The sequence below is a fragment of the Brassica napus genome, chromosome A4 (assembly GCF_020379485.1).
Source record: "Brassica napus cultivar Da-Ae chromosome A4, Da-Ae, whole genome shotgun sequence".
Lineage (NCBI taxonomy): Eukaryota > Viridiplantae > Streptophyta > Magnoliopsida > Brassicales > Brassicaceae > Brassica > Brassica napus.
In genome coordinates, this window is record NC_063437.1 from 20,451,249 (window position 1) to 20,679,950 (window position 228,702).

At 35.3% G+C, this 228,702-nt stretch overlaps 48 protein-coding genes, 2 long non-coding RNA genes, 1 other non-coding gene and 1 pseudogene across 66 annotated transcripts; 22 read left to right on the forward strand and 30 right to left on the reverse strand.

Moving 5' to 3' along the window:
• Positions 1-3,534: 3,534 nt before the first annotated feature.
• On the forward strand, positions 3,535-6,852 carry LOC106447564 (zinc finger CCCH domain-containing protein 30). Its single transcript, XM_022718425.2, has 3 exons — positions 3,535-3,991; positions 4,335-6,451; positions 6,543-6,852. Exon 2 carries the CDS (start codon positions 4,358-4,360, stop codon positions 6,446-6,448), a length of 2,091 nt encoding a protein of 696 aa, XP_022574146.2. The 5' UTR covers positions 3,535-3,991; positions 4,335-4,357; the 3' UTR covers positions 6,449-6,451; positions 6,543-6,852.
• Positions 6,853-11,025: 4,173 nt separating this feature from the next.
• Positions 11,026-13,175, forward strand: LOC106448967 (mitogen-activated protein kinase kinase kinase 20-like). Its single transcript, XM_013890780.3, has one exon. The coding sequence runs from the start codon at positions 11,027-11,029 to the stop codon at positions 12,089-12,091; it is 1,065 nt and encodes a 354-aa protein (XP_013746234.2). The 5' UTR covers position 11,026; the 3' UTR covers positions 12,092-13,175.
• A 2,709-nt stretch (positions 13,176-15,884) lies between these two features.
• Positions 15,885-20,355, forward strand: LOC106447565 (zinc finger protein 8-like). 3 transcript variants are annotated; one of them, XM_048778723.1, is made up of 2 exons: positions 15,885-16,726; positions 17,656-18,075. In XM_048778723.1, exons 1-2 carry the CDS (start codon positions 15,905-15,907, stop codon positions 17,725-17,727), a joined length of 894 nt encoding a protein of 297 aa, XP_048634680.1. In that variant the 5' UTR covers positions 15,885-15,904; the 3' UTR covers positions 17,728-18,075. The 3 variants fall into 3 exon arrangements, with proteins under 3 accessions (XP_048634680.1, XP_048634681.1, XP_048634682.1); XM_048778724.1 differs by lacking the exon at positions 17,656-18,075 and adding an exon at positions 19,651-20,355 and having other exon boundaries at positions 15,886-16,726; XM_048778725.1 differs by lacking the exon at positions 17,656-18,075 and adding an exon at positions 18,792-19,154 and having other exon boundaries at positions 15,888-16,726.
• LOC111215282 lies at positions 19,921-20,767 on the reverse strand. Its single transcript, XM_022718725.2, has 5 exons — positions 20,629-20,767; positions 20,507-20,574; positions 20,294-20,345; positions 20,165-20,223; positions 19,921-20,076 (listed from the first exon to the last, which is right to left on the reverse strand). Exons 1-5 carry the CDS (start codon positions 20,765-20,767, stop codon positions 19,921-19,923), a joined length of 474 nt encoding a protein of 157 aa, XP_022574446.2.
• Positions 20,615-23,682, reverse strand: LOC111215399 (probable protein kinase At2g41970). Of its 2 annotated transcripts, none has more exons than XM_048778722.1 (8): positions 23,381-23,682; positions 23,091-23,261; positions 22,756-23,009; positions 22,513-22,639; positions 22,147-22,420; positions 21,798-21,930; positions 21,611-21,697; positions 20,615-21,311 (listed from the first exon to the last, which is right to left on the reverse strand). In XM_048778722.1, the coding sequence occupies exons 2-8, from the start codon at positions 23,188-23,190 to the stop codon at positions 21,186-21,188; spliced, it is 1,101 nt and encodes a 366-aa protein (XP_048634679.1). In that variant the 5' UTR covers positions 23,191-23,261; positions 23,381-23,682; the 3' UTR covers positions 20,615-21,185. The 2 variants fall into 2 exon arrangements, with proteins under 2 accessions (XP_048634679.1, XP_022574606.2); XM_022718885.2 differs by having other exon boundaries at positions 23,091-23,274.
• Positions 23,683-23,868: 186 nt separating this feature from the next.
• On the reverse strand, positions 23,869-25,437 carry LOC111215125 (putative E3 ubiquitin-protein ligase SINAT1). The gene is made up of 3 exons (XM_048778726.1): positions 25,250-25,437; positions 24,794-25,180; positions 23,869-24,456 (listed from the first exon to the last, which is right to left on the reverse strand). Exons 1-3 carry the CDS (start codon positions 25,433-25,435, stop codon positions 24,136-24,138), a joined length of 894 nt encoding a protein of 297 aa, XP_048634683.1. The 5' UTR covers positions 25,436-25,437; the 3' UTR covers positions 23,869-24,135.
• A 621-nt stretch (positions 25,438-26,058) lies between these two features.
• On the reverse strand, positions 26,059-26,140 carry TRNAS-GCU. Its single transcript has one exon. It is a non-coding gene; the product is annotated as a tRNA-Ser (tRNA).
• Positions 26,141-27,409: 1,269 nt separating this feature from the next.
• LOC111215126 lies at positions 27,410-29,364 on the forward strand. The gene is made up of 4 exons (XM_022718427.2): positions 27,410-27,774; positions 27,970-28,031; positions 28,606-28,649; positions 28,734-29,364. Exons 1-4 carry the CDS (start codon positions 27,571-27,573, stop codon positions 29,201-29,203), a joined length of 780 nt encoding a protein of 259 aa, XP_022574148.2. The 5' UTR covers positions 27,410-27,570; the 3' UTR covers positions 29,204-29,364.
• Positions 29,365-29,470: 106 nt separating this feature from the next.
• On the reverse strand, positions 29,471-32,222 carry LOC111215283 (annotated as a pseudogene).
• A 154-nt stretch (positions 32,223-32,376) lies between these two features.
• Positions 32,377-34,597, reverse strand: LOC106447566. The gene is made up of 6 exons (XM_013889519.3): positions 34,342-34,597; positions 33,373-33,465; positions 33,175-33,292; positions 32,791-33,100; positions 32,664-32,718; positions 32,377-32,594 (listed from the first exon to the last, which is right to left on the reverse strand). Exons 1-6 carry the CDS (start codon positions 34,459-34,461, stop codon positions 32,520-32,522), a joined length of 771 nt encoding a protein of 256 aa, XP_013744973.2. The 5' UTR covers positions 34,462-34,597; the 3' UTR covers positions 32,377-32,519.
• A 178-nt stretch (positions 34,598-34,775) lies between these two features.
• On the forward strand, positions 34,776-39,581 carry LOC106448969. The gene is made up of 2 exons (XR_007339296.1): positions 34,776-39,267; positions 39,345-39,581. It is a non-coding gene; the product is annotated as an uncharacterized LOC106448969 (long non-coding RNA).
• A 269-nt stretch (positions 39,582-39,850) lies between these two features.
• Positions 39,851-42,524, reverse strand: LOC111197870 (DNA polymerase delta small subunit). Of its 2 annotated transcripts, none has more exons than XM_022693189.2 (14): positions 42,378-42,524; positions 42,136-42,265; positions 41,903-42,009; positions 41,709-41,835; positions 41,517-41,627; positions 41,314-41,429; positions 41,148-41,231; positions 40,999-41,067; positions 40,834-40,905; positions 40,671-40,762; positions 40,473-40,600; positions 40,300-40,401; positions 40,150-40,217; positions 39,851-40,058 (listed from the first exon to the last, which is right to left on the reverse strand). In XM_022693189.2, the coding sequence occupies exons 1-14, from the start codon at positions 42,441-42,443 to the stop codon at positions 40,005-40,007; spliced, it is 1,326 nt and encodes a 441-aa protein (XP_022548910.2). In that variant the 5' UTR covers positions 42,444-42,524; the 3' UTR covers positions 39,851-40,004. The 2 variants fall into 2 exon arrangements, with proteins under 2 accessions (XP_022548910.2, XP_022548909.2); XM_022693188.2 differs by having other exon boundaries at positions 42,136-42,268; positions 42,378-42,515.
• Positions 42,525-43,090: 566 nt separating this feature from the next.
• LOC111215129 lies at positions 43,091-46,317 on the forward strand. 2 transcript variants are annotated; one of them, XM_022718429.2, is made up of 3 exons: positions 43,091-43,589; positions 43,662-44,130; positions 45,158-46,317. In XM_022718429.2, the coding sequence occupies exons 1-3, from the start codon at positions 43,264-43,266 to the stop codon at positions 46,124-46,126; spliced, it is 1,764 nt and encodes a 587-aa protein (XP_022574150.2). In that variant the 5' UTR covers positions 43,091-43,263; the 3' UTR covers positions 46,127-46,317. The 2 variants fall into 2 exon arrangements, with proteins under 2 accessions (XP_022574150.2, XP_022574151.2); XM_022718430.2 differs by having other exon boundaries at positions 43,094-43,589; positions 45,164-46,317.
• Positions 46,318-46,597: 280 nt separating this feature from the next.
• On the forward strand, positions 46,598-48,136 carry LOC111201404 (protein pxr1-like). 4 transcript variants are annotated; one of them, XM_022693185.2, is made up of 3 exons: positions 46,673-46,839; positions 46,931-47,048; positions 47,502-48,136. In XM_022693185.2, exon 3 carries the CDS (start codon positions 47,532-47,534, stop codon positions 47,964-47,966), a length of 435 nt encoding a protein of 144 aa, XP_022548906.2. In that variant the 5' UTR covers positions 46,673-46,839; positions 46,931-47,048; positions 47,502-47,531; the 3' UTR covers positions 47,967-48,136. The 4 variants fall into 4 exon arrangements, with proteins under 4 accessions (XP_022548907.2, XP_022548908.2, XP_022548906.2 ...); XM_022693186.2 differs by lacking the exon at positions 46,931-47,048 and having other exon boundaries at positions 46,598-46,839; XM_022693187.2 differs by lacking the exon at positions 46,931-47,048 and having other exon boundaries at positions 46,657-46,839; positions 47,484-48,136.
• Positions 48,137-51,189: 3,053 nt separating this feature from the next.
• On the forward strand, positions 51,190-53,796 carry LOC111215130 (squamosa promoter-binding-like protein 9). The gene is made up of 3 exons (XM_022718433.2): positions 51,190-51,858; positions 52,639-52,784; positions 53,015-53,796. The coding sequence occupies exons 1-3, from the start codon at positions 51,509-51,511 to the stop codon at positions 53,608-53,610; spliced, it is 1,092 nt and encodes a 363-aa protein (XP_022574154.2). The 5' UTR covers positions 51,190-51,508; the 3' UTR covers positions 53,611-53,796.
• A 462-nt stretch (positions 53,797-54,258) lies between these two features.
• LOC125608363 (outer envelope pore protein 16-3, chloroplastic/mitochondrial-like) lies at positions 54,259-55,662 on the forward strand. 2 transcript variants are annotated; one of them, XM_048778729.1, is made up of 3 exons: positions 54,259-54,422; positions 54,859-55,206; positions 55,294-55,662. In XM_048778729.1, exons 2-3 carry the CDS (start codon positions 54,876-54,878, stop codon positions 55,446-55,448), a joined length of 486 nt encoding a protein of 161 aa, XP_048634686.1. In that variant the 5' UTR covers positions 54,259-54,422; positions 54,859-54,875; the 3' UTR covers positions 55,449-55,662. The 2 variants fall into 2 exon arrangements, with proteins under 2 accessions (XP_048634686.1, XP_048634687.1); XM_048778730.1 differs by having other exon boundaries at positions 54,294-54,422; positions 54,855-55,206.
• A 22-nt stretch (positions 55,663-55,684) lies between these two features.
• On the forward strand, positions 55,685-57,203 carry LOC125608362 (rhodanese-like domain-containing protein 9, chloroplastic). Its single transcript, XM_048778728.1, has 6 exons — positions 55,685-55,945; positions 56,016-56,266; positions 56,334-56,484; positions 56,574-56,659; positions 56,768-56,872; positions 56,958-57,203. The coding sequence occupies exons 1-6, from the start codon at positions 55,899-55,901 to the stop codon at positions 57,017-57,019; spliced, it is 702 nt and encodes a 233-aa protein (XP_048634685.1). The 5' UTR covers positions 55,685-55,898; the 3' UTR covers positions 57,020-57,203.
• A 162-nt stretch (positions 57,204-57,365) lies between these two features.
• Positions 57,366-59,536, reverse strand: LOC111201403 (3,9-dihydroxypterocarpan 6A-monooxygenase). The gene is made up of 2 exons (XM_022693182.2): positions 58,491-59,536; positions 57,366-58,091 (listed from the first exon to the last, which is right to left on the reverse strand). The coding sequence occupies exons 1-2, from the start codon at positions 59,403-59,405 to the stop codon at positions 57,462-57,464; spliced, it is 1,545 nt and encodes a 514-aa protein (XP_022548903.2). The 5' UTR covers positions 59,406-59,536; the 3' UTR covers positions 57,366-57,461.
• A 440-nt stretch (positions 59,537-59,976) lies between these two features.
• Positions 59,977-70,130, forward strand: LOC111215857 (calmodulin-binding protein 60 G-like). The gene is made up of 3 exons (XM_048778241.1): positions 59,977-60,376; positions 69,981-69,991; positions 70,050-70,130. Exons 1-3 carry the CDS (start codon positions 59,977-59,979, stop codon positions 70,128-70,130), a joined length of 492 nt encoding a protein of 163 aa, XP_048634198.1.
• Positions 67,098-69,115, forward strand: LOC111201402. Its single transcript, XR_007339297.1, has 6 exons — positions 67,098-67,464; positions 67,601-67,680; positions 67,827-67,946; positions 68,045-68,264; positions 68,360-68,654; positions 68,730-69,115. It is a non-coding gene; the product is annotated as an uncharacterized LOC111201402 (long non-coding RNA).
• A 288-nt stretch (positions 70,131-70,418) lies between the features above and the next one.
• On the reverse strand, positions 70,419-72,920 carry LOC106447576 (transcription factor bHLH130-like). The gene is made up of 6 exons (XM_013889530.3): positions 72,179-72,920; positions 71,644-71,891; positions 71,074-71,253; positions 70,914-70,979; positions 70,753-70,821; positions 70,419-70,663 (listed from the first exon to the last, which is right to left on the reverse strand). The coding sequence occupies exons 1-6, from the start codon at positions 72,600-72,602 to the stop codon at positions 70,604-70,606; spliced, it is 1,047 nt and encodes a 348-aa protein (XP_013744984.2). The 5' UTR covers positions 72,603-72,920; the 3' UTR covers positions 70,419-70,603.
• Positions 72,921-76,954: 4,034 nt separating this feature from the next.
• Positions 76,955-79,881, reverse strand: LOC111215134 (receptor protein kinase-like protein ZAR1). Its single transcript, XM_022718438.2, has 2 exons — positions 78,362-79,881; positions 76,955-77,731 (listed from the first exon to the last, which is right to left on the reverse strand). The coding sequence occupies exons 1-2, from the start codon at positions 79,671-79,673 to the stop codon at positions 77,106-77,108; spliced, it is 1,938 nt and encodes a 645-aa protein (XP_022574159.2). The 5' UTR covers positions 79,674-79,881; the 3' UTR covers positions 76,955-77,105.
• A 3,415-nt stretch (positions 79,882-83,296) lies between these two features.
• Positions 83,297-83,927, forward strand: LOC111215135. Its single transcript, XM_022718439.2, has one exon. It carries the CDS (start codon positions 83,366-83,368, stop codon positions 83,702-83,704), a length of 339 nt encoding a protein of 112 aa, XP_022574160.2. The 5' UTR covers positions 83,297-83,365; the 3' UTR covers positions 83,705-83,927.
• Positions 83,928-85,959: 2,032 nt separating this feature from the next.
• Positions 85,960-89,098, forward strand: LOC106447579. Of its 3 annotated transcripts, none has more exons than XM_013889534.3 (6): positions 85,968-86,326; positions 86,667-87,415; positions 87,499-87,757; positions 87,836-88,192; positions 88,278-88,448; positions 88,529-89,098. In XM_013889534.3, the coding sequence occupies exons 2-6, from the start codon at positions 86,754-86,756 to the stop codon at positions 88,913-88,915; spliced, it is 1,836 nt and encodes a 611-aa protein (XP_013744988.2). In that variant the 5' UTR covers positions 85,968-86,326; positions 86,667-86,753; the 3' UTR covers positions 88,916-89,098. The 3 variants fall into 3 exon arrangements, with proteins under 3 accessions (XP_048634688.1, XP_013744988.2, XP_022548901.2); XM_022693180.2 differs by having other exon boundaries at positions 85,969-86,326; positions 86,491-87,415; XM_048778731.1 differs by having other exon boundaries at positions 85,960-87,415.
• Positions 89,099-89,568: 470 nt separating this feature from the next.
• On the forward strand, positions 89,569-91,424 carry LOC111215138 (RING-H2 finger protein ATL40-like). The gene has a single exon (XM_022718446.2). The coding sequence runs from the start codon at positions 90,404-90,406 to the stop codon at positions 90,980-90,982; it is 579 nt and encodes a 192-aa protein (XP_022574167.2). The 5' UTR covers positions 89,569-90,403; the 3' UTR covers positions 90,983-91,424.
• A 240-nt stretch (positions 91,425-91,664) lies between these two features.
• On the forward strand, positions 91,665-92,867 carry LOC111215137 (E3 ubiquitin-protein ligase ATL41-like). The gene has a single exon (XM_048778733.1). The coding sequence runs from the start codon at positions 92,148-92,150 to the stop codon at positions 92,838-92,840; it is 693 nt and encodes a 230-aa protein (XP_048634690.1). The 5' UTR covers positions 91,665-92,147; the 3' UTR covers positions 92,841-92,867.
• A 262-nt stretch (positions 92,868-93,129) lies between these two features.
• Positions 93,130-95,197, reverse strand: LOC111201401 (transcription factor VOZ2-like). The gene is made up of 4 exons (XM_048778734.1): positions 94,941-95,197; positions 94,612-94,824; positions 93,938-94,457; positions 93,130-93,859 (listed from the first exon to the last, which is right to left on the reverse strand). Exons 1-4 carry the CDS (start codon positions 95,151-95,153, stop codon positions 93,351-93,353), a joined length of 1,455 nt encoding a protein of 484 aa, XP_048634691.1. The 5' UTR covers positions 95,154-95,197; the 3' UTR covers positions 93,130-93,350.
• Positions 95,198-95,404: 207 nt separating this feature from the next.
• On the forward strand, positions 95,405-99,601 carry LOC106450316 (zinc finger protein 11-like). Its single transcript, XM_013891961.3, has 2 exons — positions 95,405-97,028; positions 97,121-99,601. Exon 2 carries the CDS (start codon positions 97,163-97,165, stop codon positions 97,799-97,801), a length of 639 nt encoding a protein of 212 aa, XP_013747415.2. The 5' UTR covers positions 95,405-97,028; positions 97,121-97,162; the 3' UTR covers positions 97,802-99,601.
• Positions 99,602-99,751: 150 nt separating this feature from the next.
• On the forward strand, positions 99,752-103,966 carry LOC106448971 (LOB domain-containing protein 16-like). Its single transcript, XM_048778732.1, has 2 exons — positions 99,752-102,795; positions 103,470-103,966. The coding sequence occupies exons 1-2, from the start codon at positions 102,493-102,495 to the stop codon at positions 103,905-103,907; spliced, it is 741 nt and encodes a 246-aa protein (XP_048634689.1). The 5' UTR covers positions 99,752-102,492; the 3' UTR covers positions 103,908-103,966.
• A 754-nt stretch (positions 103,967-104,720) lies between these two features.
• LOC106450319 (LOB domain-containing protein 17-like) lies at positions 104,721-110,381 on the reverse strand. The gene is made up of 2 exons (XM_013891963.3): positions 108,373-110,381; positions 104,721-108,212 (listed from the first exon to the last, which is right to left on the reverse strand). The coding sequence occupies exons 1-2, from the start codon at positions 108,649-108,651 to the stop codon at positions 107,892-107,894; spliced, it is 600 nt and encodes a 199-aa protein (XP_013747417.2). The 5' UTR covers positions 108,652-110,381; the 3' UTR covers positions 104,721-107,891.
• A 3,129-nt stretch (positions 110,382-113,510) lies between these two features.
• LOC106448974 (MATH domain and coiled-coil domain-containing protein At2g42465) lies at positions 113,511-114,924 on the reverse strand. Its single transcript, XM_022718450.2, has 3 exons — positions 114,785-114,924; positions 114,531-114,691; positions 113,511-114,447 (listed from the first exon to the last, which is right to left on the reverse strand). Exons 1-3 carry the CDS (start codon positions 114,913-114,915, stop codon positions 113,858-113,860), a joined length of 882 nt encoding a protein of 293 aa, XP_022574171.2. The 5' UTR covers positions 114,916-114,924; the 3' UTR covers positions 113,511-113,857.
• Positions 114,925-115,311: 387 nt separating this feature from the next.
• On the forward strand, positions 115,312-116,415 carry LOC106450322 (MATH domain and coiled-coil domain-containing protein At2g42465). Its single transcript, XM_013891967.3, has 3 exons — positions 115,312-115,421; positions 115,513-115,673; positions 115,821-116,415. The coding sequence occupies exons 1-3, from the start codon at positions 115,327-115,329 to the stop codon at positions 116,402-116,404; spliced, it is 840 nt and encodes a 279-aa protein (XP_013747421.1). The 5' UTR covers positions 115,312-115,326; the 3' UTR covers positions 116,405-116,415.
• A 368-nt stretch (positions 116,416-116,783) lies between these two features.
• On the reverse strand, positions 116,784-118,149 carry LOC106450320 (MATH domain and coiled-coil domain-containing protein At2g42460-like). Its single transcript, XM_013891964.3, has 4 exons — positions 118,038-118,149; positions 117,771-117,931; positions 117,298-117,503; positions 116,784-117,202 (listed from the first exon to the last, which is right to left on the reverse strand). The coding sequence occupies exons 1-4, from the start codon at positions 118,139-118,141 to the stop codon at positions 116,861-116,863; spliced, it is 813 nt and encodes a 270-aa protein (XP_013747418.2). The 5' UTR covers positions 118,142-118,149; the 3' UTR covers positions 116,784-116,860.
• A 1,444-nt stretch (positions 118,150-119,593) lies between these two features.
• Positions 119,594-123,208, reverse strand: LOC106450321 (MATH domain and coiled-coil domain-containing protein At2g42480). Its single transcript, XM_013891965.3, has 3 exons — positions 122,861-123,208; positions 122,598-122,764; positions 119,594-122,303 (listed from the first exon to the last, which is right to left on the reverse strand). The coding sequence occupies exons 1-3, from the start codon at positions 122,962-122,964 to the stop codon at positions 121,423-121,425; spliced, it is 1,152 nt and encodes a 383-aa protein (XP_013747419.2). The 5' UTR covers positions 122,965-123,208; the 3' UTR covers positions 119,594-121,422.
• Positions 123,209-123,811: 603 nt separating this feature from the next.
• LOC106447582 (copper methylamine oxidase) lies at positions 123,812-128,026 on the reverse strand. Its single transcript, XM_013889536.3, has 12 exons — positions 127,614-128,026; positions 127,076-127,191; positions 126,671-126,976; positions 126,478-126,590; positions 126,052-126,382; positions 125,753-125,968; positions 125,443-125,679; positions 124,961-125,146; positions 124,711-124,851; positions 124,374-124,642; positions 124,209-124,290; positions 123,812-124,122 (listed from the first exon to the last, which is right to left on the reverse strand). The coding sequence occupies exons 1-12, from the start codon at positions 127,810-127,812 to the stop codon at positions 123,991-123,993; spliced, it is 2,328 nt and encodes a 775-aa protein (XP_013744990.2). The 5' UTR covers positions 127,813-128,026; the 3' UTR covers positions 123,812-123,990.
• Positions 128,027-129,913: 1,887 nt separating this feature from the next.
• Positions 129,914-133,382, reverse strand: LOC106447583 (serine/threonine-protein phosphatase PP2A-3 catalytic subunit). Its single transcript, XM_013889537.3, has 11 exons — positions 133,154-133,382; positions 132,522-132,578; positions 132,329-132,412; positions 132,156-132,227; positions 131,996-132,067; positions 131,713-131,753; positions 131,310-131,376; positions 130,860-131,051; positions 130,664-130,753; positions 130,459-130,566; positions 129,914-130,369 (listed from the first exon to the last, which is right to left on the reverse strand). Exons 1-11 carry the CDS (start codon positions 133,244-133,246, stop codon positions 130,304-130,306), a joined length of 942 nt encoding a protein of 313 aa, XP_013744991.1. The 5' UTR covers positions 133,247-133,382; the 3' UTR covers positions 129,914-130,303.
• Positions 133,383-134,705: 1,323 nt separating this feature from the next.
• Positions 134,706-137,660, forward strand: LOC106447587 (DEAD-box ATP-dependent RNA helicase 37). Its single transcript, XM_048778735.1, has 7 exons — positions 134,706-134,848; positions 135,070-135,852; positions 135,921-136,004; positions 136,158-136,400; positions 136,585-136,743; positions 136,835-136,948; positions 137,025-137,660. Exons 2-7 carry the CDS (start codon positions 135,121-135,123, stop codon positions 137,517-137,519), a joined length of 1,827 nt encoding a protein of 608 aa, XP_048634692.1. The 5' UTR covers positions 134,706-134,848; positions 135,070-135,120; the 3' UTR covers positions 137,520-137,660.
• Positions 137,499-140,479, reverse strand: LOC106447584 (embryonic protein DC-8). Its single transcript, XM_013889538.3, is given in 3 exon segments — positions 137,499-138,311; positions 138,314-138,416; positions 138,661-140,479. Coding segments are annotated over 3 exon segments (2,154 nt in total). The 5' UTR covers positions 140,395-140,479; the 3' UTR covers positions 137,499-137,994.
• A 404-nt stretch (positions 140,480-140,883) lies between these two features.
• On the reverse strand, positions 140,884-143,359 carry LOC106450325 (protein trichome birefringence-like 39). Its single transcript, XM_013891970.3, has 5 exons — positions 143,004-143,359; positions 142,750-142,921; positions 142,031-142,206; positions 141,783-141,941; positions 140,884-141,293 (listed from the first exon to the last, which is right to left on the reverse strand). The coding sequence occupies exons 1-5, from the start codon at positions 143,303-143,305 to the stop codon at positions 141,002-141,004; spliced, it is 1,101 nt and encodes a 366-aa protein (XP_013747424.3). The 5' UTR covers positions 143,306-143,359; the 3' UTR covers positions 140,884-141,001.
• Positions 143,360-147,681: 4,322 nt separating this feature from the next.
• LOC106447588 (phosphoenolpyruvate carboxylase 2) lies at positions 147,682-153,655 on the reverse strand. The gene is made up of 10 exons (XM_013889545.3): positions 153,084-153,655; positions 151,959-152,350; positions 151,794-151,878; positions 151,282-151,504; positions 151,090-151,193; positions 150,935-151,019; positions 150,388-150,542; positions 149,316-150,314; positions 148,196-148,582; positions 147,682-148,123 (listed from the first exon to the last, which is right to left on the reverse strand). The coding sequence occupies exons 1-10, from the start codon at positions 153,249-153,251 to the stop codon at positions 147,827-147,829; spliced, it is 2,895 nt and encodes a 964-aa protein (XP_013744999.2). The 5' UTR covers positions 153,252-153,655; the 3' UTR covers positions 147,682-147,826.
• Positions 153,656-162,616: 8,961 nt separating this feature from the next.
• LOC106450326 (protein LIGHT-DEPENDENT SHORT HYPOCOTYLS 10) lies at positions 162,617-165,094 on the forward strand. The gene is made up of 2 exons (XM_013891971.3): positions 162,617-163,293; positions 164,791-165,094. Exon 1 carries the CDS (start codon positions 162,752-162,754, stop codon positions 163,280-163,282), a length of 531 nt encoding a protein of 176 aa, XP_013747425.1. The 5' UTR covers positions 162,617-162,751; the 3' UTR covers positions 163,283-163,293; positions 164,791-165,094.
• Positions 165,095-172,011: 6,917 nt separating this feature from the next.
• On the forward strand, positions 172,012-174,758 carry LOC106447590 (F-box protein MAX2). The gene is made up of 2 exons (XM_048778736.1): positions 172,012-172,985; positions 173,339-174,758. The coding sequence occupies exons 1-2, from the start codon at positions 172,184-172,186 to the stop codon at positions 174,598-174,600; spliced, it is 2,064 nt and encodes a 687-aa protein (XP_048634693.1). The 5' UTR covers positions 172,012-172,183; the 3' UTR covers positions 174,601-174,758.
• Positions 174,759-174,787: 29 nt separating this feature from the next.
• On the reverse strand, positions 174,788-179,882 carry LOC106448975 (serine/threonine-protein kinase CTR1-like). Its single transcript, XM_048778737.1, has 13 exons — positions 178,085-179,882; positions 177,757-177,785; positions 177,382-177,671; positions 177,096-177,287; positions 176,796-176,969; positions 176,536-176,699; positions 176,202-176,407; positions 176,000-176,123; positions 175,893-175,912; positions 175,656-175,812; positions 175,288-175,579; positions 175,150-175,219; positions 174,788-175,058 (listed from the first exon to the last, which is right to left on the reverse strand). Exons 1-13 carry the CDS (start codon positions 178,138-178,140, stop codon positions 174,973-174,975), a joined length of 1,860 nt encoding a protein of 619 aa, XP_048634694.1. The 5' UTR covers positions 178,141-179,882; the 3' UTR covers positions 174,788-174,972.
• A 226-nt stretch (positions 179,883-180,108) lies between these two features.
• Positions 180,109-181,848, reverse strand: LOC106447591 (phospholipase A1-IIdelta-like). Its single transcript, XM_013889547.3, has 2 exons — positions 180,714-181,848; positions 180,109-180,443 (listed from the first exon to the last, which is right to left on the reverse strand). Exons 1-2 carry the CDS (start codon positions 181,731-181,733, stop codon positions 180,222-180,224), a joined length of 1,242 nt encoding a protein of 413 aa, XP_013745001.2. The 5' UTR covers positions 181,734-181,848; the 3' UTR covers positions 180,109-180,221.
• Positions 181,849-184,001: 2,153 nt separating this feature from the next.
• Positions 184,002-184,892, reverse strand: LOC106450327. The gene has a single exon (XM_013891972.3). It carries the CDS (start codon positions 184,845-184,847, stop codon positions 184,113-184,115), a length of 735 nt encoding a protein of 244 aa, XP_013747426.2. The 5' UTR covers positions 184,848-184,892; the 3' UTR covers positions 184,002-184,112.
• A 2,990-nt stretch (positions 184,893-187,882) lies between these two features.
• Positions 187,883-189,800, reverse strand: LOC106447592 (protein SYM1). The gene is made up of 6 exons (XM_013889548.3): positions 189,447-189,800; positions 188,772-188,927; positions 188,546-188,678; positions 188,419-188,458; positions 188,167-188,317; positions 187,883-188,078 (listed from the first exon to the last, which is right to left on the reverse strand). Exons 1-5 carry the CDS (start codon positions 189,717-189,719, stop codon positions 188,230-188,232), a joined length of 690 nt encoding a protein of 229 aa, XP_013745002.2. The 5' UTR covers positions 189,720-189,800; the 3' UTR covers positions 187,883-188,078; positions 188,167-188,229.
• A 620-nt stretch (positions 189,801-190,420) lies between these two features.
• Positions 190,421-194,365, reverse strand: LOC106447593 (serine/threonine-protein phosphatase 5-like). Of its 5 annotated transcripts, none has more exons than XM_013889551.3 (14): positions 194,192-194,365; positions 193,642-193,781; positions 193,388-193,557; positions 193,223-193,294; positions 192,918-193,068; positions 192,591-192,758; positions 192,229-192,337; positions 192,024-192,141; positions 191,729-191,876; positions 191,404-191,652; positions 191,197-191,322; positions 191,016-191,116; positions 190,869-190,943; positions 190,421-190,782 (listed from the first exon to the last, which is right to left on the reverse strand). In XM_013889551.3, exons 2-14 carry the CDS (start codon positions 193,715-193,717, stop codon positions 190,723-190,725), a joined length of 1,623 nt encoding a protein of 540 aa, XP_013745005.2. In that variant the 5' UTR covers positions 193,718-193,781; positions 194,192-194,365; the 3' UTR covers positions 190,421-190,722. The 5 variants fall into 5 exon arrangements, with proteins under 5 accessions (XP_013745005.2, XP_013745003.2, XP_013745004.2 ...); XM_013889549.3 differs by having other exon boundaries at positions 192,588-192,758; XM_013889550.3 differs by lacking the exon at positions 194,192-194,365 and adding an exon at positions 193,932-194,152 and having other exon boundaries at positions 192,588-192,758.
• A 276-nt stretch (positions 194,366-194,641) lies between these two features.
• LOC106450330 (HVA22-like protein f) lies at positions 194,642-195,907 on the reverse strand. Its single transcript, XM_013891976.3, has 5 exons — positions 195,621-195,907; positions 195,491-195,517; positions 195,289-195,411; positions 194,950-195,202; positions 194,642-194,857 (listed from the first exon to the last, which is right to left on the reverse strand). Exons 1-5 carry the CDS (start codon positions 195,833-195,835, stop codon positions 194,831-194,833), a joined length of 645 nt encoding a protein of 214 aa, XP_013747430.2. The 5' UTR covers positions 195,836-195,907; the 3' UTR covers positions 194,642-194,830.
• Positions 195,908-197,192: 1,285 nt separating this feature from the next.
• LOC106447594 (protodermal factor 1) lies at positions 197,193-198,575 on the reverse strand. Its single transcript, XM_013889554.3, has 3 exons — positions 198,318-198,575; positions 197,817-198,213; positions 197,193-197,738 (listed from the first exon to the last, which is right to left on the reverse strand). The coding sequence occupies exons 1-3, from the start codon at positions 198,439-198,441 to the stop codon at positions 197,396-197,398; spliced, it is 864 nt and encodes a 287-aa protein (XP_013745008.2). The 5' UTR covers positions 198,442-198,575; the 3' UTR covers positions 197,193-197,395.
• An 8,444-nt stretch (positions 198,576-207,019) lies between these two features.
• Positions 207,020-207,665, reverse strand: LOC106450331 (transcription factor PAR1-like). Its single transcript, XM_013891977.3, has one exon. It carries the CDS (start codon positions 207,648-207,650, stop codon positions 207,234-207,236), a length of 417 nt encoding a protein of 138 aa, XP_013747431.1. The 5' UTR covers positions 207,651-207,665; the 3' UTR covers positions 207,020-207,233.
• Positions 207,666-218,326: 10,661 nt separating this feature from the next.
• LOC106450332 (defensin-like protein 58) lies at positions 218,327-219,291 on the reverse strand. The gene is made up of 3 exons (XM_013891979.3): positions 219,135-219,291; positions 218,935-218,982; positions 218,327-218,627 (listed from the first exon to the last, which is right to left on the reverse strand). The coding sequence occupies exons 1-3, from the start codon at positions 219,223-219,225 to the stop codon at positions 218,482-218,484; spliced, it is 285 nt and encodes a 94-aa protein (XP_013747433.1). The 5' UTR covers positions 219,226-219,291; the 3' UTR covers positions 218,327-218,481.
• A 1,709-nt stretch (positions 219,292-221,000) lies between these two features.
• LOC106450333 (AT-hook motif nuclear-localized protein 16) lies at positions 221,001-221,788 on the reverse strand. Its single transcript, XM_013891980.2, is given in 2 exon segments — positions 221,001-221,644; positions 221,647-221,788. Coding segments are annotated over 2 exon segments (786 nt in total).
• Positions 221,789-228,702: the final 6,914 nt, after the last annotated feature.

The window sequence follows — 228,702 nt, forward strand, 5'->3', positions numbered from 1 at the left end:
CTCACCATATATGCTCTTCTCTTGAAGTTTGTCTCTTGGTACTGAAAATGAATATAAATTTATTTATAATTCATAACCTTGACTGTATATCTCGATTGAGTTATATATGTTGAGTACTAATTCGATTCAACTGTTTATGACACTTCATCTCAGACCTAACTGACGGGTGAAGACGAAATGAATTATTCAAAATCTTATATATGTATTGTCTTCACATTTCAATATTTATTTAAACTTCTTTGTATATCACCGACATGCCATATAGTTTCTAAAAGCTTACAATGTAACAAAACATATGCCATTATGTATTTGCCTCCTACCATATTTTTCTGTTTGGAGTTCATATAGTACAACTACCGACGATGTACTTTTGTCATAAACATATTGATGGAGATGTCACACCTCCTACTCTTCTTGGCTATTAAGAAAACGCGTTGTTGTATATGGAATATTTAGACATCGTAGCAAGTTCTCTCATTGAATAAATATGTAGTTTTGTGTGCCCTATCACTATAACACAAAAATATGATTATATGAAAATACAAACCAGCAGCTAGAATTTCACTGCATTGAAAATGTTAGAGAGATATTAACCAAAGATAATTAATTCATGTATGATATAAGAGAGCTGCAAGAAGTTGCGCCCTGTGGATGCAACAAGAGATTAAGAGTGTGGTAAGCATTCACGTGGAAAGCAAATAAAGAGAGGGAGAGACGCAGACAAAACACCACAAAGCAAACACACTCACAAGTTTGGTCACTCGGGCCCCTTCCATTATTGCTACTACTCTCACACGCCTTTGTCTTTATACACGTGTCATTCGATAATTTTTACATTTACCAATTGGTCGTATTAATTTTTCACATTGCTGATCGTTACTCACGAGAATCTGCACTATGTTAATTTCTTTTCTAGGATTAACAACCTTATGAATGTGATGATTGGTCTTAATTTGATGTTGGACATGCTCTATAGTCTTGTTTATTCACATGATCTAAAAGTTGTATCGTGCATGAAAATAGTGCTTTCTTGTTTTTACAATTGGATGAGTACATTGGTGGGTGCAGCACCATTGAGTATTGGTGACGAATTATCATCACTAATAATGATTAGTTGGGAGAGTTAGTGTTTTCCTCCCATGGGCTGAGGAGGCCAATACTCGAACAGTAATAATGAATGAATAACCATTATTGTTTTTTTTTTAGTTAGGCAATAGCCAATAGACAATCAGAATACGTAGACGTTTTATTAAAACTACAACTGATAATCAAATTAGCATGCACATCAAATTTTCAACATTACGAATATATATGCAATATCTCATTTTTATTTTCATGGGGATATATTTTGGATAGTAATATTTGATTTTTTTTTTTTTTGATAACTTAGTAATATTTGATATTCGAACTATTCATTCATATCCAATCTTACTTGTTATTCTTTGACTTTATACATGTTATATTAAAGTCTATATATATAGAGATGCAAAGAGTTTTGGTGATTGTTTCGAAATGTTTTAAGTGGTGAGAAACACAATTTTGTGGGGTTTCAGAATTATATCTGATCATCAAAACTACAAATTTCAAATAGTTTAGTGTTTTTTTCCACATTAATGAAAGTTTAATCAATAAAATGAAACGATGGAACTAACAATGTTTTTGGTTATAGTCGGAAATATTACCATATTATGCAATATATCTCTGATTCACTCTTTTACCTTTTAGGTAATGGAGATCTAAGTGCAGTTTTCTTAATTGCCTTTAGTCATAAAAATATTGTCTCTATTTCAAATTAAATATCATTTAAGGTTTTGCATATGTATATTTAAAAGTTTAATATTTCATTTTTCTTTTCTTTTATTATAAATTTATAGCATTTATTATTTTTCTATGGTTTTTTTTAACAATATTCTTGGAATTAAAACTTCAAGGTTACATAAGAGTAGCATTATGCAGAATACTCTTGGCATAATTACGTAATTATGCTCTCTACAAACATGCATGAAATATATAAAAGGAAATAAGAAAGAGACTAGATATCTATAAAAAACTTCAAAAAAAAATCCATATGATATGATTTCGAGTTAATAGCTCTAATGAACCCCTAATTGTCAGATGGAATCCAGATTTCAGAAAAACCGACATTTATTTTGTAAATTTTATTATACGAAAGCAACTAACACGAAACGAAGGGAATATTTAAGAACCACTTTTGTTTATCTCTTGGTTTATGATTGACTTTTACAATTAACTGGAAATAAATAGAATGTGTCGAGTCCATTCTCCGTACGTTTAGTGGACGCCAGTTACCGTTCTTAAAATTGTTTAATTATCCTCTCAGTTACGCCGCCACAGGCTACCGGTTCCTCCCGTTTTCTTTTTCCGTCCCACACGCCGTCCGTACCACCTGCTTCACCGGTAAAACCACAAAAGCTCGTGTCCGTGTCTTATTGTGCTCATTGCTCAATGTTTTTACTCCACGTGTTGCCTCAAGCAAAAAATCAAAGGGGTATAAATATTAAAATATAATAGACTTACTATAGTATTTCCCTTAGATAATCTGGTGTACGTCTGGGCATTAGAGTAGTAGGATTGGGTTCTGACCGGATCTTATCGGGTTCGAATTTTTCAAGTTTAGATATTTAGATCTAATAGGATAATTAGAATTTGTTGATTCATGTTCGGTTCGGATCATGTCAGATTCTGATCAGCTCAAGTTTTAGATAGTTGGACCTAATATGATAATTAGAGTTTGTTAGTTTAGATTTGGTCCGGTTTCGGACCGGATTTGGTTCGGATTCTATTGGATCCAGACCAAAAAAATATCCAAAACACATAAAAATATCTAAAAATATTTAAATACCAAAAAAATATGATAAATTTAATATGACATCTAACCAAAGACATAAGAAATATCCAAAATTTTATCTGATTATCGGAATTATATTTTTGATAATCTAAATTTTTACCCAAAATCCAAAACTATGCCCAGAAACTTAAATCTGAAACTTTAAAAAAATTTCCGTAATACCAAAATTATATTGAAACTCTCATATATACCTAATATGTACTAGAAATTTTGGATTTTTGGGTACCTCATTCACGTTTTGATCGGGTCCGATCCAAGACCCGCGAATCTTCTATAACAAGACTAAATAGGATAAAAAGATCGAGTTTGGTTCTTATCCGAACCAAGATTTTTTGGGTTAGTTCAGATCGGGTCTTCGGATCCGGGTAAAATGTCCATGCCTAATCTGGTGAAAGCAGAGCGTCTAGAGATTTCTTTAAGCCACACTTGTGTCGCCACGTATCAGCATAAACTTTAATACGATGTAATTCGACACACTAGATTGCTACCTCTTTAATTTAGGAACTCACATTAAATATAATTACTGCATAATTTGACCCAAGGACAAAAGCTTAAGAGGTTACATGCGTGTCCACTTCCACTGTCAACGAATCAGTTACTGCCACCTCAGCTTTTAGAATTTTAAATGACAGATTTATCCTCAAATTCTTGTATTTAGTTATGACATGGATCGTTCCCATTGGCCGAGCTGATTTAAAATGCGTAAGATAGATAGAGGTTAGAATAAAAATATATTTTTATATCTTTCTTCTATTGGATAGCGAAATATAATAAATAATGACAATGGAAAATGATATGTTTTCACAGAAAATAAATATTTTTGGTTTTTAATTGGATGTAAAAATACTTTTTTTTTCTAGAGATCTGAGCTTGGGACATGGAGATGGTAGAAGAACAAGCTCTCACCATTTCTTCTTCTCTCTAAATCATTTCACACCAGATTCTTTTTTATTTTCCTATCCCAGATTTTCTCGGGAAAAAATAATTGTTTCCTTTCTCTTTCTCCTCACTTGCTCAATAACACTTAATTTTTCTAGATCTACCTGACTTGTTAAAACCATCGAAAAGTTTCCGGCAAGATGTGTTCGCTTGTGTTCTATTGAGCTTCGAGAAAAATCAAAGGTGAGAAAAGATCAAATCTTTATTTATTTTTTTCGGTTAACATGCATCAATACCCAGTTATGTCTTTTTTTTTCTGATCTGTTTGACTTTGGTGTTCCTGTAAGAACAAATCAGATTTTAAGATTTAGTTTTATCCGCGCGTGTCAGTTCTATTTTTGGAAGTAGCTTTTATGCAATAATCCTCTTGATTGATTCTTCTTTGAAATCTGTTTGACTTGAGTTTAAAGACATAGTGTTTTTGTTTCAGACAGAACTCCCCCTTCTTGTCTGAAAATAACTTAAATCTGATTTTTTTTTTGTTTTTTTCGATCTGGATTAATGATCTGTTTATTTGATTCTGCAGAATCCGATTCCACAGATGGAACTATGTGCTGTGGATCAGACCAATTAAACCAGATCTCATCCCCAGAAGATACCACCACCAACACAGAGATGAACCACTTGAGAGTCGAAACAGAGGACACTTTCGCTAGCCTCCTCGAGCTAGCCGCTAACAACGACGTAGAAGGCGTTCGGCTATCCATCGACAGAGACCCTTCTTGCGTAGACGAGCCTGGTCTCTGGTACGGTCGCCAAAAGGGCTCCAAAGCCATGGTCAACGACCACAGAACCCCCTTGATGGTCGCCGCTACCTACGGAAGCATCGACGTGATCAAGCTGATCCTCTCTTTAACCGACGTGAACCGAGCCTGCGGGAGCGATCAGACCACCGCCTTGCACTGCGCCGCCTCCGGAGGGGCCGTGAACGCTGTGCAGGTCGTTAAGCTGCTTCTCGCGGCTGGAGCTGACTTGAATCTGATGGATGCTGACGGTCAAAGGGCTGGCGATGTGATCGTTGTCCCTCCGAAGCTCGAAGGTGTGAAGCTGATGCTTCAGGAGCTTCTCTCCGCGGCTACCGCGGAGAGGAACTTGAGGGTTGTGACTAATGTTAGGACCAGCAGGTCTAATTCTCCTAATGAAGAGGAGTATGGTGACGGCGATGGCGAGTCGCCGTTTAAGATGAAATCGTCTACGGAGTTCAAGAAAGAGTACCCGGTCGATCCGTCGTTGCCGGATATAAAGAACAGTATCTACTCGACGGACGAGTTTAGGATGTATTCGTTTAAAGTCAGGCCGTGCTCCCGCGCGTACTCGCACGACTGGACGGAGTGTCCCTTCGTCCACCCGGGCGAGAACGCGCGGAGGAGGGACCCGAGGAAGTTTCACTACAGCTGCGTTCCCTGTCCGGATTTTCGGAAGGGCGCTTGTAGGAGAGGGGACATGTGCGAGTTCGCGCACGGCGTGTTCGAATGCTGGCTTCACCCGGCTCAGTACCGCACCCGTCTCTGCAAAGATGGGACGGGATGCGCTCGCCGGGTCTGTTTCTTCGCCCATATACCCGAGGAGCTTCGACCGCTGTACGAGTCGACCGGTTCGGCCGTGCTTTCGCCTCGGTCGAACGCCGATTTTGCTGCTGCGTTGAGTCTCTTACCGCCCGGCTCTCCGTCTGGAGTCTCTGTTATGTCTCCGCTCTCGCCGTCCTCCGGGGGAAACGGGATGTCGTCGATGGCGTGGCCGCAGCCGAATGTACCTGCTCTGCAGTTGCCTGGGAGCAATCTGCGGTCGAGCAGGCTGAGATCTTCTTTCAATGCGAGAGATGAGATGAATATGTTGGCGGAGTACGAGCAGCAGCAGCTTCTTAATGAGTTTAACAGCTCGTTGAGCAGGTCTGGTCGGATGAAATCGCTGCCTCCTTCGAATCTTGAAGATCTTTTCTCCGCGGAAAGCTCTTCTTCTCCGAGGTTTAATGACTCGGCTTTGGCTTCTGCTGTCTTCTCTCCTACGCATAAGTCAGCTGTGTTTAATCAGTTCCAGCAACAGCAGCAGCAGCAGAGTATGTTGTCTCCTATCAATACAAGCTACTCTTCGCCAAAGAGTGTGGATCACTCTTTGTTTTCAGGAGGAGGAAGGATGTCTCCTCGGAATGTGGTTGAGCCTATTTCGCCTATGAGTTCTCGTGTCTCTATGCTGGCGCAATGCGTGAAGCAGCAGCAGCAGCAGCAACAGCAGCAACAACAGCAGCAGAATCAGTTTCGTAGCCTTAGATCCAGGGAGCAGCTTAGAACAAGCTCAAGTCCTATTGTTGGTTCACCGGTTAACAACAATAATAACAACAACGCGTGGTCGTCTCAATGGGGTTCATCAAATGGTAAACCGGATTGGGGGATGAGCTCAGATGCGGCAGCGCTTGGGAAGTTATCGTTTGATGGTGGTGTTGAGCCTGATGTTTCATGGGTTCAGTCACTGGTGAAGGAGAATTCTACAGAGGCCAAAGAGAATGCAGCTGCTACATCTTCTAACACTGGCCAAAACACAATGCAGCAGCCAACAACGTCTGAAATGGTAATGGATCATGCTGGCCTTGAAGCTTGGATTGAGCAAATGCAGCTCGATCAGTTCGTAGCTCAGCAGAATTGAGAGGTTAGTTAAAACCAAAGAAGCTTACTTTTTCTTGTTTTTTTTTTGGTTTTTCTGTGTGTGGTTGGTTTATATGAACCTCTTTTGTTTACAGGTGGTAGAAGTGGTAACAAGATTAACAAAAGAAGGGAGAGGTTTTCTATGTTTTTGGTCAAATTAATTTTCACAAATTTTTAGATAAGAGAAGGGAACAACAAAACAAGAACAAAAGGCTTATGGGAAGGAAGGAGAAGAGAAAGAAAAAAACTTCTTGGTTTTTTTTTCTCCCATTTTCATATTTATTTTTAGGATATTCTCCCATTATTATCATGATTATTATTTTTATTTATTGTATGAATATTTGTTATCTTTTATATGTTGAGAACCCTGAAATTAAATTTTATAATATTTAATCTTTTGGTTTATCTTATTTATCTTTAAGTGCCTCAATATATAGAGATATTCATTTGAGCATTAGTGCAATAAAGAAATGTAATTATGTCGGGTAGAGTTGAGTGGGGGCAAATCCATAAAGGGTTAGTTTTGGATTTTCTTTGAGATGTGGATGTGGTTTATTGGGCAGGTGAAAATGATATTGTAGACATCTTTAGTTAAGTTCTTGTCATCTATCAATCTTTGATAAAACTGATCAACCACATCTTTTTCTTTTTTTTTAAATGCTTTGGAATATACAAATTTAGCTTTGCGTGGTGGTGGTGGCCTGGTGGGTTGATTTTAATATGAACATTTAATATTCAGTAATTCTTAATATCTACATCTGATAAATTATAAGCCTCTTTCTCTCCTTGGTGCAACCAATTTTGAGTCCTCGAGCTCACGTGACTGTTTTTTTAAACTCAATTCTTATCATTATTCTTTGATCAGAAAAAGAATAAACCAAGATTAGTGCGAATTCGTTTTTTTTTGTGGGTTTCTTTTGCCATAGAGTATGGTGCAACACTATGTTTAAGTTATTTACTCTTTTTCTTTTTGATAAGGTATTTTATTTACTTTTGTTGGTAATTCTTTTGTTCTTATAATTTAAAGTAAATAGATCAAATTGATTTGTGGAAAAGAACAAAAACAGTTGATCGTCACCTTTCAATGATCAACTTTCGGTGCATATGTTTGTTCCTAAGTGATTTTCTTTATCACCTTTTATATTCCCATTAATATTTTATTTACCAAAAGCTTTGTGGTGATGTGATCATCAAACACAAAGCACAAATATTATGCGGAGTATCTTATTCAAGATAACACCAAACCTATTGAGAGAATATATTATACTCAAGAATCATTTTTAATATTTTCAAGAATTTATTCATCAATCTTTTTTTTTTTTTCCGTCAATAGTTTTTTAATTAATAGAAACGGGCCAAGCCCAGAAACAAATTACAACAAAAGCCCACTAAACCTATCGGGCTAAAATTCGTTACACAATTGGGCCCATTCCAGCGGCCCACCTTGAGAAACCCTAGACACACACGGGAGTGAAGCGCGGCCGCCTCGCAGATCCGTCTTAACGTCGCGAGGACACGTGTCAACATCCTCGACGTCGAGGGTCACGTGTCGCGAGATCAGCACGTCACACCCGCTTCTCGACCTCACCGGAGATCGAACCTTAGGATCAACCGGCCACACCGGGACTCCGCAGATCCGAACCTCTACACCGTCTCTTCATCGTCAAGAGCTTATGGGACTCTAATGCCGGAGAGAATCAATCGCCGTGGCGAGATCTCATCCACCCCCGTTCACCGCAGCCGCCCAAAGCCTCGCAAGCAACCTCACTCTTTCCGTCGGAAATCATCCTCTCCTCCGACGCGACCAGAAAAAAAACTCAAAACCGCAACTAGACGCCGAAACTAAAAAGAAAAGATGGAAAAATCTAAACCCTAAAAGACAAGGGGACTGAAGCCGGCGACGTAAAGCTGTGATAGCCTTTACCCCCCGGAAGCTAGATCCGACGACGGCGGAACTAAAGAAGCTTCCCCGCCGCGGAGACAAAGGACCGGCGGCGACGGATCTGTGAGAGCCTCCGTCTCCCGGAGCTAGAACTCGAACTATTGACCCCCCCCTCCTATCCGCAAACCCCGCCGCGACTCCCGAACCGGAACCACACCGGTTGATGGCTGATCTGAACTCCGACAAACGGCAACCGAATAAGAGGGAGAACGACATGACCGGATGATTTTACCGAAGGGAAAAGGGCTCCGACGACGGCACGGACGCTCACGCGCCGGCCGACCGCCGGATCCCCTTTGAGAAGACTTTTCTCTCTCTAACTTTTCTTGCTTTTTATCAGCTCTTAATTTATTCATCAATCTATCCCTGAATTTTAAAAGAAAGGAAAAAGCTGATTTTAACGCAGCTTTAATCAAAACCAAAGGGCAAAGAAAAAGAAGCATACACAGAAAAAGTAGGGTGAGAAGTAAAAGCATATCAGCAGAAGCTAATTCATTCTTCCTTCTCCTTCTAATTATTCTCTTTGTATTCTCTTTATCTTTTATTATTTCCTAGAAGTCTTCAGATTTGATCACTTTATTGTCATTCATCAACAGAGATAATAGCAAAATCGATGCCAGCAAATCTACTTTGCCAGGAAAGTTTGGGTTGAAAACAAACTAACTACACATTTTGTCAGAAAAACAAATTACACAAATACTAAACGTAATCGGACAGAATATAAATGGAAGACATTGGACCTCCCTAACCAAATCCAATACACAAACGATGACTACTTGATGGGCTTTAGACCTCTTTAAAGGATCCACATATAAGAAAACATAATGAAGACATTGGACCTCACAAGATCCATGCGTTCCATTTGAAACATTCAAACCAATTTAAATAACCAAAAGATATAAGGCCACTCCAACTTTCCCTCGTCAACAAACATTAGATCAAAGCTCATAAGATACATTATATGGATTCTTTGACCCTATTAGTTAGTATAAAATTAGCATATCTCAGCTGTTTCTTTCCTTAGAGACGAGCCAGCTTAGTAATCAAGTTCGTATTGCTCTATACCAACCTATGAGGAAGGACAATAGTACGTATATCGGGATCGGATGGAGTTGAAAATGCTCTCGGATATATAGTTCCTGGTTAATATTGTCATAAAAAGCTTAAAATATGAATTAAGATCAGAGTTTCACAGGCCTACGAATAGCAGCATCAGTGACAATATTTAGAACATCTTAAACTATAAGCAAATAGGATTATTATAAGATCACATCACAGTCATGCCCAACATTAATGCAATGAGAATGCACACCTAATACTTCTTCCATCACAACATCGACATTTTTTTTGAAATTGTAGATATGCTACATTTAGTCCAATTTGCTAATTTTGGTTAAAAGGTATGCTATAGCTTTTTATTTGTAACCTAGTGTGTTTTCAAAAGTTTAAAGTTTGTAAATAAATTAAATAGAGTTACTAACTTAGAAAAACACATTTGACCCGGTAAAATATAAATGGATGGAAACGCTGAAATGACTCAAAGCCACACAATGGCATACAAATTCAGCGGTGACTAGTATCCTTAACTTACATTATTGATGTGATTTCTAAATGTTTGGTTAGAAATCGATACCTAAAATAAGCCTCCCTAAAAATAACTTATCTACCTCCGGTATAAATACTCTTGAACACCATCCATTCTCTTCAGACCTGCAAGAAAATAAAAATAAAAAGTAACAAAAGTAGCAAGAAATAAGAAAAGAAAAAAACCTTTCAGGTCTCAACTAAAAATGGAGATGAAGAAGATTGCCTGCGGAGTTCTTTTCGCTGCTGCCTCCATGACCGCCGTCATGGCTACAGAGGTTGGAGCTCCTGCACCAGGACCCGCCGCAAGCGGAGCCTCCGTAGCCGTACCGGCTCTTGGCTCATTGGTTGGAGCTTCCCTTGTGTCTCTCTTCACCTACTACTTAAACTAAATTAATCTTATACAAAAAAATTGATGCCCATGTCTGATTTTGTACGTGTTTAGACAGGCAAAGTGAATAAGACGGAAGACGAATACTTTTGATTATGGTCAGATAAACTTTATGTAATGCTGATTAATAAATATACGTTCTTCTCTTCCTTTTGTCCATATTATACGCCATTTTAGGCACCATCATTCGTTTCTTTAATAATGTGCATGCAAAAATCACCACTCAACATAAAAGCATAATACTGATAATAGACAGCATGATGGACATCTTATTGGATGCTATATCAATCGCATTAGCTGGTTAGTAGCTAAAATTATATGCGTAAGAAATATTTCAATCACTATAATTCGCTACTCAACATACAAACTGATACAACGTAACGTAGTGTTATATTCTGCCTGTGGATTTTCTTAACGTTATCTTATTTAGCTATATGCATTATCTTCTAGAAGGTATACTCAATATTTCCTTTTTTATCCGAGCTACATATTTCCTTTTTTTTTATCCGAGCTCAATATTTCCTTTTTTTTTCTCAACAAATCATATTAGGATTTCATTTTCCTTTCTGACCAGTCTCAGGTTTATAAATACTCATTGCACTAATAAGATCATACAGAAACAAACCATCAAGATTGATCAGAGCCAAATCACTTGCGAGACAATGCGACCTAACAGAAAGAAACCAAAGATCGATCAGACCAAACCAGATATGAAGTTCATCAAGTCTCTAGGAAAGGGTACGTACGGCTCCGTAGATCTCTTCAGTTACACCAAAGACGACGGCTCAACGTTCTACAACGCCATGAAGATCTCTGATTCTAAATACTACAACTCTATCGACAGAGAGTTTAAGGTCCTTTCGAAACTCAGAGGATGTCCTGGAATCGTGCAATCTTTTGGTAACTCACTGCTTCAAGAAACCGATTCTGATGGAAAGAAAGTCTACAAGATGGCCATAGAGTACGCAGCTGGTGGTAACCTAACCGACTTCATCCGAATAAACCGAAAGTTATCGGACACGTTCGTTAAAGACTTCACTCGGATGCTTCTCCAAGGACTTGCGTCGGTACATGACCACGGTTATGTCCACTGCGATCTTAAACCGGAGAATCTCCTTCTCTTCCCGCGTCACGATCAAGAAACGCGGTTTTGCTCGTACGAGTTAAAGATTTCGGATTTTGGATTGACGATAAAGGCAGGAGAGGAGTCTGTCTGTTGGGAAACCAAATCTCCGTTTGTCGGAACGCCGTTATACATGTCTCCGGAGTCGGTACGGGACGGTACCGCCGTGGAGAAAACCCTAGACTTGTGGTCGTTAGGTTGCGTGGTGTTGGAGATGTGTGTAGGTAAGCATCCGTGGGCAGGGCTTAGTGTTGATGATATAAAGTCTCGTTTGTTGTGTGGGAAGGCGCCGGAGATTCCAGAGACTGTGCCTTGTGACGCAAGGAAGTTTGTGGAGAAGTGTTTTGCAAGAAAGCCTGAAGAGAGGGGAAGTGCTTCTGAGCTGTTGTTGCATCCGTTTTTGGTCGGAGAGAGGAAGGTGGATGGTGCCGGCGGCGGCGGCGGAGGAGAGAGGAGGCGGGTGGGGTTGAGGATCAGAAAACCACCGGAGAGGTTTGACGATATTGCAAAGAAGCCATTGAAATTGAAGATTATCTCATCTAAGTCCTCGCAGTTTAAGAGAGTTTCGAATAAACCCCAAAAGGTTAAGATTGGTCGTCCTTGACTCCCAAAATCTAATTTTGCTCCCGTGCAGTAGTTTCCTGAAACTAAAAGTACCGCTGTTACTCTGTCAAAAATGTTAATTTTGGCGATTATCAAATTGTATGTTATATGAAAATCGATAATGCATATATTTCCAGTTTTTCGAAAATTTATGTCTAGTTAATGTTAATGCTCAATATATTTCCTCAAATGTTTGGGCCGAAACATAAGGCCTGTTGAAGAATTGGCCCATCGAGAAGCTTAGTGGTAGAATCACCAACATGAAATTAAGGAAGAACTTCTTTTGGTTAATAATAGGTTTAAGTAGCTAGCCAATGTATATTTTTAGCAACGAAAAATGAGATATATTTATGTATACATGACTCATTTTGACGCACGAGGGTTCTAATATTAAAAATCAAATCATTGTAAGAGTTTATGTTTCCTTCTTGAAATTTGTTTGTTTTAGACAAGAAAATTGACAAGAGCGTCGGAGACATATAACATAATGTAGAGAAAGTTCCCCACATACATTGTTAAACCATTATCTGAAAAGATGCTTTCACTATATTTTATATGTAGTTATGTATATATAGGAATATTCATAAATGGTGGTCCAAATAAAAGAAACAAGACCCATATGAGTTTCAGACAATAATGATAATCACAAACCTACCAAAAGCTTTAGATCTCCCAAAAGCTATAATAATCCACATTTCACATTTGTATGTATGTCCATATTGACATTTCACTTACATAGACAGAGCTGAGAGACCCATTCTCTCAAATGTTGTTGTCACTGCCGATACAGAAATCTTACTCATTCAATCATGTTTTTTTTTAACCTAACGCTTATTTTTAACTCTCTTCTTTATACTAAATATTTATTCACATTATTTTTTATCCGACTCTCTTACACGTTCTGAAACTAACGACTATATAAATTTCAAACAATAAGACATGCAATTTTAAACGTTATCATATATAGGAGTTCTAAGGACACGAGTGAGAGTAAAGCTAGGCTGATACGTTTTTCTATGCCGAATTTAGAAAAATTATGTCGATTATTGCTGATTTGTAGAACATTGGTGTTTAGTTTTAAACTCACTAAGATTGTTCATATATATGGTTTTGCGTTAAATTTTCTAATCTTATGGAAAGGTATGATAGTTTAGTAAAAACAGTCCTCTTTAAGTTGTAAATGTGTAATGAACATTATACCATGGGTATTAATTGATCGTGGCATTATTGTATTAAAAAAAATAATGAGTTTGGTGAATTCGATGAAGTGGTGACTTATAGAATAGATGGTTTAACACTGAAAGAGACCGGTGAGGTCTTCATGTTGTTTTTAACTCCACTTGCATTTGTTCTATAGCTTTTAATTTTGGGCTTCCTATATATCCTTCTTATTTTCTGTATTCTTCTTGTGCACAAAAAAACTGTATTCTTCTACTTAAAATAAAATATCTTTCACCATGTATTTTCTATATTACTTTGAAGTTCGGTCCTTATATATAGCTAAACATTGTGATGTCACATACAAAGGGAAAGGACAAGATATGCTTGTCCCTCAAAATCTAGACTCTTTTTCTCATCTTCTATATTTATGATCTTTATTTATTACTGGCCACACAATTCACCAATTTTCTTCTGAGAAAACAATAATAAATTAGAGGGAATTTGCTACATATATATATGTAAATAAGAGGATATAAGAGTGGAAGAGTTGAATCCAAGAAATGGATGTGAAGGCAAGAAAGTGAGAGATATGGTCCCCTCAACAAAGGCCATTAAATCTCTGAGCATATGACTGTGACTTTAATGGCAAAGCAAAGAGGTTTGCAATTGCATGATTCAACGAAGAGTTGCTGTTAGGGCTTGGGAGATTTGTGGGCTTTTAAGTGCATGTTTTTTGTGGGGTTCAAATGCCATTCGTGGGACCCGATTACATTTTCTTAGATTACTAGTCTATGGTTGTGTTTTTTTGAAGACCTTTTTTTTCTTGAAGAATTTTCTATTGCATGAGCTTTAAAATGATTATATATAGGCTAATATTGTGGATACTGATTAAGACTTGGGATCAAACAAACTATACAGATCCAAATATTTTTCACAATCTTCGACCGTCCTCGGTACACATTATTTTAAAATACATATTCTAGGTTGTAAAGAGTGTTTTCCTTATTATAGAATAATAAAATAGTTCTAGAAAATACGTTAAACATTTTTTTATAAATTAATATTGTTTAATGTAAGCTTAAAGCGCTTGAATCACTTATGATGATTTACCAGGGATATAATTCGTCGATATAGTTTTGAAAATTTAAATTGGATGTTAGGTTTATTTGTGGAAAATAAAGACATGTGGACTCCTCATGCGAAGTCCAAAATCTGCAAAATTATGTATGTAAAATAATGTACTTTGGGACCAGTACTTGGCATGGACATTACCATAGTTGAATTAATTTCCGTTCTTACAATACGTTTTGATTAGTCATACATCACATACACATTTTGTGAATCGGTGAATTTGTGCAATGAAGTCACTCTAAAACAACCAGTGTAGGGTAATCCTTCTGAAGCAATTTTGAAGATAGGAACAATTTTTTCTTAGTTGAAAAATCTATAAATGATGCTTTTTTTCTTTTATAAGAGAATAGTTTCATATGTTGACCAAAAAGGAATAGTTGAGCTATCAACAAATGGATGATCCATATTGGAGTGTATAGAACAACGAGAAATGATACATATGCCATTAAACAATATAATTTTCTTTATGAAAAAACGTGTAATATTTCTGTGTTCTTTTTTCTGGGATAATCGTTCATCTCTTTTCATCAAGCAAATATCAAAACTAGTAACAAACTTTGTTTTGTCAACTAACAATATTATTAGATTAAAAATCAAACTAATGGGATTAAAGTTGGATCTTCTTACAAAATATCAAAATAATTTTTCTTAAAAAAGTATCGAAATTTATTGTGTAGATACATAAAGGTAAATACATAGTTCAAAAAAAAAAAGACGTGGATCAAATCTTGCCGGATGATCGAGTTGGTAAGTATCATCAATAATAGATTACATTGATGATGGTATGGTGAGAACTCTACAAACAAAGGTTCAATATTATGTTTAATTATCTGGTGATGACTGATGACATAGACTAGTTGATTAATTATTAGCATCATTCAATGATCATGCATGTCCAAGGACCACCTCTCTCTCTTTCTTGTAAGATTATCTTTTCACCAGTCGGGCAAAACATCCAAGAGAGTAAAAATCTGGTCCTTGAGAGAGAGAGAGAGAGCTATCTTTAAATAGGTCTCTCTCTTATTTCTAGTCTATTAGTAGTAAAATTCATGTACTTAATACGTAGACATAATAACCAAATAGCTAGGTTCATGGTGTAAAAGAGTACATACCTAACTTCACCGTGGTTACCTACGAACTCTTACTCTATATAGTTCACATCCCATTAGTTATATATTAGTTAATTAGTTTTGAGTTAAACTTAAATTAAAATTAGAAGTACATAATTAAGGAATCAAGGGTGGTAGGTATCTAATGTGTATATATAATAGATCTTTTACATGTTCCAAAGATTATTTTGAACTATTTTAATTTCTTTCTGATTTTTATGTATACAAAACTAGCATTTTAAATTCTGTAAAGAACATATAAAAATCCTTTAAAGAACAAAACAAATAATACTATACATGCGAGAGTAATGTGAATCACTTGGTGGATAAAAGTAAAATTGTGATATATATACCCACGGGAAATATAACAATTAATTACCTTAAAAAGAATTTTAGAAAACCTCTTTATATTAATGCAAAACCTCATCTCTTGTCTTCCTGTCTCTGAAACAGCCAACCTCTCAAACTCATTCATTCCTCACTCTCTTTCTTCCATGGACGAAACAAATGGACGAAGAGAAACTCACGATTTCATGAACGTCAATGTTGAATCTTTCTCTCAGCTTCCTTTCATCCGCCGTACTCCTCCCAAAGAAAAAAGCTCCATTATTCGTCTCTTCGGCCAAGAACTCGTCGGAGACAACTCCTCCGATGCTCAACAAGAAGACTTCTATGTAGATTCTTCCGAAACCACAACGACCAAGATCAACGAAGAGAGCTCTGAGAATGTCAAGGACAAGGAGAAAGACAAGGAGAAAGACAACAGCAATAACAGGAGATTCGAGTGTCACTACTGTTTCAGAAACTTCCCAACTTCTCAAGCCCTAGGTGGACACCAAAACGCTCACAAACGCGAACGTCAACACGCCAAACGCGGTTCTATGCCATCATACCTTCATCATGCTGACCATCACCACGTCTACGGCTTCCTAAACAACCATCACCACCGTCACTATCCCACGTGGACGACGGAAGCTAGATTCTACGGTGGTGGAGTAGGAGGAAACCAAACGCCGTCGTATTACTCACGCACTCTTCTTCCTCCTCCTTCTTCTTCTAACCCACCGATGATCAACGGAAGTCCTTTGGGTTTGTGGCGTGTACCACCACCTTCCACGTCAGCAAACGCTATTCATGGCGTTTACTCAGCTTCACCAGCGTTTCAAACGCATGAGCAGGAGCGTAAAGAATCGAACTGGCCGTACAGATTGATGAAACCTAATGTGCAGGATCATGTGAGTCTCGATCTTCATCTTTGACACTTTGTTTTTGGTATCCATCATCACTTTAACTTAGCCGTGATGAGACTTGTTTGAACGGTAAAGCCTATTCTTCTGTGAGTCTTAGAGAGAAAAAAAAGAATACAAACTAAGGAGAACTTTTGTCAAAAAAACTAAGGAGAACCAACATAATGTGTAGATCTTGAACCTTTGAGGAATTTTCAGTTTTGAGTTTATATTGTTATGATTATTGTTAAGGAATAATATTTGATTTAATTAGTATAATTTATTCATGCATTTTCCTCTGAATCAGTGTTCAAGAAAGCTATAATTAATGGGCGTTGATACAACACCTAACATCTAAAAAGTTTAATCGGAAGCTTAAATTATTACTTAACCGGTATGAATACAAATTATAATAATATATTCATTCCGTTCTCGAAATTAAAATTTTTTAAAGTGTTTACGATTATTAAAAATTTAATAAATATTTATAATTTAATTTTTCTTTTACTTTATTATACACTTTTCAATAATTTTTCACCAATGAAATTTAATCAATTCAAATATTTTCATTTAATTTTTTTAGAAGTATAAAAAATATCTTAAACATATATAAAATCTATTTTTGTGGAACAAGTAAAAATCTAAAACATGTTAGGAAACGGAATGAGTACTAAATATAACAGTATACTATAAAAATATTTGAACGATGGTCTGAATAATACATTTATCCCAAAATAAATCATCAGTTCACTTCTGAATTCTGTTATATGGCTTCAAGATTCTAAATAGGAACATTAAATTAAGTGTCGTGGAAGTCATACATAAGCTCCTACTTTCTCTGTTGTAGCAGTCAAGAAAATTCAAGTCTCGATCAATTTGTGTCATTAAGTCAAATTTGTATGTCTTTTAAAACAATTAAAACCCTCAAATCTCTTTAGATCCAAACGTTCAGTCTATGTTTTACCAAACGGTCTTTTACCGAATCAAGAGCCAAAGAAGAAAGCTCTTGATGTTGATGATGATGAATGATTCGGTGACTGTGGGGATCACTGAAGACAATGGACAAGACAAGAGGGGAGAGAGAGAGAGAGAGAGAGAGAGAGAGAGAAAGAGAGTTGAGAAGTGAAAGTGGTCCATGTTACAAATGTAGAGTTAGCCAAAGAGAGCTTTCACATCTCAACACACAGAACCTAAAGCCTTTCCTCAAAAGATTTCTTCTTTAGTTTCTTTTCAGACTTTTTTGGGGCATTTCAAAGAGAATTATCAATCAAGCTGTCTACCAATATAGTTACTTGTTCATACTCTACACATACACCATAATCATTAACTTGAAAGAACATGACCATGTTTCTTGCTAATAGCCTCCAGAGAATAGAGTTTGATAGAAGCACATACACCTTTACAGTAACAAAGGCCTAGAAGAATCATAAGTTATTAATCTCATATCTCCTTAGAAGAAGCAATGATATCAATCATCGTACCTAACATGTGCCTTTATGTGTTACACTAATCAAAACATTAAAGTCAACCGTATGCACCTATGACTTTTGCTTTAGATAAAAGCTAGAGTTTTCTAGTTTTGGCATGTCTTCAGTCACCGATTGCCTCGCACCATATTTAGAAGATAAAAATCAACAACTAATGATATGCTTGTTCGCATTATAATTACCAACTGGTGCATATCATACCAAAGCTAACCGATATATAAAGGCTAAAAGACAGATAATCTCACTTGATCACCTCTTCTAGGAAAGGATATGAAAAGGGTAATTACTAATTACCCAACAAACGACAAGTTTATATTGAGGCTAAAATGCAGTTTATTTAGAAGTCTATTATATACAACAACTGTTATTGATTATGTCTTTAATATGGTAAGCTTAATTCTCTAATTAATTATATCATAAAAAGTTGTAGCAATCACGATTGGTAATATCTAACTAATTAAGTAAGTTATACAACCAATCCTATAAGTCTATAAACATATTGTTGTGATAACAAATGACCAAACTCAGCCCGTCAAAAGATTTTACAGCCAAGTCTTATGGATTGTTTTTGAACAAACTGGTTGCAGCATCACATGGGGAAAAAGACAGATATGCCCTAGTCGAGACAGTTGTTTGGATAACAAAGCTGCAGAGAGTCTAAACCAGAGAACACAGTACATCTGAGAATTACGTGATGGTTTTATCAAATTATGGAAATTTAAGGATATATGGTGTCAAAGAGTTAACATATCAAGAGCAGCTAGAAAAGGACCCCACCAAAGTTAATGCAATGTAGAAGGGAAAGCATGTGATGAACAAAATGATAAAAGAAGCACATAATAAAGACGTGTGAAGAGCATACACATACATTATGTAAAAACCTTAGGACCACTTTTTCTCTGCTCACTTGTCTCTTTTTTAGATATGTAAAAAGGACTAGTGGAATTTAAGGAACATCGGCCCACAACCCTAGGAAAGTTGCAACTTGAGGATGATGATAGTTCTAACTGTACACATCTCAAAACACCCCTTTCAGAATAGAACTCACATTCTGAGGATACACAAACAATGCAAGCTTCCAAAATGGTGGCCTTGTTTTGGTAACCAAAGCTAACATAAAGTTACACCGACCCTATCTATCCAGACCATGTGGTTAGTCCTTTAGACTCTGGTTGCTTATTACTATACTAATTTTCAAAAATATGATGTTATGTAAGGATTCAAGGAAAACGTATTAAAATTTATGAATTTGGATTAATATGTACAAAATAGCCACTGAGAAGACACTATTCATGTAGTTACATGACTGCTTGTAAAATGAACCAGGAAGATATTGTTAATAATCATTGTAATAGTTACATTATATGACTTGATAAGCTGCTCAGCCAGGCTAGTAGAATAGATTCTTGTTTATCTGTGCTGATTTCATTTTACCTATTCTTTCAGAGTTCGAGAGAGGTAATATTCTTCGATATGGCGGGTGAGCATAGAGATCCCATAATGTGAAGCACTTGAAGATGCATAATACGAGGTTACTGTCAGCTGATCCAATATTGTTACAAGATCAAAAAGTTCAGGTGCTTTCTTGAAAGAAAACATACAGATGTATATACATATACATGAGAACTCATGGACATAACACTTCTTTGGGGTAAATATAAAAACAGAGAACTCCAACAGCTAATTATAATCACACAGGTTCAAAACACAGCCCTTTCACAATATTTCAGGACAATGGGGCATGCATTTAATCACTAACGCAGGATATATTGATAATGCACATTTAGGGACAAAGTGAAGCAAGTCACCAAAGAAGATCATGTTACCTCCAAAGGCAGCCCCTACACCTGAATATCCTAACAGCAATGGAACCTACAAGTAAAAGCTATAAGTGAGAAGCAAAAGAACATTCATATGAAGAAGTACAGAACTAGGAGACAAGGCAAGATCAAATACATACTCCTACAAGAAAGGAGAGCCGCTTTGACCCAGGAAACCGATTTTGAAGATAGGGTATCCCTGAAAGACAAAAGAAACGAGATCCATGACATTGTAGAAATGATTTGATAACAAGGGAATCATGTGATACCTGTATTGAAAGCATGGACGGGACTAAGCAAGCCACCAATACCAGAACCAGCCTATTGCACATTGGATAACCTAGTTAGAAACATAATAGTTCTACATGCACAACAATCAAATAAATTCGATTTCCACGTTGTCAAAAAAAGCTGATACATGTCACGGTAGTACCAAACCAAAACATTACTAAAGGAAAACTCAAAACCAAACCAAAACTGACCACAGCAGCAGCATCATGCAGAACCGAAGTGATCACTCTCCTTCTCCTGATGACAAGAACAAAAGAAACTGTTTTTATTTTTTCAGACACCATCATAACTAAAAAAGAACACTGAAACAAACTTTGACAGCTCACTGGATTAGGGTTTAAGAGGGAAAGGCAACGAGGACACCGAGCAGAACCAAGACCAGGGTTCATTGTCGGATCATAATCAAGATTCCCACGCCTCAGCTTCTCTTCGTATACTTCTCTCGTTCCCATCTCTCTCAATCGCCGATCACCTGCTCTCTTCCCTGAACATGCTCCACCGTCGCTACACCATCAATGGGCCTTATGGGCTTCGTTATCTCGGCCCAAAGATAAACTCTACTGAACACACTCAGAAGATAGAAAAGATCATAAAGGCTGGATAAGTATCCGAGTCCTCGAGGGTTTTGGTTTCAATGAGCTCAGAAAAGAGAAACAGAGTACATCGTTTTTTAATTTGTATCTGACAGCTAATTTAATATTTCTAGCTGGCTTCTTACAACCAAAAAGAGAGAGATTGCTTTAAACCAATGAAAATTATAAGTTACATTCGATTTAAGTAACAACATCTTATATAACCAACAATCATTTTTGTTTGAACAAAATAAGGCATAACAACAACAAAAACAAGAGAAATGGTGAATTGGTTAATTTAGGAAGTAGACTCAGGACCAGTCGGTTTAGAGTTGAGAAGAGGCTGAAGTGCCTTGACAACGATTGTCATGTTTGGTCTGAAGTCTGCTTCGTACTGTACACACAAGGCCGCCACGGCTGCTAACTGTTCCACCATCCACAATGAAAAGTCAACATTACAAAACTCAACCAAATAAAACATCCTTATTCATCAACTTAGAATTGATGACTCTAGCTAGTATTCAATATGAGTCATGAAAGAAATGTTTGTAATTGCATTCACACACTCAAACATATTTGAATTCTTAATTTACACAAATTTGCTGAACGATTTTTTTTTTTAAATAATATTTTTTTTAAAAATCGGTCTAGGTGAAACGCCTGTATAACTATAAACTATCAAAATGTCTTTTTATTGTTTGAAAAAGAAAATGTAGAACGGACCTTGGCGACTGCTTTGGGAGGGAAGTCATTATTAAGCTTAGGATCTATGCACTGTTTAACTTTGTCTTCACTTAGTCTCGGAGTTGCCTGCCCATAGCAAGACAAAAGTAAAAGAGTTTATTATTAACAATGATAGATATGGATCTCTTTTGAGCATATATACTTGGACAATGTGTAGTTTACACACCCAAGTAACAAGACTTTGTTGGCCTTTAGGCATGGTATGATCTACAGGTTTTCTTCCCGTCAAGAGTTCCAAAAGCACAACACCAAAACTATACACATCACTCTTCTGCGTTATCTGCCCCGTCATAGCATACCTGAAAACAAAAATACTCTTTACGTTATATCAACTTATCAAGAACATTCTGATTGTTAGAAATGCATGCAAATAAATACTTGTGTCTACGAGTTCTCTAATATTTGGTTCATCTAATATATATATATTTTGTAACAAACACTTCTTTTGTGTGTAAAACACTATATATATATGAGATGATATTAAGAAATGGATTAATGGGTTTATGGTACAATACTCTGGAGCGTGGTAGCCGAACGTTCCCAAGACACGAGTGGAGTGAAGCCTAGCCGCCGTATCCGAGGATGCGTTGGTCAAGTTGAAATCAGCCATTTTGGCCACAAAGTCATTAAACAACAATACATTGCTCGACCTTACGTCCCTGTGGACTATTGGTGGCTGGACTTTCTCATGAAGGAACTCCATCCCCTTGGCTGCTCCATACGCGATCTTGACCCTTTGGTTCCAGTTCAGCACTGGCCCTGGCTCAGCCCCTTGGACTCCCTTTCTCCCTAAATATTCAATCCATGTATAATATATATCTCACATATATAGATATAACATGAACTAAAATATTAGTAGTGAGCGTTGAATTTTTACGTACCGTGTAATACATCGTGTAAAGAACCTTTAGTTGCGAACTCGTAGATGAGAATGCGGTTATTTGCTTCTAAGCAGTACCCCATCAACTCCACAAAATGTTCGTTTTTGAGCCGTGATACAACCGATAACTTGCCATTTTTAATTAATAGAAATTACTTATTAGGTTATAAACTACCGTTATATATTGACCTAATCAGAGAGATACATGATCGATGTTTGAGCTGAAGGATCATCAGGTGTGTACCTGTGAGGTGAAATCTGAGTCAGGTTCTTCAGAAGAGCTAGCGTCAAGCTTCTTGATAGCAACATCATCTCCATTATACTTGCCTTGGAAGACACGTCCATAAGAACCTTCACCGATCAGTGCCTTGTTGCCAAAGTTACTCGTCATTCTATTCAACTCATCCAACGCAACAGCAGGGATCTCTATGGGTAAAACCTTTGCAGGACCTCCTGATCTCGGTGCGTTCGTGTTCCTCGGCTCTCCTCTATTTCCACCTACTCACAAAACGCAAAACGCTGGTGGTGAAACTCAGAACATAGAAGACATAAAACTCATAAAAAAATTAGGGATATTACCCCCAAAGTTAGGGTTTCCGGCCTTGTTAGGAGGGGCTGAATTATACTGGTTTGCGGGCGGACCGGCAGGTTCCTCATCCGCACCACCGCAACAGAACATGTTTTTTCAGATGTTGTGCTTTTGTCTTATTCTTGTGTTTTGGTTCCGTTTTTGTCAATATCTGTGTTTACCTGTTAATAACATCTGAAAAATGTGTTATTAATTATGAATATATTTCCTATGTTTATGAATTTAAATTCATTTATTACGCATCATATTGAAGAAGATGGAAGAGATTAGTGATTGTTACCTCGATTCTGCCATTAAATCAACCTTAAGACAATGATGATGTTGATGATGATAAGATGAATACTTCAGAACGTGAGAATGGATCTGTTTCTAGGACGTTTGAATAAAAACTATGTGTGATTTCTGGGGAAGAAATTGGTTAGAATAAAAAAAAAGAAAGAACAAATTTTATTTGGAGAAATTTTGTAAGTCTCTCTGTTCAGCGATAAAGTAGGGAGATAAAAAGACACATTTGCTTATTAATCTTTGTTATCAAAATGAATTTTAGTATAACCAACTTAGGATAATGTTAAGTGTTGCCTCCACGTCTTGCACGTCCTCTCCGGGACCATATACTACTAAACTTATCTTTGTAATCATTTGGTTATACTCATAATTTATCATTTTGGTACTTAAATTGTTTTCTTGGCAAATGAAAAAAATCTATATCAAATCCAGCAACATTCAAATGAAGTCACGTTTACTGTAAGATTATATTTCCTTGTAAGATGATGAGGAAGAGTTATCATGGATCATACTGTATGATAAAAGTAAGACAAAATCAACTTTTGATACAAGAACATAACCAAAACTAAAGCTTGTCTGTCTCTCTCGTTTTTTTTTCCAACAAATCAGGAAAATTACAAGACAAGAGTATGTAATATTGCAAAACAACAGAAGATTGCAACCTATTAATGGTGAAAGAAGCTCTCAAGACTCTGCTATGTCCTATGTACATCATCCGTTTCAGCTCCAATCAAAATCATCATCAGAGAGCTATTCTTCTTTCCAAATCCTCCCAGTAACTCGCAGCTTAAGCTCTTCTTTATCACTACCAGAAAAGTACAAAGCCATGTTTCTAGGGATGATGAGTCCGTCTTGACTATCCCGAACTTTCCTGTGACTGTCTCTGATGCTTCTAGGAATGCCTTGCCAAGTCAGTTTACGGCTGTGAGCTCCAACTTCCAAACTGTAACTAAACTTCTTAGCCTCCTTCTCGTCTCCCATGAAACGCAGAAAGGCCATGTACACTGGTGCCGTCCCAAGCTGAAACGCCTCAAAGTGTAAGCAGAACTGTCTTCCAAAACAGTTGAACACCTTTAAAAAAAGCATCAGACAAGACAAGATTCAAGTAGTGTAAACACAAATTATTTATCTGGACCAGTGTTCTAAAAATCAGCCTAAACGGCGACTAGTAGGTAAATCGGACCAAAACTAAACAATTTTTCCAGAATAATATTTTTAAAAATCGGTCTATACAGCGACTAGTAAGCAAATTGGACCTAAACTAAACAATTTTTCCACAAATATTTATTAAAAAATTGGTCTAGACATTCAAAAAATCGGTCTACAGCCTGCCTAATCAATAATCTCATATAAAACGCCTAACTACCGCCTAGCATCTTGAACATTAAACGCAAGTTCATGGGATTACCGTAAGCATCCATGTAGCATTCTCAACCTCGAGTGAATTTGACTTGACATAACGGTGGTTGAAGGTGCAACCATCATGCATATCGACTTTATGATCATCTTTGAGATGGTCAACAAGAGTTTGAATATCACCGGCCACCGAACACTCAGAGCCAGCGTAAGGACAGTTGTAAGATCGAAACCTGCAGTGCTGCTCGTGCTTGAGCTTGCTGTAGTACGGGAAAATGTCGTGACACCCTAGACTTTGGTACCGGCACGGAACTTCTAACGATTCCGCAACTTTCTCGAGCGCCAAACATCTTATGTTGCCGAGCTCGTAGCGGCATGTAGGGCATGTGTTGTGCACTTTCAGTTTGCAGCTTGAACACAGTGTGTGGCCATTAGGGCACTGTATGGAAGTACTACACTTTAAATAAACAAAGAAGAATTAAAGAGGAACATTAGTGACATTACATACCTGAAAAATTGGAGGATACATAAGATTTGTACAAACTAGGCAATCGAGGAGCTCATAGACACCATTGCTTGAATGGATTCCATATCTTGCTGGTTTGTTATTAGCCTCTACTTTAGACATCTTAACCTCATAATCTAAGCCTGTTGAGTTGGATTCTTTGAAAGCATTGCCACCAGGAGGAGCCATAGAGAGTCAATCAAGTAAAACCATCTTGCTCTCTGGTGTTACAGATGATATACTCCTTCTGCAGGAAAAGAAACAATGTAAGCTTATATAACAGTTCTTCACCAAAAGCCTCTAAGAAAATGAAATGTAAATGTTATCATAGGTAAGTAGGTAACATGTTGTTGTTCAAAAAATTTAGCAAATTTTGAATTTCTCCTTGCTGATATTTTCTAGATTCAGACAAAGACCATATTTTTAGACCCCTAGAGAAAACAGCACTCAAAATTTGGCAGAAACAAGACAAAAATAGAGACAGAGAGAGAAACACTTACCTCTCTGGAGAAATTTTCCAGGCGTGGCGGTGGCGTTCAGTTATGGAGGACTTTGTTTTCAGATTCAAAATGAGGAGATTGAAGAAGAAGGTGTGAAACGAGGAAGAATAAGAAGAGACGCGGATTAGACAAGCTACGCAATTAAAGACGGCAAGAGCAGGAGACAGACAGGAGATAGTTTGTGTCCTGTCCTGTCCTGTCTTGTTGTTTGGCTCGATGATGAAACGCCATTTAATGGTTTCGCTCTGTTTTACTTTTATCGCTTTATTGTTACACTGTTTTTTAAAAAAAAGTAAAAATTACAAAAACAGTCGTCGCCTGAGAGATTCGAACTCTCGCGGAGAAACCCCATGTACTTAGCAGGCACACGCCTTAACCACTCGGCCAAAGCGACTTGTTGTTCACTATTAATATTTATATAGGATAATTATCACTGACAGTAACAACAAAGAAGTCGCAACAACCTAGTTTCTTTCATGTTCGATTCACCAGATAGAATTGACTTTATAAGCAGCTGAGCATAAGATGTCACGTAAAACAGCTTAACCAACGATTAATTAAGTAATGTGACAAAAAATAACAAAACAGTTGATGAACATATGAAGTTATTCAGACCAAATTATCTTTGAGAAATTCATCTATGGCGGCAAAAAGTATTCAAATGAACGAGGTGCACGTTAAGACGTCAAGCAGGTTCTTTTCTTACCATACACAAACACATGTACTATTTTTTTTTTTTTTTTTGAACACCCATACACATGTACTATAACAATGAAAAATAACTAATAGAACAATTTTGGCTTAATGTGACATGATTGACAGCCCATTCCCACCTATTTCAATTAGGGATGCAAGTACAACAACACTGTCGTTCATCTCTTTTCTTATTATTGTTCATTTTTGTAAAATACTAAACTTACATAATACGATATCACCCCCCACTGATAAACAAACGTTTAACAGGTTTCACATAACAAAACATAATATGTTTTTAGTCTATATATGGGGACACATGTATTATTGGACCATGATGTAAGCATACATTATGATTTAGTTGTTGTAGCTCGATCTATCTTTTTTCGAGAATATTATCATCCCTCTTGTTAGCTCGATGAAAGTATGAATAGGCCGAGTTAGCTCGTAAATACTCTCCCTCCTTGCACTTGCTAGAGAGGATGTGGAAAATATAAAACAAAAAAAGTTAGGGGTGACAAATAGTATAAAACAAAATTAAGAGGTCATTATGAGAAATATATAAAAAAGGAGGACCCACACAAGAAAGCCTAAGGATAAAACTTCTCTCCCCCACCCACTCCCTCTCGTCCAAGCTGGCATCGATGATAAAGAGAGAAAGAAAGCCACCGATTACCTCCTCTCCCGGTTCCCCGCACGTGCGCCACCCACTATCCACGTGCCTCTCCTCCCTCCCACAACGCCAAAAAACATACCTCAGTTTTGACAATTCACCCAATTTTTTTTCGAGAAATCTACATGTGAATGGCATTAATATTCAATGTTATATAGGAGTAGTTGACAATAATAAGAAGCATATAAACTATACAGTATATAAAGAGATGGTCTCAAGTCTCAATTACTACTTAACTTGCTTTTCGGGTGCAACAACAATTAAAAAAGCGAGTGCGAGTGAGAGAGAGAAGAGGCCATTACACAACACAACACCACAAAGCCTTCTCCTTTTTTTATTTATCTTTAGTTTCCAAGTCCGTGTAATAAAAATAAAAAAAAAGGGTTACTCTCTTTATATTTAAGTTCTTCTTTGGTGCAAACAAAAAGTTAAGAATCTTTTTTTTTTCGTATACAACGATGAGGATCCGGAAACGACAAGTGCCTCTCCCTCTTTCGTCTCTCTTACCTGTTCCTCTCTCAGATCTCTACTCTAACCGGTCTCCGACGTCCGCCGCTCGATACTTTCACGGCCAAGACATAGACGGAGGCAGTTCTGCTTCTCTTCTTCATCTTCCGCTGATTCAAAGAGATGTGACGAGCAAGAAGGAGGAGAAAGCTTTGGTGAGTTCTTCTTGTATACGCTGAGCTTGAATTATTAAATGATTCTAGTTGTATTTATTTATAATCGACCGATAAAAATATATGATTATTGGGTGCAGTTTGTGTTTTGTTTATAATTGGGTTTTACACTCTTCATTTTCAAAATCTTAATTCGAAGGATCTCATGTTCAATTGCTCTTTTTGTTTTTCTAAAAGGATGATGATAATGGAGATAGAGATGATGTAGACGTGAAGAGCTGTACAGTTGCATCGGGCAAGTAAGTGAATTCTTGAACTGTATTGTGTAACTCTCTTGTTCTACACTTCCATGTTTATAACTTTCTGGTGTAATAATAATTGGGAAAATAATTTAACTAAAACATACAAAGTTTTTTTTTTATTTTTCGGTTTTGTAAAAGTTCCAAGCTTCAAAAATACCCAACACAGAAACATGATCTCAAAATTAAAACTTTCATGGTCTTTTTTGAACAAGAAATTTTTTGTTATATTGGCAATAACGTTTTACAGATGCAATGATAGTAGAGGTTGGATCTAATCCAAAAAGTTGTAAATTCATTTTCTTATTATGATTTTATAGTACCATGACTGTCGTCATTCTTCTCACACCTTTAACATTTTGGGAAAACAAGAGTAGTTACTAGTTAGTATTAGCGATAATGAGTAGGAAACTCAATAATACTTCTAAACATGCACACCTCATGATGGTGCACGTAAGCGTGGGATGCTCTTTATACCAATGGTCGCTCTAGCTCTATTATTATCGTCTTTTTTGCACTCATAGATCGTTTTCATCTCTTTACATTAAGTCTTTCTTGCTTCAAACCATCGCAGCAATAACGTTAATTCCCAAGGAGAATCCGACTCTTCAACACAAGGTACACACTTAGAGCTACGTTTAATTGGTGGCTTTATGTTATTTTTGTTGCACCATTCACCATTTCTATGTGTTATTATAATAGCTGTCGAGAAGAATCAAAACGTTGTTACTTTGAGGAAGAGAAGAGGCTATACAAGCTTCGAGGAACAAGAAGAGGAAGAGGATGAGGAAGAAGAAGAAGAAGCTAATAAAGGGAAGAAGAAAAGGAAAGGGAAGAAAAAGAGCAGTGATGTGTTAGAGGAAGGATCAAGGTGCAGCCGAGTTAACGGTAGAGGATGGAGATGTTGTCAGCAAACTCTTTACGGCTATTCTCTTTGTGAGCATCATCTTGGTAAAGGAAGGGTAAGGAGCACGAAGAAAAGTTCCGGCGGTCGTGGCGGCGGCCAGAAAAAGTCGGTGGTGGCCGTGGAAGTGAAGAAGAAGAAGAAGAGAGTGAAGCTTGGGATGGTAAAGGCGCGTTCCATAAATAGTTTGCTCGGACAAACCAGCACAAGTAGTGGAGTGAGTGAGATAAGTGCACCTTCTGATCAGTTTGCCGCTAATGATAAGTAAGTCATATGTATATGTTTAGGTACATATGATGATAATGGACATAGCTCTATGTATCGGGTGTGTAGATTGATCGAGACCTTAATGGCGCTTCTTCTTGATCATCCTATGTATATATTTTTGGTGGATATTTATTTCAGTTTCAACGATACATTGGTTGCTCAGGGTCATAAACTCATAATCAAAACATTTTTGTCGTTATAAAAAACTCGTTAAGTAATGATGAAAACATATATAATTTATAATTAATCCACCCTCCAGTGTCTTAGTTTACTGTAGCTTTTTGATTAAAGATTCATAAGCCACATTGCAGAACTTGAACTTAGCTTCAGCCTCAGCCTGTTTATATACATTCAAGAGTTATAACGCAAATATATAAAAACACTTACAATGAAGATTGAAAAAGATTCTTATTGGTTTTTACGTACCTTGGTAGAGTCATCATGATGATCAGGATACCATTTTAATGCACAAGCTCGATATCTAATCCCAAAACAAAAGGAAGCAAGTTAAACATGATGATCATGAGGAGTTATAGATGAATTTGTTCTCATGATAAAGTTTAATAGAAAAACTCTCGCATGTTTGACATCTTCAAGTTTTAAGGGAGCCCAAGGACTCAGACCAAGTGTTTCTCTATGAGAAGCTTCTATTGGGTCAGACAGTACTGAATTGAAAGTTTGATCTCCACGAGTTTGTATAAAAAAAAAGAATATTGCACCTTGTGATTCAACAAAGCTACAACTTATGACATTTTTAAAAGGGACAACCACCTACTTTCACGTGTATTTAGGTTTTCTTTTTCCTTTTTAGCAGCGGCCTAATTAATGTGTAATTACACCAAGAGCGTTAAAAACAGTTAACTCATGGACAAGAGACATTATACACTAGAGCTAAAACGTTTTGTTTGTGTTTTGGTAAGTTATAAGTCTCATGTACCTCTTCTCTTCTCTTTCACGTCTAAGTTCTTCCACAGCACGATGTACTTTTTCTTGATGCTCCCTCAACAACTTCTTAACATTTGATTTCTGCCAAAAAAAATTAAGCAGCAGTACATTTCTAAAACACTATCTCAAAAATCAAGAAGAAGTAGACAGATGCATATCAATTAACTCCCTCAAAAACTTTTTTGATCTCTTGTTCTTCTTAGCCTTTGATTTCTGCTTGAAAAGTTTTTTAAAAACACACAATAATAATCAGAATTCAGAAGCTGTATATTCAGGAACACCTGTTAAAAATCTACTGAGAGTGAGATAATTGCACCTCCTGATCAGTTTGCTGCTTATGATAAGTAACTCTGTCGATCAGCCTTTACAGTTGATGCAAACTTTGATTCAATATTTCACTTTGACAGGTTAAGTCACAGAAGCAGACGTAAGAGATACCAATATACACTTGTTGCAAAGTTTAGAGAGAACACAATATTTCGATTTAAAAGATTGAGAGGACAATACATAGCAGTGCTTGGATGATGTATAGTATATTGGTTGGTCAAGGTCATAAACTCATAATCAAAACAGTTTTTTTTTTTGTTATAAGAAATCTCCATGTAATTATAAAAACATACATCACTTTTAGTTAATCCACCATCCTTTGCATTCTTCAAGTAATCTTAGCTGACTGTAGCTTTTGGATTAAAGACTGATAAGCCACAACGCAGAGCTTGAACTTAGCTTCAGCCTCAGCCTGTTAATAGTTTCAAAAATTAACACAAAGAGAAAAAGAACACTTGCAATGAAGATTGAAAAATATTCTTATTGGCTTTTTACGTACCTTGGTAGAGTCATCATGAAGATCAGGATGCCATTTTAATGCACAAGTTCGATATCTAATCCCAAAAAAAGGAAGCAAAAAAAGTTAAACATGATCATGACGAGTTATAGATGAATGCATGTGTTTTATTATGATGAAGTTTAATAAACAAAAACTCACGCATGTTTGACATCTTCAAGTTTTAAGGGAGCCCAAGGACTCAGTCCAAGTGTTTCTCTATGAGTAGCTTCTATTGGGTCAGACAGTACTGAACCATTGGACTTTGATGAACCATAGCCATCTTCTTCCTCTTTTTTCTTTTCATCAAATCGAGATTTTGATCTCCACCAGTTACTAGAACTGTTGCTTTCTTCTTCTTCCTCTTCGCTTAGTTCCTCTTCTTCTTCTTGCTCTTCGTCTTTGTCATAAAATCGATATTTTGATCTCCAAGAGTTATTAGAGGAACCAGAAAACCATGAAGGGTGATACCACCAACGACGGTCCTCCTCTTCATAGATTGAATAATCAAAACCTCGTGGTACACCGAATAAAGATCGGAATATAATATCAAAGTCTTTATCCTCGTAACCAAATTGACCTTCAGAAAATGTAACACATGTTTCTTAATACCACTATGTATAAAAAATGCGACATGTTTAAAAGGGATATATAACAACTTACTTTTACGTGGAGTACTCTTGGAGTCTTGGTTGCATTTACTCATGTTTTCTTTGGTTTCTTTGGCCTTTTTAGCAGCAGCCTAATGTTTAATTACACAAAGAGCGGTTAAAAACGTTTTTGTTTGTGTTTTGATAAGTTTTAATTCGTCTCATTTTTTTTTACCTCTTCTCTTTCACGTTTAAGTTCTTCCACGGCACGGCGTACTTTTTCTTGATGCTCCCTCAAAAACTTTTTGGATCTCTTGTTCTTCTTATTAGCATTTGATTTCTGCTAGAAATTCAAAACCAAAAAAAAAAAATTAATTAATCTAACAATCCTTTTTTTCTAAAACACTAGCTTTGAACACTAAAGAATACACAGTAAATCTAGAAGCAATTGACAAAATATTGATCTTAGATATACCCACGTACGGTACTAGAAGAAGAGGAACCACGTTTGCGTTCCAAGACGGGAGTTGAATGGATAAACGCAGTTTTCAGGAGAGAACAATAGCTTTGCGGTCTGGAAATCGCTGCTTTAGTGGCAGCGTTCGTACACAACATTGTTGTGTCTTTGATCGAATTATGTTCGACTCAGAAATATTTTTTTTCCAGAGAAGCAAGAAAAAAAACAATAGTTTATTTTCCATTTTGTCTTTTAGGTAAAATAAAAACAGAGAATGGAATGTTTACTCCAAAGTTTTTTTTTTGCTTGATCACCAAGAACTTTCCATAAATGATAATCAACATGTTGGGCCGCTGTAATTGGGCTAATGGGCCGTTGCAGTAGTGACCTTTTAATAATAAAAATGAACAGAACAAAGGTTTTGCTCTGAGATGAGCTCTAAAATGAAGCAACTTGAAAACATTAATGTAAGTAATCAAACACTATCTAAGCTCTTTTAATCTTAGTTCACTCCTAGCTTTTCGCATAAAGATTGATAAGCCACACTGCATAGCTTGAACTTTGCTTCAGCCGCTTCCTGTTTCAATACACACATCACACATAAGAGAGTGAAGATTTCAAATGGAGGAGATCTAATTGGTTTTACCTTAGTAGAGCCTTGATGACGATCTGGATGCCATTTTAGTGCACAAACTCGATATCTGTGATATAACCAAAACATAAGTTTCATGTAAAGTAATGAGACGATGAAGTGAAGTGAAGTAAGTACTCACGCATGTTTGACGTCTTTAAGGTTTAAAGGACCCGAAGGACTAAGACCAAGTGCTTGTCTATGAGAAGCTTGGTTTGGTTCTGACTCACTCTCAGAGTCACTTGACTCTGTTGAAGTTGTATAGTCATCATCTTCATCTTCGTATATTCGATGATGTTTCGATCTCGAAGACCTTGATGATGACTGGTCCCTATACCATCGAGGAGGTTCATCGTCTTCATAGGTGAATGAGAAAGAGAAACCTCGAGGTCCACCAGGGAAGATATAATCAATGTCAAAGTCCTCATCCACTTCGCAAAAATCAAAGTTCCCTACACAGTAATAATAAAAGTACTTTTTTAATAAGAGTATGTAGATGAAGAAGCTTAAAGACATTTCACTTTACTTGGACCGTGTTTGCCGTTCCATTTCCCTTTAGGTTCCTTGGCGTACTGTTTTTTAAACCAAGAGGTTCGCTTCTGTGAGGAAGGAGGCTCTTTGTAGTCAAACTCATCATGCCAGCTCTGGAATCAAAAACGTCAAAGTTACTTACACAAACCGAACAGTAAACACATGATAGCAGAGAGAGATTAGTTTATAGTACCGTAAACATGTTTGATGCGAAGGCATTCACATTACGCAGCAACTCTTGCTTCTCTCTCATTCTTCTGAACCTCTTCCTGTGAACATTTGATTTCTACAGATAAATTAAATAAAACAGAACATCAGAAGATAAATTAGATCCCATCCCACATGTTCAAACATTAACATTAGTTTAAAAATTGGTCGGAAACTAGACAAGTAAAACATCTCAAAGTCTCAGACTTTCAATTTATCAAACAAAAGCTAAAAAAGAAAAGCTAAAACAGAACATCAGAAGACAATTAGATCCCCCACACGTTCAAACATTAACATTAGTTTAAAAATTGGTCGGAACTTAAACAAGTGAAAACATCTCAAAGTCTCAGACTTTTAATTTTATCAGACAAAAGATAAAAAGAAAAAAGCTAAAACCGAACATCAGAAGATAACTAGATCCCCCACATGTTCAAACATTAACACTAGTTAAAAATTGGTCGGAACTTAGACAAGTAAAAACATCTCAAAGTCTTAAGACTTTCAATTTATCAAACAAAAAGCTAAAAAGGAAAAAGCTAAAACCGAACATCAGAAGATAACTAGATCCCCCCACCTGTTCAAACATTAACACTAGTTAAAAATTGGTCGGAAACTAGACAAGTAAAACATCTCAAAGTCTCAGACTTTTCAATCTATCAAAGAAAAGCTAAAAAGCAAAAGGTCATACACAGATCCACCTCAGCTATATACATAAAACCCAAATCAAAAGCACGAAACATTAGCCGGTCGGGATCAATACAAAAATTGTCGGGATTCAGACAAGTGAAACATCTCAAAGTCTCAGACTTTCAACCAATCAAAACAAAAGCTAAGAACATGGTCATTCATCGATCCAATATCAGCTATGTAAAATGCCAAAGCACGAAACTTTAGCTGATGGGTTCAACGAAAAATCAAATTTTGAAGGATAAAGAGAAAGAGAGAGAGACTAAACCGAATCCCAGGAAGTGCGACGTTTGCGTTCCAAGACGGGTGTGGAATGAAAGAACGATGCTTTAAGGTGAGAGGATACGCTTTGTGTTCTGAGAATCGCAGCTCTAACGGCGGCGTTCATCTCCGGGAGGTAAGAGATTTGCGTATTGAGAAGGAAGGGAAGAAGAAAACTAAAAAAGCCGATGAGGTAGACTCGGTCTTTGACTCGGTGTGTGGACTCGTGATAAGGGCATATACTTCGCTGGCAAAAAGCATTTTCCGCCAGTAAAAAGGAATTTAGAGGAGGAAGGAAATTACATTTTTACCTTTTTTTTACTGTTTATTTTTTCTCTGCCTCACGAGTAAAAGTTAAATGTCACCGTAAAAATGGGTGAAACCACTTGGAAATTAGAATGTATTGAGGATATTAATCTGCAATTGAATTTTTAATGATTAGATAAATTTTATATATTTTTACGACAAGATACAAATTATGTAAATGAATTTTCAGAGAGTTATATATTTTTCGATGGGATTTGAACAAGTAATTCATTTTATTCTTATTCATTTCAGTAAACCAGTTTTCGTTGGTGAACGGATGATTATTTGAGTTGTGTATACAGTATACTATACTTGTTCAAAATGCATTCCGATATGTCATGTGTTTCTTTCTGGTTATTGATAGCTTCTATAAAGCATCTAATTGAACGGGTAAATATAAATTGATTTTGTTTAAGTTTAATGTGAGTGTTGGGGTTGTTAATTGTAAGGATGTAAAGTTACTTCTATGTGGATAAGGTTGAGTATGAAGAAAGTGGAGCGAGGATTGTTCACCTCAAATGCTTCTAAATGGATTATAGTTGTAGTGATCGATGAGCGTTATTTTGTTTGCTTTTTGAGGGATTTCATATATCTCATTTCTTTGTTTTTATAAAGTTTATACTTTAATTAATTTATCATACTGCAAATGATTTTTCATCAAATACTATGAATGATCATCTTTACTCTTCAGTCTCCACATAATACAAATTAAAAACCATTCTATGAATTTGACAACACAAGTTCGTTTGGTTTGTTTTTTTTTGGTAAAATGTTAAGCTTACCATTTTCTGAAGAAATTACAATGTTGTTGTTAAACAACTTATTACAGAGATAAAGAAACAGACAACAACCCAACTTGAACAACTTCGTTTGGTTTGTTTATTACGTTACAATCATGAATTCGTGATAGTTATTGCAACACTATAGGGTATCATTTACTTACATCATAACTTCTATTCTCCAACATTTAGAACATGTTTTCTCACACAAAAAATTAGAACATGCCTATGGATATATCTAATAGATTATTTATTAGAACATATATCCACAACTATAAGTTTTATCACTACTTAGAGTTTTTATTTGGGTTACCCATTTTGTTTAATTTGTTTCTATAACATATGTGATATGTACTTATATTATGTTAACTTTGTCTTAAATCATTAATCAAGAATTAATTTTTAAATAAAATTATGTATTATGTAATAAGAAACAAATTAGTATTTAGGAAATAAATCAAAATTTGTATTTAGGAAATAAATCAATTATAATATCACATTATTCATGGTTTTAGTTGTTTTGCAGGTTCCACATGTTAAGTAATTCAAAACAATTATATATGCAATTAATATAGCATAAAGTTATTTTGGGTTAAATGATTAATGTTTTCACTTTAAAAAAGGCTAAAAGTAGAAACTAGACACGTGTCTGCGTGTAGTAACAAATAATATAGCCAAAAGATGCACCTACGTACATGTATTCATTCTTATTACAATTTTGTTAGATTTCTTTTTTGTTGCATTTATTTGCAGGAAGGGGATTTATGCGTGTTGGACTCAAGCTTATCATTCCATGCCACTATATAAACGCAACAAAACGGTACGATTCTTGTCAAACGCGATCTTGTTAGTGAGACAGAGAGAAGAACAAACGAGACTACACCCCGTCTAGAGATGAATATAGCACTCTTGCAAGTAAGAAAAGGATGGTTATACATTTGATCCCTTTCTCGTAATTCGTACATATCTTTTTTTTTCTTTTACTCTTTTTGTTTGTACTTGTTTTTGCACCAATGTTAATTAGCCATTGTTTTCAATGAAATAGTCAGGGTTCTTATGAGGTACGTACCATCATCCGCGAGTGGAATTTGATGGTTTTAGCTCTCTTTTTCAGTCCATTCATAGATTTTAGTTTCTGAGTTTTATTGTTAATATAAATTGGATATTTAGTTTGTACTCGTTAATTTTACCAATTTTTACATTGTTTTACTCAGAAAGTGATATTTCTTACATTAGGCTTTTATTTAGAAAAAGTGATAAAGTTTTACAAAAATGTGAATATGGTAATCGACCCGCATATGTAGCATCAAAATAAAAGGGAAAGTAAGTTTTTGCACTATGAACTCAGAACGTTTGCAGATGTGAACCTACTTCATAACCATCCGAGTCAAATGATCTCTTGGTACATTGGCCCCTAATAATATTCTAAATTTACGGGCCCTGAAGCTAGCGCTTCATCAGCTTGCTACTGCTACCTAGAGTAAAGGAAATTTGAAACTTTCGCTTAGGACAAAATGTTTGGATTGCTTCTCTATTTAAGTACTTATATACTAAATCACTAGTAATATATTGTTTCTTTGTTTTCTACAATTACAATTAATTAAGATGTTAATTATAACCAATTAATTATAGTTGTATTATTTTTCTTTAATTCTTGAATTTATCCATATGCTTATCTTCTTCTCTTTTATCATAAAAATTATTTTATTCATTCATTCTATCTATTATTATTTATTTTATTTGCTTATTATTTTTAGGTTCACAAATTTAATATAAAATTATCTATAAAAAGAGTTTTTTTTTATATTAGACAGTTTTCTTTTGCATTTAAATATTTATGAAAGAAATATAAAACTATAATAAAGCGCATATTTCTGCCAAAATGTTATTTCGAAAATGATTTTGATTAGTTCTTCTATTCCATCAAAGAACATTTTCATTAAGCATAATATTATATCTGGTTTAGGGCATCAAAAACTATTGGCGCCCTGCTGCTACCAGGACCAGCTTTGGCGCAGATGACACTGACATGGTGCCTATCGTGTGCGACAACAGAACTGGAATGGTCAAGGTAAGGAGACAAGTAAAACACTCCTTTTTAGTCCGCAATGTTCTAACTGTTTTAACCTCAGTTTATGCCTTTGCATGAAAAAAAAACATGAAAAAAACATATTTTAATATTGTAAATATTTTCAGTTTTTATTTTCTACAAAATATTTTGCATAGTGAAAAACGCAAACAAAAGTATATCTTGTGTTTGCCCGTTTACATTTATAATTAACAATCTAATTTTCTTAAGATACTTCCGGTGGTGCATACATTTAGAAAATATACACTACATATAAACAAACAAAACAAGATAGCATGTTGTGATGATTGGTAAAATGTGCTGAAGGCGGGGTTAGCTCGAGACGATGAACCAAGCGCTGTGTTCCCAAGCATCGCTGGCCGTCCACGACACATGGAGCAGATTAACAATTGGGATGACATGGAGAAGATTTGGCACCATACTTTCTACAACGAGCTACGTGTGGCTCCTGAAAAACACCCTGTGCTGCTCGGTGAAGCTCCTCTAACCCCAAAGGCCAATCGAGAGAAGATTACCCAAATCATGTTTGAGACCTTTGGTGTCCCTAAACTATACGTTGCCAATGAAGCCATTCTTTCTCTCTATGCCTCTGGTCGTACTACAGGTAAAGGCAACTTTTTATTTATGTTTTGAAAAAAATAAAGGCAATTTAAATTTAAATTTTCCAATTAATTAAAAAGAGTATGTTATTTTTTTCCGTCAACCACATGTAAGAATATGTTAGAAAATTAAAATTTGGTTAGTATTTAATATAGAATATGTTATTCTTTAGGCATATGTTTTCTATATGTTTTTGTGAGATAAATATCCAAAAGCTGAATATAAGCACAAATAGTAATGATGCATTGGACGTCTAGTGGTTTAGCATAAAAAGTTGGGTTCGTTGTACTTCTGATTCGATTTTCTTTCAAAAGATATTTTACGCCATGTTATAAGGTATTATTATCAACTGGTTCCCTTGGAAAAAAATAGGATTTGGTGCAAACTACTCCCAGTTAAAATAAATAAATAAACACAAAGGAACAAGAGTTTGTTCTTGGTTAAGTTAATTTATGAAAATCTGATTTTAACAAGTATATATTGCATTAGTTGAAAATTGAAATGATTGGTGGATGAGGTCTTATCCTACTGATTTTGCTTCTAGGTATTGTGGTGGATTCAGGAGATGGTGTAAGCCACACAGTTCCCATCTTCGAAGGTTACCCACCTCCCACAGGCGATCTCGCGTCTAGACCTAGCAGGCCGAGACATAACCGACTACCTCACCAAGATCATGATGGAACGTGGCTACACATACACCACAACAGCCGAGCGTGAGGTTGTCAGAGACATCAAAGAGAAACTAGGTTACATAGCTCTCGACCACGACCAAGAAATGAAGAAAGCAACTGCGAGCTCAGCCATCGATAGAACCTACGAGCTTCCAGATGGTCAAGTGGTCACGATATGAGCCGAGAGATTCAGGTGTGCTGAGGCTCTTTTTCAGCCCTCCTTGGTCGACATGGAAACTTGCGGTATTCATGAGATGACTTACAATTCAATCATGAAGTGTGATGTTGACATAAGGAAGGATTTGTTCGGAAACATTGTATTGAGCGGTGGCACAACGATGTTCCCTGGGATTGCTGATAGGATGAGCAAAGAGATGGCTGCGGTTGCACCTGCTGGCATGAAGCTTAAACATGTGGTTGGTTTTGAAAGGAAGAACAATGTTTGGATTGGAGGCGCCATTTTGGCTTCTTTAGACAGTTTTCAACAGGTAAATTATTTGGATATAATATGGTTTTTAATTAAGTTAGGGTATGTGGTTTTGTTGTGATGCATGTGAATATGCAGATGTGGGTGACTAAGGCTGAGTATGACGAAAATGGACCGGGGATTATTCACAGAAAATGCTTCTAATAATTAAGTTTATTAGCCTTAAATCATCATTTGTTCTGCTGATATATATATATGCTTTCCTCTTCTTAGTGTTATGCCTGGTGAAATAAATCGTGTTGAGGGAAGCAATATAATTGACTTCTTTGTTTGTATTAAGTTAACTTTTTTAAGTAATTTATTTCTCTCCCATAATATGAAAAGGAAAATGACAAATTTCATCAATTTTAGATAATCAATAATTATATGTCAAGTCTTTTGAAAACATCAAATTGATTTTCTTCAGGGAACAAAAACAATCAAAATTATGTCAAACCTACGAAATACTTGAGAGCTAACATGAAAAAAAACTCTTTCAAGTGAGCTCCATAGGGGCATGCACCCCTATGAGTTTAACCTTTGGACATATTCAATGTCTTTTCATTCATATTTTACGAATTGTCAATCATGTTGTAACATTTGCATTGTAAATACTAAAACGATTAATTTATCAGATTCTTAAGAAAATAATACAACACATTTGACAAAAGTACGTCTTAAAGAAAATACATCTGTTTGTTAGGACCTTGGAGATCTAAGATTTTACCAAAAGGTAGCAATTCATTGTTGTGATTAACTTTATAACTGAATGTTAAAGCTACGAGTATGACATTCCAGATTCCTTAGGTTCACCTGCCAAAAAAAAAGCCCATGTTAGTGACTCTGAGATATGAAAGAAAATGGAGTCCAGTGAGGACCATCTCTGCCTCAAATTTCAACTCACCGCAACAGCAACACCGGTCTCACAGAATTTAGGAATGCAGATCAACCTGACCAGCTGACCTTCTGACCCTGCAACATTAATATATTAAACTTAAAGCACTGCTTGACCCAAAGACCTATCATGTTCTTATATAATCAAAGGAGATTGTACCTTTTACCAAACGGTTGTCATACTTGTCTTGATTCCCAACGAAGTAAACATGAGGGCAAGTTTCAATCAAGAAAGGGTCTCTATCCGTGAAAGGATAACAACCTGTAAAAAAAAATGAATCAAACCAATGGACACTAAATGTACACTTTACAGAGGGGAATGTTAGCACTCACCTAGCGTATTAGGTGCAGTGGGAGCAAGATGCCTCCACCTCAGTGTTCTTTCAACAAAATCAAGCTTGCTTTCAGCCTCTGAGTACTTGTCAAGGTCATCAATGTTCTGACCAGATGTTCCAAGAAATCTGCAAGAAAATGTCAAAAATAGGTTTTAGCTCAGACAAACGAACTGCAGTTAAGAGATTGTGACCATACCTGATATTATCGACGTCAAAGGAGTGAGGATTTGTACATGATCTGAACGTGTTATAAGGTGCTGATCCAGGGAAAAGGCATCTGTTCAGAGGCTGAAACAAAAGAAAACTTTGTCAATTCACATTTCGGTTTTTTTCAATGTTTAGTTATGTAATTTGCAAACCTGCTGAGGTAATGCGAAGTTAGCTGGATCATTCAGGCCTGGCATTATATCTACTGAAACTCCTGCAGCTATCTACAAACAGTCCACAACCAAAAAAAACAAGAATTTGAATTTTTCATCTCAATATAATTGATAAGACACAGGTGGATCTTGTTTTTAACTGACCTGGTTTAACATGATATCAAGCTCTTTGATGGGCTCATACAGTGTTGATTGATCTTTGGAGGCCATGTTCTGCAGCAATCAAGGTATAACGATCATAACAGAGGCAGATAGCTGAAGCTGTGTATATCAGCAAGGAAAGTTATCAGTACCTGTCCAGTTAAGAGTTTACGGGGGAATTCAACAGAGTTTCCAGCAATCACCACATGAACTATCTGCGCTGCAAGGCCTAGCTCCTGTTCAAACCAACATAACTATACATTAGAAACTAAAAGGAAGAAAAATACAGAAGAACCAGAAAGTTAAAAGTTTTTAAACCTCATCATCTGCGACATGTCCAGTTATATGGTCAACAAGAAGCTGAAATAGCAGAGGATTAGACGAATTGCTTCCAATGGAGAGACCCGACACTAGTAAAACGTATTTATCTTCCTCTGCAGAAGAAGATAAGATGAATAATGATAAGAGACTGCTTTAAGATAAGATGACAAGCAAAAGGAAGAGAACATAGCTAGACTTACTTAGATGATCCAAAGGACGCTCTAACTGAGGTGGTAAACCAGCTTCTAGCACATCTTCAACAACGAACTCACCAGCACTAGTTTCCTTCCCGTGCAATGCAACAACAACACCTACACTTGTCTAATTCATCACTATCCATTTTCTCTCAAACATCATAACAAACACAGCAAAGAAGAGCGACACAATAATACCTGTGACATAAACTGCAGGTGAAAGAGCAGAGCCGCCAAGCTTAACTCTCCCACTCTCGTCTTCTAGGATCAGACTATCATCAGGGTGCATGAAGTTACGAGGTTTCACAAGCGGTGTAACTGACCTCTGCATTGGCGTTTCAACATACTCAGTAGTCTAAAGTAGATATTGTATAACCAACGAAAGAACGAACCTCTTTAGAGTATTCATCAAGAACGCAAGGTTTAAGCTTCATATGCTTAAACAAGGTTCCCACAATGATGCATTCCTTTCCTTCTTCAAGTCCCAACACCTTGCAAACTATCAAAACACACATACAAAAATAAATAAAGCCTTTAAATTTTTAAAAACCAGATCTGTAAATCAAATACCCACAAGCCTAATTCTACAAAAGTTCTCTCCTTTATTGAGTTAAAGGCAACTCACCGGGCAAATGGGGTTTCCAGGAAGGGGCGAGGGAGTAGAGGAGAGTTCTCATGAGGTGAAGACGAGCGAAGTAAATCTGACTGTACTGCTGACCTCTGTACATCTCCTTTTGTATCTCGAACCTCTCATCCTGCTTCGATTCAAATACAAACGAAAGGAAGCTCAGAATCTCAATTACAAACCCTAGCAATACACTTGAATTAAAACAGAGGAAACAGAGAAGTGGTGGGGGGAGTTCGAACCAGGCAAGTGTAATCGGATTGCTTCCGTTCGTGAGTCTTCTCCGAGTCGATTTCCATTGATGCCATGGCGGGAAAGTTTCGGGAGAGAAGGGAGAGACTGAGGAAAAAGTTTTCAACTTTTGGCACTTATCGACGAAAGTGAGAGTCTTCTTTATTTATCAGAGAGTGGAAAAGGGAATTAATTTAAACCGGAAACCCCCCCGGTTTAACCAGGCTAATTAAAAAAATCTGTTCTAAGTTCATTTCATGAGGTTGATTCATACCAAGTTGGCGGGAAAAAAAAATCTAATTCAGCCTACACAAATTTTATCATACTTCAATTTTTAATATCTTTTATGGATTCTAACATAAATTTTTTTTATTTTAAATAAACTATCAAATTTCAACCAAAATGAACATTGAAAAGATGTTTTGAAATTTAATGTCAGATATTTCTCTGATATATCAATGGTTCTATGTAAGAAAAAGTATATAAAACTAAAAATATATCTTGACCCCCAAAAAAAAACTAAAAATATATAAAAATTAGAATAACCTTATAAATATATACGAAAACTCTAATATAAAAATTTAAAATATGACATAACATCTGTATTAGTTGGGGCCATTAAACCAGTAACGTTCAATAAGCATTGAGGCCCTTTGAATCTGATTCGCAGTGGATAAGAAATGAATACTTCCAAAACAACATTACTAATAGGTGCAATATCGTGACCTAACCAAAAAAAAAAAAACGTTACATAAATCTCAGTCGTTTGGCGATCCAAAACATTTAACAGACAAAACAACAATAATCAAATATAATAATAATATTAAATGCAGGCAAAGAAAAACATTCATAATCAAATCGAAAGCCTGAACATTTTCTCTTTCTCCTCTGCTTTTAATGGCTAAGCCCGAAAACGACGACGTCTTTCCCGAGAAACAAACATGGGGAACATGGGAAGAGCTTCTCCTCGCCTGCGCCGTGCACCGCCACGGCACCGAGTCCTGGCTCTCCGTATCCGCCGAAATCCAGAAACGGACTCGCAACCTCTCCTCCCTCACCGCCTCCGCCTGCCGCCACAAGTACTCCGACCTCAAACGACGGTTCACTCAAGAAATGACTTCACCGGAATCAGAGATCTCATCCGTCCCTTGGCTGGAGAAGCTGAGGAGGATCCGAGTAGACGAGCTCCGTCGCGAAGTCGAGCGATACGATCTATCCATCTCGTAAAAAAAAAACTCCATCGACTGTGTGAGATTTGGGGATTTTTAATGAATCGAGTAGTTTCGTTGATGCAGGTCGTTGCGATCGAAGGTGAAGAGATTGGAAGAAGAGACGAGCTCGGATCTAGATAAGAACGAGCTCCGCCGCGAATCGGATCGCGACGGCGGCGAACTGGTCCCGATTTCGCCGGATCCGGTAGATATTAGCTCGGTGAACGTGAAGAGAGAGGAGGAGATGGCCGGAGGAGGAGAAGCGAAGCTGGCCGGAGATGATTCGTGTAGAGGGAGCTGCGAGAAGGAGTCGGGAGTTAACTCGGAGCGAGTTGAACCGGGGAGAAGGAACGAGCTGACTCAGTCGGAGGAGACGAGTGACGTGCAGAGCTCGGCGAGCTTGCCGAGGAAGAGAACGTCGGAGATTGATAAGGAGGATCAATCGCCGAGCGCCAAGGATTTCAATCTTGAATCTCAGCCGTCGATTAGTTTCGTCGAGATGCTTCTGTCGCATCCGTGTGGCTACTTCTTTTCGCGCCGACTCGAAACCCAGGTGAAAATTGAAATTCGATTTTTGAATTTTGTGTTTTAATTTATCTTTATTTAATAAAAGAACAATATAACCGAAATAAAACTTGATAATTTATTCTGTTGAGAATAATATGCTTTGTTTATAGCATAGTATAATGTTAGCATATACGGTCAACTTGTGTATTCAATGAAGAATTTGGATGATATGTATTAGAATGATAAATTTATTATTATATATAAACACATTTAAGGCTGAACATTTTCTTCTCTAGTGATTTTATGATATTTTGGTGAAGTTTTTATTGAAAAAGATAAACTAAAATTTAAAATGGTTTTAAAGAATTATTAATTTAATGATAGTAAATTCTTTAATACGAATAAGTTCATCTCAAGTTCATCAAAAATCAAATTATTCCAAACATTTTCAAATGTTAAATTAAATTAAATTAAATACATTCATCTAAATATTCGTGTGTTTTTTTAATTGAGAAAAAGACCAAAATAGCACTAAATCAAGTTTTTGTTCTCAAACTAGTACTCAAGTCCAAAAGTCACAAAAATAACACTCAAGAGGTGGGGTTTATAGTTTATAGTTTAGGGTTTAGGGTTTAGAGTTTAGGTTTTAGGGTTTAGAGTTGAGAAGTGAGGTTTTGGGATAAGATTTCAAATTTTGAAAAATAAAAAAAATTTAAATTTTTCGAAAGATAAAATGCTATTTTGGTCATTTTAGTTTTTGAATGCTATTTTTGTGATATAAACTTAGAAAGGTGCTATTTTGGAGATTTGTCCTTTTTAATTTTTAAAATATTTCATTTGCTAATAGTCTTATAAAGGAGTTTATTTTAAATGGTGACACGTGGGAGTCGTTGATTGGGTTATCAAATTGCATTATAGGTTCTTTGACGGGTTGGAACGTGCACACCTCGATATATTCTCGATCAAAAGCCATGCACTCAATCATACATTATTATATAGTAAAAATAAAACAAAAATTATATATTAATCTGCATGGTTCTAACTTCTAATGGCTTTGTGTTTACCGTTGGAAGTTACAGGAAACACCAGAGTACGGTAAGATTATCAGACAGCATGTAGATTTTGAGATGATTAGGAAACTTGACGAAGAAGGATTGTACAAAAGTTCGATGACCAAATTGTTCCGTGATTTGCTTCTACTTATCAACAACGCCAAAGTTTTTTATCACAAGGGCTCTTCTGAGTTCAACTCTGCAGAGCAGCTTCACCAACTCGTCAAGAAACAGATGGCTACTACTCTACAGAGAGAGTTACCACCACCGAAAGAGAAGTCCTTGGAGTTAGTTTCGTTTAAAGAGGCTGTTGCAGTCACTTCAAAGCCGAGAATCTCTCTCCCTATTGTAGCTTGTGGGAAACGAAGCTCCTTGGCTTCTAAACCTTTGCTTATGATATCACCCTCTGGAGGTGACAAGAAAGGGAAGAAGACAGATCAAGTGGTTGATGATGAGAAGCTTGTTTTATTGAAGGATGAAGAAACCTCTGGGAAAGATGACGAGTCTCTGGTTTTGAGGAAGATGGTGAGAGGAAAAACCTCTACGGCTAAAAAAGTAGTAGCCAGGAACGTCAAGAACAGTGGTTCCAGCTTGAATGAGGTTAAGACAACTGATGAAGAGAAGAAGGGTAACCAAAGTGGTAGCTCGAAAAGGAAAAGCGTTGCGGGTTTTCTCAAGAGAATGAAAGGTAGTGGTTCTTCTTCGTCTGATACAGTGGTCGAGACATTGATGCCAAGCTCTGAACAGAAGAAGAACAACATCCGCAAAGCTGATGCTAAGAAACGAGCAACAGGGGAGAACCAAACAAATGAAAAAGCAAGTCCTGTGAAGAAGAAAAACAATGGTCGAGCCCTGAAAAGAGAGGCTGTTCCATCTCCATCTTCTTCTCCCTCTCCTGTTGTTGCTAAGCGAAGCAGGGAATCTGGTGAGAAGAAGGAAGCTTCTTCTTCTCCTTCTTCTACACGGTCGAAGAAACGTGCAAGGAGGTAATTAGTTATATTGTACTACTTAATTAGCTATATCCTCTGAAGAACAGAGCTTTTGTTTTTGTTTTTGCTAACCAGTTAGAGTATGATGTTGATGTATAATTGGGGAGTATGGCAAAACATTTATCTAGTTTGGGACCTCTTTGTGATTCTCTCCATCTCTAAATCAGTAAACAACTGCAAATTATGTGTTTAGTAATTTGTATAAAAGCTTTCTACCACTTAGATATGGCAAACGCACAGAAGTTAAAAATACTAAGGAAGCAAAGAAGAATTGATTTAATGGATAAAAACTTTTATATGATTTAGTTACTGGAAAAAAATACAAAGCCATGAAGGAATAATTCAAAATAAAATTTGTACTAAAGGTTATAGGATTCGATCTCATTAATGAAACAATTCGTTAAACAGTTGTTCTTCTGAACGTGACCCATTAGGAAAGCCTTATGGGCTTTATCTAGGACCCAAATCTGATCAACTCGGCTTTTAAGCAGGTTGAGCTGTCCTAATTCTTATCCACACATGCACTTCGAGAGCACCACTATTCACAGTAACAGCTGTGTGTGAGTGAGAGATACGCGCCGATTCTGAGCGCGTTGGATTAGGAAGAATGTGAAAAAATCTAGTAATCCCCTCTTCAAACGGGGGCTTAAGAAGTCATCCATTGGCCAATGGTTTTATAGGATGATGCTGCTGCTGCTTCTAAGTGTGTTGTGTGTAAGTAAACTGAGGAAGCTCCTTTTTTATTACTGTCTTTTGTTATCAGATCTCTCTAATGTTTAGGGTTTGTGTTTGTGATCACTTTTAGTTCAGAGTCTCAGTGTTTCTCTGATCTCTGTTTCCTACTGAGTAGTTGAAAGCAAAGAAAGTGACCATTTGTATTGTCTGGTATCTGAGTAACTGATGCATGTATATGCCACACATAGGTGAGTTTTGTCTATTTTCTTCTTTTATGAGTATTACCCTCTTCCTGCATCATTGTTAAGTTCAGTTATACTTAGTTTGTGTTGTGTCCCCATGAGATTGGAAACAAATTAAAAGTTAGCCTTTTATCATTTGATTTACTCATGCAAGTTAATCCAACTTTTTTTGTAGCTTGTTATATTATTCATGAGAAATGGAATCTGTTTAGGTTTGGAAGTTGGAAAAAAAATTTAAGTACAATTCTTTAGATGTTGAGGAGTGGTCAATGCTTGAAGTGGAATATTGTTTTTTCATGTTTATGATTGGTGGTTGAAAGTGTTTGTTGGTCCATTATTAATTAATTTGAAAGGGTGTAATGCGACTTGGTTGATTCTAAAATGATACATATAATATATATTGAGAAAAATATAAAGATTGTCTTCTTATATATGAGCTAGTGTGTTTTGAGCTTGCAGGTTTCTAAGTTGTAGCGTTTATAGACCATTATGAGAAGAGGTAGAGGGAAAGGGAGGAAGCAGAGTGCGTCTGCTCGGGAAGGCCGTGGAAGCGGTGAAGAAGAGAAGATCCCTGCTTACAGGAGAAGAGGAAGGCCACATAAGCCGATGAGAGATGATTTTGAAGAGGAGGAGGAGGAGGAAGAAGAAGAGATGGTAGAGAAGCTGGAACAAGAAGAAGATATTGATGATACAAATGAAAGCTCAGTAACGAGCAAAAAACAAGAGAACGAGAGGAAGAGGAAGATATCTAATGGAGACAATGCGGATTTAAAAGAAGAAGAGACCGAGTTAGAGTTAGGATCCAAATCAAGCATGGATGGTTCCACGAAATCGATATCTACTGGGTTTAGACAGAATGGAAGCAGGAGGAAAAGCAAGCCGAGAAGAGCTGCTGAAGCTGTTGTGGAATGTAATGGAGTTTGAAGAACTAAAATGAAACAGGATGATGACAAGTTAACCTGAGGAGGCCTCTTCTTTTTGGCTTTTATTACCTTTTTTTTTGTTGCATTTGATAACTTTGGATATCTTTTGGTGTTTATATGATTCATGAATCATTGGCATCATCAATCTGCATACCCTTTTCTTGTGTCTCATATGTTTAGTTTCTGAGGCTTGATCGTCCAAAGATGGTCCCTGCTGCAACACATGAGGTAAAGTCATTCGTACATGTGAGTGAGTTCATCTCGTCTACAAAAGTTATAATTAGTCTAAGATATTATAATTGCAAATCGTGTACGTTAGGTAAAATGTAGCAGTAAAGCCATTAAGGAAGAGAGTTAAGAAAAAGGGCAGAGTCATTACACTTTTTCTTGAAGTCATTACACTTAAGAGACAGGTCTACACAATTTTTTTTAAAAAAAATTATAATATATATTCATAATCTAAAAGTCTAAAACAACTTAAGAAACTTACAGAAAAAAGCCTTGAATTGTTTAGAAAAAAATGTTAATTATTTTTAAAACATATGGTTAATCATTTGAATTATGTGAGAAAAAAAAAACTAAACATATATACTAATGTTTTAGTATATTTTAGTATCTCTGTCTAACTAATGATCAACCCACACTCCAAATGGTAGTGACTTGAAGCCAAGAGCACTTTTAATGAAGTTTCTTCTCATTGGAATTTTTAATATATGTGTTATATATATATAAATAATTGTGGGATCCATAATTTTTGTAGAACTTCATAAAAATGGTCTAAGGTTACTTAAGACCAAATGGATCGTATAGGAAATTCAAACCCTAGTTCCCATCTTTTCTTCAACAAATAGAAAAAAAGTTGAGGAGTTTTTTTTGTTTTGAACAAAAAAAAAGAGTTGAGGAGTTTATGACATTTTTTAAGTATTACATCATATTCAACTATAATGACGACATAATAATATTTTTTCTGAATGTATAGCTATCCAGAACCTAGTTGTTTCTGTGTGTGACACATGTTTGTAAAATCAGTCTTGAGAGATCAGGTCTTTAGTTTCAGGGTTTAACCAATGCAGCCAAACAAAAGGAAACTACTTTCACTAAATAAAGCTAAGCAAAAAGAACAAATCAAACCTAAACCTATATATTATATAATATGTAAAGTATTACAGTTCGCACAGACTCTGATGGATGTCTATTACTTTTCATACTTTCTATTATTACAAAAACCAGGAAGATCTTGCTTTGGATATTGAGTTGTGAAGTTGTGACCATAATTTTCCAAACAAATCAAATGGGGAGAAAAAACCAAATACTAAAATTTTATTTACAAAACAACAAGCAAACAAAGTGAAATCCAAAATAATTAAAAACATTTTTTGGTTATAGCTTAATATATTTATTGTGTTGCTTGCACACCTGCCGACACCAGCTAGTTTCCTTGAAGTGTCACATCTTTTGTTGTGTTCCAATAAATGTACTGCTCATATTTCAGTCGTTAAAATTTTAACTTTTTAACCTTTAAAATCACTATAATTAAAAATTCACAATCATTTTTTTACCATATTCGTTACTTTCTAACTACTACAGTTACATTTGTAAAAGTAAGAAACACTCTATTTATAGAACTCTGAACTCCTCGGCACTTGCTTTGTGGTTCCCAATGCTGAGTATAGAATCTATGAAGGATAACAGCATTTGAAGACCAAAATGTCATTAGTTTAAGTACAAAAGAATCAGATTATCAAGATTTGTGAAGTTGGGTGTTCTATGCAAGTCTCAAGATTGCTCCCTTGTCTCAGATAAGATGCTCTCAACAAATTCAACACAGATTTTAATTAAGCTTACATCTCCTATGACCCAAAAAAAAACGTACATCACACATGACACATCACCATAAACTGATTACATCACCTATGACCCAAAAGAACTTACATCACCACATGACACATCACCATCTCATTTAATTATGGATGTCCACTTTAAGGAGAACCATCGAACTAGAACTCCTATTGTAACACATCGAATCCATATAATGTAGACACACAAGAAAGTTATAGTGGACCATATAGGTTTTTAAAGTTAATAATTGATGCTTTTTAGATGCGAACGGCCTGATAATAAAACTGTAGGTGAGAACGATTTATGTGAGCTAGATACTGTATATAGCGCTGAATCAATAAACTTATGCGTATGAGAGAATGATAACACACATTTGTCAAGAAGAAAAAAGTATGCTCTTAGCAAAAAATAAAAAAAAAAGAAGAAAAAGTATGCATAGCGAGAGAAAATATGGGTCTAAAAGATGCTAGCATGGGGCAAGCGGTGAATATGATGAGTACTTGATATTGTATTGTGTTGAAAAAACGTAAATGGTCGAGCTTGTCTAGTAGTATGGTATACAATGAATACTTAAAGGCCGCAACCTAGGTTTGACGTTCATATGAGTGTGTTTCGCTCATTATAACGTGAAGTCAATACATCCCATATTCACGCTGAGCTGATCTTAAACTTTTTTTTACACCGATCATTCAAGTTCTTATCCGATATTCTGTAACTGAATAAGTTTTTACATTTTTCTACTGTTGATCATTTACATACTCACATCTAAAGAATAAGGTTTTAAGCTATATAAAACTTAAACCGATCTCATAATTAACCTCCTTACATCTATTTTCTAACAGCTTACTTTTAGTGTATATTCAAATGATTTTCTTTCAAACATGCATGCTTAACGTGTCAAAATCAATTCCAAAACAAAAATAAAGATTTCATTTCCTTAAAAATATGTGGCCGCAAGCAAGCGAATCAAGTAACTACTATCTAAAAACGGAATATATAACGGGATTAGTTGAAAGATATTTTGGTTTGGTTTGGTTGGTTGGTTGGGATAATTTTCACCACAGTTGGTTGATAAGCATTTAGTTTGAGTACTCTATTTAATTCTATTCCGTTTATTTTGGTTTGATAAACATTCAGCTCAGAACTTAGTTCAAAACCCAGTCAAATTTGTGGTAGATTTTGGTGTTCAGAAACCCAAAATATCATCTCCATTTATTATTTGCCAACCTCATAATGCCAATGGTGGACCAAAAGAAAAACATGCATTTATTTATTCGTTTGAAAAAAAAAAAAGAGAGAAACAAATGCGTTTAACTTGTCAAATAATTGAACCGAAAAAAATCTATAAAAAAGTTGAAAACGTGAACAGTATAAAGTAAAAATAATAATAAAAAGATGTGTACATGATGAAAGACCTCTCCAATGTTCATTTGCCTCAAGTTTCTTCTAACTCCAAGATTGGAAACTGCTACATCTCTCTCTAACAGACAACAGTTTAGTCTGTGTCCGTACCGTTTTACTTACTGTCTTTGTCTATCGCCACTCTCGTCTCTTTTTCTTTGCTTCTATTGTCTCCCTCTCTCTCTCTCTTGTTTGCTTTCTTCCCCTTTCGTCCTTTCTTTAAACCAAGACAGTTAGGTTTGAGAGAGAGAGAGAGAATGATAAGCAAGTACTCTCTTTCTGTCTGAATAAAAGGAAACAAATATGAATATGGGTTCCAACTCGGGTCAGGGTCTTGGTCCGGGTCAGGCAGACTCCGGTGGTTCATCGAATGAGTCATCCTCTTTCAGCGGAGGGCTCATGTTTGGGCAGAGGATCTACTTCGAGGACGGTGGAGGTGGGTCTTCTTCCTCCGGCGGGTCAAACAGAAGGGTTCGTGGAGGCGGGTCGGGTCAATCAAGTCAGATACCAAGGTGCCAAGTGGAAGGTTGTGGAGTGGATCTAACCAATGCAAAGGGTTACTACTTGAGGCACAGAGTTTGTGGAATGCACTCTAAAACACCTAGAGTCATTGTTGCTGGTATCGAACAGAGGTTTTGTCAACAGTGCAGCAGGTTCTTCATTTCATTTTTTTTCTCCCTATTCTACCCCTTACTTCTTGTGTTTATTTGTTTTGCCATTATCCACATGCCCGGTCCTGAACATAGGCAAATTAATGAACAATCGGTATAAAACATCACCACTATATTATATGATAATTTTAGTTGTGTATAGAACATTAATTATATAAAAAATAAGCAACCGGCACTTATTGCCGGCCAAGACTCTCCTGTGAATCAAATCCAAAGGCTTTAGCTATCTTTTTGTGTAGATTGTCAGTGTCATACGCTTTTTCTTGGCTTTAACGTCTTTGGAGGGTTTCACTTTTAACTTTACAGCTTAGTGTTTTGTAACTTGGTCTTGTGTTTGTTGGACTCGTTGGGGCTCATTTTTGGGAATATGTTTTACGTGTACTTCTATATGCTTCTCTTTTATTTCTTTTGACTTGTCTCTCTAAAAAAAATCCAATCTAAAGGGATATGAAATGAATGGACAATAAGAAACCTATTGCCCTTGTGTTTGCTTCTTTAGGTCGTATCATTATTGAGGGGGACAAAACTGGTACCATGGCATCAATGACGTGAACACTCAAGAAACTATGTTACAGACTTACAGTGTAACTTAACAAAAAAAAACTATGTTACAGTGTGTGTGTGGTTAATTATAAGATTCAGAATCAAGTTAACCTTATTGACTTAAAGAATCCATTAAGACGACCTTATGTGTTTGGAACGTTTTTGGTTATATGTTGCTTTTCTAGAAGCTAACACGGTCTGAATCAATGTGACATATAGGTTTCATCAGCTTCAAGAATTTGACCTAGAGAAAAGGAGTTGCCGTAGGAGACTCGCTGGTCATAATGAGCGACGGAGGAAGCCACAGCCTGCGTCTCTCTCGGTGTTGTCTTCTCGTTATGGGAGGATAGCACCTTCCCTTTACGGTTAGATCATTAAACCTGTTATGTTAATCAACGAATGAAAGTCCTACATTTGGAGATATAATAAACTAATATATAAGTGGTTAGAGCCAATCTATTTATTATCAATTAATTGATTTTTAGCCAATGAAATTTAACATAATAAGCTTTTTTCAAAAAAAAAAAATTAACATAATAAGATGACTTGTAAACTAACCCTAAGATGTATATGTTTCACAATGTTTTGGGGACAGGAAATGCTGAAAGTACAATGAATGGGAGCTTTCTTGGTTCCCAAGATATGAGTTGGACGAGTTCAAGAACGTTGGATACAAGAGTAATGAGACGGCCAGTGGCAGCACCATCATGGCAGATCAATCCAATGGATGTGTTTAGTCAAGGATCAGTAAGTGGAGGAGGAGGGATAAGCTTTTCATCTCCAGAGATTATGGACACTAAACCAGAGAGCTACAAGGGTATTGGCGGTGACTCAAACTGTGCTCTCTCTCTTCTGTCAAATCCACATCAGCCAGCAGACAACAACAACACATGGAGAACTTCTTCAGGTTTTGGTCCTATGACGGTTACAATGGCTCAGCCACCACCTGCACCTAGCCAGCATCAGTATCTGAACCCGCCTTGGGTGTTCAAGGACGATGATAATAACTGTCCGAATGATATGTCTCCTGTTTTGAACTTGGCCCGGTTCACCGAGACAGATACGACAATGGGTGAGTTCGAGTTATCTGATCATCATCATCCTCAACATCAAAATAGGAGGCAGTACATGGAAGATGATAACACAAGGGCTTATGACTCTTCTTCACAGCATAACAACTGGTCTCTCTGAGTCTCTTTGCCTCAAAAAGTAGACTACTCTTTGCAATATCTTATCTTTTTCTTTCTTTCTGTTATTTGCTATTAATAAACCAGACAATGGCTTTTGTTTTTATTCTTCTTATTGTTGTTCTCTCTTCAACTTAAGAGATAATTTTGAGCATTATGATACATCAATATCACATAAATGTTTCATATATTGATCTATATAATCTCTTTCTCTATATATATATATATAAATGTTTTTAACTTAAAACCGATTAGTGATAATTGGATTGTATTATCTTAACTTTCGATATGGGACAATGTTCCTACATCCTAATGTTGCGGTAATAATCGATGAATCAATTTAGGAATGGATCAATAATAGATCGGATTGGATTATTTGAATCCGCTTTTGACAGCATATTAAATTAGATATTTTTCAACTAAAAACTAATTGGTAATAAATTGATTAGTCTATCTACAACCTAGGATCTCTTCCAAAGGATGTAACTAATATAATCATCCTAGTGAATCAAAGCATGAGCTACTAGGTAGAACATTACATCATCGCTAAGCCTTATAGCTTATCCATAGCCAAGACAGTTCACTAGTCAGGCTCACCAGCTTTTTCTCAGACTCAAACAGCTTAAATTCCTAGCTTATACGGGCTTAATGGGCTTATTTAACGGGCCTCATAGGCCCAAGTTTGTAATAAGCCTTTATCTGAGAACTACAGTCTCGTCTCCTGAAGAACAACAAAGAACACATCTTTGATCTTCCCTTAGAGCTCCCTCCCCTGAATCGCTAATCTCGTCATCCGTCTCTCGAATCCTTAAAAAGGTTAGACCTTTCTCAACCCTTGTATGATTCTTCTTCTTTCTATTACGTAACATTCATCTGTTCTTCAGTGATTGACTCCAATCTCTCGTTCTTGTATTACGACTTCGATGAGCTTCTCAAATTAGGGTTCTTCCTTTACATCGATAAAGTTTCAAACTTTTTGTGTTCTTCCAATCCATTTGTGTCTCTAATGATGTTGACGATCTGGGAATTGGTCAAAATTTCGATTTGTTGTTGTTTGATTTTTTCTTTTTGGGACCAAAGTTGTTGTTTGATTTTATGTTCTGTAATGAATGTTTTGTTCGTGGGCATTGTCTAGAACCGTAGGAAGAAACCATGGATCCTTGTTGTTGTTGTTGTTTGATCTTTGTTATTGTTGTTGTTGTTTGATTTTATGTTCTGTAATGAATGTTTTGCTGGTCTGTGCATTAGCTAGAACGGTAGTAAGGAGCCATGGATCCAGCTGAGATGAGGTACTTGGAAGAAGAGGACGGCCCCATGATGAAGACCATCAAAGGCAGCGTGACTGGCTTCGCCGCAGGGACCATCTACGGAACCATTTTGGCCACGTGGAAAGACGTTCCGAGAGTGGAGAGGAACGTGGCTCTTCCGGGGCTGATCAGGACGCTGAAGATGATGGGAACACACGGGCTCACTTTCGCCGCCATTGGAGGAGTTTACATCGGTGTTGAGCAGGTGGTTCAGGGTTATAGAGGCAAGAGAGATTTTTTCAATGGAGCTATTGGTGGGTTTGTTGCTGGAGCTTCTGTCCTTGGCTACAGAGGTAAAATGCTTATGAGTTTTGTCTCAATGATATAATAAGTAGTTTGGTTGGAACTGATATGGTTTCGTTTTTTTTTTTTTGACGCAGCAAGGAGCATCCCAACAGCGATAGCTGCAGGTGCAACACTAGCGGTTACATCTGCTTTGATTGACTCTGGAGGTCAGACCACAAGAGTAGACAACGGCAGAGAGTATTATCCTTACTCCCCTGTTGAGAAAACAGCTCAAGCTGCTGATGCCTGATCTCTCTTTTGGCGTCTGAACTTAATAAAGCTCTGCATCTGCTTATCATGGGCTCTTGAGATCACTCTCTTCCCTGTCCTCTCTATTTTTTTTTTGTCTACTTGTATCTGGAGAATATAAAATTGCTCTTGTTTTCCTCCTGTGTTTATGGAGAGTGACTTACATCTTTTGTCTGAACTTTTCCTTCAATAAAAAATCAACTTTGTTTTCAAAATGTTTAAAAAATGTTAAGTTATCAGACATGTACTTGCGTCTGTTCTATCTGAACGTGGCTAAGCACTAGAAAATCTACATGTAAAGGCTGAGTTGAATACGTGGCAACAACTCATTGGCTATCTTAAATTCTCTTGAACTCTGTCTAATCTACTGGTTCTTGTCCTAGCGTTGTGACTATCACATCGCAGTGACGAGTTTTTTTTTCTTTTCTTCTCTCTCGAGACTTCTGCATCAATGGCGGGGATCGTTAGCCCTAGCCCTACGGCTCTTTACTTCACCAGGTAAAAGCTACTTCCTTCATCTGAAATCTTTACTCCTTTCTTGAAACTGTTTCGGTTTATTCTGATGCAGTAATCTCGGCGCAAGGAGGTTGAAAGCGGCGAGCTGGTCGGGAAAGAGCCTCCCTGGTAACGTTCTCCGCCGGAGAAGCCTGAGAGTTGCGGCGGAGGTGAAGTTCGTGAACGCAGAGGAAGCAAAGAAGTTGATAGCAGCGGAAGGTTACAAGGTTGTGGATGTGAGAGACAAGACTCAGTTCGAGAGAGCTCATATAAAGTCTTGCCACCACATCCCTCTCTTCATCTTCAACGAAGACAACGATCTTGGTAACAAACTCAATCCCCCTCAACCTTGAACAGAACAGTAGATTCTAAAGTGATGTTGAACTTGCAGGGACGATAGTGAAGAGGACAGTGCACAACAACTTCTCAGGGCTCTTCTTTGGTTTGCCTTTCACAAAACTGAATCCAGAGTTCGTTAATTCCGTTAGAAACGAGTTTAAGCAAGATAGCAAACTTTTAATTGTTTGCCAAGAAGGTCTCAGGTTAGTAGAAACAAGATCTTTATTCACTGAGTATCTATGAATGTAGTATGAAGAGAATGTTGAAGTTTCTTTTGTCGTTCTTTGAAAAGATCTGCAGCTGCGGCTAGTAGATTGGAGGAAGCAGGTTATGACAACATAGCTTGTGTAACATCAGGGCTACAATCTGTTAAACCAGGTTTGTTTCCATTTAGCTTCATCTAAGATCATTTCTTGGTGTTTTGGAGATTGTTTGGTTAGAGGAAGGACTCTGAACCACTTTTTTTTATGGTTGTTGTGTCATTAGGGACATTTGAATCGGTTGGTTCAACGGAGTTGCAGAATGCTGGAAAGGCAGGGCTTATCACAATTCAAGGGAAGATCTCAGCTGTCTTAGGAACAGTGCTCGTCTGTAAGTAAAATTTTACCTTAGACTAGAGACTGTTGTCTGGTCTTTTCTTCTGGTTTTATGAACAAGATTTTGTTGAAACTTGCAGGTGCTTTGTTGTTCATAACGTTCTTCCCTGACCAAGCAGAGAAGCTGTTTCCTCCAGGCTAAAGACAAGAGAACGACAATGACTTGATCCAGAGAAGTTTCCAGAGTTTCAACTTGTTTGTATGCAGATGCTCAAGGAACACAAAAATCTTTAAATATTTGAATTTTGAAGTAGATACAAAAACATATGGTATTGAACAAAGTTGTTATCTGCTTATAACAATTAAAAAGAAGAGATTGCATGATGTTTTGCAAGAATATGATATTTAGGAGTTAGTTAGAGAAGGTGCTGTGCAGTTAACTTCAGATGTCATAGGAGCTAGCAATCTCTGAAGAGGAACAACAGATCAAGAGAACTCTACAGTGACTGAGACATCCTCCATCACCATTGATCATTAGTCACCTTGCAGGCAGTAAAGTTGCCGGATAAGTTTTATTGAAAAGAGCCTTGAAAATGATACAGAACTACATATACATCTTGGGGAAGTGTTATAGAAACAGGCACTTAGAAAGTGTTGAAGCAATCCACAGGATTGCAGACAAGTGGTCGAGCCATCTCAGCAGCAAAACCAGAACCTTGGCTCAAATCAACCTTCTGTCCATCAACACACTTCCAGTCAAAGCGCTGCACCAACGAACCCACACCTGCATGCATCACATTCATGGCTAGAGACGCTCCTGGACATCCTCTTCTCCCACTCCCAAACGGAAGGTAACGAAAATTCTGCCCCTTGAACTCCATCTGATGCTCACCTATCTTCTCTCCAGAGCTCTCTAGAAACCTCTCGGGTATGAATTGTTCTGCTTCCTTCCACATCTCTGGATCTCTCATGATTGCATAGACGTTTACTAGCACGCGGGTTTTTGACTTGATAAGACACCCGTTCACCTGGCAGTCCGCTGCGCATTCTCTTATGATCAGAGGAGCTGAAGGGTGGAGCCTAAGTGTTTCCCTTAGGACAGCTCGGAGGTAAGGGAGGTTAGGAACGTCTGATTCTTTGACTAGTCTTTTGCTTCCAACAACGGTATTAATCTCTTCTCTTAGCTTGTTGAACGCTTGTGGATTGTTTATTAGTTCCCCCATTGCCCACTGCATTGCTGCTGCTGATGTGTCTGTTCCCGCCATGAAAACATCCTAAAGAATATTCAGTTGTATCATATCAGAATAATCAAAGCTGAAAATTGGATTCTAATTGTTGCAGGTAGGCTTGCGGGTTTGGTTAATTCGGTTCAACATAAATCTTACCAAATTCACCCGAAATAAAGTTCGGTTTGGTATTCGGTTAGTTAGGTTTTTAAAAATCCTACAAAAAAATTTTAATTTTGTTAAAAAATTTGGATAAATTTGATTAGTTCGATTATTTTGGTTCGAAATTTGATTAGTTGGGTTCGGGTTTTAACCATTGCCGAATCGAACTAAAAACCAATTTTTTAGAAAACCTACCAAACCAAACCAAAAGTTCGGTTCGGTTCGGTTCGGCGGGTATGGTTGGTTTAAAATCCAAGGACTAGTAGCAGGTGAGAGGAAACATACCAACAGGAAAGACTTCATGTCATTTCTCGTTATCTTCAATTCAGCAGTGGGGTCTCTGTAAGTCTCCAACAACATATCCAAAATGTCTTTTCTCATACCTTCTTTCTTCATCCCCACTGCCTCACGTTCCTTCATGATCTTCTCTACAAGCAGATCATACTTCTCCATTACAGCTACTAACTTCTTCCCATTACCTGAAAAATCAAGTACCTTCAATGGTCCCAACACATCTCCTACGCTGACCTTCCCCGCAAGCTCCAAACATGTCTTCACCAGCTTCCTAATCTCCTCCGCTTCATTATCAGTACCCGAACACCTCGTGCTCATCGCCATCCTGCAGATGATATTGTTGGTGTAACTCACGAAGAGGCTACTTAAATCACAAGGCAACCCTTCTGTGCAACACTTAGAGACAGACTCGACCAGCTTCAGTTTCTCCTCCTCACGGATGTCAGAGAACTTCTCAAGCTGCCGAACAGCGAGAAGCTTGGTCATGCAGAGCTTCTTCATGAACCTCCAGTAATCACCGTACTGCGCGAGGACAAACCTTGACCCTCTATACTTGAAATACTCAGCAGAAGCAAACTCAGGTCTCGAGGAGAAATTAAGCTCTTGGTCTTTGAAGATCTCTCTCGCCGCCGAAGAGCTTGAGACTACAACACACGTAGAAGCACCGAGACGTATCTCCATGAGCGGGCCATGCTTGCGAGCTAGGCTCTGGAATGAGACAGGCAGCACTTTGCCTATCAAATGAAGGTGGCCAATCAATGGTAAAGCTGAAGGGCTCTGTGGCAGCTTTGTAGCAGCCGTTGAACTCTGCTTCTTAGAGGAGAACCATTTGAAGAAAGCATTAAGCGTGAAAGCAAAAACGAAGGATGTGAGGAGGAGAAGGTTAGTGCTTAGTTGAAGATCCATTGCAGGTTTATTGATTCAGTTCTTGAAGTATGCTTTGTATTTATTATGCTCATTGACGAATCTTGTTAATTAGATTCTCATTGTAAAGAAAACAAACAACAATTGTATAAAATATCAAGTATGGATTATCTAACCTATACTAAAAGGGTTATATAAGCATCAGAGAAGCTGTCCACGTAGGACAATTAAATCAGCCAATCAGGAGATTTCTTTTTGACACGTCAGATACGCATGACAAATTCTAATTTTCCCAAAATCGAATCTCGATCCCTTTCTCTTCGTCTTCTCCGTCTGCTATTTTAGATAGAAACTGACGGGATTTAATAAGAACAACATCGTTGGGTGAGAAAACCATTATTAGGGGTAAATTTTATTCTTCGAGCAGTTTCCCTTCATTCAACCTCCCAAAATTAAAAAAAAAAGAATTATTGGCGACGCACAGGGACAAGAAGAGGTCAACAAATCTGCCTCGAAGATTTGAGAAAAAGGTCCATATAATGAGACAGCGACGATATACCGCTGACTAGAACGCCCCTTCTTCTACAGGTGAAGGGATGCTGCAGCCACGGGCATGGAAGCTGCGTTTTGTAAACTCGCCACCACCGATGATATTTACGTTTACCAGGATCGAGGCGGAGGATGGTTCTCCAATAGCAATCGAGCTCCTCGATGCCGCCACAAACGCCCGAGTCACCTCCGACTTGCGGCTCGAGATCGTAACGCTGCTGATATCGCCGAGGAAAGCTTCACCACCGAGGAGTTTAACAGGAATATTCTCCGACCACGGGAAGGGAAACCACCATTGCTCGCCGGAGACCTGACTGTGACGCTTGAAGACGGGGTCGGAGTAGTCAGCGGCGACGTCACTTTCACAGAAAATTCGAGCTGGACGAGATGCAGGTTAGGTGCTAAAGTTAGACAACAAGGAGGAGTTGTGGAGGCCATAAGTAGAGCGTTCGTGTGCAGAGATCGTCCAAGAGGAGAGTGTGAGTAAATTCATAGTTTAGAAGACTTTATTTTCACCCGCATTTGGTAAATCAATTTTGATTATGCAGCTTATTCTGATTCTAAGGTACACGACATGACCAAACACGGAGTTAAAGAATCTCTTGATGGATCCCAAGACGATGAGGCTCAAGATTGCAGATCTTGGTTTAGCCAGAGCCTTCACTCTCCCTATGAAGAAGTATAACCATGAGGTAATAATCTCTGTTGATCTGTTTGAGCTCAATGTCATTGTATCTGGTTATAAACTGGTTCTTTTCCATTGCAACAGATATTGACTCTATGGTATAGAGCTCCAGAAGTTCTTCTTGGTGCCACTCATTACTCTACAGCTGTTGATATGTGGTCTGTTGGCTGCGTTTTTGGTACGTTTTACTCACTTCAATATCAATCTTTACTTATAAAAACTACGGAAACTAACGTTGTTTCTTTGACATTGACAGCTGAGCTTGTGACCAACCAAGCGATTCTTGCTGGGGACTCTGAGCTCCATCACTCTCACTTAAACTTCTGAATCAGACTTGAAAAAATTCTTCGGTAACGTCTTCTTCCGATGTTGTTGCGTAATCAGCCTTCGACGCTCTCCGTCTCGGTAGATCGTCGCAGTTCATTGTTGCTTGGCTTCTCCGTTTCTGGGACTCGGAAAACATCAAGAAGTATGGTAAATTCATGGGTATCACTCTACTTCTCTTTGATGAGAAGGTATTGTATCCAAAAAAGAGAAGATTATGTACTTTCGTTTTTTTGGTCGCTATATGTTTCAGATTGTCTCTCATCACACTGCAAGGAACTATATGAAGTCAAAGAAGGCAAATAAGAGTTTGATTTCAAGGTGGTCACCGAGACCGTTCCAAAATGAGCGTGATTATGTCCCGTTGAGCTCTATGGCTTGGCCAAAGACGAGTCTGATTACGGATGATACACAACAAGGTAAGTAAGCGTACAAGTGGATTTATTTTTATGAATCAGAATTTTAAGAAGAATTTAATCTGTTTAATTTTTATATTTATAGCTTCAAGATAGATAACAGTGACCTTCGAGAAAGGAGGCAAGCCTACTGTTAGAGTTGCTAGCCTTGGCCACGCGTTGCATGTCTGGCTCAATTGAGAATACCTTGGTAAGATGTGAGATTGAGAAGGTGCATAGCTAGATGTTCTCACAAAAATTATGTGCTAACAAAAACATTCAAGTTTGATGATGAAATATGTGATTTTCTTGTGTGTGAACAGGATAGTGTGTCTTATCTGGAGCATAGATTCACATGTCACACGTAGTGTTTCCATCTTAGGGTTGAGCTCTGGACCACTTGATCTCACTGAGAAAAACAAATGGGGAAACAAGGTTTGTCATGAATCGTACTTTCTCAACCTCCAAGGCAATTTTGATCTGTTTTTTTTTTCAAATTTGTAGGTGGGTATTGAAGGCTAGAAGCTCTATATTCACACGAGAAAGGATAGAAGAAGGTTAAGTGGCAGAAATTCTCATGAAAAGCACCAGGATTTACCTGGTATCAGGTGGAGTTACTAAATATTTTCAGAATTGAAAAGATATATTTGTCATTTAGATAGCAAGATGTGATCTAATGAACAATATTTGAAATATCTGTTGCAGGCATGCGCCAGGAGTTTAGTAATATTAAGTTTTCTTTTTCCATCTGAAGAAGATTCTTTAACGAAATAAGGAAAATAAATAAGTATGTATTCCTCTTAGTATCACTAGACATGAAAATAAAAAATTTGTGCTCACTTCACCACCACAGGTTAGTTTATATCTAACTTAGCACCAACATCTTATGCTCATTTGGTATTCCTCTTACTGTCACTAGATATTATAGACTGCATACTGGGAAAGTTGATAACTCTGAAACATCACATGAGTGGTGCTATATCTCATGCTCCAAGAGCTCCTGGAAACTGCGGCGTGGGCTTTCATCTTTCGTGTGTGGATCATATCATGATGAAAAAGCTGTTGGCATTGTAAGGTAATCTATGATGCAATTGGTTTCATACATGATTTAGGTATGCTCACAAAAAAAAAATCAGTTTAACCCTTACACCTAACCAGTCGTCTCTCTCTTTGATGACAAGTACCGGGTGGAGATGGCAGTATCAGATGCATCCGACTCTGCTCTGTTTGTAGCTTTCGATGCTGAGATGAACAAGCTGATCAATGTTCCTGCTGCATGAGTGTCTCAAGGCATGGTAACATCAATCAATTGGCATCTGTTATTTGTGTGTAGCTTTAGTAAAATTGAAAGGACTGTTTAGTTATTTGTGATTGTCCAACAGGGCACCAGCATGGAGGATGCACATAACATTGCTTTCCCACAGTGCCTCAGAGACATACTGGGGAGGGCCTTAACATTCCAGCAGAAACTTTCAAGGTTTAATTTCTCATCAAAGCATCAGTCATTCACCTTAATTTCTCTGTATATTTACGTTTAAGCACTCCAAGCATTATTGTGTTATGTATACCCATACTCCTCCACATGGAGGTGATGAAAACACCGGCAATGATGTTCCAGGAGCTATATATAGAGATACTTCTGAAGCTCTTTAAAGAGGTGCTCCAGTCAACAACGGCGGACCCATTACTCATGTCATGGTGAAAGGCAAGAAACAGCCTCTAAACCTACCAAAAACCATGTTCGCAATGGTTAAGCTTCAGATTACTGGAGCCTAATGGAATGTTGCAGACTTCCACAACTGCTTTTTGTCGTTTTCTTAAAAAAAATCTTTAATAAATGTGTACTTGAGCTATTTGGCTCTGTATTTCAGATGACTTAGAAAAGAGCCTCCTACAGTTATTTATGTGTACTTGAGCTATTTGGCTATGTATTTCAAATGACTTATAAAATAGACTCCTTCAACTAATTTATATTTGCTTACACTTTTCAAGTGTATTAAACGAATAACTGGTAACAGAGTCAAATATATTGTTTCACCTGCTAGCTGATTCGTTAAAATGTTTTTTAATAGTTGTATGAATTGTTAAAATCTAACCTTAGCTATTTTGACCCGTTTTAAAGTGCATGTAACATCTCTTCTTAAACACACGTCCACTACAAGAAAGCTATGTTTATGTCCTTTTGCTGATATTTTTAACCAAAGAACTGGTAAGAGATACAAATATATTGCAATTCCTTCGCGACGTCTTACATATAGAAAAGTATAACAACTCATTCTCATCATATTATCGATAATTTGTATTAAAACAGTGAGAGCAAAATACATTCCCAGACTCAACCACGTTGTATCTTAGGGTCACACAGCATATCACACTTTCTGTGATAAAAATATCTATGTTGTAAAGCAACTTGCGACAAAATAATACTCTGTCCATCAGGTTCCTTTGTGTACGTTTTTTTAAAGCGGGCCAATGAAAAATAAGCATCTAATGAAAAACAATTAATCAAACAAGTAATAAAAAAAGGATATAAACCTTAGATAGAGTGTCCAAACGAAAATAATAGGCCAATAATAAACTATATTTTTGTCATGTCATCCCTCTATTTGTTTTTACAAAATGATCCTTTAACTTTTTACTTAAACAATTATAATCGAAAATATTTTTTTTTGTGAAATATATTATTTATATAAATATAATTATATTTTATATTTACATAATAGTTTGTAAAGAAATATTTAGTGTAAATAATATCATAATTTTATAAAATACTAAAATAAATTAGGTTGGTTTTCAACTTTCACAAATAAAAAGTATTATTTTTAAACTTAAAAAAGAATATATCAAGAATATTCTTTTTCAGGAGAGAAAATAGAAAAATATATTGGAGACAAATCCATCTCTGTTATGAAATTCCTCTATTTTAGAGAAAAAAAATAGAGGAATACATGGGAGATGGTCTAAGGCATGGCCGACGTAAATGATCGACGTTGAGATTTCAAGTTTTCTGATTCTTACTATTATAATGTTTCAATATAATTTGAATATTCCCTTTGCTTTATAATATAATGATTTAAAAGTATTTTTTGTTTCACTATATAAATTGTTTTTATATTTCAATGTAACTTTATACTTATTGGATATTGTGTGGCCAATTAAATTATGTAAATTAATGTGTAATTGATTAAATTTATATATTAAATGACAGTTTTATAAAGTAATAACTTTAAATATTACAGATTTTAATTAAAACTGGATGATATAAGCCTCAGATAGAGTGCTACGTAGGCGAAAATAATCGGCCAATGAGAAACTATATTTTTGCCATGTCACCTCCTCTATTTGTTTTTACAAAATGATCCTTTAACTTTTTACTTAGATAATTATAACCGAATATAATTTTTGAGTGAAATATATTATTTATATAAATATAATTATATTTTTTATTTACATAATAGTTTGTAAAGAAATATTTAGTGTGGATGGTATCATAATTTTATAAAATACTAAAATAAATTGGGCTGGTTTTCAACTTTCACAAATAAAAAATATTATTTGTAAACTTAGAAAATAATATATCAAGAATATTCCTTTTTAGGAGAGAAAATAGAAAAATACATCGGAGACAAATCCATCTCTATTATGAAATTCATCTATTTTATAGAAACAAAAGAGAGGAAAACATTGGAGATGGTCTAAGGCATGGCCGACGTAAATGATCGACGTTGAGATTTTAGCTTTTCTAATTCTTACTATTCTAATGTTTCAATATAATTTGAATATTCTCTTTATTTTATAATATAATGGTTTAAAAGTATTTTTTTTGTTTCACTATATAAATTGTTTTTATATTTCAAAAAAAATTATATTTATTGGATATTGTGTGGCCAATTAAATTATGCAAATTACAGTGTAATTGATTGAATTTATATACTAAATGACAGTTTTCTAAAGTAATAACTTTTAAATATTACAGATTTTAATTAAAATTGATTACATTATGAAACATATAGAATAATCTATAAACTAACTCTATATAGATATGAGGACAAAATTGTAAAGTGGTCTCACCTTGAATTTATCTCATTATGTGCATTTCCAATTGTAAGGAGATAATCAACATCTAATATTATGTTACTCTCAGTATATTAGAAATGGTCGAACCGTAAACCAATTAATGATGATGTAAGTAAGACATAAAAATGTATTTCCAGTTATCACAAATATAGAATTAATTGACAACAACTTAATTATGTCAAGCATAGGACAACATAGGACAACATAGAAGAGTTTTTATACTTTCTAATATTATAATATCTCACTATATTAGTAGTCAAATCAGTTTTCTTTAACACAAATACTCACTTCATTCTTGAAGTTTAAGCTTTTCTATCTCATGATATTAGTAGTTTGATCCAAAAAAAAACTATCGAATTGTACATTATAATTGGAGAAAGAAAACAAACAAAAATCAACCAAAGACTTTTAAGGTATATGAAACAAAAATTGGAAATAGTAATTCTCTGCAATTAAAGAATAAGACAATAAAATTGTAAAAATACAAAATAAAACAAAAAAATGTACACAGAAAGAAAGATTGAGTAAACTAAAATCATAATATAATTTTGCATAATTGATAGTACTCAGTTACACTAAAAAATCTAAATTTACAACATACACAATTTTGTTTACATCTTTAAACATGTTATCTAATTAAAATGATTCTAAAAAAATTCCCAGCATGAAGAGTCAAAAAATATACGATAAAATATAATACATAACGTTAAAAATACATTATCACTGATCACTAAAAAATCATGTTAGTAGTAATAAAAATGAAATTACAACACATTTATTAAACCCATAGAACGGCACACAACAAAGTGTTATTAAATATACAAACTACAAATTAAATATGCTCAACGCAAACACACATAAAAATGATACATCATATTTGAATATATATTTAAATAAATAATTTTAAATATATTATATTCTTGATAATTTTAAAATTGCTTAACAGGAACTAAATTATTAAAAAATTAATATACAAATAAAACTAAAGCAATATTTTGTAGCGTCAAAATAATAAATGAATAAAAATATATTATGTTAATAAAATAAATTTTAGATTTTAAAGACTTCTAATTCATGAAATATTACAAAATTCAAAATTTGTTTATTACAATTAATATTTTACCATTAGATATATTAAAATAATATTCTAGATCAATGTTCAATTGTCAGTTTTCAATTATTATACGTAAAAAAATATTATTAAGTGCACTTCTTTTTTTGAAAAGGGGGTTTTATATTTTAAGTAGGTTATTGGAGTACTTTTTCTTTTCGTGAATTTATTCGAGATGAGATTCCGATCTTTTAAACTAAGATAATTTATGTTCTATACATAATTATATATTTTTAAATAACTCTAAAATCTCGGACTTGATTCTTCATATTTTATTAGTTAATTGTGTTATTTATAATAGAAATACTTACTTCAAACTAAAAATATATAAAAAAACATTTAAAATTAGTTATATATAATTTAATATACAAAAGTTTACATACAAATAAAAATGATAAATGTAACAAATTTAAATATATTATCCGCGCGTAGCGCGGAAAACGAATCTAGTTATAAGAGAAATTATTGTTAAATCCCTCCTGGTGAAGCCACCTCAGCGTCCACGTCATAAAGTAGGCTTCTGTCGAAGCAACACGTGTCCCACCCCAAAAGGCAGCACTTCTTCATCTAGATCACGTCTGGACTTCTAAATTTAACGCATATGTTTAGTGGTATGGGCTTTAGATCGGACAGTTTCTTTGGCCCTAATCTATTTTCGTGATGTTGTGTGTTATTCACTGAGAGCGTTATGGTTTTTACATGTTAATCTCCATTAATTCAGACGAGTTCTTCAATGGTTCTTTTAGATCTGATAGGCGGTATAAATAGATGTGAGTATTCTCCCCGCTCGATGTGCTCAGAACTTCAAGCTTTCCAACTCCTCTTTACTGATTCGGTTCAATGATTCAACCGATTTTGACGAGTTCACCGAACCGGTCTATCCGTTACCTGAAGAAGGATCTCGGTTCCGTAACTAAATCGAGATGGTTGGATTAGCTAACACAAACACACAGCTTCCAGGTACGGACATGATTTGTATATATATATATATATATATGGTCTTATTATGTATCTGGGCTTTGTGTTCCATATATTGGTATCGGTTTATCCATGTAACATACTTATTTCGATCTCAATTTCCGTATCACTCGCTCAGATATTTTAGGAAAAGATGGGCACAACTGGAGGAAGAAGAAAGATGGTAAAATGGTGAAAGAGGCTCACGAAAAGCTCAAGGTTAATAACTTTTCTCTCGGTGCTCTACTAATATATTCTTTAGAATATAAATATCCAACCATCTCAACATTATATTGTTCCTTTTTAAAGTGAGTTCTCTTTTTTTTTTTAATGGTGGTTTTGATAAGTTCATGCTATTTATACAGGGTAATAGGATAAGCTCCAGTGGAATAAAAGAAAACAATTCAAATTCATTGCTGTGAATATTGATTCAACGGCAAACACATCCAGAACATTGTCACCACTATGTGAAGATGTTGATTCTGGTATACATAGTTATCTTTAGCTTTATGTCTGTTTAGGGTCATAGTTCTATTTACAGGCTACCTTGCTGTACTAAAAGTTTTACCTCTTCCCTTTCTAGGAAACCGAGATGGTTGGATTCATGGGAATAGAGTAAAATAAAACAACTCCCAAAGATTGATGGGTGTCCCAGCATTAGATGCTTCCTTTGAGAATCCGTTGGCAAGATACCAGAACCTACCTTATAATCCTCTGTTGACTCAGGCAAATCCTTCTAATGCTGGATTAGTGTCTGTGGAAGGGCATCTCAGAAATCCTCTTCAAAACCAAGAAATTGGCAGGTATTGTATCTTAACTTATCTAATATAAAAGTAGATTGATTATATGTGAGAGAGGATCAGTATTGATTGACAGAAAGATTCTCCTCTCTCTGTAGAATCCAGTTCAGGACAGCTTTCCACTGCAAAAATGGCCCGTGGACTCCCATGGTACTGACCTGGCCTTACATGAGAATTTCGAGACGTTTTCGAGTCTTATCGACGGTCAAAACCAGCAGCAGCCTACCGGGAGTAGTTTTCAAGCTCCGTTTTCATGGACCTGGACCTCTAGACTCTCTCTATCGACCGTTTCTATAATCTTAGGCATCGATGTCTTGCTAGCGGTAACGTCCAAGCACGCTACGTGTGAGGAATTCAGAAATATTTTCGAAATGACAACCCAATCGATGGCATGTACCATTTATGATTATCGGCAGATATTTATTATGAAGATGATGTTTACTTATATGGCATCATCATGTTGTGCAGGGTGAGCAAGCTGTCGGTCGTGCCTACCTCGACATGCTTGGCTGGAGGGAGTCTCCAACTAAATTAGACGGATGCTAGAGGCGAATTAAATCTTCGCTTCAGGTATTGCTGTTGCGACACTCCCGGTTTACACGGCGACTTACCAAGAGACAAGAACTGCTATTACATGTCACCGTAATAATATTGGTCGAAGATGCGAGCTGTGCTTCTACTTTAGACAGATGCGAGGCTTTAATATTTAACATATTTAGACAGTCCATTGCCTATCAGATGGAAATTAGAAGGCCTTCCATTCTAAATGTCAACAACCAGAAACTTATTTTATAGCAAAAAAAATGTTCGAATAGAGACCAGTTAAAATTATCTATAAATTAAATTTTAAAACATACAAATAATTTACTAAACATTTATTATACATAAGATAATAAACATGTTCATCTTATAATACTTATAAAAATGTTACTAATTGATAATGTGAAGAATAAAATTATCAAATTATCCACACATTAAAACATACAAATAATTTACTAAACAATTATTATACATAGGATAAAATAATCAAAATGTTAATAATTCATCTTATAATACTTTATAAATTATAAAATGTATATTAAATATTTACTATAACTATTTAAATCATTTTTAAATTATCATCCCGCCCATAGGGCGGGCCGGCCCTAATATTTTATATGACATAGTTAATCGTGAGGTTACGTAAGCCTCTGTTATCTTAAAATCATACAAGATTATTATTCTTACTTCTTTAGGAACTAAAAATATGATTTTATGCCTCACATGATATATAATGCAATTACATATGTTTTTTTTATAATGCAACTAAAAGTTTCTTGAATAATGGTTCAACAATAGCTTTAAGTTTCTCTCTATGCTCTCCGAAGAGATTTCACTTCATCATTCTTTGCAATCTTAGTTTGCAAGTCCAGTAAAGCTTCAATCATTTTCTTCTGATGAGATGTAAAAGCGTCCAAGATCTCCTTCTGAGAATTAATAAGCTGTCAAAGAAAACATTTCACATTACTCACTAATATTGTCTATACAAAAAAAACTTATTATAAATTAAAACAAGTCTTAGCTATGTCAGAATTGGAAGAACTGGTGATTCACTGTAAACTTGCTCCTTGTGCTCAGATTAACAATCAATACGCGAATCATTCGAAAAAATACCAATCAATTGCTGATGTTTGATCAAAAAGTGATCAACTTTGTGAAATGTAATTATAAGTGAGTAAGGGAAGTGCGTCGTAAACAGTTTAAAAAAACACTTAATTCAACATGAACATCACTATAAACAAAACAAAGATACTAAAAGGTGGTGTAGTGGCGCCCGATTCCATCAGCCATGCATTGCTTTGGTTCCGAGCTGTGTTATTGCCATATTAGAACTCTTTGTTGTATGTTTATTCCAAACTATATATTTATGTGTATGAGTTAGAAATAAATTAAACCTTAGTTTTTATCCAAAAAAAATATTTTGGATTATTTAATTTTTTTGTAAAATAATTGTTAAATTTTCTATTGATTTAATTTTTAACGACTTTAAAATCATTGAATTTCCATTTTATCATCCGTCTCAGAGAAAGTATACGCCAATGTATTTACCACCTTTTTTACTTGGTTTATTTCAGAATTAAATATCAGTCTAACTAAATATATAGTATGCAGTCTTGGTTTAATGTAATAATGAAAATTTTTATTATTAGCTTGACCCAAAAAAACAAAGATTCTCTAGCTTTCTGATTATTACAATTTGCTATGTTTCGGCTAAAAAATATTCAAGAGTACATTGTTTCTTTCTTATCCTTTCTCTCATTGCTTTCTTTAGTTCTATATACGCACACACACCTTGTTGCAAGCTATATCAAATTCTTCTCCTTGTTCATACACTTGCAGTTAGCTCTGTTCTCATTCAGAATCTGTGTAAACCAACAGAAAAGTTCAACCGATTTACATATAAACCTGTCTTTCAGTTTTTTTTTTTGGGTTCAAATGATCATTAGGTTACCTTATACTGTCTTTGTAAATCTTTGATGTAATCCACTGCTAAATCCAACATATCCGCAGTGTTCGTTTGCTGTTATGTAACAAAAAGACACCAAAAAACATTAAAACCGGTTCAATGCAAGAGAAAACGATTTGTTTTATGATCAAAACCCATTACAATACCTTGTCCATATTAGGAACAAGCTCTTGTAGTTTCCTCATTCGTTCGCTTATCTTTGTTCTTCTTACCTGACATGAGTAACAAAAGAGTTTGTTTCCAAGTATTAGACTTCACAGATTCAAAGCTAGTTCATGTAGCAAGCAAGGCATTGTTGAAACTTACCCGTTCAGCAATGCTTCGAGGATGTGTGGCGCAACCACGTTTGGCTCTAATCCTACAAGGAACAGAGTCTTGTAGCTGCATGAACTTATCCACTGTTACCATGTCCGAGGCTGTAGATGATGCATTAGGTAGACTCAAGTGATGCGAGAGTAACTGCATTCGATTCCCAGACTCTCCATTCTGTTTAAAGCAAATTATTAAATTAGTAAAATTAACATTTTAAATATTAAAATTATATCAATAAAATAAACTATGTATCTATTATTATTTATTTTATATAATCTAAATATAATTATACTAATATATTTAACTAATCGTTTTATTTGATTTGATCGGTTTATATACCAAACAATATTTTTATACCGCGGTTTCTTAAAAATAATATTCGTTCTGTATATTCAGTATTACCAAATACTGTTTTCTCTATTTTAATTCGGTTTTAATTGGTTCGGTATATATAAATTAAATAAATACATGTGTACCAGTCAAAATTTAGTATAATCTTAAACATCATTCAATACTCTAAACCGGTTTGGTAGTATTAAACCGGGTTGAGAACCGAGTAGATACCTGGAACAATTTGCCGTCGTCCTCTGTTTCTCTTTTGAGAGATGATAAGTTATCAATGAAGCTGGCGGGATCGTTCCAATGGCTATATTGAAAACTAATTTCAGAGGCGATTTCAGGTATCTGAGAGAGCATTCCTAGAGAAGAAGGTGGCCTTGAAGAGAGGCTGTTGTGGCGTCTTAACTCACTGGAACTAGATGGACTCTGTTCGTCTTCTTCGTAGTTCATCAAACTCCTCACTGAGCCATAACCTGAGATTAGAAAAGAGAGTTCGGTGGGTCATAAAGTGTCGAACTTTATGGTTTCTGCGCCAAACCTAGTTAGAGGATAATCACTTTCCGGGAAATTCAGACAAGATCTTGTCTTACGGCTTTGGTAATGATAAAATTTCAAATTTTTAAATAAATATTAAAATGAGTAAAACAGAGCAAAACAGAGCGAAACCGAGAAAAACAGAGTGAAACAGAGCGAAACAGAGCAAAACGGTGAAACAGAGTGAAACAGAGTAAAAACAGGGCGAAACAGAGTGAAACGGTACCGTTTTGAGCAGTTGTGTTCGTGAACATCTCCGCCGGCGAGCTGCTTTGCCGGAGAAGGTTTGATTCAACAGGTTTGGTGTGATGATCGTTGAGAAACTGATCCAAACCAATCGTGTTCATCATCCTCTTGCTCTGTCTCGGATAATGCGGCGGCAAACCCAGAAAGCTAGACGGCTCAGGCTGCTGCTGCGGCGGCGGAAGAGTGGCGGCGTATGAAACAGAGGTGACAGGGGACTTAGCCTCGAACTCACTGGGACCATTAGACCTGGCGAATCTTGAAATCAACCTGTCGGAGTCAAGTCCGCTCTTGTTGTCGTCGGCAACGAAAGCGGCGAGAACAGAGCTTGGTGCTGAACGAAAACGAAGTAGACCCGACCCGGAAGAAGGTATGTGATTCGGGTCGTAGAGATGATTTGAATCCATGAAAGCCACGAACTTTACGGGTCTTGTCTCTTAGCTTATTGAGCTCTGTTTCGTAACGTTTAGGAAGAACAGAGCTGAGGAAACAAAGTCTTCAACTTCAACTTTTATTTAATCTTTTTTCTCCTCTCGTATGGTTCTTGTTGTGTCACTAAGGAGGAGATAAGAGCTTGAGGATGTAAGAAAGGAGGTTTGTACTGAAGAAGAAGAACGGTGAACAGAGAAGAGAGAGAGAGAGAGATGAATATTTATCGTCTTTTTTTTTCTTCTTCTGAGTTTCTGCGTCCAACTTGAATTGCTGAAGATAGCGGCGGATTCAAAAGCATAGCATAAAAATTAAATGAGGAAATAAAATAAAACAAAAGTACAGAGGAAGACGTCGTTTCGAGCCGCCTGTGAGGTTGGGTCACGGAAATGCCTTTAATTTTCTTTTTTAAAATTACATTTTTAAATACTTTTTGGTCTTTATAGTAATATGAAAAGATGAAATGTGGTTAGAAGAGAATGTAGAGTTTATTAGATTGAAATAAACTTTTTTACTACTCAAGTACAGCAAGAACATGTGAGGTTAGTTATCTGCCTAATCAATATTCCTGAGTTTTTACTGGTGGACCCGTGACAAATTATTTTCTGATATTTCTTTGTTGTTTGTAACCCTACAAATATAAATTCGTGATACCATTTTTATACTATAATTGTTTTTTTCTTTGTCATCCACCGATTTAGTATATACGTCTCCATATGCAAAATTATTAACATACAAACAAAATAATTGACATGTGATCCAGATAATTAAATCGTTATCATACGAGTGTATTTGTGAGAAAAGGAGACGATAAATCACAGATTTACTTCGTACGTAGTCAACTTGTGCTGACAAATCAAATGTTTTCACATTCGAATATTACGCTATAAGATCGTCCATCATGATTGTGTCCCATCAGAGTACAAAAGAAAAGTCAGAAGTTGGATCTTCAGCATATGGTTAAAACACAAAACATCCTTTTAATGGAAAGATAATTGTCGGAAGTACAGTTTGTAAATAAGAGTCAAAACTGCAACTACTTTTCCAGCAAGATGAAAGTAACTTTTCGAATCCAATTTAGGGTTCACGGAACCTACGCAGCTTCTTCTACAAGATCGTGACGTTGATACGTTGGGAACGCAAGTTGGTGGCGTCTAACGAGGATTGGTGGATGAATATAATGAACGTGACATACGGTGCGCCTGCATGAAGATCAATGATAGAAACACTTTAATAAATCTCATTGGTCAATGATGATACAATGATGTCACTAAGTGTGAAACTATGGACCTCGTCCGCCGCCGTCGTTAATTTGGCGCACCGCTTATCTATAAATCTTATCTTTATTTAACTTTTATATTTCTGACTTTTTACTCTTTTTTTTTTTCCATCTGGTAGTTATTATTAAGGGACTAAGCCCAACAAAATACATTTAAAACATACACAGAAAGCCCAAGAAACATAATAGGCAAATTTAACTTAAACCTGGGCCGTCAGCCCATTAGCCTTACACCGAAACCCTAAAAACAAAAGAGGCGCCGCACCATGCGCCGAGAGGACGAAACACGTGTTGAAGCCTTAGCAAGCCATGGACACGCGTCACAAGACCGTTGCTCCTTCACCGCTTTGAGTCACCACCGGAAAACCGAACGTCGTTTCACCGGGACACCGGAAACCGTCGGAACCATGAACTCCGACTCATTCAACTTCATAATCTTTGGTCCTTTCACCGGAGAGCATCCATCGAGAACCTCGAGATCTCATCCAATCGTAGAACCACCACATCCACACGATCCAGACATCATCACAAATCCTGGAATCACCTCACCACCATCAGCGCCTGAGCCCTTTCCACGGAGAGCGTCCATCGAAACCTATTTCGAGAGCTCATCCAGGGCCTTCACACCACTAATCACGAAGGATCTTTAGAACACAAACACAACGGGTCTTTTGCAAATAGCCGGCGTCATAGGACTGAGAAAGTCCCCACCCCCGGGATCATAAGCCGGCGAGAACAGAGCCAGAGAAGCCTCCTTCTCCCGGAAACAGAGCCAGCGAAGCCTGCATAAGGAGCAACGGCTTCCCAGAAGCAAAACCCAAAGAACGGGAATGATAGAACACCGGAGAAAGCTTCATCTCATCTCAGAGAAGTCCCGGTCTCCGTCGCTCCCTTTCCTTGCCCCATTGGACTTCAGTTTATTTCTGACTTTTTACTCTATATGCACCCGTTTATTCTCTTTGGAGTTTTTATTTCATTTTTGTTATATGGGAACTACCGTTTATGTGCCTATATATGGTTGGTTAACTGGATAGAGACATAGATCGATGAGTTGGAGTAGCTACACAATTTTTAAAACTCGAGCTGTTTCTTTGTTAATCAACAAAAAGCCAAATTTTGTATGCACAAGCACATGCACCCATTCATGCATAGGTAATAGACGAAGTTCGTAGCGCACATAGTTTACTATGAAAATTAATAATCATCATAATAAAACAAGAAGAAATGTCTCTAACATAATGTAAATCTCTTTATAAAAAAATATTCTACAATTATCAGAAAGAAACAACGAAAGGAGAAAAATATAAGAGCAAAGCTCGTCCGTGGATGAGAACACGTGAGACCCCATTTAGCTTTCTCTATGTTGTATAGATTTTATCAACTTACAGTTTTATATATTAAAATAATTTGATTCCCCGTCAATTTTTTTAAAGTATTTATTAGGGGTGGGCAAAAAAACTGAACCGAACCGATCGAACCGAACCGACCGAACCAGAACCGATTCAAACCAAACCAAAGTCTATTTCAAATCTTTCAGTTGAGATTTTTCTAACCCGAATGGTTCAGTTCAGTTCGGTTTAAACCGAACCGAACCGATAAACCAAAGTATTTTTATAGTTATTTAAATTAAAGTTATTAATAATATCAAGATATTAAAATCCTAAGATTAAGCCCACACAGTTTCCTTTTGCACAAAGGAAATCCTAATATAATTTGATTTCCATGACACTTCGTCTAACTTTTGTAATATTCGTCATTAAGCCCACATAATTTCCATGTTAATTTTTTTTCAATAGCGTATACTTTTAAACCCTAAAATTAAAACCTAAACCAAGTCTAATTAAATTGAATTTAATTTACATACTTAATTTTTGATTATGTCCAACACAAAGTATTTCATGACAACCATACATTTGTGTATTAAAACATGATTTCTTGTATAATAAATAAACTAAGAGAAATCCGATTAAACCGAACTGAACCGAAATACAAACCGAATCGAATACAAACCAAACCGAATATAAACCGAACTGAACATAGCCGAACCGAAATCGATCCAAACCAAACTAACTATGGTTTACTTCAGCTGGAAAAGTTCTAGAACCAAACCAACCAAACCGAACCGAACTCGAACCGAACCGATAAAATAACCGAAGTGCCCACCCCTAGTATTTATGTTCTGAAAAAAAAGATTACATTGATAGAAGTGGGGAATCGTTCGTGGTCCAGCTTCGGCTTTTATAATGTCAACAAGTTTAAAAAGGGAGCCTCTCTATATTAGTTTTTTAATAAGAACTTCTATATTAAGCAAGTGTTTCTCTATTTGTTTATTAAGTTTCCTCGAATGGGCTGCTATATTTGGAAGTTATCAATCGTGCTTGGGCGAGATATGTTTTCCCATGAAAGATCTCTCTTTCCTGTTTTTACTCTTTCGTCTCTTTTAATATTATAAAAGAAAGTAATACATACTTTTTGTTGCGAATTTGAACAAAGGACCAACGGTGGGGTGTGATCATGTTTGACGGCCTGACAAAAATTATATTCGAAAACATGTAAACGCTAAAGATGGGCTCAGACCCTCAGAATTCATTTCTGATTCATATATGTGTGTGTGCATGTATAAACTGACCTTCATGCGCAAGAACCATGCAATCATACAGTTGAGTTTTTCTTCTTCTGTTAACTACTTTTTGGTTACAAATTAAAGAAAACGTATAGTATAGATTAGTACACTTCCACTAAAAAGCATCGAGTTTTGTAATCATACATCTTTTTTACTAAAAAAATCTATGTACATAGTTAAAATCGAATCTCGGTTCCGACCAATCAAACAAACGATTGAAATACATGTATAATTAATAAACCCACTTGCCACTTGGTTATAATATACTGAAAAAATGGGATGAGATGATATATCCTCGTGCAAAGATAAGCAAGTACAGTCAACATATTTTGTATTTTAATATATACTTTAAAGTTTGATTATTGAAACAGATCTTTATCATATTCGTTATCTTATAAGATTCTAGATGGCGAGACAGAAGAAGCCCATGACTCAACCAAACACTCTTCCTTAAGACACAAGGTACTTGTGATGATAAACAAAGCACTAAACTCTTCATTTAAGCTCGCCATAAAATTACATAGCATAACCTTTTGCCTGAAGTTAGCATACACATTTCCTGGCTCATGCACTGAAGGTTTATACCGTTTTGATTCGACCTAAACTCTCAGACACAGATCTCATCCTAGGACGCATCTCTGGATCCATATTCGTGCAGTTCAAAGCGACACGAATGGCTGCAATAACTTGCTTATCAGTTAACTCTTGGTTCAAAAGCTTGGGGTCTAAGATCTCGGCCAACGATCTCCCTTCCTTGTGCCACTTCCTCACAACACTAACGAGTTCCTCTCCTTCGTTTTCAGAGGAGCCATCAGGTAAACGACCAGTCAACAACTCCAAGAGAATCACACCAAAGGAATAAACATCGCATTTCTGAGATGATTTGTAACGGGAAGAAGCTCTGGCTTCGGGTGCAAGGTAAGCAGCTTGAGGAGGAGCTGAGAGTCTCGTCGCAAATCTTTGCACGTTGGTGGATAGTGAATGATCTGGTAGTTTGGGATACCCCTGAACCAGACGTGTGAGACCGAAGCCTGAGATGTGAGGAAGTAACTCATCATCTAACAAGACTTTGCTTGATTTTAGGTTGCCGTGTATATACTTTCTTGAACTGTATTCATGTATATACATCAAACCCCGAGCAGTCCCTTGTGCTATGTGTAACCTCTCAGCCCAAGAGAGCAGAGGCCGTGTATTCGGAGGCCCACCTACAATACAAAAACACACACAGTCAACTTTGTGTCCTAATCTTAAACACATCTCATTACATAATCAAACATATCACATGCAGCGTACCATATGAAAGAATAAATCAATTTTACGTCACATTATACACTCTTTCAGTAGAAACTACCATTAATTTCACCTCAACGACTAATGTTACTACATTGCTTAATCTTATTACATGAACTCCATAGAGAACCAAATATGTTTTTTTTTTCTGGCAGATATAGAGAGTCCCTATGCTTTACACATGTCAACCAAGAAAGCTTTAAAAATAAACCAACAAGGAGAAGAAGCCAACATTAGTCACACTATACCACAGTGACACTGTCACACACAGAACAAAAAGCTCCGCAATTTCAGACCAAGACTATTGACTCTAGTTTCAAAAATTATGTTCAACACATGTATACAAAGAACACTTTAAACAGTAAACACAACAAGGAGAAGAAGCCAACACTAGCCACTATACACCACAGTCACACATTAAAACAAAAAGCTCTGAACTTTCAGACCAAAGAGCATTGATTCCCAAAAACATAGTTTCAATAAATATGATAATTAGTGGTATATAAATGAATATTTAGTATTAAATTTAAGATTAGTGTTTTTACCATGCAAAGCAGAGTACAAGCTTCCATTGCTAATGTAATCAGTGATGAGTAGCTTCTCATCCTCCGCATAGTAATAAGCTCTCAGCCTTACGATGTTAGGGTGGCTGACCCTACCGATGTTCTCCACTTCGTTCTCAAACTCCTTAAACCGCCACGTGGCGTTACCGTCGCTGAGCCTTCTAACCGCTACAACGGCCGCGGAGGAGGAGGATGATGGTTCCGCCTCCGCCGCCACGACTCTGTACACGATCCCGCTTCTGCTCTTGCCCAACACGTAAGCCGAAGCTCTCAGCAAATCCTCGAGGTCCAGCTCGAACCCTTCGCCAAAGGCTACAAATTTACCGTCTTGCCCTTCTTCATCAAACTCTGTGACCACCGTCTTCGGCTCTGCTTTGTACACGGCGGAGGAGCTATGTTTTCTCCGGATCAGCCATACCGAGAGAGAAACAGCTCCGATTACGACGGAGACTCCTGAGATCAATGAGACCGTTACAGAACCGGTGGTCTGTTTCTCCTTTCCCTCTTCCTTGCTGATCACGCTAGGGTTTGGTTTCTGGAGTTCTTGAGTTCCTTCCGGCTTCACAGCGACGAGGTTAGGGATCTCGAGCTCTTGACACGGTGTCTGCAACGGGAAGCCACAGAGACGAGAGTTTCCGGCGAACGCGAACGGTCCTTGGTTCAACAGAGAGCCCACCTGAGGTACTTTTCCGGTGAGGTTGTTGTAGCTGAGATCCAAGGTGACGTGGAGAGGTAACCGACCGTACGACGGTGGAATCTCTCCGGCGAATCGGTTAAACGAGAGGTTTAGAGTTCCGGCGAGGCTTCCGAGTTCGGCGAGCGACTCGGGAAGTGAGCCGTTGAGTCGGTTAGAGGATAAATCGAGATGGTTTAGTGATTTTAAGTGGCGGATTTGGTCTGGGATTGGACCGGAGAGTGAGTTGTGGGAGAGATCGATGTACCGGAGGTTAGTTGGTTCGAAGAGGCGAACCGGTACCGGTTTGGAGAAATTGTTGTGAGCTAGATCGAGCCGGTTAAGCGAGTCGAGTAAACCGAGTTCTGAGGGGATGTAACCGGAGAGACTTTTGCCGAAGAGGTTGAGTGATGTGACTCGGCCGTTTGTACAGGCGACTCCGGACCAGTGGCAAGGAGTTTGGTCGGATTCGGACCAGTGGTTCATTACTTTGGTCGGGTCGTTGTCCACGGCGGATTTGAGAGCGAGAAGAGATAAACCGTCGGAGTTGAGAGAAGAGCAAAGGGTCATGCAGAGAGAGATGGAAGAAACAAGAAGAGGTAGAATCCAACGAAACTTCATTCTCTTGAAATCGTTTTTCTTTGGTTCGTGTAGTGATGCAACGAGATGTTGCAGAGAAAGAGGATCAACAGTGAAGAAAAGGTTTAGATTCTTTTATGGTTGCATTGTAGCAACGTGGAGTAAAGTAGTCATGATCACAAATTTTGAATTTCTTGAGCGCATGATCATGTTTGAAATTATAACAATATAATATGGATTTAAATATATTATATAGTATTGGGATTCGCCTTTTTGGATTCTAATGTGTGTTTTTCAATTGCATAAATTGTTAGTTTATTAGTTGAATAATGCAAGTGGGATCTTGTTACAAGGTTCAAAGTTTTATCCGCGTTGATGATAACTAGGATCGTTGGATTTATAGGATAAAAAGACAAGGAAAAGGCTAACATATAGTTTACTACTTACTACTTAGTACAATATATTGAATTTTAGATTGCGAATCTTTAAACTGCGATGATTTGAATTTGTATGTGAGAGATAAGTGTATACAATTAGAAAACGAAGCATAATACATCTTATATCAAATTATCAATGGACAATAGTATAATAAGCAATCTATCTGAAGAAATATTAGTTTTCTAAGTTATACTTTTTGTTTTGTGTTTGCCATTACCCATTAGTTATCTTAAATGCCTAGAATCTTAACACATGTTAGACCATCTTGAGCCATGAAACAATTGTACAGTCCTACTGAACCTATATTTATCTTACTTTATATATCAGTTCAGTACTTTAAAATCGTAAGCACATGTTAGATAAAAAATTGAAACTAATCGACCCCTAGTGGTTATCTTATCATGAAGGGTGACGTTTTTATATAAGTACATGTGCTGACGTTTTAGATTTCATTCAAATTAAAGGGAGGAAAAGACTGGGAGACAGTAATTGATTGTGTCAGATCAAATTTTTAACCAACCGACAAAAGTCACCTGCCGAACATGCATTTGCAAGATGCCACTCTACTATAATCTCAGTTCTAAGGGTCCTTTCGTAATTAAATAGTCTGAAAATCAACAGTTACCATTTATTGCAACTAGATTCAGACATTGGGCTTGGGCCGACGTTAACAAAAAATCAAACATATTACTCTATAACTTCTTTAAATTAATATTTTATAAATTAATATACGCTAAAAATTTTAATAAAATAATATAATTTTATAATCTCAAATTAAGTTTTTGATTCAATTAGTATATTGATAAATAACATCTCTATAAATTAATAAAAAAATATAGTTTTGGTGTAGTTCTAACATTATTAATTTATAAATGTTTCACTTTATCTACCGGAAACAATGCCATTGTGCTAGTTATGATTTATGAACTCATTGACATCAATTTCAAAATACTCATATTGAATACTTATGCTCAGTGTTCTAAAAATAAAAATCTGTCTAGGTATTTCAGGCTATGGATTTGATCTGAGCCGCTGAAAAATTCAAAATTCCAGAAAACACTCATACCAAACCCAATTTCAATTTCAAATAAGTACACAAAATACTATAAGATTTCATTGAATACTTAAAATAAGTATATATTATATAAATAAATAACCTAAATATTTAGTCTAATATATTTTGGTATAAGGTATTCTTCCTTCTTCTACATAGTCAAATTTATCGGGTTAGATGTGTTTTCGCTCCGGTTTATCAGAAATGATGTGTTTGAACATAGTTTTTAAATTTTTGTTTTTTAATTTTATTGTTTTTAATTTCACTTGTCGAAAATTACATTAGAATTAAAAAAGATTTTGACAAAGTTTTTTCTCAATTCTTATTTCTTGATTTCTATATTTGTTTCATTGGATCTTTATTTGGTTTTAGGATTTAAATAAGTACAAAACCGTTTTTTAGAAATATTATTAAAATTTGAACCGTATCTGACTAAACTCGGACTGAATCTGAACCGAACATTTATAATTTCCAAATGGGGCTGATTCATAAATCCAAAACTTGATTAAACCTGAAACAAAAGCCGATTGGTTATTTGAATGCCTAAACCTAATTTTAACGCTAAACAAAAGCTTTAGGAGGTGTTATTGGTTTATATATTTTGATTAATTTAGAAATCCATATAGTATTTATAAATCCAAGTAAAATATACAAATCCGGAGGTTTTCTCTCGGATTTGAGTTTTTGTATTTTTAACAGAAAAATCCAAGCAAATCCATTCAAATCCATTATAAAATCAAATATATTAGTAAATCTGTGCGATTGAATAACACTTGATTTGATATAGAATTTATGAATCATTAAACCAATAACACATAATTTTAATACAGATTTGAAAATCATAGAACCAATAACACTAAATTTAGTTCGGATTTTCAAATCTATAAAAATACAACAACCAATAACCCCTACTTATAAATCGCTAAGACGGCCCATTTTCAGAACCATGCAACTTGAATGGTTTTCGAGGTTCGTATGTGGGCATTATGCACCCCAAAGTAATTTTTGTGTCATAATAGTGAAAGTCCATTATTCCAAATGACATTTGGAAAACCTAAAAGCCCACTAAGCATCTAATTATTTATTAGTTCGTGTGTTTTAGGGATTCCTGTTTTTTATTACAGAATCAGAACGGCTGTCTCCATTGAAATAAATTTAGATCTCAGACCTTCTCCATGGATAAGACAGCGAGCGTAGCTATGGATAAGGAGGTAGTGCCTTTGCCCGTGGTAAACAAGGATGAAAAGTCCCGCCTTGACCCCACTGCAGTCAGAGAAGCCATTGCTGTGATTCTTGCTCAGTCAAAGTTGCGTTCCAAGGATAAAGCTACGAAGGTGTTGGTCGAGCACGATTCGCCAGCCGGTGATGGTAGCAAGCCAAGTATCTAATCATGGACCTATTAGATTGAATATCAAAACCCATGTTTCGTTTTTTTTTTCTTATTTCTTAAAAATAATGTAACTCTCCAATTTCCGGTTTGAACCATTTGATTTCTTCATACAGAAAATTAAATTGTTGGGTTTTTATTCAAAATTAACATAGAGATTAGAGAGGAGGTTATTGCAGCCATATCATGCAAGACCTTTACACCGACAACGTAACCACAAGAGACACATAGACATAGGTTACATCCATAATATTGACGTGAGGAAAGAACGTGGTAAGAAGAAGAGCAGGAGTGTTATATGGCAATACGGCGTCGTATAAGAGTATGAGCCCATAATCTTTAACCGACTAGTGTGGCCAATTCGTTTCGGTTAAACTAAATTAGAACCGTACTGGTAAAACCGATTTTAAAGCCAAACCGTAACCAAAATGAAAACTGAGGAAAGGATGACTGAACCACCTCTCATTTACCGAACACAGAAAAAGATTCATCAATTTGGTTTTTAAATCTATTAGACCGGAAAATAAACCAAAACTGAAATCAAGCAATAATCGAACTGGTTAAACTCCCAATTAAACCGAAATTGGTAATATTGCTGACCCACTAATGGGAAATAAACCAAAACAATTGAAATCAAGCAATAACCGAACCGGTTATACTCCCAATTAAACCGAAATTGGTAATATAGCTGACCACTAATGGGAAATAAACCAAAAAAATTGAAATCAAGCAATAACCAAACCGGTTAAACATCCAATTAAACCGAAATTGGTAATATAGCTGACCACTAACAAACCCGTAGATTCCCATTTCGTCACTTTCACATCAGATCGGAGCCACACACCACAGCGATCGATGCCGTCGACGCAGTCCTTAACCGTCGCAGCGAGGTCCCTACGAAGCCGGATCCTCTCCAGATCCGGATCCACATCCGCCGGCGCGAGCCGATGGGCGACGCCGGGCCACGAGGAGCGTCCCAAGGGCTTCTTCATGAACCGCACTCCTCCGCCGCCGGGGCAGTCGCGGAAATGGGAGGACTGGGAGCTTCCCTGCTACGTCACGAGCTTCCTCACGATCGTCATCCTCGGCGTGGGGCTCAACGCGAAGCCTGATCTCTCGATCGAGACTTGGGCTCATCAGAAGGCCCTGGAGCGGCTCGAGGCGGAGAGGCTCGCCGGAGATTCTTCCGATTGAGAGGATCAGATGTTTGATGCTTTGGAACTTTGAAGCAGTGTCTTTTGGTTTTGTTGATAATGGTGGAATAAAGTGTTCTTTGACGAACTTATGATTACAAGTTTAAAACTTGGTCACTTTTGATTTGCTAGTTGTTGATCAACATCTGAAATTCGATTGCTTTTTTCAAACGAATATTGTTTGTTTCAGTATTGGCCTTTGTTATCAATCCATTTTTCTACTAGTCATTTGTTGTTAATAGGTGAAGAAATGGTCCTTTTTGAGTAAAATTGTTATTTGTTGTTGTAGTCAGAGACTGGTAGTATAGCTATTACTAGGTGGTGAAGGAATGGCTCTCTGTTGAGTAGACATGAGATACTTCAATAAGGCTCAGTAGTATAGATTTTTTTTTTTTAATAGTATATGATTGTAGTTTTGTTCACCTTTCGCATTGAGTTTTGGTATGTTATAAAGTGGTCACGGCATCAGTCATTGATAGATATGCTCACAAGATTTCAGTTTTTTTTTTTTTCTTTCAGTTTTGGTATTTGTTAGGCTTTTATTTACTCATTGCATCAGTGTTGGATGCTTGAATAGTTTGATAATGGTTGGAGTAGAGGTCTCATGAAATCATTAGCCTTTGTTAGAATCAGAACACAAGATTTCAGTATCTTCGGTTGTAGTACTCACTGGGATTTTACTGCTCACTGCATCAGTGTTGGATGCTTGACAATATGATAATGGTTGGAGTAGAGTTAGCCTTTGTTAGATTCAGAACACTAGATTTCAGTATCTTCAGTTGTGGTATTTACTAGGATTTAACTGCTCATTGCATTAGTGCTGGATGTTTTGAACAACTCAGTAATGGGTAATAGTATCGTATTAGGATGTGTGGATATTGAATTGTGAACTAGGTGAAGGAATGGCTCTCTGTTTAGTAGACGTGGCATACTTGAAGAAGGCTCATTAGCATAAACTAGTGTTCATGGCATCAATACACAGGGTTTCGGTTTTGGTATTTTCTAGGCTTTTAACTGCTCATTGCATTCTGTGTTGGATGTTTGAATAGTTTGATAATGGTTGGAGTACAGTTCCTCGTGGCTTCAGCCTTTGTTAAACTCAGAACACTAGTTTTTCTGTATCTTGTTTTTTTTTTTTCTGGTCATTGCATCAGTGTTGGGATGCTTGAATGATTTGATAATGGTTGGAGTAGAGTTCTCATGACATCATCAGCCTTTGTAAGATTCAGAACGCTAGGTTTCACTACTTTAGTTGTGGTATTTACTAGGCTTTTCCTGCTCGTTGCTTCAGTGCTTGATGATTGCACAGTTGTTGGAGTAGAGTTCTCATGACATCAGCCTTTGTTAAATTCAGAACACTAGTTTTCCCTTTTCAGTATCTTCAGTTGTGGTATTTGCTAAGATTTTACTGCTCATTGCATCAGTGCTGGATGTTTGAACAATTCAGTGATGGCTAATAGTGTCTTATTAGGATGTGTGGATAATGAACTGTGAGCATTTTAGCAGATACTGAACTGAGAATAGCATGAGAACATTACTTTTTGAGCTTTCGAAATAGTTGTTTGCATGCTTGTGGGAACTGATAAATTGGGTATCAATCAAAGAGCTTGATCACTTACTTGAATAAGTGGCAAGTTGGAGTTGAGGTGAACTTCACTCGATGTTGGGCTGATAAGGTTTAGAAATCATGGTAGCTTACAAGTAATGCCATTTCAAGTAGTATTACTCATAGGTTCTTTGTCTCTGGTCCATGAGCTTTCTATTGAATAATGCCATTTCAAGTAGTATCACTCGTGTTTCCCAAATCTTGTGATTAGTTTCCTTTAAGTGTGGTCTGACAGCATCCTCTTTAAACATAGAGTAGTTCAAAGCCGTGTCGGTTTTTAGCGGAGTTTCGTCTCATCCTCTAATTTCATAAATGATGAATTAAACAAAATGAAAGAGATTAGGATTAAACAAACTCAGTTACCTTATTGCAAGCATTGTTGTCTTGTTATTTGCCGTTTGTTTGCCGTGTCTTCAAGTTGCATCACATCGGGAGGGCTCCCGAGAGTATGAACACTGACACACGATTTAGGCTTTGGTATAATCAATGAAACAAGACAAGATCACATGTTTGTTTTACTGGAGACCCAGAGAAGAGGTCCAGTGTAAAGCCATGTGAAGAACCTTTGTCTTCTTATCCATTTTCCTCTGTATGTCAGACACGGTTTCTTTTGTAAATTCGAATTCAAGAACACTATTTGATGTCGGTGGAGTCAGTGAGATGTCTTTGGACCAAAGAGAAAAAAGCACACTACTGTCATTTAAAAAGAGAAGCTACTTTTTTTCCGGGTTATGTGACCGGCTATTTCCAGTGAACAGTCTAGCCACCGACACAACCTTCCATAGTTTCACGACCACAGTCACTGTCCCTTCCGTACAGGATCCATGTTTTTCTTTCTTTCTTAAATGCACCACCATAACTTCCCCCACTCACTCGGATCTCCCATAGTTAGAGAAGAGAGAGAAGATAGCTTCTTCTTTATTGTGGATTACAGATAATAGACAGCTAATCTCAGAGTAGAGACTTCACCCTCAGTAGATTAAAGTAACCGAGGAAGACAACCTCCCAAAGTCACTGGTAAGCTCCTCTTCTTTTGCTTGTTGACTTCTCTTAGTCCTCATGGTTGTTTCATGCTCTGTTTACTAATATATTTTCTTGGATGCTCTGGATTTCAATTAGTCTGATTAGTTTTAATCGTTTCTGTTAAATCTGATTATTCTAGTAAAACCACTTACATATAGTGAATCCAGCCATGTTCTATCACAACAACTACGAACAAGTTGCTGGGACCTCTACTGCAGTTTAAGACAAAACTTAGCAAGACTGAACATGTCCTTTTCTTCCTCCATTATAAGCTGTCGTTTTCAGTAACCTGAACATATCCAGCTGTGTTTTTTTAAATCCTTTCATCTTTTAGAGGCTTATCACAAGGGAAACACAGATCCTCTTGAATTGTTTTCTCACTTGGAAGTTGAAAGTAACTGTTGATTTGGCTGAGAACTTGATGATGAAGGCAAGATCAGTGAACAATGTCCAGTCCAAGCGATCCACCAAGAGTGGAAGGAAAGACCAGAAGCTGCAGAAGACTAACAGCCAGAAAAAATCATCAGAACAAGAGAAACACAAGGAGGCCTTAGAGTCTAACATCCTCACAACAGTGGCTAGTGACTCAACCACACAGTCAGATCCATCCGAGGCTTACGAGACACTAGACGTCCGTTACTTGGACGATGTAACCGTAAGTAAAGAGAAAGAAGATGCTGATGCTGATGGTGATGAACAAGAAGAAGTTAAAGGTGTCAATGCTGATGTCTGGGAAGATGCTTCTAACGGCGCTCTTAGCGCAGGAAGCGAGAACGAGGCCCCTGATGTAACAGAGAGTATTGAGGATGGATCTTTGAAAGAGAAGATTGAGCATCTTGAGACGAGAATCGAGAGACTTGAAGAGGAGCTTAGAGAAGTCGCTGCACTCGAGGTTTCTCTCTACTCTGTCGTCCCTGACCATTCCAGCTCTGCGCACAAGCTTCATACTCCTGCGAGGCGTATCTCTAGGATCTACATTCATGCTTGTAAGCATTTCGCTAGAGGAAAGCGTGCTACCATCGCTAGAAACTCTGTTTCTGGTCTGGTCTTGGTTGCTAGATCTTGTGGGAATGATGTTTCAAGGTAAGAAAGAAAACAAATACTCTTAATGTTTTTTTAACATGTTTTAAGGATCTTGATTCTTGGTTTCTCTCAAACTCTTTTAGGTTGACGTTTTGGTTATCGAACATCATAACTCTAAGGGAGATTATTTCGAAAGCGTTTGGTAAGTCTCGTGTCACGGAGAGCTCTGAAGGTAACGGGAGTGAGAATGGTGGTGATTCAGGGAAGAAAACGAACTTGAGATGGAAGAATGGTTTGCAAGAGCTTCTTGAGGATTGGCAAGAAACTGAAACGTTCACTGCTGCACTTGAGAAGGTCGAGCTTTGGGTCTTCTCTAGAATCGTGGAGTCTGTTTGGTGGCAGGTATAAACACAAGAGACTGAGATTCTTTTTAAGTTTGTGTATGTAACAACATCTCACTCTTGTTCTCTTATCTTTAAGGTCTTTACTCCTCATATGCAATCCCCTGAGAACAACAAGTCCTCAGCTTCTAAATCGAATGAGAAGCAAGGAGCCTTTTCTATTACCCTATGGAAGAATGCCTTTGGAGATGCTCTTCAACGGCTTTGTCCTATGAGAGGTGGAGGACATGAATGTGGCTGCTTACCTGTGTTGGCTAGAATGGTGATGGAGAAGTGTGTTGGTAGATTTGATGTAGCCATGTTCAATGCTATTCTGCGCGAGTCAGAACATCAGATACCAACTGATCCTGTCTCTGATCCTATTCTTGATACCAAAGTTCTGCCTGTTCCTGCTGGAGACTTGAGCTTTGGATCAGGAGCACAGCTCAAAAACGCGGTAACCAAAATAAAACAAAGTTCAGTTTCTTTCATAACCATTAGAGAGTTGACTAATGTAATGTCACTATATTCTCCTGTTGCAGATTGGTAACTGGTCTAGATCCCTCACTGAAATGTTCGGTATGAACTCAGATGATGATCAAGTAGAAAGTGAAGGCAGTGATAGTAGTAAAGCCTTTGTGTTGTTAAATGAACTTAGTGATCTTCTTATGCTCCCTAAAGACATGCTTATGGAAAGTTCCATTAGAGAAGAGGTATGATGTTCTTTGGTTTAAGCCTCATTACATTCACAAGTTTTGTCATTTTGATTTATTGTTTTTTTTTTTACAAACAGATATGTCCATCAATCACTCTTTCACTTATCAAGAGAATACTATGCAACTTCACTCCTGATGAGTTCTGTCCAGAAGATGTACCTGGAGCTGTCCTAGAAGAGCTAAATGCCGCCGAGGTACAATCAGAAGAAGCAAGCTTCCCTTATGCGGCTTCTTCTGTTACTTACAAGCCTCCATCGACCATGGACGTAGCGGAGAAAGTTGCGGAGGCTGCAGGGAAGTTGTCAAGGAATGTGTCTATGATACAGAGGAAAGGGTACACGAGCGACGAGGAGCTTGAGGAACTGGACTCTCCTCTTACATCTATTGTTGATAAAACGAGTGAGTTTAATGATTCTGCCACCTCAAATGCAAGATACAATCTCCTTCGACAAGTGTGGGCTTAGTTACTATGAATCTATAGCTGTTTCTGTTGTTACATAGATACTCTTAATGAAGAAGGGACTCATTGTAATAACTTTTGTGTAATTTTTTCAAGAACAGTTTGGGAGAGATCTAAGAGAAAAAATGACATTGTTTATATGCTTAAACAAGCATTATCATTTTAAGTTCTTTGGCAACTTCAATCATCTTTGGAACTTTTTCTCCTACTACAGCCAATACTTTGACTTTTCTCTACACATTATACTTTGTGCATATTCATAGACAATAACTGGATTAGGAAACTCAAGACAGCAACCTAACAGCTTGAGGAAATTCTTGTGACCACTAACCATTGATGATATGGCTATGTCACGACATGTCTTTCCGCTGCAGGGACTATACTTTATTACCCATTTCTTCACAAGCACGGGTCGGTCTTCAAGCATACCTTTGTAACATTGGTAGCTACCAGTAGCGTGGAGAATAAGAGAGTTATTATGGCTGAAGTTGTCGGTGGCTCTTAGGATCTGAGAAGCAGAAAAGGTTTTGATTAGATTGGATTTTCCATTGCAATACTCGATGAGCTTTTCTAGCACCACCTCGCCGTTAGCTTGGACAAGTCTTTTCTTTACATCGGCTTCTTCTGTGTTCTTCTTTCTCCACCAACCCATCCAACCCATCTCAAGACTGAGATGAAGTAGTTGATCCTTTTAAGGCTGAAAGAAAAAGCCAAACTCTTAAGTAAGTCTTGGCTTCTTTTGTTGACTATTTACACAGCATTTCTTAGAAAAGTCAAACATGCATTACTTTACTGTCTTGTGTCTTCAATGCGAAACATTCACGTAACTATATGAAACATCTCTTTTCAGTTGCACTGTGCAAATGTCTTATACGGTAAAAGTTATTATCTTCAATATTTTTTTACGTAATTATATGGAAACAATAATACCGTATGTTTTGAAGATAAAATATAGTAACCTTTTCCTCCAAGGAATGGGACAAGAAGTTAACGTATGAAAAGAAAAAATAGAGAGAGTTGAATTTAACATATATTCGCTCGCAACTTGTAATACATTCACAATGTTTGTATACTTTGAAGACTCTTCTTCAAGTCAACCATATGGTTCCCACACGCAGCCTCACTTCAAACCTCACGTTATAACCTTTTGAAATCTTCTTTGACTATGCTCAATTTTACATGTACTCGTCACTATTGGAAAAAAGTATTGTTTTGAATTAAAAATTCTCATATTATGTCGACATGTTACGTATCCATTGCAAATCTAAACTAAATTTCATTAACTTGCTTAGAATTTCTTAAATTAAAAAACAAATCCGGTAAAGTCAGCAATGTCCCCTGGATCAATGATATATAGTATCCTATTTTTTTCCCCACCCACCAAGCATATTCTAATGCTTTGTAGAATAAAATAAAGAAGTCAGATAATCATCAGAAATTTTACATAATTACACAACTAAGATCTCTTCAACCTCATTACATTGTTATTAACATGAGCTCAGACAACCGAGATCATTTCGACCGTTCCTTCTGGCAAAACACGAGTTCTTACGATGGAAGCAGCAAGATCTTACTCCTCACCATCATTTCTTTCTCTACCATTATTCTCATCGTTTTTGTGTATCATCTTTACGCTAGATTCATCCTCCACCGCCGTAGATCAACCTTCCAAGGCCTCTCCCTCTCCGTCGTGTCTCAGCCGCCCATACGTGGTCTCGACAAACTTGTCATTGCATCTCTCCCTACATTCGTTGTTGGAGTCAATGGTGGTGACGTCTCAGCCACGGAATGTGCGGTGTGTCTAAGCTTGTTGGAGGAGAAAGATACGGCGAGGATGTTACCGAACTGCAAGCATGTTTTCCACGTGACATGCATTGATACATGGCTCACCACATGTTCCACTTGTCCCGTTTGTCGAACTGAAGTCGAGCCGAGTCAAAGGCTAGTGCCTGAGCCAAGAGAAGGACCAGTTGTTGACGGTGCATCTCCGTTAAATTTAACAGCGGCATCTTCGTCGAATAACAAAACTCGTGTTGACCAAGATCGTGTAATGGACCTAGAAAGACAATGAATAGATACACATACCACAATAGTTAAATCTTTAATTCATGCACAATAGTACTCTTGTTCTTTCGTAATATTTATTGTCTTACTAAAATATTTTGTAATGTGTAAATCTTTTGTATGCTACTGTAGGAAATGCACATTATAGTACAAAGACATTGTTGATTAAAGTGTGAAAAATATAAGAAGAAAAAAGTGTTGAACTTGTAATATTTTCAAAGTGTGTCTACATTGAAGACTGTTCTCAAGTCAACCTATATGGTTCCCTTCCCACACATTACCTCCTCACACGTTTTTACCTTTAATTTTCTTATTTTCTTGACCATGAAAATTTTACATTATTTCTAGTCATATATATTGAGATTTTACTGAATCTTCATTTTGTTGACCAGAAAAGAATTGTCTTATCATTTCATTTAAAAATAGTGAATGCTATCCTATTTAGCTAAATGTACTAATTTTGTAATGCATGAAAATCAAAGATGTCATATGTGTTTACTTGTCCCTAAATATTAATTTTTGGATCAACATCAAAAATTTAAGGATTAGTATTTGAATAAGTTTGGGATTGATAACATTAATAGGCTGAATAATAGATCTAAAGTATATAAACTTTTTTTTTTGGTTCTTTGTTTCCACAGTCCAACATGGACATTTTACATTTTTTTCTAGTCATAACTTGAGATTTAACTGAATCTTCATTATGTTGACCAGAAAAAAAACTTGTCTTATCATTCTTGAAAAAATTGTGAATGCAATCTCTATTTAACAAAATGTACTAATTTGTAATGCGTGAAAATCAAAGATGTCATATGTGATTACTGGTTCCTAAATATTATTCTTTTTTATCAAACATAAAAAAAATTAAGATTAATATTTGAATAAGCTAGAGAATAATAACATTAAAAAGTTGAATAATATATAGATCTAAAGTATATAAACTTTTTATTGGTTCTTGAAAAGCCATAGGCTTTTAGTGCCACTTTCCACAATCCAAGTTCAGTCAACATTGGTGATTTTTCTACTTTTCTGATTATATCTCCTTTTCTGATTAAACTAAAGTATGAACCTAGAAGCAAGACATTGCAATAAGAAAACTTTTAGAAGTACTTTATTTCTTATATAATACATCAGAAGTTATTACGAACTTTTGTTCACTTCCCTTCTTCGCAATGAGCTCCAACGATAGAGATCATACATGGCCCAACGGTCAAGACCACCACTCGTTCTGGCCAAACTCTTCTCGTTACGACTCCACCAGCAAGATCATGCTCGCAGCAGTCATCTCTTCGTCAGCAGTTATCCTCATCATCTTCATTCTTCATCTTTATGCAAGATTCATTCTCCATCGCCGTAGAGAAGCTAGCAGCTTCCGTGGCCTCTCCGTCGTATTACGCCACCCTTTGCAAACGCCAAAACGTGGCCTCAACCCAACAGTCATAGCTTCTCTCCCTACTTTCATCGTTGGAGCCAGAAGTGACGTTGCGGCCGCTACTGAATGTGCGGTGTGTCTTAGCGTGTTTGAGGAGCAAGACACGGCGAGAGAGTTGCCGAACTGTAGACATGTTTTTCATGTTGATTGTATTGACACGTGGCTCACCACTTGCTCTACTTGTCCTGTTTGTCGGAATGAAGTTCAACCAAGGCTGAGACTTGAGCCTGAGCCAAGAGAAGGACCAGTTGGCGATGGTGCCTCTGGCTCACCACCGACTGCACCACCGTCGTTGGAGGAAGTCAGGCTGAACTCTTCGTCGGTTTCACGATTAGACTCGTTTAGGAGAATCTTAACAAGAGAAAGATCTTCCAACAGGATAAATCATTCTTGTGTTGGCCAAGAACATGTAGTGGAACTTGATAGACACTGAGTCTACATAGAAAATACATGAGTTTATATGCTACCCTCCTTTATTTTTGTACTACTTACTACGTGTGTGTATTTTTTTTTTGATGTGTAATGAGACAATACTTCTATGCAAGTAAAAGATACATATTAATGTTGAGGCCTTTCTAGTTAAATCCTCATAGTGGTAAGACAGTAGAGAGCTCAATATCAGGGCTTCACAAGGATGCATAACCAACTGTTTGTGAGATCATCTCTTTGCAACTTGAGTTCATCTGAGTATAGACAAGGGAAGTGATGTTGTCTTAAAAACATGAGCTTCAAAAGCATTTTGGAATACGGAAACATGACAGGAGAGTTACAAACTTTTTTGACAAGATCCTAATGGTTTTAGAGTAAACAAACGAAGCTAAATGAATTTACAAACCATCTCAGATTCTACAGTAAAGAAGGGCCAAAGATACTCCTCTCCCTATTAACACTAACCATCAAAGAGGTTAACTAGTAGTCAGGTAAAAGCAGAGACTGAAAACCATCACTGATGTGATGATGGCTCGTTTGCTACTGTTGCAGGAACCGGAGTGTCTTGAGTTGCTACCTTAACTCCTTTGCTAGACTTTGTACGAACTTTTGTTGGAGGAGAGGGTTTGTCCGAAGCCACCTCAGGTGTCAACTGTCCCATCTTCTCCATCTTCTTCTGCAGATCAGCTAGAGGGTCTTTCGCGACTCTTCCCTTGGGACACTTCTTCCCATTTGTTAGTTTGAGCTCTAGTCTGTACAACGCACACACATCAGATTCGTTGATCTGGTATTCGAAGAGATGCCACTCGAAGAGACCAGGAGGCTGTGGATCCATGTAGTAAGATCTCTTCTGCCCTTCTTGCTCTTTCATCAGCTGTTTCCTCGATTCATGCCACCCTCTTCCGCTGTAATCTGGGAGCGATCTCTGCTTCCGGTTTCCACTATCGTATGCTCTTCTCGGTTTGTCAAAGAATAGCCACTCTCTAATCGTTTCACCCTCAACCAGCTCGAGATGAAATAGCTCTGCATGTATAAACAGTTAACAAAAGGGTGAGACGACAAAAAAAAGTAATTAACTCATAAACTCGCATATGGTCTCACCTGCTGCGTTCCATGGGCATTTTGTGTTAACAGCTCCTTCACACACCGGGATGCCAACATTCTTACCAAGAGTCTTTGCACGAAGAGCATCAATCAAGAGATTATCTTTCAAACTAATGCCTCCTGGTCTTAAAACAGGTGCTGTGCCAGGGGAATCTTCGTTCAGAGCTAGATTCCCATGGTAGTCACTGCAGTAGTCAAGGTACCAGTCAGATCCGTGAGCAGGCCTTGTGCAGTCCCATAGAGCACACTTCGGTCCCAAAAAGGCAGAAGGAGGAGGAGGCACACGGACACTTTGTGGAGTAGTGAAGTCAGTGTAGTTCTCAGACGCGTCAAGCTTGACGGAAGGGCTGCTGTTGAACTCCTGACGCACTTCTGAGAGATGGTAATCCAACTGAGAAGCTATATCCAAGTTGCTCTGGACATGGAAATCAGGAGCGGTGTTTATGATTGGGTCGAACTCTTGAAATGCAAAGTGGAGTTGCTGGTCATGTGGTTGGGTGTTGTTATTAACAGCTTCCTGAGGTAGAAAAGATGAACTGTAATAAATAACCAAACAAGCTCAAAGGAAGACAAGAAGGAACAAAGATCAAACATAATATTGTAGAAGACAATTTGGACAGATCCTTGTAACAGAGACTATCATAATCACTATCAATCTGACGCTAGCTCACCTCAAAACCACAGGAGAAATTGACGTTGAAAGGACTTTGACAAAAAGGCTCATCTATCCATTCCAAATGTTCTGGAGGGGGGCACAAGCTTTGATCGAAACCGTCAGGCTTAGGCGCATCATGCTCCTTTAACGAACTAGTAGCATCATCCTCTTCGTCGTTTAGTTTCAACAAACGAGCTATCTCCTCAGAGAAATGACTAATACTTCCACCCTATACACGTTACCAAAAGATCAAAAATCACCACAAAATCAAGCCAAACAAACAAAAAGCACGAATATTTATCATTCTACAAAGCTATAATCCACTAAAGTCCAAGACTTACGAACCAGAAGAGAACATTCAGGAGAAGGAGCAGTGAGCTCAGCTTGCCACTCACAAAGATTCTGAGAGATCTGAGCTTCCAAAACCGCATGATCATTAACCCTCCCTTCCTTCCTAGCAGCCTGGAGATGGGAGAACCTCTCCTGGAGTTGCATTAGCTTCTCCACCAGATTCTGATGGGACGAAGACACACATGTGATCTTCTGATGGTTTGACATTCTCCTTTTCCCTCTCCTCTCTCTCTGCCTAAATCACACAGAGAATCTCAACATTCAGATTGCAGAAAATCAAAATCAATAGAAACTAAATCGCACTAGCTCGTTCTGTTCTACACCAAATCATCGATCGAATCTCAAACCCTAAATCAATACTCGACTTAATTAAAAAATCGGACAAAGACGCTAACATGAGACTGAGTTCTAAACTTAAAAAATTGAAATCGATTCGAAGATGCTCACAGTTTCGATTGGGATTGATACAGCTCCGATGGAGGAAGAATAAGGAAGAGGAGTTATCGAGACGAAGAGGAAGAAGAAGAAGAAGTGAGATTATACAGCGAAGAAGAAGGAGTCATCATCAACATTCTTTTTGGTCGTTGCGAATAAAAAACCGACGATGTGATTTCGATATATAAGGCCCATTTTTGGCCCGGTATATATTGGCCCATTAATGACCCGTTTGAAAATTCAAAATTATCGCGCGAGAGAGAAAGAAGAAGTGTCTCTTAAGAAAAATAGAAACAAGAAGAGAGAAAATGTGAAAGTTTACTATTTGAAAGATTATGTTAAATGTTTTCTTTTTCGAAACTTGATTATGTTAATGTTTTGAAAAGCTTTTCTGATATGTGCCGAAATTTAATTGTTAAATATCATATATATTTTTTTTAATTTGGTGTGATTAGAAACTCATTATGTTTGTTAACTAATGCTTATAAGATTTGACAGTTTCTTGTTAGTATAAAATTTTCCCTTGAAAACTAGATATTTTGTGTAAGGACTGCAACTTTTTATGCTGCTTACTGCTTGGGTGATCAATTAAGAGACCTGGGTAATTAATTACACGCTAATCATTCGTTCAAATAATATTTGTTAACCAAACTAAAATAAACTCATGTTTTGGAAACTGGAAAAATTGTATAGTATATGTTATCATCTGGTCTGTTTTGAGACAGACCAAGGAGGGTCTATGATTTATCTAGATGGGCTGCTTTTTTTGTGTGTACCAATCTCAAATTTTCTGTGACATTAACATTGTAGAGAGGTTCGTTAATTAGTTCAATTTCATATGTAAGTTTGTGAAATAGTAGGTATAAACTGCAATAAAAATCTTAAGGCCAGCAAAACGTCATTGTCTATGTCGTTAATGCAAACACAAGCCTTGTTTATTTCCTTTATTGTACAGTTTCTACTCAATGTCAAAATCAACTACTAATACTTTGATTTCTTTTGGCCCTCTACCACTGCAATCTATTGGTAATAAAATCATACCCATCTCTCAATACCATAAGAGGAAATGTGTTTTTGATGCATTTAACATATAGCTTGGTACATATTTATCTATATTTGTGTATTTATAAAATGTGCAGATATAATGAAGATAATTGTGGAGGAATATGATGAAAATGAAGTGGCAAGTGATCTCCTGCTAGATATTAACACAGGATATTAATGCAACACAGAGTCCCCATACTACAATAACATTGGTCTCAAGTAACTTCCAATTATAGTAATAAACAGACACGTTGCAGGCATGAGCATCATGAGTAAGTAGCCTCCATTCAATTCCTCTCTCTCTGCTTCTTAATCATGAAACTACCTCTTTGTCTCTTTCTTTCTTTATTTTTCTTTTTCCACTCATCAAATCTGATCGAAAATAGCCTAGCTATACTCATTATTCTCCAATATATCTGACCAAACATGTAACAGACTATAAAACCCTAATAAATGATCGTCCATATATACACTTAAAGACAACCTCAAGTAATGATAAATTAAAACAACCTCTTCTATATAACACAGTAAGTTCTCCTCCATATCTCTTCCTCTTCCTTAAATCACCAGCAAGCTCAAAATTCAAGTCTCTATCTATCTAGGGTTTTCATCTTTCTCCACTTTTATTCTTACTTGCTTCTGAAGTAATGTTATACACTCTTTATATAACATCTTTTTTTGTTTATATCACGCAGGTGAGTATCATCCTTATTCATCATCAGCATCTGTTGGAGAATATGAAGAGGACACATTTGGCAAGTTTCAGCAGCAAAAACAAAACTCAAGAAGATCAAGAAGGTGACACTAGTGGTAACGACAGAGTCATCATGAATCTCTACAATAGCTATGAAGCTGGGCTGATCCCATGGCCTCCCAAGAACTACACTTGCAGTTTCTGCAGGAGAGATTTTAGATCTGCTCAAGCACTTGGAGGACACATGAATGTTCACAGAAGAGACAGAGCAAAACTCAGACAGATCCCTTCTTGGCTCTTTGAACCTCACCAACAACACGTACCTGTTGGCAACCCTAACCCTAATTTTGGCTCTTCTTCTCCTTTAACAATGCCAGCTCATCTTGACCCTTCCCTAACCAACCAGATATCCAAAACGAGTACGTTTTCTTCTGACCGGTTCGATTTTCTGGATAATACTAGCCATGGAGGTTTGATGAAGGAAAGAGAGAAGAATAAGAGCAATGTGTGTAGCAGAGAGCTCAAGAAGAGTGCCATAGATTCATCATGCCATGCTGCAAAATGTGAGATAAGTCGTGGGGAGATGAACAAGAAACATGGATTCACGAGGTTGGAGCTTGGGATGGATTTGAGGAATCCAAACCAAGTTCTTGATTTGGAGCTTCGACTTGGCTGCCTTTAAATAATTAACTTTAATTAATAATTTAACTACGAGATTATATGTAAGGTATGTATGTATGTGTAGCTGAGCAGTGAGCAAGAGATTGTGATTGCATTTAGGCTAATGAGATTTAATGGTATTACGTGCTTTTTAAGGAAATGCAAGTTAAAAATAAAAATAAACAAAGTTGGAAAAGGCCGATCCAGTTTCTTTCTAGGGACCAGGGGCTTTGTACATTTACAAATTTGGTTAAAAAATATTCAAGAATTCATTTTAAATTTGAGTTAATTTTTGTATAATATTTTTTGTTATTTTTCCTATTTTCCAGTATATAGGAAAATATTGATAAACAAAACACCAACACTTGTATTTTTTTTTTTTACTTTATTATTGGTGTTAAGTTTGTCAAAAAACTTTTTGGTAAAATTAAGTTTAAGTTTGTCAATTTCAAGCATCCAATACGTAATTTGTAAAATATGAAATAGTATAACATTATAGTCAATATATAATAATCTATAAATTCATAGTAGAATTACGTAAAGTAGGAAGCTAGATAAAAATGAGATAAAGTGGCTTGCATGTGTATGTGGGTATTAAGAAAGGAAAAAGTGATAAAGATTGCATTATTATGAGATGGGTTGATGTCTGATGAGACACAGAGACGCATGCGACAAAGTGGTACTATGAAACAAATAAAGATGGATGATGATCAATTGACTTATGAATAGTTAATGTTTTCATCTTTTTTCACTCACCATCACATCTAAAGCTTAGTTTTGTATAATAATTACATATATTATGATATGTATAACTCTCATGCATGTCATGGTATGTGTGTGTTAAACTGTCTGATATAAACTATATGTATGTAAGCTCTCAAAAAGAAAACTATATGTATGTATCCATACATATACTAATAATGAGTTGCTAAAAAAAAACATATACTAATAATGAATGTACAGAGTAGAGGCAGATCAAGAGCAAAGAATGTAGGAGACAAGATTAGAAAATCAGAAAACAAGTGATGTGAAAAGGAAACAAGAAAATGGAATGTTTGGTCAATACATTTGGGATGTTTGTGGTTTCCCATGAACAAATTTAATCTGACATTTTCCATCTTCCCCAACAATTTTAATTCAATATACAAACCCCCATCATCACCTTTCCATTTTTAGAATCTATCACTTCCCTCACTAATCTCTACCTTCCCGATCGATTCTTCCCTTTTCTATGAATAATAATTACAATGAGCTTGTTTGTGTTTGAGTGATGTGAAAGGTAAGAGTTTTTTCGTCATGCACTCCAATATTTTCTTCTTCTTACATATTTTCCCGAGTTTCTTAGATTTCTTATTCTTATATTGCAATTCTACTCGCACCAGTTGATACTATAAGAAAGTCTTTAGGTTTAGTTGTTGCTTCTTGTAATGTGAGGAATTGATTAGAGCAAACACATAGATTAATAGGCTAAAAATGTAAGACTTAAAGAATTTGTTAACTGTCCAATCACATTGACTTCTGTCTCAATCTCAAAATCACATGTTTCTAGTTAATTGTTATGTCCTCTCACCGGCTCTTTTCAACCCAAGATTCTCTTTACTTTGTCTACGGTGACTGATCTCTAGAACCGCGTACATAATTATACTCTAATATAGGAGTTGAATGTGAGGAAAAATATTCATATTTCGACCAAAGAACACAAATGAAAATGAGAACGTTGCTATTTGAAATAAGTAGTTTTATTGATCCGTTACTAACAAAATTAACACCGAAGCATCAGTGGTCTAGTGGTAGAATAGTACCCTGCCACGGTACAGACCCGGGTTCGATTCTCGGCTGGTGCACTTTTTTTAAATTACATATTTATGGAGCCATACATACTATTCAAGCCATTTGGGCTTCAACGGCCCATTTTTCTTTTCAATCCGTAATCACTATCAGTCCCTCAAATATTTGTTTACGTTGAGGAGAAATATCTTATTGGAGATAAGATAACATTACACCAAACATAGGGGTTAAACTATGATATGCTGGATTTCAATTATTCCTATCATTTCTTTATCGATTTTTTTTTTCCATTGATAGTTAAACATATACTACCTTTTCATTTATTTATTTCTACATACTCTAGTGGTAAATATGGGGTTTAGACTATGATATGTTTTTTTCTTAAAGAGACTTAAACTATGATATGCTGGATTTCAATTATTCCTGTAATTTATTTATCGTTTTTTTTGCATTGATAGTTAAACATATACTACCTTTTCATTTATTTATTTCTACATACCCTAATGGGAAAATTATGCGTTCAACCATATTTACTTATTGGAAATTAAAAAAAAAACTCTTAACTGAAATTTGTAAATAAAAATAGATAATTCTAGTATTATTTTATTTTTTAATTATAATATTTTGAAAAATTCTAAAACTCAAATATGAAGTGCCCGCAAGTATTAAGCACAAAGATACATGTAAAAAAGTTTGACAAAAACTAAATTACCAACTATAATCATATCCACGTAATTTTAAGAACACGAGTGCTAAGTGAAAGTCACATGCACACACTATCCGAGTTGTAATCACACGATCTCCCTCTCGTGTACCAAATCCGCAAGTACATTATATCAAATTCTTTTGGCGTATAAACCATTATTAAACTTCTGATAATCTCCTCAGGTGATTTGAATCCTAGTCTGTACCAGCTATACACTCACTCCATGTAACCGAATATTCCTAAGCCACCTAAGCAGATCCAGCACAATCAATCAAATTTAAGAGCTTTATAGTGTTTTGTTTTGTCATAAAGGGGTAATCAAATAGTTTATAATTACATACTTAACAATTATACTACATAAAATGACCTCCAAATACATTCAAGGCATTATCATTTGTCGGTACACCTTCACGGGCATTTGCCGGTTTATCCGGTCCCCCACGTCAAGACAAACAGCAGCAGTTCCAATGTCCGGCGTTCGGCGGAAGAACTTATAAATAACTTTTCTTCTTTTTTTAATTAAGAGATTAAAGAAAGAAAGATGGAACAAAATAATTAAGTAAGTGAGTTTGCTTTGATAAAATCCAAAAAACAAACGTATAAAATAATCCAAGAAAAAGTGATGGAAGACCTAAGACTACCTCATTACTAAGAATATGGATATATTTCTGTAGAAATCCACGAATGAAAAGAAACAGAATTTGGACTGATTAAATTAATTTCCAATAATTTATTTTAGAAAATTAATTTTTAATAAAATAGAATTTCATGTTGCAATCTCCATTATTGGTTGTCTCCCTAGTATCCAACATGAGACCCTCCATTGTCTACCATTCACACCCTTTGGCTCACTTGAAAAATCCTTTATATTTATAAAAATATAATCTCACTAAATGTTAATTATCATAGACAAGGCAATTCTTCTTATACATTTGGATGTATATACACTGTACCTTAGTTCATGATCGATGTACTGAATAATAGTGTCTTAACTTGGCTTCCCTGAATAATCATAATTTTTTTTTTACATATCGTACAGATAAATCTTTAGTGTTATTTGGGTTTCAAACTGTTAAACCAATAATGGTTGAGACAAGGAAATTTTAAAAGTAATATTCAAGTGTGGTTAGTTAAAATTACCAGCAAAAATATGATATTTCAATGATGCTAGTTCGACGCCAATGCTACGAAATTATATTGTACATTGCGGATGAATTAAATTTAGAAAGATTACAAATGTTATAAGTAGCTAATATGAACATTTATATCATAGAGTATTGCATATTAAATTCTAATTATTTTGGTTCGCTTCTATTTTTATACACTTTATTTATATGAAGAAAAAAACAGTTCTCATTTTTTCTGTTAGGAATGATCTATGGTTAAAATTAATAGCTCGAGTGATTTGATTTTATATGTTTTCCTAGTGTTAGTTTGAAGCTAAGAATATGAAGCAAGTATAGGTTTGTTTGAGTTGAAGCTTGAAAGAGGGTCTCACACGCAATTTGCAAATTATTATTATATACTTCTGCTTCAAATATTTATGAAGCATGTATAGATTTGTTTGAGTTGAAAGAGGGTTTCAGACACAATTTGCAAATTAATATTACATACTTCTGCTACTTATACTGAACACAATCATTTCTTGATAATTAGATTAAATATTATATTTAGTAATGTAACTGGTGTGAAACTGTGAAGCCAGAAAGACTGATTAATATATTAATTACATTTATACTGTCACCACATATTACAATTTCTAAACGATATACGTATGATTCAAACTCTAGTGATGGAGAAATAAAGTATTTTACATACAAAGATGATACAATATGGTAGGCAAAATAACTAATTAAAAAGTACTATAGTATATGTGATTGTAATTTGTAAATGATCATTAGCGAACATATAAAATAAGCCGGCCCAAGAAAATAAAAGATATCTCTCTCATCACAATGTTCCTTTTATAAAATCCACCCAAAGACACCAAACTTCACCATCATCATTGCATTTCTTTTTCTTTTTCCTCCATCACCCTTTCCTAGTTCGCTCGTGCACATCTCCGACGATCCCAAGTCTAAAATCATCACTTGTTTCAATCTTTTCAACATCTCTTTAAAAATAATCTTACAAAAAAAACGATACAGAAGATAACAAAAACAAGAGAATCCTTCTTTCTTTTAAGTACAAGCAACATAATAAATCATCATCTTTCGTCCATGGCAACTTCCGGCAACGATACAACGACAGGGACAGGTTCACCATGCGGAGCGTGCAAGTTCCTGAGGCGTAAGTGTGCTTCGGATTGTATATTCGCACCTTACTTCTCTTCGGAGCAAGGAGCAGCAAGATTCGCAGCTATTCACAAGGTCTTTGGAGCCAGCAACGTCTCTAAGCTCTTGCTCAATGTCCCAATCCATGATCGATGTGAAGCTGTCGTCACCATCGCCTACGAAGCTCAGGCCCGTCTTCATGATCCTGTGTATGGCTGTGTCTCTCACATCTTCGCTCTCCAACAACAGGTACATATATCAATTGAGCGATCACTACTAATCCATCAATTTTGTAGTCACTCTGAGGATTTTATATGGTCGTTATTAATTGGTATGATATTAGTGCATGTAGCTAAAATTTCAAGAAAAGCTTGAGGATAAGTATCAAATAATTGTTCCATCAAAACGTTTGTTTTCACACTAGTTTTTGTTTTGTTTGATACAATAAATTTCATAACCGTTTGAGATTACAATAATATAGTTCATTGGAAAATGTTACAACAATCCGTTTTTCAATAAATTTATGCCCAGACTCTTCTTTGTTGCGTTTGGCATTGCCTGATGACTCGCCAAGATCTAGTAAATAACACTAACGCTTTCCTTTTCATATCGATAGATGCATGTTTAATGACACTAGCTCTTTTTATTTTACAAAATAGATGTTTCGAAAATTTTGGTGATATTCATAAAGGCTTATATAGATAAGCATGTCTCTTATGATTCTTTTTATTATTCTTGGAAAATTAACCATTATAAATATATATGTAGTACATTACATGGATATATTTATAAATATCATTCAAAATTACATATATCTTCTTGAAGAATACGCTTTTACTAGTTCGTGTATATGAGTTTTCAACATTTTGAATAGAACTGAATCAACCTTGTTAACACTTAGCGTTTGATTCGGTTATACAAAGGTGGCTTACTTGCAAGCACAAGTCATGCAAATGAAGGCACAGATCGCCGGCCACCAGACGTCAGCCGCCGGAGATCTAAGAAACAGCTCGGAAAGTACTCATCAACAATACATGACGTGTCAACAAACTACTGGCTCTCCTATCGGCAATGCATACTCAACAGCATATAACCATCATCATCAACCTTACTACGGTCACGTAAACCCTAATAATCCCGTCTCGCCACAAAGCTCGCTAGAAGAAACTTTCAGCAACACGAGCAGTGACGTCACTACTACAGCTAACGTGCGAGAGACTCAGCAAACTGGAGGTGGCGTATACGGTCACGGTGGGTTAGGGTTTCACGAAGGATATCCTAACAAAAAAAGATCAGTGAGTTATTGTAATAGTGATTTAGGTGAGCTTCAGGCTTTGGCTCTTAGAATGATGAAGAATTAAGATAAGTTGCTAACTTATGTAGACAGACGTACGGCGAAGAAATGAGATGTTTTTCCTTTGACAAAAAACAAAAATATAATGAAACAATGGATGTTCACACATGATATCATCAATAAACATGATTTGGTTGCATCATCAATGTATAACATTTTCTAAACATAAAACCAACAGAATATGTTACTTATAGTTCAATGGTTTCGTTTGTCGATCAATGTTGATGTTTCTATTGAATAATGCGGAAGTCACTCTCACGCACGATAACTGCATGTCTTAGATTATCATACGCTTTCGATTAGCCCCCAACATTAATCGAGTTGAATAGATTTAACTGATTGAGGACTGTCCACTCAACACTTACCTATTGTTTCCTCCACATGAAAACTACGCAAAAATGTAATGTTATACGAGTTTAGATAAGATTTTTGTTTTTTGATAATGGCCTTCTATTATTGTTCTATGTAGGCAGAACAGAAGTTTATGTCAGTAATAGAAATGCTTCTATTGTTCTATGTAGGCAGAGATTCATCACCATGTATGCGTTTACACAACACACTTATAGAAAATCTATTTTCCAAAAATTATTAGTACATATCATTATATATTGGTATTTTCTTTTTTGCTCGTTACGAATGTATATGTATTCTGCGTGGATATATAACAGATTTTAACTAGCGTATAATTGTTCACCTTCTTTAACAACAGAAAGTATAAATTTCAACATAAATCACAAAGTATTCGAATATACAAAAATGTAAGTTGAGGGTATCGTATTGTGGGTAGTTTTTTTTTTTTTTGACGTCGTATTGTGGGTAGTTAAAACCTAAAAAAAACATATTCTTATATATCTCTATGAATTGATTTGCGTATGTGCTTGTAATTAAATGTCAACTAACAATTGCTTTTCGCATCTCTACGAAGGCTAAAAGGCATATGGTCTCAAATATTTTTTTTAAATGACAAAAGTCAACTTTATTTTTCTGTATAAAATCTAAATTTTCAAGATACGAATAAATAAAGAAGAAATAAAACTGATAAACAAATCTCTCTTAGAAAACATTTGAAGAACATAGGAGGGATGTATGTTATGATTGTCTGTCAGAGAAGCAAATCATCAAAATCATTTCATTTATAAATTTATTAATATTATATAAATGGACCACGCAATAATATTACATTAAGCAAAGATGTTTACCTAACATTAACTAAGCAGCGTCTAGTTAATTATGCTAGGACCAATCCCCCATACAAATTGTAGTGGCAATATTAGACAAAATGTCCCCTCAATTGCATGCAATCTTCTAAACTAAATTCAATTAATTATCTTTAATCAGTTTTGCTTTGCCAACTCTAATCAATCTCAGCTAGTTCTTACCCAATTCTCCACCAAGAAGCTTCGGTTGTTGTCCACATCTAAAGTCACAAGTTCTCTTTTAGTCTTTTGAGAAAGGACTTTGTGATTTGTAATCTCGAGATAACTAATCAATGCATTGTAAAGGACTTATTAAATAGTAGAAGGAAAACAAGTTAAATTAAGCACCTGATCAGTGCATCCTGGTTTATTAGTCTGACAGTTATGAACAAAGTATAATTTGAGAGTGTCTTTTGTTTTAACATTTGGCATGCTAACAATATATTGAGGTAAAATGTGTCAATTTATTAGTTTATTGATTACTTACTCATTATCATATCAACGTGTTGGTTACTTCGACATTTATGCTAAAGATTGGAAATTTGGATAGTGGAACATCCTAAATTAGGATTCCTAATACATTCACCATTAACAGCTTTTCATATATACACAAAAAATTAGTTATTTTGCATGAGTTGATAACAATTAATGTACATAGATCATTGCGAAAGCGAATACTTATAGAGTGAATTCTCGTCGATCTTAAGATATTTTAAAGTATGACATGATCTAGGTGGGATACATGGAACTTGTTTCCTAACCAAATTTCTTATCAAAAGGTTATTAATTACGGTTGACTTGTGAGTTATGATTTATGAACAACAATGCGTACGGCGATGCCTATTCTTAGTCAAGCCGTTTATACATGTGTTTGTTTATTATATGATATCCTAACTCTTCGAGCCCATTACCAAAGACCAAATTTATTAACTCTTGCTAATATTATATACTAGAACAGATCAAAAGAGGGTGGTCAAAGCATGATATCACAACACCACTTAGACATTCATCAAGAAAACGTATATATGTTTAGAATTCATATATACAAGCCAATATGTATTTCTGAAATACATTAAAAATATCGAGAAAAAGAAAAAAACGCATCATCGAGGTTAACTGGCTGTAGAAGAAATGTTATTTTAATTATGAGATGAGAGGGCATGTTATTATATTTTTGTGAAATGAAAACAACCCTTTTAAAAAAAGTAACTTCAACATTGTAGTGCGTATATACAATTTTAGTTCAGTGACGTGTCAATTGACAGGGAATAAACACGAACTGTTGTCATCTTGTCAATTATATGTTCTTTAGAAATTGAAGAAATAGATTGAAACGGCAAGAGTTAACGCATGTGGGCCCGGTGGCTTAAGTACATTCAAAGTCTTTGACTGTGTTGACATATCACACGTGTTGCCTGGCCTGCTTTATGTCATTTGCTATCGGGGCCCACCTCACAATTTCTTTCCTCAGGCCGTGATTATTGAATTAATTTTTGCAGTTGCTTTTTTCTTTTTAATCTGTGCGCTGTAGGCCCACAACTCGTAAAGTAAGCCCATTGCAGTTTTTAAACGACCCTATTAGGTTTACAATACTTTTCTCGATCACTAATGCGAGATAATAAAAGTCACAAAATGCTAGTTCCTTTTTCAGATTGGTCTATCTTCGTGTTTCACAAAACTTTTGTGTTTAAACATTGACAACAAGTCCCTAATGTGGCATATAACAGTTAGTGAGAAAAGATTCAGTCAGATTGGAAATAATAATAATATAGAAATGCTTTTTGCTAGCAACATGTTTTCGCATTACTGTGAATTCTGACTAATTTACAGAGTGAGTAGATGTCACGATCACTTTCTTCTTGTTAATAGCATATGTCTTGGCCTTGTCACAAAAAAAAAAAAGCATATGTCTTGGCCATTACTATTTATACAATCACATTTTGTAACACATGAAAGTCGTCCTCCATATAGAAATTAACAAGGAAAAAGGGACAAGAAACTGGAAGTCAACAATCTAAATGTGTTTTCAACTCCATTTTTTTTTTTTGTAACACATACTTTTTTTCCATAAATAAAGAAGGCCTCAGGCCCATTGTCGACCCACTAAGGGTTAGAAACAACTGAAACAGAAAGAGCGAGTTTGGCTAGTCGATCGGCTTCCACATTGGAAGACCGAGGAACATGAGCAAAAGAGATCTCGACAAACACAGAAGAGAGTTCTTGTATATCTTTGACGATCCCAAAAATCTCTTTCACCTGTGCGTCGTTGTTGATAGCTCTGATGAGCGTTGCAACTCCATTTGAACTAGAGTTCTTACTGATTGTTAAAAATTACAATGACAAAATCCCTGACATACTTATGTTCAAAAAGAGAGGTTACAAAGACAAAATAAAAATAAGGAAGAATCTTATGTATAGCCAAAGATATTATATATACTACTAGTAGATTAGGATTTGTTTAATAATTTTTTTATTTGTTTAATATTTATTTGTTGCTAATTCTTATTTTTTTGGTTCCAAGAGTAGAAAAGGAACAAATGATCAGTCTACAATGCCAAAACAGATTTTCCCCATGGCTTAAGTTGAGCTGCTTGGGGATTTGCCATTTGTTGTTTCCCAGTAATATATTTGACGATTTGATTCCGATGTAAATTAAATTTATAAAACTATCAAACAGAAACTAAATCGATCAAAAACATTTCATTCATATATTAGGTATAAACTTGATATAAATTAAAACTATAGATTAATTAATATGCGTCTTGATGTGTTCAACCCTATCTTCACCAAAATCATCACGAATACGAGATGTACCCGAAACTCGCGGATAGAACATCATTGCCGCCATTATGATACTGATTAAAGGTGTTCAAGTGTTGATCTAATTCAGAGTAAGACGTCATGATATTTTTCAGATCGGAGTCGGACTCTGTATCCAAACTTCTATCTTGATGATGTCTATTATGATGACGATGGAGATCTAGAGATTGTTGAAGTTGTTGAAGCTTAGTGTCTCGATAGTAATTAGGGTTTTCTAAGGATGGAGTATCAGTAGTCATCATGCTTTGTGTTGCCTGTTGCTTTAGAATCTCAAGCTGTGCTTGCAAATTCACAACCTACACATTTTATAGCAAACACTAATAATGATTAATAAGTCCATAATATGCATATATATATATATATATATATATATATATATATATGATCACCATATGACATTCACATTTTTGTATACCCATAATCAAGATTAGGGTTTATTGAGGAAGTTATATTTACTTGTTGTTGGAGGGAAAATATATGAGCAACGCAACCATAGATGGGGTCTTGGAGGCGAGCTTGAGCTTCATAATAGATTGTAATGGCAGCTTCACACCGATCTTGCATAGGAAGTTGAGAGAGCAATTTGGAAGCATTGCTGGCTCCAAATACTTGGTGAATGGCTGCAAAATGAGATGCTCCTTGATCATGGCAAAAGTATGGAGCAAACACACATCCATATATACATTTCCTTCTTAAGAACTTGCAAGCTCCACATGGAGAGCCAGAGCCAGTCATTGTCTTTTAATGAATGATGATTATAATTGATCTCGAGTAGCTTTAAGAATGGATGAGCACTAGCTTCGGGGAAGTTTTATAAAGACGAAGATAAAGGTGGGTGGGTTTCATATAATAATATCATATGATATCACATTGTCTATTTAGTGGCCTACACCTGTCTTGTTCATTATAACTATTTTAATAAAATTTGCAATCGATTAGGATTGAGGAAAGTAGAAAAACTACAATGATAAAATGATAAATTTCAATTATGATGCATAGATGATAAAGTTTGAAGTTCCAATAATATTTAATTGATATGCCAGAAAAGCTTTAACTATAGCTAGTAGGAAAGGAAGAAGCTATACACAAAACCAACCACTAATATAGTATGAGTCATATTATATTAATTTTCTTGATCAATCATCTTGCCTTCGTTTCATCTAGATTAATGTTGGAGGATTTGAATATCAACAGCGTTCTACTACTTAAAACTCCTATAGATTTTCTTTAAACATAATCTTGAACTTATAGTTAATCTATTTATGTCTTTTGTACTCTGAATATATACAAAACAATTCTTTTGACATAATGTTTTCTTAAATACAATTTAATAGGGATGGGGCAATATAAACTTGACTGAAACATTAAAAACAAAAATTTAACATATATGATTTGCTACACAAAAGTATAATATACCTGATATTTTACCGAATTAAACTAAAGAGTTCAGTTGTAGTTTGGTACATTTCTAAAGAACAAAAATTAAAACCGAAATTAAAATCTAAATACCACTGAACTTCGATTAAAACAATCATCTTACCTTCTAAAAAATCCGAACAAAATGAAAATCATATACCTTTGAACATCTAAGGAAATAATCATTTTACCCTATAAATGCAATTCATTATCAAGCAACCTGAATAAGACTGGTTAACGTCTTCATTAATCAATGAAAGTATTTTGTTTGTGCAGGTTATAATCAATGAGCAAATAAACATATATATTTTTCGGAATGAGCCAACAAATACAGTAGAGACTGCGGAAAAATGTATTTATCCATATAATACGAGAAAATATAATGCGAGAAATATATTCGACTTTTAAATGGGTGCGTCAGGGTTGTCGATCCATATACTAGGAGAAAATATTAATTTGGAACATATTATCATATATTGGTTGATATGCGATTCTAAAGATTTTTGACTAAAAAATAAAAAATTGTGTGTGTCACACTCTAATTGAGCTGTGCACATATTTTCAAATTTTCACGTCATTCCAGCTCTAGTGATCGGTATGTAACGTAGAGAGGCACTTGGTGTAACGAAAGGACTTAACTTTTTTTGTTTTGTTTATTTATTTTTACGTAAAATTTAAAGTTTTTATGTTGAATAAATATGAAGAAGAACAAAAACCATCTTATTAAGTCATCTTTCATCTGTATCTAATTAAGATTTAATGTATGTTATTTGAATATTAGTTAAGAAAAAATCATAAGATATATACTGAAAATGATGCTGACATGTTCTAGCATGACAACGGTCAACCCCGACAATGTGGCCCGTCACACGTATATGGAATTTGGCTGATTTCTTAAGATGATTTGTTTTATACTCCATAATTAAAGCTACACACAAGTGTACACAATATAATGAAAATTATAATAGAAAACGATATATTTCTGAAGTTTTAAACCATGGATATATATCAGCATATGTGCCTATATCCAGATTATAAGCATACATAGGATTATGATAGAAAATTATACTCAACATATAATAACAAAACATTGTGTGCGTATTAGTGGATTCGTTTGGTGTATTACGCGCAAATACGCATATAGGCCTCTAAGCAAAAAAAAGAAAGAAAAATAGTACGCATATAGGCCTATATAATGTCGATGGGTTCTCAGTGATGTTAGGTACACTTGCTTCTCCTCCCTATTTGATATGTTTATTAGTATCAAACTCAATAATCTATAAGTTTGAAACAATGATTGCAAATTAATGGTCTGAGTGTTTTTGTGAAAACGTATCTAAGTAATTCTTTTTTTTTTCCGTCGAATATATCATTCTTCCAACATAAAATACAAGAGTTCATACATACACTGGCGATAAAACGAGATAGTCTCAGAACCGAAAACCCATAAGAAGCAGCGACTTGAATCCACGTCGGGACAACTAAAACCCACACCGGAGCAGCTTACTGAAACAAACCTTAAACATAATCCAACTCATATAAACTATTACAGAAGAGTTTTAAATAACAACTCCGCAGACTTTCGAACCGAGTAAAAGCCAATGATCGAAGAAATATCGTTGCTGCCCATAGCACGCCACACGATAACCTCCGCTTCTAACACTACACGACTATCGCTGCTGTCTAAGTAATTCTCCTTAATTTTGTTTTTTTGAGGCTTGGATATCCTACATTTTTTATAAAAAAATATGAATTTCAACCTCATTAAGAAGTTAGATGATTTGCAATTAATCAAAAATAAGCTTCAATAAACAGAATTATTTCATGCCAAAAATGAAAATAAAATATATCGTTTATTGCTAACCTTAAAATGATATATGCACTATAGTATAATGCATGCACTCTCTATATATATGTAATGCACAACCAATATCTACATATAACTATAAAATACACAAGTTACTAGTTGAAAATTGAGTTTGTAATTGATAGACAAGATATATAGAACGATGAAAGTGACGTTGTTGGTTTATATATGCGAAATATGTCAAATGAATGTGTTTCAGTTCAGATCAACTAATATATTATTAATTAAAGGGTTTAGTTTAAAATTGCTTGCTTATAAGAAAATAGTTGGGCGTGTGAATGAGAGGCAAAAATTCAAAGTCTAAACCTCAATATACGGAAATGGTTTCGTTAACGTAATACAATCAATTAAGTTCTTTTTAAGGCAAACAATGGTTGTCCGTTGATAAAGATACTGGAACACCTATTTTATTTTATCTCAAGTATACAAAACATCATAGGTGTTCCAATACTTTTCACGTTCTAAGGTACATGTACATCGAATTTACCTAATTGCCTAGCTGAATGCTAAATCAAAATGAGCCAACGCTATCACAGCTCAAGAGGTAATATCAAAAGCTATCATTGATGCTAAAGAGTGGAAGTTGGCTCAAGTAGTACCTATACCCCCAAAGCGAGGCGTAACCCCGAGGAAGATCGACACCGACTCAGTAATCCTCTGTCGATCGGATGCAGCGTGGAGCAATGAACACAATACCGCGGGATTGGGGTGAAGTTTCTCGGTTAACCAAAATGAGAGATTCATCTCTCACAGTGACTCTTTATCTTTCGTTCGATCATCCCTTGTGGCGGAGGGAGTGGCAGTACGAATGGCGATGGAACATGCGATCGCACTTCAGCTCAAACATGTGATCTTTGAATCGGATTCAGCACAATTGATGGCAGCAATTGTCGAACAATCTGGCATCTCCGATCTCCATGGAATCCTGGCTGACATCTATCTTCTCTCTTTGCAATTTGATTCAGTCTCTTTTAGATATGTTAATCGTTCCTCTCTCTGTTTTGAGGATAACTTGGCTAAGCAGGCCCTCAGAGGCCCTGTGAGAAACTCACTTTAAATTTTAAGCAATAAAGTATTTGTGAACAAAAAAAAAAATGAGCCAACGCTACTATTAATTCGTTTCTTTTTTTTTTGTCCAAGCAAACTCTACTAAGAAAAAACATATTTTCTTAATTATGCATGCTTAAGCTGATGGAATCTACATACTATACTAATAAACACCCTTCGAAATCTAGTAAATGAAACCCTTTGAAAATCAAATTCGAAATTTAAGTGAAAGTTTAAGTGAATCTACATTCTATACTATTAATTTTAGCAAAAAAAATTAAGTGAAATTTTAATTTGAACACTCTGCAAAAGTAATAGTATGATTAATTTACTAACTTACAAAGAGGATAGAGTATAAACACGTGAGACACAATGCGGCGGCATAGGGAAAGCCAAAACTGAAAACTACCAATATGAAATTACGGTATATGGAAACGCAATAAAAGGGGAATTTTTTTTTTTTTTTTTTTTTGAAACTAATAAAAGGGAAATTAACTTTCATTATTTTATAGGTTTCAAATTTTCAAAGTTAGAAACCCAATTCACTCTTAAGTGCCTATAAGTACATAAAAGCTCCCAATCAGTGACTACATTTTCATAATTCTTTTTGCGTAGTAACTTATATTTTCATCCATCCACAATCCACACATATTAATAAATATTTTAAGCTAAGTAACTTTTATAAGATAGAAAATATATTCTATAATATTTTACTTAAGACAAGATATAATGTCTGAAAATTGAAGATGAACTTTATACAATGTACTATAAAGAAGTTATTAGAAAAAATTAATGCAAACACAAGTTGAGAATTTGTGGGGGATGATGCATAGCAGTTTGTTCGGCACAAATCAACACAAAGTCTAATGGTAAAAGTAAAACTAATCAAAAACGGCTTATCATTAAACTTTTGTAATGTAAATATGTAACTACGAAGCAGAGAAAACTTTAAGTGCAACTTCGAAGAAAAGAGAGGCGTAGCAGGATTGTCGGCGCGTGCCGTTAACTAAACGCTAGGCCGAGCACGTCGGATTCAGTGAGATCCACCGTCAACGAGATTTTTCAGTCTGGCTTCTAAAGAGTTATGGGCTTAACTGGGCCTTTTTCTTGGTTAGGGCTTGGTACTTTGAGAGCTCAAAGCAAATCCTCTGTTTAGAGGAAAGAAGAACAAAACTTAATGTACTGTATATAAGTTATATAGTACCAGACTACCAAGATCTATCAAACCACTTATAATGTTAGTGTAAAGCAAACTGAAGAGAAAATTTTCTAGGCACATATCCATCTGCTAATTATTCTTGAAATATTGGTTCTCATATTTGCTTCATCTTCTGCTAATTTTCTTCCTAAACCCTTAAACAAGAACTGCTTTCCTTGCTGCTTTAAAAAGGAACTTAAGGTTTGAATTTTTCTTTTTTTTTTTGAGAAAAATTTAACAAGAACAATCTAAACAACCAAATATTGTGTTGAAAAACATTTGATTTCTAGACATCAAAATATATGAAAAGGATATAACTGATCTAAATCAAAGCCTGGCAAACAAAAAAAAAATTAAATCATAAGATATAATGAAAACTAGAAATTAATACCTAACCAAATATCATAATATAATTAGCTCTCGGCTTTCAACTTGATCTCAGCTTTGAGATTACACATCATCAGCTCAAGACTCTTCAACTGTTTCTCAAGTTCCTTAGCCTGAGCTTCATAACCAGATAGTTTCTTCCTCTCGACGGAAACCTTCTCAAGCTTTTCCCTCAACCATTCCAGCTTAAAACCAGCTTGTGTCAGATCAAGCAGACCCTTGGAAACGTTACTTAGCTCACTTTCCGTGAGCTTCTCAAGAGGACTGTTATATAGTTTTTCCAAGATTCTGAGGAGAATGTTCATGTATGCTGTCTTAAGCTGTGGATCTTGTGGTTGAATATACAATGCTGTTTCCGGGTAAGTCTCAAAAATCCACTTTGCTGACTTTACTTGTGAATCAAGAACTTGGAAGCCATTGACACACACGGTCTCCTTCTTCTTTTCGGGTAACACATGTGGATCTAGTCCTCCATGAACAGCGATACCACCTATGTAGACTTCAATTTTGAGTTTGTCGTTCACAAGAAATTTTCCCTCTTGAAGTTTGGAAAGACTCAAGTCCGTTATAAAACCCCAGCTTGGCTGTCCCTTGTAAAAGATGGAGTCGATAGATTCTGTGGATATATGGAGACATGAACAAAATTAAAAAAAAATCATGTTAGTGAAATTTAAAAAGGGCTTTAAGAAGACAAATTACTGAAACTTCGGGAACTGTTAACGTCGGATGGGTTGACAACGACGAAGCGAAACGATGTCTGTCTCGACCAACCCAATGGCCGTAAGAGAGGATCTGGAACTTTTAGCCACAGAGACATATTTTTACTAATTGTATCTCCCATGGGATATACGTAAACAAACCTAGAAAAAATAAAACAAAAGTTAGTTTAAATTAGTCAGTAACCTGTGTAGAAAGTATCTAACTAAAGCTATAGGCTTGATTCTTGTTTTTACCAGTTGCAGGATCGGGTTGAGAATATAGGAGTCGTAAATATAGTATTCCTTTGGGAAAAGTTGTCTATCTCGAAAGAGTAAGTCATCTCATCAGTGTGGTTCGCCATGACTTTCAGAAGCTCTCTCTTCATTTATGGTTTGATACTTTCTTCGAGGGAGGGACTACAATCATATATATAAGGTTCCACTTATGTTTTGTGTTTATATTTATCACCACGTTGTTCTAAGTTTGAGGTAAGTAGTATTATATTTTTTTGTAAAGCACAATAGTTTACGAAATTTAATTGGATTAACTCCAAATATATTTTATATTTATCTCTTTTTTTTTTTGTAAATATCAAATCTTTCATAATTAATTAACTAAATTTTGATAAATTTAAATAGTTTAACAAAAGATATACTTAAGCAAACGTAATTTTATTCATTTTAAAGTTATCTAGTTCCATTAAAATTCGCAATTTAGTTTCCCCCTCCCATATATATATATAAGGAAGATTTGGCTTACGCATGCATCAATATATCAAACCTTAAAATCAACAAGCATGAGAACACCAAGTTATACTATGGAGATAAACAACTTCTCCCAAAGGAATGCTCCAATACGGTCGAATCTGTTCAGAAGCTACTCCTGCAACTGGTAAAAGCTAGAATTAATGTAGATTTATATTCTAAAATTTACGTTTTAAGGTTTTGACCATGTATAGTTTTGTTTGATTTTTTTTTTCTAGGTATGTTACCGTATATCCCAAGGGAAACGGTATTAATACACACATGTCTATGTATCTAGATGTTGCAAATTCTCTCGCGCTGTATCAAGGATGGGGGAGACGTGCCAAGTTTCGCTTTGTTATCGTGAACCAATCCAATGTCGCCAGGTCCAAACGTCTAGGTGATAAAAAAATAACCCTATCTTTTAATTTCATATATAAATCAAAATTATCATGAGAAAATATCAAATTAACCGGTATTCTCAAGAAATTACGTACATATATTGATATTACGTTTATTGTTTTTGTTAATATATCTCTATGGGCAGCAACTTCTCACACCTTCAACAAGACTTGGCCAAACCTGGGTTTCAAAAAGGCCTTGCGTCTTACCAAACTTCAAGAGGAAATGTTTCTTGTGAACGACAAACTTAAAGTTGAAGTCTACGTTTATGTATATGATATTATGGGTATACTAGATACACATGTGTTACCTGAAAAGGACACGACCGTGTGTGTCAATGGATTCCAAGTTCTTGATTCTCAAGTCAAGTCAGCAAATATTATTTTTGAAACTTATCCGGAAACAGCATTGTATATTTATCCACAAGATCCACAGCTTAAGACAGCATACATGAACATTCTCCTCAGAATCTACGAGACACTTTACAACAATCCTCTTGAGAAGCTCACGGAAAGTGAGCTAAGTAAAGTTTCCAAGGATTTGCTTGATCTGACACAAGCTGGTTTTAAGCTGGAATGGTTGAGGGAAAAGCTTGAGAAGGTTTCCGTGGAGAGGAAGAAACTCGCTGGTTATGAAGCTCAGGCTCTAGAACTTGGAAAACAGTTGAAGAATCTTGAGCTGATGATGTGTAATCTCAAAGCTGAGATCAAGTTGAAAGCGGAGAGCTAATTATATTATTATAGTTGGGTTTTAATAGCTTTTAGTATATCTTATGATTTCTTCTTTTATTGTTTTCCAGGTTTTGATTTAAGATTAATCATAGATCCTACGTTGTCCCTTCACTGGTTTTAAACCAAGTTTTATTAGATATAAATATAATTATTATTCGCCTAGTTATAATTATAGCTAGTATAATCAAGAAATATCAAGATTCACGTTTAGCTATCCAGGAATACAATTTGGATATTCAAATTACCACACACGAAATGTTTGTGGACGTGTGTGGAGAATCATTCTCTACCTATTATATAACAAGAAATTCTTGGAAAAAAATCAAACAACACGGCAAATAATGAAAGAAAAAAACTATGAATTCAAACTTGTTTGAAAGAAAATGATATGATAAGATTAAGAACTAAAACAATGAACTCAAACACTCCCCAAACTATAACTATAAAAACGCAGTTAGTGTTCCGAGAAGCAAGACAAAAAGAATCTCTTTACCAAAAAATCAATGCATTCAAACGGAGAAACTCTAGGAGAAGAAGTTGCTTGCTTCCTCTTCAAGGAAAACTCCTCAAGCTTTGGTTTCAACCAATCTAGCTTAAAGCCAGCCTCTTCTAGCTCGCTTAACTCGCTTTCAGCGTTTGTTAGCTCAGTCTCAGACAAGCTCTGAGGAGCCTTGTCTAGTGTCTCGACGAGGCCGAGGAGAATATTCATGTATGCCGTCTTCACCTCTTTGATACCTGATCTGATATCTACTGCAACGTCTGGATGCAGTACGAAAATATTGCTAACTGAAACAGCCTGCCAATGATAAAAACATGTAATCATGGTAATAAGATCCAGAGACCAGACTGTATCTTTAAGTGGGTACACCAGAATGAAACTCATTGACTTACCTGTCTATTAAGAACATGGAAACCACGAAAATCAACCATCTCATTCCCAGTTAAATTTCCTTCAGCGACAACTTTAACTACTTTAATGTAGACTTCAATGGTTAGTTTGTTGTCCTCTAGAAACCCTTCTTCCTGAAGCTTGGTGAGAGGCAACATTCTGTGACTACCCCGGCCTTCGGCCTCAGCGCAGAAGAATCTAAGTTCTTCTGTGAATACAGAAAGAAAAATAACATATTTGAACTTTTCTTTCAATCATACAGAGACTGATTTGGGGACAGCTGGATGAAATATTGGCTTTGGCCCCCAAATTTTTTGGAAGGATTTTACATAGATTATAGATAAAAAAACTCCTAAATTATAATATTTTTTTTTTAAAATGTTTCAGGCCCCTGGAATCTCAAATCCAGTCATATCAGGTATAAAATCACACCAAAGGTTCAGAAACTTAATGGAAGAAATGATCATATCATTACCAACTGTTCTACTTAGAACTTTGCCAGATTGATTCAACAAAACAAAGTGATAACTAGCTCGTCTTCTCCATCCAGGTAGCAATGATACAGGATTCACAGCGTGCAGGAAGAGGGACAAGTGATCATCCACCAACTTTCCCTTTGGGTGAACACAAAGAAGCCTAATATATAAAACCTTTTTTTATCAGCTCTAAAATCAAAGACATCTATCTAGACGAGTCGTGTAAGAAAGCTAAAGGTTTTTATTAATTAGTCTTGTCGTTTTACCATTCGCAGCCGCCGCTTGTGAAAGGATCCGACCGTATCACACCGTTCCTTTCGGAAAAGTTGTCTATCTCCCAACTGAAAGCCTTCTCAGATAACTTCTCCATGTCCTCAAAAAAAAAAAGGTCTCTCGATTTTAGGGTTTAGTGTTTTGAAGTGAGGCACGACAATGTTATATAGGATGGAAAAATAAATCTTTACAGTTCCTACTTACTAGGTCAAACGAAACCTAGAAAATATTTCGGAAATCTTCTATAAAATCATGATAAATAATCATGTTTAATTTTTTTAATTTTATTTCATAATAAATAATCTTTTCACTATTCTAGATAAAATTTAATGTCATTTAAAATTTACTAGAGCTTGACCCGCGCATCCGCGCGGGTATTCATTTTTGGTTTGCAAAAAAAAATATTTATCTTATATAAATGGTAATATATGTTTTTAAAATTTTTATATATATATATACTAAATAACTATTTAATATATTTCTAAACACAATCATTTTAAAATTTATAATGAATAATTTTATTTTATTTTTTTGACCCGTCAACTGTTACAACCATATTTTTAAAATATAACTCGTGTGTTCGTGCAAATGTATTTTTTATGGATCAAAATTTTAATGTAAAATAAAATGGTTATCTATTTTTATATTTGATTTATACGATTAAATAATTTAATATTTTATTTAAAATTTTGTGGTTTATATTATGTATTTTTATAACACTTTTATGTTTTTTAGACGTCGTTAATATACCAAAATAAAAATAATCACCCCCGTAATAATAAAATCTTGTTATATTTTTGACATTGATTAAGTATAATTTATTGTTTACCTAGATTATAGGAAACATTTTTTAAATAAATAAACATAATTTGTTATACTTTATTTTAGGAAAATGCATTAATTAAACTATAAAAGACAAGAATACTAAAAGGTAGGTAAATTTATTATTTCAGTGGCATTCAAATGTAAATAACTTTGAAAACTAAGGGGTAATTTATATTGGTACTTCTCTTTTAATAATAGAGATAATTAGTTACAAATTACTGTATCTTTTTCTTATTAGTTGAACTATTTTTAATTAATGATACTTTTATGTAACCAAAATAAACTGCTTAAAATTTTGTATTTTCTTTATATTTGTGAAAAACTTTAAATTTTATCTATTAAAATAAAAATCATAACTTTTTTCATTTGCAATATTTACAGTTTGACCATCTTTTAGAAAACCATCATATTCGGTTATCCTATCATTTATTTTTATAAAAAATATAATCACAAACATATCCTATTAATATCTTAATAAAATCAACAATATACTATCTTGGAAGAGAAATTCAAATTTGTTTACTGTTAATATATGCTAAATTCAAAAATCTGTATTCAAGTCCAATCAATTAAATATAATTAAATAGACCAACTTATTTATAAAAAAAAAGTTTAACCTATTAATCTAATAATTTTAGCAATTAACTATTTTGTAGGTCACATCATTAACAATTGTTTTAATATGTCTTGCAATCATAATGTATGATTATTTATACACATGATCGTTTATACTATTCTTCGTTTTATGTTATGCAACCCTAACATATGGTTATTATTATTATCTTGATGATGTCAAAAAAATATAACAACATGTGATTTTCTTTAGTATTATTAACAATATTTACTAAATTAATATCATTCTTAAACATATAATAGAATTCGTTTATAAACATATAACTTAATTTAAAATATATGCAATAATATATATTTAATAATTATAATCTATCATATTTTGAAATCATGGTCTTAAAATTTATTTATTTCACCAATAATATATTTGTGAATCACAAGAATATTATTTATATTATATTTATAACAAAAAGATCTTAGAATTTCTAAGAATATTCTACCTTTTAAAAATTTAAAATAACCACAAAATTACTAAATCTTAAAATCCTAAAGATCACTTATATGTCATTTTAGTATAGTATGCAAAAACTATAAATACTTGCAAAAAATATCAAAAATGATATTAAAATTATATTAAAATAGAGTTTATTAAATGTTTTTGATGATTAGAAAAGGTAATGATACCATCTCTGTATACATCTAAATTATTGTTAGACATAATCAAATAATCAATTACCAGCTCAAATAATATCTAGAGTCTACAGTGCATATGCTAAAACGTTGTCAAGTTCTCTTTGAAACGCTGTTCAAAAACGTTAAATCTAAATCAAAAAAATATTTCGACATATAACGTAAATTGTAATAATGACAAAAAAAATTATAATCTATATAAAAGAGAAAATATATCATATTTTATCTGTGAAACAAATGTATTTACAAATATACGTGTACTAATATATATAATCAACTAAATGACAATATTTCAATTTTTTTACTTTGACATTTAAGAAAAAATATTAGTTTTGTATTTTGTCTAACCAAAACATTATTAACTATTCACCTAATCATAATTCAACCAATAGAAAAGTTAAATAAAGAATATAAAAATTTATGTAGTATAAAAGAATAATAAATTGGCATTGAAAACTGAAAATGTTATCTAATTTGAAGTGAACAAAATCTTAAAACATCATATATTAAAAACAGAGTGAATATGTTCTACAAACAAAAACATTAAAAAAATTTCATGTCTAGAATTATAAAATTACCAGTTATTTATCTAGTATATCAATTTTATTGTTTCACCGTCCAAAACCACGCAACCGACATAACTTACGATTCTTTTAATTCAATTTGAAAAAATGATACAAAGGGAGTATTATTTTAGTAACTAGGATTAAACCTATTCACAATACAATTATTTATATGTTTTGTATGTTGATTTTTTCACATCATAACTTTTTCATTGGTTGGTAATTAACATTAACAAATGTCATGGAATACTAAATTCTAATTGTTTTATTTAATTTATCTCTTTCACTTACCAAAATTATTGGAAGTCGATAGTATAAGGGATTGGTTTGGTGGGAGAGAGACTCTTGAGGCTGAAGAAGAGACGCAATCAAATTACCTATGACAGAACTAGTCATACTGCTCTATATTAATGTAACAACGATTCAATAAGTTTGTTGGAGTCTTGAATCTTCATTTATACTTCTTGAATAAAATAAGAAAGATCGTTCATTAGCATAAAAAGTGACCAGAGACATATAGTAGAGATGACGAAGCTTCCTTCTCTATAGAAGTTATATTTTGAACTTTGAAGTGAAAATTTATTGAGCTGCTTAATTAAGGAGATTGACACAAAACATAATTAAGGAGTGAAAGACAATATATCCATCAAGAAAAACACTAAAACAAATGAACGCATAGCACTATAGTAGAGTCTTCTAAATGAACTAACAACTTGGTATCTATTCTATATCAAGCTACCTCGTCGTCGCCCACCAGCAAAAATCCATCACAAGAGGTTTTTTCCTTGCCCTCGTCCAGTTTCACTTTGAGATCAGACACAATCTCCTCAAGATTCTTGAGGTTTTCCTCCAGTTGTTGGACCCTAGACGCATCAGCATCATCTACCTTCTTCATCTTCTCAGAGGAAACACCCCCAGATTTCGACTTCAGAGTCAGACAATCCAGCCTGGAGCTGGAGTCCACCGCCTCAAGGTAGTTGACCCGTTCCTCGAGTGTTTGGACCCGAGACCCATCATCTTTTGCTTTCTTCCTCTCCAAGAAACACTCAACAATCTTTCTCTTCATCTTGTTTTCCATCTGCTCAAGATTCTTCACACGTTCCTCAAGCTGTATGACCTTATTACCATAGACATCTTCTTTCTTCCTCTCCAAGCTAACCTCCTCAAGCTTTGACTTGAGCCAGTCAAGCTTGAAACCCACTTCTTCCAGCTCACTCAACTCGCTGCCAGCCTTGGTTAGCTCAGTCTCTGAGTGGTTGTGTGAAGGCTTGTTTAGTGTATTGATGAGACCAATGAGGACATTCATGTATGCTGTCTTCAGCACTTGGTTCTTTGATTTCAAACCTAGTGCAATGTCCGGGTGCTCTGCGAATATCTTCCTCACTAGAGTGACCTGAGAAGCAAGAACCTTAAAACCGTTGATATCCATAGTCTCCTCCTTCCCTGATACATCTCCGCTTTCTCCGTCAACAGCTTCAATCAAATTAATGTAGACCTCAATGATTAGTCTGTCTTTCTCCAAGACACCGTTCTCTTGAAGCTTGCTAAGAGGACATAGCTTTTCGAAGCCCCAGGATGGACCCTTAACATCAAGCACTTGGCATCGTACAACTGTTAGAAAAAAAACAAAAAATAAAGACAAAATTCTTCATCAACCACGTGATTATGTAAATAGTTTCTGCTTCTTGAAGATTCAAGATGAGTGTAGAAATAATTCTTAAGTTTTTAAATACCACACATTCCTCCTGGTTTACTATCAGTCTACTACAAATACAAAACTATTTCTTCCCTACTTTCTCCGCAGATATTACTACATCCAAGAGTCTTGGTTTCTAGTGGTTCTTCAAACATTGCTAATGACAGTTGAAAAAAGAAGAATCAAACATGGAAAGGATAGTCCATTACTGTTAGATCTGAAGAGCTCTTTGTCGGATTGATTCAACAGAGTGAAGTAAAAACTAACTTTCCTTTTCCACCCAGTTGGTAGCATGGTTCGATTTGCAACTTGCAGGAACAAAGAAAAGTGATCATGAACAGCAAGATAACCTCCCTTGGGAAAAGCGTTAAGATACCTGAGAGAATTTGAAACAAAATATTAAACGTATACATCATCAATCATCGAGATACAAGGAGGGTTCAACAAATCTAGCTTTAAGTTCTGGTTTTACCATTCGCATCCGCCAGCCACGAATGTCTTAGATTGTATTTGTATGCTCGGCTTTTCCGAGTAGTTATCTATCTCAAACCTGAAGCTCGGCTTTTGATTCCACATATTGCTTTCGTAGAGTTTGTTACTTCGAGAAAAGAATATGTTTTTTTAGAAACTATGCTTGAGACTTTCACATTCTCTGTTTATATAATGAAGCAAAGAGGTAAGAAAAGGAAACAAATTCTGAAAGCCCTAGCTCGGAAGGAAAACCAAAAAAAAAAGGAAGAAGTAAAAGATATACACATATATATTTTTTTGTAACAAGATATACATATATACTTTAAAAAAAATACATATATACTATAAAAATAAAGCTCGTCTATGCATATTTTTTTATTAAAATAATATCTATTAATGTAACTTTTATAAGAAAATCAGTAAGATATATTCCCTCTGTTTCATAATAGATGAAGTTTTGGTTCTTTGCACACATATTAAGAAATTATCTTTTTAAACAAAAAATCATTAAAATATAATTTAAAACTATTTTATTTAATTATAAACAAAAATTATAAAAACACAATTGGCTACACAGTTTTTGATAAAGTTAAAGTTACCTAGATATATGAAAACATCATTTATTATGAAACAAAAACAATCATCTAAAACATCATCTATATTGAAACGGAGGGAGTAAATAACTAGTCGTGGACAGTTTTGTTTTTAATTCAACTTTTTAGTTCTCAAATATAAATTCTGTCCGGTTTCGATTTATTTTATCTTGATTTTTAATTTGGTTTGGATAATAAAGTTAAAAACCGAGTATATTCAAGAAATTTTTGGGTCTACTTTGATTGTGGTCTTATTCGGTACAAGCTTTTTGGTACCAGCTTTTCAGATATATGTAATCCATTTGCATATTTATGAAATTCTAAATGTCAGTTTTGATTACGGTTTGGTTCTTCGATTATTGGGATAAAACTATGTATTAGTAATGAACGATAATGTTTGACAAAAGCAAAGAACATTCCAATGACAAATGTCTTTTAGTTTGCAACAAACACACACCAAATAACAACGATTTCCAATCCGAAAATGAATAGAGCAACAGCAGTGTCTCCAAATTATAAAAAAAAAAGTCTTTCATGCTCAAAGCTTTGAAAGTAAACCAGGCTTGGGTGCTGCTACTACCTCTTTGACCTCACTGTCCTTGGTCTCCAATTCGCATGCTGGATTCGGTGGAACATCCACGGCTGGTGAGCAGTTGAAAAATCCATGTGGCTGTCAAAACCCAAGACATTTTAAGCAATGCTTGCCTTCCTTTTCTTTAAGTTTATTGAAAGTGCCAGACAAAGATCTTGACTTACCATTAGTGTGAAACCAATATGTTCAACTGGCATAACCGGCCAATCTTCAAGTCTAGGAACATGTATGATCCCAAACACATACCTGTGAAACCAAAATTCCACATTGATATCACACAATCTTTCTGGTAACTAGTAGTAGTATTATGTAAGAAGAAGGATACATACCAAAGAACGACGTCAGACTCTTCCAAGGAACGGTTCTGTTTCACCCACGTGGCAAGACCTTCACCAGAACGTGGGTTTTGGTTTGGAAACTCTCCTCCTGGAAACTTCTCTTCAGGGTCATAACGGGTAACCCAAAGATTATGCTTCAGGAACGCTGCTCTTCTTAGAAACTTGGCCTCGGGTCGAGCTAATGGCAAACAGTTTGAGCCCGGAACAAGTTTGTATCCCGTTAATTGCCCCGTCCTGTTCACTGTCCTTGTGTTCCTTACCTGACAACATATTACAACGAGTTAGCAACGCTTATTCAAGGAGATCGTGAAAGGTACAGTTGGCTTACAATCCAGTGGCGAGCACTAAAAGGGTCACAGTCACGCATCGCCTCTGCCTCGGATCTAAGTAACTTCTCTTCCGCATAAAACGCATTGTTGTGGATATTGTTCTCACCTGGCTCGTCAACTCTGACATTTACCTCAACTACCTACATATAAAAGTATATTTAGCTGAGTATTCACTATATTTACCTTACCAATGCCATTCCTTGAAACAGAAAAAATCCCATGTGTAAGTAAGCAGCAAAGTAAAGATACCTGATTGAAAGCTTCACCAGGTTTACAGTCAACAGACATATCCATACGAGCGATAAAGAAATGTTGATGAACTGGTGCGTACAACCCAGGAGCAATAGTAGTACCGTACTTTCGAGTTTCTCCTGGCTGTAGCGCTCCTAAACTGAGGATACCAGTAAGTTTTACTTCAGCTTCGATTTTCCCATCCTACAGTCAGACATTCAAGACATAAAAATGATATTGGTCTTCAATTATCTAGAAAGATGAAACAACACACATCATCAAACAAAGGAAACTCGAGTGGACACTTCAGCACTGTAAATCAATGTCCCCAACTGAACAAACACAAGCAGAGTGTTAAGGTTTAAACAATTCTCAGCTTCCGTTCTAATCAAGATTTACTCTCATGTAAATACATATCAATGCCTTCCCTATAGAAATTACATGCAAAGATGGCTAACATCTGCTTTACTCTAGAATGATTAGCCACGTTTTCCACTAACCTGGTAGAAGTGCCAGTAAAATCCATACTCGTAGTTAGCAACAGTGCATAAAAAGGAGACAGTTAGCCTCCTAGATCTTCGCACTTCAGCTAATCCTGTTCTCCAGTCCTGATGTTTCCACAAGATCCCATGGTCCTCTTCATGCAAGCATACACAGTTCTCAATTGTTTCAACCCCTCCAGTGAAATTTGTGAAATGAGCATCGAAGTACTTAATAGTTCCGAGACAGTCGCACCCCTATAAAACCAATGTGTTAAAACGCAAACCGAGTTCTGATTAGATAATGAGAACACATAAATTGATTCCAAACCTTCTTAAGCGAATGTGCGTTTTTTCCAAGACCATCCTCCCCTGCATCAAAAGCATTTTTCCTGTAATGTGGCTCATTCGGATCACCATAAGGCACAACCATCTCCACAAAACTTAGCCTGTGTGCAACAGGCCTTCGACCTCGACTGCCATCAACATATGCTACCGAATGTATGACTAAACCTTCCCTTGGAGTGAACCCAATACGAAAGTTCCACTGTAAAGAAAACGTTGAGACAACTTCCAAATAAGCTTAAGCATAATCATCTGGTTTCAATTAGGCTAATACAGGAAAGCTACCTTCTGCCACTCGACAAAGTAACCCCTTACGCGGAAGCTTGGACCTTCAGGCTGAATAATCTGGAGAGGCTTAACATCACTTCTATCAACACCTCCTCTACTCTCACCTGGTGTGTAATTCCTCAAAGGGTCAGGTGGGGGAAGTGGCACAAACTTACGGTCTTCAAACTCGATCACCACCATGTTCTGCATGTCTACAAGTACATAAATGCCCTCAACTGGACGAGCATAGCCATTTTCCATAGGGGAATCACTATCAGTACGACAGTATATAAGGGGCTTCGCAAGCCTACGACTTGGAGCGTCAGCTTCGCTATGATAGCCAACACACCTGCACAATAAGTTCAGAGGAAGGCTCAGGGAAAAAGTTGCCCCTTAAATTTAATAGACATCTACAGAAAAAAAAACAGGATGTGATTAACATACCAGGGATCAACCATCACTAGATCCATGTCATCAATACCTCTCCTCTTCATTGCCTCGATGAATGGGGGGAAGTCTTTGACAATCGCTTCACATTCAGCATACTCAGCGGCATCCTAAATTCACAAGAGTTGAAACTAAGAAACTTGTGAACAAGAGTAGCATCTAAATTAGCTTAAAGATTAGATTTCTGTACCATGGGCGGCTGAACATCAGGTATCACTTCCGAGGAAACAACTCTTCCCCTGTGATGTCCACCTCTAGTCACAGCATGAACCTCGGACAACTCAACAATCCATACACTCGTCTCATTAGACTTCTTGTTGTACACAACAAGTTTTGCTCGCCTTGGAGGAAGCCTCATAGGTATCACAGGTCCAGCTTTAGTTCTTGGAAGTAGTGATGGCTGGAACGGAGGGAAAAAATACGCATCTGCCAACGCCACAACATTCTTCTCCGGTTCCACAGACGCCACCTCAATAAAACGCATGCTATCTCTAACCTACCAAAGAGAAACCAAACCGTTTCAGTGATATCAATGCTACATTTGATTCTAGAACGTTCTCAGAACATAATAAAGCCTTCTGATGAAAAAAAGAACCTCAGGGTTAGCACCAGCCGCGCGAACAGTGGCCACAGCAACAGATATTTCTGCAGCGGAGAGAGGATCCAAAGGGTGCTTTGTTTCCGTCCTTGGCATTGGCATCACAGAGATTCCTGCATTGGTACAAATAGTGATCACAATGTATATCAATTTCAAAGAGATCATAGAGTAACATAACCAACCATCATCAACAACTCCAGTGAACAACAAAGAAGTCATCAATTCAAACAAATAGCCATCCAAGATCAGAACAATGATCAACAACCAGTATCAACCGCAAATGATGAATCCAACCGTCATCAACAATGAACAAGAAGAACTCAATACTCAAAACAAATCGCGATCGATGATCAATATCAACCGCATGAGAATGAATCCAACCGTCATCAACAATCACAGTGAACAAGAAGAACTCAACACAACCAAATCGCAGCGATCGAAGATCAACGATCAACAATCAACAATCAGTATCAACAGCAAGATAATGAATCTATACGCAAGATTCGCTAGATTCTAAAACAGTTATTCACTCTACCTTTGGTAGCAGGTTTCTTGGCAGTATCAGGCATCGAATCGACGGGGCGGATCACGGATTCCAAACCAAACTTAGAAGAATCTCGCCGATCCTCACCCTCGGAGCTTCCGGCAACCGTATCCGCCGCAACGGAAACGAGTTTCGAAGAGCCGCCACCGCCGTGAGCACAAACCGTCGCCGTTTTCGAAGCTGAGGCCATTGAATAGGGTTCACGAGTTCGCCAAATCCACCAAAGTAAGTCTCAACGCAATCCAATGACATACAGCAAAACCTATCTCTATCCGTCGGCGTGATCTCCCCCCTTCCCTTCTCCACCAGCTCCGAAGTTCAATTTGATCTGAGCTTCTCTCTCTTTAAGTATGAGTGTGATCGTACCTTTCCCGTGGTGGTGGGAGGAAGAAACAAACTGATGATTCAATTTTCTTTATTTTTATTTGTTTTATAGAGTTTTGATTTTGAAGTGACAAAAAAAAAAAAAAACTGGATGTGGCCGCTAGAGTCCAAGCACGAGGTGACAAAGCGTATTCGTGGGCTCCACTTTACTTTTTAACAAGTAAGGATGTACAGCAACATGTTGTTATCGAAAAAGATATCCAACTTTGGATATATCGACGTGGATGCACTATACTTCATGGGGATTCCTATTTTTTTTTTTTTGAAAATGATGTGATTTCTGTAATTGCATTACTCATTTAGTAATTCTTACTGTACTATTATCATCTCCAATAGTAACTCTATAGTAACTCTATCATCTCCAATAATTTATTTTTTTCTCTAAAATAAAGTAACTCTATAATAGAATTAGATGTTACTCCACTGATACTTTATTTTAGAGTAAAAAATAGAATGACGAACAAAAAATAAAAAAAAATAACTCTATATATAGAGTAAAAAATAGATTTACACTACTATAGAATAGAAAATAGAGTATCATTGGAGCATTTTTACTCTAAACTCTATTTTAGAAGGAAAAATAGAATGAGGTTGGAGATACCCTTAATGGTTATTATACGTGTCGATTAAATATTTTTATACTTTAATTTAATTGATAAAATGGGAAGTAACAAACAATTAAAGAAGAAATATAAGAAATGTAATTGTTGAAGAGATACTATATTTTCTATACTATTATTAGGATGTATAAATTTTTGTTTAATATAAGGTTTGGCTTTATCGGCAAAATCACAAAAAATGTAGAAAGTGACAATGTGACAAAATTAAATGTGTAGTTTGACGTGTTTCACTTGAATTCTTTTATTTTCCTATAAAGATGATGTTATTGGAAAACATTTTTGATAAAAAAAATGCTACTGGAAAACATAATTTAGGGAAATAAGCAAAATGTCATTAACCAAAAAAAAAAATTATTGACGTTTCTCACCAACATTTTAGACGTATAAATATACATATATACAAGATTTTATGTGTAAGTGTAATTTGGACATTCAAGTTTACCAGAAAAATTTGTTTGGACATTCGATATTTTATCTTGGGACGAGAACATTCATATGCTACTATACAATAATACAAATATCTATCATTATTTAGTGAATGTTAAAAAAAGAAATGTGAAACCTTAATATAGAGCGGATTAAAATTTATCATTACGTAAATTTATATAAAATATATACTTGCAGTATCAATAATTTAAAAAAAAAAAAAAAAAAAAAATTAAAATGTAAAGAGATCGTGGAGTGGACCGCACACAATCCATGCAGACTCGAACCAGCTAAAAAACGCTGTCTACGACTAGTCCAGTTTGCGAGGCTCACAATATTCCGAATATTCTATATGAAGAAATCCGCTCGTGACGACAGAAACAGTCATACTCTCATTATCCTCAAGAGACCATTTTATTTCTGCACGTTATCATATTATTGTCTTGAGTGTGAAACACGTCATGTTTATGTACTTAAAAAGTTAACTTGATGACTAGTTGTCGTCTTTGGGAATGGTTTGTTTATTCTCTAACCTATCAATGGTCTTTTATTAACAACAAAACATTTAAAACTCCAACAGAATCTCCACCTAACTTATATAGTAAGTTGTTTTGCTTATCCATAGCCTTAATTGGCTAACAGTCAATGAGACCATAGGTTCTTTTGATGTAGACAAAAGTATGAGATCCCTGCAATACAAAGGCATTTGCACGGTGTCTCTAGTTGAATCTGTTTCTTCAGTATTCGCTTACATATTAACTTGTTGTTTACGTTTTGAGTTTTCTGATCTAATGGATTCAAATAACTCCACCGTTGTTACAGATAAAAGCTTTAGAAACAAAACAACTACACATTTTGCAGTAAAAAAAACTTCCCTAGATTTGTAAACTATAAAAATAGTGATATTCGGGTGAAGAATTACAATTAAATAAAATTAAAAGGATCTCTCACATGAAAACACAATCTGATGCAGAAAGAAGAAGAAAAAGAAGCTAATAACATCAACCAAACAATGTGCATGCATGATGGGTATTGTAGAATCAATCCATTGACCTCTTGTTCTTGGTTATAGAGGAAGATAAGAGAGGGCCTTCTTCGCCTATATCACACAATATTCTGGTGATGGGACTAAGTTGAACTTAAACACACAGCAACCTTGACACATATCGCATAGAAACCAAATTCTTCAGTTACCAACTGTGACTTTTTCAGTTGTGACTGCAGCTGCTGAGATGACTCTGTGTCCAGTGATCAGAGGAAGTAGTCTGGTGTTCTTCGAGTAACGTCTGGTTCTCCTCTTCTCGGCGCTGGTTCAAACTGCACTCACAGTTTCATACTTTAGTTAGTTTGTTTTTTCTTCTACACTAATTTCGTTAGCAGACAAGACATGGGTTTTGAGGCAAGACCTGAATGAAACTGTGGTTCATGCAGTCATCAACCTCAAGAATCGAAGCCATGTTCCCACAACGGTAACAGTAGTTCGGCGCACTGAAGATAGTTACCACCTTTTGCTCCTGTCGATGGAGAAAAAAAAAACAATATTAAGTATCATAGTAAGTCAAGAATCTTAAGCTTCACAAGGAACAGAGAACGGATGAGTTGAATTATTACATGAGCCCAGTTGTATCCATCCATAACAAGCTGATGGGCTCTTGCGATCAGGTTCAAGCCGTTTGAGTGGTTGAACTGTTCGGATATGTCCTATGAAAACAACAATAAAAAGAGTTGAAAGATCAGTTAGTGACTTAATTTAAAAGGAGAGACAGAAAGAGAGATTCAGGACCGTTTTGAGATTTGTAGTAGTTACCTGACCAAATGTATATCCAGCACCACGTGGAGAGATGCCCCAACCACAACGGTCATCAGGATCAGACCATAGTAAGTCACACATCGGCCCTTCATGGGGCACTTCTTGAACTCGATCAAAGTTCCTTATGTTGTCAAGGGTCTCGATAGATGGAGACAATCCACCATGAAGGCAGAATATTTCGGACTCAACCTGCAATGGAATACATCATGATTTGATTATACTTAAATAATGTATAGAAAACACTATCATTTTACTCAGATAATACTAACATCTTGCAATTGATGTGACACTAGCACAATACAAAAGTAATTCTTTAGTTCAAAAGAATATTGCTAGCAGAACATAAAAGGACTGAGCATCGATATTGAAAGACTACAGGACTTAATAAGCGTGTAAACCCAAACATCATAAGAGGAAAAAATCGTTTGAAACATGATAGGTACTAACCAAGGCTGTCAATGGAAAATAGTCGAAGAGGTCTGTAAAGATTTTCCAAACATTTGCGTTGCCATACCTGCAAGACAAGCACCCTTTGTTAAAAAAAGTGCCAAATCTACAACCAAATAATCAAATGCAATCTAGGTAGAAGTCAATAAGCACCAAACTAGGATGTGTAAGAAAAACAATATTGCAAGTGATCATAAGCTTGAAGGATTAGTAGGCACAGCTAGGACTGGGAGGATAAGAAAATAAAGACAATTTTGACATACTACCACATCCGCAAACATGTAGCAGCCGCAAAAAAAAAAAAAAGAGAGAGTGGACAAGAGTAATGCTAATGATGATACAAATTACTAGCATGCAATTAACAGCATCTACAAAGTAATGATTATTTTTTCAGAAGACTCACTTTCGCAGACATTCATCGTAAAATCCATAGACCTGAGTGATCTGCCAGAGGGAAGAAAAAGAAGGAAAGTCTGCGTCAGATAAAAAGTATGATGAAAGAAAAGTACTAAACCAACAAACTAATGCGCACAAAATCTATGTTGCAGAGAATAACAAAAATTCTTTAAGAAATATTTTGTGCCAACGAAGATCTCAACGATGGGAAAAGGTCTGGAGAGACCATGTTGTCCAGTATTTAACCTCAGAAGGAGGATACTAAAGTGGAATCAGAGTAATAACTTTACCTGACGACTTTCATGGTTTCCTCTAAGAATGGTGATTCGCTGAGGATAACGCATCTTTAAGGCGACTAACAGCTGGAAAAAGGATGAAAAGAAGAAACAGAATCAAACATACAACTCTTAAATAGGGGAAAATAGAAGTGTGCATATAAAGTCCTCGTACCGTAACAGTTTCAACAGAATAATAACCGCGATCAACGTAATCTCCCATAAACAAGTAGTTGGTGTCAGGACACTGGCAAAAGAGAGGAAAATGAATATTCGTAAGCTTTGTAGAGCTCAGAGATAAAACTAGCAATCATTGTGATTCTCAGTAAGATTTAATAGATGTGTTACCATTCCCCCAATACGGAAAAGCTCAGCAAGGTCATGGAACTGTCCATGAATATCACCGCAGATTGTCACAGGGCTTTTCACAGGCTACATTGCAAAAGAAATAGTTAAATGAATTAATGGCTAGTAGCACGGTCCACCACATTGAAAACACAATCACCAAGAGCGGTGAGAGACGCAAGACCAAGAAACTAACCTGAACGTTGCTTTCATCCATTAAGATCTCCTTGGCTTTCTCGCATAACGATCTAACCTAAAAGAAAAATAAAACAACGCTGCATATGATATTCAACTCTTTAACTTCCAAAAGAGATACAGGATCACCAATACTAATCACTATTAAACACATGACTTGAAAATGTATACTTAGCAAATGCAGCAAACAGGAAAAATCAACCACAGTATGATCAGGTCATTGGTTGATATGAGCTACTTAAAGGTTGTTTATTGAGTTGCAATAGCTCTTACACAGCAACAAAGGGTTTTACTTTCACGTTTCTGTTCATTTTTCCCTAATTGAGAAGACAGTGATGAAGCTAAATGATGCGGAAAAAAAAACAATCTTATCATCTACATCAAATGACCAGCTCCATAGTCAGAGGAACCCACACTACCAAAGAAAGCAAAACTCATCATCAAAAGATCATTCATTTACCGAGAAAGTCTTCATTTTTATACAATCACATACGCTAATGAAAGCTCAAACAGAGACAAAAAACGCGATTCGAATCAAAACAAAAGAAACCCAGATCCAATCCAAGTCCATAACAACCAAAAAGTAGAAAACTTTCGTCAAGGGAAAACGAAAAGCTATCATCTAAGGGGCACCTGTTGCTCGGAGAGGGGCTTGCACTGCATGAGCTGCGAGATCTGCTCATCTAGATCAATCGTTGCGTCTGTTGGTATCGAATCCACTCCCATTTTCCTTCCTTCCGTCTTTCCTCCGATCAGGAATCCCCTAAATTTCTACGCTTTCTCTCTTCTTCTCTCTCGCTTTGTGTGCAGTTAACGAAGATCGAGTTTTGGGACGGCGCGTGAGAAGAGAAGCGAGTGGTGCTTTTTGTAGACTTCGAGCTGTTTCCTCGGATATTACCATTATACCCCCCCTTTATTAAAATCCTTACCGATAAGCAATCATAAAACCGGTTATTGGCTTCCGCAATTTTAACTTTTAATTGATTCGAATAGGGCTGGACATTTTATCCGATATCCCAACACGATTCAAAAAATCTGAATCTGAATCCGAACTGAAATAGCAAAATATCTGAACGAGTTTTATATTGAATAAGTTTGGATACTCGAACCCGATCGAATATATCTTAAACTCAAAGTCATCCAAACATATGTATACTTTAATCCAAATCTACTTCTTTCATCTAATATGTAATAATTAGTTTTTCTTAACCGATTTAGATTTAATTAATATTATATAAAATCAATACCAAATCACTATTTTTCCTAATATATATATATATATGAATATGTATTTTTTTCTTAAACGTAAGAGATTGAAGCACCATCTCCATTTTTTATCTCTCATCTTCTCTCTTTACTAGATTTTTTTTAAATATTATTCTTCTCACAATCCATATAAGGTTTCTTGGAAATATTAGTTGTTGATATCATCAACGATAATCACGTCCTTGTAACAACCGGAGCCACCACCATTGCAGGCAGATAATTTGGTCAAATGGAGTAAGAGAAGAGGTTAGTTGACAAGTGATGCTATTTAGTATTTACTTTGAAAACATAATTAAATATAAAATATTCTTTTTAACAACAAAAATATAAAATTATAGATATATAATATAATATCCACAAATAATACATGGACTTCAAAATCACCCATGTGCCACGAGTGTGCAACTAGTTTTCTGATTTTTTGGCTAAAACTGCTAGGACCTTTCGTAGAGAGTTACTTTTCATTGGTTGTTTTATTCCGGTCTGGTTACCCAGACCACCTCAAGCTTGAGTAATAGAATAGCCTCAAAAAAAAAAAAATTGTATAAATCACTGTAATATTCATGGTGTACATATTATATGGGCAATGCAGAGAAAAAATGAGTAATGTAAAAACTGGAATAATATTTTGTTAGACTCTGTAATCTGGCCATTATGTAAATTAATTAAAGTACTCAATTTCTACATCATATACTGCATTGCTGTTTACTGTCACTGTTTTTATCTATTTTATAAATCATGGTCTAAATATCATGGGCAATGTTTGAACAAAAAAAAAAATGTTTGGGTTTGTCCACATGTTTTTCTATTTCAACAAATGTCAGTAAGTCTTTTAAAATTAAAGTCAATAGTAAGTAGCCGACATACAATCTAGTATGGCACCACAAAACCGACACGCAACCTTTTTTAAAACGAGGACTAATGAAAAACGGCACGCAATCTCATAAAAAGGAAGAAACAGAACATAAAATTAAAAAAATATCTCTCCACCTCTCTTTCTCTCCTTATTGATTCTATCGCTCTGCTCTCAAAGACGTATCTCTATTGAGTCCGATCCAAAAGGTAAACCAAATTGAAAATTTGGGGTTTTCCTCTACCCTTGAATTATAGATTCTCTTGACCAGTTTCTGAGGTTATAGTTTAAAATAATTCGGTGAAGATTGTTCTCTCTGTGTGTGTATTGCGTGATTCCTTTGGCATTTGGATTATTCTATTCTCACAAAGTCTCTTCCTTTATGCTTTCTTAGCTATTAATCTGTTGAACCCATCTCGTGTTTTCGCAGAAAGGAGCAACCTTTGAACTCTGTTTGTGTTTTGCTTGATTGTTTGAAACTATGAGTGCATCATGGGCTGACGTGGCTGACTCAGAGAACAACACTGCCTCTGGGTCCACTAGTCAAAAACCTCAACAACCTTCACGACCTGCTTATGTTCCTCCACATCTAAGGAACAAGCAACCATCTTCTTCCGACCCTGTTGCTGCTCCCTCACCAGCTAATGATCGTGTTGGTTACAATGGTCCACCTTCTGCCTCTCGTTGGGCTCCCTCTGGTGGTAGTGGTGGTTACAGGGCTGATGCAGGTCGTCCACGAGGAACTGGCGGTGGCTGGAACAACAGGAGTGGAGGGTGGGACCGTAGGGAGCGTGAAGTCAACCCCTTTGAGAACGCTGACGCTGAGCCTGAGCCTGCGTTTACTGAGCAGGACAACACTGGGATTAACTTTGATGCTTACGAAGATATCCCGATTGAGACTAGTGGGGATAACGTGCCTCCTGCTGTCAACACGTTTGCGGAGATTGATCTCGGGGAGGCTTTGAATCTGAACATCAGGAGGTGTAAGTACGTGAAGCCGACGCCTGTGCAGAGGCACGCGATCCCTATATTGCTTGCGGGGAGGGATTTGATGGCTTGTGCTCAGACGGGGTCTGGGAAGACGGCTGCGTTTTGTTTTCCGATAATTAGTGGGATTATGAAGGATCAGCATGTAGTGCAGAGACCTCGTGGTTCGAGGACAGTGTATCCTCTTGCGGTTATTCTATCGCCAACAAGGGAGTTGGCAAGTCAGGTTCGTGTTCTCTTCAAACGTTAAGACGCTAATCGCTTGATGAAAACTCATTCTGTGATTTTTGGCAGATACATGATGAGGCTAAGAAGTTTTCTTACCAAACTGGTGTGAAGGTGGTTGTTGCTTATGGAGGAACACCTATTAACCAGCAGGTATATTAACAAGTAAATAGTTTTTTTTTTGTTGCGTTTCTGTTTTAATATGCTGTCTCTTAGACTTATGACATGCAGAAGTATTTGTTGGTTTTCATTGATGTGTGTTTTGGTCTGTTTTGTTGACATCTTGTGTCTTGTTGTTTTGTGCAGCTACGGGAACTTGAGAGGGGAGTTGATATTCTTGTGGCGACTCCTGGTAGACTAAATGATTTGCTCGAGAGAGCTAGAGTCTCTATGCAGATGATTAGATTCTTAGCTCTTGATGAGGCCGATAGGATGCTGGACATGGGTTTTGAGCCACAGATTAGGAAGATTGTCGAACAAATGGACATGCCTCCTCGTGGTGTTAGACAGACGCTTTTGTTTAGTGCTACCTTTCCAAGAGAGATTCAGGTTTGGTTTACTTGTGTGTCAACTCTTATGCTCTATACTTCTTCCTTGCAAATTATATGTGATGGAGAGCTTTAGATTGATTAGATTTGATATTTCTGTTTCTTGTGTGCTTGAAGCTTCATACTAGTTACTAGCATATTCATTTGCAAATCTGAGAAAGTTAGCCTATTTGTTTATTGTGCAGAGACTAGCAGCTGACTTCCTAGCAAACTATATATTCCTGGCTGTGGGTAGAGTAGGTTCAAGTACTGACTTAATTGTCCAAAGGGTTGAGTTTGTCCTTGACTCTGACAAGAGAAGTCACCTCATGGACCTTCTTCATGCTCAGAGAGAGAATGGCATGGTAAAAATGTCACTCTTCTTTTCTTCAGCTGGTCTTGTATGGCATTCGTTATCATTCTTCTGATAGACTGTTTTCTCTTCCATAATTACAGCAATCCCTGACCTTAGTCTTTGTGGAGACAAAGAGGGGAGCCGACTCTCTGGAAAATTGGCTGTGCATCAATGGCTTCCCAGCAACCTCCATTCACGGTGACAGGTCACAGCAGGTTTGTTAAACTCTTTGGTCATCACTTTCAAGCTAGAATTTTACTAAGCTTTGTTGTGTGTTTTATGCATTTGAAGGAAAGAGAAGTGGCGCTGAAGTCATTCAAGAGCGGGAGAACACCGATTCTGGTTGCAACGGACGTAGCAGCGCGTGGTCTCGACATTCCTCACGTGGCTCACGTTGTGAACTTCGATCTACCGAACGACATTGATGACTATGTTCACCGTATTGGACGAACGGGACGTGCTGGCAAATCAGGACTAGCGACTGCCTTCTTCAACGACGGCAACACCTCGATGGCTAGATCTCTCTCTGAACTGATGCAAGAAGCTAACCAAGAAGTCCCTGCGTGGCTCTCGCGGTATGCGTCGCGTTCCTCCTTTGGTGGTGGTAAGAACAAGCGGTCTGGTGGTCGGTTTGGTGGCCGTGACTTTAGAAGGGAAGGGTCTTACAGTAGAGGTGGTGGTGGTGGTGGTGGTTACTATGGTGGTGGAGGAGGAGGAGGCTATGGCGGTGGATATGGAGCTCCAAGTGGTGGATATGGTGGAGAAACTCCAAGTGCGTGGGACTAAGCGCTTAATGTTTTTTTTGTTTTGTTTTGGTTATAAACTTTTGACTATTTATCTGTCTTCTACATTCCCAAAGAGAGAGTATGTATTGCCCCTTACACTTATGAGATGGATGAATATATATATAACTAAGGTTGCTGTTTAGGTGCTTTTGATCTTTGTAGGCTATTTTAGTAAGAGATGTCTAGAGCATAACAGTCCAGTTTCACAGTTTTGTCTCCAATTTTTTATCATGTTCTTGGATCTGAAACATGGCTTGAAGGTGAGATTAATTGATGCTCTTGTTCTGCTGGTGTGTACTAGGTTCACTTTTATCTTAAGAGATCCAAAGAGTAGATAAAAGACTAGTGGAGATGGTATTGGTTCACCAACCATTACATACTTTGAAAGTCTTTTCAACAGAAACAGAGCTTTTTGTTATTTACATACAAAAACCCTTTTAGACAACAAAAAACAAAACATGTCTCCTTGTCACTTATCAACGACGTCCATGTTCCTGTCCCATATAACCAGCAGTTCCATGCTCATGCGACCTCTCAGGAGGATCACCAATAACTATGTTGGTGGTCTTCTTTGCAATCTCAGCTATAGTCTCGCCAATAGCCCCAAGCACTCCTCCCTCTTCAACGTATCTCTCGTTCCTTCTTCCTTCTCCTCCGTAAAACTCCTCCTCTCCAACGTCTCTGGAGACTCCTCCTCCTTGTGTTCCATATCCGAAGACATCTTCCTCACTCGCTCTTCCTCTTCCGTACTCCTCCCTGACGTCTCTCCTCTCTTCTCCGGAGAAGCCTTTTACCCAAAGACATCTTCCTCACCTCTCCCTCTTTCTCCTCTGTACTCCTCTTCAAAGCCTCTCCTTGGCTCTTTGACATAACCTTGTCTCTTCTCTTCCTCACCTCCCTCAAAACAAACCCAAAAAGAAAGTGTCTTGAGCCACACGTAACAACATAATGATACTAAACAAACCCAAAAACAAACCACATGTAACAACATAATGATACTAAACAAACCCTAAACAAAGTTTCTTGAGCCACAGGTAACAGCATAATGATACTAAGCAAACCCCAAAAAACAAAGTTGCTTGATCCACACGTAACAACATAATGATACTCAAAATAGGTCTAGTTCAAGTTGTGTGAAGTACCTGGTGCGTCTCTTGGTCTCTGTGTTGAGCTTCCTCTTTCTTCCTCGCCGTGTATCCCACCACAGTATCAGCAGCCACTGCAGCTTTCTCCTTAGTCAAGTCCACCGCCTTAGAACCAACCTCCGCCGCCTTATGCCCTGCGTAACCAACCGCTCCTTCCACCGTACCGGTAACAGCTTTAGTACCTTGCACCACTTTCTCTGTGGTGAAATGCGCCGCGGTCCACCCAACCGCAGCCGCTTTTTCAGCTGCTACTCCGGCGTAATGTGCAGCTCCTTTGCCTCCTTCCACCACCGTCTCCTTTGCATACTCAGCCGCTTCTTTGCTCATTTCCACCGCTTCACCGGCCTTTTGAACCGTGTAGTCTTTGGCTTTTGCCGTCACTGAAACCGTCTGTTCTTTGGCTTCTTGTCCTTTCTGAGCAGCAATGTCTTTAGCTTCACCAGCTTTCTGAAACGTGTAGTCTTTGGCTTTTGCAGCCTGTTCAGCCGCAGTGTTTCCAGTGTCTCTACCTTTCTCAGTGGCATACTGAGAAGCTCTCTGAGCTTTCTCAGCCGCAATGTCTTTAGCTTCGACAGCTTTCTGGAGAGTGTAGTCTTTGGCTCTTGCCGCCTTTTCAGCCGCCGTGCTTCCCATTTCTCTTCCTTTCTCAGCCGCATACTGAGCCTTCTCAGCTGCAATGTCTTTAGCTTCAGCAGCTTTCTGTAAAGCTATGTCTTTAGCTCTTGCAGCTTGTTCAGCCGCCGTGTTGCCCGTTTCTCTTCCTTTCTCAGTTGCATACTTAGCCTTCTCTGCCGCCGTGTCTTTAGCTTCAGCAGCTTTCTGTAAAGCCATGTCTTTGGCTCTTGCAGCTTGTTCAGCCGTTTCTCTTCCTTTCTCAGTTGCATACTGAGAAGCTCTCTGAGCTTTCTCAGCCGCAGTTTCTTTAGCTTCACCAGCTTTCTCCATAGTGTAATCTTTAGCTCTTGCAGCTTGTTCTTTAGCCTCTTGCCCTTTCTGAGCCCCCACGTGTCCAGCTTCCCTTGCCTTCTCCCTCGCGTAATCAGAAGCCCTCTGAGTCTTCTCACTTGCCGTGTCCTTCACGTCTCTTCCCTTCTCCATAGTGTAATCTTTAGCTCTACCAGCTTGCTCCTCAGCCTCTTGCTCTTTATGAGCCCCCACGTGTCCAGCTTCCCTTGCCTTCTCCCTCGCATACTCAGAAGCTCTCTGAGTCTTCTCACTTGCCGTGCCTTGCACGTTTCCTCCTTTCTCAGTCCCAACGTGAGTAACATGGACTCCACTCTCTCTTCCTCTTCCCTCCGCTTGTTGTCCTCCTTGTCCGCCACGGCTCAAACTCTCCTTAGCCTTGTTATACCTCTCCTCCGCTGCTCGTATAGTATCCATAGATTGTTGCTGAGCATTGGCTCTAAACCCTTGAATATCCTCTAGTGACGCCCTCTCTTGCTCCTCCTCCTCCTTCTTCCCCGTCCCTTCTTTATCACCACTATGCACAACGAACTTCCCAACGGTGTGAGGCATCTTAGTCATCTTCATCTTGGTCTCACCTTCTCCTTCGTTTCCTTTGTCCGAAAGCGACACAAAGTGTGTTGTCTCCTGCTGCCTCTGTGTGTCGGAGTCTTTGCCTTTCTCGGCTATAGACTCGAAATGACTCGTCATCTTAGGGACTCTATCTTTCTCCACTTGAACTTCCCTCTCCTTCACCACGTTCTCTCTTCTTGCTTGCTCTGACGCCATTGTAATTACTACAAGATTTATGATTTAGATTGTTTTGTTCTTTTTTTTTTTTAATCTCGGATGATTCTTATGGAGGTTTATCTTTCTTGCTTTTATAATACAAGAACCACTTAAAGCCTAAAAGAAAATATTATGGGCGGTGTGTGACGTGTTGAGAAGGCTATTGCAAACGTGTAAGAACATATAATGACTCAGCTTTGTGTGAAGAGATCAACTTTAATGTTTACTAAGCCAATCATCTCGGTTTTCCACACGTGTCGTTCCGTACTATTACACGTGGTGATGTCCCAGAGCTTCTTGCCGTCTTGCCTTGCCGGTTCTTACCGGTTAGTTTATCTCAACTCTTCAGCTCAGTCGGTTCCATCTGGGCTCTTTAGGCTTCAAGTAGACCCATTCGTTTCTTGTAGGCCCAATAATAACTTGGAAACTTCCTATGGAGCATTTCACTCTCTTTTGTTACATTTCACATAGTTCTTGTGCATGGTCATGTTGGTATCTAAAACGTTATTTCATTCAAGAATCAAGCGATCACAACTCAAGATTAACTAAAAAATATAGGTAGTTATCGAGTAAACTCATACATTGGTAAAATAAATGTAGATAGGTTTCAAGAGAAAAGTTTAGAGTAAAAGAGTATGTTCCAAGTATCAGGTAAACCAGGAAGACACCAATGGCTACAGTCGTTACCGGGATGGTTCCCACTGAAAGCAGAAGGATGAGCATCTTTACGTAGCTGAGATAGACCGGTTATGTCGAGCCAGTGGACCGGTTTCTTCAATCTCATCATCACTTTGGCTAAAACTACCCAAGCCATTGGTATCCCTCCTGGATACTTCCTCCCGTAGAATGGTTGTGTCTGACTCTTACATGTTCTCATTGGTTCTCCCCAATCCTTTCCCCTGCAAATAAAATGTATTAATGCCTAGGTAATGATTTAAAATAGCATAACTACAATGATCTAAATGAGGTATGGTATCAAAATGTTATCAAGGTAATGCTTAGCATTAACATAAATCACCCACTTCTTGGTGAATTCAACATCACAAGACCTTTGTGAAACTAAACTAATTAACAAAAGAAGATTAGAATTGATGTGAATAAACGTGAATCAAATACAAAATGAACAAATAAACTTAAGAGGGTAAAACACGATTAAGACAAATAATCGTTTTAAATTGACTATGTGAATGAATAATTTACAATTTTTAAAATTCGTATATATTAATACAAATTCAAAATCCAATATTCATTTATCCATTAGAAAAACTTTATCTACTAAAATTAACTTTTCATAGTCCTAAAAATATATTGTATTGATGCATTGAGATTTTACTCACTTTCATAAGCAACAAGATTAAAAGAATAAAGGAGTTTGTTTATTTACTTACTCGTAGTGAGTAGGAGAAACGCCATTGAAGAAGACTTTGGTCTTAGACGGATCAACAAAAGCATTAACCCATCGAGACCAAGTGGTCATACCTTTGTAATAAGCGACCAGCCTGTTCATGTCTTTGTACAGTCTCTTCCCATCTTCCATGTAATCCCACCTGGTCCACACAAACACACACGTAGACGTCATCTTCAAATGAGTAAAAAAATCCTCAAAAAAACAAAAACAAAGCAAAAGAAAGTGTACGGCTGGATGTGACCGGTGTGTGTCCACCAATGCCAACTGTTGAAAACCAAGACGTCCATGCCTCTCCACAATCTGCCTTGTTTAATGGAATCCAGTTTAAGCACTCTCCCAACTTTCTCAGAATCTAAATCCACTAAGAACTGCGTTCTGTATAGCTTCAACGTCACTCCATATTCCTGCGACCGTACCACTATTTTCACTAAATAAAATACATAAAATACAATTTCAACCTTATTGTATTTTCGCCCATGACTCAAATGATTACTAAATAATCGGACATATCTTTTGCGTGGCTCATGATCATAAGTTCATAGCATGACATGATATTCGGAGACGCTCTCTTTTTGAGAAATAAGCCACTAATCACGTTCATCTCTTAAATGCTTTGCTCATTCTGTTGTCCTAATGAGTAATGACCACTACTATTTTTAAAACAAGAATGAATAAAAAGCTTTAGCAAAGCATCATGATCATAACATAATATTTATATCAATCAAAAGAGACAAAGAAACAGAAACTTTAACCCATTTCATTTATATAATTTACTTTATCCTAATTATTAAACGTTAGGAAAAACTTTCCACACTATAAAGCTGAAAAACAAATTAATTTCTACATAAAAGAATCATACCTCAATTAATATTATACTATTTTAAATGGATAAGTATTTTATTAAATTTTTAATTAGACGAAAAAAATATAATTAAAATTGAACAAACCTCGAAGGTGAGTGAAGCGAGGCCCTTTTGGCGAAGAAGAGTGTAACGAGCATTAGGAACCCAAGCATGAATTAGACAAGCTAGAGACTGCCACATGTTTGTGCTTAGTGAATCTCCAACGAACATTATCTTCTTCCCTCTCATCTTCCTCAAAAAATACAACCCATTGAATCTGACAAATACAAGTTTGATATTAAATCAATATGAATCAAAACCAAAACGTAGAATTAAAGAATGTAAGAAGAGTGTAGTACCTGGGGAGAGAACAAGAAGATGGCTGCCATCGATACTTAAGGTAAAGATTGTCGGGACGACCATACTTCTTGCAGTTAAACTGTGGATCTACGAACGGACATTTGTAAGGATCGTAGAGTGGATACTTTACGTCATAAACCCAACTCCCTCTAAACCAGTTGCATCGCCCAGAACGTAGCTCTCTTCTTACTGCTTCAGCACCATTGTTGCTGCTTGTGTTGGTGTAAGCAGAGACTGTGGAGAGACATAGGAAAAAGAAGAAGAAGAAGGAAGAAGGGTTATCTTGGGATGAGAAACCCATTTTCTTTCTATTTTCTTTGATCTGAGAGTGAGTGATTGGTGTGGGAATGGTGTCTTAGACTGAATTGTTTATATAATAGTCCAAACCCCAAAAGAGAGAAAGAGAGAGAGTGAAAAAGATTGATTGTTCACGTTACATGGGAAGAGGGGGAACAAGAAACAAGTACTAGGTACATTCCAGCTTTTTTACTGATGGAAATATGTTTTCACAATAATTTAGATATTTTGTTTTAGCTGTAATAAAAGTCGAAATTTCACATTTGTAACTGGATCGCAGGCAGTATGTTATGTATATATTTTTGCTTCAAACGTTTACTGTTAGACAAAGCAAAAACTTACACGTACATATTAAGAGTGTAAATATATACTTCTTGAAATTTACATGTACATACATTTAGGTAATAGATGCAAAAGAATGAAAAAAGGAATATAACTTCTTGAAATTTAGTTCTTGAGAGCGACTTTGATTTTACCCCGTTTTATACGTACGTCATTACGTGTATATAAAATACATATGGGACCGATTTTGACTTTACACCGTTTTAAGAGCCATATATTCTCCAATGTACTATTGAACATTCGGTAATATAATCGAAATAATTTTTTTTTTTAATTATATATTTTACGTGTCGATCCTCTGTGTCCCTGGAATACTCACTGGAATAATAAACAAAAGATGTGTATACGTTCGTGCCTAAACAAAATTCTTATAAATCTTTTTGTAGATATATTATATAATTAACTTTCATATGATGCAAGAGTGTGAATACATGTGGAGACAACCAAGAAGTATCTGCACAACTTCTCATCATCATCTTTTCGCCGGTGATTATGGAAAATTTCTTCTACTTTTTCATACATTATGGTGATTAAATGTAAGAAATGAATATCGGTGGATCTAGATGAAATAGTATATGAATAAATAACAAGATTGAATAGTACTATGAGACGTGTTGAAAACGAGGAGTCATAGGCCCAGAACGAACTCATGAAAGTGAAATTGTATAATAGTTTTATAATACAAAAAGAGGATTTTACAATGATCCATAAAATAAAAAATAGTGAGTGGTTCTTTTAAACTCTCCATGCGACTCCACTCCACCAGCACATGATCTTGAATGAGTAGTATCTCCAGAAGATAATCTCTAGGCTCGTAAAATAATTTCTGCATAGCACTTGAAAGTTCTTGAATTGATGAACCAATAACCTGATATTCATCGGATTCTTGACGCACTACAAAATGTAGACGCAGCTACGAGATAAAAATAATTATTTGTTATCTTTAATCATTTGATTTTATGTTTACTATTATTGACTTTTTTGTAGTCTATATTTTATGAGTTGTGTTTTACTCCATTTTACTTCAATTTCTAGTCGAAATTGATCGGTTTTATTATATATTTTGGTCTGTTTAAAACATTTGTGTGTTTTTGTGTTCTTACAGATTCTATATCGTTTGTCAGAAAAGGGACTAAACGAGATTTTAAAATTTCAAAGAGTTTTGGTGTATAGATAAAATAGAAATTAATCTATCCATTACAAAGATTGATCGATTTAGTGCTCAATGCCAACAATCGACACAAGACAGTGGATTGGTCGATTCAGAAATCCGATTGCTGTTGATTTCCACTTTTTTTTGTGAGTGTTGATTTCCACTTTTAAAATGTACAAGAATGATTTGTCCAAGCCATCAGTTTCTAGAGGATTTCACAAAGCACTTCCTCTTATAATATATGGAAGACATATATCATTCTCTTAAATAGAAAAAGTTTAGCCGTTTGCTGCAAAAAAAAAAAAAAAATAGAAAAAGTCTACCATAATCATCAGCATTCAACATTATTATATTTTAAGTTTAACAATTTTCTTTTTCTTTTTACATAAATTTTTGGAGTTTGACTCTGCTTCATGTGGCTACATCGTTAAATGAGTTATGTTCAGAACATTTCAAGAAATTCAAGCTTGGTTATTATCACTTTATATTTGGATCCATGACAAATGATAAAAAGTAGACAGTGTCTGAAGACAGTAATGAGTTTCAAATTACAAAAAGGAAGACATTGTCTGAGACATGCATCAGGATGATGCAATACACTCAAACGGTCAAACCAGAGTACAACATACACAATAATGATACATGAAACAGAGGAGGAACTCTACATTTCACTATTTATTCACCGCAAGCTCAGTTGTTCTTGAAACATGTTTGTCCAGTGACGCTGCAGCGTGTGCACACATATCAGTTCAGTGCATCAAGAACGAAAAAGCCAAACCCAATCTGATAGGATGTGTAGGAGGAATTTTAGTTTTAGCCTCAGCAGCACTAGTAGCAATCTTTAAAAGGAAAAACTCAAATAGTAAAGCGACCAAAACAATGATGTCCAGTGATCAATAACGACTATGTGTATAGATAGAACACCTCACAGGCTTTCAAGACTAATCAGCAGCCTCTCTTTCCTCTCATCTCCTAAGTCCTGATTTTCAATTCTGCGAGATAGCGGTAATAGTCACCTTTTTGAAAAAAAATATCTAAATTCAGTACAAGAGACATGAACAGTTTTTACCGAGACAACAACATCGTCAAGCTGTAGCATGTTAGAACCCAAACCAAAGCCCTCCTTTTATGGTTAAAGACGTCAACGGAAAGATGGTTGGGTATCTCGGTTGGATCTTTCCAACTAGCAGACCTCATCCCCTCCACCAATATGAAAGCAACAAACACAAGAAATAATATAAGCAAAATAATCAAATGAAACAAAAACAAAATTAAAAAAAACAAGTAAAGAAAGAATTTAGGCAGAAAACAAGAAAGCAAAAAAAGACATTGATTTTTACAAAGAAAACGAGGGGAAAATTATGAAAACTAAATGATCGATCAAAAGTGTCAGCATAAAAGATCATACAATCTCTAACGATCAATGACTGGATGTACTTTCTAATTGTTTTCACAAATTACACATTAAGTTTTCATTATCAATCAAATAATATAGAATTTTCCCTCTAAAAGTTTGAAAAAAATTAAAAAGAAGAAAATTATAGTGAAAACAATGCTTTGACAAATAAAGTTTTGTTTTCTATTTAAAAATGTTCAAGAAGAAAGAAGTGTATCCTTGTAGACTCTATTTCCATGGGAATAGTCACTTTTTCAAGGACTTCTCTAATGCGACGTAGTTAGTCTTCACTGATGTCTACAACATTGAGCCCGTACGAACTTTTGTCTAAAAACTACCGCACTCCATCTCCAGCTACATCTTTTCTCCAGCAAGTAATAGGAGAAATAATCTGAAGAAGAAGAAAGGAAATATCTGATTTGTGAGCTTGCTAACAATTAGTATAAATAGACCTCAGTTTCCTTCTTCTTTTTTTTTTTTTTTTTTGGCAACACTCCCAATAAATACTAGCCGTTGGACTAACATAAATATTACTCCTATTATTGTTATTTAATTTGCTTTAGTGGACCAAACTATTTATTAATATTCATTGTAAAAAATTTACAACACTCATAATAAATTCTAGCCGTTGGACTAACATAAATATTATTTATATTGTTTTAATTTAATTTGCTTTTAGTGGACCAAAATAATTTATTAATATTACCCATTGTAAAAATGTTGAAACACCTCATGGTGAAAACAGATTTCATTTTCTCGTACTTGTATTTAAGTTTCTCGGTAAAATCTATAAAAAGAATCCAATTTTTCAAAAGCCTATGATGTTACTGAAGTCTAACAATATTGGAGTAGTAAAAGATTTCTCTAACGATTTTTTTTTGTTCAACACTAACGATCAAAAAAATAGAACGTTTTGTTTCTGTCGAAAAATTCAAGCTTATGGTTAGTAAGGAATTACTTTTTATTTAAATGGTTATAAAAGAAATGCATACCTTACAAATCAGTTTCCGATGGAGAAAACCGACGGCCGTGACTGTAAAAAAAAACACACGCTCACTTTGGGACTCTCACTTTCTATTTTTTGCTTTATTTTTCTTTTATTTATAAACATAGTCACTAAATTAAAAGAGAGATAGTTACCTTTGCTACCACAACCCAATAAATACTAGCCGTCGGAGAAATCTATACTATTTTTATTAAACTTGCTCTTAGTGGACCAAAATAAATATTGAAACACCTCACGGTGAAAAAACATATTTCACTCTATCGTACTTGTATTTAAGTTTCTCGTTAAAATCTAAAAAAATCCGATTGTAAAAAGCCAATGATGTTACTAAAGTCTAAAAGGTTGGAGTAGAAAAAAGTTGTTTTTCACATTAAAACCTTAGTTATCGTTTTGTTAATAACAGATTAGCCTCTCTTTAGTCATTTAGTTTTTTTTTTACCCTTCAGTAAGTAATAGGGAAAACATCAAAAACATAGCAGCAAATAACACTAACAAGAAATGACCATATCATATTCATAAGAAAGCGTACGAAGGATTCAGAGAGATTTAACACATCGTAGAATAAAATATTACATAGCAGAGAAATAGATTTTAGAGAATGGTACAAAGCCGGTTTACTTTAGATTCCTTAACCGGTATTCTGCATACCGGCGGCTATACCCTTCATAGTGAGGATAACAGTGTCTTCAAGTCCAGGTGCGTACTCACTCTTAGGATTCAGCTTAACTAGCTCAGCCGCTGGTTTACTAGACTCCATGTAGTCTTTAGACAAGTGTGGCCTCACTTTAACATGGAAGCTCGGGTCACGGATCTGCTTGAGAGTATAGGCTTGGCACACGTTCAACGTCGTGATGTACGGGTCACGCAGCTGCAGCCTTTGCCTCAGGTAGGGATCACCTTCAAGAATGTCCTTGTGACCAGCCACCTAGTCAAGGCAAACAAAATTTCATAAAACCGAACCAAGATTCAAGAACCTGTCTGAACATCTATGTCATACCTGGAGGAGGAGGCGTCTGGTCTCTTGGTAGTTAACTCGAAGCTGTTCACCAAAGGGTTGAAGCTCTTCAGAGACGAGGAGACGGTCGTAGAGCGCAGCGATTCCAGGGTCTCCTTTGGCGAAAACCATTTCGACTAGATCGATTGTGACGCGGAAGAAAGGCCACTGGTTGTACATCTCTTTGAGCATGTTGAGATTCTTGGCGTCCTTCTGGATCACGCGTTTGAACGCTGATCCAAAGCCTAGCCAGACCGGCAAGTGGAACCTTGTCTGAGTCCAGGCAAAGATCCATGGGATTGCACGTAGAGACTCAATTCCTCCGCTCGGTTTTCGCTTTGATGGTCTGCTTCCTATGTTCATCCTTCCATACTCAAGCTCAGGTGTTGCCTATATAACACAAGTAGAGTTGGTTAAAGAAAACTTAACAGACAAAAGTAAGGACAAGTGTAGCCTGCGGGTTCGGTTCTTTTAGTTAGTTCGTTTCTGACATAAATCTTACCGAATTAACTCAAAAGTTCGGTTTGGTATTTGGTTTTTTGAATTCCTACCGATGTTTTTGATTTCGGTTGGATCTTGATTTCATTTTGTTAAAATTTTCAGATAATTTTGGTTAAATTTGGTTAGTTCGGTTACTTCAGTTCGGGTTTTTGGTAAGGAGTAAACTGAACCAAAAACAGATTTTTTTTGTTAAAACCTACCAAATCGAACCAAATTCCTAACCAAAATAACCGAACTAACCAAAATTGGATTTTTTATTTTTTAAAGAAAACCAAAGTAAACTGAACCAAAAACTGATTTTTTGTTAAAACCTACCAAATCGAACCAAACTCCTAACCAAAATAACCGAACTAACCAATAACACTAACCAATAACAGATTTTTTTTGTTAAAACCTACCAAATCGAACCAAACTCCTAAGCAAAATAACCGAACTAACCAAAAACGGAATTTTGTTTTTTTAAAGAAAACCAAAGTAAGCTGAACCAAAAACTGAATTTTTGTTAAAACCTACTGAATTGAACCAAACTCCTAACCAAAATAACCGAACTAACCAAAAAATTTGGTTTAGTTTCCAACAAAAATCCTAAGCCTAGGCAAGTGTGTTGGGTTAAAGAACTTACCAGACGGAAGTATTCAACAAAACGAGGCTCCTTAAAGACAACAGACCGGTACTCTTCAGTAGCAATCACAGCCATCTCATCCATAAGCACACGCCACTCAGGCTTAGGAGAAACAGGCGGATGCATCCCATGCTCAAGTGTAGCAGCAGTGAAACGCTGAAGAGTCCTGAAACACAAGTGCTCTTCACCAAAAGACTGTTCAATAACTTCCCCTTGAACCGTCACCCTAAGCTGCCCGTGGATAGTATCCGGAGGCTGAGACAAGATAGCGAGATGCGTCGGCCCGCCTCCTCTCCCAACAGTCCCACCTCTCCCGTGAAACATAGTCAGCTTCACTCCGTACTCCTTAGCAACCTTCACCAACTCCTCTTGAGTCTTGTACAGCTGCCACGCGGCGGATAAACGTCCCGCGTCTTTGCCTGAGTCTGAGTACCCGATCATGACTTCTTGCTTGCCGTTGATTCGGTTCCTGTACCACTCTATGGAGAAGAGACGCGCCACCGAAGCAGGAGCGTTTTCTAGATCAGCTAGCTTCTCGAACAAGGGGACGACTCTCAGAGGGTGTGTGATGCCACATTCACGTTGTAAAAGCTCAACAGCGAGGACGTCTGAGGGAGCAGTGGCCATTGAGATGATGTACGCGCCGAAGCTATCGTGAGGAAGCTCGGAGATGACTTTGAACGTGTCCAACACGTCAGTGATCTCTTCAGTTTTGGGGAGATCGTGCCCGAAGAGGGGGCGTTTCCCACTCAGCTCGGATAAAAGCCACTCTTGTCTCTTGTCCTCTGACCATTCTTTGTAAGAACCTATGCCCAAGTGCTGCGTGATGGCGTCTAAGACATCGGTGTGACGGTCGGATTCTTGACGGATGTCGAGCTTCACAAGGGCCAGACCAAATGTAGACACTTGACGCAAGAAGTCTAGCAGGCTTCCGTCGGCTATAGGTCTGTCTCCGCAGTCGCATAGCGACCTGTAACAAAGCTCAAGCGGCTCCAAGAACTATGGAAACAAACACAAAAACAATCAGACAAGAACACGTTTAAATTGATCTGTAAGCAGCAAGAACACACACCTGGTCCACACTTGTGAACACCGAGTCTTCAGGAATGTCTGAAACGCCACTAGACAATAACTGACGTGCGCGCTCACGTGTGTTGTAGAGTTTGTCCCTAACATCGCCTAGTATGGCTCTGTATGGCTCATTTGAAGGGATTTGTTTCCAAAACTCTACATCAATCCAAAAAAAAGAACACACATCAAACATTACCCTTCCATATTATAATTAGTTTAAGAGAAATTTGTTTGTTTTAAAAAATAAGAAGTTTTCATATTGTAGGTAAATTAACTTTTAGAATATAGTGTGTGACCAATCAAATAATATAGACTTATTTTTTTATTGGTTAAACTATACTTAATTTCTCTGACGAAAAAAAAACTATACTTAATTTATCTATTAATTTATAGATTAGAAAAAATAGTAATAATTTTCTTAATGTTTCTTAATTTATATGTTAATGTTTCTTAATGTTTTTTTTTTGATTAATGTTTGTGCATTTAACAGAGGGGGAGTATAACAAACTGTTAGAAGAAGCTTGAGAGAAGGTTTAACACACACATACCTATATAGTGTTTGGCATCTCTTTTGGCACACCTTTGAACTTCTGCACGTACACGAAGCTCTTCATTGCAACGCCACATAGACATCTCCAAACAAAACCAAAAGTAAGACCAATGCCTACTAACATAAGATCTTCAAACTGTCACTTTCCATTACCTCAAACATAAGATCTTCAATCTGGGAGAAGTAGAGATTAGCCGCCATCATTCTTGCTAGTAAGCATACATCTCTTGTAACTTCAGGAGTCACTCGAGGGTTTCCTGTGGTGAGATTAAGACATGTTTAGTAAAATTTAAAACCAGTTCATGTTTTCAAGAGGACAAAGAAGTAATAAGAGTGTATAGGTACCATCACGGTCTCCACCCATCCAAGAAGAGAACTGAATAAGAGGTGCATTGTAAGGAACACGCTCGTTGATTCCAATGTTCTTCAAAGCAGTGTCAACACGTCTCAAGAATTTAGGAACTCCTTTCCAGATTGTCTCGTGGAAGTAGCTCATCCCTGCTCTCATCTCATCTTGCGGTGTAGGTGGAGTTCTCCTAATCTCATCCGTGCGGAAAGCAGCTTGAATCTGGCGTAACACAACACATAGCATTAGTAAGACTTCATGTAATAACAGAGATTTTCTTTGTTTGTGTATGTATACAAAGTGAAATTGTTAAACCAAATAAAATGAAATAACACTACAAAAAATACATTTATAGTTTTTTTTTCCAAACTGATAAAGTTAATATAGAAAAATAATAATGTCCCAATATAAACTAATTTTTTTTTAAAGATAAAAAGAATATTATATTTAAAATTCTTAAAACTCTTTAGTTTCATGTAATAAAAAGAGTTCTTTGTTTGTGTATGTATACCTCTCGTTGCAGAGCTTCATCGAGTTCTTGTTTATCATCAGGAGTAATGTCTTTTGCATATAACTGCGTCAAACAATCACGAATCCTGGAAACATTCAAAAAAACAAAACACATCAGTAAAAACAAACACACAAGAAACCATAATGTCTGTGACTCAGAACAAACCTTCCAAACTTTTGGAGCAAAGAGCGGCGAACAGATTGAGTAGGATGAGCAGTCAAGACCAAGTCAACAGTCTGGTTCTTGAGAGCATCAAAGACCTCTTCAGGAGTCTTGTTAAGCTGCAATAGCCTCTTGAGAGTCTCTTCAATATCGGATTCAGTAGTTGCAGAGGCCTCATCAGCGAAGTCTCCTTTCTTAAGCTTCTTGATCCTGCGCCTGTAGGCAATCTGGACTTCCTCGGCAAGGTTAGCCAAGCTAAGCATGTTGGAGAATGACTTTGTGACAACGATTGAGTCTCCTGGGTCCAGAGACGTCAGCATGTTTCCGAGCTCCTCTAGCTTAGCAGTGTTGCGGTTCCCGTCGTAATCAGCAGCTACCTCGTAGCATTCTTGAACCTTTTAGAAAAAAACACACAGAAACATTGTCTGAGTCAGAACGTTAAAGTATAAACAAACTCAGTGTGTCTCATTACTGATCTGCTAGATTTCACCATAAAGGTTTAACTTAAGGAGAAACAACAAACCAACATGAACAAACCTAAATGTATCTCAAAGTTCAAATTTTTAAGACAGAACTCAGTGTGTCTGATGCAGAGTGTGTCTGTGTCTGATCTACCTCATTTCACTAAAAGGTTTGGACTTTTGGGATGGTTTAAGGAGAAACAACAAACCCACATGAACAAACCTAAATGTATCTCAAAGTTCAAATTTTTTAAGACAGAACACAGCGTGTCTGATGCAGAGTGTGTCTGTGTCTAATCTACCTGATTTCACTAAAAGGTTTGGACTTTTGGGGTAGTGTAAGGAGAAACAATAAACCCATGTGGTGATTTTAGATGAGTAAACCTAAATGTATCTCAAAGTTAAGATTTTAAAGACAAAACTCTTTGCTCTGTTTTAAGACAAAACTCAGTTTGTTTGATGCAGAATGTGTCTGATCTGTCCGATTTTACCATAAAGGTTTGAACTTTTGGGATAGTTTAAGAAGAAACAACAAACCCATGTCGTGAATTTTTGATGAGTAAACCTAAACGTATCTCAAAGTTCAGATTTTTAAGACAAAAGTCTATGCTCTGTTTTGTAGATAACAAGTTGAGAAAAGAGTGAGAATGAGAAAAGGGAAACGTACAAATTCTCTGACTTCTTCGCCATGCAAGTCCTGGAGAATATCGAGAAACCGATCCAGCAAGAGAGCATCGTACTCCACAAGCTTGTCGTCTTCAGAGACCTTAGCAGGAGCAATAAGCCTGAGCTGAGCATCAATGGAACCCATCTTCTTCAAACTTCCCGTGGCCATGGTTGATGGTTATCCTCCCTCTCTCTCTCTCTCTCTCGAACACACCTTTTTAATATCAAACCTAATAATGAAACCCTTTAATCCCCCCGGATGTTTCTAGATTGATACAATCGGCGAAAATTCAGGAGTATAAAACCCGATAATGCTGGAAGTGAAACAAGTCAAATAAAAAAAGATTCGCTTTTTTAATTAATTAAGGGATAATGAGGAAATTAAAAATAACAAGAAAGGCAAAACGAGTGGCGTAGTAGAGTGGGAGTATCCCGTGGAACAAGTATGAGAAGAGGAAAAAAGGTCGAGAAGTTTCTTTCACGAGGAAGACAATGGAAAGAGAAGAGACATGTGATGAAAGAGTTTGAAGCCTTGGAAAAATCTCAGAAGAGAAAGGTAGTCCACTCGATGTGTATTGGTAGTTGTAGCGTATTTATAGCCGAAACTTTTTTCTTTTTTTTTCTCGTATAAAAATCTATTTAATTTCACTATATGATTATTTACAATGTTTTCCAGCATATAATAGTATTTTCACAGCTATATATTCCTTCAATTTCATAAAAAAAATTTATTTTTCATTTTTATACATACTTTATGATTTAAATATCTAACACAATTTTAAAGCATAGTGTTTAACTCATTCGACCATAACTGCATTTGTAGACCAGATTTTACCTTTTGTAAAATACTTCTAACTTCTTTATTTTTGTTATTCGCTGAGTCGAATTGTAGTCTGGATTTAACTTGGATAATCAACTTTTTTATGTAGCTTATTCTTTCTCTCTTCAAATCATGCATGCAAGAAATAAATAAACTAGACAACGTTTATCATTATCTGAACTAAAATTTGATTTAACCATCAACAAAATAAATTAGTTAGAAGTATTTTACAAAGTAAAGAAGATCTTGTCTACAAAAATGTAGTTCTAGATTCGAGTTATATTCGGATTTATAGCTTATTCAAACTTTGTTAGGAAGTCGTTGGAAGTCCAATCTGAAAAAAAAAAAATACAATGTGGTAGTCGAAACGGACAGTGATGAAGCCAAAGAGTATGATAATTCAGACATCGATTACATTGTTAGTTCTTTCTCTTCTGCACCTCACGTCGCAAGATGTGGCATCACTGGCATGCTACGTGACACGTTTTTGAGTATTCTTATCTCTATGATTTTTTTTTGGATCAAATGATTGGGGCTAAAATGGACCTAGTTTCTTTTAAGTTATAAACAGTGTTTGAGGTGAGTTTTTAACATCACCATCTCTATGCTATTTTGACCTTTTTCATTTATTTGAAAATGGCCGTATGAAAAAAAAAAAATGCAAATTTTGAATGACGTACGTCGGCCGTCATTGCGAAATTAGGAACGGGACCAAACTGCATGGTTGGTCATGACGACTTTAGAGTGGACTCATGAGAGTTACCAATTCGACTTTTTCTTGTTTTGGCTTCTTTTAATATATCACGAAACCATAACATGTTCTATTGTCTTTATGTTTTTTTTTATCTTAAGCTTTTGTACGAAAGTATCTAAGAAAATATGAAAGTTCATAAATCATAATCACTGATTACGGGCAGCTACGGAATATGCCAAAGGATATGCTGATTTGTTTCATATTTAGAAGAAAAGGTTAAATAGTTTTTTTTAATTCTCTTGCTTTAATCTATACTTGTAAGATAAACAGATGAAATCAGTATAGCTATATGAGAAAACATTTTTATTTTTATGAAAGCAAGCAGGAGAATAAAGGCATTCGAAGTAAACATTATTCGTAGTAATGAGTTTCAGAAAACAAAAGTATATAGCCAGAATTGGTCATGGGCAAGTCTAACGAAACATTTGTTTTTGATTTCCAAAAATTTTAGATTTCTTTTTAGAAACATAAACCCCAAATTTATATTAAAAAATGAATCTTTAAATTATTAAAATCTTTAATAAATCGTCTAAAACTTTGAAAATTTCATGGTTGACCCTGTATAAAAGAAGATAAAAATCCCCAAGAATTGTGGAAGGAGCCAGAAATTTAACACAGCTATTTTTGACCAAAGACTGTAGGCGTACCAAGTCTATTACGGTCTTATCATATAGTTTTCGTTTTTTAACCCGTTTTTTTTTCCTTTATTTGATTCTCGAATCTAAGAACAAATGGCCAACCAAAGATTCCCAAGGATATAAAATAGAATCGTTCAAAAGCCTTATCATATCAGTTTATTTTATCAAAGACCTTATCGTATCAAATTTTACGATAAGCCCCTTTGAATTTGTTTCCATCATTCTAAATTTGTTGAAAATAAATAATGTTTTAATTTAAAATCACTCAAAATAAATAAAACTATTAGAATTGAATTATATTTGGAATTATACATAGAGATATATAATCTGTAAAATTTGAATACAACCATTTATGTCAAACTTTTCTAATAGAATTTTGAATATTATTACACCAAGAAAAAAGAATTTTGAATATATTTTATTTATTTTCTATGTTCAATTTTTTTCCTTTTTTATGAGGTGTGCAATATATGATTGTATAATCAAATAAACATACATCAAACTATTATTATTAAAGGTTTTGAGCTTTAGAAAATATGAAAGGGCAATGCAAAATAACCTTTTAACTCTTCAAGAGTCGGACGAAAGAAACAAACAGAATCAATAGACCAATATCCTAGTTTCTATCGTTGATATGAGGTGTATATATCAAAGAATTTTGTTCTCATTTAGTTCTATAATATTTTTACTCTATCCATTATAAAAAGCCACGTCGAATATATAGTTTGTTCTTTTGTCACTCTCTCACGTTGTATATATTGTAAGTGATACTTTATAAACTGAGAGAGAAGCAACAATATCCGTATCAAGAAGATTCGTACTTACGCATATATTATTTTGCATGATTCAGTCACATCTTCTAGATGAACTCGAACCACATGTTCTCTGTTCTGCGATTTTATTTTTGTCAGTGGTAGCATCATAATATTCATCAACTATTACTAGTATTCATGAAATCATTAGTGACATTACTATAGTATATAGTATGAAATGAATAAAAGCATAACTTTTTATCTGAAAATGAAATTTGAGATAGTGGTGGGAAACTGAGAATATATGCTGCCTGTTATACGGATATTCCTTGCATATTTATGTATCAATACGTGCATAATGAAAATAATGTGTATGTATGTATATATGATAAAACTTACTTCCACCATGTTTTTTTGTAAGTTAACCTTCCACCATGTTACTATAATTTTTTCTACGACTAACCATGCGTGGTATATATGTAGTCACGAGTCGAATAAACAAAAATATACATTACGCTACTATAGTCATTTACGGACACGAGTTCGCATTTAGTTAGCCAATGTACATAGTTGTAACTTTTATATGCTCTATAAGATTACGATTCAACATTCACACACACATGCATATGCCAGAAGTAGAAAATAAAAGTGTGAGTGTGACTGAAATGATATTTTTGGAGATTATGATTGTACCGACCAAATAAAACGTCCTATGACAAGCCAAAAGGTCAAAGCAGTCGATCTCGAGTGGTCCAAGTTAACGAGAGATAGATATACGTAGAGGTCTGTTGGCACGATCGAAGCTTCTTAAAAAGTGAAAGACCTTAATTTGCAAAGAAAATTTCAGAAAAGTTACAGGTAGATTAATTGTTTTTGTAGGTTGGAACTTTTTATATTATAAAATTACGTTAATTGGACCTAAACCTACCACAAGAGTACAAGACCAGTTGATTCTTTAATAAATACTGACAATTGGAAGTATCAACCTACTAGTAGTTTGGAAATTAACATAACGATAAAAGATGAAAAAGAAATAAGGATCACACAAACGTGTGATTACTTTTGTGACTAGTGACAAATGGGAAGTATAATTAGTATAATACGAGTAAAAAATAAAGTGATGATGAAAGCAAAAAGAAACTTATTTATTGTCAATATAAAGGGCATCTCTAATGTAACTCTATTTTTTCCTCTATAATTTACACAAAAATAGAGTAACTCTATTATAGTGTAACTTTTGCTCCAATGGTGTAACTCTATAATAGAGTTACTCTATTATAGAGTTAAATATAGAGGAATGTCACTTTTTCACTCCAAATATAGAGTAAAATATGACATTCCTCTATATTTCACTCTATAATAGAGTAACTCTATTATAGAGTTACACCATTGGAGCAAAAGTTACACTATAATAGAGTTACTCTATTTTTGTGTAAATTATAGAGGAAAAAATAGAGTTACATTGGAGATGCCCTAAAAAACAGATAGTAGTGTTAAAAAAAAAAAAAAAACAAACAGATAGTAAAATAAGGCCCAGTAAATCCCGAGTGAATAAGCGAGGCTTATGTCAGTTTAGCCCATGTAAAGTGCACCCAACTAAGCCCAATTTCAAAAGCTGATTGGGTTAAGTAAATAAGAAAATGCTGAGATGTATCGGGCCCGTATAAGAAAATGAAATATGAGCCTTTTTGGCAAATGGCAACTCGTAATATGCACTGAGCTATTTTTTCCTCACCCTACATTTCTATTCTTTAGAAAAATTTAAAAAAATCTCAATGATAATTTTGAGTTATGAAGAAAATTCTAAATCAAAATTTTCGATATTGTCTAATGATTCTATATTCATTATCTGTAGATTTTGCTGTATGCCATCTTTGGATCTAAGAACGTACATTAGGCCACAATTCGTTTTCTTACGATAGCAATTCCTCCTTAAATATACCGGATGATATTTTATAATCGGTTAAAGTATACAATTATTTGTCACTGTGGTGTCAATTGACCGGTGCAGTCTAAATTTTTTGTCTTTCTTTTCGTGACATAGACTCGGTGCTTATCAAAGCACTATCCTCGAAGCAACATCCGGTGGAGCTCTACGGAATCAACTTGGATATCGAGAATCTATCCCTATCTTTTACATCTATTTCTTTTGCTCATGTACCTAGGAGTTTGAACTCTGCTGCAGATGCCTTGGCAAAATCTGCATTGTACTCCTTGAACTCTTAGATTCTGCTTATGTTTTCTTAATGAAATTATTGGTTGATCAAAAAAAAAAAGACTCGATGAATGTGTAGTCAACATTTATATTGCAGAAACCGAATAAACTTTAATTTTTGTCTTCCACTTATTTTAAAAACGCGCACCCATGCAACCCCTAACTTCAATCATCGGAGCACAAACTAAACACCTGCTATCATGTGAACGTATAGTACATCAAACCAGTTTACAACTTCTTAACCGAATCTAAAATCGAAATTGATACCGGTTAGAGTGATGAATTGACAAAAAGGGAAAGATACAATAATGAAAAATTGGGGTGGGTGGGAAGACAGGGGAATCACTATCAACAAAAAGAGAAGCAGAGAAAAGATTTGTGGGGGCAAACAACTAGTGCATAAGTGTGCCTTTGAGACTGTGACATTTTTGGCAACTCATGCGTGAAGATGTTTCTTGCCCATTGTTTCTTCTTTGAACATGATTTAAGATATGTATCATCTATTTTTAGGGTTTTTTTGCGTCTATCAATGTAACTTTTCCAAACCAAGTGGTGCTCCACATATAGTAATATAGGTTGTCATATTGATCGAAGACAAAACTCAAGACACTGACCAGAACATGGTTAATAACTTTCTCTGTGATTTTTCATGTAAATTGGAAACCAGAACTATTAGGTACCTATTTCAACAGTTTAGTAGTAGTGTGGTATTGCGCTGTCATACAACACACAACATGAATATGTTAGTAATGGGTTAATGACAAAACAAGATAAATGTTTGTTACATTTTCTAGTTATTTTCTATGTATATTGTATAATATATATACAAAGTAACTTGGACATTCGTTTTAACAAAAAGAAAACACACTTAGACATTCGATGGAATTCGTAATCTAGTGGTTTTATTAGTATCGTGAATTGTGACAGTATGGATTCAAGTCTACTACAATGTGTGCCTGAGGTGTAGATGATAAAAAAAAAAAAAAATTTAGACACATGTAATGTAAGCAAATTATGATGATGGGAGGTTGGATAAAACGTTATAACATTAGAAACATATAAGTGTACAATATGTCTGAATGCAAATTATTTTAAATACAACAATCATAAAATAAAAAATAAAAAATATGGCATATATATACAACTTTAATTGGGCTATGAATTCCATTTGATTATAGTTGGAATTGGAAGCGCCAACAACTAAGGTCCGATTGTTAATTTCGTTCTTTCCAGATTTTAATTTCACTGTGCATGCAATTTGGGTTATTTGATAATGAGCTCACACCAGACTTATGTTATGTGAGTTTACAAGATATTCATTACCGAAAAGCATCTCTAAAAACATACCCGTACAAATGGAAATAGTGGCATTGTAAGAAAAAGAGAACTACGTTTAAAGCAACCATTGAAATAACCGTACACTGTCACTAGATGACAACCAAAATTTTCAATCTAAAAGTTATAAAAACCCTAGAAAACCTCAGGCAATGTCGATGCCACCTAATTTCTTATACAGACTTTTGGAAATATGTAATGGAATCTTAAACAGTACCCAATCTATGAATTTGTATAATTAGTATAGACGCACAGTGTACCTTTACATATACCTTTTTAAACTTGACATCTTTCTTTCTTTTTCGTATGATCTTCTAAATTTTCTCGAGGGAGCAGAGAAATTCTGTTTATACTTAGATCCACAATATAAATGGAAATATCAGCTAATTCTTCATCGACCCATTTCTAGTATGTTACACACTGTACACACGCACGCATAAACACATATATTTTGTTAAGAGAGTAAAAGCACGGAGTAGTTATTGACTTCTTGTTGTTTTTCTGTTAAATTCTAGAAAGATTTTCTCAGCATATCTTTCCTCTAATTTACAAGTTTATTAACTAATAATATGAAGATAAATAAAATCGATACAACGAATACATGCATGCTAAAACGCTGAAACAATATTAAAATACACTTATCGTAAACACTTCAATTTGACAGATTGGGAAATAATTGTGTATATATATGCCAACACAAGTCTCATAAACACATCACATGCTCTCTTTTATTCCCTTCCCGCTTCTCAAGACCTTCAGTCGATCACATAGTTAAGTAATTTTAGTTTCCTTAAGTTATCTAGAGTTAAAGAACGTCAATACATTATTGATGATGGACACACCTTCAATTGTTTTGATTAGACATTATATACCTTAGAAATTTTTGTTAGACTATAATACCTTAGAAACTATGCTCGGCTACACTATATAAACCATAGAGAATAATACTCAGGGCCGGCTTAGGGCATGGGGCAAGGGGGCGTGGGCCCCAGGGCCCAAACAGTTTTTAACAAAAATAGTATGAAAGAGGGGTCCAATTTTTTAAAAAATAATTAGGGATAGGGGCCCAAAATTTTTAAATTATTCATATATACATGTAAAAAAATTTTTTTGCCCAAGGGCCCACTATTATCTTGAGCCGGCCCTGATAATACTTACACTTTTTTTGGTAAACTTCCATAAAAAAATACTCAAGTATACATATATGGAGTGTTACTACTTACAACTTACCACATATAATTTACTGTGTGACTCTGGAAATATTTGTCCTCAACATTGACTCTCAAAGTGTTTATAATATACAGCTTTTAAATTAGTATATGTATGATATGTTTCCATTCTTAGACGAGTCTTCTTTAGAATTCTATTGAATAAATTGACTATATGATGTATTTTTATAAGGGCAAAGGGTTTTCAATTCACTTGTGAATGTGAAGTTTTGAAATAAAAATGTGGGGGCGCAGAAATTTGAGGAACAGGTGATCCCAAGTTTTCTTCCTTGACATCAGTTAAATCTCGTATTTTCTTACTTCCAAATCATTACAACTCAGAATTTTAAAATCACCCTTACCGTAAACAATGATTACAGAAACAAGTAATTAGTCAGATCTTAGTTTATTTTGATTTTGAAAGATCGGTTCAAACTGGCTGATCATGAAAAAAATCAAAATTTGGTATGATTTATTCTGCTCCAGTTGTACCACTATTAAGTACTTATTGCTAATACGTATATAGCCAATTCGCCATGTGTATATAAGTAAATACTAGTTTTTGTTATAGATAATGATTTATTTTGATGGACTATGATAAGAGATACAGTGCCGTGCGAAGAGTTTTAGGGGCCTAAGGCAAATTCTAAAAATAAATTTATTTACAGCCGTAATGAAAACAATTTTTTAATATGATATATTATTTTCACCAAATACACAAGTCTAATACTGTAAAAAATAAGTTTATAACGCAAATATATTATATTATGTTATATAGAAAAAAATACATGAATTCAGAAAATGAGTTAATTAATTTTCGTATAAATGTTTTTTTCTTAAATAAGTCTAAACCATTAGACTAGAAATTATTTTAAATTTTGGGGCCTTAAAAATAATCATATTAATCGGGGGCCTGAGGCGAATGCCTTTTTCAATACACTGTAGGCACGCCTCTGAAGAGATAGTAAGATACCATATGTAACTTAGTCATAAAAGAAGAAGAAGATATCGAATTAAAAATATAGGTAAAATAGAGTGGTTAGTGAGTCATAACCTATTTACCTAGTCTTCATGAACCAATAAAGGACATAGGTGCTCCCTCTACTTTATCTATCTTGCTCAATTATATTTTCGTTATATTATTATTATATTGCATTATTGTGCATGCAATATTTTCGATATTCGTTATATTATTATTATATTGCATTATTTTCGTTAAACATGCAAGGACTAGTGTCTTAATCTATCATTAAATTAGGCTTTAACTGGATTTTAGAGAACATTATTATTGTGCATGCAATGTATTTCGGAGAAAAAAAACAAAGAACCCTAATTAGAGAGTGTTTAGGCATTTAATGACAATTAGTTTTAAAAGCATAAAAAAATCTAATGTGTTTGAAAATTTTAAATAAAATTTACATCGAAAAAGAAAAAGTATATATGAAGGAAAATCTAGATTTCAAAAACCTATCTCAAAGCAACAGAAAAGAGGAACCCTACAAGGCATAATGAATAAACAACACTAGATCTCTATCAAAAAAACAAAATCGGTTCTAGATAATCGAGCAAGTTGCCATTTAAAAAACGTATATAATAGATGAAAGTGATTAAAATCCTAGTCCTGAAATGCATGGTATATATTTCATTGCTACATTACCATGAATTGATTATTCGTTAATAATTCGTTGGGAAGAGAAACATATAGAGCAAATACAAACAAATGTATGAGAGGGATGAAGAAAGAAAGCAAAGTTTGGAAGGGGCCCTTAACATGTCCTCTAACGTCAAAAATACATTATTCTTCATTACTACTATTACTTTCACCCTCTCATCACACTCACTCAACCTTTCATTTTTCTTATTACCTAATTCATCAGATCCATATTAGAACACAATACGATCCCTTAACATCTCTCTTTCTCTCTAGACTCAACAAGCTCATATATCATGTCATCTCCTGGAGATAGAGGAAAGAACTTTATGGAATCATCAGGATCAGAGCCACCGGTAACACCAAGCCGTTACGAGTCACAGAAGAGACGCGACTGGAACACTTTCGGACAGTACTTGAAGAACCAGAGACCACCCGTGCCGATGTCTCACTGCAGCTGCAACCACGTGCTTGATTTCCTCAGGTACTTAGACCAGTTCGGTAAGACAAAGGTGCACGTGTTTGGCTGTATGTTCTACGGCCAGCCTGAGCCACCAGCTCCTTGCACGTGCCCTCTCAGACAAGCTTGGGGAAGTCTTGACGCTTTGATCGGACGGCTGAGAGCAGCTTATGAGGAAAACGGTGGATCTCCGGAAACAAACCCTTTCGCTACTGGAGCAATAAGGGTTTATTTGAGGGAGGTTAGGGAGTGTCAGGCTAAGGCTAGAGGGATTCCTTACAAGAAGAAAAAGAAGAAGCCAAAGACGGAGATGAGTGGTGGAAGAGACGACTCTTCTTCCTCATCCTCCTCCTTCAACTTCTCTTGAAAGACTTTATGGTAACGTATTTCTCCAGTAATTAACTACGCTTTTATTTGATTGAATATGTGCGTTTGAATTCATTTACATATATACAAAGATCTTGTTTCTTGATCTTTGTACTAGGTGTGGTTTCACGAACTAGTAACATATTCACCCCAAATACATTTGTTTATATTGTAGAATGGTCTATGTATCAAAACCCTAATTAGGTAAGTAGGTCGGATTTTGATTGTTGAGAAAGCCCTGATCATATATATATTTGTATTAATCTTGGGTTCCAATCAAGGGACAGATATATAGTGATTAGATCTTAGGTTTTGAATGGATGTAGAATTGTTTTTAGATGACTTATTTTAAAACATTTTAGCTATTTCATTGAAAATATATTTTAGTTTTGGAATGGTAGATACAGGAAAATTTCTTGTTTCAGCAGATCAAAAATATATATTTTGAATCAACGATTCATTAGGTTTTGAAAACCTCAATTTGAAAATGCATTGCATTCTGTACTCAATGGGGGGGGGGGGGGGGGGGGGGGGGGGGGAGGTATACACACATTTTTACTACTGTTGTTTATTCAAGAAAGTAATGATTGGCTCTTAGAATGCTTCTCTTTAAAGATTCGTATAGATTTTGTTCCCCATTGATGATCAAGAAATAAATTGATTGAAACTTTCCCCCTCATTTTATAACCTAAATAAATCGATTAATAATTGAGATTCCATGATTGTTCTTAAAGGTTAATAAGGTTATCTCAGAATAGAAGTTTATACACATATAATACTTTATTGATCATCATGATTTCATTATTGCTATGTGGGTCTTAGGAAAAATTATCTCACTATATATAATCTAACCAAATCTTCAATATATTCAAATATATTCAATTCAATCAAATCCTAAATAGAATTCAACAATTGTAGTTTAGGATCTCAGATTTTAGAGCTTGGATTTTGATATATTAGTTAGAGCTTTCTTTTTACTCACGAACATTTGTAGTAGTTGTGCATTTGTATTTTCTGAGATTAAATAGTATATTAGATTTTCTGGGACAGTATTTTTCTCTTTGAATACATCTGACCGTTTTTTTCTCTCTTTGATCTCAGATATAATTTCAACCGTAGGTAATATAAATATATACTTTGCTCGAATCATCTTTATGAGTCTTCCTTTAGGGTCTTTGTCACCATTAGCTTTGGAAAAGCTTGAAAGTTTGTTTGTCCCCCGCAAAGCTTTATGGATTTTAATTTGTTCGATGATACAATATATAACATATGTGATATATCACACACGAAAGGAATACATATCTTGAATCATTTGGCATAAAAATATGAGTTATATTCAGATTTCAGTTTTATTTTTATAGCACAAAGAAGCATGATCTAGCATAGTTATAATCTAAAGTTGCATTAATATTAGTCTTCCATGTATCTGAATATCTAGCTAAGCTGATCACATTAAATTACGATATATAATTGATCAGTGAATAATGCTGATATAACTGAGATTTCCAGGATCAATAACATCTCAGAGATGGATCAAATGTAAAAGAGGCCTCAAATCTACCTACTACTGATGATCAAGAAGTCAACATATCTTCGGATCTTCATCCACTCCTTCTATTCCGTAGCTATCGATCGGTTATGTATTTCCAAAAGCTATATTCTCTTATTAAGTTCATTTGAATAAGTGTATAGATTATACAGTGTAAAGACAAGTTTGTTTTGTACTTCTATGCCAGCGTACTTCTTGTCTTACGTAAGTCAAACACATTTCTATGAGATATTAATGGCGGAATAACCTGATCATTGTTGGTAATGCAATTAAGTCAAAATGAAGATAAGAAAACAAGTTTGTTTTAAAATGTTACTCCCTCTGTTTTTATATATATGACGTTATATGATTTTCACACATATTAATTAAGGTACCTAATACAATATCTTTTATACCCTTCTCCATTGATTAATTATCACCTCACGTAAGACACTCACACTAGAATTATTTCACTTTGAAATAATAATGGAAGGGCAAATAAAGTCTTATATCACTACTTTTTACATTGTTTTCTGGAAACGTCATATATATTGACACAAGATAAATATCCTATAACGTCATTTAAAAAAATACGGAGGGAGAGAGTTCATGGCCCTATTTTGAAGTTATTCTGGAAACGTCATATATATTGACACAAGATAAGATATATACCAAAACACCATATGTACCATTAATTTGTATTCATTATCCCAAAAACACAATGTACAATATTGGTAGGCAAGTTATTAAACAAAACAAAAGTTTGGTAGGGAAAATTCTTAAACAAAACCACAAATTGGTAGGGCAGTACAAATCGCATGTTTGTCCTCCTAATAATGCTTTATCGTTTTCTAATTGTCAAGTATATTGTGTAAATCCAGTTGGTGTATTAATTTATTGGTATCCTCAACAACTGAGAAGAGCCAGTACATAAGAGTATAAAGCTTTGCTATGGGCTGTAAATTAAGAAATCATTAGAGGAGGAATATTTGATTTGACTATATACGAGTACTATGAGTATGAATATGAGTACGAGTATGATGAGTATGGGTATGAATATGAATAAAAGGTTTTGATATGGGCTATAAAATTTCGAAATATATCTGCTCATGGGCCTACTAAGAATAACTTCAAAATAGGGCCATGAACTCTCTCCCGTTGGTTTGTTTGTGAAATTCCCAGCTTCTCACAAGTCACAAGTAGTCACGTGTCAATGTCATGACCTAATCTGATGAGCTAACATTCAACTAACCAAATTAAAATTTATTTGGATTCTTTTCTGTTATGAAACTAATAAGCCAGGAATGCACAGCAGCTGAATCATCGTTGGAAGCATTCAATGATGGCGTTTCAATAAGGAACCAGAGTCGTTGCATTAGACTCGGGTCGAGCCCACAAGAGACACGTGAAGTTTCTGAAAACTGCATCGTTACAAAGACGTACAGGTCATCAGTAGATAGATTGTGAGGAGGGACTTGAAAGCAAAACGACATGCAAGGCAACGTCGTGAGACTGAGACAGGATGTGTGTACTCTGAAAGGAAATGACTAGTTAGGGAAAGAAAACCTCCACTTCACTTCACGTCACCACTTATGAGTTATGACTTATCTACTTCCACGGCACTCTCATTTTCGACCGCTTCTTTATTTTTCCAATCCTCATTATTTTCTTTTTAAATTAATAATATTGTTTTCTTTCGGTCATTAAATTCAAAACCCGGGCCGAGGCCCACCATAGCTTCCACTAATTTGTCTACTTTTTCAGGCACAATGCAAATGAATTAAATACGATTTACTTTACTTTACTTTTTTTTTCTTCATTTGGTTCCTTGTAAATTAAATTGAATTACGTCTTCTAAATTCTAATAGACATATTTTTGTAAATACTTGTTGCTTAGTTGATTCGTCTTGTTAACAAGGGCGAACAATTCTACCCAAAAAAAAGAGCGAACGTAATCTCAAATCGGTGAAAACGTATTTCTACAAGAGATGAACGCGAATTAGCCCAATAATAAGTTTACGCACAAATAAGTTGATTTAAAAAGTATTAGCTTTAGGAAATCAATATTGATTCGGTCTTTATGTTAATTTCCGTCAATGATATGATATGTGTTGAGGAATTGAGCTCCGTCAATTCCACTCCGATCGATTCCGGCGAACTTCACGAATCAAGAACACACTCGATTTCACCCGGTTCGCGGTGTTAACGAACCGCTACGTCCGGTTAGGATCTTTCGATCCCCAACTTCCATAGACGAATCGGAAACCACCTCCGACGGGTTTATACACGAAGGTCACTCACCACCGATCACACTCTAATCGGTTTACAAGGTTAAGAGAATCCTAAAGAATGAGACTACCCAAGACCCCAAGAACATACAACCTCTCTGTATTTCTTCTCTCTTGATCTCTCTCTATCTCTCTCTTGAAGCCCCAACAAAGAAGACGATGACTCTGCGTCTCTCTCCGTTCTTCGCTCTCTCTTCATGGAAGAAGACTTCTGCTTCTTATAAAGGGTCAACTATTAATCCTTGCACATGCCTGTCACGTGCTCATAATAGATACCTCTAATAAGACCTTCTATCTCAGCTAAAGTGTTTCCCATACTTGGCTAAAACCAACGTATCTTCCACAATCTTCAAGCTCTTCTTTATAACTTCATCAAGTTGAATCACCATCTCACAATATGTAGGTATTATTTGCTGTGAATTACTTTCGGTGTCCTCCGAAGTCTATAAGAAAAGGTGAGAAAGAGAAAAAAATTCTTATCGTTTTATTACAAACTGATAAATGATAGTAATATATACTATATATCTGTTATTCATATCTCTTTTTCTGGCATAAAACTTTGATGTATATACTAATAATAGATCCTCGTCAAGTCATCATTCACATTACAAATGTGATCTCTTCCTCCACACAGAACATACATCCTTCGTCATTTTTCTTTTTGGTCAAATGTTTCATCTCGTAGCAGACGTTTTAAATTTAACAATGTGTTTGAATTAGAATCATGGCAGTACTTGGTATAATGCATGTTGTTGAGAGAAGTGAAACATTATTTTCTTTCTAATATCATGTGGTTATAAAGAAGCACAAATATTACATGAAATAACACCAATGTAGCATTATCATCTTGTTAGCTTATGGTTAAATGTTTTATCAAATTAATATTTTGATGATTTAAGAGTTTGAATGAAACTATGCAGAATAAATATAGTCTTCTTATGATACATATTAGACTGCATTTTTTTTACTATTTTTTTATTTATAGAACGAGAAATATATTAAAATAATAAATAAAATGCATGTATTAATGATAGGGTTAAAAAATTTGATCTGCAAAAAAGAAGAAAAAAGGGTTGAACAATTGATATGCATTAAATTTTCAAAATTATCTGGTCTATATTAATTCTGTTTGGTCTGTTATGTTTTATCTGCAGTTTTTGTATTTGCACTACATTCCAAGCCTTAATTAAATAACGGCAGCGTAGACATGTCAAATCCCTATCCGCAATGATCTCGAGAAGGGATTATACCATTTTTAATTATAGTACTCTTTTATTTCAAAAAATATTATAGTACTCTTTACCGAATTGGCGAATTCTTATTCTGTCAAAAAAAGAAAGAATATGTCTAGCAAATCCCTGTTCCAAAAAAAAAAAGTCCAAATCCCTTATATAAATCTTGTAGGAGTACATAATAACTTCGCGTAATATGATAGGGATATACATCTCCTACACGTGTTTTCGTATATAGTTATTTATTTTTGCTACTCTAAGAAGTCCGATGGAGTATTTTACCAAAAAAAAAAAATGTCTGATGGAGTATTTTACCATCCATTTTCCTCGTTTGTCCATTTTCATGATTTCATGCGTGCTAATTAAAAGGTAATTTAGGTATCCGATACAAATAATGACTAATTATTAAAATGATAATCCTACGAGTTTGTTTTACCAGGTATGACTGTATGAAATTCTGATAAAAGTGATTTATATTAAACTTATATTTTATGGTTTTTCCGACTTGCATTGTGTGAACAACCTTTTGTGTGAAGACAAAAGTGATTTATTTTAAATCTATAGTTTATTGTTTCTCTGAGTTGCATTGTTGTTAGTCTCAACAAAATTTAAATGATGAAATATTGTTGCTCTAAATTTTTCCTTTTATTATTTTAATTAACACAAAGCCAATTAGATATGGGGATCGATTAAAAATACAAAAAAGAGACATCCAATATTAATAACGTGACAAAGCAAATACAAATCATAAAAATGTTAATTCGGAAAAATGAGGACATATCTTAAATATTATGAAACTCTGAATATCCGATCCATGGCAATCTCTATCTATAACCCCTAATCACATTTATGTATCTCACCAGGTCCTTACACCATCTTAGTTACCTGTAATGCATGCAAACATGATCTGATAAATTTCTTTTTGAATTGGTTTTCAAATATATATTTTTCAGAAATGGAATCCATCAACTTTTTAAAAACTAATAACACATCGTGTATATACTCCTTTTATTTCATTATGCTAGATGTTTTGGCTAAAACCACAGCCTAAAACTGTATTTTCTTCAGAACGTATTATTAAAATAAAATATTAATAGCAAAAAATTATAAATTATCTTACAATTTGAATGGAGGGAATACTTTTAAGAGAAACCATCCCCGTGCAAAGGGGAAAAGTTGTTAAACGTTTGGCTTACTATTAAATCCAAACTACCCTAATCTTCGAATGCATTAATGTATACATCAATATGACAAACTAGGCTGCTGTATGCAGTAGTGTTCGCGTTGAGTATCACTTAATTAGTTTTTAAGATAATATAATATTGCATTAACGTTTATAGTCCACGGATACACAATTTAGTTCAGCCAATTAATAAGCATGGGCAAAGAGCGTGTATATGTCAGTGGATTTATATAATACATAAAATCTAGTCGTGTTATATATATGTCGACGCATGTGTTATCACAAGTATGTGTATGTGTATGTGTTTTTATGACCGGCAAGATGAGTAGGTAAGAGATAATGCGTGCCCTACAAATCTTAATTTTCTCACTTTCTAAAGCAAAAAGAAAGAAACGAAAATCAATTTTAGTTGCAAGCCACTTACTCACTGTTGCTTTCGTGATTATGCTCATTGAATAATCCATTAAGCTTTAGAATTTTATTAAAAAACGTTAACAATATTCTAAAATAAGAAATGTGTTTCACCCACTGATCGACATCGTTTCCTTTGTAATTTCTAGTTAACGGGTATTTTACTTTTCTGATCTACCTTGTAAATCAAGCTGAGCCCGGTTTATACTGGTTTTGCATCGTTTCCTTTGAAATTTCTAGTTACTGAAGCTGAAAAAAAGCTGATGCAACATGAAAACTTTTTTTTGAAGTACCAGTTACTGAAAAATTAGTTCATATACAAACACAAAAGTCTATTCATACATATGCAATATTTTCAACCGAATCAATCCACTATTATCAGATTAACATGTTTTTCTTAAAACGGGAAATGAGTTAAACTGAATTACTTATATCTTACTAGACATTTTCCATGTATTTAACTTTTCAAATAGTTGGGTAAAAAAATTAATTTTCCTCTTTCATCTTCGCACAACACGTATTATCAGCGAACAAAACAAGAGGTGTAGAGGCAAAGGAGGTTTGGTAATATTCTCAAGTAAAGTAAATACATGGTAGATACATGCACCTATAAGGGACAAATGCAGGTTGTTCTTTAGAGAAAAAATATATCCAATTCAAGTGGGAACATTAAGGGATAGAGAGAGATAGGCTGATTTTGACTCTTATACTTTGATGATATATCTAATCTTTGCGATGCTTTAGAACAATTGTCAAGTTACGGCGCCAATTCGGCAATTCCGTAATATATATTGCAAAAGTTGTTGCACGACCATTTTCACGATATAAACTCTATCTGCACTTGAATTTGAAATCATAGATCATATCTATTTTTTAATATTCGTTTAGTATGTCAAAATGTCGAGCTGTGATAGATTTGCTCTACCATAACCATTTCATCTTTTTTGTTCTTTTCTAGAAAACACTATTCCATAGAAATTCACGCATATAATATAGGTTCTGAGGAGTACTCTTGCATTAATTTGTGAATGCAAGGGGGGGGGGGGGGGGGGGGGGGGGGATCAACATTAGTTTTATTCTAGTCAATAAGATGACTACCATTGGATGGTCACATAAACGTTAGATGATGGTGGCAGTTTGGTTGGATCAACCATTAAAAGATTTAATTTGATGTATTGAGAATTTGAAAGATGATGCATATATGAGAGTTCCGGAATAAATATTGGACGTAGATAAACTTGTGTTAACAATGATGCCATTTTATTAATTTCACATAACATAAAAATATATTATTAAGCTTTGCAAAACATGATGCCATTTTATTAATTTCACATAACATAAAAATATATTATTAAGCTTTGTAAAACATTTAAAAGGAGCTTAAATAATTCTGACACAATGCATATACCATAAGAGTGGATGCATATGCACAGTTACAGTGATTGCATGTACCCGTACTTATATATTCGAGAAAATCAAGATTTTCAAAATCTTTGAATCGGATAATAAAATAGTACCCTACATTTGTTTTTGTTTTTGTTTTTGTTTATAGAACATTACATGTTACTAGGGTTAAGGTTTCTCCGGATAACATAGTGCGCATGATACAAACACTCTTTACTCTTCAAGACCTTTTAAAATGTGCCATACAAACTTTTGATTGAAACAATCCATTATCTACTATTTAAGGCAATATATTATTATGAAATCACTTGTTCATCCCTAGGTAGTCAGACCAAAATAAGACTGGACTATCTTATCTTTATTATCCAAACACCCAATTTTATAATAATAAGCAAATGAATCTGAAAGTTTTATTATTTAGTATATGAAATTTGAACGGTACACTCAATTGTTGTTAAATCAAATTTCATTTGATATCTTTTTCTTATCAATCTTTATGTAATTTTCGACTTCCATCAAAATCCACTATGCATGAACACATTAAAGGGTAAAGATCATCCATCGTAGAACAAAGTACACATCCAGCACCCAGTGGAATACCAAAACAAAAAATAAATAAAGACAGCCAAAAAAGCAAAAGAAAATTGAATTATCTATTTTAAGATCCTTTGCCCATAACTCACACCAAAGAGACATTTATTTAAAAAATAAAAACCAAGAGAGAGAGAGGAAAGTCACTATGTCAGCATCACGTGTATGTCTCTCTCTCTCTCTCCTCCCAAACACAACTCTCTTCTTCTACTTCTTGTCTAAATCTTGAACTCATAACTAAAAAACATCTCCAAGATTTGCTCTCATGGCTTCCACCACTCTCTGCGACCTCCCTGACGTCATCTTATCCACCATCTGCGCACTCGTCACCGACTCACGAGCCCGCAACTCCCTCTCCCTCGTCTCCCACAAGTTCCTCGCCCTCGAGAGATCCACCCGCTCCCACCTCACTCTCCGCGGCAACGCGCGTGACCTCCACCTCCTCCCCGGCTGCTTCCGATCCATCTCCCACCTCGATCTCTCCTTCCTCTCCCCGTGGGGCCACTCCCTCCTCACCTCCCTCCCCGTCGATCACCAGCCCCTCCTCGCTCTCCGCCTCCACCTCTGCTTCCCTTCCGTCGACGCCCTCACCGTCTACTCCCGCTCCCCGACCTCCCTCGAGCTTCTCCTCCCTCAGTGGCCGAGGATTCGCCACGTCAAGCTCATCCGTTGGCACCAGAGACCCTCTCAGATCCCTCAGGGCGACGACTTCGTGCCCATCTTCGAGCACTGTGGTCTCCTCGAGTCTCTGGATCTCTCTGCTTTCTACCACTGGACGGAGGACTTGCCTCCCGTTCTTCAGCGTTATGCTGACGTGGCGGCGAGGCTCACTCGTTTGGATATATTAACGGCGTCGTTTAGTGAGGGATACAAGTCGAGCGAGATCGTTGATATTACTAAAGCTTGTCCTAATCTTAGAGACTTCCGTGTTGCTTGCACGTTTGATCCGAGATACTTCGAGTTTGTCGGTGACGAGACTCTCTCCGCCGTGTCTGCCAACTGTCCTAAGCTAACACTCCTCCACATGGTGGACACAGCTTCGCTGGCAAGTCCTAGAGCGGTTCTAGGTAACATGGTCTTTAAATTTTGAGAATTATAAACAATTTAATAAAAAAGTTATAAATTTAGATTTTTATTTATGTAAATTTTTTTAAATTTTTTTTAAAGTTTATAGACAATTTAGTTGTAAATTTAGATAATTTTGTAATTATTTTTAAACTTTTAGAGTTTATAGACAATTTAGTTGTAAATTTAGATAATTTTGTTAATGTAAATTATTTTTAAAAATTTTAGAGATTATAGAAAATTTAAAAAGTTTTTTTAATATTTTTTTTTGTAAATTTAGAGAGTTTTGTTTTTGTGCATTATTTTAAAAAATTTAGCGGTTAGACCAATGTTTTACTTGGCTATGCACGTGCAGGTAGTGAAGCCGGAGATTCAGCTATCACGGCGGCGACGCTGATGGAGGTTTTCTCAGCTCTACCGCATCTAGAGGAGCTTGTGCTTGACGTTGGTAAGAACGTGAAGCTTAGCGGTGTAGCTTTAGAGGCTTTAAACACCAAATGCAAGAAGCTGAGATCTTTGAAGCTAGGACAGTTCCAAGGGGTTTGCTCCGCCGCAGATTGGCGGAAGTTTGACGGCGTGGCGTTATGCGGAGGGTTGTCGTCGCTGTCTTTAAAAAACTCTGGCGATTTGAGTGATATGGGTTTGGTGGCTATAGGGAGAGGATGTTGTAAGCTGAGTAAGTTTGAGATTCAAGGGTGTGAGAATGTGACAGTGAAAGGGCTTAGAACTATGGTTTCACTGCTTAGGAAGACGTTAACTGATGTTAGAATCTCTTGCTGTAAGAATCTAGATGCAACGGCTTCTTTAAAGGCGGTTGAGCCTATCTATGATAGGATCAAGAAGCTGCATATTGATTGTGTTTGGTCTGGTTCAGAGGAGGAAGGTGGAGAAAGGGTGGAAACAAGTGAGACTAATGATGATAATGATGATGGTGATGATGATGATCATGAGAGGAGTCAGAAGAGGTGCAAGTACTCAACAGATGATGTGAATGGGTTCTCCTCTGAAGACAGAGTGTGGGAGAAACTTGAGTATCTGTCTTTATGGATCAGTGCTGGTGAGTTTCTAACACCACTACCTATGACAGGACTAGATGACTGTCCTAACTTGGAAGAGATCAGGATCAAGATAGAAGGAGACTGCAGAGATAGACGCAGGCCTTCTGAGCCGGAGCTAGGACTAAGCTGTCTAGCTCTCTACCCAAAGCTCTCAAAGATGCAGCTAGACTGCGGCGACACGATCGGTTTCGCCTTGACCGCGCCGCCTATGCAGATGGATTTGAGCTTGTGGGAGAGATTCTTCTTGACTGGAATAGGAAACTTGAGCTTGAGCGAGCTAGATTACTGGCCACCGCAGGATAGAGATGTTAACCAGAGGAGTCTTTCTCTTCCTGGTGCAGGTTTGTTGCAAGAGTGCTTAACTCTGAGGAAGCTTTTTATTCATGGAACGGCTCATGAGCATTTCATGAACTTTTTGTTGAGGATCCCAAACTTGAGAGATGTGCAGCTTAGAGAAGACTATTATCCAGCTCCTGAGAATGATATGAGCACTGAGATGCGAGTTGGTTCTTGTAGTCGGTTTGAGGATCAGTTGAACAGCCGCATCATCATTGACTGATACTAAACAGTGAGTTACTCCACACTATAATTATATTAACTTCAAGAACTAGTCATTTGTTTTACTTTGAATGTTATGTATGTTTTTGTAAAAGGAGAGATATGATGTATACATTTGCAGTGATTAATATTTTCAGAAATGGTATATCCATTTTTTTATATCGAAACTCAATGAACACAGAAACAAATATTACAAGATATTTTATTTAGACAGAAACAAATATTACAAGATATTTTATTTAGACAGAAACAAATATTGCAATGATGAATAATTCAGAAATGGTAAAATCCATTTTTTTAAATTCAAAGAACACAGAAGCAAATATTACACAAGACATTTTATTCAGACAAAGAAAAAGAAGATAACACAGGTTCAGGGAAGAGACTTCTCGCAGGTTGCTAGATAGGTCAGTATCTCTTCACAGCGTGGTCTTTGTTCTGGTACTTCAGACCAACAAGCTACACAACAAGACAAAGACTACAACATAAGCTTATGTTTTATAGTAAAAAAATGTCTGAAGTGTTGTAGTTTCTGAGGGGTTACACTAACCTTCAATAAGCTTAGCTAATGGTCCTTCAGGTATATCTAGCCGGGCTCCCTTTGCAACGATGTTAAGCACCTGAAAACAAAACTTAGATTGGTTTTTTTTTTTAGTAACCAAGTGTTGTTATTGTTCAACCAACATACTTTTGCTTGTGGTACTCCTTCCCATGGCTTGGTTAGAGTGCATAGCTCCCACATGATCACACCAAAGCTATAGATATCACATTTTTTGGACAAGGGCTCATTGCGGGTAGTTTCAGGAGCAACCCATTCTGGTGTTCCTGCAGGTACAATGTCATTGAGTGTTGTTGTTCCTTCCATCATTACTGAGAGACCAAAGTCACATATCTTGACTGTCCCATTATTGCATAACAGGCAGTTTCCACTCTTTAGATCTCTGTGGACTATCCCCATCCCATGGATGCACATTAAGCCCCTTGTAACACACATAGATACTCAAATGATTACAAAACTCTCCTGATTATGTTTCTAAGTTTTAATATCAAATATACCTGCAAATGTCATGCAATATATTTATCTTCTTACGCCAGCTTAAGTTCTTGATTACATCAGTCTTATGAAGCAAATGATACAAGGAACCTTTTTCCACATACTCTGTGACCAGTGCTAACTGACGAGGCTTTACGCATGCTCCATGAAACATAATAACTACAACAAGTCCAGATATGTCTTATGTTACTTTTAAACAAGTAATGAAAAGCAAAGAAAAGGTAGATGATGGTGATTACCATTGGGATGTTGAATACGGCTGCACAGAAGAGAAGACAAGAAGGAGAGAGAGAGGTCAGAAGACAAGTTTTAGACAACATAAAAATACTAAAATGATATAAAATACCTAAGAATGAATATCTCATTGCAGAAGTCTTTGATGTTCTCAACTGTGACTGCTTGGTCCTTAAAGATCTTGACCGCAACTTCTGTTTCATTCCATGTGCCACGGAAGACTTCTGCGGAACAGCCTGGATGGTAGAGACCAACAAAAGGTATAGTGAGTTTGCTGTAGGCTTAATACTTTGATGAGATAAAACAATTCTTACCAAATCCAACACGAGTCTTCCTAAGTATCAAAGTGGAGAAATCTATGATGCATTCTTCATTTGGTAACAAAGGTTTGTTCTGGAACATTGGAGATGCTAGTACTTCCTTCCAGATGTGGATATCATTGCTCTCAGTGCTGTCATTATCACCTTGCTCTTTAGAGAAGAGAGTCTGTATCAATGATTCATTTACATCTCCCACTGACCTGTAATACCATATATAGACAGTCACACATCAAACAGATTTTGTCTGCTGAAAGCATATTGTCTGAACAGAACAGTTACATATGTAACTCTTTTTGGTAGTAACTGAGAACTTATACATATCACTTACCTTCCACGCTCTATTTGGCTCTGTGGCTTCAATGGTGAATGACAAGAGCATTTCCCAGCAACTGAAATAGGAGCCAGTGTTTCCACAGAATTGATCATAACCACAACAGACATATGGTTATGTGAGTCGACAGTAGCAGAAGAGTTCAGATCACTAGGACAACCCTGATCAAGAAAATAAACAAATAATGTCAAGTTCTCAGAACCAGTAGTGTGGAAAATGGAAATGATGCAGTGATCACACTTCTACACAGTGCTTACCTTTACAAGTTTGCTTTTAAGGTTAACAGCATCAGCTAGAACTTTAAACAAGATGGCTCGAGCATGGCAAGAGCCATTACTGATCTGTCCTAGTAGTGGAAAACCATAACTTCCAAGTGATTGTCTAGTTTTTGAAGTACTCCTTGAAGCTGCAAGTTTATAAAAATCTACCACCTGCCAAAAAAAAAAAGAAAAATTAATTATCAGAATTCATATTCAGAAATCAAATTTGCATTGCATGAGCCAGAGTTAGTTGTACAAGCAAATGAGATGATATATATTTTTAGTTGGTATTCTTACCAGATCACCAATGATCTTAACAGCTTTGGCTGGATTCGAGCGTTCTAGAACAATGGCCAACTTCTTTAGCCATTTAATCTTGTTATCTTTGTCCAAGTCTACAACAATCACATCAGCTTTTAGACCTTCATCACCTAGAGCACGAAGTTCCTCCAGTGTAGGAATGCTTTTAAAATGGTTCAATCTATCATCCTGTTGAAAATCCAAATACATAATCAAGTTAATGAAATGAGACTTGAGAAAGAAGTTAACAGACCAGAACAACATCGACCTAAAGGTAGCTTACCAGGATCACAGAGTAAAAACCATTTGGGATGGGTTCAGAAAACGAGCCAGTACTCCAAAGAATGTTTGATGCTCCATAACATGACATCTCATGTATAACACCATTTCTTGGCAATTCTTCATTACTACAATGTAATCCAACAGAAGCTAAACTGGGAGTTTTTAAAACTTCTGACGGCCTTGGAGTTGGGATTGGAGATTCTGATTCTGAGTCTGATGGTACATCACCATTTACTGTATCTTCTGTTCCCGTCTCTCTCAGGTTTTCATCTCTTGTCAGCTCTCTCAGGTCTAAAATCACATAAGCTTCGCTTTAACCCATATGGCTCAGTCAAGAAAAGACTAACAAAAATATTGAGAATCAAACTTCTAGTACCTGCAGCTTGGTCCTCGAGGTCCTCTAACCTGCACATGAGAATGGTATAGTAACAAAGTAAAAGTTAAAGAAAATACGAAACTATACAAAAAATTGCGTTATCTACACATTCCAGTTACAAATTAGTTGCATTTACTTTTTATTTTATTTTATCCAGTGTGTAACCAATAAATGGATTTTTGATGTTCAAGGATTCTCAAAACTGGATTCAAACTATTCACACTAATGGGCTTTGGGAACAAAACCCAAAAGAAAAGCAGATAAACATAAAAATTAACGCGAATGAATCTGTCACCATTTGCAAAAGAAGTACATTAGTTACTCTTACGTTATTTCTGATCCTTCCGTGGCTCCTCTGCGACATTTGCAGCAGTTCGATCCCATCAAAGCCCTTAGTGAAAAAAATTCCAAAAACCTGCATATGTTTTCAACTCAATACTAGTCCTAACTCAAAACACCATCAAACTTAAAACCAATAAAAAGACTGATCCAGACACACAAGAAACCGTGAAATCAAACGATCAAAATTTCAGGAGCGAGAAAATAATCAACTTTATCTGAGAAACTCATAGCAAGTAAGTCAACTACATGTGAGTGTGACATGAATTTTTCTCTGGTTCTACCAATTTTCTGTCAAAATCTTTAACACATAGATTCTTGTTCCTCAAACTCTTATTTAGATTCTTCAAATTTGTCGTTGTACCATTTCTCTGTCAAAATCTTCAATTTAATGATTTTACATATTAAAAATTTAACGACAGTTTAACTATAAAATTAAATTAAGAATGATCAATCCAAGAGTCATGGTACCTCAATGTAGATTATTATATCAACACGGCAATAGTTGCCGATGATCAATTTTTTTTTGACAAAGTCGTTTTTATTTAGAGCTTTACTCTGAACTGGATTTTTTTTTTGACAAAACATTTTATCACGAGCTTCTTCAATTTATATAGTATTTGCTTAAAATAAATATGCTAATGTATCTATTAATTAAGAAATAATATCCTATTGTATCTAATAATTGTGAAATCCAAATAATATATTTATTAGTATATATTATTTATTACTAATCACTTTTCTAAGTATATTAAAATGTCAGAGTATATCTTAATGATGTACTTTTCAATGAGTCTAGCATTTTCTATTTTTACTTGTATGTAAAATAGAAGATTTGATAATTATCCATTATATACTAAAAGAGGACTTCGTAGGAAGAATTTTATTAAATGTCTTCTAATCTATTTTACACTTTATATATGTTTGTTCTAATTATACTTACAAAAACTGGAAGATATATTTTCACTTTTTGGTCTAAATTTTTATCTTATAATAATAACAATTTCGAAAATTAAGTTATTTATTTTTAAATCATTTTTGGCATCTTTTTATTTCCATATCTTGATATTCTTAATTTCTTTATATAATCAAATTGTTTTGTTGTTACCATTTGTAAATTTTTTTTTCTTAGGATAATTACATTAATTTACTTTGTCTTTTTATAGATAAGAAAAATATGTGTCTGATTATATGTGCTTGGTTGTTATGTTTCTTAAAATGATTACATTCAATTAAATTGTCAAATTTTAGTCAAATATTTTTGCCATGTTTCCAATGTGACTTTTGGCTTTGTCTGAGAGGCATTCCTTTAGGATAAACCAGCTGTCATTCACCGGATGATGGGTCTTCCTCTGTTCTCATGGCTTAGAGCTTTAATGATATCACTTCCATTCACTAGAGCTTTAACATCCCAAATCGTATCTAGACCCAGTTCATGAATCATGTCTTGAATTGCTAGATAGATTTCTTGTTTCTTGACAAGATCATCCTCATCCTTATGCAGCAATAGTAGTGACATTAAGAAAGCAACACACCATAAGTGATGTAGAGAGGATATTTAGAATAAGTCTTTAACATCTCGAAGAATCAAACCAGTGATTACTCTTGTAGTCGGTTTGATGGTTTTGAGGAGGAAACATATTATTGTTACATGTGTTTTGTTTGCATTCCAAAACTTCGAGTCATATCAACTGACTATTTTAATGACGACATTGAGAACCTTACTCGTATGTCTAATAATCTCTAAGCACTTAATTTAACTAATTGTTAAATTTTAGTTCCCTAGTTGCATGGAAATGCTAGTCTCACGCTCTGTTTCTATTCTGCGCAAATATGTGTTCACTTCTAGATTCCATAGTGTGCACACACAAAAAAAAGATTCCATAGAGTCTGTTGAGGTCTATTAATAACGAATTGGAATCATATTGTTTGTCTTATGGCCTGAGTCTACGAGGGCAAAAGAATTTATCCATTTGCTGCTAAAGCTGCATGTAATGGGGTTTCTCTACCATGTAGTAACAACAATCATAACACATATATCAATATAAAAATAACTTACGTTGTTTTTCATCACACACAAGAGCTTCTTTTATTTTTGATTATCATGAAACATAGACAAATCCAGTTTAGAATTCAGGTTCCGGTTCTTCTTCAACTGGAGCAATGACCCACTCACCATTTTCATCCTTGATCATTCCTTTGTTCTTCTCCACCCACCAAGAACCTGGCACTAAACACTCATCTTTCAAGAACTCACATGACTTGTTCACCAATGCAATACTTCTCTTCACCATCAGTTTAAAATCTCCTTTCTTCCCGTTCCATCCCGCAACCACATGGAGCATTGCCTGCACAAATATGAAAAAAAAAAATGTTGGTAAGCTACTATGTATTGCAGTTTTTTTTTCCAATGACGACTACGAGGTTCTGGACCTGTAGACCCGTACTTTTCCCTATGGAGAGGCCCAAATATTTTTAAATTCAAGGAGACTCTTCTTAAGAGGACTTAAACCAATGATTTTTTTTAGATATCTACTAGATAATTTAACATTTATATCCACCAGGCCACCTCCTCTTTGGTACTATGTATTACAGTTAGAAGTGAAAGAACTTCTCACCTGAAGATTGTGCCAGTCTCCTGGATTCCTTGAGTCCTTTAGGTAAGGTGACTTCTTTGTATCGATCACAAAGTTGGTTCCTATATCAACATACCCCAAGAGTCCTCCAGGATATCTAGTTAAGAGATCAATAGTGTTCCTTACATGGAGGATCTTCAAGTTCTTGTGACGCGTTACTTCGTCCTTGAACTCCTTGTTACCCACTTGTGGACAACCAAACACGATCCCAGTGACCGGATAATCATCACTGGAAGCGTTCTCAGCTATGTCATAAGCGGCTAGAACAGCCTCTGTGGCTCCCAAGCTATGTCCAGTCAACACAATGCTCGGCTTCTCGTCCTTGTACTTCAATAGAAGCTCCTTGATCTTAGTTAACAGCTGTAGCCGTAGACTCATCTTAGTGAACTTCGATTCAGCGTGATCAGAAGTGTAGATCGTGAGCCACCCGAGCATCACCTTACACCCTTCCTCATCTTCACTGTCGCTACCATGAGTACTAAGAGTTTCAACTACCTTGGAACCAGAACCGTTCTGTTCCGGTCCGGTCAGCAACGGGTCAGCTGAAGTAGGCCTAGCTCCCAAAACATTGATCCACTCATAGTTCCTACTCGTCCCCCTAAGAGCCACGTAGATCTCACGGCGTCCTAAAGCCTTGGTACGTTCATCAGACGTCACAGCGATGTAACCGAACCAGTTAGACTCACGGTCCCAAGAATCACGTGACTGTGAGCGGAGAAGCAAGCCTTCGGGGAGAGAGACACGAGCCGTGGCGTAGAGGAAGCTCGTGACTTGGTAGTCAGAAGCGTTTTCGAGCATGACCTTGTCGAAGAAGGAAGACTTGCCGTAACGGCTAGCTCCACAGTACTTGGAGTTTTGGTCGTTGACGAAAGAGTCGTAAGTGGCTTGACAGAAGTCGCCGCAACGGAGAATGAGCTGGCGAAGTGATTGGTCTAGTGGGTCTAGGAGAGTGTCCCAGTTCTTGGAGCCTAAGAGCTCTTCCCATGGTGTTGCTGCAGCCATTGGAGTTGTGTGAGAAGATAGTATGCGACTATTGTGGGTATAAAAAGGATAACACTTAACTTTAACAAGTGGTGGTGGATGGTGATCATGATGATATGTGAGACCTACATGAAATATCCACTCGATATTAGATTATTTATGAATTTAAAAGGTGTGGGAATATTATTGGCATATATACTCCTTTTTATTTTGAGCAACTGGCATATATACTCCAAAGACAAGAAAAAACAAAAAAATCATTTACGATTCAGTCTTACATGTCATTCTCAAACCTCAATCATGCAGAAGCGAAGAAAATTCAACCAAATTTTGTACAACTGTTGAATCACCAAATTTTGTACAACTGTTGAATCTTTATATAACCGTTGGTGAATCATTATTACATGTGACGTTAAAAACTGTACCACCATGTCCTAATGCACCTCTGAATGTATACGATGATCTATATAAACATCCATGAATTATAAAGGTTTGGGAATATGAATAGTCTCACCACTATTCAAAACTTTCATATCATTAACGACCATGCATCAAAAAGAGAACAAGAACAATCAAACCAAACCAAAGATTATTAGTCAAACTTGTCTTCGTTGTTACGTATTAGAAACATGGGAAAATCCCATGTTTAATTTACAAAACAATAGTTCCATATTTGTGAAAAGAACAAAATATTGGGGATTAATTGTGAATAAGCGTTTTTTTATCCTCAAAACTATTTACACTTTTGGCCCCTCAAAAGTTTGTAATTTAGAGAAAAGTCCCATTTTCTCTTAAACCTCAGAATCGCACTTCACACGAGAAACCTCGAGCGAGAAGAACAATGGCAGCAGCAATGAAGCTTCTCCTCTCTCAAGCTCGCCGCCAATCTCTCACCAAACCCTTCTCCTCTCCATTCCCACAAACCCTCAGACTTTATGTCAAAAGTATTGAACTTTGGTAGTTAAACGCTGCGTTTTAAGATGTTTGCTAGACTCTCACTTGTTGTGTAGACTCTCATGGAAGCCAGTAGAGAGATAAAGGTCGAGACTTTACGTCAAAAGTATTGAACTTTAGTAGTTAAACGCTGCGTTTTAACATGTTTGCTTGCTAGACTCTCTCACTTGTTGTGAGAGTTGTGGATGGACTCATCTCAGTTTTGTGCATGCATCCCTTATACTGTATATGATATCAAAGGATCAAACTTTTGTTTGTTTCTTTGTTAAACGCTGCGTTTTAAGATGTTGCTAGACTCTCTCTCTCACTTGTTTTGATGGTAGTACTGTGAGAGTTGTGGATTCTATTGGTGTTGTTGTGTGTTGGCTTTTTAAGTAGAGTGAGTGACATGGATGGACTCATCAGTTTTGTGCATCATCCCTTATGTTTTGGTTCTTATGGTGTTTTCATCAATGGTTCAGGGCAATGCCAAGGCTAAGTTTGATGAAACTCTTGAGGCTCATGTGAGGTTGGGCATCGAAAAAGGCCGATCTGAACTGGTAATCTTCTTCTCTGTATGTTTTGCTATCATATGCTCAATAAAGTTCTTATTCTTATCATGTGTTACTCTGTTTAAACTGCAGATTGTTCGTGTTATCATGTGTTGCTCAATACAATCATGGTTTGATGCCTAACCCCAAAGTAAGTTTGATTCTTCACTCAAACATCTTTACTCTCAGTGTATCACTTTGGTGTATACTTATATGTTGTAGCAAGGGAGTGTGACCAAGGATGTGATGAAAGCAGTGAAAGACGCCAAAGCTGGACATACCAAATTCAGAATGGATAAAACTTCTATTCTCCATGTGCCACTTGGGAAGGTCACACACCCCTTTGAAAAAGACTATATAATTTTCATTAGATCTGTTGCTGGCTAAGCCTGCCGGATTGAAAAAGAGTAAGTTTATAAATTTGTATGGAGATCTTTGTTTGGATGAGCTGAGTGCTTACTACTCTTTTGCTTTTTGTATGCACCTTCAAAATATGCTGGTTATGTGAATGCATTCCACTTATGCAGCACGGTAAACTTTTTCTGAATCGAATCCTTTGTCGCCTTTTATAAACATTTATAGACTCTAGTTAAGTGTAACATAAACTGTTTTTAATTGTTCTCTATGCAGATGGGAAAGGGTTATCCAGTATCAATACAGTCCTTATCTAGAGCAGCGGATCACTATACCAAATTGCAGCTCAAGTGAGCAGTAGACTCCAATCTAAGAACTCCGGTTACTCATGGTTTTAGAAGATGATGGATCAATCTCCAAGCCTCCATTATTTTATTTCTAAATCTTATAATTTAATTGTGAATTGTCATCTTTATTTTCAGTAAGTAACCAATCAAAAATTGACAGATACACAATGGTCAAAGTAACGCATATTGAGAATACAAACTTTTTGTTATTATCATCATCTGATAGTGGAAGCCACCGCATGAGCCCACTGTTTCAAATGATCTTTCAGCTCAACTTCTTTCACCTCAGGCACAGCTGGAACTTTCCACTTTATCGCCGGCGTTATATGCCTCTTCCCTTTTCTCCCTCCACAATGATCCCATGCTTCTGACAAATATGGTCTGTTTACGTTGCTCATGTCTTCTTCCTCTGTTACATCATCTTTCTTCACTAACCTTTGCAATCCAGGAAGAATCGAGACAAGCTCCGAATCTCTTTGGTCTTCCTCTGAGAAGACAAAACCAAGATCAATAAACCCTTTAAGCTCCTCGAACTCCAAATCCGACATACTCTTTCCCCTTCTCCTTCTTCTTCTTACATCGTTCTGCTTCTTCTTCCTTTGTTCTTCCTTCTCTGACTTTTCAGAAAGTACTCTGTCTCTTTCCGCAGTTGAGAACTCGTTGACTTCTTTACCGGAGAGAATCGTCTGGAGCTTCGTCGGCGATGCTTTAACGGCTAAGACCGATCTAGGAGATGAGAAGAAATCATCTGATGATGAAACAGAACTCGTCGTTATCATCATCATCGTCTCATCACTCATAGCCCTCTTTACAAGAAAATTCTTCACATCTTGATCTTCTTTATCTTCCGTTTTCTCTTCATTGAATTTCAAAGAGTCTTTGTTTTTCTTGAAGACCAGTCTCTCCGACCAGTTGTACTCGAACAGTTTCAAGAACTCCTCTCCAGCCATTTTTTGTTTGTTTATGTTTTTTTTCTCTGGTGTATTTGGAGGAGATGATGGGTGTTAGGTATTTAAGCTTCCATATTACGTGTGGGCCTTCTCTTGTCGACACACTTATCACACTACTAACAGTGCACCTAATGACCTGAAAAGTCAAACTCATACATCATTAGTTTTTTGTTAATCATTTAATTTGTATTTATCTATTACACAATTTCAATTTGGTCATTGATTACATTTGATCCTCTTTACCCTCCACTTTGAAAGTCTATGATCTAATTCAAATTAAAGTATGTATATATAATATTTCAATTATGTATATTTTAATATGCATATATTTTCATTTTGGCTCTTCGAATGTTCGAATATCTTTAGACGTGTGTGACGCGGAAGGGGAGCGGAAACAAAAAGAGGTGTGAATAAACAGGAAAAACACATTATAAATTTATAATAGTTGGCCACTTTGTTCATATTTAACATGTGGTAAGACATTTCAATCTCATACCTAAAAGTGACCAACCTGTGTTACCTTCATTTTAAATCTCAACCACAAAACCAAACAGAATCAAGAGTTGTTGATTAGTCGTATCGTATATGTAATACTCGACTCGGTTCATACTTCATAGTCGTTATCCTTACAAAAAAATGAAAACCATATCTATCATCAGATAATGTTTTGTGAATAATATTATAAACGTAAAGGCCACAAACTATTGTACTATTTATATATATAGAGAGAGAGAGACCCAAAACATCACTAGAGAGAAAAGAAATCCATGCGCATAAGCAAACTCTTTTACATGAACCACCAGACAGACATAAAGGGAGACAAAATATGGAACCCAAAATAGAATGTTTTGGTGCAGCTCCACAATGACGATAAGATAATTAGGATTCGTACATGTCCAAGTACAAGAGCTCTTGCTGCATGGCCAAGGTCTCCCAAGCATCATTGTCAATCTGAAAACACAAAAAAGATGATGGCATGCATGCATGCATGAGAGGATTTAAAACACACTAGATAGAGTTTTTGGTTGTTTACCGCTTTCATCCTCTCCTCATATTTGGCGACTTTATCTCCCGAGCCGTAAGTACCTTTGATACGCCCAAAAAAACCAGGATAAGTAATCTAATTCGAGGCGTAGATAAAAGAGTACAAAATCTTTCTCTCTCCGCTCCTTACCTGCGCCGAATCCCATCATCATTATCACACCTCGACTTACGAGATACCTGACAATACAATACTTATGGGATTGGGAGCTGAGGAGGAGGAGGAACAGAAAGCACGTCCTTGACGAACGCGGTAAGCCTGCGAACATAAATTTGGTAAAATCAGAAGATAGAACAAACACAAAACAGAACATAGCTGTCTGATTGATTCTCGAGATTTACCTTCGCAACCAAACATCTCAGGTTCTGCATCATGGTTAGGTTTCTTCTATTGTTCATAATGTTCCTTTCGCTCTTCCTATAAATATCTAGTTTCGTTCTATGGGCCCTGGCCCAGGCCCAAGTCAACATTATTAATGATGATGTTTGTTATAAATAATTTACATTTCTTAAACATAACGACCTTCGTTTTCTTGTTTCAATGGATCAGTTAAATAGACCTGGAACCGGTTTAATAAAACCGTTTAAAAAAGCCGTTAACCGGTTTTATGATTGGCCTATTGCTAACGATTTTTTTTAAGAAAGGGGTATTATGGTAATACCTGAGAAAACAGCTCGAAGTCGGTATACATTTTCATGTGTTAAACAGAGATTGTTAAGAGTAATCATGTATCTCTTTTGGAAGTTTAAGAGTTGAATATCATATATTTGTTTTTCGGTTTGGTTTACTGTGAAATTCGATTTGATTAACTTTGATTAGGTTTGATTCGGTCTAACATGTGTCTACCCTGATTGTTAAAACGGCGACGTCGTGTATAAAAACGATGCCAATGTTGTGTTCTTTTCTTGGGCCTTTTTGCTCATCGGAATCAAATCAACAGTGTGTTCTAAGTTACGATTTACGAAAGTTAACTTATAATCCGATATATATGTATAAACAGACTAAGCTTCGAAACAACTCGCAAATAAACTGCATGCGAATTTAATAAGCAATCATTTATTTTAGTGTTAAGAAAGTAACGCCAGACAAACAAGTAAGAGATTGCAAATAAATACATTTCATTCACGGATGTGACGGCGCTGAATGCATGAAACAGGAAGAAAACACATACAGTTGTGTTAGGTTTTGAACTTGGAAAAACCAAAAAAAAAAAAAATCAAATAGCAGAGGATAGATTCATACCAATCTCTCACGAAAACGTTCCAACTCGATTTCATATCTTTCCGTGTCCATGTCCGATCTTCGCTTGATCTTTAACATCCTCGACATTTCTGAGATATGTAAACAGCAAAAAAGACACGAATGTAACACGCTGTTTTTTTGAGAAAAAGACCAAAATAGCACTAAATCAAGTTTTTGTTCCCAAATTAGTATTCAAGGCTAAAAGTCACAAAAATAGCACTCAAGTGGTGGGGTTTAGGGTTTAGAATTTAGGGTTTAAGGTTTAGAGTTTAGGTTTTAGAGTTTAGAGTTGAGAAGTGAGGTTTTGGGATAAGATTTCAAATTTTTAAAAATAAAAAAATTTAAATTTTTCAAAAAATAAAATGCTATTTTGGTCATTTTAGTTTTTGAGTGCTATTTTTGTGATATAAATATAGAAATGTGCTATTTTGGAGATTTGCCTTAGCAACCAAAGATCTCAGGTTCGGCGTCATGGTCGTGTCGGGGGGCAATTATGTTTCGGCTATTCTTCTTCTTCTTCCTTTCTTTATTCTGCCACTAAATATATAATTTCACTCTATGGGCCCTGGCCCAATTCAACATAATTATGATATGTTTGTTGCATATGATATTTTTTCATAAATAATATTTCTACAACTTATACAATACCACACACAACCATTTGACTTCCTTTGCATTTCAATCTATCTTATTTTGTTTAGATCTTTGCATGAAACTCGTCCGTTTTGATGTATATCTGATCTATTAAAAATACATAAATCCAACAAATGCTTAATTATTCTTCAATAACAATATTATTTAGATTTTTTTTTTAAAATAAGCAATAATTACTACAAAAGAGATAATTTCTTCCCAATATATTTTTACTGTATTTCTCTAAAAAACCATAGAAAACGAGATAAACTTGATAGAGGTTTTAAAGCCTTCTTGACGAGTTCCTGCTTCACCTGCCATATAAGTTCAAGACGAATCATATGAAGACCGTCAAATTATAGAAGTTGGAGCAGTAGGGAAAGAGCAGCGAGATTAACTTACTTTAGCATTGGAAGCTTTGATATTATCATCAGTCAGTGAGGCTGAAGATAAATCTCTGTGCATCTACTTGCTCAAAGTTGAAGACAAGTAGAAGTTCCAGAACACAGAACCCATTGACATGAACGCTACACGAGCTTGAAGCGGTACTACCCTGTAATATTTCAACTTTCATCAGACCTCTAACCTAGAATGCCAAGTCAAACTATACAGTACACACAATCATGACTTAAAGATATAAAGAGAGAGACATACCAAAAGTTAAGTATGCTAACAGGAACCCAGAAGCGAAAGCCTGCCAGAAAATGCCAAGAAGTATAAAAATATATATATATATATGTACAAATGGTGAAAGTTTAACTCTGTTTGATTGGTATATTACCATAAAGGAGCGTTGGAAGAGCATCTTTCTGATACTTGTTTCCAAGCTCAGAGATTTTTCCCAGCCACAAGTTGTTCCAAGCAAATATAACAGCGATCACAGATGGACCAAGGATCACTTGGTTAAGCAGAACCTAACAAAGGGATCGATAAGATACAAATAAATAAATAAAACTCGACATGTTCTAAGTAAAGAGTTAAACATAAGGCTAGAAAACAATTGTTACCTTAAGCACTATATTGGTCGCGGTTGGTTTTGGCAAAGAACGGTCAAGGTACTGATACCATGCATAAGAACCAGGGCCGTATAAGAGAAACCCGTAAGTACTCATCCGTAGTGCACGAACCCAATCATGTTCTGAGAAAAGGTTCCACAGTTCCTCCTAAGGGGGAAAGATACAATCACACACGTTTTAGCTTCAAACAAGAGGCAAGTTTCAACAATGTAAGAAGAGCAAATGTGTTTTCTCCCAACACAAAAACTTTATTACAAGATACTGTCACTAATCAGACATCCTTACTAATGATTCTGCTTCACTCGAGTTATCATTAAGATTCAACAATGTAAGAAGAGCAAATGTTTTCTCCCAACACGATAACTTAGAAACTTTATTACAAGATACTGTCACTACTAACTAATCAAACATACTAACATTATACTTATCATTAAATCAAACTAGACTAGAGACAAGATATAATCATAAAATATTTAGACAAACAAATTTAAACAATGTAAGAACAAAACTTTATTACAAGATACTGTCACTGACTCACTAATCACTAACCAAACATCCTCACTAACATACCGTTGTAGAGTAATCAAAACATCTTCAGACAAGACACAGTTTCAACAATGTAAGAAAGTAGACAAAGGAAAGAGAAGAAACTTTATTCAGACAAACCTGGTCTGGTTTATCAGAAGACGATTGCTTAAGAGCGGCGGCTCTCTTCTTCCACCTCCCTGATAACTGAGCGATCGTGTCACCGGTGAAAGTGAGCGCGCCGGCCGTCACAGCTTGCTTTAACGGAAAGTGATAACCGGCGGCGTCTCTGCTCACGTCGACGGAATCAGACGATCCGGACTTCCGCTGATTGCGCCTATCGCCGGAAGAGTTGTTCTTCTTCCTCCGATGATTGAAGCCGTTCAATCCCCAGAAACCACCCAATGCGTCCATTACAAAATGATTGATTCCCTTTTCGTTTTGAAACAGAGGAGAGAGTCTTTTTCCCCTAATAATCTTTAAACTGAGTCCACTCTCTCTCCTGCCCATTTGTTTTTCGGTTCGGTTTAGAATTGTTGAATTTTAGTTCGGTTCGACTCGGTCTATATGTCTACTCTTGTAAAGATTGCTAAACGACGACGTTGCGTGTAAGTGTGTAACACACACATGATTTTTGACTTTTGGAGATTTATTCGGTTAGATTCGGTCTATAGGTTGCTAAACGACGACGTTGCGTGTAAGTGTAACACACTCCTTTCAAACGATTCAAGTTTAAACATACAAAGAATATAGATTGGTTCATTATTGTTCATGTGTTGAGCTGGTTTGATCTTTTCACATGTTTAAACTTATAGAAAATGACCCAACATGTAATATTGTCTGCATTTAATCTCCAAGTGACTGTGTATTAAACAGCTCGCCGTATCTACAAAACTGAATCTACATGAGAAAACTGTTGGAAGAACTGGACACTGTTTTGACATGTGTCTTTATTTGATATTTTTGTCTGAATGTGTGAATCAAATCCTACCTCGACAAGAAGCTTTATGAAAACACCCTCTTTGATCCTTCGTTCTTGATTCAAGAAAACAAGTCTGTATAGTTTTTGGGGAGTCATTTGGTCACTCTTTTGTTTATGTAATCACAAAAAAAAATTCATCTAAAAATAAGAATGATCCATTAACTCCATCTAACAAGACAAGACAAAAGAGTCAAAAGGATACTGGATAAGCTTTAGAGGAAGAAGAAACATCTTTACCAAAAAGAAAACCGATTAAATCCATATACTGTACCTTTTAATTATCATGAGCTCCCTTGTTATGGAACAACATGAAAAAAAACTGCAGAAGATGATAGAAAAGCAAATAAAAAAAACTTATATGATTATGGTTCTGAAACACTTTTGGTCTTTCAGTCTTTAGACTTGGCATATCCGTTGAAGAAGCTTTCTGTTTAGTTAGTTGAACATCCTCATGAAATTGTTTGCATATGCCATTGGCTTCACATCCGGGTGAGGCTGTGTAATCACAAAAAATATCAGAATACTTCTCTAATGAGTCTAAAAAATAAGAACAATGATGCAGAAGCTAATACTACACTCACCACTGCTGAGAATGTAACAATGTTTGGCTTCATATCTGGAGCTTCAAAGCGAATGAAGGCTCCCTTGTTACCCATCTGCAACAAACACAATATAAGTTCATGTTTTAAGTAAGAATCTAATCTGAAAAGGAGAGCTTGTGAGTTTACCTGGTCACAGTAGTTTGGTGCAGAGAAGACGGTGATGAGCTTACCATCATGATCAACCTCGTATCCTTCATCCTTCACTTCATGTGACCTCACCACCAAATCTTCCACATTAAAAAAAACATTAATCAACACAAGAATCAATTAGCAAACTCCACCATATACAACAGGAAACTACACTAACCTAGATTGTTGTCTTCCAAAAACCTCTTGGTTACATCACCACCAAACGACAAACCAACTCCTCTCTTGCTTGGGCCTCTTCCAGGGAGTGGTTGAGGATCACTCCACAACAGCTCACACATCAGTCCTGAAACACACATTCAACAAGATTAGATAAGAGTCATAAGACCTTACCAATGATTTTATTTGTAATGATGATGAAGCGTACCTTCCTCTGGTGGCTCACAGAATCGGTCAATGGCTCTGATGTCTGAGAGCTTCACGCCATCAACACTGAAGAGGCCTCCATGCACCACAAATATCTTCTCGTTTATAACATGAGCCAACGGTAGATAACAGAACACTTCAGCGAAGAGATCCACGAATTTTTCACTCAGCTTGGACCGAACCTCACCCTCAAAGCCATAGATCTTGTTCATGCTCTTGCTCTCATGGTTTCCCCTCGCTAGATATATGGCTGCAAGTTAAGCAAAAACCAATTATAAACTTGCACATCGAAGAAGTAATTACTGAGAGCAGTTAGAAGAACTTACATGAGGGAGACATGCATTTGATTGCAAAGAGAGTGAGGATGATTTCAACTGAGAAGGATCCTCTATCCACAAAGTCGCCATTGAACAGGTATGGATTCTCCTCAGAGGGGAGGCCGTTAAGTTCAAATATATTCAGGAGATCATAAAACTGCATAACATAAAATAAAGTGTCAAAGGCACAACCAATACAACACACTACACAGCCCTTGCTACTTCAAACGAATTGAATGTTGAGGATCTCAGATTCATATGAGAAAGAAATTATGTGAGAAGAGTGGGAGAAACCAAAGTCTACCTGACCATGAACATCACCGCAGACAGTAAAATGCTTGCCGTTAGGTACACTGATATCAACCAAAGAAGGAAGCGCTTGCAAGATTTGCCTTGTCTTTAAGACAATCTGGTACGCATACCTACAAAAGATTATGCATGCAAATTATAAACCGATGAAAAATACAATGTGTTGATTAAGTTTAAACTCTACACCAAACAAAACCTACCGTTTATGCAGTGTTTTTTGGTTCTTGAAGTCATCCATCATCTGCTTCACAAACTCCAACGTTACTTCCTCTCCTTCAATTCTAGCACCAGAGTACTGTGGCTCAACCTCTACAATGAAATTGAAAAGAAGAACATCAGTAAAGTGATAAATGAATAAAAACGTCTATAACTAATGAAATTTAGCAAAAGAGGTAAGCCAACTTAAATCTATTATATGCTCCAATCCCTGTTGAGATGGTTTTGATATTCAACTATTCAATCCAAGAAAGGAAAAACACATGCAGGCTTTTGATATGCATGAAGTAGATTCACATTTCATCCTAGAATGAGGATTTTTAAACCAGGGAAAAGACACTACTACCACTACCACTGAAGCTACCCCACCAATATGTCCCTAATACCACCGAAACCAACACCATGAGTATCTCAGTTGTGGCAAATCCTCGGACAGCCACCACCATCACTGCTGCAACAACTGCTGCTAAAGCCGTTTTGGTGGGCAAGAATGATGATGATCTGGGTTTGTTCCCTATTAATGTGACAATAGGGAGAAAGATTGTATTACTAGTCTAAAGCTACACTCTCAACCATTTGTCAAACTACTGGAATCAAACGCATTTTCACAACAAGAGAGGAAAGAACAAACAGCAAGCTATAAGTCAACAGACAAAATCAAGATGGAGAATACCTATTGTGTGGTAGTCAATGGACTCAGCTACTGAGCGCCTTTCGGAGACAGGTGCAGAGATTGCTTCTTCAAATTTCAGTTTCATCACTGCTTTCTCACATTCTTTTAGCTTTCTTGCAGCGTCAGGGTCACTAGGACAAATCCTTTTCACCTACAATATAAATAGCAGACCGCTCAGCATTCTCTTAGTCCACAATCAAACTAGATTTGCACAGATTAGTATCAAGCCACCAGGATCTTATCACTTGATCATCACACCAAAACATCAACTAACAGATTAAGTAGGACAAGAACTAAACAATAACCTGTTGGAAATCCTTCAGGGCATCCTTGAATTTTCCCATGGCTAGATAAGCTGCACCACGTCTGTAATAGCCCTGTGAATGATTCAGTTAAATAATCAGCAAACAAAGCAGAATGCAAGTGAGAGTAAGAACTAAGCAGAGCATATTGTCATAAGATGATGGTACCTTGGAGTATTTTGGATCAATTTCAATGGCCTTTGATGCATCCTGTATCGCACTGCCATATTCCTCCAGCTTTGTGTGAGCAAACGCACGGTTTGCCCAATACACAGCGTTGTTCCCATTGAGTTCTATAGCTTTTGTATACAGATCGATAGCATTGGAGAACTTGTGACCTGCAAGTAACTAGCAATACTTAGCGAGCTGCTCAACACTGATTCCAAAAGATTCTGTTGGTGTTTTAATCAAAAGTAGTAAACCTTTAAAAGCTTCATTGGCCTGATTCTTCATCTCCTCGGCCCGGGATACATCAGAGTTTTCATTCTTAGTCTCCATTTGATCAGAAGTAACCTTATCTCTTACTCGAGTGTTGTGTCTTAACTATCCAATGAAGCCAGAACTGATTGAGAAAAACAAGATGAAGGGTAAGTAAGATTCTATCTCATCATGCATGCTGAAACAATAATCACAATCAGGTACACATATTCAATTAAATTCTACTTAACAAGGGAGCTAGTCTAAGAGCTTTAAAGATTGCAAAGTTCAAAACCTTTTTTTCTCATCACAATTCATCAATCGAGTTTAGACACATGTAATGAGATTCGTAACAGGAAGTGAACTCATTTCAGACAAAACCCAATCAAGTTGAAAAGAAGCATAAAGCTGCGAGCTTTCATCATTTTCTCAACATCCTTCACTTAGAGACAAATTCAATGAGAAGATGTATTACAGCAAAGCAAAACAGGACAACAAGCCAAAGTGTTTTGTCGGGAAGCCCAATTAACGAGAAGGTAGATTTGATATATAAACCTGAGAAAGGCTCAAGCTTGGCGACAGCGGAAGAGGTTTGACGAGTGTGAGACAGGGTTAAGAGAGGAACCCTAGATTGGTCAATAGAGTTTATGGAGGAGCTTTGAATCTACTACGAGAGAGAGAGGGGTTTTTGGAAAATACAGTAATTATTAACTTTCCCACTTAAACTAATTTACCAGTAAATATATTTTAAGACCGTGACGTATGACCAAAAACATTTTTTTAAATTCGTATATGGAAAATGAGAAAAAAGAAAAATTATACGGACATATCATCTTTAGTGGGCCGTTTGGGCTTGGTTTTGGATATTTGGATTGGTTTTTGATTTGCCAGAAAATAATTTTTAATTTATTTATATAGATATTTTATAGAATTTTCGTTCTTAGTTCTAAATCGGTTAAATACCTATATTTTTTTAGCATCATTAAGTTCGGTATTTTGTTTTTGTTTTGCTCAAAATCTATTAAATTTACTTGGAACTATACAAAATAACTAAACAATGTAATATCTTTGCTCATAATGAAATAGCACAAATATTTTTTTTTTTCCATTGAAGTATTTCTCTACACAAATATACCAACGCGTTGAAAAAAAAGAAAGCAAAGAGCAATGTTTCTTGATTCGCAATCTTCCATTTCAGTGCTTCTTTGTTTCTCTTTCAGCCTAAGATCATAAAACACAAAAGAAATAAAGTTAAAATCGAAATATGTATTGGATTATATATAATGAAAAACGTGAACCAGAGTACTATATACCGCTTTGATTGCTTTCTCAACGGAATCCCATCCAAACCGGTCAACATAATCTTGAACCGATTTTCTAGCATCAAGACTCATCATCTGTAGAACTCTTCTCTGTTCATCTGTATAAGTCGTTCCCCCTCCAACGTTCATTCCAATCTTAACGTATTTTCTCACAAAATTGGAGTAGATGTAAGCTGCACCACTGAACATTGGTAACACCAACCACATACAGAACAAAAGCTTTATGTATGGCCAAAATGGTAGCCTGCAAAATGCCAGTAAAATATTAATTGTCTTTGTTTTTAGTCTTAATATTTTTATATGTATGAATTCGTGTATCATTATTAGTACCAGGCAAGGATTCTCCAAAATGATAGCTCGAATATTGTAATTAAAGAGTAGATTATCCAATATGTAAGCCATTGTTGATCATCTAACATCGTTGGACTCTCTATTGCTCGTAACGATGCATACCTTCACATTCATTAAGTTAATTAATTATATGGATATAAACCATAATTGAACGTTTAATTAATTTTTGGTTTTCGCTTACAAAGGATAGAGAAGCATAACTCCAGGCCTGCATGCACCAAAAACATGAAGATGTTTTAAGAATTTGACAAATTAATCTCGAGTTTTTAAAAAACAATCTTATGAGAGAAAAGTTTGAATAAAAAACCTACCCAATTAGAGCATCAAAACGTTTTGCAATCACAATAATTACGCCCATCTCGTCTTTAAAGATCTTTTCTTCTCGTTTATCTCTTTGAACAAACGTCTTTAGCACTATGGCGTTGGATATATACACACAAAAGTTCGATTTGTTCAAGCAAGAATATTTCTGTAAGTAAAGGTAAATGGCCAGGTAAAGAATCTCTAGTCCATTGATAGGTTTCATGAACCTACTTCTTCTATGCTCCAAGAAACCAACAAAAATAAGAGTAATTTTGGGTAAGTAGGGAAATCTAGAGTCTTGGGTTTAGTATAACACACTTTAAATTATATTGGTCACATCCAATATTTTTTTTAAACGAGATTCTTTTCTTGGTGGACATGACTTAGTCATCAAGAACTTAAGCATTAATTACTGATACCAGACGTATTACAAAATTTGATAATCATATTTGGTCTGCAACTTTGTGAAATTTGGGTAATTCACTTGTCTACTCTGGAGTCTTATATAATCTCTTTTTCTTCACATGCATGGACATAGACTTGTTTCATTACATTTAGTAATGATCACTAATTATCGTTTTGTTTGATAGTTTTTTTTTTGTCACTGAGCTAGTAAAATTAACATTTATACCATCTATCTTTCTTACACAAATATATATTTTTTCTTTTCATAAGTAGTTTTATATTTGATAAATAAACGAGCTAGTAAATAGTCACACAATATGAAATTATTTTGTTTCACACAATATGAAATTATGTTGTGCGGACAGAATGAGAGGGGAATATATCTGTTTTACAAGGATGACCAGTGATTATTAGATGGAGAATGATTTAAAACAACCAGGTATTTCTTACAGCCTTCTAATTATAATTTTCATATGCTTAGAAATTCAGAGACCAATTATTCTCAGTTTTCCTATGGGTTAGATTGAGATTATCAATAAGTTATCATCAGTCGTAATATTATAGATCAATAAGAAGAAGAACCTTGGATAAAAGAGAAACTTGGGATAGAGGTTTCCTAAACATGATGTCTCCTCATAACCATGAACACTAACTCAAATCTCGTTAATGCAATTTCTGACATTATTAGTGAGCCATTTAAAGAGATATCTATTCATTGGTTGGTAGAACTTGGGGTTTGAAATTTGAATGCACGGAGACCATCTTGCAATATTTACTCCACGAGTTTATTACAGTAACACCACAACGCACCATTCCTCTCATGTACTGTACTGCCCCTTCTTTAATGCTAGTATATCTTAATGTTTGGTCTTTGTCTATCTCTCATGGACTTGTCTTTTTGTGGAAATTCATCAAGTTGTGAGACACATTACTTAGGCCTGATTATAAGAAAATGTTCACGAAGATTTTAATGGAGCAGTTATGACATTGTGTTGCTTTGTAGGCATGTCAATATGAGACACTTTACCTTGGTCTATGTATGATAAGTATGAAGTATGTTGAATCTCTTTCTGACAAGTCTCTTTTGATATTAATGTTGATGGTCCTAGTACTTGTTTAGTTTTATTTGCATTTCTTTGTTAGCTCTTGAACTGTGGTTAAGAAACAAGGAGGACTAATAAATAGTACTACTACTATTTAAGATCAAGAAATTTTAAAACAACATCAAATATAAAAGGAGTATCCATCATAAATATTACTAGAAGCTATAGGATACTTAAAAACTCTAATGAGCACACACGCTGCATAGGATAATTAATCAAGATTGTTTTAATGCAAACCAACAAACGACTGAGATAAATGAGAAACTCTCTTGTTTCTAGTTTCTAGGCTTTAGACGACCTTCATTAGCAAGCTTGAAGGTATGGGCCTGCTTAGTTGCTGCCTTGGTTGAGGAAAGTCCTGCCACAAAGTGGTCTCTGACTTGAGGGGTCGTGAGAGGGAACTTGTTGTTGACCATGGAGTTTAACCAAGACGCTGTGCCTTCACGGTAGAGAGCTCCAATGGCATCGGTGCGGGTATTGGAAAGTGCCTGGAGAAGGTTCATGTGAGGATCAAACCCTGGAATGCTACTGGAAGTACTGACTGTACCAAAGGCTCCACCAACGGTTCCCCACCAGCCAAGAAGACCCCATATGAGTGTAGGGTGGTTTCTCCAGTAACTGCAAAAAGATAATAAAAATCTTGAAATGTGGAACCACTAGTGTAAGGTGCTAGAGAGAGGAATATTTGTTACTTACTCGCATGTTCCAGTGATTGGTGGGAAAGGAGTAGGAACGAAAGGAGTTCCAGGAGTGCCAGGGTCAATAGGAGTTGGTGGGCTTCCTCCAATGATGGGTGTTGGTGGAGTCACAACGACTGGAGTACTTGGTGGAGGAGATGTGTAGTATCCACCAGAAGGAGGCGTTGAAGGGTGCGAAGGCGTCGAAGGGTGTGATGGTGTGGAAGGGTGTGAAGGTGTGGAAGGATCGTGTGGTGGTGTCCCACAGTTACAGGGAGGCGTGTGGTGAGTTGGTGTGTGTGGTGTTGGAGTGTGAGATGGAGTTGAAGGAGTTGGAGTGTGAGATGGAGTTGAAGGAGTTGGGTCGTAAGGTGGACTTCCACAGTTAGGAGTGGGAGTGTAACCGCCGTGTCCTCCTTTATGTCATGTTAAACGCAAACAAAGAGTCAAATAAAGATGCTAAAATCAAGATTCCTTGTTACATAAAAAAATGGGACTATGTGTGTGCTTTTTTTCTTACCAGAGGGAGGAGTGTAGTATGTTTTCTCGTCCTCGAACCTTATGGAAGTAACGGAAGCAAATAGCTGCTGGGAGAGTAAAGCAGCAAAGAGAGCCCAAATGGTTAGACTCTTCATCCCTCTCATTTCAATAAACTCGCTGAATAACACAGAGAAAGCAGGCTTTGTGAGTGGTGTTGTGTGGTCTTTGGTAGTTGAATAATACCGGAAACTAGGGTTTATAAATAGAGGGAAGCAAAGGGATTTTTGAAAGTTTGGAAGTAAATACAAACAGGTGGAGGAGTGTGTGGTTAGTTGATATGTTACTGGTGCATTTACACTCCCATTTAATACCCATGGTGATTGCAATAACACTTAATATTCTGCACAAAAAAAATTATGAAGATTTTTAATACTACTAGATAGATCTTGACCCGCGCCCCCGCGCGGATGTTGGATTTAACTTGCGTTCAATGTAAATTTATAAACCATTGATTTTATAAAATGTCAATTTATATTTTTATTTTTTGTAAAATATATTTAGAGTAGAATATATTATATTATAATATAGATGTTTGATAATAGTTCTTTATTTGTACGTAATATTATATTTATAATTTTATAATTTGATGCAATTTGATGTAATTGTAATATTCATTTATTAACCTATTGATGTTTTTGTTTATTTATTTAAAAATGATTTAATTTTTTACAGTAGGTTTTTATGAATTATTATTAATTTTATGATAGTTGGTTTTCTTGAAAATTATATTGTAGCAGATTAATATATACTATATATTACAGTTTGTGTTTTTATTTTCAGCAAAAAATAACAACAATTCATTGTAATTAATTTAATTTATTTTATTTTAAGTGAAGTGGAAGATTTGTAAATAAGAAATGAATGTGATAGCTAAATGTGTAAATAAAAAAAATATTTAATCTGCTATCAGTGTTTTCAAATAATTTTCATTTAATCTGCTATCCAAGTTTGCAAACGACATAATATGTAAATGAGAAAAAAATACAATGATTAAATATGTAAATAAAAAATATATTTAATCTGCTATCATTGTTTCCAAACAACTTTCATTTAAGCTATTATCTAAATTTCCAAACGGTATCAAAAATTACTTCGTTTTAATAATATAGATTTCATGCAAAGGTATGGACGCGTATGAGAAGCTGTCTCCCATATGAAAAACTTATCTCGCTATCCGTATTTCTATTTACGTTTCATTTCATTAACTCGATCAGTACGTTACTAATGTTTACAGGACATTTTTGTATATCAAATGCAAGGTAGCTCCGTGCACAAAAAAAAAATGCAAGGTAGCTCTGATATCACGTGAAGCTGATTAATCCAAGTAAGTTTCCACTCTTGTGAGTGCTTAAAATGTAAGGCAAGCCTCAAATCAAGAATCTAGGTAGACTTAACGTAGACCCTTTTGTGTTTGTGCTTCTCTAAGATTCGCTAAGGAGATACTTAAATTAGTAGTCACTTGACGTTAAAGAGAAGTCAAGCTACATTTATTTCTCTTCCTGATTTTTTTATGTTGGACAGTAAAACCAAGATTAGATAGTAATCGTTGGTTAAATAGATAGTGGGTTTTCAAGTTTTAATTAGCATATTACTGGGTTTCACCTAAATATATAGTTTGCATTCAAGTGACATTTAAGTTTGGGTAACAATAAGAGTGGTAAACAGTAGTACAGCTAGGCTAGCATGTGGAGATGCAGAGGGAGAAGAGGACCCACAAAGAGGAAATAAGAGGAGATGAATCTTTTGGTTAGAGATTAGAAAAATATGATAAATAAATAAAAAGCAGTAATAGTATGGTAGGTTTAGGTGGGTCTGGTGAGTATTATAACCAGTTGATGCATCACAAAATAATTCACTTCTCTAACTGTATATCTTCTCTCGATTTGCTCCTCTGGCTTCATCATTACAATATATTGTAATTTGAATAATTTTTTCTTTAATGTGAGTTATTTGTTAAACTGATCCTTTTTTAACACTTAGTTTAATAAAAGAAGAACTGTTTTCCGGCTAATGCATTTGATATTTAAAACTATTTCTTCTTACAAATGAACTAGTATAAATTATAATGCATGCTATATTAAAGTTTAGTTTACTATAGAGCGATTTGCATAGAAATTAAAGAAAGATGAAGTAATTTGCGGATAGGAAAGAAGGTGGTGGAGCCCAACACCAGTAAATGTAAAAAGACACTACAGACCCTATAGCTTATTATCCCTTTCTCTCTCTTTTTTTTTAAATTTTTTACACAAAATATTTATTTTTTTCCTCTTTGCATTCATCGTCATCTTTTTTTCTTTCAATTTTTAGATCATTAAAGCTTTACTTTTTTTTTCTTTTTCAATTAACCAGTTTGAACGACACCGTGAACCTGCTTCGTCTTCCTTGTTCATCTCTGCCACCGCACAAACGTCTCTGCCACAAGCTTCCTCTTCTCCGCCGCAAATCATCGCATCTGTCTCGGATCACCGGACCATCTCCGTCGTCTTTCTCTGCCGACGTCGTCATGCTCGAATTCAAACATCGCCGATGTGCTCATCCTCGCGGCCTCTGTCTCATTACAAAAGATATCAGAGTAACAATGGTGATTTCTTGTATTTTGCAACACAAGCCCCAAACCTTTGGATATTCTCGAATTGACCCCAATATTTCCATGTGTACAAATAGCTTCACAAATCGGCTCCAGACTTTGAGATTCTACATTTCAGCCCTTTAAGAATTCTTCGAATGGACCTCAGAGTCTCAGATGTTTTCAATGTTACAATTCAAGTTACAATATTAAGATAACTAGTGTATATTACCGGCTAAATATAACCAAAAAGTCAAGTAAAATCTTAACCGGCTATTTGATAAATTACATAATTAATTAGTATATATTACTGGCTAACTATAACAATGTCGAGATAAGTAGTATATTTTACCGGCTAACTATAATAAAAAGTCAAATACAATCTTAACCGGCTAAACATTCAAACTTTTAATCATTTATATTGTGATTTGTTAATGAGTTAATTTTATGTTTAGCCGAACATGTAAATCTAATCATATGTTTTGTGATTTATTAGAATTAATTTTTCGTTTATCCGAATTGATACAAAAATAACTACCATCAACTGATCAAAATAGCCGGTTAATATAAATTAATTATCAGCTAAACTTTAAAGTATCCAAATAAATCAGAATATAACCGTGCTAATTTCTAAAACATTTAAAAAGTCACATTATAACCAGCTAACTTACATATCAACAATATAAGTTAAGCTTACATTGCTCTACATTGTTTCAAAAAATAAAAAGAGTTAAGCTAAAATTATCCAAAATTAAAAGAAGGAAAATAAATACAAAAATATGTATCTTGTTTAACCGGCTAACCATAGATATATCTCTATTTCTTTCTAGGCGAGAATTATCAGATGTAATCTACTAAACTATAAAACACAGCTTCTGTGAGCTTGAATCGATCAAACTGAGAAAACCCAACCACTTGATTCATCATGCTCGAGCTGCAGCACTCGATCCAGCCCAAGATGGACGAATTGATTACTTACTGAAGACCGTTCTACACGATTCAGTCCTCTCAGCCAAAACCTCACCCCGTGCACCCACAATCGAACGATGGAGATGTGACGGCGGCGAGAAGAGAAGACGTCACGGAAGCGAGAAGGAAGACGCGGACACGGCAGCGCTCTGGTGCGGTGGAGATGTGGTCACAACGGTGGGACAGAGACATGCGAGAAGACATACTGGTTAGGAGAGCACATGTGAGATTAAGAGAGATGAATATAGTTACGATGGATAAACCATATAGATTAAGAGATATTCGAGATGGTTGCAACGGAGAAAACAAAGAGAATGAGAGAGATAAAATGGTTAGTTTCAAAAAAAAATGTAGCCGACAGGAGTGTAGAGGTTTTGAATAGTGTAGTGTAGGTTGTGTTATAGGAATTATAGGGGTAAGATGGCCATTAAAAAAGAACACATCAGCAATAAAGGCAGTTTTCCATCCGTGCAAAATAGGCAGTTATGCTTGTATATGCACCGCAATTTCTCTTTACTATAACGCCTATTATTATTTCAAAACTTAATTGGTTAAATGCTCTTCTTTTCAGGACTGCATTGAATTTACGAGCTAATTCCCCAAGAAAATGTCCTAATTAATGACCCCAAGCATATGTCGGATCCGACAGATTTTCATTACAGCCACATGGATTATGATCAACTTTCGTTAGTACAAATTCATGATTAGTGTCCTTTACCCATGTAGACGAAAGACGATACTCCCTCCGGATTTGAATATATGATGTTTAAGGTTGTGCACACATATTAAGAGAAATTAAATACTTACTTATATCAAATACTTTTTGGTTTTACTTTTAGTTAGTTTAAAGATTTATTTGAATCCCAATAAAATTCAACCACTTATATTTTTTACATTTTATTTTAAAAGCAAAATGCATTAATGAAAAGTAGAACATCATACATTTGTATACAAGAAAGAAAAACTAAAACATCATATATTCAAATCCGGAGGGAGTACTAGACAGTAGACACCATAAATATTCAAATGGAGTTAAATTGCTCCAACCCTACTCTATTTCTCACTCCATAATGGAGCATCTCCAATGTAAAACTCCATTTTTTCCTCCAAAATGGAGTAAAAGTGCAAATGGAGTTAAATTGCTCCAACCCTACTCCATTTCTCACTCCATAATGGAGTGATGAACAAACAAAAAATAGATTACTCCATTTATGGAGTAAATTTTATTTTGGAGTGAGATATGGAGTTGGGTTGGAGCATTTCTCACTCCATATTCACTTTTACTCCATTTTAGAGAAAAAAATGGAGTGGGGATGGAGATGCCCTTAAACATCTAATTTTTAACTTTGAAGAGAAACTAAACCATCATTTCCTTTTTCCAATACCAATTTATTCTACCGGTTTTGAGAATATAAACAAGAGTGAAGAGTTAATTTTTGAAAGTATATTAGTTAGTATATTAATTCAATTCCGTTGACACTTAGAGATGCATTTGGCTTCTAAAGTAGATGATTTCTTTCTTTAACATGATAAATACCAGATATGTTCATATCTTCTTCCTTTATTGTATTAGGCTTTTACACACTTGTGATGTTTATATAATATATATTGTTAATTTCGGGGGAGACAAATATATATATGTTTGTTGATGTGGATAAAGCGGTGTAATCCATAAAAAATAATAAATGGTTAGTTAAATTTTGATAGGAACGTAAGGTAATTTCTACTAATGGTTAGAGCGGTTCAATCTAAATTACTCCAAAACTAGGGCATCAACACATACGGACAAGTTTAAATTTAGGCGTTCAAAGCGATCCGACCAACCAAATGCACTAAATTAAAAAGCCTCGACCATTCAAAGAATCAAAGTCTTAACTACCAAATATACACATAGCATATGTCCATACAAACAAATATTATATGTGTGCGCCTACCTAGCTATATGCGAAAGTTGTATATTATTAATATGTCATTAAATTGGTTCGCCAACCGATCATATATAGAACAATACCGTTGGATGATGATTGACGACCATCATAACGTTGTATAATTGTTGTTGTCAATGTCAATCATGATCAGTTCTTGCGGCTGCTGCTCTTCTGCAGCTAATTATACTCCTCCATCTTGGTTAATCGCATCATTTGAATAACTAAACTAATATTCTTCATCTTGAAACCGGATGGCTAGGCAAAGAAGAGATTAGCCTCTACCGCTCAGCAAAGCTCTCACGTTTACTATAGTCTTTGAGTGTTTGTATGGGATTAAAGTTGGAGGTCTTTGAGAGGGTATTAGAAGGAGTCTTTGCTTTACTGGTTGAGTTTCCTTGTTCTAGGTTTGCTAGAGCGAAGAAAGCTAGGCAAGTTGTTAGTGAAACAATGAGGTTGTCCCCTATCAGTCTCCGGTTCCTTAAGAAAAGCAATTGCTGATAAGAGGCACCCATTCAGGTCCGGTTTTGACCACATACTCAAGAAACATTAGTTCGGGGGCCTACAATTTTAATACACTTTAAAGCCTACAATTTATATAAGAATGAATCATAATCAAGTATGTAATATAATGAATTTTGAATATTTTTTCCTTACTTTATATAAAAAGATTAAAAATGATAACGTTTAGAATTGATAAACTCTTATTATTCTTAATGATATTGAAAATTTTAATTTTGACTTTTAGCAAATTAAATATTTTAATTATCTTTTAGGGCCTATATTTTCTTTGTATGACGTGAAATATCTCAGGACCGGCATTGCACTCATGGCATCTCTCTAGATCCTTTCAAGAAATACTAATAACATATTTTACGGTCTGCAGTACTTTGGACAACTTATGGAACTCTTTACAATCCTGAAATATTTCAAGATCCAATGAGTTTTGCAAGCATACACATATCTTTCATTTGGAAGAGGACCAAGGCTTTGTGCTGGTCACCAACTAGCCAAAGCCAGTACTTGTTCTCTTGCATTTCGTTGTGACATGTTTTACAATTGGTCCTTTGTCTATCCAGATGAGACAGTCAGTATGGTTCCTCTCCCGTTTCTGTCCCTCGGAATGCCTATCAAAATCTCTCCCAAGGGATCATAGAACAGAGAAATGACTATGCCTTGGCCTGTATGTGTGCAACATTTAAAATGTACCACATTACTGGGATAGAAAAGTAACAATTGAGACTAGAGATGCCTTTGGGGTTTTATAGGCCCAGGCCAAGAGATATTAAGCCCAAATAAGAACATAGCTACGGACAAATTGTATCGGGTCTTACTCTTGTAGGCTTGTAGACATGTAGGATGCGATTATAGTAGTAATAAACAAATACTGCATCAATGAGTTTTTTAGCGAAGGACTAAAAGTTAACACTAATGATTTACAACTTATTTTGTCGTTTATGATTTATTACAACTTACTTAAAATATCCATGATTCAAGTGTCTTAAAGAGTTTTAACTATACTTACACTAGTATTTATTACTTCATTTAATACTAGCTAGATGAGTAGTTTTTTTCAAATATTGATTACTAAGTTTTTTTTTTTTGATCAAAAATATTGATTACTAAGTTGAACACTTAATTTTGACCTGCTCGTATATAAGTCGAAAATCCTAGTACTTTTTGTATTGTAATTTGGATATTTAAGTTGGTAAGAAAAGTGATAGCTTCCGGCTCAATGTATGAAATAAAACTTGTTTTAGGCATATTATTATCTTACAAAAAAATTATAGCGCGAGAATGATTTTATGAACTGCGCATATATATAATTAGTTACAGCCTTACAGGACTATAGAATTGTGTAATGTATGTGTACAATGAATATAAAGATGAACTCAAATCTTGGACGACGAGACCATGGATCTCAAAATCCAATGTGTTTATCGTAAGCTTAAATAAATATCAACCGACATTGAAATCTTTGTTGTATAGCATGTGAAATGAGCTCACACAAAATTTTAAATAATGGGCCACGTAACATTAACTTGCTCAATATTATTAATGCCAAATCTCAAATGCAAGTGCTAGTGTGCTACCTCGTGATTCAATTTAATTTTTTTTTTTTTTTTTTTTTTTAAATACTTCTTTCATTTATCTTCCGAAAAGAGATATCATTTTTTTTTTTTTTTTTTTTGCCAACTGGTATTTTATTAAACAAGAGCAAAGATACAAGAGGCCCAAAAAGACAAACATTAAAGAAACTAAGGACCCAACACAAGGTCCAACTAGCATAAAGCCCAAAAGGCCCAACTAAACGAAACAGCTTGCGGCCGAAAGCCCAGCAAAAAAAAACCCGTTGAGGAAGAGATGATTAGTCATCCACCACGTGTTCGGTCGACAAACGATACATGAAACACGCGTCAAGATATCCAACCGTCGTCTTCCACCGGAGCCAGCGAAGAGGCACGGCGACGGAGCTCCACCAACAGAGGCGAATCACAACGAAGCCGAAAGCCTAGACTGACAGATCGAAGCTTCATCAGAGAAGAGAACAAACGCCTACAATCGATCTAACCACATCGAGAATCCTGAATGAACAATCGGTCACCTTTAATGAATAGAGTAAGCTCGAAGGTGAAACAACTCAAAACGGAGGAGAGGAAAGGATCGAAGAGCTAGATCGAGAGACAGATGAGCGATGCAGAACGAGAAGCGACAATCGAAATACAACCGGAAAAGACCGGGATTAAGCCGGCGATAACGGTGCTGAGATAGCCACCGTATCCCAGAGTCGAAAGCCGGCGAAGCATGAACTATGAAAGCCACTGCTTCCCGGAATCAAAAGCCCGACAAGCGGGAGAGGAGCCGGAAGAGAATCGGCGATCAAAAAGGTTTCATCTCTCATCTTTCTCTGTGAAAGATTTGAATAGAGAACAGAGAGAAGAGAGAGAGAAACTCACCAAACAAAACGGCTTTATCTTTTTTTCTTCTTCTGGTTTTAGATATCATTTTATTTAATTTCTATATGCCATCCAACTAAATCTCAAGTTTTTAAAATACTTCTTTCATTTAATTTCTATATGCCATCCAACTAAATCTCAAGTTTTTTTTGACGTCGTCCAACTAAATGTTAAATTATCTACTACTCCCTACATTAATAGTAATTTCGTTTATTATATACTAGCATGTATAGTAGTACTATATCGCAACCAACACTTTCTCATGAGGCATGACAACGAACCGGCTTAGATAAAATAAGAATTTTGATGCTTGCTAACGAAAAAGATTTCGAAGAGAAAAATACTGAGATCTCTTTCCCCTTTTGTCAAAGCTAATAAAAGCCATATTAAAAAGAGAGCTAAAATTAAAATTGAATAAGAACATACTTTTTTTCTTAACCAAAAGAAAAGAAGAACAATCTTTGGTGTCATCATCATCTTCAACCTCCGAACTTCATATCTTGTTTATCTAAGCTTTGGATAAATGAAGTGAGGACTTTAATGGTTTTGATCTGACATTGTAGAGACATTATGTAACCAGCTGTCTCTTCGAAGAGCGCGTCTACACCAAGCGCAGTTCCACCGGGAATAATCCTTTGCAACGCCTCAATTTTCTCCTTTACCTCTTCTTCGTCATCTTCTTCTTGGCCGGAGACACACACGCTTGCCTTAGTCTGCGACAATCTCCGTTTGGTTCTGCGTTCGAAACCACCGGTTCGTGATTTCACAGCGGCTGAAGATGACGGTGAAAGAGATCTAGCGTTGTCGGGAGTTGCTAGAGTTTTCTCCATTTTTAGAGAGAGAGAGAGAGGATTGATGTGTTTTGAGAGAATAATGAAGAAGTAAGGAAAGTGCATGTGTGTATGTGTATATATATGTGTTTATAGTTTTAGTGGATGTAAATTTTTTTGGCCGGTTCAATTCCACACTACTTTGGTTATCATGAATTTATTGGTTTTTAAGTAATAAATAAACGAGTTGAGATTAGACGGAAAATATGTATTTAATTTATCAAATATTTGCGTTTGACATATTCATTCTTTAACTATCGTTCACTTATAATAATATTCCAACTCATAGTTGATTATAGAAAACTCAAGTGGTTTGGCTTGGTTTCGAATCCTGCTCGTTTTTTTTTGCTTTCTTTGGTATAATGTTCAGGTTTGGTTTTTTTACCAACTTATTGTGGTTTGGTTTGTCTAAAAATACGATGTAAAATAGTATTTTAGTAAGGAGAAATGGTTAATACTGACATCAAAGAGTTGGGTCCAGATGTATGTTTTTAAAGTATTTTATTATCCTCGTGTTTCGGATTGTAGGTTTATTTTTTCTTACTAGGGTGGGTTACATATATTTGGATCATTTGGTTTTATCACGCGCCATGTCGACTGGTTAGACTGTAGTGGACATGTTGTCATTCACTTAGGTGGATCATGCTCACATCTAAATTGGATTTGATTTGTTTGATGAATGAGATTTGATACTTTTTTATTGAGAGGCCAAAAAATTTATTATATAGTAATGACTAAACAAGAACTTCAGTATTGTATTGGATACGTGTTGTTAATACAAGCCGGTTAAGTATTATAATCTTAGTAAGTTGTAGTAACAACGCAGGGCAGTACGGACGAGAAATATTAAGAAAAGAGACATCACGCGCGTGTAGATAGGAAGGAGAATTAGCTGATCTGCGACATGTGCATAAGAGCAAGGGACCCACAGAAAGCCCAAAGAGAAGGAAATTGAGTGAAGGGAGCACATGTGCTCACATGAAAATCTCCATCTTTCAAAGCCCCATCCCCATGTGCCCCTCTCTCCTCTCTCTACATACACCCGATGATGATATCTATAACATACAGACTGTAACTTTAGTGATGGATGAGATCGAGATCAGATAGATACTCTCTAGTAATAAGAGATAGTAAAGTGGTTCGTACAAAAGAGTATCTAATCTACTACTTGCTCATAAAGATCCACATGCATTTCTATCGGGCATGGTGACCACGTGGCACTCCTTTAGGTCCCCACTTCCAGTCCCTTCATTTTTTGTCAACTCCTTTGAAAAAACAAAACAAAACAAAAATACAACAGAAAGGGAAAAATATTATCAAAATCTTCTTTTTTTTTGTTCACTAAAACATTATCAAAATCTCTATCTATTTTTAAGAATTATTTCACCCACCAATAACAAGAAAGAGAGATAAGTAAGTTAATGACTAAAATGTTGATTCCAGTTTTTTTTTAGAAATAGTAGTAATAGTAATTAGAGGCTCAATAACACAAATTTGAAAAGTGAAAATACAATATTCTAGGGCTGTTATCAAGATTGTTTTGAATCTTTACAAGATGTAAGAACATCTTTATCTTTAATATCTAATATATTTTCAACGTTAGTAATATATAAGTATTTGAAATCTGAGATATTCATCCAAAAGTCATACTCTTTTTTGAAGGCTTTACAAAAGTCATATCATAAAGAGTATTATGTAATATATAATATATGAATAATTTTTTTATAGAAATATTAATAATTTATGCATATCAAATATTATATTCATCGTTTATGAGTATTATTTTGTAAAATCTTTCACACACCATGAACGCAAGAAAACAAAAGAAAGTAGATGAACTGTATGTAGATAATATGTTTCCAAGGAGGGGACGAAGAGGGGTTGGTTTCTCGGGATTGAGTCTTACAAATTTCGGGTGCCTCTCGCATTTCACCATCTACCAAACTGACACTAACCCAATTTTAGTACCTATTTATTTATGTATTTCAATTTACATTAAATATGTTACAAAAATAACACACTGCAAATTTATTCAATTTTCTGCTTTTTCTCAGCCAGCTTTCACATTCGTCTTGGAATATTCAATTCCCTGTCCCTTTGTATCTTATTTTTTCTTCTCAGACATTTTTTAATGATGGAAGAGAAACTAAATATTCATATTTAGGAGACTAAAATGCTTATTACTACTACCGAGATTGTGATGGGTTTAGGTTAAGACAAGACATGCTTTTAGAGAGTTGAGAAAGGAGAAGAACAAAGGAGGGATTATTGGGTAATTGTTTGTTTAAGCCATACAAAATACAATTTGATTCAAAGCGAAGTCTTCTTTATAACGCTGGAGATATGGGCTAAACAGGTGGCCCCGTCATGATGGGTAATCTATGGGACAACGCTCACAACGTTGTGGTCCCACCGCAAACGTTATTTGTCTCCTTTCGTAGCCTCATTTGGTTGCAGTAGGAAATGTTTGATTTTAAAATTACAAAAATATTAAGATACACGTTTTAGCTTTATTCATTCATTTGTTACTACTTACTACTACTAATACTCAGGGTTTAGGTAAATGGAATATAAGGAGCATGTTTAAGAAGCAGATAAGCAAACAAGATTTTTATAAAGGAATATATACGTGACTTGTATGGTTCAAAGACTTGATCCAGTGACAACGCAGCTTTCTATTACTACTGACATTGGAGAGAGCAAAGTGGTGCCTGTTAAATGGGCTCCCACTACCACATGCGTCGGCTGCGCCATGAAACATTATCATTCTAAAGTTCATACTGATACATCCTCTGTAGCCAGCGGTTTCTAAACATGTGAGGATCAGAACCTTTCCTGTCGATTTTTTATGCCAGAATATAACATCATTTTATTTCTGACGGAAACAGAGAAATAAAAAAAAATTCTTTCATAATATATTTGCATTTGAAGACAATTTTCTTCGTGTTCAAAAAAAAAAAAAGAGACAATTTTCTTTAGTGACAGAGGTTGAAACGTACAACGATGTTCTGTGTGATCAAAGCCCACTTTAGGTGGAGACTAATACATCTTTGACATACCGTACGGAAAAGACGCCACCGAGCCCATGAAAGTGTTTGGTTTGACAGCTGCTTGAAGAGAGAGAGATGGTTTACGGTTTTCTTAGAGTTTGTTTTGGAAAGATTGCTGTTCAGGATGAGTGATTAATAGTACTTGAGAGGTTTCTTTGAGATGCTTGTAATGTTGCATGATGGTTTAAAAATAAATGTTTAGAGTAGTTTCAGGGTTCGATTGTGTTTGTGTTATTCATAAATTTCGGTTGTCCTCCTCGAGCAACTGCGGTTGAGTGTATAACTGTTGATCTGAAAGCATCCAAACACAGAGTCAGAACCACTGATAAGTGTAGTTTAGGCTCTGATTATGTCAAGGCATATGTATACGACTAATCTAACAATTCAATAACCGATACATGAAAAAACTGGTAATGCTCTCTAGTCAAAATCATCATTGTCTTTATTTAACTTGATGAAGGATCAGATTCCATGAGCTCAAACACAACATATATAAATTTAATTTTGAATTTGAATTCTCTTCATGTATTTTCTTTATTGCCACTTTCTCACCAGTAAGGGTGTCTATGGCTGATCCAACAACTCCATAATTGCCTTTTCCGATTACTTCTTGGATTTTGAATCTATTGGCATCACCATAGTCAGAAAAGAAGTCCATCTCCAGATTGTTCTGTTACAGATACCAATTTTAAGTCAGATAACACACTCTATAGTAAGACGCATAACAAGTCGATTACACTGGTTTGACTCACGTAATTTAGCAATACGATCAAAGAGGTTTGACCCTTCTTATTATCCAATGCAGACACCGTATCAATCATTATCTAACATAGTTTATTGCACCTATTTATCCAACGCAGACACCATATAAGTGTTTACGTATGTGCACGGTGCACCTATTTACATAATAACAACACTAAAAGAATACATTGTTCAACCATATGAGCTATTGCAGTTATAGATAAGCACGGATTTGATATCATGTTTGTGGCCACATCTTAATGTCTCTTCAACCATATGAGCTATCACACATTAAAGGTAAATCTGTTTAAAATGCGTGTAAGAATGTATGATATATTGATATCTTAAGGTCATAGTGTCTGTAATCAATCTAAGGGACTCAGCTTTGGCCATATAGTGTGCAAGTGTTCATACAAAAATGATTTTTAATAGTCCTTCCTTGAAGTAATCATCATTTTTCTGTGGAATTGTGCATACAAAATGATCTAAAAACATTTTAGGAAAATTAGCTAGGTCGAGTTGGTATAACCCTTGAACATACCATAGTATCTTAAAAATGGTTAGACCAGGTTTTTGAGAGTTTAGTTATCTAGCCGATGCCAACCTGTTTGTAATAAATCTGTATTCCTAATACTTTTTGATTTGCTTACTCTCAAAACTTATGGAATATATGGGTCTGAATAGCATATACCTTACTCTTAAGTTTTTCAACACAAGTCTATTGATTTAATAGTATTAATATTAATCCTTCCAAAAAAATTGGGGAGGTAGATACCTTGCATATATCATGTTGCCGCTTATAAAAATATTACGTGAGTAAATATTACATCCCCTGCAAGAATATTTTATGTGTATCAGGGGATGTTAATAGGCAAAAAATTCCATATAATTTGCATTATTTTATTTTTATTGAAACTATTAATGAAGGCTGTAATATATTCTACGATTTGCACATTAATTTCGGCATTGACTATTTCTTATATAGGCCTGGTCCATTTCTTATTAATATGTATATAAAGGGAAAATTTCATAAAACCCATTTTAATATTTTAACTAATTATTTTGCTTATTTTAATAAACAAAATTTTAATTTATGTCCTTTTTAATACACAAACTGTATTTATTTTAGTCAAAAATATTAATAAGTTTCAAGTGAAATTCAAATTTTTTAAAAAATTCATAAAAAATCTTTACAAATTCTAATTTTATTTTGTGTTTTATAAATAAAAGTAAATAAATTGTGGATAATATTATATTCTGAAATAAAAATTTCATGTTTTAAATATCAAATTTAGATTGTTTTTAATAGAAAACAAACATTTATTTTGTCTTATAATATCTAGAATTTAGATTGTTTTTTAAATAGAAAAAAATAAAGAAAATTTCTAGAAATCAATATAATGATTTTATATTATTATATAAAACATTATATTCATATATAAAGAATTATAATAATTATTAATGTCTTATAATGTCCATATATGTCTTATAAGTCATTTATAACAAAATAAAGCATTTATAAAATTATCTTTCATGGCTTACAAAATTATTTTATCTTAATTTCAAATTATTTATATAAGTTTATAAAACATTTATAAAAAATAAAAATTCTCCTATATATTAAACTAGAAGTCACTTAAGTAAATTTTGCTTACATGTTATCATTTGCGAAGTCTAATTTTTTGTAATTTGCTTGATCGATAATTTTTAATTTTATTTATTTTAGCTTAGATTTAAAATAAAAAATCTACATTCAATTAATATCACTTGCCAAATACTCTAAATTATATTACAAATACTGATTTATGGTACATAATTGTTAAAATTATATAAAGAATATTAACGTTTGACCAATTCTTTTTTATATTTATAAACTACATAATATAATGAACAAAACTTTTAATTTTTGTAATTATTTTAATTATATCTAAAATAAAAGACAAGTCTAAAACTAATTACTATCACTTGTCAAATAACCTAAATGATATTACAAATAATAATTAATAGTAGCTAATTTTCAAAAATACAGAAAGTGTAATAATGTTTGATCAATTATTTTATAATTATATACTACAGAAAATAATGAATATAGAAAAATTTATAGAAATCGATATAATGATTTCATATTCATATAAAAATATAATTGTATCCAAAATAGATACTTATCTCTTATAATGTTCATATATGCTTTATAAATAATTAAGCTTTGAAGATTGAAAAGATTATATTTAACGGATCATGTGAGAACTTTGGTTTAAAAAATATTTTGCATTTAAGTCAAATAATATAGTAAATAAGGTAATGTTATGATTGAAAAGAATTCTAAGATGGATTTTTGGTTGTTTATTGTATGTTTGCATTACTATTTAGAGAGAGAAATAAATATTTTGCAAAAATATGTAAAAAAATTAGAAAAACATTAGCAAAAATTTAATAAAAATAACGAAATGATAACGAAAAAATAAGAAGAGGCCGAAGAAGATGCATAATATGGTCAGAAGCACAAAAAGAAAGTTGTGAAGAGAGAGAGAGAGATACATCACGGGATGTGGAATAAAAAAGAGCGAGGGAGAGAGAGATTCATCTTGCTTAGAGTGAGAAATAGATAGAGATCACACAAAGAGGGAGAGTAGAGAGCGGTGAGAGGTAGAGAGTGAGCGGTGAGAGGTAGAGAGTGAGCAAAGAAAGGGAGACTCGAGAGAGACCGAGCTGAGAGAGGTTGAGAGGTTGCGATGCGATCGATAATTCTGATTCTTGCAGTCATGTCGCTAGGTCTTGGATCCTCGACCAAGATGATATTTACTTTAGTAATCATTTTGTTTGTTCTTTCATATCCAATCAAAGTTATACTAACATATAGACGTTTCTTTCTTTTTTGCTTACAGACTTCGGATCAAAAGGATATTGAATGCATAGACATATATAAACAACGAGCCTTTAGTCATGAACTTCTACAATACCACAAACTACAGGTTTTGTTTTTGATAAATCCTTCTACGTTTATAATTTTATGGTCAATAGTATTTTTTGTAAACAACAAAAACCCCAAAAGAAACTAATAATTTTTTGTAACAAAAATAACAGAAAAGACCATCAGAAGTCCCAAAATCGGCCCAAGTAAAAAAGAAAAGCAAGTGGAAGACATCTGAAACTCAAGTGAGCAAGGCCAATTGTCCAGAAGGAATGATACCTAAGTGGAAGGACAAAACATACGGTTCAAACAAATCTACTGTACCCGTACGGACTAGTTCATCTATGGATCAGTCGTCTAGACATGAGGTATAATTGTTATCGACTGATTAGAAGCATATTCATTTTACCCATATCATAAAATAAAAACTATATATTGATTGACATCAAAATTCCCACTTATAAAGCCGGTTCTAAGATTTGTAAGAAGCAAAAAAAAATAAAAATTGGCCCTTAATATAAGTGTTTATGATCAAACAACAAATATTCAACAATTCAAGTATTAAATAGTTTTTCATAATTTTTAATATCATCATAACTTATAAACACAATATATAGAATAACCTAAAAGAAAGAGAGTGAAACACTGCATAAAAAGTCAACATGGAAAATTGATTGTAACAGATTTTAGATTTAACTTGAATCATAAAATTTACTTTTTATCGACTATAATAAAAGTTTGTTTACGATGTTGAAAAATTAGTATATAACACACAATGACACAAGTAAGCAACACTTCATTATAGAGTGAGAAATGAAGTAGGGTTGAAGCAATTTTGCTTTATTTTCGCTTTTATTCTATTTTGAAGGAAAAAATAGAGTTTTATGTTGAAGATGCTCTCAGACTCAATAAACCACATCGAATAACTTGTCTAAAAGGGCCAGAACTGATGGAGTCCATGTTTCTCGGCTCCAAATCCATTGGACTGCGTGTGATACATACCTTCCACTGCTTGTCTAGTTGTATTTTTGAAAAATGATATCAACGCCGCATATGGAAGTTGCCTTTTTTTTTAATCCAGTGCTGCTTTAGTGATATTGCCTTTTTTCTTAAATTAAAAATTGTTAATAACATATTCCAATACTTAGGAAAATTTTTGCAAGCTACGTCAAGTATCATAGAATATGGGAAAAACATTTGAAGTATTGGAAAATGTGAATAACCATGCCGTATATACAAAGTAAAAATTGATATGGTGAAAACTATATAATCAGGTTTAATTGATTTAAACTTTAATAACCATATGATGAAAAACATTTTAAGTATTGGAACATGTGAATAACCATGCCGCATGTACAAAATAAAAATTAATATGGTGAAAACAACATAATCAGGTTTAGTTGATCTGAACTTTAATAACCATATGATGGAAAACATTTTAAGTATTGGCATGTATTGACCCATTTATTAATGTTAAAATCAATTAAACATGATTATATAGTTTCCACCATATTAAATTTTACTTAATACATATGACATGAATTAATATATATATAGTGATGTTATTCACATATTCCAATACTTATGTTTTTCCCATATTCGTTGATACTTGGTATATTTGGCAATTGCATGCAAGGTACTACAAATTTTTTTGCTAGGAGTTAATACTAGTTTATTAAGGAAAGGATGATCTAATAAAAATGTTTTATTTCATTGAACATAATACATAATTCTGATATTAGAAAAGCATAAGTCAAGCGTTTAATACCAGTTTACCAGAAATGTGACGGCTTTCAATCATTATGCGCAACAGCAACGCCCATTGACACAATTTCCATCATGATAACGTTAGTAGAGACAGTCATGGAAGCATTCGTAAGTTCCGAAACTTGGTGAACAAGGTATAAAGCAAATGTGTGTGTGCACATCAGATATCGTTGCCTCGACGCCTGAAACACATGTTCACCTTATTGTGTCGTACACATACGTTTGAATTATAAGAATACAATAAACAAATTTCAGTTTAATATTTTGCTCAAAAATAAACATAAAAATAGAATTTATCTGGCATAAAAAAACATATATATATATATATATCTTACTATCTTACTATGGTCTGGACGGTCTCTTTCAATACTGATTTGGTACGAGAATGTAAACATTCCTATGAGGTGATAGGAAGTGATAGAAAGTTTTGAAGCTTTAGAAAGTGCTAAAGGAATAGGAGCAAAAGTTTTTTTGATGAATAATAAATTTAACATTCATTAAAAAAAAATCCCAATCTCAGTATCTGGATTACTAATCATGCGCTAAATCTATCTTCACTCTCCTTTCTCCATAGATGTTCGGTGTACTCGAAAAAAGAACACAAAAACTCAATATCGAACACAACCCTTGTCCACCAAAATCCCCCGTCCCTCTTTTCACCCTCGAAACTTACACGCTGATCACGACGACCAGCTCGAGAACTCTCCTTCTTCTCTTGGAAAAAATACTATGGTTATTCACTTTTTTTTGGTAGGATTATGGTTATTCACTTGGGTTTCACATGAGCATCACTTTGCTACATAGCTTTGGCTGTATCCGTGTATATGTTTCTTTTTATCTATAGCAGAACCTCAGATTTGTTTCTCAGTGGTGGAAGAAGACAAGTGATGGTTCTTTTGTTTCTTGGAGTTTAGTTTCATAAATCTGAAGGGTCATACATCAAATCTCTTGTTTCTTTTTCTGTCTCTAAGCCCAAAACCCATTTTCAGCTTCTTCTTCTTCTGGCATTTTCTTGATTTTCATGTTTCTGACATTTTCTTGATTTTCATGTTTCAGTTAATCAGTTATCTTACTTTCTTTCTTTTGGTTACAGTAGATTCTTTGAAGATGGGATTTGCATCGCACAACGTTGATACTAGTTTGGGAAATTGCACTCCATACACTAAACTTTTACCCTAATTAAACAAATACCTTAAATCCCACAATATTATACTTTCTCCATAGACACAAACTAATCACATCATAGGTATTTTCATTTTTTAGGGTTTTAAACCAATTCACTCTACTAGTTTTAGCTTGTGAAAAACACAATCGTCAAGCAAAATAACTAAAGCCATGAAAACTATGGTAAAATGAAATTAGTATTATTTCATTGAACAAAATATGTAAATCTGATATTAGAAAAGGATAACTTAAGCTTTCAAATTGCCAGTTTACAAGAAAGTCATGAAGCGTTTGCTTACGCCATAGGAAACAAGGATCTTTTCGAAGTCTTAAGCCTCGCGGGATCCACATTGCTGATGCTATGCAGATTTGAAGCAAATAGAGATAAAGTCTAGTCATTGCTGGTCTTGGTGTTGTACTCTTACGTAGATATTCTAGATGATCAATTTATGAAATAATCATATCACTTTTACTGAGACAGATTCTTGAACCTCGTACGTTGTTCTTATAACTTGTTGATGATATTCTTGTTTGCAACTAAATGAATCGTGATGTTCAGAAATAAATCTAATATGCTAAAAAGGAACAATGCGTAACATAAGGCTTTTGCATTTGCTCATGAAAGTGTAACCAATCATAAACATGTTCTGTTATCACTTGGGATCAAGGCTAAAAACTTTGTATTATTTTTGTATTAAATTAGAGGATTCTGCTGAAGTTCATTAAAATTGATTCTTAGTCATGTTGCATGTACAAACGACATAGGATGATTAGTTTCAGTTCTTTGACTAAACTTATGGTTCCTCTCTCTAGCTCCAGAAATATTGATCTTCGATATGATGAACCATGGAGATTAGATGATCTAGCGGCATTAACTTGTTGTCCTTTGTGATATTGACTTATCTTTTTGTAACTGGCTTTATGATATTGACTTTTTCAAAAATATGTAAAGGATATTAAAATATTTTATTAATACTATATTTTATTTGACTTTAACCTCAGTAAATGTTGTTTTTTGGCATTTGCATCGAACAAAGTTAAAACAGTACTAGTTTGGTTATAAAATATAATTGTCAATAGAAATAACTAAAGTTATGTAAGCGATGATATAATAAAATAAGTTTTATTTCATTAAAAGGTTTACAAATCTGCTATTAGAAAAGCATAACCTTTTAATATAACAAAGCATAACTCAAACGCTCAAATTTGCCAGTTTACTCATAACCAAGGATTGCCAAGCATTTGGGATGACGACTTTTTATCATTATGTGCAGCAACAAAGTCCATTATATTCACAATTTCCATCATCAAAATTTTTGCTTAGGCAGTCATCGTAGCATGGATAAACACCGTAAGTTTTTGTACAAGGTTTATAGCAAATGTGAATCTGAGATGGCGTTGCCTCGACGCCTGCAACACATATTCAACTTATGTTAAGGGAAATCAAATATGAAATAAATGTATTCAAAAAATAAATTTGTGGGAAATGGGAAACCAAATGTTATTTTTTTCTGAGAAAGGGCTTTTGCCAAATGTTTAGTTGAGAACGGATGTGATGTACGAAGAGCATACTCTTGTAATTTTAAAGGAAATAGACTTAAACGTACCCATATGCATCTAATTAATCGGTTTTACAATTTTTGTTCTCTAAATATTATATGTAAATAATCACTTATCTTTAGAATGACCAGATATATTATATAACTAAAAAACATACCCGGTGAAGCCAGTACGGTGGAATTGGAGAATGGATTTGCCGACATCACTACAAAAAAAATATCAGACAAGTTTTTGTGGTATTCATGATTTATTTCTTAATGTTAATTATGTTGTAAAATTTTTAAAAACGAAACATTCAGAAAGTTACTTTTAAAAATGATCAAAAGAGAGATGAACAATGAACAATTTACAACATACCCCGTGATGCGAAAACGTTGGAGTTGGACAACGACGACGTTACTAATACTACTACAAGAAACAACATCACAAAAGTTTGTCTGATATTCATTATTTTCTCTGTCAATTTTGTTGTGAAAAAAGAAGAAGTCGAAATGCTTTATTTATATGAGTCTTGGTCAAAAGTAGTGTCTTCAATTTCTACAGATTTTGTTTATTAAGAGATATGTTCATCATCGAAAAAGCTCAGAAAGAAATCTTAGAATTCTACACATGTCAAAAGAAAAAGTCAAGAATCCAAGAGAGATTTTCATTTTTAACAAAATAGAAAATATATTTCAACTACAAATTAGCCTTTTTTTTTTATCTTTGACTAATATTACAGTTACTACAATTTAACAGTTAGAAAAAATTAGATCATGACTATGTATACATATAATTAGTTGTCGGTAGTGCCAAACCATTGTTGGGTCAACGTTTTAATGGTCTAAGAATTATTTTGGTAACAATTAAATATTCTTTTGTTTGTCTAGACTATATATCTTATTACTAAGTGTTTTCCTGCACAATGTGCATCATTAAAATTTTAAATTAAAAGTTGAATTTTGTTAATAAACTTTTATAGTTAAGAAAAAATAATAATTCTAAACAGTAGTTTTAGATATCAAAAGGAAACAAATGGTATGTTAACCAAAAAAGAAACAAATGGTATTATGATTAAAATTTATAAATTTTAGAAAAATGTTTAAAATTTTGAAAATATTTTAGTAATAAATATATTATAATAAAATATAATTAAATAATATTTTGAAATTTTAAAAATATTCTTATATTTATATTATTATATTATTTAATATTATATTTGAATAGATCTACTTTAATAATGATAATAATGATGAATGGTTTATTACTATATTCTAAAAACTTTAATAAAAATATAAATCAACATTAAATGTTCTTGTCAATGTCACATTTTTTAGTGAAATTGATTGTACATATGACATGTGTAAAATCACTTTGTAAATAATATCTAATTAAATGTTTTTGTCGATCCCTTATATATTAATTGAGAAGCATTACAACATTTTTTATAGCCACGTGTCATCAATAGAATGATTCTTAGAATACTTAAAAAAAAATAGGTTGTCCATCTAAATATATAATAAACCTTTTATTAAACTAACCATAAATACATTATTAATGACTTTTAATTATGTAAGTAATAGTTACTGATTTTTTAATTATTAAATATATATTTATTATTTCATAATATGTTAAAAAAATATAATACGTAAATAATTTATATATATAATATTTATCCCTCATAAGGCGCAGATCTTAACTTAGTGTCACATTAAGCCATATGTCACGTCATTTTTTTAGTGTGACATGTCACATTTTTTTAGTGAAATTGATTGTAAAAATAACAAGAGTAAAATCACTTTGTAATAATATATAGGAAATGGTCTATTAAATTTAGTTACCTAATTATGATGATCAGCTCTCCCAATAACAATACCAGCTATTTCAGTACATATGACTTCCACATTGATTTTTTTTTTGTTTTGTTTTACCAATGATTGACATGATTTTGGCAGCACTAAATATCAGAACATGGTTCTTCCATATGATGAACCATGAAGTTTAGATGAGGGACGATATTCAAGTTTATGTATTTCAATAAACCACTGTTGTTTGTCATCTTGAATAACTTGATTCATGAATATTGATGTCAATGGCAATCATTTGGACAAGCTGTAAAACTAACATGGAGCTTTTGCACTTGTTCATGGAAGTAGACAATCATAAACATAAGAAATCACCAGTTTGTACGACTCTTCACAATTTACATGTAAAAATAATAGTAGTCATCTTGTTCTACTACTATTAAGGTTTGGACATAGCACGCTGTGCAGGACCCCAGTAAATATCAGAATCAGAGTGTCCATTAGTGAGAAGGTTTTGAGGAGGCAATCTTTGAATGTCATCTAAAGGATGAGATCTTCCGTTATGATAGTACTGCTGGTTCTGCATAGAGGCAGCTTCATCATCATCCAGAGGAAGACTATCAAACACAGCATTCATGAAAGATGCAACCATGAGAACAACAGGACCAGATGCTATTAGCCCACCAACCACTCCACCACCACCAACCTGTCCTTGGGGCCCGGCTAAGTAAATGGTCAAACCGGTTATACCAACCGGTGACGGTGGAGGCAAGATTGAGTCAAGCAATGAGAGGATTTCAAAACGTCCATGTAATCTAACAATAGCTCCTGATGAAGCTGGCTGCCTTAATGTCACATTGGTCACACAACCATTGGCACTTAGTATGCAGATTCCTCTCTGTTTCCTTCTAGCAAAGTCTGATAGAGTCTCACAGATGTCATTACCTGAGCTGATCTCAAGGGCATGAGCTCTGAGGGAGTTTGGACTGTCTTGAGTCACAATGATCGGTGGTTTTGGTTTGTTCTTGGAGCCAGCTGGTCTACCTCTTGGCCTCTTAGCCATCTCTCCTTTCATTGATGAAGCGGTTGAACCGGTTTGGGTAATGCTTTCAAGTTCTTGTTGTTGTTGTTGTTTTTGTTATTGCCTCTCTCTGTTGCTTCATGGTTTCTCATTGGAACTGACTTAGATCCTACAGAGGTTGAATTTAGAGCTGTTCCTCCAGCCATTGTTATGAAGATTCAGAAATTTTGCAAGGCGTTATGGAGTTTAAGTAAGGAGATTATGGTGTATATTATTGTATGCTAGAGTTGCCAGAAGTATGATTGTGATGAGTAGGAGATGGTTAAGTTGTCATCAAAATGTGATTAATAATTTACAAATTAATTTGCTTTTTAGTAGCCTACTTCTCAGCAGACATTCTTATTTGAGATAGATTCATTATAATGTTTAAACATCTAGTAGCTGTTTACAACCATATTAAATATTTTTGGGAGCAAATCTAAATAAAATACATTAATTACATTATAAAATAGATGAAAATACCTTCAGTCTAGACTTCAAGTGATTTGATTAAACTATGTATTAGAAGCTTTGATGAATCTAAACATGTGATTTTTATTAATTATGCAGACTAATGAAAAAATATAAAACATCTTTTTCAGTATAGTGTAAAATGCAAATAAAAATACTAGACTGATTTTTTTTAACAGTTTCGTATGGTATAAATATCACACATCTAACTAAGTAGATTTATAGTTGTTGTTGATCCTTGTAAAGGCTTCCTTTTGTTTGTTGTTGTTGTTCCTTGTATTACAAACTAATTTTCCATTTATGCCTAAACGAATCATGAACTCGTGCAATCTTAATTCAAAGCTCACTACATGTTTTTTTTTTGGACTAGAAAGCTCACTACATGTTGGCAAATGGTTTTATTGTCATATTTTTTGAAATTTTCTCAAAATCCATGTGTTAACCCCTTCGAAAATATTGAGTTTTTGGTAAATACTTTATATACTGAAGCCTATAATCTTTAGTGTTGTTTTAAAATTTCTAACCACATTATACATCTGTATTAATGTGTTTACGCTTTTCATGGTATATGAAAATCATTATAATTGTTTATCTATTAATTTAGTAAAATTTCATAATACTCCCTAAATCGATGAAATAACTACTTTCTTGAAAAACGGATACAACAGAGGCTACAAACCTCTTTGAACATCATCATATGTTAGTGCAGGATGCAACTATCCATTAAAACAATATTGTCATATTTTTGAATTTTTCTCAAAATCCATGTGTTAACACCCCTTCGAAAATATTGAGTTTTTGGTTAATACTTTATATACTGAAGCCTATAATCTTTAGTGTTGTTTTAAAATTTCTAACCACATTCTACATTGGTATTAATGTATTTTAAGTTTTTTTCATGGTATATGGGAATCGTTTAATTTGTTTATCAATTAATTTAGTAAAATTTCATAATACTCCTTAAATCAATAAAATAACTACTTTCTTGAAAAACGGATACAACAGAGGCTCCAAACTCTTTGAACATCATCATATGTTATTGCAGGATACAAACTATGCATTAAAACAATATTGTCATATTTTTTAAAATTTTCTCAAAATCCATGTGTTAACCCCTTCGAAAATATTGAGTTTTTGGTAAATACTTTATATACTGAAGCCTATAATCTTTAGTGTTGTTTAAAAATTTCTAACCACATTCTACATTGGTATTAATGTATTTTAAGCTTTTTTCATAGTATATGGGAATCGTTATAATTTGTTTATCAATTAATTAGTAAAACTTCATTAATACTCCCTATATCGATGAAATAACTACTTTCTTGAAAAACGGAGACAAACAAAGGCTCCAAACCTCTTTGAACATCATCATATGTTAGTGAAGGATGCAACTATGCATTAAAACAATATTGTCAAATTTTTGAAATTTTCTCAAAATCCATGTGTTAACCCCTTCGAAAATATTGACTTTTTGGTAAATTCTTTATATACTGAAGCCTATAATATTTAGTGTTGTTTTAAAATTTCTAACCACATTGTACATCTGTATTAATTATATTACGCTATTTTATGGTATATGGAAATCGTTATAATTTTTTATCTATTAATTTAGTAAAACTCATAATACTTCCTAAATCGATGAAATACCTATAAAATAACTATTTTCTTGAAAAACATAGACAATAAAGGCTCCAAACCTCTTGAACAAAATCATATGTTAGTGCAGGATGCAACTATGCATTAAAACAATATTGTCATATTTTTTAAAATTTTCTCAAAATCGATGTGTTAACCCCCTTCGAAAATATTGAGTTTTGGTAAATATTTATATACTGAAGCCTGTAATCTTTAGTGTTGTTTAAAAATTTCTAACTACATTTACATTGGTATTAATGTATTTTAAGCTTTTTTCATGGTATATGGGAATCGTTATAATTTGTTTATCAATTAATTTAGTAAAAAACTTCATAATACTCCCAAATCGATGAAATAACTACTTTCTGAAAAACGGAGACAACAAATGCTCCAAACCTCTTTGAACATCATCATATGTTAGTGAAGGATGCAACTATGCATTAAAACAATATTGTCATATTTTTTGAAATTTTCTCAAAATCCATGTGTAACCCCTTCGAAAATATTGAGTTTTTAGTAAATACTTTATATACCGAAGCCTATAATCTTTAGTGTTGTTTTAAAATTTCTAACCACATTCTAAATTGGTATTAATGTATTTTAAGCTTTTTTCATGGTATATGGGAATCGTTAAAATTTGTTTATCAATTAATTTAGTAAAACTTCAATTACTCCAAATCGATGATGAAATAACTATTTTCTTGAAAAACGGAGACAACAAAGGCTCCAAACCTCTTTGAACATCATCATATGTTAGTGAAGGATGAAACTATGCATTAAAACAATATTGTCAAATTTTTTGAAATTTTCTCAAAATCCATGTGTTAACTCCTTCAAAAATATTGACTTTTTGGTAAATTTTTTATATACTGAAGCCTATAATATTTAGTGTTTTTTAAAATTTCTAACCACATTCTACATCTGTATTAATTTATTTTACGCTATTTTTCATGGTATATGGAAATTGTTATAATTTTTATCTATTAATTTAGTAAACTTCCTAATACTTCCTAAATCGATGAAATAACTACTATAAATAAAAAACTATTTTCTAGATAAACAGAGACAATAAAAGCTCCAAACCTCTTTGAATTTCATCATATGTTAGTGCATGATGCAACTATGCATTAAACAATATGGTCATTTTTTTCAAATTTTCTCAAATCGATGTGTTAACCCCTTCGAAAATATTGAGTTTTTGGTAAATACTTTATATACTGAAGCCTATAATCTTTAGTGTTGTTTTAAAATTTCTAACTACATTCTACATTGGTATTAATGTATTTTAAGCTTTTTTCATGGTATATGGGAATCGTTATAATTTGTTTATCAATTAATTTAGTAAAACTTCATAATACTCCCTAAACCGATGAATCGATGAAATAACTACTTTCTTGAAAAACGGAGACAACAAAGGCTCCAAACCTGTTTGAACATCATCATGTTAGTGAAGGATGCAACTATGCATTAAACACAATATTGCCATATTTTTAAAAATTTCTCAAAATCCATGTGTTAACCCCTTCGAAAATATTGAGTTTTGGTAAATATTTTATATACTGAAGCCTATAATCTTTAGTGTGGTTTAAAATTTCTAACCACATTCTACATTGGTATTAATGTATTTTAAGCTTTTTCATGGTATATGGAATTGTTATAATTTGTTTATCAATTAATTAGTAAAACTTCATACTCTCTAAATCGATGAAATAACTATTTTCTTGAAAAACAGAGGCACAAAGGCTCCAAACCTCTTTGAACATCATCATATGTTAGTGCAGGATGCAATTATGCATTAAAAAAATATTATCATATTTTTTGAACTTTTCTCAAAATCCATGTGTAAATACTGAGTTTTTGGTAAATACTTTATATACTGAAACCTATAATCTTTAATGTTGTTTTAAAATTTCTAACCACATTCTACATCTTTATTAATGTATTTTACGCTCTTTTTCATGGTCTATGGAAATCGTTATAATTTTTTATCTATTTATTTAGTAAAACTTCATAATACTTCCGAAATCGATGAATAACTACTATAAATAACTATTTTCTTGAAAAACAGAGACAATAAAAGCTACAAACCTCTTTGAACCAAACATATGTTAGTGCAGGATGAACTATGCATTAAAACAATATTGTCATATTTTTTAAATTTCTCAAAATCGATGTGTTAACCCCTTCGAAAATATTGACTTTTTGGTAAATACTTTTATACTGAAGCCTATAATCTTTAGTGTTTGTTTTAAAATTTCTAACCACATTCTACATTGGTATTAATGTATTTTAAGCTTTTTTCATGGTATATCGGAATCGTTATAATTTGTTTTTCAATTAATTTCGTAAAACTTCATAATACTCCCAAAATCGATGAATAAATAACTTTTTGAAAAACGGAGACAACAAGGCTCAAAATCTTTGAACATCATCATATGTTAGTGAAAGATAATCCTATGCATTAAAAAATATTGTCATATTTTTGAAATTTTCTCAAAATCCATGTGTTAACCCCTTCGAAAATATTGAGTTTTTAGTAAATACTTTATATTCTGACGCCTATAATCTTTAGGTTGTTTTAAAATTTCTAACCACATTCTACATTGGTATTAATGTATTTTAATCTTTTTTCATGGTATATGGGAATCGTTATAATTTGTTTATCAATTAATTTTGTAAAACTTCATAATACTCCATAAATCGATGAAATAACTTTCTTGAAAAACGGAGACAACAAAGGCTCCAAACCTCTTTGAACATCTTCATATGTTAGTGAAGGATGAAACTATGCATTAAAACAATACTGTCAGATTTTTTGAAAATTTCTCAAATCTATGTGTTAACCCCTTTCGAAATATTGAGTTTTTGGTAAATACTTTATATACTGAAGCCTATAATCTTTAGTGTTGTTTTAAAATTTCTAAACCACATTCTACTTGGTATTAATGTATTTTAAGCTTTTTTCATGGTATATGGGAATCGTTATAATTTGTTTATCAATTAATTTAGTAAAACTCATAATACTCTTAATTCGATGAAATAACTATTTTCTTGAAAAATGGAGACAACAAAGGCTCCAAGCCTCTTTGAACATCATATGTTAGTGAAGGATCAACTATGCATTAAAACAATATTGTCAAATTTTTTGAAATTTTCTCAAATCCATGTGTCCCTTCAAAAATATTGACTTTTTGGTAAATTCTTTATATACTGAAGCCTATAATATTTAGTGTTGTTTTAAATTTCTAACCACATTCTACATCTGTATAATTTATTTTACGCTCTTTTCATGGTATATGGAATCGTTATAATTTTTTATCTATTAATTTAGTAAAACTTCATCTATACTTCCTAAATCGATGAAAAAACTATAATAACTATTTTCTAGAAAAACATAGACAATAAAGCTCCAAACCTCTTTGAACATCATCATATATTAGTGCATGATGCAACTATGCATTTAAAACAATATTGTCATATTTTTTGAAATTTTCAAAATCGATGTGTTAACCCCTTCGAAAATATTGAGTTTTTGGTAATACTTTATATACTGAAGCTATAATCTTAGTGTTGTTTTTAAAATTTCTAACTACATTCTACATTGGTATTAATGTATTTTAAGCTTTTTTCATGGTATATGGGAAACGTTATAATTTGTTTATCAATTAATTTAGTAAAACTTCATAATACTCCATAAATCGATGAAATAAACTACTTTCTTGAAAAACGGAGACAACAAAGGCTCCAAGCCTGTTTGAACATCATCATATGTTAGTGAAGGATGCAATATGGATTAAAACAATATTGTCATATTTTTTTAAAATTTCTCAAAATCCATGTGTTAACCCCTTCGAAAATATTGAGTTTTTGGTTAATACTTTATATACTAAAGCCTATAATCTTTATTTTGTTTAAAAATTTCTAACCACATTCTACATTGGTATTAATGTATTTTAAGCTTTTTTCATGGTATAGGGAATCGTTATATTTGTTTATCAATTAATATAGTAAAATTTCTAATAATCCCTAAATCGATGAAAAAATTACTTTCTTGAAAAACGGAGACAACAGAGGCTCCAAACCTCTTTGAACCTCATCATATGTTAGTGCAGGATGCAATTATGCATTAAAACAATATGTCATATTTTTGAAATTTTTCAAAATCTATGTGTAACCCCCTACGAAAATAGTGAGTTTTCGGTAATGCTCTATATATGAAGCCTAATCTTTAATTCGTTTTATAATTTATAACCACATTATACATTTGTATTAATATATGATAAACTCCTTTTCATGGTACATGGACATCTTTATAATTTTTATCAATTAATTTAGCAAAACTGTAAATACTCCCAATCATTGGACTAACCACTATAAAATTCCTTAGAGAAACTGAGACAACAAAGGTTCCAAACCTCTTTGAACTTCATCATATTTTTATTCACATGATTCAAATATCGTTTCAAAACAGTATTTTCAATTTTTTGAAATTTTTCTCAATCTATGTTGTAACCCCCTACGAAAATAGGTGAGGTTTTCGGTCATGCTCTATATATGAAGCCTCATAATCTTTAATTCGTTTTAAAATTTTATAACATATTATACCTTTGTATTAATCTATGATATAAATTCATTTTCATGGGATAATCATGGACACCCCATTAATTATAATTTTTTATCATTAATTTAGCAAAACTTAGTAAATACCTCTTACTCAATCATGGACTAACCACTATAAAATTCCTTATGAGAAACGGAGACAACAAAGGTTCCAAACCTCTTTGAACTTCATCATATTTTATTACATGATTCAAATATGTATTAACAAAAATATTTTCAATTTTTTTGAATTTTTCTAAAAACTCTATGTGTACCCCTACCGAAAATAGTGAGTTTTCGGTAATATGCTCTATATATGAAGACCTATAATCATTTCTAATGCGTTTTTTTAAAAATTATAACCACCATTATACAT

Excerpts from the sequence above, each read along its gene's own strand:
- LOC111201403 (XM_022693182.2), bottom strand. The coding sequence starts at position 59,405 with ATGGATCTTCAACTAAGCACTAACCTTCTCCTCCTCACATCCTTCGTT. Across the intron at positions 58,092-58,490 it reads ACATGAAGTCTTTCCTGTTG|GATGTTTTCATGGCGGGAAC; the intron begins GTATGTTTCCTC and ends AATATTCTTTAG.
- LOC106450325 (XM_013891970.3), bottom strand. The coding sequence starts at position 143,305 with ATGGGTTTCTCATCCCAAGATAACCCTTCTTCCTTCTTCTTCTTCTTT. Across the intron at positions 142,207-142,749 it reads TCGCTTCACTCACCTTCGAG|GAATATGGAGTGACGTTGAA; the intron begins GTTTGTTCAATT and ends GTACGGTCGCAG. Across the intron at positions 141,294-141,782 it reads GTTTCTCCTACTCACTACGA|GGGAAAGGATTGGGGAGAAC; the intron begins GTAAGTAAATAA and ends TTTTATTTGCAG.
- LOC111197870 (XM_022693188.2), bottom strand. The coding sequence starts at position 42,443 with ATGGCATCAATGGAAATCGACTCGGAGAAGACTCACGAACGGAAGCAA. Across the intron at positions 42,010-42,135 it reads CTGGAAACCCCATTTGCCCG|TTTGCAAGGTGTTGGGACTT; the intron begins GTGAGTTGCCTT and ends GTGTTTTGATAG. Across the intron at positions 40,218-40,299 it reads TGACAACCGTTTGGTAAAAG|GGTCAGAAGGTCAGCTGGTC; the intron begins GTACAATCTCCT and ends TTAATGTTGCAG.
- LOC111215129 (XM_022718429.2), top strand. The coding sequence starts at position 43,264 with ATGGCTAAGCCCGAAAACGACGACGTCTTTCCCGAGAAACAAACATGG. Across the intron at positions 43,590-43,661 it reads CGATACGATCTATCCATCTC|GTCGTTGCGATCGAAGGTGA; the intron begins GTAAAAAAAAAA and ends TCGTTGATGCAG. Across the intron at positions 44,131-45,157 it reads CGCGCCGACTCGAAACCCAG|TTACAGGAAACACCAGAGTA; the intron begins GTGAAAATTGAA and ends TACCGTTGGAAG.
- LOC106447579 (XM_048778731.1), top strand. The coding sequence starts at position 86,754 with ATGATGAAGGCAAGATCAGTGAACAATGTCCAGTCCAAGCGATCCACC. Across the intron at positions 87,416-87,498 it reads TGTGGGAATGATGTTTCAAG|GTTGACGTTTTGGTTATCGA; the intron begins GTAAGAAAGAAA and ends AAACTCTTTTAG. Across the intron at positions 88,193-88,277 it reads GAGCACAGCTCAAAAACGCG|ATTGGTAACTGGTCTAGATC; the intron begins GTAACCAAAATA and ends CTCCTGTTGCAG.
- LOC111215134 (XM_022718438.2), bottom strand. The coding sequence starts at position 79,673 with ATGAAGTTTCGTTGGATTCTACCTCTTCTTGTTTCTTCCATCTCTCTC. Across the intron at positions 77,732-78,361 it reads CTTGTACTCTGCTTTGCATG|GTGGGCCTCCGAATACACGG; the intron begins GTAAAAACACTA and ends TTTGTATTGTAG.
- LOC106448975 (XM_048778737.1), bottom strand. The coding sequence starts at position 178,140 with ATGGGATCGAACTGCTGCAAATGTCGCAGAGGAGCCACGGAAGGATCA. Across the intron at positions 177,672-177,756 it reads CCTCGAGGACCAAGCTGCAG|ACCTGAGAGAGCTGACAAGA; the intron begins GTACTAGAAGTT and ends ATGTGATTTTAG. Across the intron at positions 175,913-175,999 it reads AATGAGATATTCATTCTTAG|CCGTATTCAACATCCCAATG; the intron begins GTATTTTATATC and ends TCTTCTGTGCAG.
- LOC111215130 (XM_022718433.2), top strand. The coding sequence starts at position 51,509 with ATGAATATGGGTTCCAACTCGGGTCAGGGTCTTGGTCCGGGTCAGGCA. Across the intron at positions 51,859-52,638 it reads TTTTGTCAACAGTGCAGCAG|GTTTCATCAGCTTCAAGAAT; the intron begins GTTCTTCATTTC and ends TGTGACATATAG. Across the intron at positions 52,785-53,014 it reads GATAGCACCTTCCCTTTACG|GAAATGCTGAAAGTACAATG; the intron begins GTTAGATCATTA and ends TTTTGGGGACAG.
- LOC111215135 (XM_022718439.2), top strand. The coding sequence starts at position 83,366 with ATGCCGTCGACGCAGTCCTTAACCGTCGCAGCGAGGTCCCTACGAAGC.
- LOC106450319 (XM_013891963.3), bottom strand. The coding sequence starts at position 108,651 with ATGACTGGCTCTGGCTCTCCATGTGGAGCTTGCAAGTTCTTAAGAAGG. Across the intron at positions 108,213-108,372 it reads TATTTTCCCTCCAACAACAA|GTTGTGAATTTGCAAGCACA; the intron begins GTAAATATAACT and ends TAAAATGTGTAG.
- LOC106450316 (XM_013891961.3), top strand. The coding sequence starts at position 97,163 with ATGAAGAGGACACATTTGGCAAGTTTCAGCAGCAAAAACAAAACTCAA.
- LOC125608362 (XM_048778728.1), top strand. The coding sequence starts at position 55,899 with ATGGCGGGGATCGTTAGCCCTAGCCCTACGGCTCTTTACTTCACCAG. Across the intron at positions 55,946-56,015 it reads ACGGCTCTTTACTTCACCAG|TAATCTCGGCGCAAGGAGGT; the intron begins GTAAAAGCTACT and ends ATTCTGATGCAG. Across the intron at positions 56,873-56,957 it reads CTTAGGAACAGTGCTCGTCT|GTGCTTTGTTGTTCATAACG; the intron begins GTAAGTAAAATT and ends TGAAACTTGCAG.
- LOC111215138 (XM_022718446.2), top strand. The coding sequence starts at position 90,404 with ATGAGCTCAGACAACCGAGATCATTTCGACCGTTCCTTCTGGCAAAAC.
- LOC111215126 (XM_022718427.2), top strand. The coding sequence starts at position 27,571 with ATGAGGATCCGGAAACGACAAGTGCCTCTCCCTCTTTCGTCTCTCTTA. Across the intron at positions 27,775-27,969 it reads AGAAGGAGGAGAAAGCTTTG|GATGATGATAATGGAGATAG; the intron begins GTGAGTTCTTCT and ends TTTTTCTAAAAG. Across the intron at positions 28,032-28,605 it reads TGTACAGTTGCATCGGGCAA|CAATAACGTTAATTCCCAAG; the intron begins GTAAGTGAATTC and ends AAACCATCGCAG.
- LOC106447564 (XM_022718425.2), top strand. The coding sequence starts at position 4,358 with ATGTGCTGTGGATCAGACCAATTAAACCAGATCTCATCCCCAGAAGAT.
- LOC111215399 (XM_048778722.1), bottom strand. The coding sequence starts at position 23,190 with ATGTTCTGTTGCGGTGGTGCGGATGAGGAACCTGCCGGTCCGCCCGCA. Across the intron at positions 22,640-22,755 it reads ACTCAGATTTCACCTCACAG|TTATCGGTTGTATCACGGCT; the intron begins GTACACACCTGA and ends AAAAATGGCAAG. Across the intron at positions 21,312-21,610 it reads CTCCCAAAGCAGTCGCCAAG|TTAGCAGCCGTGGCGGCCTT; the intron begins GTCCGTTCTACA and ends ATGGTGGAACAG.
- LOC106448967 (XM_013890780.3), top strand. The coding sequence starts at position 11,027 with ATGCGACCTAACAGAAAGAAACCAAAGATCGATCAGACCAAACCAGAT.
- LOC106450326 (XM_013891971.3), top strand. The coding sequence starts at position 162,752 with ATGTCATCTCCTGGAGATAGAGGAAAGAACTTTATGGAATCATCAGGA.
- LOC106450322 (XM_013891967.3), top strand. The coding sequence starts at position 115,327 with ATGAGAACACCAAGTTATACTATGGAGATAAACAACTTCTCCCAAAGG. Across the intron at positions 115,422-115,512 it reads AGAAGCTACTCCTGCAACTG|GTATGTTACCGTATATCCCA; the intron begins GTAAAAGCTAGA and ends TTTTTTTTCTAG. Across the intron at positions 115,674-115,820 it reads CGCCAGGTCCAAACGTCTAG|CAACTTCTCACACCTTCAAC; the intron begins GTGATAAAAAAA and ends CTCTATGGGCAG.
- LOC106448974 (XM_022718450.2), bottom strand. The coding sequence starts at position 114,915 with ATGAAGAGAGAGCTTCTGAAAGTCATGGCGAACCACACTGATGAGATG. Across the intron at positions 114,692-114,784 it reads TCAACCCGATCCTGCAACTG|GTTTGTTTACGTATATCCCA; the intron begins GTAAAAACAAGA and ends TATTTTTTCTAG. Across the intron at positions 114,448-114,530 it reads TAACAGTTCCCGAAGTTTCA|AATCTATCGACTCCATCTTT; the intron begins GTAATTTGTCTT and ends ATATATCCACAG.
- LOC106448971 (XM_048778732.1), top strand. The coding sequence starts at position 102,493 with ATGGCAACTTCCGGCAACGATACAACGACAGGGACAGGTTCACCATGC. Across the intron at positions 102,796-103,469 it reads TCTTCGCTCTCCAACAACAG|GTGGCTTACTTGCAAGCACA; the intron begins GTACATATATCA and ends GGTTATACAAAG.
- LOC106450321 (XM_013891965.3), bottom strand. The coding sequence starts at position 122,964 with ATGTGGAATCAAAAGCCGAGCTTCAGGTTTGAGATAGATAACTACTCG. Across the intron at positions 122,765-122,860 it reads GTGGCTGGCGGATGCGAATG|GTATCTTAACGCTTTTCCCA; the intron begins GTAAAACCAGAA and ends AAATTCTCTCAG. Across the intron at positions 122,304-122,597 it reads AGAGCTCTTCAGATCTAACA|TTGTACGATGCCAAGTGCTT; the intron begins GTAATGGACTAT and ends TTTTTCTAACAG.
- LOC106447588 (XM_013889545.3), bottom strand. The coding sequence starts at position 153,251 with ATGGCCACGGGAAGTTTGAAGAAGATGGGTTCCATTGATGCTCAGCTC. Across the intron at positions 151,194-151,281 it reads GATGGGTGGAGACCGTGATG|GAAACCCTCGAGTGACTCCT; the intron begins GTACCTATACAC and ends ATCTCACCACAG. Across the intron at positions 151,020-151,089 it reads TTGAAGATCTTATGTTTGAG|ATGTCTATGTGGCGTTGCAA; the intron begins GTAATGGAAAGT and ends TTTTGTTTGGAG.
- LOC111201404 (XM_022693186.2), top strand. The coding sequence starts at position 47,532 with ATGAGAAGAGGTAGAGGGAAAGGGAGGAAGCAGAGTGCGTCTGCTCGG.
- LOC106450332 (XM_013891979.3), bottom strand. The coding sequence starts at position 219,225 with ATGAATATCAGACAAACTTTTGTGATGTTGTTTCTTGTAGTAGTATTA. Across the intron at positions 218,983-219,134 it reads CAACGTTTTCGCATCACGGG|TGATGTCGGCAAATCCATTC; the intron begins GTATGTTGTAAA and ends TTTTTTTTGTAG. Across the intron at positions 218,628-218,934 it reads CACCGTACTGGCTTCACCGG|GCGTCGAGGCAACGCCATCT; the intron begins GTATGTTTTTTA and ends TATGTGTTGCAG.
- LOC106447590 (XM_048778736.1), top strand. The coding sequence starts at position 172,184 with ATGGCTTCCACCACTCTCTGCGACCTCCCTGACGTCATCTTATCCACC. Across the intron at positions 172,986-173,338 it reads AAGTCCTAGAGCGGTTCTAG|GTAGTGAAGCCGGAGATTCA; the intron begins GTAACATGGTCT and ends ATGCACGTGCAG.
- LOC106450330 (XM_013891976.3), bottom strand. The coding sequence starts at position 195,835 with ATGAAACCTATCAATGGACTAGAGATTCTTTACCTGGCCATTTACCTT. Across the intron at positions 195,518-195,620 it reads CGTTTTGATGCTCTAATTGG|GCCTGGAGTTATGCTTCTCT; the intron begins GTAGGTTTTTTA and ends TGGTGCATGCAG. Across the intron at positions 195,412-195,490 it reads GTTATGCTTCTCTATCCTTT|GTATGCATCGTTACGAGCAA; the intron begins GTAAGCGAAAAC and ends ATGAATGTGAAG.
- LOC106447583 (XM_013889537.3), bottom strand. The coding sequence starts at position 133,246 with ATGGGAGTGGATTCGATACCAACAGACGCAACGATTGATCTAGATGAG. Across the intron at positions 131,754-131,995 it reads GAAACCATGAAAGTCGTCAG|ATCACTCAGGTCTATGGATT; the intron begins GTAAAGTTATTA and ends TCCCTCTGGCAG. Across the intron at positions 131,377-131,712 it reads TACGATGAATGTCTGCGAAA|GTATGGCAACGCAAATGTTT; the intron begins GTGAGTCTTCTG and ends CTTGTCTTGCAG.
- LOC125608363 (XM_048778729.1), top strand. The coding sequence starts at position 54,876 with ATGGATCCAGCTGAGATGAGGTACTTGGAAGAAGAGGACGGCCCCATG. Across the intron at positions 55,207-55,293 it reads TTCTGTCCTTGGCTACAGAG|CAAGGAGCATCCCAACAGCG; the intron begins GTAAAATGCTTA and ends TTTTTGACGCAG.
- LOC106447587 (XM_048778735.1), top strand. The coding sequence starts at position 135,121 with ATGAGTGCATCATGGGCTGACGTGGCTGACTCAGAGAACAACACTGCC. Across the intron at positions 135,853-135,920 it reads CAAGGGAGTTGGCAAGTCAG|ATACATGATGAGGCTAAGAA; the intron begins GTTCGTGTTCTC and ends GATTTTTGGCAG. Across the intron at positions 136,744-136,834 it reads CTCAGAGAGAGAATGGCATG|CAATCCCTGACCTTAGTCTT; the intron begins GTAAAAATGTCA and ends CCATAATTACAG.
- LOC111215857 (XM_048778241.1), top strand. The coding sequence starts at position 59,977 with ATGGAAGCTGCGTTTTGTAAACTCGCCACCACCGATGATATTTACGTT.
- LOC106450327 (XM_013891972.3), bottom strand. The coding sequence starts at position 184,847 with ATGGCTGGAGAGGAGTTCTTGAAACTGTTCGAGTACAACTGGTCGGAG.
- LOC106447576 (XM_013889530.3), bottom strand. The coding sequence starts at position 72,602 with ATGGATTCAAATCATCTCTACGACCCGAATCACATACCTTCTTCCGGG. Across the intron at positions 70,980-71,073 it reads CTCGAAGCATTGCTGAACGG|GTAAGAAGAACAAAGATAAG; the intron begins GTAAGTTTCAAC and ends TACTCATGTCAG. Across the intron at positions 70,664-70,752 it reads ATTTACAAAGACAGTATAAG|ATTCTGAATGAGAACAGAGC; the intron begins GTAACCTAATGA and ends TGGTTTACACAG.
- LOC106450320 (XM_013891964.3), bottom strand. The coding sequence starts at position 118,141 with ATGGAGAAGTTATCTGAGAAGGCTTTCAGTTGGGAGATAGACAACTTT. Across the intron at positions 117,504-117,770 it reads AGTTCTAAGTAGAACAGTTG|AAGAACTTAGATTCTTCTGC; the intron begins GTAATGATATGA and ends CTGTATTCACAG. Across the intron at positions 117,203-117,297 it reads TCCATGTTCTTAATAGACAG|GCTGTTTCAGTTAGCAATAT; the intron begins GTAAGTCAATGA and ends TATCATTGGCAG.
- LOC106447582 (XM_013889536.3), bottom strand. The coding sequence starts at position 127,812 with ATGGCCTCAGCTTCGAAAACGGCGACGGTTTGTGCTCACGGCGGTGGC. Across the intron at positions 124,852-124,960 it reads CTGGTGAAGCTTTCAATCAG|GTAGTTGAGGTAAATGTCAG; the intron begins GTATCTTTACTT and ends TTTTATATGTAG. Across the intron at positions 124,291-124,373 it reads GAGTCTGACGTCGTTCTTTG|GTATGTGTTTGGGATCATAC; the intron begins GTATGTATCCTT and ends TTGGTTTCACAG.
- LOC106447592 (XM_013889548.3), bottom strand. The coding sequence starts at position 189,719 with ATGGACGCATTGGGTGGTTTCTGGGGATTGAACGGCTTCAATCATCGG. Across the intron at positions 188,679-188,771 it reads CGACCAATATAGTGCTTAAG|GTTCTGCTTAACCAAGTGAT; the intron begins GTAACAATTGTT and ends TCCCTTTGTTAG. Across the intron at positions 188,459-188,545 it reads TCTTCCAACGCTCCTTTATG|GCTTTCGCTTCTGGGTTCCT; the intron begins GTAATATACCAA and ends ATTTTCTGGCAG.
- LOC106450331 (XM_013891977.3), bottom strand. The coding sequence starts at position 207,650 with ATGCACTTTCCTTACTTCTTCATTATTCTCTCAAAACACATCAATCCT.
- LOC111215125 (XM_048778726.1), bottom strand. The coding sequence starts at position 25,435 with ATGGCTCCTCCTGGTGGCAATGCTTTCAAAGAATCCAACTCAACAGGC. Across the intron at positions 25,181-25,249 it reads TGTATCCTCCAATTTTTCAG|TGCCCTAATGGCCACACACT; the intron begins GTATGTAATGTC and ends ACTTCCATACAG. Across the intron at positions 24,457-24,793 it reads ATGCTACATGGATGCTTACG|GTGTTCAACTGTTTTGGAAG; the intron begins GTAATCCCATGA and ends CTTTTTTTAAAG.
- LOC111215282 (XM_022718725.2), bottom strand. The coding sequence starts at position 20,767 with ATGGGAACGAGAGAAGTATACGAAGAGAAGCTGAGGCGTGGGAATCTT. Across the intron at positions 20,575-20,628 it reads TAATCCAGTGAGCTGTCAAA|TTTCTTTTGTTCTTGTCATC; the intron begins GTTTGTTTCAGT and ends AAATAAAAACAG. Across the intron at positions 20,077-20,164 it reads GGCTCTCCTTTCTTGTAGGA|GTTCCATTGCTGTTAGGATA; the intron begins GTATGTATTTGA and ends TTTTACTTGTAG.
- LOC106447566 (XM_013889519.3), bottom strand. The coding sequence starts at position 34,461 with ATGAACGCCGCCGTTAGAGCTGCGATTCTCAGAACACAAAGCGTATCC. Across the intron at positions 33,293-33,372 it reads TCGCATCAAACATGTTTACG|AGCTGGCATGATGAGTTTGA; the intron begins GTACTATAAACT and ends TTTTGATTCCAG. Across the intron at positions 32,719-32,790 it reads CTTAAAGACGTCAAACATGC|ATATCGAGTTTGTGCACTAA; the intron begins GTGAGTACTTAC and ends GTTATATCACAG.
- LOC106447565 (XM_048778723.1), top strand. The coding sequence starts at position 15,905 with ATGCAAAACCTCATCTCTTGTCTTCCTGTCTCTGAAACAGCCAACCTC. Across the intron at positions 16,727-17,655 it reads AACCTAATGTGCAGGATCAT|ATCCAAACGTTCAGTCTATG; the intron begins GTGAGTCTCGAT and ends AAATCTCTTTAG.
- LOC111215137 (XM_048778733.1), top strand. The coding sequence starts at position 92,148 with ATGAGCTCCAACGATAGAGATCATACATGGCCCAACGGTCAAGACCAC.
- LOC106447594 (XM_013889554.3), bottom strand. The coding sequence starts at position 198,441 with ATGAGAGGGATGAAGAGTCTAACCATTTGGGCTCTCTTTGCTGCTTTA. Across the intron at positions 198,214-198,317 it reads ATACTACACTCCTCCCTCTG|GAGGACACGGCGGTTACACT; the intron begins GTAAGAAAAAAA and ends CATGACATAAAG. Across the intron at positions 197,739-197,816 it reads CCAATCACTGGAACATGCGA|TTACTGGAGAAACCACCCTA; the intron begins GTAAGTAACAAA and ends ATCTTTTTGCAG.
- LOC111201401 (XM_048778734.1), bottom strand. The coding sequence starts at position 95,153 with ATGTCAAACCATCAGAAGATCACATGTGTGTCTTCGTCCCATCAGAAT. Across the intron at positions 94,825-94,940 it reads CTCCTGAATGTTCTCTTCTG|GGTGGAAGTATTAGTCATTT; the intron begins GTTCGTAAGTCT and ends TAACGTGTATAG. Across the intron at positions 94,458-94,611 it reads ATTTCTCCTGTGGTTTTGAG|GAAGCTGTTAATAACAACAC; the intron begins GTGAGCTAGCGT and ends TTTCTACCTCAG.
- LOC106447593 (XM_013889549.3), bottom strand. The coding sequence starts at position 193,717 with ATGGAGACTAAGAATGAAAACTCTGATGTATCCCGGGCCGAGGAGATG. Across the intron at positions 193,295-193,387 it reads TTGATCCAAAATACTCCAAG|GGCTATTACAGACGTGGTGC; the intron begins GTACCATCATCT and ends AATCATTCACAG. Across the intron at positions 192,338-192,587 it reads TAGCTTCAGTGGTAGTGGTA|AGGTTGAGCCACAGTACTCT; the intron begins GTAGTGTCTTTT and ends ATTTCATTGTAG.
- LOC106447591 (XM_013889547.3), bottom strand. The coding sequence starts at position 181,733 with ATGGCTGCAGCAACACCATGGGAAGAGCTCTTAGGCTCCAAGAACTGG. Across the intron at positions 180,444-180,713 it reads GAGACTGGCACAATCTTCAG|GCAATGCTCCATGTGGTTGC; the intron begins GTGAGAAGTTCT and ends ATATTTGTGCAG.